The 236,895-nt window shown below is 45.2% G+C and overlaps 3 protein-coding genes and 1 non-coding gene across 9 annotated transcripts; 2 read left to right on the top strand and 2 right to left on the bottom strand.

The window, feature by feature from the left end:
* Window positions 1-54,942: 54,942 nt before the first annotated feature.
* On the bottom strand, window positions 54,943-143,588 carry pfkfb3 (6-phosphofructo-2-kinase/fructose-2,6-biphosphatase 3). Of its 6 annotated transcripts, XM_052034324.1 has the most exons (16): window positions 86,902-87,188; window positions 83,005-83,134; window positions 76,469-76,594; window positions 74,701-74,797; window positions 73,778-73,844; window positions 73,035-73,109; window positions 71,509-71,565; window positions 71,273-71,397; window positions 70,624-70,831; window positions 70,015-70,161; window positions 68,223-68,327; window positions 67,790-67,919; window positions 66,426-66,488; window positions 66,279-66,343; window positions 62,620-62,796; window positions 54,951-56,858 (listed from the first exon to the last, which is right to left on the bottom strand). In XM_052034324.1, exons 3-16 carry the CDS (start codon window positions 76,551-76,553, stop codon window positions 56,799-56,801), a joined length of 1,461 nt encoding a protein of 486 aa, XP_051890284.1. In that variant the 5' UTR covers window positions 76,554-76,594; window positions 83,005-83,134; window positions 86,902-87,188; the 3' UTR covers window positions 54,951-56,798. The 6 variants fall into 6 exon arrangements, with proteins under 6 accessions (XP_051890281.1, XP_051890284.1, XP_051890283.1 ...); XM_052034321.1 differs by lacking the exon at window positions 83,005-83,134 and having other exon boundaries at window positions 54,943-56,858; window positions 86,902-87,217; XM_052034323.1 differs by lacking the exons at window positions 83,005-83,134; window positions 86,902-87,188 and adding an exon at window positions 143,442-143,588.
* On the top strand, window positions 123,173-123,245 carry trnak-cuu (transfer RNA lysine (anticodon CUU)). The gene has a single exon. It is a non-coding gene; the product is annotated as a tRNA-Lys (tRNA).
* Window positions 143,589-151,372: 7,784 nt separating the features above from the next.
* On the bottom strand, window positions 151,373-188,104 carry rbm17 (RNA binding motif protein 17). Its single transcript, XM_052033776.1, has 12 exons — window positions 187,892-188,104; window positions 183,381-183,521; window positions 182,435-182,551; window positions 179,345-179,511; window positions 172,073-172,176; window positions 171,907-171,963; window positions 166,249-166,390; window positions 161,992-162,143; window positions 161,280-161,365; window positions 159,942-160,040; window positions 155,424-155,496; window positions 151,373-152,586 (listed from the first exon to the last, which is right to left on the bottom strand). Exons 2-12 carry the CDS (start codon window positions 183,501-183,503, stop codon window positions 152,483-152,485), a joined length of 1,224 nt encoding a protein of 407 aa, XP_051889736.1. The 5' UTR covers window positions 183,504-183,521; window positions 187,892-188,104; the 3' UTR covers window positions 151,373-152,482.
* A 1,530-nt stretch (window positions 188,105-189,634) lies between these two features.
* echdc3 (enoyl CoA hydratase domain containing 3) lies at window positions 189,635-202,689 on the top strand. The gene is made up of 5 exons (XM_052034129.1): window positions 189,635-189,795; window positions 191,750-191,871; window positions 196,300-196,397; window positions 197,945-198,145; window positions 201,969-202,689. The coding sequence occupies exons 1-5, from the start codon at window positions 189,635-189,637 to the stop codon at window positions 202,296-202,298; spliced, it is 912 nt and encodes a 303-aa protein (XP_051890089.1). The 3' UTR covers window positions 202,299-202,689.
* The last annotated feature ends 34,206 nt before the right edge of the window (window positions 202,690-236,895 follow it).

Genomic DNA, 236,895 nt, shown 5'->3' with positions numbered 1-236,895 from the left:
TTACAGCACAGTGGCGCAGCTGGGTAGAGCCTCTGCCTCACGGCTCCAGTGAGCCAGATTCAATCCTGACCTCCGGCGCTGTCTGTGCACGGTTTGCACGTTCTCGCTGTGACCATGCAGGTTTCTCCTTGTTGGTCCGGTTTCCTCCCACATCCCAAAGGCATGCTGGTTGGTAGGATAATTGTAAGTTGTCCCTGGTATATAATTGAATGGTAGGATCAGGAAGTAGTTGACGGGAATGTGGGGAGAATAAAATGGGATTAGTGTAGGATTGGTGTTAATTGGTGGTTGATGGTTGGTGTGGCCTCAGTGGCTAAAGATACTCCTCTGTTATGCGACTCTATAACTCGATGACTCTTGACTCTTTCAGTCAAGTGGGTATGTGGGCTTCTACAAAAAACTGGAATTATTAACGGTCACATTGTCGAAATTCACGTTAACCTTATTCAGTCTGTTAAGCGTGACTCCAGACCCAGACCAACTTTTTGACGACTAACAGCTCCCTGAAATGACCCAGCAACCTACCAGTTTTAGGAGTGATTAGGGATGGGATTCCAGGCTGCAGGAGTACGTGCTGAGGGGCGCACTGAAGCTCGGTGCAGCCAATGCAAAGGCTCCGTGGGGAAAGAACGCAGTCTGGGCTCCTTCCACTACCGCACACGGAGGGGCTGAGTCGGGTGGGGAAGCCCCTCAAACATTGAAAGGGTGCATCACCCCAGGGGGCCACATGAGTGGCAATGGTGCTATGGTTTTAACAAAAAACTGAATGTATTAACCATATGACACTAAGAATCTAAAAGGTTTTAGCACTGTCTTCATCCTTTTGTATATTTTATTATGAATAAAGGTTATTATTGAAAAAATAGGGATGGAGGTTAACGCTAGCAATAAATGAGTGAGGCTTTAATATTGAGTCTTGGTGATTAACTGTTGACTAAACGAAAGCTTACAGGGAGCTGCTGTCTTTGATGGTCATTGGGTTTGAAAGGGTCACGGTGAACCTCAGAATCTCAATCATCTTATCATTTTGAGCGTACACACGGCAGAACACTGTTTATCTTCCAAGTTGTGGTCTTAAGCATCAAGACTTTCTATAAATGCCAGTACAGCAACTACATTACAATCTTTTTGCTGTAGATTCACTTCTATTGTTGAAATTATTCTCCATTACATATTTATGTGACATTGCAGTGGAGTGTGATAGCATTTCAACAATTGGCAAGCAGTCCAAGGATATGAAACAGACACAACATTTAATAGACATAACAACCTAGGCCGTGAAGTCTGATAAGCGCTCATATCCAACACACAGCAAGTCATTCCTCCCTTTGTGAGTTTCTACCCGATAATTACAAATAGTTACCAACAGCGCTCTATAAAGACAATCAGATCTGTGTCAAAGATTAATGGAAATCAAAAACAACCTGCAAATCTGAAAGAAAAACAGAAAATAGAAACAGAAAATTCTGATGAAGAGTCTTCGACCTGAAACATTAACTATTTCTCTCCCCATAGGTGCTGCCTGACTTGCCAAGTGTTTCCAGTATTTTCTGTACAACTGCAACATAGCATCCCAACTTCTGCACTCAGTGCCCTGACTGACGAAGGCCAGTGTGCCAGACACCTTCTTCACCACCCCGTCTACCTGAGACGCCACTTTCAGGGAACTTGTACTCACTCCCCAGAGCCTTACCCTAATTTGTCTTCCCAAAGTACAACACCTTGCACATCTGAATTAAACTCTCATCTCCTCAAGATTCATAGAATGTGAGCACTTAGGAAAAACAAGAACTAGGAGCAGGAGCAAGCGAATTGCCCCCTGAAGCCTGCTCCACCATCCAAAGGATCAAGGCTAATCCATCCTTGGCCTCAACACCACTTCCCCACTCTCTCCCCATACCCTTGTATTTCAAATATCTGTCTGTCTCAGCCTTGAATAGATTCAATGACTCCACACAGCTTTCTTGGGTAGCCAGTTCCAAACAGAAGGCATTGGAAATTCTTCCTCAACTCCATCTTAGTTAGGAGACCCTTTATTCCAAAACTGTTGTACCAAGGGAAACATCCCCTCGGCAACCACTCTGTCAAGTCCGCAGAATCTTATACATTTCAATAAGATCACCTTCCACTTGTCTAATACTTCAATCGGTTCAACCTTCATGTATCAACTCCTTGAATCAAGGAATCAAGTTGGTGAACCTTCTCTGTACTGCCCCTGATGCAGCTGACCATTCCTTCAGTACAGAGACCAAACTGTACACACTATTCTAGATGCAATCTCACCAGCACCCTTTGCATCAGTATATCTCTACTTATTGGTTTATTAATATTGGTTTTCCTCGGGAGAGGGTGCAGAAGAGGTTCACCAGAATGCTGCCCGAGATACAATGAAAAGCTTTTGGTTCGCATACCATCCAGATAGATCATGCCATACGTAATTACATCGAGATAGTAAAATGAAAGCAGAATGCAGAATATAGTGTTGCAGTTACAGAGAAAGTGCAGTGCAGGTAGAGCTGCAACATCACCTCGCGGCTCTGGAACTCGATACCCTGACTAATGGAGGCCAACACACCACACGCCTTCTTAACGACCCTATCGACCCGTGTGGCAACCTTGAGGGATCTATGGATGTGGACCCCAAGATCCTTCTGTTCCTCCGCACTGCTAAGTGTGGTTGCATCTATGTGTTGAACCAAAGACAAGTCATCGTATGTTAACGACCAGGAATTTAACGCTAATGACCCTTTCCACCACCAATCTCCCTTAAATGATGCTCCTTAAAGTTTCTTCTCACAGATGGCAGTGAATCTCTGGAATTCTCTACCCCACAAGGTTGTGGAGACTGGATCACTGGAAATCCTGAGATCAGGCAAATGCGGGCAGTGGGGAACTGGCACATAGGTGGATATGATGCCTGGGGTCGATCAGCCATGATCATATTGAATGGTGGGACAGGCTTGAAGGGCTGAGTGGCCTCCTCCTGCTCCTATTTTCTAGTTTTTATGCTCTTGTGTTTACAGACAATATACTCTCTAGTATCCATTACTCCCCTTCCTCCTACAAAAATAATAAAATTATGTCCTCAACTAATCAGGATCTGACATCTGATGTGAAATTTGTTGTTTTGCAGCAGCAGTAAAGAACAAAGACATAAAATTTATAAATTGCAAAAATAAATAAATAGTACAAAGAAAGGAATAATGAGATAGTGTTCATGGGTTCATGGACCGTTCAGAAATCTGATGACGGAGGGGAAGAAGCTGTTCCTGAATCGTTGAGTGTGTGCCATCAGGCTCATGTACCTCCTCCCCGATGGTAGTAACGAGAAGAGGGCATGTCCCAGATGGCGAGGGTCCTTGACGATAGATACCACCGCTTCTTGAAGACGTCCTCGATGGTGGGGAGAATTGTGTCCATGATGGAGCTGGCTGAGTCTACGACCCACTGCAGCCTCTTGCGATCCCTGAAGTACTGGGTTAAAGCACCAAATAATGCAAATTTTCTCTCCCTCACCCTCTCCAATGCAATCATCTCCTTCCTGTAGTGTGATGACCAGAGCCACACACAGTACTCCAGCTGTGATCTAACTAACTTACAGATGGAGATACTCCAATCTGACTGACAAGGAACCCAAAAATGCCTCAGGCCAATGGGAGCCCACTGAAATATTCTGACAATTATCCTATTCACTACTGCATCAAAATGCCTCTTATTCATTCCTGTCACGCGTATTGCCTGCTGAACCAGTATTTAATCTGCAAAGTGATGGTGAGGCAGCAGTTGAGGCAATGTCTCAGGAAGGCGACATCCACCATCAGAGACCCCCACCATCTGGGCCATGCCTTCTTCTCGATGCTGCCATCAGACAGGAGGTACAGGAGCCTGAAGACCCACACCTCAAGGTTCAACAATAGCTTCTTCCCCACTGCCGTCAGGTTCTTGAGTCGACCTGAAAAACCCCAACACTGCCTTGGACTATATTCCTTCCTCCCTCTCTTTCTCAATCTTTCATTGTTTATTTTGTCATGTTATGTATAATTTATGTTAATTTAAGTTTATGTTGATTTATGTTTGCTGCATTTTGCAACAGCACTGTGCTGCTGCAAAAAAAAACTAATTTTCATGACACTTATACCTGGTTATGTATGCCTCTGACAATAAACTTGAACTTGAGCCATTATAATCCACGTGATGAAGTTGGCTGGGGTGATCCAGGATTCAGACTCTGAAGGAACAGTGCTATATTTCCAAGCCAGGATGATGTGCATCATGAAGGTGTATCTGCCAGGGGTGGCCTTCCCACGCACTTGCCCTGCTCGGTGATAGAGGTCACGGATTTGGGAGATGCCTCCAAGATGTGGCTGTGCAGAGGTTTGACAGTGTAGACTGCAGATGCAGCGTTACTGTGGTGAGGGGTGTGGATGTTTAGAGTGGCCAACAAGAGACTCAAACAGCCTGCATGGCCCGTACATTAAATTAGTCCAAGACGCAGGGTGAAGAAAGAATAGACTGACTCTGTTTTCCTCGTAGCTTTAGAAGAGGAAATGGGTTTGAGGTTACAGCTGTTACTTCAGGATGTCCCAAAATACTCTGCAGACAATGAACTGTGTCATGGAGTCATAGAGTTGTACAGCAGGGAAACAGTCCCTTCAGCCCAACTCATCCATGCCGACCGAGATGCCCACACCGATATCCATTGGCCATCTCACACAGAAGCATATTATTAGATGGGAAAACTCACCCTTCCTATGAAGCACATTATCAGATTAAACTCACCTCATTCTTATGAAGTGCCTCCCTCAAGGACAGGACTCTTGCTCCGAAATCTGCCTCAATCAATCTCCATTGAGTCGTTTGTCTTATACCTCACTCTTCCCCCAGCTCTGTTTTGAAAACTGTAACCCCTCCACTTTTAGAGTCATACAGCATACAGCAAGGAAACAGCATGGACATTTAAGAGACTCTTAGATAGACACATGAATGATAGAGAAATGGGTGGGGGGCTACGTGGAAGGGAAGGGTTAGATAGATCTTAGAGCAGGATAATATGTCGGCACAACATTGTGGGTCAAAGGGCCTGTACTGTGCTGTAATGTTCTACGTTCTATGAAACAGACCCTTTGGCCCAACTTTTCCATGCCCACCAACATGCCCACCTAAGTAAGTCCCTTTCCTATCCACGTACCTATCCAAATGCTTGTTAAATCTGGCAGAGCCTTGCCCTGCCACAGAAAGATCAGAGAACCACCTCTCCATACTCTTCCTCCAACACATCCCAGGAATTTCTGTCTCAGTATCTTCCTTAATCTCTCTCCAGGAGATCAGAAGAAAACTTACAAATGCCATGCTGCATCTTTACTGTAGCTTTGCCTGGAGTTTTGCACACGTATTGTTGTGGCCCACTGAGGAATTATTGCTTTAGTACCAGAGGTGGCAGCATTGAAACAACGATTAATGTCCACACACCAAGTACTTAGGTGTGTACTTGAAGAGCCAGGGCAGTGGCGTAGTGGATCCAGGGCTGGAAGGCGGGATGAGGTTGAGTACGTCCTTATCAACCAGCACAGAAACAAAAGCCCAAATGGCCTCCTACTGTGTCAGAAACTTCCCATCATTTTTCTATGACTGTACGGCATTTTAAAATTCACACTGGGAAGCTCATTATGTTAATATATTAAAAAACTTTCAGGAGTGAAATATTGGACACAAAACCTTCCAACAACTGACTGGGAGCCAGAGAGGAAACGTTTTACTGTCAAGGTCTTTAAATGCAGTTCAATAAACAGCCTACCTTATTAACTCTGAATGAGTATTTTATTTAAGTGGGTGCATGCTTTAATGCTACATCAGCTTAAGTGAAACAATTGAACCATTCAGCACAAGATGTAATCCAATTAATTCCAAACTGGTGGATTCGGCTGGCACCATTACAAGCCCAGTTGTAAAGTTGCGGAGCATTAAATTGAATGGGAATACGACAAATCTCCATCCACAATTCTGGTTGAATATGTCCATTAGTCGCACCTGACTGGCTTGAAAGTCCAACCAAAATTCATCCTTGCCCCCATTAAAGATAAGTTCATTTCAAAGTGAACTCCAGCTTTGGAAAATTAACTTGTGTCAGCTATCGGTCAGTGGTTAACCCTACCACTTCTGAACCAGAAGGTTGTGGGTTCAATTCCCACTCTAGAAAAGTAGGAATGCTGCATAGTCAATCCCACTGCTGTGCTGAAGTACTAAACAGAAATCCCCTCTGCCAGCTCACACAAAAGCACATTATTAGATGGGAAAATTCACCTCGTTTCTACAAAATGCTTCCCGAATAGTCAGGACTCTTGTTCCTTATCATCTGATCTATCTTAACCAATTTCCAGCTCGTCTTTTGCCTAAAACCTTATTCCTCCACCAGCTCTGCTTTGAAAACTGTAAACCCTTCGAATCATAGTCACAGAGCAATACAGCACAGAAAAAGGCCCTTCGGCCCAACCTGACCAAGATGCCCATCCAAGCTAGTCCCACATGCCTGCGTTTGGCCCATATCCCTCTAAACCTTTCCTATCCGTGTACCTGCCCAAGTGTCTTTTACTTGTTTTTTTGTACCTGTCTGAACCATTGCCTCTGGCAGCTCATTCCAGATACACACCACCCTCTGGGTGAAGAAGTTACCCCTCAGGTCCCTCTTCCTACTCACCTGAAACTGATGCCTTCTAGTTTTTGATTGCCTTTCCCTGGGAAAAAGACTGTGTGCATTCACCCTATCTATGCCCCTCATGATTTTATACACCTCCATAAGGTCACCTCTCATTCTCCTACACTCCAAGTAATAAAGTCCTAGCCTGCCCAACCTCTCCCTATAACTCAGGACCTCGAGTCCTGGCAACATCCTTGTAAATCTTCTCTGCATTCTTTCCAGTTTAACTACATCTTTCCAATAACAGCGTAACCAAAACTATACACGAGTATACTTCAACTTGTTCTGCAACTATTGGCAGCTGAAGCATAAAGGAGCTTGCTGCTTGTGGGCTTGTTGGTATCCTGAGGAATGAAATGCATGAAGCCCTTTCAGAGATTCCTTGCTGATGTTAAAATATATTATTGTTCCAAAACCCAAAATAGAGCCTGCTGACTCAACAAATTCAAACAGGATTCACTAAACATTCACTGCTTAAGTGGAGAGGGCTCCAGGCAGCTTCAATAGGAAGGGACCAATTGAGATAGCAAGGTCATTTGGTTGCCCTACCCTGCTCTGTTTTCTATCTCCAGTCTTTGACCCCACAGCTGTCTTGAAATGTACTGAAGACCCATCAGCTGGCTATCAGTAATGGAGTAGTGCCATAGTGAAAAGACCGAACAATTTTTGTACGGCCGTGATGCATGAACGTTTGCTGATGCTGATGTAACTCAGCACAATCTTGGACCTAAAAAGTATCTGTTCTTAGCTATCCAGTTGAAGTCAGAGAAAGTGGACGTGCAAGTAGATAGGATGGTAAAGAAGGCGTATGGCATGCTTGCCTTCATTGGTCGGGGCATTGAGTATAAGAGTTAGGAAGTCATGTTGCAGCTGGATAAAACATTGGTTTGGCCGCACTTGGAATGTTGTGTGCAGCTCTGGTCGCCCCATTACAGGAAGGATGTGGAGGCTTTGGAAAGGGTTCATCAGGATGCTGCCTGGATTAGAGAGTATGAACTATAAGGAGAAGTTGGACAAACTTGGGTTGTTTTCTCTGGAGCGACGGAGGCTGAGGGGAGACCTGATAGAAGCTTATAAAATTATAAGAGGCACAGATAGACAGCCGGTATCTTTTTTCCGAGGGAGAAATGTCAAGTATGAGAGGGCATGCATTTAAGGTGAGAGGGAGAATGTTTAAAGGAGATGTGTGGGGCAAGTTTTTTACACAGAGAGCGATGGGTGCCTGGAACGGGCTGTCAGGGGTGGTGGTGGAGGCAGATAGTGGCGTTTAAGAGGCTCTTAGATAGACACACAAACATGCAGGGAATGGAGAGATATGGATCGTGTGCAGGCAGAAGAGATTTAATTTAATTCAGCATCATGTTCAGCACAATCATTGTGGGCCAAAGGGCCTGTTCCTGTGTTGTACTCTTCTATGTTCTATTAGGACTACTTTGATCGGTGCAGTGACACACCTGGTAAAGCCACTGTCCCACAGCTCCAAAGACCTGTGTTCAATCCTCACCTCCCTGTGACCACATGGGTTCCATCTGGGTGGTCTGGTTTCCTCCTACATTCCAAAGGCATGCAGGTAGGTAGGTTAATCGGCCGCTGTAAATTGCTCCCAGTGTATTGGTGGGTGGTGGGATCCGGGGGGAGTTAACGGGAATGTGAGGAGAATAAAATGGGATTAGCGTAAGTGGGTGTTTTGGTTGCCATGACCTCAATGGGCCTATTTCAATGCTGCATGACTGTATGACTCTATAACTCCAGAACTACCAACAACAGCTTTTAGTCTCACATCCACCTCATCACCTCTGGCGTTCCTTCCCAAATCAGCCCTCGGTCTCCCTCCCACTTCTCATCCACACACAGCCCCTCAGTGTCAAGTCATTTTCCATGTACCCATGGGAGCTAGCTTTACTGCATCAAACCCCCTCAGCTACTCCACAGAACCTAAACTGTCAGCCAAATTCACAGGCTGGTCAAGCAAAAATTCCATACTTGGGTATATTTCTATATTTTCCAATATCAGGACAGCGGACTCATTGAGCTTTGGATCTCATCTGTACACCATCACTGAGACAGTCTATTTCCATCCCAGTATCAAGACACAACAGTTGATGCCTCAGCTTACTGCCGCTGAAATCCCCATCCATGTCTAGTTTCTCCTAGCCGCGAGGTGATGTTGCAGCTCTTTAAAACTCTGGTTAGACCACACTTGGAGTATTGTGTTCAGTTCTGGTCACCTCATTATAGGAAGGATGTGGAAGCTTTAGAGAGGGTGCAGAGGAGACTTACCAGGATGTTGCCTGGATTGGAGAACATGTCTTATGAGGATAGGTTGAGTGAGCTAGGGCTTTTCTCTTTGGAGAGAAGGAGGATGAGAGGGGACTTGATAGAGGTGTACAAGATGATAAGAAGCATAGATCGAGTGGACAGTCAGAGACTTTTTCCCAGGGCGACAATGGCTAACACGAGGGGACATAATTTTAAGGTGATTGGAGGAAGGTATAAGGGGGATGTCAGGGGTAAGTTTTTTACACAGAGAGTGGTGGGTGCATGGAACGCACTGCCGGCAGAGGTTGTGGGAGCAGATACATTAGGGACATTTAAGAGACCATTAGATAGCCACATGAATGATAGAGAAATGGGGGTCTATGTGGGAGGGAAGGGTTAGCTAGATCTTAGAGTAGGATAAAATGTCGGCACAACATTGTGGGCCGAAGGGCCTATATTGTGCTGTAATGTTCTATGTTCTATATGTTCTATGCTTGATCATTTCAATGGGCTTCTAGTTAATTTCCCTCAGTCTGCTCTCCATAGATTTGAGGGCATTCAAAATCACGCCATGGGCATTCAAATTGTGGTAGAGCTGTGGGTCCAATCCTGGCCTCCAGTGCTGTCTGTGTGGAGCTCGCACGTTCTCCATGAGACAATGTGGATTTCCTCCGGATGCTCTTGTTTCCTCCTGCATCCCACAGATGTGCTGGTAGGTTAATTAGCCCCTGTAGGTTGCCCTTAGAGTGTAGGTGAGTGGTAGAATGTGTGTGGGGGGGAGGGGAGGGGGACGTTAATGGGACTGTGAGAATTAAAAATGGGATTGGTGTAGGATTAGAGTAGGTGGGGAGGTTGATGGTTGGCACAGATTCAACGGACCGAATGGCCTGTTTCCCTGCTGTATGATTTCACATCCTCACTCACACCAGTTCCTGCTGACCCCTCACCCGGCTTTGTGACCTACAGTGCCTCCCCATAATTTTAAAATGTTCATATCACTCCTCTCTGTCTCTTCCAAGCCTCCAAGATCTCCTCCAATTCTCCTGCATCCCTGGATTTAATCACTCCGCCTCTGGCAGCCGTGCCTGTAGTTGCCAATGCCCCTATGCTCTGAAATTCCCTCCTTCATCTGTCTGCCACCTCCCTCTCCTCATAACCTGCCTCTTTGATCAAGCCTTTGGCCAACTGCCTTATTGTGACCTGGCCTTAATTTTGTTCTTCTCGATATGCTCCTGTGAAGTACTTGGGAACATTTTTGTTCTGGTTATTTTAGAAGTGCAGGTAATTGTTCTATTACAGTGTGTTGACGGAAAATGTGAGAACAGTTTTTTTTTCTTTCATTACATATATCGCATAACCTACAAGGCTTTAACACTGTGGTTTAAGAGAATTAATTTTATTAGAGCAAGATAAGGTGTGCATTGACTGGAGTCTCCCTGCAGGAACAATCCTTCCACTGCTCCGAATCAGTCAGCGAGCTACTTAGTAGCTATAAATGTCAAAAAGTCTCAGAATCACTGTCAGTTTGAATTGGAATGAAGAGTTGATCAGTGACAGTTACGCAAAGTACCAAAACAGTGAATAATGTGATTACGTTGTCATGAATTTGCTATCCCATAGCGTTAGTACTGGTTTCCTTCCCTGTCCAACGTAAGTTAGTTTTCATTGTATTTTCTGCACCAAATTAGAAATACAAATATCACTGAAATCCACAATATGATCATGTACAACACAGCTTTTTGTGGAACCTTGCACAGTACTGGCAGCACGGTAGTGTAGCAGTTAGCATAACGCTTTACAGCACCAGCGACTGGGGTTCAATCCCTGCCGCTGTCTGTAAGGAGTTTGTACCTTCTCCCCGTGTCTGTGTGAGTTTCCTCCGGGTGCTCCGGTTTCCTCCCACATTCCAAAGACGTACAGGTTAGGAGCTGTGGGCGTGCCATGTTGGTGCTGGAAGCGTGGCGACACTTGCGGGCTGCCCCCCAGAACACTCTACTCAAAAGATGCACTTCACTATGTTTCGATGTGCATGTGACTAATAAATAAATATCTAATATATAGTATCTAAATTAGCTGTGGCATTTCATATATTATAACAATCATTGCACATCAAATATATTCTTTTACATCAGGAAGTCTTGATAGCCACCATAAAGATATTCTTTAATTTTATTAAATCTTTTCTTCAAAGCTTATAAGTGTATTCTTGGTAGATTGGTGAGAGATTCTTTGTATTCATTCCCATCCCTAAATGCCCCTGGAATTTCACCTTCTGAAACCACTACAGTTCTCCTGGGGAAGGTGCTCCCACAATGAGTACAGAGTTCAAGGATTCAAACCCAGTGACATTGTGGGAATTGACAAAAATACCAAGAGTATCATAAGGAAATGTGTTATTACGTGGTGAATGTTTGGATGTCTAGTATGCATGCCCAAAATTAGCAGTGGAGGCAGAATCAACTGTGACATTCAAAAGAGAGATGGATAACCAAAGACCCCTCCAACCCCAGTCATTCTCTCCTCTCCCCCTTTCCATCAGGCAGAAGATACAAAAGCCTGACAGTACGTACCACCAGGCTCAAGGACAGCTTCTACCCCACTGCTATCAGACTCTTGAACGGGCCTCTTATACGATAAAGACGAATCTTGATCTCTCAATCTACCTCGTCGCAGCCCTTGAACTTAATTTGCCTACCTGCACTGCACTTTCTCTCTAACTGTAACACTATACTCCGTGTTCTGTTTGTTTTTCCTTTGTACTACCTCGATGTATGCAATGATCTGTCTGGATGGCATGCAGACAAAAGCTTTTCACTGTATGTGACAATAATAACCCAATTACCAATCTGTAAAGGAAGAAAAATGCAGAACTAAGGGGAGGGAAGGAAGTGCCCGTGATGTATTTGGCTGAGTCCACTACTCTCTGCAGCTTCTTACATTTCTGCGCATTCAAATTGCTGTACCAGACCATGATGCAACCAGTCAGGATGCAATCCTATCCAAACCCGTGTTATCCTCCCCACATTCCCATCAACCCCCTCCACCCAACCCAGATTCTACCATTCACCCACACACCAGTGGTGAATTAACCCTCCAGCCCCGTAAGTCTTTGCAATACGGGAGGAAGCTGACATCAAGCTCCACACAGACAGCAGCCGAGGTCAGGACTGAACCGGGTCACTGGAGCTGTGAAGCAGGGCCTCTACCATCTGTGCTACTGTTCTGCTCTATATTGCTATTTGTAGGAAATGGCTGTGTAAAAATTATTTCCTTCATCATAAATTTGTGACAGACTTCTGCAGGTGTACAGTGGAAAGCATTCTGACTGGTTGCATCACGGCCTGGTATGGAAACTCCAATGCACAGGATCGCAAGAGGCTACAGAGAGAGGTGGGACTCAGCCGGATCCATCACGGGTACAGCTCTCCCCACCATCGAGGACATCTACAAGAGGTGATGTCTCAGGAAGGTGAAATCCATCATCAGGGACCCCCACCATCCGGGCCATGCCCTCTTCTCGATGCTGCCATCAGGCAGGAGGTACAGGAGCCTGAAGACCCACACCTCAAGGTTCAACAACAGCTTCTTCCCCACTGCCGTCAGGTTCTTGAACCCACCTGAAAACCCCAACACTACCTTGGACTAGATTTCTTTTTCTCTCTCTCAAATTGAACTAATGTTGTTATATTTAGTTTGTTGTGTAAGTTATGTATAATTTATGTTAAATTAAGTTTATGTTACCTTACCTTTGTCATGTTCGTAATCTACTGTACTGCTGATGCAAAAGGCGAATTTTCATGGCATTTATACCTTGGGTATGTATATCTATAACAATAAACTTGAAATATTCTTATAATGGGTTTGGGTGTTGCTGGCAAAGTCAGTATTTATTGCTCATTCCTATTTGCCCCTTGAAAAGTTAATGGTTTGCTGCCTTCTTGAACCACAGCGTACTATGTGGTGAAATTGCTCCCACAGTGCTATTGTGGAGGGTGGATTTAGACCAAGCGGCAATGGAACGTTGATATATTTCCAAGATAAGATGGTGCATGACTTGGAGGGCAATTTACAGACGGTGGTGTTTCCCCGTGACTGCTGTCTTTGTCCTACTTGATGGTAGAGGTCATGGGTTTTTTGAAGTGTTTTCGGGACAGCCAAGGCAAACTGCAGTGCATTTTGGAGATGGTACATAGTGATAGCAGAGGGACTGAGTGTTCCAGGTGATGAGTGGGGTGTCGATGCTTTGCTTTGTCCTGAATGGTGTCCTGGAGGCTGAGGAGAGACCTGATAGAAGTGTATAAAATTATGAGAGGCATAGATAGAGTAGAGAGCCAGAGTGTTTTTCCCAGTGTAGAAATGTTAAATACTAGAAGGCATCGCTTTAAAGTGATGGGGAAAAGTTGAAAGACATTTGGACAGGTACATGGATAGGAAAAGTTCAGAGGGATATGAGCCAAATGCAGACAAATGGATCTAGCTCAGGTAGGCAACTTGGTCGGCATGGACCAGCTGGGCCACAGGGCCCATTTCTGTGACTCTCCTGGAGATCTAAAGCTGCATGTAGAACAGATTAGAAAGGCAAATTGCCTCACAAACCAGATTGGTAAATTGGTCTATTGATTTCACATGTACTGAGATATAGGGAAGAACGTCCATACAGATCATTTCATTACAACATTCCATTAAGGCAGTACAAGGTGAAACAATAACAGAATGCAGAATAAAGTGTTACAGTTACAGAGAAAGTGCTGTGCATGTAGACAATAAGATGCAAGGCCATGAAGAGGTAGATTGTGAGGTCAAGAGTCCATCTGATCATACTAGAGAATCATTCAATAGTCTTATAACAGTGGGATAGAAGCTGTCCTTGAGCCTGGCAGCATGTGCTTTCAGGCTTTTGTATCTTCTGCCTGATGGGAGGGGGGAGAAGAGAGAATGTCCTGGGTGGGTGGAGCCTTCGATTATGCTGGCTGCTTTACTGAGGCAGCGAGAAGTGTAGACAGAGCCCACGGAGGGGAGGCTGGTTTCCGTGATCAAGAATTCACCTTTATCGTACAAGAGGTCCATTCAATAGTCTTATAACACTGGGATAGAAGCTGTCTGTGAGCCTGGTGGCACGTGCTTTCAGGCTTTTGTATCTCCTGCTGGATCGGGGGGGGGGAGAGAAGAGAGAATGTCTGTAAGCAGATACATTTTTACAACACTTCTGTTGTTTCCATCACCATGACTTGCTTTTTTCCTTCCACTTTATTTAATTAATCTAACCCCCTACTGCATTGGTGGGAATTGAACTCATATTTCTGAAGCATGCATCCAGGCCGCTGAATGCAAAGCCCAATAACATAACTATCAAGCTCCAGTTCCCCTCAAACACCGGTTCAAGTGCCCTGCATCACACTGATTGCTCAATCATTTTATTTGTGGAAGCACTTGTGATCAGACATTTGATTTATTAGTGACTCAGCTTCTCACGTCACAGGTGAGTTATCAGTCCACATTACACAGGGTTGGTGTTTAATGACTGAAGCAATCATTTGCAACACACCTATCACAATTGCACTCTGTAAACAATTTTATGAATTACCTCTCAGCATGGCGTGTAGCTTATCAGTGTGACTTTATTCCCCACACAATCAATCCTCCTGTCACTAACGCTGGCCGTAATTCAGATCACTCCACTTCCCTCATTGCAACAACATTAGTGCGTCAGTATTCCACAGAGACCTGGGTTAGCTTCACCTCTGCCCCGTCACACTGATATACATGTTTCTCTGAGGTGTGTGTGCTACATGTGAAGCCCAGGCTGGGGTTGGGTAGAGTCTGTACGATCACCTGACACAGCATGAGATGAGATGATAAGTTATATTTAGATTGGTATTGGTATTGGTTTATTATTGTCACTTGTACTGAGGTACAGTGAAAAACTTGTCTTGCACACCGATCATACAGGTCAATTCATTACACGGTGCAGTTACATTGAGTTAGTACAGAGTCCATTAATGTAGTACAGGTAAAAACAGTAACAGTACGGAGTAAAGTGTCACAGCTACAGAGAAAGTGCAGTGTAATAAGGTGCAAGGTCACAACAAGGTAGATCGTGAGGTCATAGTCCATCTCATCGTATAAAGGAACCGTTCAATAGTCTTATCACTGTGGGGTAGAAACTGTCCTTAAATCTGGTGGTACGTGCCCTCAGGCTCCTGTATCTCCTACTCAATGGAAGAAGAGAGATCACCTCCAGATGATATAAGATAAGATTTCTTTATTAGGCAAATGTACATCGAAACACACAGTGAAATGCATCTTCTGCATAGAGTGTTCTGGGGGCAGCCCGCAAGTGCCGCCACACTTCCAGCGCCAACATAGCATGCCCACAACTTCCTAACCCGTGTGTACGCACGGCATTGAAGGAGAGGGCAAAGGCTGAGGGACAGTCACTGAGTTTACCCAGTGTGAAGATATACCATGTGGGCCAAAGTTTGCAATGGCTTGACTGATCTGCTTCCATTCCTGATAGCGGTGGGATTGTTTTAATTAGTTATGGAGTCATAGAGTTACAGAGTTATACAGCACAGAAACAGGCGCTTTGACCCAACTCATCCAAGATTTCTTCCAAGTCCCATTTGCCCATGTTTGGCCTATATCCTTCTAAACCATTCCTGTCCAACTGTCTTCTAAGCATTATTATTGTACCTGTCTCAACCACTTCCTCTGGCAGCTCGTTCCATGTACCCACCACCCTCTGTGTGAAAATGTTGTCTCTCAGGCCCCTTTTAAATTTTTCCCCTCTTCTCCTTAAACCTGTGCCCTCTAGTTTTAGACTCGCCTACCCTGGGAAAAAGACCGAGACCATTTTATGCCCCTCACAGAACATAGAACATAGAACAGTACAGCACAATACAGGCCCTTCGGCCGACAATGTTGTGCCAACCTTTAAACCTCACCTCAGACTATCTAACCCCTTCCTCCCACATATCCGTCTATTTTAAATTCCTCCACATGCCTATCTAGGAATCTCTTGAATTTGACCAATGTACCTGCCTCCACCACAGCCCCAGGCAGCGCATTCCCTGCCCCAACCACTCCCTGGGTAAAAAACCTTCCTCTGATATCTCCCTTGAACTTCCCACCCATTAATTTAAAGCCATGCCCTCTTGTACTGAGCATTGGTGCCCTGGGAAAGAGGCGCTGGCTGTCCACTCATCATTTTATAAACCTCTGGAAGGTCACCCCTCTGCCTCCTACGCTCCAGGGAAAACAGCTGCAGCATCTCCTTATAACTCAAACCCTCTGATCCCAGTAACATCCTCGAGAATCTTTTCTGCACCCTCTCTAGCTTGCTGAAATAAAAATCAATGAAGTGTTTTTATATTCACTGTCCTTACAGGGGGCTCTTTTGATCTCAACTGTGGCTTGATGTCAGCTGAGTGAGCAGAGTGTGAGTTCAAGTCTCACAAAACCTAGACCGACCGTCCCTGTTCAGGCACTCTTGCTTGTGCTGTGTTTTGGACGTGACTTTCGATCTCTCAGATGGATAGAAGATAAATCTGTGCACTTTTTAAACTCCCTGGTTCTCTCCAGTGTCCTGGCTAATATTTGACCCACAGTTTACAGCAGGCACAGTAGTGTAGCAGTTAGCATAACGCTTTACAGCGCCAGCGACCCAGGTTCAAATCCAGCCACTGTCTGTAAGGAGTTTGTACGTTCTCCCCGTGTCTGCGTGGGTTTCCTCCGGGCGCTCCAGTTTCCTCCCACATTCCAAAGACACACGGGTTAGGAAGTTGTGGGCATGCTATGTTGGCGCCGGAAGCGTGATGACACTTGCAGGCTGCCCCCAGAACACTCTACGCAAAAGATGCATTTCACTGTTTGTTTCAATGAACATGTGACTAATAAAGATATCTTATCTTATCACTAACATTCACCATAGAGAGCATCCTACCCGGGGGCATCACAGCTTGGTGTGGCAACTGCTCTGCCCAAGACCACAAAAAACTGCAGAGAGTTGTGGACACAGCTCAGTCCATCACAGAAACCAGCCTCCCCTCCACATTTCTACACTTCTCGCTGCCTCAGTAAAGCAGCCAGCATAATCAAGGACCCCACCCACCCCGGACATTCTCTCTTCTCCCCCCTCCCATCGGGCAGAAGATACAAAAGCTTGAGAACATGTACCACCAGGCTCAAGGTCAGCTTCTATCCCGCTGTCATCAGACTTTTGAACAAACCGCTTGTATGATAAAGACGAACTCTTGAACTCTTAAGTTCCCAATCTACCTCTTCATGGCCCCTGCACTTTATCTGTCTGTCTGCACTGCACTTTCTCTGTAACTGTAACACTACATTCTGCATTCTGTTTTCTTTTTACTACCTCAATGTATTATGTACGGAATGATCTGTCTGGATGGCACGCAAACAAAAGCTTTTCGCTGTATCTCAGGTCATGTGACAGTAATAAACCAATTACCAGACCGTTCATTGTGGGAGCTTGCTGTACCCAAATGATCTGTAACACTTCTTACAACAGTGACTGCCCTTCAGGCTGTGGAAACAAAGGCAGGCAGCAAGTACAAAGAAAGGTTAGTGAGTGACCAAAGCTGAATACAATATTCCAAAGTAGCCTCACCAACATCTTATACAACTGCAGCATAACATCCCAACTTCTGTACTCAATGCCCTGACTGAGGAAGGCCAACATGCCAAAAGCCTGCTTCACCACCCTGTCTACCTGCAACACCACTTTCAGGGAACCATGTACTTGTATTCTTCTGTTCTACAACGTTCCCCTGGGCCTTACCATTGACTGTGAATGTCCTACCCTGATTTGTCTTCCTAAAATGCAACACCTAGTATTTATCCAAATTAAACTCCATTTGCCACTCCTTGGCCCCCTCATCCAGCTGATCAAGATCCCTCCGTAAATCCTGAGAACCATCTTGACTGGCAACGACACCACCTATTTTAGTGTCACATATTTTATGCCTATTCATTCATGTGCCCATCCAAGCCCCTCTTAAAATCCCCCAATGAATTTGCCTCCACCACCCTATCAGGCAACGCATTCCAGGCATCCACCACTCTCTGAGTGAGAAAAGTACTCCTCACATCTGTTCTGAACCTACCCCCTCTCACCTTAAGTCCATGCCCCCTGGTATTGGATCACTCAATAATGGGAAAAAGATATTGCTTGTCCACCCTATCTATGCCAAATTTAGCACAGGTCAAATTTAAAGGTATACTACCTAAAATTATGAGAGGCGTAGATAGGTTAGATAGTAGGGCAAGGGGTGAGAGGGTTAGAGGGGTCCTGAGGAAGAATTTTTCTACCCAGAGGGTGGTTTGAATCTGAGGGAGGTGTTGGTAGAGGCAGGTACATTTAAGAAGTATCTAGAGGAGGACTTGAATCCCTGAGGCAGAGGAGGCTATGGACCAAGTGCTGGTAAATGGGATTAGTGTAGATGGGTCAGTATGAATGTGGTGGGCCGAAGGGCCTATTTCTGTGCTGTATGACTCAATGACTATGAATCTAAATGCCCACTGCATCAGTGACAAGATGGGTGAAGTGATAGCATGAATAGTTGTAAGTAGGAATGACTTAATTGTCTTTGCAGAAGTATAGCTGCAGGATCTATATAGTTCTAACAACAGATAAAAGGTCCTGGGATAACACTATTAATTCGGGAGGAATCGGTACACTAGTTACAAAGGATCTTGGTTCAGCAGATTGTGGTGTAGAATTAGAATCACTTTGGGTGGTGCCTCAAGAAGGTGGCATCCACCATTAAGGACGCTCACCACCGGCAACACACCCTCTTCTCATTACTAGCATCGGGGAGGAGGTACAGGAGCCTGAAGACCCACACTCAACAATTCAGGAACAGCTTCTTCCCCTCCGCCATCAGATTTCTGAACGGTCCATGAACCCATGAACACCACCTTGTTTTTATGTCTTGCACCAAAGACTCTTACAGATTTCTAAAGATGTATGTTGGAGGCTTCAATGCGCAAGATTGCAAGAGGTTGCAGAGGGTTGTAGACTCAGCCAGCTCCATCACGGGCACAGCCCTCCCCACCATCGAGGACATCTTCAAGAGGCGGTGCCTTAAGAAGGTAGCATCCATCACTGAGGACCCTCACCACCCAGGACATGCCCTCTTCTCGTTACTACCATCAGGGAGGAGATACAGGAGCCTGAAGACCCACACTCAACAATTCAGGAACAGCTTCTTCCCCTCCACCATCAGATTTCTGAACGGTCCATGAACCCATGAACACTACCTCGTTATTCCTTTTTAATTTATTTATTTTTGTAATTTACAGTAATTTTATGTCTTTGTACAGTACTGCTGCTGCAAAACAAGAAATTTCATGTCATATAAGTCAGTGATAATAAACTTGATTCTAATTCTGGTTTATGCATATCAAAGCCAAAAAGAAGTCTAAAGTTGTCCATTTTAGATATTTCCTCTTTGACAAGGTCTTCAGAAGAATCACATGGAGAAGTTCCCTTCTCTTTCATGTGAATCTGTAAAGACACAGCAAGGACGGTGGACTAGGGGGTAGAAGTTTCAGGATAAGGGATCTTCCGTTTAAGATAGAGACGAGGAGAGGTTCCTCCCTTCTGAGGGTGGTGAATGTCAGGGTTGAATAGTTGAATATTTTCAAAGGTTGAGGTAGAATTTTGGTCCAGAGGGGAGTCAAGGGTTGTGGGGATCAGGAAGAGGCCTGAGGCCAAGGTCAGATTAGCCATGATCCTATTGAATAATAAGCAGGATTGAGGGGCTGAATATCTGACATCTGCTGCACAGTCTGGGGAACTCAACTCCCTCCGAGGGGAGATAGTGTTGTCGGCTTGGACTGCCCCTTGTACACCCAGCCCAGTCTCCCTATCCACAAGAGAAGAGAGCAAGGGTGAGACAGATCTGGAATGCAGTAACATGCACATGCTTAGATTAAGTACAACCTCTCCTTAAGTGTCTCAGCAATAGGTTTGATGGTGCTTCAGTGAAGATGCTGTTATGTACAAACCAGCTGTGTTTTAGCTGATTAACAGTCATAGAGGTATGCAGTTGGGAAACAGGCCCTTCGGCCCACTGAGTTTGTACTGACCACCAACCGCCCAATCTTGTATTAATCCTATTTTTATTCCCCCCACATTCCCATCAACTCCCCCCAGATTCTACCCCTCACTCACACACTAGGGGCAATTTACAGAGGCCAATTAACCCACCAACCCGTTTGTCTTTGGGATGTGGGAGGAAACTGGAGCACCCGGGGGAGACCCACATGGTCACGGGGAGAACGTGCAAACTCCACACAGACAAGACCCGAGGTCAGGATTGAACCCCCGTCTCTGGCGATGTGAGGCAGCTGCGCCACCTAAATCCCTTAAGGTCCACAACATGGTTTACACGTTAATTATTAAATCAGCTTACTTCTCCCATATTCACTCCTGCCTTGAAAGAGCTGTGAATAACCATGCCTGATAGTTTGTGCCCTAAGGCTTCATCACATTGACACAGTCTGAACAAGGCTTTGCATTCCATTGCCAACTCTCCCCTGTGTATTAAAATTACATCCAAATAAAAGCATGGCGTAAAACCATTCTGCTTGTGAGTCTAACGTCCAATGACTATGACAGCTATCCAACTACTTGTGTGACTTTATTGCCAAGTTAACTGCAGGAACGAAAGGCAAGACTTGTTCTTTGGCCAGAGTGTTTTTTGTTTATGTAGCTGAGTTGCCATCTGCGGTTTCCTCAGGCAGCTTTGCTGTGTGCCTATGTGACTTTGCACAGATTCGTCTTCATCCTGTTGCTGCTTCACAGCTGTGTGTTACCAGCCAACCCTGAGAAGGGATCAGACCAGGACACATGAGCTAAGTAGGTGAATATTCACCCCAAGGAGTTTGGCAACCAGCTACATACTCTTGATCTGATGCATCAATGTTTCCAAGGCAGGGATATAGTTATCGATCGTAAACATGCACCACAACTTTGTTTAAGCAAAAGAAATACAAATGCAGGACTGAATTTATTTTGCATCTTTAATGTAGAAGATATCCAAAACTGTATTAGCAAACAAAATCTGAGGGAGGTGAGAAACTAGAAGGTGGCAAGTGAAGGCAAAAGAAGAGAGAGGCAGACAAGCCTCTCAGAAACCAGCCTCCCCTCCTTGGACTCTGTCTGTATCTCTCGCTGCCTTGGTGAAGCAGCCAACATAATCAAAGACCCCACCCACCTGGGTCATTCTCTCTTCTCTCCTCTCCCATCAGGCAGAAGATACAGGAGCCTGAGACCTCAAGGCTCAAGGACAGCTTCTATCCCACTGTGATAAGACCATTGAATGGTTCCCTTATACGATGAGATGGACTCTTGGGCTCACAATCTACCTTGTTTGATCTTGTTCCTTATTCTCTACCTGCACTGCACTTCCCTGTGGCTGTGACACTTTGTACTCTGTTATTGTTCTTACGATGAGATGGACTCTTGACCTCACGATCTACCTTGCTGTGACCTCACACCTTATTGCATTGCACTTTCTCTGTAGCTGTGACACTTTACTCTGTACTGTTATTGTTTTTACCTGTACTACATCAATGCACTCTGTACTAACTCAATGTAACTGCACTGTGTAATGAATTGACCTGTACGGACGGTATGCAAGACAAGTTTTTCACTGTACCTCGGTACAAGTGACAATAATAAACCAATTCCAATCCCAATACAAGATGGGGACTTTAGGGTTTTGGGAGCTGGCAGTGGAGGAGGATGAATCATGATGAATCCTCCATGATGAATCATCTCATTAGAAGCATTCATGAGATTATTATTTCCATAAGAATTACACCATTCTTTCTATCTGGTTCAATACCAAAAAAAACTGTTCAGGTCAGGCAGCATGTGTGGAGAGAGAAACAGAGTTAATGTTTCAGGCTGAAGGCCAGTTGCCATTTTCCAGCAGGCACGGTAGCGTAGCGGTTAGCCAGTGACCCGGGTTCAAAGCTGGGCGCCGTCTGTAAGGAGTTTGTACGTTCTCCCCGTGTCTGCGTGGGTTTCCTCCGGGTGCTCTGGTTTCCTCCCACATTCCAAAAGACGTACTGGTTAGGAAGTTGTGGGCATGCTATGCTGGCGCCGGAAGCGTGGCGACACTTGTGGGCTGCCCCCAGAACACTCTACGCAAAAGGTGTATTACACTGTGTGTTTCGATGTACATGTGACTAATAAAGAGATCTTAATCTTCTGCTTTTATTTTCCTTTATTTTCTTCCCTATGGGATCTGAAACCATTTGAGAGGCTTCCTGATCCTTCCGGGAAGGCTGTGCTGAAGTGGCTGAGATGGAAAGTGAACAGCCGATGGTCACCTGATGAAGCCCACTTTCATCCCGACAGACTCCAGGCAGGGATCAATCGGATGAAAGGCCAGGACCAAGAGCTCCCTACTGTCTGGCCTTTAACTGTCATGTTGAGGCAGATCGTTTGTTGCCCCAAGAACAGCGTCCACCTGCCCCGCATCATGTCTGCTCCATCCTTGCCCCTGGCACGGTCTGCTGCAGCAAAGCCCAGCTCCCAGCACCTCAGTCTTAGCACAGGCAGCCGGCTGCTCTCACACAACGGCTCTGGCAGCTGGTTAGGCCCCATTCCCAGGCTTGGAGTTACCATAAGACCACAAGGTATAGGAGCAGAATTAGGCCATTCAGCCCATCAAGTCTGCTCCACCATTCAATCATGGCTGATTTTTTTTCAACCCTATTCTCCAGTCTTCTCCCTGTAACTCTTAACCCCCTTACCAATCAAGAACCTTAAATACCCCAATGATTTGGCCTCCATAGCCCTCTATAGCAACACATTCCACAGATTCACCACCCAAGCTGAAGAAATTCCTCCTCATCTCAGTTTTAAAGGGATGTCCCTTTATTCTGAGGCTGTGCCCTCAAATTCTAGAGTCTCCTCCTGATGGAAACATCCTCTTCACATCCACACTATCCAGGCCTTTCAGTATCCGGCAGGTTTCAATGAGATTCCCCCCCCCTCATCCTTCTGAACTCCATCGAGTACAGGCCCAGAGACATCAAACGCTCCTCATATGTTAAGCCTTTCACTCCCAGGATCATTCTCGTGAACCTCCTCTGGACCCTCTCCAGAGTCAGCACGTCTTTCCTTAGATACAGTGCCCAAAATTGCTCACAATATTCCAAATGCAGTCTGACCAATGCCTTATAAAGCCTCAGCAGTACCTCCTTGCTTTTATGTTCTAGTCCTCTCGAGATGAATGCTTGGGAATCCTGCACTAGGGCTCCCAAATCCTTTAGTCCCTCTGACCTCTGAAATCTCTCCCCATTTAGAAAATAATCTATGCCTTTTATTCTTCCTGCCAAAGTACATAACCCCGCACTTTCCTGCGCTGTGTTCCATCTGCCTGACTGACTGTGAAAAGATTAAGACTTCAAAAAGTAAAAATATTGCTTAAAATATTAATCCACTCGTTTATTAAGGAGAGATGTGGTGGAAGTTATTTTCTAAAGTGAAGCTCAGTCACAACTAATTTCAAATTTTATCTTTAAAATGCCTTGTGATTAATCATACTGATGACCATTGGAAACCAAGGTTGGTGAAAGTTTTGTACAAGAGGTCAAGGTCATAGAGTAGACTCAACGATTCAGGAACAGCTTCTTCCCCTCCGCCATCAGATTTCTGAACGGTCCGTGAACCCATGAACATTCCCTCCTTATTCCTCTTTTGCACTATTTATTTATTTTTGTAAGTTACAGTAATTTTTATGTCTTTATGTCTTGCACTGTACTGCTGCCGCAAAACAACAAATGTTACGACATGTGTCAGTGATACATAGAACATAGAACAGTACAGCACAATACAGGCCCTTCAGCCCACCATGTTGTGCCAACCTTTAAACCTCGCCTAAGACTACCTAACCCCTTCCTCCCACATATCCCTCTACCTTAAATTCCTCCATATGCTTATCTAGTAATCTCTTGAATTTGATCAATGTACCTGCCTCCACCACCGCTCCAGGCAGCACATTCCACGCCCCAACCACTTTCTGGGTAAAAAACCTTCCTCTGATATCTCCCTTGAACTTCCCACCCATTACTTTAAAGCCATGTCCTCTTGTATTGAGCATTGGTGCCCTGGGAAAGAGGCGCTGGCTGTCCACTCTATCTATTCCCCTTAATATTTTGTACACCTCTATCATGCCTCCCCTCATCCTCCTTCTCTCCAAAGAGTAAAGCCCCAGCTCCCTTAGTCTCTCTTCATAAAGCATACTCTCTAACCAGGCAGCATCCTGGTAAATCTCCTCTGCACCCTCTCCAACGCTTCCACATCCTTCCTATGATGAGGCGACCAGAACTGGACACAGTACTCTAAGTGTGGTCTAAGCAGAGTTTTGTAGAGCTGCATCATTACCTCATGGCTCTTAAACTCGATCCTTCGACTTATGGAAGCCAACATCCCATAAGCTTTCTTAACTACCCTATCCACCTGTGAGGCAACCTTCAGGGATCTGTGGCTATGAAACCCCCGATCCCCCGCTCCTCCACACTGCCCAGAACCCTGCCATTAACTTTGTACTCTGCCTTGGGGTTTGTCCTTCCAAAGTGTACCACCTCGCACTTCTCCGGATTGAACTCCAATAATAAACCTGATTCTGATTCGGACTCTTTAACTGTTGACTTATTTCAAGTCTGTGCACAATGTGTTCCTAATTTTTCTCTTCAACCTACAACTTTCTTGCTCTTTGATCTACAGCCTCCTTCTTCAGCAACATACACACAGCCAATGTTGGCATCATCTGCAAACAGTGAATGTTAACAAGCAACAGACAATCTGCTGGAGGAACTCAGTGGGTCAGACAGCATCTGTAGGAGGAAAGGAATTGTCAACGTTTCGGGTCCAAACCCTGCATCAGGACTGAGGGTGGAGAGGGGAGGGGGCCGGTATAAAGAGAAGGGGAGCGGTGAGTCGGGCGATTGGCAGACTGAGGAGGGGTGTAAGATGGCAGGCAGGTAGTGCCAGGAAGGGGAGGTGAGGCAGTGGAGTTGGGAGACGCTGGCAGTTCAATGACAGATGGAGGCAGACAGAGAGGAAGAAAAGGAGAGGCAGATGGACCGAGGTGGGGAGAGGGGAGGGTGAGGGTTGGAGACGGCTGCTGGAGGGAGATAAGCAGGAACACAGAGGGCTCCCGGTGCTGGATAAGGAGGCGAGAACGGGAACCATTAGGGGAGAGGTGTATGGCAGATGGAACCAGGACCAGATGGGGAAGTCCATGGGTGAACTGTGGGTGGGTGGAACCAGGAGGGGGCAGGGGGTGAAGATGGTGATAAGGAGGGGGGAATGAGACTAGAGGTGAGGGGGTTGAGGGAAAGAGAACAGGGGTCCAGGGAAGACTGGAGGAGGATCGGAAGGAGACAGAGAGGGGGGAAGGCGGGAGAGGGGGAAAGAACCCACTGGATGGAAAATTGGAAAACTCAGTGTTCACGCCACTAGGTCGTAAACTACCCAGGCGGAATATGAGGTGTTGTTCCTCCAAACAAGCAAAACCGATTCTGTTCCGCACTCCCCCATCTTCTTACCTGCACGTGAATCACCCTGGAGAATGAATGAATTCAGAATCGACCCAACTATGTCGCATTGGGTGAATAGGGCCAACTCTTCAGTGCAATTCTGAGGGAGTATTTTGTGTTTTAAGGAGCTCACTTCAGTTAAATTGTTAAACTGAAACTTTCTCTGTTCATGGGGAAGTTATTGTCATGTTTGTTCTTCATCAAGAGACAAACTTCACGTGGGTTTAACATCTGAACATTTTATTAACCAACACCAGACTGGTTTGCTTTCCCTCTCTTTTTACAGCCACGTCCTGTTCCCCCATGTGACCCCCTTGCATTGTCTACTGGGAACTGTGGTTCTTTATTATAAATACATAATAACACAGTTATATATCCTAAAAGGAATTTGTTTTCCCAGCTTGCCAGCATCACCAGGAGCACTTTACTTGGTTGCTTATCTACTGTATTGTGTGCAAAGTCAATGTGCAATTTGGCTGTATATCTGTGAATATTTCAGTCAATTTAAAACTCTTTCAGGAGCTAATAAAATGCAACACAGCTTCAGCTCTGTACCAGGCAAAGCAAAAACAAGCGGGCATAGATTTAAAGTGAGAGGTAGGAGATTTAAAGGGGATCTGAGGGGTAAGTTTTCCAGACAGTGGCTGATATCTTGAACGTGCTGCCAGAGGATGTGGTGGAATCAAATACAATTGCTAGGTTTAAGGAGCATTTAGATGAAACTTAAATGGGCAAGGAGTAGAAGGATATGAACCTAATGCGAGCAAATGGGATTAGTTTAGTTGGACAAAAGGTTTGGTATGGATGTGGTGGGTTCAGGGGCCTGTTTCTGTGCTGTACAACTTTATGACTCTATGACTCATGGTCATATATCCTTCAGCCCAACTGGTCCCAAACCTGCATTTCACCCATAACCTTCTAAACCTTTCCTATCCATGTACCTGTCCAAGTGTCTTTTAAATGTTGTTAATGTATCTGCCTCAACCACGTCCTCTGGCAGCTCGTTCCATATACTGACCACCCTCTGAGTGAAAAAGTTGCCCCTCAGGTTCCTATTAAATCTTTCCCCTCTCACCTTAAACCTATGCCCTCCAGTTCTTAATCCTTTGTCAGAACTGATGAAGTTCTCCGGACCTCAGACATGAAACATTAGCTCTGTTTCTCTTCCCACAGATGTGGCCTGACCTGCTGAGTATTTCCAGCATTTTCTGTTTTATATTGTGATGGTTACCATGATTCCCTGAGGTTCCCATTGGGAATTACAAGGAAGATACCAGGAACTCAACCTGAGTCAGACAAGACATGTTTGTGAGTGTCAGGCCAAATTGGCTGGACATTCCTGCCAAATGTTAGGGCTTGGGATGAGTTGTAGGGTGGGTCAAGCTGTGCCCTTTGTCCTGCATCTACCCCAATGTACGTGCAGCAGAGAAGGTCCTTTTTCCACTCTCCTGAAATCCTCCGGGTTGGGTCTGGAAAATATTTCCAGTTCTTGGCCTCAGGCTAGTTTTAGATTCGATATAATGACATAGTGGTTAAGTTAGATGGCTACTAACCAAACCAAATGGAACATTTATCGAGAGACATGAGTTCAAATCCCACAACAGCAGATGGGGAACTTAATTTCAAGGAATTAAATAAATTTGGGACTGAAATAAAATAGCCTTAGTGATCACGAAATTCTTAGAATGGTTGGAAAAATGCAATGACTTTGCCAATGGTTGAAGAGTATTGTAGACTTAGCCAGCACCATCACAGACACAACCCTCCCCGTCATTGAGGACATCTTCAAGAAGCGGTGCCTCAGGAAGGTGGCATCTATCACTGAGGACCCTCACCATCTGGGACATGCCCTCTTCTCGTTACTACCATCGGGGAGGAGGTACAGGAGCCTGAAGACCCACACTCAATGATTCAGGAACAGCTTCTTCCCCTCCGCCATCAGATTTCTGAATGGTCCATGAACCCATGAACACTACCTCGTTATTCCTCTTTTGCACTATTTATTTATTTTTGTAAGTTATATTAATTTTTATGTATTTATGTCTTGCACTGTACTGCTGTGACAAAACAACAAACTTCACAACATATGTCAGTGATAATAAACCTGATTCTGAATGTCCTTCTGGACAGAAAACCTGATACCTTTACCCACTCTGGCCTAAGTATGACTCCAGACCCACCAAAGTGGTCAAAAAAATGGAAAATTCCTTTAACACTCAGCAGGTCAGGCAGCATCTGTGGAGAGAGAAAAATGGTTAACGTTTCAGGTCCAAGATCCTTCGTCGGAATTGCTGAAGTTCTGAGGAAGGATCTTGGACCTAAAAAGTTCAATCTGTTTCCCTCTCTGCAGATGCTGCGTGTTTCCAGGATGTTCTGCTTTCAGTTCAGATTTCCAGCAAGTGAATTTTTTTTGATTTTTCATCAGTATGGTTGACTTTCAACTGCTTCCTCAGTTTAGAGGCAATGAGAGATAGACAATGAATGCTGGCATTGCCTATTATGTCCACATCAATGACTGATGACTGAAAAAGTCCAGGTAAAGTGTCTCGACCTGAAACATCGACTGTCCATTTCCCTCCACAGATGCTGCCCGACCCGCTGAATTCCTCCAGCTTTTTGTGTGTTGCTCCAGATTCCAGCATCGGCAGCCTCTTGTGTCTCCTGCTTAATTCTTATTGGGCTTGACAGGGTAGATATGAGGGTGACGTTTCCCCGTGTGGAGAGGGCTAGAACTTGGGAGGGCAGGGGTGTGGTGGGGGATGGGGGCTCCAACGTTGTTTGCTCTAAACCAAGGATCAAAAGTCTCAAAACAAGGAGAGGCCAATTTGAGGCAGAAATGAGAAGAAATTCCTTCACTCTGAGGATGGTGAATCTAACAAATTCTCTACTCAAGAGGGCTGTAGAGACTCAGTCACTGAGAATATTCAAGAATTTCTTGATATTAAGGGCATCAGGGGATTATAAGGTTAGAACAGGAAAATGGAGCTGAGGTCAAGATTTTAATGTTCTGCCAACACTGTAGGCTACAGACCACATACAGGTAAATGGGGTTAATATAGACGGGTAGTCGGTGGTTGGCATAGATGTGGTGGGCCGAAGGGCCTGTTTCTGTGCTGTATGTCTTTACGACTCTGTGTCCATGTGGGAGCTGGTGTACATTGGCTGCCTGGTTTTAAATGAAATCACTCACAGGCAACTTATGCTCCTCAAAAAGCTGGAGTGGAAGAAAATCGTCCTCGGTGCTGATGGCCTGTGTAAGAAGCAGCAGATGAAGAATGGTAGAATAGGCATAAGGGGCCAAATGGTCTACAGCTGGTCCTGTTTGTTACGTTCCTCTAAACACCACCTCCGCTGTGATACATCAGCTGTAGAGTAGCTGGGGACACTCCTGCTTCGAAATGAAAAGTTTCTGGCTTCAAGTCCCACACCAGAGCATTGGAATTGGTTTATTATCGTCTCATGTAAGATAAGAAGATAAGATATCTTTATTAGTCACATGTACATCAAAACACACAGTGAAATGCATCTTTTGCATAGAGTGTTCTGGGGGCAGCCCGCAAGTGTCGCCACGCTTCCGGCACCAACAATAGCATGCCCACAACTTCCTGAGGTACAGTGAAAAACTTGCCTTGCATACTGTACATACAGATCAATTCATTACACAGTGCATTGAGGTAGTACAATTTAAAACAATAACAGAATGCAGAATAAAGTGTCACAGCTACAGAAAAAGTGCAGTGCAGGCAGACAATAAGGTGCAAGGTCATAACAAGGTAGATTGTGAGGTAAAGAGTCCATCTATATCGTACTAGGGAACCGTTCAATAGTCTTATAATAGCAGGATAGAAGCTGTCCTTGAGCCTGGTGGTACGTGCTTTCAGGTTTTTGTATCTTCTGCCTTATGGGAGAGGGGAGAAGAGAGAATGACCAGGACGGGTGTGGTTTTTGATTATGCTGGCTGCTTTACCAAGGCAGCGAGAAGTATAGACAGAGTCCATAGAGGGGAGGCGTGCTGTGCTGAGCTGTGTCCATAACTCTCTGAAGTTTCTTGCGGTCCTGGGCAGAGCAGTTGCCATACCAAGCCATGGTGCATCCAGATAGGATTCTTTCTATAGTGCATTGATAAGCGATGGTGAGTGTCAAAGGGGACATCACAAGATCACAAGACCTTGACATGCCAAGTAGAGGAGCTGGTGAGCTTTCTTGACCATGGTGTCTACGTGTTTGGACCAGGACAGGCTGTTGGTTATGTTCACTCCTAGGAACTTGAAGCTCTCAACCCTCTCGACCTCAGCACCGTTGATGTAGACAGGTGCATGTGCACCGCCCCCTTCCTGAAGTCAATGACCAGCTCTTTTGCTTTGCTGACATTGAGGGAAAGATTGCTGTCATGACACCATGTCACTGAGCTCTCCAAGTGCCTCTATTCAAGTGCTTCCTAACCTCTTACCTATCCAAGTGCTTCTTAAATGATACCATTGTACCTGCCTCACCCACTCCCTCTGGAGGCTCGTTCCATATACTCACCACCCTCTGCGTGAAAACGTTGCCTCTCAGGTCCCCTTTAAATCTTTCCCCTCTCACCCTAAATCTATGCCCCCTAGTTTTGGACTCCCCTACTCTGGGTAAAAGACTGTTACCGTCCACCTTATCTCTGCCTCTCATAATTTTAAACATCTCTATCGGGTCGCCCCTCATTCTCCTACGTTCCAAGGAATAAAGACCCAGCCTGGCCAACCTCTCCCTATAACTCAGGCCCTCGAGTCCTGGCAACATCCTTGTAAATCTTCTCTGTACTCTTTCCAGTTTAACCACATCTTTCCTATGACCAAAACTGTACACCTGCTGTTGTTGTTACACAAGCAAATATGACAGCCAAACAAGTAACTCAAATGTACCTAGCTTGGCAAGTAATTGGGAAAACATTGTACTTTTTAGGATACTTAACCTCTACTTGAACAGAAATCCAATAACTCTGTTTGAGATCTCAGATAACAACTCAAGCCAGATAACATTCCTTCACAAATAAAACCAGAAAATGCTAGAGTTGTTCTACCGGTCAGACAGCGTCTGTGGAGAAAGAAACAGAATTAATGCTTCAGGCCGATGACCTCTCTTCAGAACTGGTTCTCGTGGAAAGGTTTTTGACCTGAAACAATAAGTTTTTCTCTCTCCAAAATGCTGCCTGACTTGTTATCTCCAGTACCTTCCATTTTTATTTCGGACTTCCCAGCGTCTGCGGGTTTTTTTTTGCTTTTCGGACATTGCTCTGTGTTATCAGCTCAAGGCTCTGGGTAGAGTTCAATTGTAACATCCGACCCAGAGAAAACATGTCCACCAACCAAGTCAGGTTTACTTTGTGATGAATCACCAGAACTACCAATACCACATGGTTATCCCTGCACCCCACTAATTTGCAAATTAAATCCCAATCATGAAGTACTCCACTGAATCCCTTCTCTGCTTTCTGACCCTGGAACACTATCCTTGAAAATCAGTTTTGTTTCTTAGTTATTGAATTTTTTTTTCCTCAGTTCAGAACATGTTGAACATCAGCAGTCTTATCTTGGAGTTGTTTTCCACCCCTTTTAATCTCTCTAATCCAGAACACAAACTCTAAGACTGTATTATGAAGATAAATGAGTATGACGGCTGTGTGCAAAACAGCCACACACACCAGGGACTCTGGAGAAAGTTCCCCACAAAGATCCAATGTTCTCTGCAGTGGGAATTTCCACCTTCCTCCCTGCTTACTGTAAGTAATTACCTGTCACTCAGCAGCCCTATCTCAGCAGGATTCCCACAGACAGAAACCAGGAAGCAGGACGCATCACTTTTTAAAATGTAAACACAGGAGTAGATAAGCAAAAAAGCCGAAATGTCGTAAGAAAAAGTTTCAAAATAACCCTGGATATTTTGCGATATTCATGTAAGGAATTACAATCCACAATCAAACAAAAAGTGATAAGGCGTGAAGATTTGAGATTTTTTTAGATATTTCTTTATTAGTCACATGTACATCGAAACACAGTGAAATGCATCTTCAGCGTAGAGTGTTCTGGGGGCAGCCCGCAAGTGTCGCCGCGCTTCCGGCGCCAACACAGCACGCCCACAACTTCCTAACCTGTACGTCTTTGGAATGTGGGAGGAAACCAGAGCACCCGGAGGAAACCCACGCAGACACGGGGAGAACGTACAAACTCCTTACAGACAGCGGCGGAATTGAACCCGGGTCGCTGGCGCTGTAATAGCGTTACGCTAGCCGCTACGCCACCGTGCCGCCACAGCGAAACGAGGCCGGTAACCACCCCTTCTGTTTTCCTTCTCTTCCCCCCCCCCCCAACTTTGCTTTCTCTTTTCCTGTGGCCCCTTCACCCCTTCCCTTTCCCCCCCACTCTCATGACCTGCCCACTCCCTTCCCTTTATTCCATGGTCTACTATCAGACTCCTTCTTCTTCAGCCCTTTGCCTCTTCCACCGATCCCCTCCCAGCTTCTCACATTGTCCCCTTTTACACCACCACCCCCCTCCTCCACCTACCTGCCCCCCTCTCACCTGGACTCACCTATCACCTGCCATCCCGTGCTCCTCCCCCTCCCCCCTACCCTTTTATTCCGGCTTCTGCCCTCTTCCTTTCCAGTCCTGATGAAGGGTCTCGACCTGAAACGCTGACTGTTCATTTCCCTCCATAGATGCTGCCTGACCTGCTGAGTTCCTCCAGCATTTTGTGTGTGTTATAATTCACATCATTTCAACTGAATTTCCTTGACTGCAGTGAAGCTGCCTGCAGCCCTTTTCTCTCCTTTTTAGAATGTCCCTTAGGATTGAAGATGATTTGCTTCCAGTCCAGTTCTATGGAATCTGAGGTGGCCAATGAGACCGTTGTGGGACCCATAGACTCTGCTACCTATTGGGCAAAAGATGGCTGATGGGGTGGCTGGTGGGTCCCCTCCTTCTATGGGTTAGATTGGGCTTCCACGTGCTCCCAACACAAGGACTCGAGGTTCTCCGTGCCATCCCCGAACGCTGCTGCTCCACTTTGAGCGGTCATGGGCCAGGAATTCCCAGGAGCCAGTGGGAATGTCGCATTTCTTCTCAGGGGCTTTGAGCGCATCCTTGAACAGTTTTCTCCTGCCTGCCGGTAATCTCTTCACAGTAGAGTGTCTCTTTCGGGAGTCTGGTATCGGGCATGTTCGAGAAGTGGCCATCCTAGTGGGGATGACAATGTAGTTACAGAGTCAGTGCTGGGGATGTCAGCGGGAAGAGGACACTGACATTGGTTTCACACAAGAGACTGTAATTGCTGGAAATCTGAAGCAACGCACTTGGAGTATTGTGTTCAGTTCCGGTTGCCTCATTATAGGAAGGCTGTGGAAGCTTTAGAGAGGGTGCAGAGGAGATTTACCAGGATGTTGCCTGGATTGGAGAGCATGTCTTATGAGGATAGGCTGAGCGAGCTCGGGCTTTTCTCTTTGGAGAGGAGGAGGATGAGAGGTGACTTGATAGAGGTGCACAAGATGATAAGAAGCATAGATCGAGTGGACAGTCAGAGACTTTTTCCCAGGGCGACAATGGCTAACATGAGGGGACATAATTTTAAGGTGATTGGAGGAAGGTATAAGGGGGATGTCAGGGGTAAGTTTTTTTACACAGACAGTGGTGGGTGTGTGGAACACACTGCCGGCAGAGGTTGTGGGGGCAGATACATTAGGGACATTTAAGAGACTCTGAGATAGACACTTGAATGATAGAGAAATAGGGGGCTATGTGGGAGGGAAGGGTTAGATAGATCTTAGAGCAGGATAAAATGTCGGCACAACATTGTGGGCCGAAGGGCCTGTACTGTGCTGTAATGTTCTATGTTAACACACACAAAATGCTGGAGGAACTCAGCGGGTCGGGCAGCATCTGTGGAGGGAAATGGACGGTCGACATTTCGGGTTGAGACCCTTCATCAGGACTGGAAAGAAAGAGGGGAGATGGGGGGCAAGGGGTGAAGCAAGAGCTGGTAGGTGATAGGTGGATCCAGGTGAGGGGGGTGATAGGCAGGTGAGGGAGGGGGGAGACTGAGAATAGGTGGTGATAGGTGGAAGTGAAGGGCTGAAGAAGATGGGATCTGATAGGAGAGGACAGTGGACCACGGAATAAAGGGGAGGAGGTGGGAAGAAGAACCAGTGGGAGGAATGTGTGTGGGTGATGGGCAGATTGAGAGGGGAGGGGAGGGGAAAGGGACAGGGTGATGGGGCCGGTGGGATAAGGGTAAAAAGGGGACAGATGGGGAGTGGTTACCAGTATTAACTGACATTGGTTTACTTTTCTTGTCTATGGATCTGGAGCATCTGGTGACGACAACACTGGTGATGTCTCTCCAATGGCCCAAGATGCCTACTGTGATTAGTCCAAGTCTCAGGGGCAGAAAGGAGGACAGGGTCCACTATTGCCTGGTAAACCATGAGTTTTGCGTCAGGTTTAAAGATTTTAATTTCCAAATCCCCCTTTTCCTCAGAGAGACAGAGGTTGCGCTACCATGCCAAAGGCACAGGTGGATTTCATCTATGGGTTGCTCCCTAGATATGGAATGTGGTCCCCGTTCTCCAGTGTACTGCTACTGTCATAAGGTGGTGTTGTATAGTGGGGAAGGGTTGGTAAAGGACATTAGTCCTGCAGATCTGAGGTGCAAGATCCATGCCCTCATAGGCTTCAGTGAACAAACCAACAATGGCTAGGAGCTTGGCCTCTGAGGGCGTGTAATGTCAGGATCATGTGTAGCTCAACCACTGAGGTGGGAGTGACCATGATTCTGTGAAGCTGAACTTAATCAGCATCCCCAAAACTTCTACATTAAGTTACTGTCAGTTTTGTGGCCAGTAACGGTGAAGACCAGATAGTATTCACCTTTGATTCAGCATCAACAGATTACCTCGGCATTGCTGTGTTAGAGTTTGGGCCATGCATAGAGTGATTTCTGCTTTTCCTACATTATGACAGTAACTACACTACAGAAGCACTGCACTGGTTGTAAAGCACTTTTGTCATTCTCAGAGAGACACAAGAGACCGTAGGTGCTGGAAATCTGGAGTGACACACAAGATGCTGGAGGAACTCAGCGGGTCAGGCAGCATCTATGGAGGGAAATGAACAGTCGGCCTTACGGGTCGAGACGCTTCATCAGGACTCAGTTGTCATACTGAGTTTTGTCAATCTGTGTCTGTGAAACACACAAGATGCTGGAGGAACTCAGCAGGTCAGGCAGCATCTATGGAGGGAAATGAACAGTTGGCATTTCGTATTGTCGACAGTCGACAGGTATTGTTTTTACCTGTACTACCTCAATGCACTCTGTACTAACTCAATGTAACTGCACTGTGTAATGAATTGACCTGTACGATCGGTATGCAAGAGCAGTTTTTCACTGTACCTCGGTGCAAGTGAAAATAATAAACCAATACCAATACCAAAATAAATGTAAGTCTTTCGATGGAGACACAAGAGTTCAGCAACACTATGACCATTTTGATCACTTTGCACTAAAATGGACTCTTTTTGGTTCTTATTGTGTCCTTTCTTGTAAAAGTTGTGTATAAGTTATGTTTAATTTATATTTTTCTTGTAAATGCTGCTTACATGACACTATGCACCCATGATGCTGCTGCAAGTAGGTTTTTTATTGCACCTGGGCATACATGTCCTTGTGCATATGACAATAAACTCGACTTTGAAACTTTGAGTTTCAAGTTCAAGTTTCAAGTTTACTGTCATGGGCATACATACCCAGGGTACAAATGCCATGAAAATTAGCTTTTTGCAGCAGCAGCACAGAACATTACAAGCACGACAAATATAAGTTACATAAACTTAAATTAATATAAGTTATACACACAAGAGACTGCAGATGCTGGGGTCTGGAGCAAAATACAAACTGCTGGAGGAACTCAGTTGGACAGGCAGCATCTGTGGAGACAAAGGTGTAGTCAATGTTTTGGATCGAGACCCTGCATCTTTCTATGCCTTTTTGTTTGGTTTTGGTGACTCTATGTTACTATTGCATACTCACTACTGAGATAAGGATTAAACCTGGGCTGCCACTCCTCTGGGTGAAATATTACATCCCATCAACTTTCTTATATGTTGGGAGTATTTTTTAACTGTCTGCAACTTTACTTGTAGTAATGGTTTATCAAAGAGCATTCTTTGTGGGAAGGATCAAATGTTAAATACTTTGAAAGGGAGGTTTCAAGGGAATATAGATTATCAATTCATTTGCAGGACACGGGCATCTCTATGGGCAAGGCTGGATTTAGAACATAGAACAGTACAGCACAGAACAGGCCCTTCAGCCCACAATGTTGTGCCGACATAGCTATTCCCTCCTACCTACAGAATGCCCATATCCCTCTTATTCATGTGCCTATCCAAGCCCCCAATGAATTTGCCTCCACCACCCTATCAGGCAACATATTCCAGGCATCCACCACTCACTGAGTAAAATACTTACCCCTCACGTCTATTTTGAACCTACCCCCTCTCACCTTAAATGCATGCCCTCTGGTATTGGATCGCTCAATAATGGGAAAAAGATATTGCTTGTATTGACTTACTGCCCATCTCTAACTGCCCTGGAGAAGGTGAGGGTGAGCTGCCTTCAGGAAGCACTGCAGTCCTTCTGGTGAAGATGCTTCAGTGGTGTTGTTGGGGAAGGAGTTCCAGGGTTTAGATCCAGCAGTGATGAAGGAATTTCCATATCAGGATGGGGTGTGACTAGCAAGGGAAACAGAAGGTGATGGTGTTCATGTGAGGCCGCTGCTGTTGATCTTCTGAGTGGTAGAGGTAATGGGATTGGGGGTGACTGTCAAAGAAAACATGATATATATTTTTCTAGTAATTCCCAGAAGTCTCTCAATTTCTAGTTAGCACAGCTGGTAGAGCTGCTGCCTCATAGCTCAAGTGACCTAGATTCGATCCTGACCTCTGGTGCTGCTTGTGCAGAGTTTGCATGATCTCCTGGGGACCATGTAGCTTTCTCCTCGATGCTCTGTTTCCTCCCTCATCATGGTAGGTTAGTTGGTGACTGTAAATCAGGATGGCAGGGCGGCGGGAGAGTCAGGGAAAACAAACAGGCATGTGAAAGAGAATAGGTTACAGGGAAATAAGCAGGGGATGGGATTAAATGGATTGCTCTGAGAGCTAGCATTGGTATGATGGGCCGAATTGTCCCCTCTATCTCACAAGACATATGGATATTGCTAACACTGTTAGCTTGACCCATATCTACTGATTGTGGCAAAGCTTTCTGACTAGTTAATAACAACAGTACACACGCACTTCCCTTCACCTCAAGCTGAATTTCAGGTGTTTGGACTTACATCTATTCTTCACTTCATTGCATCAGGAAACATTGGGTGCAGTGATGGGAAAACAAGATAATAGTGATAATGAATTGTGAAATTAAATGTGAAATGACTTATTGTGAAGCACTTCATAATATTTAAGTTAAGGTTCAGGTAAAATTATAGCCTTCAGGTTTGTTCTGTTCTTGAAGAAGCCATTTGACTCTCTCAACTCTGTGTGCACCCCAAACATACTTCCAGTCACAGAGGCACTCAATGTACTACATGCTGTAAACCAACTCAGTCACCTCAGCACTGCCTCATATAAGCACTACCAGGAAGCATTAGCCATTACGTATATTGGCAACATTCCTAAAAGGCTTCAGTTAAACGTTTAACAAGTTACATATTAGAATTAATTGTTACCTCACTTATTGAAATGATTAAACTGGTCCCGATTTTGAATGTGAAGTATATTTAGCTACCAAATTTTATCCGACACTCTGTTCGATAGCAGGGTCCATGAGTGAAGTGAATTTGGGGAGGGGTCAGGGGTGGGAGGAAGGGAGAGAGGGTTTTAAACTGAAACTGAACCTACAGAAGTAATAGTTCAGTGAACGAGTGGGAGATATTTGGACCAGGCTTTCAAATGAGGTGAGGGAACAAGAGAATAGAAATATGGGCAGAAGTTGGCTATACAACCTCCTGTGACTACGTTACAACTCACTAAGATCAGAACTGATGTGATCTCAGTCTTATGTTCCTGCCTGTTCCTCACCTTTGATCAAACATCTGTCTATCTCTACCTTGAAGAAATTCATTGACTCATTGACACAGTCAGTATTTATCCGTTTAACTACTAAATATATTGACTTCTCAGAAAGAAGCATTTTGGCGTATGGTTTATGAGTCCTTCTTCCTCAGGAGGCTAAAGAAAATTGACATGTCCCCGTTGATCCTCACCAGTTTTTCTCGATGCACCATAGAAAGCATCCTTTCTGGATGCATCATGGCTTGGTATGGCAACTGCTCTGCCCGGGACCGCAAGAAACTGCAGGGAGTTGTGGACACAGCCCAGAACATCATGGAAACCAGCCTCCCCTCCATGGACTCTGTCTACACTTCTCACTGCCACGGTAAAGCAGCCAGCATAATCAAAGACCCCAGCTACTCCGAACATTCTCTCTTATCCCCCCTCCTATCGGGCAGAAGATACAAAAGCTCAAAAACACGTACCACCAGGCTCAAGGACAGCTTCTATCCCACTGTTATAAGACAATTGGTGATGCCTTAAGTGCGATGAGATGGACTCTTGACCTCAAAATCTGCCTCATTATGGCCTTGCACCTTATTGTCTGCCTGCACTGCACTTTCTCTGTAACTGTAACACTATATTCTGCAGTCTGTTATTGTTTTCCCTTGTACTACCTCAATGTACTGATGTGATGAAATGATCTGTATGGATGGCACGCAAAACAAAGTTTTTCACTGTACCTCAGTACATGTGACAATAATAAACCAATTTACCAATTTAAGATTGACAGAATGGTTGCAGGGAGGAACAAGTAACTGTGGGTCCTTGATTCCAAAGCTCTCCACTCCTGGGGACTTTGTGTTGGGTTCTACCACAGACTAATTGATAAGATGAATACCATGACTGATTAACAACTTCAATGTGACTGGGATTCAAATTTGTGCTCTGAAGTATGCACCAAGTGCACTGTTGACTTACAAATGATCTCTACTTCTGAAATTTGGTTCGACGTCAGTGGAACCATGTTACAAAGTCAAAGTCCAACCTCCATACTTGATTAGTTTTTTTGTATATATATCAAAATATATTTTATTGATAAAAATTTAAGTATTTAATGCAGAACACACAAGTCAAAGTCAAAGTCGAGTTTATTGCCATATATATAGAACATAGAACATTACAGCACAGTACAGGCCCTTCGGTCCACAATGTTGTGCCAACAGTTTATCCTGCTCCAAGATCTATCTAACCCTTCCCTCCCACATAGCCCTCCATTTCTCTATCATTCATTTGTCCATCTAAGAGTCTCTTAAGTGTCCCTAATGTATCTGCCTCCACAACCTCTGCAGGCAGTGCGTTCCACGCACCCACCACTCTCTGTGTAAAAAACTTACCCCTGACATCCCCCTTACATCTTCCTCCAATCACCTTAAAATTATGTCCCCTCGTGTTAGCCATTGTCGCCCTGGGAAAAAATCTCTGACTGTTCACTTGATCTATGCCTCTTATCATCACGTACACCTCTATCAAGTTGCCTCTGTCAACATGCACAAGTCCATGTGTGCACAGGTGCAATGAAAAACTTACTTGCAGCAGCATCACAGGCACAGAGCATCACATAAGCAGCATTCACAAGAAAAACATAAATTAAACATTAATTATACACAACTTTTACAAGAAAACACAATTAGAATAAAAAAAAACAAAGTTCATTTCAGAAGAAGGTGGTCAAAGTTGTCACAGTGTTGCTAAACAGTACTGATTAGGGTTTTGCCGGTTGGTTCAAGAACCAAATGGTTGAAGGGAAGTCGCTGTTCCTGAACCCGGTGGTGCAGTTTTACAGAATGTTATTTCTGTTACTCAACAATAGCACATTGTCCATTTAAAGCAAAAAAAGTTGATAGATTTCGAACGCAGTGTGCAATGAGAGTTGGGTCCTTCCATGTACAAACCTTGCAGTGGTTGTAGCTGTATAAAACTTTGGTGAGGCCACACTTGGGAGTGCCGTGTGCAGTTCAGGTTGCCCCATTCCATAACGATGTGGAAGCTTTAGAGAGGGGACAGAAGAGGTTCACGAGGATGCTGCCTGGATGAGAGGGCATGAGCTATCAGGAGAGGTTGGACAAACTTGGGTTGTTTCCTCTGGAGCGGCAGAGGCTGAGCGGAGATCTGTTAGAGGTTTATAATATTACGAGAGGCATAAATTGAGTAGATAGCCAGAATCTTTTTCCCAGGGTAGTAATGTCAAATACTAGGGGACATGGATCTGAGGGGCAAATTTTATACTCAGAGTGTGGTTGATATCTGGAATACGCTGCCAGAGGAGGTAGCGGAATCAGATGCAGTCACTACGTTTAAGAGTCACTTAGACACTTAAATAGGCAAGGTATAGAAGGATACGGACCTTATGTGGGTAAATGAGTGTCGAGGGGCAAGTAGGTCAGCATGCCCGTGGTGGGCCAAAGGGCCCATTTCTGTGCTGTATGACTCTATGACTGTAAGGGGAGGTGTGGTACCAGGCGAGCTAATCATGTGCTGTTGGCAGCATTTCTCACTTCTCAATGAAGCAGAGGTTGGTGAACAAGACCTGAGTCACATAGGCAGCAAGGTAAACCTGCCTTAAGTCACATAGGCATTGCAAATAAAGAAAAAAAATCCCTTAGCCTGCAAGTCATCAATTAGAGAGTTGATGTGGAGGGCAGGACTCGGGCTCAGTGTGAGTGGCACATTTACAATGTGGCGCCACAGTTCAAAGCAATTTTACGAATGCTGTGTATACAGCTGAGACCATCAATTAGAACCTCAGACACTGGTAGTTTAACAGAACCACTTGTAAGATCTGGCATTAAGCAAGACCGCAATTTTATTATGCTGGGTTACTACTAATTATAGTCATATTCCTCAGCACTAAAGAATGTGGCTGTTCATTGATTTTAAAGTCTTAGTCATTTTTGCTTTCAAATCTCCCCATGACCTTACTTCTCTCCTTGTCACCCACTTCTGATAGCTTTGACTTCCTCTAATTCTGGCCTCTTTCACATCCCCAAATCTTATCACCTTCATGGTCATGTCTTCAGGTATCAATATCCTAAATTCTGGAATTCCATCTTTAAACCTCATAACCTCTCGCCTCCTCATCACGGCTTGGTACGGCAACTGCTCTGCCTGGGATCGCAAGAAACTGCAGAGAGTTGTGGACACAGCCAGCTCATCACAGACACCAGCCTCCCCTCATTGGACTCTTGTCTTTACCTCTCGCTGCCTTGGCGAAGTAGCCAACATAATCAAAGACCCCACCCACCCCCGTCATTCTCTCTTCCCTCCTCTTCTATCAGGTAGAAGATACAGGAGCCTGAGGGCACGTACCACCAGGCTCAAGGACAGCTTCTACCCCACTGTGATAAGACTATTGAACAGTTCCCTTATACAATGAGATGGACTCTGACCTCACGATCTACCTTGTTGTGACCTTGCACCTTATTGCCCTGCACTTTCTCTGTAGCTGTGACACTTTACTCTGTACTGTCATTGCTTTTACCTGTACTACATCAATGCACTCTGTACTAACCCAATGTAACTGCACTGTGTGATGAATTGATCTGTACGATCGGTATGCAAGACAAGTTTTTCACTGCACCTCGGTACAAGTGACAATAATAAACCCCACCTCCCTCTGTTTACTCCAGGCTCCACCGTCGTCTCCTATCGGATTCCATTATCTTCAGCCCTTTGTCACCAGTTCTTGTTCCACCTCTTCCCTCCATTTTACACCGGATCTCTCCCACTTTCCAGTCCAGATGAAGGGTCTCGACCCGAAACGTCGACTGTCCATTTCCCTCCACAGATGCTGCCTGACCCGCTGAGTTCCTCCGGTATCTTGTGTGTAGCTCCAGATCCCAGCATCTGCAGTCTCTTGTGTCTCCATCTTGATTCAGAGTCAATTCTTTTTTTTAATGATGCTCTTATAAAGTTCCTGCTACATTAAAGGTGCTACATAAATGGAAGTTTGCATCGCAAAACAGGCAGCAGCAAATTAAGACCCAGGTTAAACCCATCCAATGTTATTTCAGTGAAACGGCTCCTTGATTTCTACAATGTCATTAAACTAGAGAGGGGGCAAAAATAGATTTACAAGGATGTTTCTGGGACTGGAGGGCTGGAACATTTTTCCCTGGAGTGTAGAGAGGTGACCTTATAGAGGTTTATAAAATTAGGAATGGCATAGGTAAGGTGAATGGTCACAGTTTTTTTCCCAGGGTAGGGGAGTCCAAAACTAGAGGGCATAGGTTTAAAGTGAGAGGGCAAAGATTTAAAAGAGGTATGAGGGATCAACTCTTTCACACAGAGGGTGGTGGGTGTATGGACTAAGTTGCCAGAGGAAGTGGAAGGGGCAATATTTAAAATACATTTGGACAGGTACATGGATAGGAAAGGTTTAGGGGGATATGGGCCAAACACAAGCAAATAGGACAAGATTAGATGGGAATCTCGGCCAGCATGGAACAGTTGATCTGAAGGGCCTGTTTCCGTTCTGTATGACTCTATGTCCTGAGTATATTTCAAAATGTTGGACAACTCAACAGAGAGCAATAGCCTGGATTTAGTGGTCAATAGTTAAGCAATGACTCTCGTAGAAAGCTGACCACAATTGACCCAAGCCACCTCTGTGGCACTGGTTGCTGAAGGGATTGGTTCAAAAGGACCACTGGCGTCCAGTAGCTGTGATATCCTCAAGCTGGCAGAGCAGCCAATCACATTGCAAAGTTGCCAAGGACAGCAGACGAGGAAGTAAAAAGCACAAATTGTAATAACCTTTGTTGTTCATTGCACAGTGCAAAATTAAATTATTTTAATGAGATAAACACTTTTTTTACAAATAAAACAATCTTCAAAACTTGTACCGAAACTTGAAATCTTTATTTGGGGGAGTCACAATCCATTTCCATAAATTAATGACTGTCAAGCATGTGTCTACAAATTAGGAATGTGCGCCATTAAAAACACATTTTGTGAAGCAAATCATGACATTTTCAGGGTGTTGTTAGCGCAAAGCTAATTCACAAGGTCACTGGATCTTGTCAGATTATCGAAGTCCCTGAATTACACCAGAGAAGACTGCAAGACAGTGCACCTGGTGTCAACGTAAGGAGTCACCAACAGTAACTTCTCAAGTTCTGTACTTAAGGGCACCTGTGTACACTCTAAAATGTTGCATTTTGTGATGTAGTGACAGCAAATATTGATCGATTTCACAGTAATTACAACCATGAAATTTGGACCATATTGAAAGTTCCAAACTCCTTCAACTTTTCACCTTTAAAAGTTTCAGCAAGATCTGATACTTTCCAATGCAAGAAGCAACCTATTGGAGGAACTCAACAGGTCGAGCAGTATCTGCGCAGGGAAAGGAATTGCTGACTGTTCACAAAGTTACTGCTTGACCCACTGAATTCCTTCAGTCGTTTTTTTTTGCTCCAAATTCCAGCATCTGCAATCACTTGCAGACCCATTCCAGTTATTGGTTGGAATACCCAAGACTGTAACCCAGCACTTAAATGTCACAGAAGTGTTCTAAAAATGCATTTTCATCCACATCACTAAGGACCCTCACCATCCGAGACATGCCCTCTTCTCGTTACTACCATCAGGGAGGAGGTACTGGAGCCTGAAGACCCACACTCAACAATTCAGGAACAGCTTCTTCCCCTCCGCCATCAGATTTCTGAACGGTCCATGAACCCATGAACACCACCTCGTTATTCCTTTTATTTGCACTATTTATTTATTTTTGCAATTTATAGTAATCTTATGTATTTGCACTGGACTGCTGCCGCAAACAACAAATCTTCCATCACTTAAATCTGATTCTGATTCAATCTATTGTAACTGATGAACTAGCTAAGTTCATGACAGCACGATATTGTTGTAATGCAAACCCCAGGTTCACTTTCTCAAACACGCCTCTCTAAATATGGTGTGTGGTGTCTACAAGTCAGAAGCCTAAATCAGGCGATCTCTTGCTGCATTGGGAAGATTCCGATACGCCTTACGTTAAACATGCCCTGCGTTCTATAACATCTATAAACCAAATTTGCAATGGTCCAACTGCTGTGCACTGAGTAACAAAGGCTGCGACTTTAACCTAAGTCCCACTGGTCATTAATTTTGTGGCAGTATCAGAGAGCGTCTGAATGTGTATCTGACGTAGCCTTGACCTGAAGGTTGCTTTAACAATGAGAAGGTCATTGGTTTTGAAGGAGGAAGCCACTTCCTTGATGCTGAATTGTAATTAGCCTCAGCATCTTGAGAGAGGTGGCTGCAAAATTCATAGAATGCACAACATTTCCTTATAAACTAAATCATTATCTTGATCTGCCTTGGTCCACACACTATCCCCCAGCTGAGAACTTTTTTTATACTTTAAAAATAAACTCTATTTATAACAAAACATAAGAAGAAACAGAACAAAACTTTTTACATTCATGGTTAATACGTTCAGTAGTGTTTTCTTATTGTTTTGAACCATAGCACCATTGCCACTCATCTGGCCCCCTGGGGCGATACACCCTTTCAATGTTTGAGGGGCTTTCCCACCTAACTCAGCCCCTCCATGTCCAGTAGCAGAAGGAGCCCAGACTGTGGTCCTTCCCCATAGAACCTTTGCATTGGCTGCACCGAGCTTCAGTGCGTCCCTCAGCACGTACTCCTGCAGCCAGGACTGTGCCAGTCAGCACCATTCCCTCACGGCCATCTCGCTGTGCTGGAAGGCCTACAAGTTTTGGGCAGACCAAAGCGCATCTTTCACAGAGTTGCTGACCTTCCAGCAGCACTTGATGTCTGTCTCGGTGTGTGACCCTGCGAACGTCCCGTAGATGAGAGAGTCCTCTGTTACACAGCTGCTCGGGATGAACCTTGCATCCTTCTCCACACCCTGTTAGCAAGATAACACAAAGAAGTCTGTTTGGAAACTTCCACACAGTCCCCTGACTGTGACAGACTCAGAATAAATAGCTTCATAGTTTATCTCTCCTCCTTTTCTCAATCCCTTCCTCCCACCGTCAAATGGCTGCATTAAATTTCGAGACTTACAAAAGCAGTGACACACACACACACACTCCATCTTTCTGTGGTCACATGGATTTGCATACCAATACCGTTTGGGAGTCAGAGGTTATATTCAACTCTGATAGTCATCAATATTGTTTTAAGGACATAAAGTCCCACATAAGGGCATATAGAATGGGAGCAGCAATTAACTCAGAATCAGGTTTATTATCACTGACTTAAATGATGTGAAATTTGTTGTTTTGCGGCAACAGTACAGTGCAAAGACATAAAATTACTACAAATTACAAAAATAAATAAATAGTGCAAAAAAACGGAATAATGAGGCAGTGTTCATGGGTTCATGGACTGTTCAGAAATCTGACGGTGGAGGGGAAGAAGCTGTTCCTGAATCATTGAGTGTGGGTCTTCAGGCTCCTGTACCTCCTCCCCGATGGTAGTAACGAGAAGAGGGCATGTCCTGGATGGTGAGGGTCCTTAGTGATGGATGCCGCCTTGTTGAGGCACCGCCTCTTGAAGATGTCCTCGATGGTGGGGAGGGTTGTGCCCCTGATGGAGCTGGCTGAGTCTACAACCCTCTGCAGCCTCTTGTGATCCTGTACACACCTCTACACCCGCTCCATGTGTGCACACTTCCCCATCTCTATAATTTTCTACAGCCTAAGACCTCTATGTCCTTCCTCAAATAATAAAGCAGTCTGTCCTTGCACAACAAGTTCTGGATAGTGTTCAAGCCAGGGGTAATAGCTGGTAACATTCGAAAGAAGGCCAACTAAAGATAGCATCCATCAAGAAGAGGCTGAGCAACCTCTCCACACCATTCAATGCCCCTAATATTGCACAGCTTTCCCTCCAAGGCAACAGTGATCCCTTCCAAGTCAAAGACCACTTACAACATATGCCTCAAAGCATTGGAAAGATAACACAAGAACTGCCTGTGCAAATCCAAATGAAAGGTCTCAACCCAAAACGTCAACCATCTATTTCCCTCCACAGATGCTGCCTGACCCACTGAATTCATCCAGCATCTTGTGTGTTGCATCCAAATCCATTGGTAGGACAAATGAACCAACATTAGAGGTTAACATCCCCACTACCAAAGCTGTAATTACCACCAAAGCTCTAATTACACTCAGCAATCTACTGCAGCAAGGAATCTACACCGAGTTCCTTCACAGGGAGAGTTTACCAGATGGACAGAGGAAGTAATTCAAGGCCGTTCTCAAAGCTTCCTTGAAAAAGGTGGATAGGGTAGTTAAGAAAGCTTATGGGGTGTTAGCTTTCATAAGTCGAGGGATCGAGTTTAAGAGCCATGAGGTAATGATGTAGCTCTATAAAGCTCTGGTTAGACCACACTTGGGAGGACTGTGTCCAGTTCTGGTCGCCTCATTATAGGAGGGATGTGGAAGTGTTGGAAAGGGCGCAGACGAGATTTACCAGGGTGCTGCCTGGATTGGAGAGCATGTCTTATGAGGAGAGGTTGAGTGAGCTCGGGCTTTTCTCTTTGGAGAGGGGGAGGATGAGAGGTGACTTGATAGAGGTGTACAAGATGAAAAGAGGCATAGAACAAGTGGACAGTCAGAGACTTTTTCCCAGGGTGAAAATGGCTCACACGAGGGGGCATAATTTTAAGGTGATTGGTATAAGGGTGATATCAGGGGTAAGTTTTTTACACAGAGAGTGGTGGGTGTGTGGAACGCACTGCCTGCAGAGGTTGTGGGGGCAGATACGTTAGGGACCTTTAAGAGACTCTTAGATAGTCACATGAACGATAGAGAAATGGGGGGCTATGTGGAAGGGAAGGGTTAGATAGATCTTAGAGCAGGATAAAATGTCGGCACAACATTGTGGGCTGAAGGGCCTGTACTGTGCTGTAATGTTCTATGTTCTCTGTTCTATGTAATCTCTAAGTGTGCCAACTCTTTCAAACATTTGCTGCTTAGGTGCTGATTTATTGAGGAAACTGTGTCCCTAAACATTATTGGTAACCTGCTTTGCTGGACTCTCATTACCATGGTGATGATGGATGCCACTTGCTCAGCAAGGGTTTCGTTCATTCAGATTTATTCAAGAGAAGCTGTGAGCATCCTGTTCAGTGGTGCTTGTCCCTTATTTCTGTGGCAACAGAATCAGATTCTGATCAGGTTGTTACCACTGACTTAGATGAGGTGAAATTTGTTGTTTGCAGTAGCAGTATAGTGCAAAGACTATAAATTACAAAACTTACTATAAACTGCAAAAATAAATAAGTAGTGCAAAACAAAAGGAATAACCAGGTTCGTGAACCGTCCAGAAATCTGGTGGCAGAGGGGAAGAAGCCTTTCCTGAATCGTTGAGTGTAGGTCTTCAGGCTCCTGTACCTCCTCCGCGATGGTAGGAATGAGAAGAGGGCATGTCCCGGCTGGCGAAGGTCCTCAGTGATGGATGCTGCCTTGTTGAGGCACTGCCTCTTGAAGATGTCCTCGATGGCGGGGAGGGTTGTGCCCGTGATGGAGCTGGCTGAGTCTACAACCCTCTGCAGCCTCTTGCGATCCTGTGCATTGGAGCCTCCATACCAGGCGGTGATGCAACCAGAATGCTCTCCACTGTACATCTATGGAAATTTGAAAACAGAAGGCTTTCCAAACATGATCTGGAGGTACATATATTCAAAGGAAGATCCTCCGCACTGTGGTATGGAAATTCTAAAGCACTGTTTCGAATTTTGCCTGGTAGTACCTTCATCCTAATGCATGACCTCCCCACGTTATATGTGTTAATCTGGGGGTCCCCTTCGTACACACTAATGAACAGCACCTTATATCCTGCCTGGGTAGTCTGCAACCTGGCAGCATGAACGTTGAATTCTCCAACTTCTGCTAACAGCTCTCCCTCTGTCCCTTTTCCCTTTTCTCTCTGCTTCTGATCCACCTGCCACCCCCCCCCCCCCGCCACCCTATCTCTTTCCCCTCCCCTACCTGCCCATCACCCACACACTCCTCCCACTGGTCCCCCTCCCCACCTCCCTCCCTCTATTCCATGCACCACTTCCTGTGACAGGATGGGTTGCGTTTACCACTCTCTGTAGGTTCCGTCAGTCCAGAGCAGAGCAGTCGCCATCCCAAGATGAAGGCACACCTTTTTCTCAGGAAAAGGGAATCCAAAACGAGATGGCATAGGTTTAAGGTGAGGGGGAGAGATTTTAAATTTAAATTTTTAAATTTAAGTTTTATTTACAGCGTGGCAACAGGCCCTTCCAGCCCAACGAGTTCGAGCCGCCCATTTTAAACCCAAATTAACCTACCTGTACGTCTTTGCAATGTGGGAGGAAATCGGAGCACCTGGAGGAAACCCATGCAGACACAGGGAGAACGTACGAACTCCTTACAGACAGCGACGGGAATTGAACCCCGATCGCTGGCGCTGTAATAGCGTCGCGCTGACCGCTACAGTACCGTGCTGCCCTAAAAAGGACTTGAGGGGCAATTTCTTCATGCAGAGGGTAATCAATATATGGAATGAACTGCCAGAGTAAGTGGTTGAGGCAGGTACAGTTACATCATTTAAAAGACACTTGGACAGTTACATGGATAGGAAAGGTTTAGAGGGATATGGGCCAAACGCGGGCAAATGGGACTAACTTAGATGGGCACTTTGTTGGCATTGTCAAGTTGGCCCAAAGGGCCTGTTTCCATGCTGTATGACTCTGTGGCTCTATGACCAGGCTGAGATGCAACCCTTCAGGATACTTTCCGTAGCGCATCTGTAGAAGTTTGAGAGAATCCTTGTGGACAAGACGAATTTTTTCAGATGGCAAGAAAGTACATACATGCTTTCTTGATCACTGCATCAGTATGGAGGGTCACATGCAGAAGCGCAGTTCATAAAACTATCACCTGTTGGTGTTTCCTCACCAAACCTGATCCGTTGTGCATCACAACTGCATGCCTACAATGCAGAATATTCTCAATAATCAGTTTTATTTTAAGATTATCACTTTGCTTCCTTGAAGACAGGATAGAGTTAATTAGGATTAAATTATCATCTGACAGAGTGCAATTTGCTATAACAGACAAGAATGAATCACACACACAACTACAGGTGTTAAAAAGCATCTTCTAGTCGATAGACAGTCACTTGGGAAAAGCAGAAGCATTCGGCTTTGAAGTTGATTTGCAGAAGATGTGAATGCAGGAAATATAAGTTATAAATTGAACGTTAAAAATGCTGCAGCGTTACAACACACTGCAATCTAAAGGGTGAATTAATTTGACCTTGAACAGTGAACAGAGTTAAACAAGTGAATTATTGATGGGAAGTCTCACGAACTTTATGAAGGTTTTGTTGTTTTAGATTTGCAGTTTAGGGAGCTTCTTAGCTGCAGCACACTCAGAGGGTGGTCGTAACCTTCATTCCAGACACTTCCGTCCAGCCTGTTCTCCAGTCAAGTACTCAAGAGTACTGCACTGCCAAACATGCCAGCTTTTGGATGAGAGGTTACACTAAGGCCCCAGCCTCTCTCTCCCTCTCTCTCAGAGGAAGGTGATGGGTCCCAAGGCACAAATTTCAAAGACGGAAGAGTAAAGCAGATGCAAGAGAGATTGCAGCTGCTGGAAATCTGAAGCAACGAACAAAACGCTGGAGGAACTCAGCGGGTCAGGCAGCATCTGTAGAGGGAAATGGACAGTCGACATTTCGGGTCGAGACCCTTCATCAGGACGGGATAGAGGGAAGAGAGCCGGTATAAAGAGGTGGAAGGAAGGGATGGAGCAAGAGCCGGCAGGTGATAGGTGGATCCAGACGAGGGGGTGATGGGCAGGTGAGGGGGAAGAGTGGGATAGAAACTGGGAGGTGATAGGTGGAAGTGACAAAGGGCTAAAGAAGATGGAATCTGATAGGAGAGGACAGTGGACCATAGAATAGAGGGAAGGACGTGGGGAGGAGAAAGGGACGGGGTGATGAGGGCCAGTGGCATAAGGGAAAAAATTGCAGGACAAAGGGAAGTGGTTACCGGAAGTCAGAGAAATTAATGTTCATGCCGTCAAGTTGGAGACTACCAAGGCAGAACATGAGGCGCCGTCCCTCTAATCTGTGTCTGGCCTCGACCTGGCAGTAGATGCGGTCGTGGATAGACATGTTGGTGTGAGCAAAGCACTCAGCTTCCCTCAAAGACCATCCGGTCATGACCAGAATGCTGTTAGTGGGATCTTGCTGCGCGCACGTTGGCTGTTGGTTCTCACTCGCTGCAACGGTGACTAAACCAGATGAACTTCACAGATTACGAAGGTCAGAGAGAGGCACTTCCGAAATGCAGCTCTCTCTCACTTTACTGCGGATTAATTCAGTGATGCCCCCCGATGTCTCGCCATCCTGAACCCCTCCGCCAGGGAGGGCAAACCTGCTCTTCGTCCCCAAATGTTGTGGAGTCTTGCTGTGCAGAAAATGTCTGCCAGGCATGAATGCCCAGCAACAAGGAATGACACACTTTAAAGTGGAGTCAAGTCTAAATACATGAGATAAAAACTAGACAAGATTTCTTTATTAGTCACATGTACATCGAATACATCTCTTGCGTAGAGTGTTCTGGGGGCAGCCCGCAAATGTCGCCACGCTTCCGGCACCGACATAGTATGCCCACAACTTCCTAACCTGTACGTCTCTGGAATGTGGGAGGAAATGCGGAACACCCGGAGGAAACCCACGCAGTCACGGGGAGACCGTACAAACTCCTTACAGACAGCGGCAGGAATTGAACCCGGGTCACTGGCGCTGTAATAGCGTTATGCTAACCGCTACACTACCGTGCCTGCCTCAAATTGAGTCCAAAGGGAGCTCTGCACTGTCAGAGACCCTGACAATTGACACATATCTGCCATCTCATATGCAAGCAAGGTTTCATATCATTAAGCCAAAGATAATCAGGCTCACCAAAACGAATTTAAACCTGTACCTGGAAGGCAATGACATTCAATTCTACAATACTCATTTAAACTGTCCTTAAATGAGTCATTAGCTCAACATACTTAACCTTGGTCAGGTCACCAGGTGACCTGCCTTATCAACGAGCTAGACAATTGGGGAAATTGAAATCACTCTTCCATAATCTACTGTTGCTAACACACAGGCCAAGAGGTAGGTGAATCAACTACAACACATTCACTTGAAGTTGTCCTTCCCATAGTTTGCCTTTCGGCTGTTCTTAACTCTTGAAAAGAAATCACTTGCATAATGAATAGAGTTGTTCAGGACACAACTTGCTAATGCTTTAAGGAATTTACCCTAGAGGAACAGGTACACAGTTCCCTGAAAGTGGTGAAACAGGTAGTGAGGAAGGCATTTGGCACTCAGGGCACTGAGTGCAGGATTTGGGACATCATGTTACAACTGTACAAGTCGTTGGTGAGACCACATTTGGAGTATTGGGTGCAGTTCTGGTCCACCCAGTTAATGGAAGGATGTCTAAGCTGGAAAGGGTGCAGAAGAGATTCACAAGGATGGTTCTGTGACTAGAGGGCTTGAATTATAAGGAGAGATTGGGACTTTTTTTTCCTGGAGTATAGGAGGTTGAGGTGTGACCTTATATAAGTATATAAAATATTGAAGGGCATTGATAAGTTGAATGTTCACAGTCCTTTTTCCAAGGTAGGGAAGTCTAAAACTTAAGAGAGCATCAATTTAAGTGAGAGGGGAAAGATTTAAAGTGGACTTTTTCCACACAGAGGGTGTGTGGTATATGGAATAAGGAAGCTGTAGAGGTGGCTACAATTACAACATTTAAAAGACATTTGGACAGGTACATGGATAGAAAAGGTTTAGAGGGATATGGGCCAAATGCAGACAAATAGGACTAGCTCAGACATATTGGTCAATATGGACGAGTTGGGCAAAAGGGCCTGTCTCCGTGCCGTATTATTTCTATTTATATGCAGCTGTCACCAATCTGTTCAATTGTAACAGAGGTGTCACATAGTGGAGGGGCATTGATTTAGGGTAAGGGGCAAAAGGTTTAGAGATCAGAAGTGTTCCACAAGAGAGTGGCTGGAATCTGGATTGCATTGCCCAAGAAGGTGGAGCTAAGGATTCTTACTATATTTAAGATGATCATTTGAATCACCAAGTATAGAAGGCTATGGACCAAGAGCTGATAAGTGGGATTAATACAGATGGATACTTGATGATCGGTGTGGACATAATGGGCTGAACGAGACACACGAGACTGCAGATGCTAGGACCTAGAGCAACACACACAAAGTGCCGGAGGAACTCAGCAATTAGGGCAGCATCTATGGAGGGAAATGCACGGTTGATCTTTCAGGTCAAGACTCTTCATCTGGCCTGAAGGGTAGAGGGAAGATAGCTGGTATAGAGACATGGAGGGGAAGAGGTGGAGGGGAAGGGGTGGAGTAAGAGCCGGCAGGTGATAGGTGGATCCAGGTGAGAGGCGGATGGAGGAGAGGAGAGTGGGAATGGTGTCAGCCGGGAGGTGAGAGGTGGAGGTGAGAAAGGGCTGAAGATGATGGAATGCGAGAGGAAGGTGGAGCCTGGAATCAAGGGATAGAGGGATAGAGGGAGGGAGGTGGGGAGGGGAACCAGTGGGACGATGGGCAGATGGAGAGGGGATAGGATGATGGGGGCCAGTTGGATCAGGAGGAGAGAGAAAAGGGACAGAGGTTACTGGTAGTTAGAGAATTCGATGTTCAGGTTAGAGACTACCCAGGCGGAATACGAGGTGCTGTTCCTCTAATCTGCATCTGGCCTCAACTCAGCAGCGGTGGAGGCCATGAACAGACATGTTGGTGTGGGAATGGGGAGTGGAAGGAAGGCCTGTTTCTGGGCTTCGTGACTCAATAATTCCAATGCCATCCCACCCAACAACCACAAATACACCGGGGTCTGTGGGTCAGCCCAAGGACGATGGGAGAATCATGCCTCATTCTCCTTCCCCAACCCCCTCCCACAGGCACCAGCACGTGAACTAATTCAACACAACCAAAACTAGACTCCTCCATGCCTAGTGATGGTGTAGTGGCCCCACTAAGAGTACCTTTAATTCAGTATCAGGCATTCCAAAACCATTTAAAGTTTGCACATTGGGAATTCAAAGTAAAAGCACTATTCATAAATCTGTTAGCCAATTAATAATAGGTAGATCAGCCTTGGTTAGCACAGACACAATGGGCCAAATGGCCTTCATTGCCACAGATTTCAAAAATTCTGTGACTAACTTCAATAAATTGTTTGAGAGAAGGAAAGTAGTGATGCTTATTTCAGCTTAGTTGTGAGCCTTGGTTAGAAGTCCACACCCTGTAATCTGTCATTTCTGGAGCAAACACCTGCTGTACAGGTTGAGAGTGCCTTCCTTCTCCAAGCCCCACAGAGAAAGCAAAATTCAGGAGACAATAGAAGGAAATAAAAGAAATTCCATTGTTAAAAGGTTAAAAACAGTAAGTTCATGGGTTCAAGTCCTGCTTCAGAGACTGGACCACGACTGTAAAAAGAGTCTCACACCCCAACCTGTTTATTTTCTTAACAGGGAGAAAATTCAGAAGTCAGAGGTACAAAGGGATTTGGCAGTCCTAGTTCAGGATTCCCTTAAACTTGCAGGTAGAGGTAGTAGTAAAGGTGGAAAATACAATGTTAGCATTTATTTCTGGAGGACTAGAACATAAAAGCGAGGATGTACTGCTGAGGCTTTATAAGGCATTGGTCAGATCGCATTTGGAATATTGCGAGCAATTTTGGGCCCTATATCTAAGGAAGGATGTGCTGGCCCTGGAAAGGGTCCAGAGGAGGTTCACAAGAATGATCCTGGGAATGAAAGGGTTAATGTACGAGCATATGATGTCTCTGGGCCTGTACTCTATGGAGTTCAGAAGGATGAGCAGGGAGTCTCATTGACACCTACTGGATACTGAAAGGCCTGGATAGAATGGGCATGGAGCGGATGTTTCCATCAGTAGGAGAGTCTAGGATCAGAGGGCACAGCCTTAGAATAAAGGAATGTCCCTTTAGAACTGAGATGAGAAGGAATTTCTTCAGCCAGAGGGTGGTGAATCTGTGGAATTCATTGCCACAGATGGGTGTGGAGGCCAAGTCATTGGGTGTATTTAAGGCAGAGATTGATTGGTTCTTGATTGGTAAGGGGGTTAAGGGTTACAGGGAGAAGGCAGGAGAATGGAGCTGGGGGGTGGGGGGGGGGGGTGAAGAGGAGGAAAGAAAAATCAGCCATGATTGAATGGTAGAGCAGACTCAGTGGGCCAAATGGCCTAATTCTGCTCCTATATCATGGTCTCCTGCCTGGAGGAATGCAGTTCCTGTATTCCAGCCAAAGTTCATCAGATCTATTCTTCAGATAGCAGAAGGAATAAATGACCAGGATTATGTGCTCAAGTTGAAGAATGAAATGTGAACTTACTGAAATGTTCAAAATTCTTACAGTGCTTCACACAGTAGATGCAGGGATTATGTTTAGCCCAGCTGAGATATCTGAAACCAGGGATCACTGTTTCAAAGTAAGGAGTCAGCTAATGCAGGACTGAAGAAATTTCTCCATCCAGAGTGTGGAAAATTGTTGGAATTCTCCAACCAAGAGATTCAATTGTAATTTTTTTTTTAATTTTATTTACAGCGTGGTAACTGGCCCTTCCGGCTCAATGAGTCTGCACTGCCTATTTTAAACCCAAATTGACCTACCCGTATGTCTTTTAGAATGTGGGAGGAAACCGAAGCACCCAGAGGAAACCCATGCAGGTACGGGAGAACGTACAAACTCCTTACAGACAGCGACGGGAATCAAACCCTGATCGCTGGAGCTGCAATAGTGTCACACTAACCACTACACTACCATGCTGCCCTAATCAAGACTGATTTTTGGATACAGGGGATCGATGAAAGTGGGGTTAGTGAAAGAAAGTGCGACAGAGGTAAAGGATGAGTGGGTGAGCAGAGAATGCCCATCTAACATTGCATTTGGGAGTTGGCACCTCTAACAATGCAGCATTTCCGTAACACTGCACTGAGTGTCAGCTTAGATCTGTGCTCAAGATTCAGTTGGAAGGCTGACGGTTCAAATCCTACTTCAGCAGGTAGTCCTTTTGCCTCCAGAGCCACAAACCCGTGGCCAGGAGGAACTGCAGGGCAGAACAAGTTGCTGTGGGCAGATCAAACAGTAAACAAACTGCTCTGTCCTTAAATGACACCTGGAGCAGAGTGCATTGCAATCAACATCACAAGTTGCATAGAAACTCCCTCTGTACCATACAAGAAAAACCATGAAACTGCTTTCATTAAACTTATTTTATTATTGGTCCAGCAACTGCAAAATTCTGCATATTCAGTAAAAGGTGTACCTTGTGTTTACTGATGCTACCAAGCTAACTTTCTCAGAAGGCAATCACATACATACACAGTAGATGCAACATGCCAAGCAGTTAGAGAAAAATGTTTCCTTGTGTTCTGAACAACCTTAAGTAAACTTGCCTGTTAGAACAGAATCAGTACTACAAAATACATGAAAATTAACACTATCAAATAACTACAAAATCATACCAACTTGCATGTTCATCCATCCATATCCACAAAGTCAGAAAATAATGACACCATTCAATTGAAATGAGAACTTTACTATAGAAGTGCTTTGGTGAATGGCAAACCCAGCATCCACTAAAGCTGCACTCCAACGAAGTAACATTGCTTAAAATTGTTTCAAACCTCCCCTTCTCCCCCCCAGTCCAAACTCCTCCTCCTCACACCCCCAACTCAAAACTAAAACACCCAGATAAATAAAATGTGTGCAACAATGCTCACCACTGAGGGGATAAAACATGATCATGTTGGTGATCTGCCAACAGAAAGAATTCCAATAGGCTTCTGCTCAAGTGCATTTTCAAGCCCCCCCCCCCAACCACCCACCCCCCATCTAACCACTTCAATACTGCTAAACTCCTGCTGTGCAAGATAAAAGCACTAGGCACTGTGGTTACACCATGCCCTCATCAGCTAATGGAACAATCAGAGTTAATGAAAGACGACTTCAGCACACATTGAACAAAGAGGGTGCAAACTAGGTCCTTTGGTAATTGTCAGAGTCCTCTGATGCTCTGCAGTAATTGCACTGTCAATTGGCAGACTGCACACATTCACAATAAGCACTCACATAACCCATCACTGGCAGTAAGTATTTGGTGATGACTTCCAGTTGGCAAACCTTGCATCTCATGCCAAAGTGGTAATGGGGACATGAACATCAAGCTTATACATTTCATTACCATCAGGTTTGTAAACCAACAGTGAGAGCAGGCAATAGATGCAAGGTTATACAGCTGGAGTTCAATTCAGATATGCTTGAAAAATCATTGCTAATCCCATCACTCAAGTTCCTTTTCAGTGGAAGCAATGCCTTCACTTTCATATTCTAGCATGTAAACTCTCCTGTTCCAAGGAAGCCAATGTCCATTTACTTGGAGATGTATCACACTCCAATCTCTGCCAGGACTGCGATGTACAAACAGGTACATTGACACATTCATGTTCAGTCACACACTCCCAATGGCTCCCAGGTTCTGTCTGGTCAGGACGCTGAACCATTTAGGAACAATTAACAACAGCCACATTTCACAAAAAAAAGGTAGTGAAATAACAAGCAAAATTGGTCACATGACAATCCTAGTTTTCCCCCATAAATATTTGTGCATAATTCATTTAACTAGCTGCATGCCAACTTCAAATCTCCAGCATTCTGAAGTTACTGCTTTCACAAACACCTCCATGATATTGTAGTGAACATTTCAGGAACAGAGGTGTTCTTGTGTTTAAAGACTGTACAATTTATGATTAACACAGGAAAATAGAGTCAGACCCTTATTGTAGCTATTTACATTATGTACACACAATATCCCTCCAACGAGATGTCCTAGCTATTTACAACCAGAAGAACAAGTTTTGTTCAGTAGAAGCACTTGCACATTATTACAGTAGCAAGACATTCATAGAGTTAGAGTGGTCAAAGTTCTCAGGTTAAATCCATAATCCATCTTCTCCAATGCATCCAAACAGTTGATATCCAGAACAAGGAATCCAGTGTTTCTCGACAAGAGGGGGATGGTTTCAGAGCAATATGTAACCTCCCAAAAGCAAGTGTTTCATTCTTGGACAGAGAGTGTCACCACAGCTTCTGAGGGTCTTGGCATCTCACTTACATTCTGTGGGTACAAGATGACATTGAGATTGAAATCAAAGCATTCTATTTGTATCCAAAAAAAAAACACATGGAAAGCTGCATGCATGCAAGCCAACTAGGCAGCTATTGAAATGAAGCTTGTTGGTTGTTGCATTGGTAATTCAGGAAGAGCAGTGATCCCAGTTAGCAATTGAGCACTCAACTCAGTCCCAACAGAGCAATAACATGGATACAGGCCCTTCAGCCCAACCAGTCCATGCTAAGGTGCCCACCCAGCTAGTCCTGTGTTTGGCCCATACCCCTCCAAGCCCTGCCCTTCCACATAACCTATCCAAGTGCTTCTTAAATGATACCACTGTACCTACCTCACCCAATTCCTCTGGCAGCTCATTCCACATACCACCTTCTCTGTGGAGAAAGGCGGTCACTCAGGTCCCTTTTAAAATCTTTCCCCTCACCCCAAATCTATGCCCCCTAGTTTTGGACTCCCACACCCTGAGGAAAAGACTAACCATCCACCTTGTCTACACCTCAATTTAACATATTTCTACAAGGTTGCCCCTCATTTTGCTACGTTCCAAGGAATAAAGACCTATCCTGGCCAACCTCTCCCTATAACTCAGGCCCTCGAGTCCTGGCAACATCCTCAAATCTTTTCTGCACTCTTTCCAGTTTAACCACATCTTTCCTATAACAGGGTGAGCAAAACCATACACAGTACTCCAAGTGCAGCCTCACCAACGACTTGTACAACTGCAACAATGTCCCAACTCCTATACTCAATACCCTGACTGGAGGCCAGAGTGCTAGATGCCTTTTCCGTCATCTTTGAGCTTTGCAATATTTACTCATTCACAGCATTAGGATGTCTCTGGCCAGCATGTACAACCCATTCCTAATGCTGCTGACCAAGGGAACCATTGAGAATCGACCAGTCATGTAGGTCATACAAGGTCAACAGATTCCATTCCTGAACCAAAATGAGTTTTCTGGACACCTGGGTGGTTTTGTGGTTATAATGCCACTGGTTTTTTAATTCTAGATTTACTTGCTTGAATTTAAAGTTACCCAGAAGCCATAACAGAACTTTGAACATACACATCTGGTTGCTTAACCACACTTGCATACCCTCCACAGAAATGGACTCTCATTTGCTTATTCTGAATACACAATACAGTAACACCCACTCTGCACTGCCTCCAAAATTCACAGCCACTGATATCAGCAGTTCTGCATTGTCACTAAACCAAACACACCATCAATTTGCATTTAGTTACTTTCTACCTCCGCAATTTCCTGCATGGGTAGTTCGCATTCCAGTGATGCATACAGACAAATCCTGAGAGTCAAAGGCAGGGTAATAGCCAGCAAGAGTTAGGTTACATTAACCTTCATACCAACTCACTATTTACACCTCTTCACTCACAGGACTGCTAAACAAAAATCAGTCTCGCTGCATCCACAATAAGCCAGATCTGAACCAGTGATATCCCAGCGATAATACAAGTTTTAAACATTTCTAAAATGGCATTAAAATGATTAATAACTAAGCAACTCAAGCACGAGGCTTGAAACAGTGACAATGTAGCACCATTACAAGCCATAATCCCCTTGCCTTTGAGGCATTAAAGTCTATGAATGACGGAAAATTTGCAACACAGGAGATGCCATTTAGTCCATTGTGTGTTGATCAAAGAGATCCCAGCCTCATCCCACCTCCCAGCACTGAATCCATGGCCCTAAAGATCACAGCTCCTCAACTATACATCAAGGTGGAACTTAAATGAAGAGGCAAGGAACTAGTTAAAACTCAAACAGTAGGTGTATCTATGGCCAATGATGGATTCAATCTGGAAACCATTTCCCCCAGAGCTGGCAGAGGGACAAGGAATGACAAGATGGATACATTTGTAAAAATGTAATAGCTGATAACCACAGCTATTGGCAGAGTGGGGTTTATGATTACAGGGTTACACACGAGTATTCCTTTGTAGTCAGGTACCAGACAGTTTCAATGTCTAGAGACTGGACCAATGGTTCATCAAGTTCAATGGCAAGTCTGCTGACAGTCAGTACTGCAAGGGGTTCAACCTCTGAAGTGGTTCAAACTTCTTGCATTTCCTCCTGAGTACATTCACACCCAAAGCCACCCAAGTAACACATCCCATGGTGTCACGAGCATAGCATAATCAGCGTGGCTTAGCTGGCTTAATAGAAGCACCTCTACTTAGCTCATTAGTCCCTACATCGCAAAAATGAAACATCTTCCAGTGAAAGATTTCATTTTTAAGTAACCCGGCCTTGAAGTGTGCGCTAGATCACTATAGCAACATGGTGTGTGGGCAGCACGGATTTAGCTTGTTACCTTTGAAGGATTAGCAAGGATAAAATTTTGACATAATGAAATATTGTTCGTCTGAGGGCAGAAGTGGTGAGGAAATGGTAGAAAGAGGGAGAGATCTTTTAAACACCAGAGATAAGTGTCAGCATACAATAAAACATACAGCTCTTAGTTCAGTTAGACCCTGCTTAAGAGTCCAAAAAAGATCCCAGATGTAAAGTTGGCCCTTCACATTCCGTGCCCAATGCATACATTAAAACATAGGGGCAAATCTGTAAAGATTGACCTGCATCCGACTCCTCACCTGGAAATGAACCACTGAATTCAGATTGAGTGATGAATCCTAACCAAATCAGAAATCCAAGCAACTAACTGGAGCAGTGTGAAGCTCTCCTACATACAAGGACAGTTCCAGGCACCATGCTAGATAACAAAGGGATCCAGGTAGACAAAAGACTAGAATGTCTGACATGTCCATTTGTTTTTCCTATTTGAGATCCACTGACCAACAGACTTGGTCTGCATCTGTCATCTATTGTCCATTAGAAAAACAGTTACAAAAGGCAGGGTGACTTGGGAATGAGTTTTAAGCTAGAACACAGGATTATTAGTTTTAATATCAAGTAGTTTCCAAAGGACTTCCATTTCTACTATTTTTCCCCAACTCAGGACTTCCCAAAGCTCCTTGCAGTCAATTAGATATTCTGCATGGAGTCAATCCAGTGCATGTTGCAAACTCCCACTACTGTGATGGTGACAATATGTTGATTGGTCAAGTGACTAGGGATATCACTTCAAAAATTAACATGGATAAAAAATTCCAAGGGCCTTTGTTTGCTGTCACAGCACCTCTAACAGTGCAGTATCCTTTGAGCCCCAACAGCTCCACGTGCTCAAGTCTCTACACTGGGATTTGAACCCAGAAACTTCCGATTTGATTGACAAACTTCCAGGCTAAAGCAGCAAGATTTATCCTCCTCTTCCCCCCTCCAGAAAGATCTTGGAAATGAGGCAGAATGAAGAGTTCAGTAAAAACAAAGCAATTATTTTAATTGAAGATGAGCAATGAATAGTTCTCCCAATCCACCAACCCAAAGGTTTTAAAAAAAGAATCTACCTCATTGATGGAAGAAAAACAGATGATTGGAAGAGCAAGTTGTGATACATTTCATACCCACATTAGAAAAAGACTAAAATAACTTAAATAGGAAAGGGCTGAGAGTTAATTTAATTGAATCTGGCTGAAAATCTAGAGTTCAACATCCATGCATTCTGTCCGCGATTAAACAATTCAATCACATTTTATATTCTATATGGAAATCTGAGCTGTTCCTGTTCTAAAGAGAATGACATTCTGAATAAGTTTGTACAAAACTTGATACATACGGTCCACATCTACATCTACCAAGTTTTATTTCAACCCTCGGCTTCCTTAATCAGTATCAGTAATGGTTTAAACAGAATAACCTTCAATGCAACTTCAAGAGTTTAAAGTTAGTTCAGACCCAGTTCAGAGCAGTTTCTTTTAATAATGCTTGTGAACTGCAGTACAGGTTAGAAAACAAGGACTGGAAAATTGTAAATTTGAGCCAATATCCTTTAATATAACCCTGTAATAAGTGTGCAAGAGATGCATTACAGGCAAAAAATTACTAAATGCTATGAAATGAATAAAGCAGCATGCTTTGAGTCTGCAGAAAAATGAATAGTAATAGGGAATATCATTCCAAAGGCAAGCTTGTGCATAAAATGAGATCCAAAGTATTTATAAACAGTAAGAGTCCCACACAGTAGCACCCACACTTAGTGAAAAACAAGAGAAATACTTACAGACAAGCCTTTCCTATTAAAGGCTGGAGATAAAGAAAAAGTGGAGGTGTGAAAGAGAAATAGGAGAACAGAACTTTTTAAAGAGCAAACAAAATAAGACAGCTCAGCCAAGACGTGGTGCGTCTCTGGATCTACAATGAAGTAGATGCTAAAACTTACTATTAGCATTGTAGCAAAGCAGACTAGCCTGAGGTGTCACTCAATAGTTTTGCTTTTTAAACAAAATGTTTTTAAAAAGTGAAACCAGCAATACTCCACCTTAACCTGAATCAAACTTTGGGGACTTATAAAGCAAGGTCAGCACTCAGACGACTGGTGATGCATACTTGGAAGTAAAACATCAGCCAACTCCCCCTTTCCCAAAAGGTGGATAGGATCAGATAAGATATCTTTATTAGTCACATGTACATCAAAACACAGTGAAATGCATCTTTTGCATAGTGTGTTCTGGGGGCAGAACAAAGTCTAAACATAACCCAAGGACATTCCCTGATCTACTGCCCTTGTCAACCTCTGGTTACTCCTACCATTACAACCAATTTGTGGCAAATGACCCCAACAGCTGCAGAGGGTTGTACACTCAGCCGGCTCTATCACAGACACAACCCTCCCCGCCATCGATGACATCAAGAGCTGGTGCCTCAAGGTCACATCATTAAGGACCCTCACTATCAGGACATTCCCCCTTCTCATTACTACCACTGGAGTGGAGGTACAGGAATCTGAAGACCCACACTCAGCGATTCAGGAACAGCTTCCCCTCCCACCATCAGGTTTCTGAACAATCCATGAACACTTCATTTTTTGTTTGCACTATTTTGGTAATTTATAGTAATTTGTCTTTACCCTATACTGCTGCCACAAAACAAATTTCACATCATATGTCACTGATAATAAACCTGATTCTGATATTCTCTTAGCCCAAGGAAAAACAACTGAGAATACAAATGGTAGCCCCACTCATTATTGCAACTGGTCCTCATTAAGCTGTTGTAGATGTAACCCACAAACATGATCACTGTTCACCTCTCAGAATTCCCCTCAACGACAACAGTCAATGATATCACAGGTTGCAAACAGTTTGAATCCTTCAAATGAAGGCCACTTCAGTACACACGAAATCTGAAGTTCCATAATTCAAATGCAACACTAGCGGTTTTTCCCCCAAAGTTGGTTAAATTAATACCAACATGCAGAGTTCCCTGCATTGAGGAATCACTATAACACATGGCACTATTTGTAGAAGTGCATACTTGGAATGACTTTTTTTTTAACAAATGGAAAAGCTGTTAGCATACATTCTAAATTACAACAGCAAATTAGTTAAAATTACTTTAAAACTGTGAACATCCAAAAGGAGAATATCACAAAATTATCTCCCTTATGAATGTCCCAGGCATAAACTATGAAGCAAGCATTCCCAGCCAGCACAACTAAGATTAACACCTACAATTGCCAAAGCAACAAGCGTAGCACTGTAGCCAGCTTCTATTGAAAGATTAGTATGATTGAGCATAGCACCGCTATATACAAAGGCACATTCAAAAATCTGCAAATTAGAGCTAGCAGTAGGATCAGCAGCAGCTGTAATGGTACAGAACATTCGACTAACTTGCCCAGGCAGGGGTGTGGACCCTTCGGAAGCCAGACAGACGGGCATGGCTGAGGAAGATGAGGCCACAGGGTCCTCTAGGCCTTCAATCCTCGGCTTTTTGTTGGGCTCTGGGCTGGCCAGAGGAGTAACACTATTGCGCCGCATGAGTGGGTTTGTTCCCTTCTTACCAACGTCCTGGTCAGAGTGAATGAAGAAATGCAAAAAAGCTGAATTACAAAAGGAGCATTTCACAAAAGTGTAACAAACCCACTACAACTCACGGCATTGTCAGTCCACAATTGTGGGGAAGGATTTTTTATATTATATATACACACGATATTACAATTTCAGAGTGAAGTCTACAACATTACCAGAAAACAATTCACCCATATTCACTTGCACCCATTTTGATGGGTTAAAATTGACAATTGAATCATTCAGCCCTACTCATTTAATCTAAATGATTAGCAATTAGCTTTGCTCTACAAACTGCATTCTGACTTGGATACAAATTCAACATATCCATGGAAAACAATTTTGGAAAAATGTGACATTCCAGTCTAAACACCACTTCAGTGGAAGCCTGAAGTCAGAGAGTGAACCACTGGAAAGCACTTTCCCCAAAAGCAAGAATGCAATTCAAACATCAGTTACATTATCAATGCTGTGGCTAGGCTTAAAGTATTCCAAAGATTTACTTCCCAAAGATTCTTTTCTGCTGAAACTATTTACCCCAGCGTAGGCTTCCCAGCTCAGCAGCACTACAGGAGCTTCCAAAGATGAGCCCAACAGCCAGTCTCCTGGGGGAATTGTCCAAATATGGCAAGCAGATCAGTGCTCCTCTCTTCAAGGTAACCATCAACTTAATCCAATTATGGAACTGCTGCCAGCAACAGTGCAGGTCCAAAGTCTCAACTGGAATCAATACCACTCAGCTACAACATAATGCCATCCCATCTATATTCTTAGTGCACATCAAGCTATTATACAACAGCTTGAAGGGTCTCAGCCTGAAACGTCGACTGTTTATTTCTCTCCATAGATGCTGCCTGACCTGCTGAGTTCCTCCAGCACTTGTGTATTGCTCCAGATACATCCAGCACCTGCAGAATCTCGTGTCTGTTATGTAACCTGCACTATTTAATAGAGGGAACTAGATGCCTGATCATTCCTGAACTTTAGTTACCAACAAGTCATCCAAACAATTGTGCCTCCAATATCAGACTTGTCCTGTTCTAGACTAGGGCTCCGTACAACACAAGTAGAATCAAATCAACGTGTAGAACACAGAACACTACAGGCCCTTTGGCCCACAATGTTGTGCTGACATTTTATCCTGCTCTAAGGTCTATCTAACCCTTCCCTCCCACATAACCACCATGCAGTACAAGTTCTAGGCAGGCAGATCATACATCGTTTCTGATACCAAAGTCAGGGAAAAAAAAACAAGCTGCTGGAGGAAGTCAGTAGGTCAGACAGCCTCTACAAGATAGGCGACATTTCAGGTCGAGAACCTGCAGAACTCAAATCCAGTCCTGATACAGGGTCTTGACCCAAAACATCAATTGTCCATTTCCCACCACAGATGCGGCCGGACCAGCCGAGTTCTTCCAGCAGCTCGTTTGCCAAGATGCCAACCTCTGCTGTACCATGTCTCCTTGCAACTGGATTGGGTCTGGGCAAAACCACACCAGCTGCCAGTAGTTTTTGGTCTCAAGGCACATCTGTGCTCAGACAGGGATACAGCGCAACAGATTCATTCCTAGGATCAGAGGTTGTGCTTTGAAGAGCCATGTTGGATTGGCCTAAACTCCGTGCAGGAGAACAGAGGGGGCAGCATGTACAAGATTGCCCATGGTCATACTGAATGGCAGAGCAGGGTTGGATGCACAGTACAGTTTATGTCTGATATTTTTGGTGACCTTCAGGGAAGCTGCCAGTAATCCAAACAGAGGCAGCAACACAAAAACTCTCCAGAAAAACCATAGCAAACTTCATTGGGGTGCCTTTGGGAACGAACTAGCCAGACTTGTTACTAGTTCAATCTTCATTTCAGCCAATTCCTTTCAAAAAAAAAGTGACTTAATGTCAAGGACTGATTACTATTTAATTCAACAAATGAACTGTTTGTATCCTTTTCACACACTGAAAATATGAACATTTATTCTGCTAATTAATGTTAGTCTGTTAGTAACCACACAACCTATATTTCTTTCCTGAATATCTTCTACAAAGTGTTTTAACACAGCTGTTTAATTTTTCAAATCAAAATTCGCAATAATTTTGATTCAATACAGAAAGTGGTTTCAATTTTTTCCTGACAGGCAAATGAGTGTAAAATGCCATCACTGTGACCCTCCGTATAATGTTTACAAGTGCTTTCCATTTACTTCATCTCCAGTGAAACACTGTTCCAGCCCCGCTACCTCAGAGCCCAAGCACTGCCAAGGAATCAGCATGGCAGTGCATCAGTAACCCAATTGGATTCCTCCTCAACTGGATCTACCTTTTGCTTGTCAGCTCTTGCCCCATCCCTTCTCCCCTCTCTCAGCCCAGATGAAGGGTCTTGACCTGAAATATCAACTGTCCATTTCCCTCCACAGATTTCCTTCCAGCAGTTTGTTTTTTGCTCCAGATTCCAGGACCTGCAGTCTCATCTCCCAAATGGATTCTGGTGATTAGCCCTGCAGTGCAGATCCTGATACTGAAATCTCAGATGAACCACATTCAGCCTATCCAAGGGGCAAACAAAAAACCCTGCCCAACCTCAACTGCCAGCACTAGTTCTGTTGCCCTGTAAGTCACAGCTCTCAAGTACTGTTTAGACGCAGGGAGGGTCTGCCTCCATCACCCTTTCAGGCAGCAAATTCCACACCCCATTACACTGGGGAAAATATTCATTCTTCTTCTAATCCTTCTGATTCCTCCACATCTATATTCCCTGGATTTTGACCTTCTGCTACAGGGAATAGGTCATTCCCATTTACTATGCCCAGGGCCCTCTCTGAGGTTGCCTGACTTGTTGAGTTTTTCCAGTTTCCAGCATCTGCAGGACTTTCTTTTGGAGGATCAAATATCAGTTCTGATAACTAAAACCCCAGCAAGGGTGCAGTGGGAGAGTCGGACTGAACTGTGGACAAGTGGCAGGTTCTCTATCCTTATTTGTTGCCTAGTACAAGACAAACCACCTACTAGAAACTGCCAGCCTTGAAACTCACCTAGCTGGAAGAACTTTGAACTGCAAAGCTTAGGGCCCTTCAACAGACCACCCACACAAGTGTCAGCCAGAGAGCTCAAGAGGAATAAGCACTAGGCTGCAAAGATGTCAATAAGCCATAGCAAGCATTTTCCCTTGATGGTATTCCTCCCATGACAAAAACTTCACCAAAAGTTATAATACTATTGAATTATATTTGCATTACCCAAGTTAGTCAAGCCAGCTGGATACAAAGCTGCTTTTCACAAAAGCTGCAGCAAAACTTGCTTTAAAATCCATTCTCATCTATTAGAAACATCAATCTGCTTAAAAGAAATGGATTTTACTGAAGTCAGTATAATCCAAATCATGTTCAGTTTACCCAACTCCCCTCAAAATCAATATCTATGTTACATGGACTGGTTTATAGAGAGAGTTGGTGCTAAGACAGTGTTATGCACCCAAAAAGTTGAATACTCACCTCTGGGCGATCCCTGTGTGTGTTTACTGCCTCCACATTCAAAAAGATAGACTCAACCTTGCAACCTAATTGGAGAAAACTAATCTCATTATTCAGTTCAAATTAAAATGCAACCCAACAGCATTGGACAGAGAGCACACAACTCACCGTAAGCAAACGGCGTCAACTTGAGTACAGTGTGAAGAGGACACTTGAGGTAAGGCAGCTCATCTGAAATGGAAACAATTAGTCAGTGAACAACATACTGGAAAGGCTTACACTTTCTAGGATGCCCCAGAAATCTACAGTCAAGAGGGGGCAGTTGTGCAGCTGAGAGCACCACCATCTCACAGCTCCAGCAACCTGGGTTCAACCCTGACCTCTGGTCTGGTAAAAATGGGTGCTTGATGGTCAACACGGAATTGATGGACCAAAGGACCTGCTAATTTGGCACATCCCTGTTGACCCTCACTAATTTCTAATCGATGCACCATAGAAAGCATCCTATCCGGATGCATCATGGCTTGGTATGGCAACTGCTCTGCCTGTGACCGCAGGAAACTGCAGAGAGTTGTGGACACAGCTCAGCACATCAGACACCAGCCTCCCCTCCACGGACTGTCTACACTTCCCGCTGCCTCAGTAAAGCGGCCAACATAATCAAAGACCCCACCTCAAACATTCTTCTCCCCTCTCCTACTGGGCAGAAGATACAAAGCCTGAAAGCACATACCACCAGGCTCAAGGACAGCTTCTATCCAACTGTTAAGACTATTCAACGGTCCCCATGGTAAAATGGACTCTTGACCTCACAATCTACCTCGTTAATCTTAAAATATTGTTATGGCCTTGCACCTTATTGTCTACCTGCACTCTGTAACTAACACTTTCTGCATTGTTATTGTTTTCCCTGGTACTACCTCAATGCACTGAGGTAATGAATTGATCTGTATGGATGGCATGTGAAAGTTTTCACTGTACCTCAGCACATGTGACAATAAGAAACCAATTTATCTCTATGATAAATTCACTGTTCTAACAAAGATAACGTGAGCTGATTAGTATGTAGCAAGCTCCCAGAAACAGCAACATAATAGTAACCAGAACTGCATATTCATTGATGGGCAAATCATCAGGATGCACAGGACACCTCCCTCGAAACCCCCATCCCCAACAATTCAAAACATGCCCAGGTTCTAGTGCATATCTGAAAGCAGTAGAAGCCCTGGTTTATTCACCCATGTGAATAACGCCACATCCAGAACCCCACACTTTCAATACAGCACTGGAGTGAGATTTGAGCTCAAGTCTCCAAAGCCAGACTTGAACCCACAACCTTAGGACTCAGAGGGAAGAATACTACTCAATGATCCATGACTTGCACTCCAGTACTTGCACTCAATGATCCATGACTTGCACAATACCACTGTCTGACATTCTTTTGCAATGAACTGGGGAGATATTGCATGACCAGTAGACCAGTATTCTGAATAAATAACAGGACCTCTTGACCCACTGCCCTATTCACCAACCTGCACTTTTATCCAGGAAGTAGGCGAGAAGGCAGCGCATGACAGCTTGATGACAGATGACTAAAACATCTCCCTGTCTCTCCAGTTCCATAATAACTGGTTCCAGGCGCTGTACCAAGTCCTGGTAAGACTGAAAACAGAAACAGTCACAGTTGGAACCAGAAGCGTGACCCAGTTAACATTTCCAAATTAACTTCCTCAAACAGACATCTGAATAAGTACCAAGCAGTATAGAGCACTTGGAAAATTTAATGCATTTATCATGCATCAGAGCCTCCAACAAACATCAGCTCTCAGAGTATTTAGAGAATTAGTTTGGAAAGCCATTTCATTCACTAGCAGGTCACCAAAGTATAGCACCCTCTTGCTTGCTCTCTTTCCAATACACTGCTTTAATCCACTCAAACTCCACAAAGCTGCCAGCTATACCCACCTCACCCGTCGGGTATCGGTAATAATATTTGTCCTGTTCACGGAGGGAGTATTCTTCAGGGTATCGCTCCTTTATTTCTTCGTAGGTCAGATCCTCACATACGCCCTGAAATCAATGAAACAATTTCAGTCACCACCTTTCTCCCAAAAGCCCAACTAGCCTTAACTGTGCGAAATCATGTCCATTTGACAGAGGAGTCACTCCCAGTGTATTAGAACAGGCAAGTCAAAATACATTGCTGATCACCCTTTCCCGAAGTCCCAAGGTGGTCTGATACTCCTTTGCAATGAGTTGCAGACAGAGCTTGTACCAGGAAATGGGATTTCACATATTTAATGCAGCATCAAGGGCACATTGGCTTTTACCAGAAGTTATTCAAGACTTGTGAATGTCAAAACAGCCTAGAACATTGGTTGCTTCCAAGGCTAGTGCCAAATGCAAGCTAAATATAATGCATAGTCTGATTTGTAAACAGATTTTCCAATACTAGGAGCAAGTTAACTTTGGCCATGAAAATTAGCAGCTTCAACAAAATCAGACAATTCAATCACAAGACTCTCCATTATTTGGCAATTCAACAAGTCCACTGGTGGGAGGCTACAAGGGATCTGTGGCATGAAGTTGGTTTGTATCCTTGCATTAGATGCCCATAAGCAATAACCACCTCCAGAGGGGGAGAGTCGAGTGGGCAGTGACATCCACTGCCAGAAGCCAGCTCAGAAATCAGACATTTACAGCATCAAGCACCACTGTACTTGGACCTCTACATGTGACAATAAGAAACCAATTTATGAAAAATGGACCACTTAGACTAATGCACAGATCTGTAGGTGTTCAGCCAGGAACACTCAAACATGAAAGGATCTGTCTCCACCACTCTCAGGCAGCAAGTTCCAGACTACCACAGTTTAAGAATATTATTCATCACCTCCTGTCCAATTAGCTGAAATCTTTGTTCCCTAGTTACAATTTTTCTTGGGGTGGGAAGGAAGGGAAATTTTGTCTAGGTCTTTCTTTTGACATACAACACACTTAAGTCTGCTCCAAAGAAAACAAGGCCAGCCTAGATAATTCCCCCACTCATAACTACAATCCCAAGATTGGGAATGATAGTGCAGGACACTTGAACACCAACTGGTAATTGCTTTATTATTGTCACATATACCAAGACAGTGAAAGTCTTGTTTACATGCCATCCAGGCAGATCATTCTAAGTACATAGAGGTAGTACAAAAGGAAAAAAAAATGCAAAATAGTGTTAATTACAAAGAAAGTGCAGTGCAGGTAGACAAATTGCAAGGGCCACACCAAAGTGGATTGAGAGATCAAGGATTCACCTTTATCATACAAGAGGTCCATCAATAGTCTCACAACAGCAGGATAGAAGCTGTTCTTGAGCCTGGTGGTACGTGCTTTCTGGCTTTTGTATCTTCTGCCCGACAGGAAGGGGGGAGAGAAGAGAATGTCCAGGGTGGGATTATATTGGCTGTTTTCCTGAGGCAGCAGGAAGTGTAGACAGAATCAATGGAGAGGAGGCTGTTTGCGTGATGGACTGGGCTGTTCACACCTCTGCAATTTCTTGTGGTCTTGGACAGAGCAGTTGCTGTACCAAGCTGCGACACAAATGGATAGGATGCTTTCTATGGTGCATCTAAAAATTGGCGAGGGTCAAGGGGGACATTGAATTTCCCAGAATTCCAAACAATGATCCAAACTGCAAGTGACCCCAAATGGGTAGGTGGGTCTGTACAAATTGGGAAGAGATCAAAGGTCAAGGTTAAATGCAACTTACAGCATCTATTTCATTCAGTGCCTTCCACTGCTCATAATGGCCTCCAAAAACCTCAGCCGTCTGAATGGTCCGTTTCAGCTGGCTGGTCCAGATCTTGAGATCTTTTAGGTTCTGCTCCTCCAAAAACGTTCTTAATGCTGTGGAAAACTGTGGTGGTGGTGGAGTGGAGAGAAAGGAGTCTCTGTCACAGGAAGTTTCATAAAGTCCTCATTTGTTTTCAAGATAAAAAAAAGCCATGCAACTCTAAAGATGGTTGTCAGGATAACCCAGCAATGAACTGGCCAAATACAGTTGCCAACATTCAAATTATGCCTTTTGAATATTATTCACTGAAATTACTTTTATCTCAAACTTTAACACCTTTAAAGTTGTAAAGGATTTGCATGTTAAGCACTTCATGTTCTAATCATTTCTGACAAGGGCAAAGCCAGAGTTAGCATGTAGAGACCTTAAGTTATTCACTACTGTAGATTTTCAGCTGGTTAGCAAGCTGTGCCAAGCACAGATAGTTGCTTTTGGTGTGTTAGGTGGTGTCAAATTTCCAACATGCTTCAATAACATTGACTTATGGATTTGAGTAACCGTTGAGGGTCAGGTTTAGCCACATACCTTCTTTCCTCTGTAAGATAGCCCAGAGTCACCACCAATCTTGCCTTTGAGGTTATATTCACTTTCCCCATGACGACACAAGTAGATTGTACGAGGATGGACATGAATGTTCATCAGATAATAGACTATCCTGCTCTGGATGTGATCCAGGACCCGGTTTACCAGGAATCGCCTGCCCACATTAATCACCTTGATGAACGAGAGATCCCTAACAATTTGACATGCAGAGGGAGGAAAAGTTAAGTTGGCAAAACAATTCTTCATTAAACTAGTTGTTACACTGACTGAGACTATATAAAAAACAGCATTTTATTAGGCACAGAATTCCCACTATTGAAAGGAGTGTTGTATTAGATTGGTTCTTTCCAACATATTCATTGAATATTGGCTCAGCATTTGAGCTATAGTCAGGGGGTGAACATGTTGTACAGCACCTCTGGATTGGCAGTAATTACCAAGTCACAGGCCAGGGGTACAACATAACCCTTGCAGAATTTCCAGCATGCATTAGCCATCTTCACCCAATAGCATTTCCTTCATCTTAGTGCATAGAACACCATTTAGGTAAAGGCCATCCCTACTATAAATAACTACAGTACTTGGGCACAACAGACATCACACTTAAGGACCAACTCAGCATTGGACTCACTTATCATAGTTGTCTGGGTCCAAAGGCTGATATGTTGCTTTGTAGCATTCGATTCTCTTCAGGAAGTCTTCCATTGCATCAGCCCTGTTACAGTCCAAGTAATCCGGACTAGACACTTTCACATCCTGTAAGGAACAAAACATTAATTCAAATGGCAGATATTAAAACCAGGTTTCCTCAAAAGGTACACCCAATACTTGTATAGTCACTTAACTGCAGTTTCTGATACCACTTACCATGATGTTTGCAGCCACTACACTGGGATCATCACAGACAGACTCAACAAAAAACACCTGCAATTAAAAAAGATAAAAATTTAATTTCTTCAACCTTTGTTAATTTAAGTTCATCAAGTCAATAGCAGTGTTGAAATAGCAACCCATCAACGATAATCAGAAAGCTACAAATTCAATCTTTTTGTATAATAGATCATTAAAACAGATGGACTATTGAAATGCCACAAAGCTTTGTTCTCCCCCCCACCCCATCTACAGACACTGGTTTGGAGGGGGTGTGGGAATAAAATACAACGTGTTTCTATAAAGGTGGTTGCCACACTGTTGTGGACAACACATTGAAAAATGTTACTGCCCATGTTACAATAAGCCCACAAGCAGACCATTCAGCCCTAGTCTGTGCTGGCTCCATACATATCCACACTAACTCCTTTCCAAATTCCACTCAGCACAACCTTTCAGCGTGTTCCTATCCCTTTCATGTACTCTTAGTTTCCTGAAGTAACTAAACTATTTGCCTCAACTCTTCCTGTTGTAGTAACCTCCACATTACAACTCCCCAGTAAAGAAATGTTTCTGCATTTCCCTGCAACTCCCAAGGCCCCACAATTTGATTCTCACACAGAAGAATTCTCTTCACATCTAATCCACCCAACCCTTTTGCAACATTTAACATTCCCTCATCCCACCTTAGTCTGCCACTTCACCTCAGACCCTGGGATGAAGCTCCATTTGCTTGGGCATTGTACATTTACATCATCCCCACATTTTGATCAAGGTACAATGCAAGAAAATTGTAGATCTCCCACAGACAAAAGCTGCTGCGGACATCAAGCATACCACAGGCAACTCTGGCTGCAAATCTACAACGGACCCATATTCATAGCCTGACACAGCACAGCATGGATAACAGGCAAGTGGAAACTCCAATGGTCAAAGGCAAGTTTTATTTTTTAAATAAACAGGAGGAAAACTCCATCCCACAGCTGGGAGTAGAATGGGAACACCACTCTTCATTGGCTGTTACAGTAGACCTCATGCTGTTGGCCGAGAGTTCCAGTCACATTCTATTCACTGCAGCACAAAGGTTCACACTCCAGTGCACCTCTATACTGTCAAACCAACCATTAAACCCATCTGCCCACTTAAATGGATGCCATAGGCTCTCTTAAATGCAGGGGAATTTTCTGCAGCACCCTAGCAAAAGTTTGCTCCACTCAATGAACACCAGATTGAGACATGACTACACTGCTCAAGGGATCTTGCTGTCTGCAAATTGGCTGCTATATTTCCTACCTTTACTTTCACACATCAAGATCATAAATATTGCTGCAGAAATACTAAACATTTTACATCTATATAAATAGACAAGGAGTTAAAATTCCTAGCACTCTTATTTCAAATCCAAGAGCACCAGCTTCTAAGGTTCAGAGATAACAAGGCATGGTCCTTGCCCAGTGTCAATTTCAAACTCCCAAGACAAATCAAGTAGCAGTAATTCCAAATCACCACTGGACCACACTGACCTTCCATCCATTTTCTTCGGCAAAGTTTAGGATCATCGCCCTCCTATCCCTAGTGGTGTTTGTAGCGTCAAAAACCTGGAAAAATTAAGACGGTCTGGTTAAAATTGTTCAATTACCAACATGCTCAACATTTTAATTTTTCCTCTATGGATTGCTGGTAAAGAGCATAAAGCCTCTCATGTCTCCAACAGAGCACAAAGCCTTGACTCGATCCAGTACAATGCTGGCATCCACTACCACATTTTGCTTGCTGCAGTATTTGGTAGACTTTCAGTTAAAGCACAAGATACGAAAAGATTACATTGGAATTAGATAGAAACAGTTAATACAGCCAATAAAATTACAGCTCAAACATCTACTAGGCAAGCTAGCCCCAACTTTTCTACTAAGATATCTTTATTAGACACATGTACACCAAAACAGTGAAATACATCTTTTTTGTAGTGTTCTGGGGCAGCCCACAAGTGTCACTAACAAAATGGTTAAATTCTAATCTCAAGAGGTATCGACCCCTGGCAAGTTTAAGCAGCACACATGGGCATCTTAAGTGTTACTCATTACATCTCGGTACAAACAGAGGCAAACAGTGATCAGGCTTGCCTTGATCTTCTCATCGATTCATTTGAAGGGAGGGTGTCCCATGCTGGTGAATGATCCTCTTGGGGGAAAAAGAGATCACACCACTATACATTTTACAAACAGAAGCATCCAGCCCAATCTGTCAAGTAAGGAGACGGACTTACTGCAATTTGACCACCTTCCTCGGCAAGATAGGACTTTGCATCCCTCAAGGCTGCTAAGGCACACTGTCTGCAGAACACAATGCGGACAAGTCAGATTGAATACAGAGCACACAGTGACTGCAGATTTCACAATGACTCACCAGGAACTATTCAGACAACAACTGCTGGATTGCACTTGGGTTTATTGTATTAGGAAACATACAATTACAATGTAGACCTTTCAAAAAAAAGTCAATTTCCTTCCTTGACATTACACCCCTGTGGACAGGAATGTCCACTGAGTGAGTTGATGCAAGGCAGCTCCAACCCTAATAAGGTCAAATTGCAACATTCAGAGGATCTGCCAAGAGTGAACAGGAATTGCCAAAAGATTTGAGAGCTTCCAACAAATATTGAAGTTTGAAGGGGTCGGAAGGAAAACAAAAATGCAGGAACTCAAATACAGAATGACAGGACAATAGTCAGTTAAGTGCAGTGTTTGTGAAATGTATTCAAGAGCAGTGCAATCAAACACTCAAGAGTAAAGATAATCTAGGACCCAAATTCTATTAATGCAACATATCACATTGCCAATTCTCTATTACACTTCATTAATCTCTCCACTTTGAGGATGGCATCTTATTTCCCCACTTCCAAACCACAAAATCAGTCACTGATAGAGTGCTATCCTTAACACTCAGACTGTAGGGTTACCCCAAGTTAATTTGTACAATTTGCTGAAACGGGTTTTGACAGTATGTAGGAGTGAACACAAAGTGAAAGTAAATTGCTTCTTTTAGTAAGCTACTTTGGCAAGGATACAATTTTTTTCTGAAAAAGCTTCCCAGCATCGTAATACAATTGGTATTCACAGATGGGCTGGCTTCATTAGTGTTCACACATTAACAGAATACTTGAAGATACAGGCCACCAAACCTACTTACTTCCGAATTTTCATAGCATCTTCATTGTCATGGCGAAAGAAGTCATATGATCGATACCATTTAACGGCCTCTCGACGGTACTCACCGACATTGAAGACTGTACAAAAGAAGTATTATTAGTGTAGCAAAAGTATGAGAATTTAACATCTGCTTTCAGTCTGCGGTCAGGTTGAATCACACTTCCTGTTTACTAGCACACTGGGCCATTTTATTTCCTGCCCAGCCACACTTGTCTAGGACAGTTCATTCCCCAGGTTACAGATATTTGGACAGGTACATGGATAGGAAAGGTTTAGAGGGGTATGGGCCAAGTGCAGGGACTACCTCAGCTGGATAGCTTGGTCAGTATGGACGAGTTGGGCTGAAGAGCCCGTTTCCCTGCTGTATAGCTCCATGACTCTAAAGGGCAGAGTGATACAGTTAGTAGAACTGCCACTTCATGACTCCCACGACAGAGGTTCCACCCCAACTTCCTTAAATGTCCGCATGGAGTTTGCACGTTCTCCCTGTGACCATGTGGGCTTCCCCTGGGTGCTTCAGTTTTCTCCCATGTGGGTTGGTAGGTTGATTGGCCGCTATAAATTGTCTTTGGTGTGTAGGCGAGGGGTAGGATGGGAACGTTGGGGACATTAAGTTTCAGAGAAAATTCATGAGGGGAATGCAATTGCTGAGCTAGCATACACTCAATGGGCCAAAATGATCTCTTTTATGGAAATAACATTGATTTAAGAAATACTATAACATTTAGAGAGCAAACCCAAATCCTTCCACACTAGAGCAGCAGACCTCTGGAGTTTGACAATAAAGAATCTTGCTGTAATGAAGAACTTGCCATCCAGCTGGTCAGAGGTTTGCCCAGCTTGCCCAACACGATGGGTTACAGTCCAATGCCATGGCAACATGTTAGAATGGATACTTCCCCCTAAAATCAGCAGTTCCTACTGAATGCACACCTTCTCAACGAGAACCTTATGGTAGAAGTAAACTCCACCAGCCCTTTACCGATGGCAACCTGTATAATATTCTTCATTCTACCATCATTTATTCCAACTCAAATCTGTTTTAAGCATTGCCCAACAAGAACCCTTAATCAAAAGCAAAATCCTGAATAGTGAATTTCCCATTAGCATGATGACAACCAAACCATATTAAACCACAAGCTCAGAAACCAAAATATAAAAAGATGACAGTGAGGGCAGTAAGTAGCCAAGGACAAATATTGGGTTCCTTTGTTGATAGGAATCAGATTATCACTGGCAATGACAGCATTTATTACGTGTCCCTAATTGCCCATGAACTGAGGAGGAAGTGTCAACCATATTGGCAAGTCTGGAGTCCGACCAGGTAACTTATTTTAATTCCAGGATTATTTAAAATTCCATTAGATCCTTTAACCAGTGATACCATATCCTAGGGGAAAATATCATGAGACAAATCTGCCTTTGAGAAGCATAATCCCTTTGAATTATGATTCAGCCAATGACCAACCTTGGTTAATAACAAGCCTGAAGGAATCACTGAAAGGGCTTATGGAGTGAAGGAAATTCAGCCAAGAATAAAATCATATTTGGCCTTTTCATGGTAGTTGGCTGTGCCCCAGTCTTGAAAAATATTCTTCCATTAGACGCAAGAGGCTCAGATTTGACCAGTTTAGCACCAAGTCTTCAGGATGGAACTAAAGTTTCTAGCTCAACCCATTGGTACCCATAGGTGGGTCTGAAAGCCCCAGCCTTACCTCAATGGTATTCTGCCTGGTGGGTATACTTGCCTTTAGTTGGGGCTCCAATCCAGTTGAGGTATCGAGTCAGCTTCTTAGCTATGTAGGTCTTGCCCCGAGCTGGTAGTCCCACCATCACAATCACAGTGGGAGAGTTGGTGAGATGTGGAATGCATGCTGCTCAAGAAAAAAGAAAACAATCCATTAAGTTTCACTGATCCAAAGCATTTGCAATACCAATTTCCTTCCCTGCAATATTACACCTGCATAATCACACACCTTGATCTTTCAATTCAATCTTAAGATCTGGGTTAGTTCAGGTTTGTTAAGACCTACAGCTGCAGGTAACTCTCCAAAGCAGCCACATGGAGTGGAAGAGGGGGCAGAAAATTCTTAATTCTACCATTTTGTTCCAAATCACGAGCTCAAATCCAGGGTACCTTGTTTACCCTCCATCCTGGTCAAGGAGGGTCCCACAGTGCCATCTGCAAACAAAGCACAAGTGGAACCACATGCATAACCATCTCAACTCTACCAGTGCATCACAATCAGTCTACACAACATCGCGCAACAACAATTTAAAGGCATAAACACCCAACTGGGTGCGATCAGTGGCAATCCGTACAAGGCAAAGGCTTCCAGTCGACAAAAATACTACACCAAAGTCTGCAGTACACACCCATCTAACACAAGGCAGACAATTCTCCCTCACCTAAGCAAGCTGATACATTTTAATCTGTTCCGACAAAAGGTGAAGCAGAGGCCAGGACTGAAGAGGCAGTTATAACTTAAAGAGAAAGTCTTTATTCCCATAAACGTCAGGTGGTTGGGAGGCAAGGAGGGAGGTGGACATGGAAGGAACACAACGTGGTACAAGTCCAGCAACAGTGGGTAAGGTTAAGAGCAAACATTTTTAATGTTACAGACAGAAGACATTAGCAGAAGTCAGTCAGGCAGCACATGTGGAAAGAGAAACTATAACAAATTGGGTTGAAGGAAAAGTTTGAATCTTCAACTTGAAATGTCAGCTTCACAGATTCTGCCTGACCTGCTGAGTGTTTCAGACATTGTTCTCTCATCAGTTGAAGATTCCAATCTTTACAATAGATTTCACCACTTGTTTTCCGTTCTCCATCAACTCTGCAGGAGATAGAAGTACATGCAAGATGCAGACAATAGAAGTCAGCTACCCAGATTCTGTTCTGCTGACATTAGTTGAATTTCAGAAGAGTTCCACAAGCACATGCATTATATCAGTCATACAACTGGAGGCAAATTTCTACCCAAGTGAGGAAGAGTCACCATAATGTTTTAAGATTACAATATTTACATTTCAAAATTTGCCAACCTCCAATCAACATTCCAGTGCTCAAGTGTTTCTGCAACCCCAGAGTAACTGGACTCTCAAAACATGTACTGCCACTCATTGGTTCACAATTGTACCTCTACATTCAGAGGTATCACTAAATGAGTCAGTGATACAAGAGTGGAACTCACTCAAACTGCAAGGAATATCCTTGCTTTGAATAGTTCCACCCACCATATCTATAGGAGACCCAGTTTACAGCAACAGGTCAGTCACAGTACCAAGAGGATCATCAGAAAACATGTGCAAACACCCCCCCCCCCCCCGACTCTTGTAGCCAAGGCAACACAAGGACAGACCCCACTTCCATTTGCATGACTTTACCCTAACGAGGATAACCATCTGAACAAGGCAGATAGTTTATTGCTTTCCTGTGCAAGGTCCCACAGGCAGTCCAGCATGTAATTCTCCACAAGCATCAGTAATCAGACACTATGCATAAAACTGAACCACGAGATCCTGGTGGGGGAGCCGACTTAAGAGATTGGTTAAACTGACACTGACAGCAATGGTAATAGAGATGTACAGAGGGAGAGATGCTCAATCCACAGGAGGAAGGAATTAAGGAATACAAACAGGAAGATTAAAGTTACATCCAGATAAAGATTTTTGACTGTAGGTCATGTTTTTGATGCAAACTACACCAATTTGTAGTAATTTAGGCAATTTACGACCCAATTTGGTTGGTTACAAAGGAACATTGCACAGATTTGACTCATTCCCTCCTCTCTCATTACCCCAACCCCTCTTCACCCCTCAGTTACCTGACCAGAGTGCAGCAGATCTCAAAACAAGTGACACATGGTAACATCTGTGAAGCAAACAGTGCAAAAGAATTGGGACACCTTTAAGAGGATCATCTAAATGGTGAAAAGTCAGAAACAGTGGAAAGACTTTGGGGAACATGTACGCAGATGGTTAAAATGTCAGAAACTATGCAGGAAAATTAAAGAGGCTGGCCTTTATGTCTTGAGGACTTGGAGGAAAAGTGATGCCACATTTACGTAATGCCTGGTTAGACTACACTGGGAACCACTCTGAAGATACATTGGCTTGAGGCACATTTACCAGAATGAGCCCAAAATTGCAAAGAATAAAACACAAGGAAAGCTTACATAAATTCTGCTTGTATTTCTTGGAAGTTAGAAGGTTCAGAGATTACTCAGTTGAAGTTTTCAAGAACAGATGAGGTAGATAGAGAGAAACACTTCTGGTTGGGGAGTCTGGATTAGGGAAAAGCCAAACATTTGAGTGAAGTTTGCAAACACTGACACAGGGTGGAAGGCATCTGGACCTCATCTAAAAACAATCCACAAATCGATTGTTAATTTTAAACACTTGAGATTGATGGATTGTTAACTAAAATGTACAAGGGGGAAAGACTGGTGGTTTGAGTTACATTAGTCACAATCCCTGCTGGATGGTAGAACTTGGGCCAAATTCATACGATTCCTGCCTCTACTGTAATGTTATTTGGCAACTACAAATTTTCTCGAGTTCATAAATTTGGCAGAACGGAAGCTAAATCCAGAGTTACAGTCAACAAGTCCACAAAAGCTTTACAAATACAGTCACGTGCTATCTTTCTTGGGCACCAACTAAAGAAAGTGACTTCTTGTTCTTTGCACTTCTGACGAAAGACCTCTGATTACAAAAGCTTGCGCAAAAAAAAGACATTCACTTACTTCAAAGCTGCTGATACAATGGCCCAACAAGTTTCACAAGTACAACTATATGCTCTCATTCTATTTGTGAACAATTAAGAACTTTGCATATTACAAGAGTGTGTATGAAGAACATTTAGGTAACCTGGGATTACACTGTTCAAGCAGAGGAAAACAGCAATCATTCAGAAGATACTACAATTAAAAGATTTAGACTGTAAATTGTGGTTTTACAACCTTTCATTGCAGGGGATGAAACATGCACAGATATTCCTCCCTATGAGAACTAATCTGTACCCTGCCCTTAATGATCAGCAGAGTTTGATTGGAAATACTTAGGACTGGCACTTTTCCATTCCCCCAACCCAAAGCAGCAAGGACAGTTACATCTCAATTGCAGTCTTAAAGATCAGATACACTCACATCTGATTTCACCTCCACTTCAGGTCACAGATTTCAGATCACACTTCCAAAAAGACGTACAGGTTAGGAAGCATGGCAACACTTGTGGGCTGCCCCCAGAACACTACACAAAAAGCTGCATTTCACTGTGTGTTTCAATGGACATGTGACTAATAAAGATCTTATATAATGTGCTCATCTTGGAGATGGTACAACCACAGACTTCAGGGATCAAAGTCAAAGGTGATGCAGTTGTCCAAGGAGACAAGGTCCTCAGGTGGGGATGGGCAGAGTAGAAGCTGAGAGACCATCTCCTCAGACTAGAGAGACTAGAACCAAGACAAAGGGAGCTAGATGCCAAGGACCATGATAAGAAACATTTTTAGGTTGCAAACTTTGGAATGTGCTACTCCCAGGGCTGCAAGGACACACCCAATGTGAAAATGATAATATTTGGCACCAGAACTAATGAAAACTAGTTGGCAAGGTGAACTGGAGACTGGGATCACCTCTGATCTTCTTCAAAGGCAGCACAGAAGCCACATTGCCTATTCCCACCCACATTTCTTCAGCCAACATATCACAGATCACACCTGGAGACTTCTGCTGTACATTAATCATTATGACTAGAATGCAACCAAGAAGTTTTGTTTAACAGAAGCACTGTCACAACAGCAGCCAGTTGGCAGCCATGTGACAGACAGTGATATATTAAAGGACTAAGAGTTCCATCAGGGCTTCATCACGAGCTAGAAACTAACAGAGGTCGCTTAAGCACCAATAAATTAATCTGAACTGGATTAGTGAGCAAACTCCAAGGTTCCTAGAACTAGTTTGTACTCACTGAAATAGCTAACAGCTGGTTAAAATCAAACCCTCAAACCTATCGGTCTCTGGAAAAAAAGTTCAAAGTAGCACCAATTCACAGTACATTTGTGACATTGTGTTTGTGGACAAGGCATGCTGACAACTTTCAAGCACATTGTGAAGTGGTTACAATTCTGCACAACTACAACTGGTCACTGACAAGTACACAGTAGGACGACATTCAGCCTCTCAAGCCTGCCCTGCCATTCAATATGATCACAGTTGATCTACTGCTGGCTTCAACTTCTCTTTAGTGCCTCCCTCTCCTTACCCTCAATTCCTTCATCTTTCAAAGATTTACATACCTCATCTAAATACCCTCAATGATCTAGTCTCCACAATTATCAAGACCTTTCCATTCACATTATCCTTGCTCTGATTCTCCATGTATGATTTGCATGCTTCAACTCCAAAAACTGACTTTACACCAGATGGCTCAACCACAGAAGTGACTGACTTCTTTTTGTGATAAAAGGACACAGATGATTTGCATTAATCCCGATGTCAGTTGTGACTCAGTGGGTCTCTCTCTGGCAAGTCAGAAGACTCTGGAGTCAAGTCCTACTTCAGAGACAAGCACAAACCCAAACTGACCTCCAGCGTAGAACTGTGGGAGTGCTGCACTGTATTGTCTCTGGAGAAGGTTCTTTAACACTACAGATAACATGGCACTCTTGAACGAGACTTGTTCCCAGTGCCCTGACCAATACTCATTCCTCAAACAACATTACAAAAATAAAAATCACATTAGCAGTAACATTTTGCTGTTTGTGGGTAATATTGGTTGTGACATCACACCAGTGATTACAATTCGAAAGTACTTAATTGGAAGTAAGTACTTTGGAGATGTATTGGAAGGGAAATGAAACCTGCTGTGTAGAAACAAGTTTCTTTTTCTTCTTGAATGATGTGCAAGTATAATTTAAAAATTCCAAACTTGTCACAACCAGAGGGTATGATGAAAAGTGATCATACTGCCGCTCGAGAAAGGACAGGACCAATTACCTGGACATGTTTAAACCTTACAACCGTGGCAGGAGAAGTTTAACCTCACCTTACATAAAGGTCAAGAAGAGAAATCTGGAACTGGTTAACAGTAACTACAAAACTACCAGATAGTTACACAATCCCAGCTACTACACAAATGTCCTTCACCGCCACCCTTATTGTGACCTGTCACCCTGGACCCACAGCAAATGAATCTCAACTGAAACAGTCCAACAAGATATTCAACTGGAAAGTTACATGTGGTCTTACTAGGGAGGCCCACATCTTACGAATTAAAGCTATTTGCCCTGCCCCAACAAACCAATTCTGGTCCAATTGTACACGACCCCTTAGAAACTGCGCAGAACAAGAGCAGACTGTGAGCACAAGAGTACACTTGCTACTACCGTCAGGCAGGAGGTACAGAAGCCTGAAGTCCCACACCACCAGGTTCAGGAGCAGCTACTTTCCTACAGCCATCAGGTTCTCGAACCAACCCTGCACAACCCTAACCCCACCTCAGCAACAGAACACTACAGACCACCTCTTGCACTGCCATGGACTTGTGTCTGATTGTGGTTTCTGCACTAATGCTTTGTTTTGCAGTCTCTATTCTTCACTGGTATAATTTATATACAACATATAAATACGTTCTGTTGTCTGAACCTACCTGCCTGTGATGCTGTTGAAAGTTTTTCATTGCACCTATACCTCACTGTATTTGTGCACATGACAATAAACTCAATACAACTTGGAGAAAGGGGGCCCCCACACAGTACTTGCAACGTAACAGTACGCTGACAAAGGCTGGGTTATATTCAAGGTATGCAGAGTACTGTAATCACTGCCACAGAGGCTAAATAATTTGAGAATTTCAGAAAGCAAAATCAAATCCTTAGTTTGTGGCACCTCAGCCAACAGCCAATCAATATCATTGCAACAATAATGCATCAGTTTAGCACAGTCTCAGCACGGGGCAGCTTTTCCATCAGGACTTCAGGCATGAACTACACAATAAGTGTAATGCAAATAAAAGAATAATCTGCTCCAGGTTACATTCAAGTAGTTTAAGCACACTCACCATCTCTCCATCTGGGGAACCACACTAGTGCAAGTGCCTTCTACTTGAGAAAGGTATAATTAAAGAGAAAAGCTGCCAAAACTTTTAAAACTTTACTCAATAACCCTTAACTGCATACACTAAGGGTCCTGTCCATTTGATGCAGGGCATGCATTATCCCTGATCAGAATAACATCATATCCTGTGTGGTATCCTGTTGAAACCATTCTTTAACCGTTACCTTCAGTTTATGAAACTGTTGGGTGTAACATCGCACAAAGGCAAGGCAGAGGCTGGCAATACAACAGGAACATTGAAGAGCTTCGTCCACTGGCTGAAACCCCACACGAGCGATCTTACGGAACGACAAACTGTGAATCAAAGCAGTGGCTGGTTGAAGGTTGGGGTATTGGTGAAGGCATGAACTAGGATACGGAGCAAGTTGTAACACAAAACAAAAATCTTCACCCCCTTTTGAGGGGAGATATCACCAATGTATACAAAAAGGAAATGTCCCCAAATATTAGCCTTAATTGCAAGCATTTGGCAACACCATTCATGCAAGAAAGAATCCAATAAAATGTTTTATTCAGTGAAATACAAACTGCACATTGAACTGGTATTTCCGCTGTAGAAAATGTGGGTAGATTAGAGGTCCTACTATATAATTATGTACACTGGAAAATTAAGTTCATGGAGGAATAAAAAAGCTTTCTGCAGCAATATGATGCAATATGGGTTAAGTGGTTTTAATTTCTATAATATGGGGTTTTCCCTGGTTTATAATAGTCACAAGATTGGAGAAGGGCTGTAAAGTGAGCTATGTTTTTGAGTTGGTTAAACGTACTGAAATATGTATGTTTATCTAATTCTAATTAAGCACCTTGTCCTTTAATGTTTAATTTGCATCACCAGCAAGGTTTAAAAATAGCCATGTCAATGGCCCAGTTACATACCAGGTGAGAGGTTTTTTTATAATATAAAAGCATTAATTACAGTTCTAAACCAATGCATTTAACTGCCACCAGTACAAATTTCCTCCAAGACAATCAAGATCACAAGTTTTTCCTTCTGTTCATGAAATGGGAAGTCACTGACATTTATTGCTGGTTCCCAATTACCCTATACTGTTTAATAAGCTATTTTGGAGGATATCCAAGGGTCAGCCATATAGGTGGGTTTGGAGTCACAAAGACTAGATGTGGTAGAAGAGAGATCTCCTTCCCTGAAGGACCTTAGAAAAAGCTGGAATAAAACAGGACCAAGTTAAACACCAATCACCATGGTGGGATTTGAACTTTCATCTCAGAATTAATAATCCAAGCCTCTGGATACAAGCCTGATAAAAATAAAAAAAAACAAGATGCTGGAAAACTGAAGAGCAGAAAATGCTGGAAATACTCAGGTCAGGCAGCATCTGTGGGGGAAAGAGGAGTTAATGTGTTTCAGGTCAAAGCCTTCACCAGAACTCTGCATTTTCTGTACAGCATTCAATGTGACAAGGCTTCCACTGTTAAATCTAATGAATCAGCCACAAGGCTACCACACCCACAAGTTGAAATTTTCCTTTATAAAAACACTCAATTTGCAATTCAAACCAACATTTCCATTTGAATATTTATTCCAGGAGATTACACAAAAAATAGTTTACTGGTTGTTAATTACTCCGGGATGTTGAGATAGGGAATAGGTGTTACTTAAATGCAAGGCTTCCTGTGCACTGGAATCTTTTCTCATTTTATACTGAGTAATCCTAAGGGTCAACACCAACTGAGAAACATAACCTGATCACTTGCACACTCCATCACCCTGCAGAGAGTGCCCGACACCACTTCCCACTCTAAATTGGGAAAGTTAACACAAGCAACTTATCAAAACTATGCACTAAAAGCAAATGGATATTGCCATCTGAAGGAAGTATGTCTAACAGTCAAGTCTGGGAAACTCTTGGCTAAAATTCATGCCTATAAAGTGTTCCACTAGAGCAAAGCATTAACTAGGTTAATATTGACTAGGTCCAATATTCATGCATTTTTAAAACTAAGAGTCATAGAGCACTACAGCACAGAAACAGGCCCTTCGGCCCACCTTAGTCCATGCTGACCTGATCTTCTACATATTCCTATCTACCTGTACCCAGACCATATCCCTCCAAACCCCTCCCATCCATGTACCTATCCAAACTTTTAAGTGTTACAATTGAACCCCCATCCACCACTTCCACTGGCAGCTCGTTCCACACTCTCACCACCCTGAGTGAAGAAGTTTCCCCCTCAGATTCCCCTTAAATATTTCACCTTTCACCCCAAACCCATGTTTTCAAAATCCTGCATCTCTGAACTTTTCTATAACCCTGATTTCTGCACTCCAATCCCAACCTCAATCATCCCCATTTTATATATAGATCATGCTGGGGCATGGTGACTCATTGCAGACTGCTCTCTGCACATCTACTCATTACTTCCATTATTTCCCCTTGTGCTACCTCAATGCACTGATGTGAAGTGATCTGTATGGATGGCACACAGGACAAAGTTTTTCCACTGTGACAATAATAAACCAATTTACCAAATATCGGTTATGCCTTCATTTCTGCATTCCCTCCTTTATTTCTCTGTTTATCAGCCCCAGTAATTCCTGGGTCATACCCCTAGGCTTTTCTCACTCCCAGCAACTCCCCCCCCCCCCCCCCACACAGATTCTGCCACTCACCTGGACACTTAGGAGCAATTTACAGCGGCCGATTAACCTACTATACCCATGGTCTTTGGGAAGTGGGAGGGAACCGATGGAGAGCGCGCAAACTCCACACAGACAGCGCCGGAGGTCAGGATTGAACCCGGGTCTCTGACGCTGTGAGACAGCGGCTCTGTATCGCAGTTGGTCAAAATCCTATTGAGCAGAAAGAGGGCCCGACTAGCATACTATTTGTTCTTGCAATAATCTTAACAAATCAAAAACTAGCACGATGTTAGAAAAAAAAGAGGATCCTCAAATGTATCCCAGGGCGATGAATGAAACACAATGGTTGAGAATTAATTCCACTTTCACTTCAGGTTTAGGTTGCATTTGGTTCCAGGTAACTATGGAAACTGGGGGAATCTGATGTAATGGCATCACGTCTACTTGTCACATCCAAAGGGGGAGCTCCGCACACTGTGCGGATTCAACGTCGATTAGAACTGAAACCAACACCGTACCTCGGTAACATGCAACTCCTGATGTTTACGGTAACCAATGTAACCAAGGGGGTGGGAGATGCATCTGAAAATGTTACATGTGAAAATGCAACATGTAATAATTTAATATAATGCAAGACCACTTCACCATAGGAAGTGCATTTGGCTCTTTAAGATAAATTTCCGATTACTAACGAAAGCAAAATACTATTTCATGCGTCATAAAAGGATTTAGTTAGATGCAAGGTTAGGGGGTGCCCAAGGAAAAAAGTCCCTCTACTAAAAAGATGCAAAGCTTCAAACGCAGACACGAGAGGAGGGCGATTTACACTGGCCAGCTTCAGAGAAAAGTAGTGAGCGCAACTTTAAACTCGTTTCAGACATCATTTCCAGCAAACCGTATCCTTACATAACCCGGCTTCTGAAGGGATTCCGCAGTCACGTGTATTTAAAAAATCCCATTGCCAATTCATAATTATAGTGGGGGCGGGGAAAGAAAGAGAAAGCTTGGAATAATTAAAATCTCCAACGACAGATCAGACCAGCGTTTGATACCAATGAAGTGAGAGTCATAGAGCCAGAGGAGGGAAAAGAATCAACCCGGATAACAAGAGGAAGAGCCTCCAGCACTGAGCGACTCCCGCCCGCATGCCATTAACACAGCAATGACATTCCGAGACACGTTGAGCGGGATCAAAACCCCAACAACCTGCCCCAGCCTACAATAGCTGTTGTGAGTCCCTCTGCCGCATGACCCCGAACACAATTAACAGAAATTAATTGACGCTAGACTAAATTTCAACCTGTTGGAGACTTTTTTTTAAAAAAAAGAGGTTGCAAAATCCCTTCCAGTACTTTAAGCACATAGAGCAAAATGTCACTAAATACAAGCTACAATATTATAAAAGGACTCTGCCTACTCCCAGGGCAGACTCAGCCTACTCCCAGGGCAGACTCACATTGGGATGGTACAGCGGGCCGTTCGTCTTTGTAAGGCATCCATATTTTCTGCATCGGGTTCCTCGTTAACTCTCTGGGCATTTTACCGTCGGCTGCTGCTGTTCAGTCAAGGACAAGAGGTGAGGGTCTTTCTGTCGGGAGGGGATGTAAAGGTGTCTCTGGAGGGGGGGGGGGGGAGAGAGTGAGGGTCGCGACGGCTGTCAGATGTGGCACTGATCTGGTCTGCCTTCCAAAGGGATCCGCAATGCCGCAGCCGGCCGGGCTCCGCTCAGTCTCAGCAGCGACCTCCCGCTCCGCTCTCCACCTCCTGACAGTGACTCAGCGCCGGCTCGCCGCCCCTTTTAAACCCTCCCCGCCCCGCCGACGTCACACCCAGCGCGTCATCGCCCCCAGCCCGCCAATGGCGGCCCGTCATGCAAATCAACGCCGCGGATCAGCGCGCTGATTGGGCCGGGACTTTGATACATGAGGTCGTGTGGCGAGTCCCAGTTGTTGCAGGGATGACTGGGTCTGGAGGGAAAACCTGTCTGAGCGATACCTTGGCTTCAGCTGGAGATAAAAAGCGGGATAAAGGAGAATTATATACAAATATATATATATATACACACACACAAGAGGGAGAAAAAAAGAGAGCGAAAAGCAAATAAATATGCATTGCAAACAAAATACATTGCAAAATGATATTCTTCAAAATGATTTTTAATCTACGCACTAACAGTGCAATTAAAGTTATTTTAAAGTGTCTTGTTAATTACTGCAACTTCTTGCAAGTCTGCATTCAAGGTTCAGCCGAGGAACGCAGCTTTATTTTATTGGCCATATTAAAAATTCCTTCAAGCAATAAAGGATTGCAGCTGAAAATAGCTACCGCACTTGATTGCTGAGGTTGTCTAGATTTCCTGTTTGTTCTCAAAACAAAATCTTATTTCGATTGTACGGAAGTTTAAACCTTGCTCTTTTGAGCGTTGTCTATACATTTAATTGGTAACACGGACAATGGGGAAAGCTTTTTTGCCCGTTTGGTTTTTCCAAGCGCTACAATTTATGCAAAGCTGTTTCGTTTCACATTTTAAAACGCCTTAATATTTTAATTAATCTTGATTAATTAATTTAATTAATTTAAGTAAATTTAAAACGAATGTAATTCTCCTAGACCACAGTCATATTCCCATATAGTTATCCAGGTTTGATACATGGTCTAACATTTTACTAATAATCTTTTACAAAAATATACAGATTTTTCAAAATGTGGATTTATTTGCGGTTAAAACCCATTGCTTCTTTGTCTTCTGCGATGAAGCACTAATTCAATCGTCTAGACGATTGTATAGAAAAAAAAACCGCCGAAATAGAGTTAGGGTGAGGAGGGGGGAGAGAAACCCCTGATCACGTCTCTCACGTACAGGGCATCACACAAAGCCCTTGCAAGAAGCCTCTCTCACTCCCAGCTCCCCCCGCCTCTCTGGTTCGGTGACTCATTCAGAATACTAGCATCCTTTCAAAGAAAGGATATTTCCTCTAACGGGAATGCCCGCTCAGTACTCGCCACTGCCCGCACCATTTGTTTTAAATCAAGTTAACATGCGTCGGTATGGTAAAAAGCGCCGTGCTGTCAAAAGCTGGACTTCAAGCAGAATAAAACTTGCGCCCTTCACTAAATCCGCTTGAAAGTGCCAAAGGGTAAAACATTACAATTGTAAACCGCTTTCCGCTCATTAGGTATCTACTTTTAGCTGCTCCAAAGTCTACTGCACTAATCTTCCTAAGGCTCTAGATAGCATCCCGAACAAATCGGCATTATGTGTGGTTAAGATGCTACCTGACCCGGTAAATATTTGTAGCATTTTCCCACAATACTGAATCCCTTTTCTGCGATGCATTATCAGTTCACGTTGCAAGCAATGGGATGGGGGGGGGGGGGGGTAAATTAATCCATCGTGCCCGCTGGCTGCAATCGCATCGTTATTATTGGCTAATTGCAAATCCTTTGTCATTTCGACACAGCCTTACTCAGCAGCAACAGGTTTGTATTATCACACCCCGTTATCTACAACAGAAAGAGCAAGTACCAGCTCAGTAAACAACTGAGGTGAAAGAAAGGTAGAAGATACAGAAGCCTGAGGGCACGTACCACCGGGCTCAAGAACAGTTTCTACCCCACTGTGATAAGGCTATTGAACGGTTCCCTTATACAAATGAGATGGACTCTGACCTCACGATCTACCTCGTTGTGACCTTGCACCTTATTGCACTGCACTCTCTCTGCAGCTGTGACACTTTACTCTGTACTTTTATTGTTTTTACCTGTACTGCATCAATGCACTTTGTACTAACTCGATGTAACTGCACCGTGTAATGAATTGACCTGTACGATCGGTATGCAAGACAAGTTTTTCACTGTACCTCGGTACAAGTGACAATAATAAACCAATACCAATACGGTGCTTCAAGAACAGTCTGGTATATGCGTTTAATGACTGCATTTTATCTAATCTCTCCGTCAATACACAAAAAGTAACTATTGAAGCATTTAATTTTTAAGCCTGGTGATATTCTTCTTCGCCCTCCTCACCGAGAGCGTGAAATTCGGGGCACTGAATAAAACTGGCTCATTTTGAACCACCAAAAGGAAGACTTCAAATGACTGAAGAACCTTAGGGAGAAATCACTTCTTTGCGCCAATAATGAAGACCCAAGTGTTACCAAACATCTGGCTGCTGACTCCAACCGTTACTTTCATTTCTGTGCTCTCTTTTTACTGAGAGAAGTTGTCCGCTGACCTTTCCCCATTCACCTGCACAGCATTGTTGATGAGGCTCCCACAGGTGTTCACCGCGGCTCCGGAGTCCGCCCCTGACTCAACGTTATTGTTCCTTCCCGAAGGCCAGTCCGCTCAATTTTCGGGGGGTCGGGGGAGATTAAGGCTGGGGGGTAGATTTAAGGTTGGGGGAGAATAGGGTTTGGGGGTGAGATTAAGGCTGGTGGAGGGAGATTAAGGCTGGTGGGGAATAGGGCTCGGGGGGGGGAATTAAGGCTCGGGGGAGGGGGGAATTAAGGCTCGGGGTTTCCCATGCACATTGCCCGAATGAAAGGCTTGCGTTGCTGTAGCATCTCCCAAGGCTCCAGAAACACTGCAACAGGAATTCAGCCCACCGGGTCCAAAGCATTTCTGCTCCTCTGCTTCCCTCATCTCCTCCTTGTGGGTCAGTGAGCGTCACATTCTCGCTGCTCTTTTGGGAAACAGTTTTTTTTTTCTGAATTCCCCTTGATTTCATACTACGCAATAATTATTATATAATGATATAGTTTTATATAACAATAAGAATCACGTATCACTTACGAGGATGCTGCCAGGATTTGAGGGCCTGAGTTATAGGGAGAGGTTGGGCAGGATAGGACTGTAATCCTTGGAGTGTAGGAGACTGAGCGGTGACCTTATAGAGGTGTATAAGATCATAAGGGGCATAGATAGGGTGGATGTGCACTGCCCTTTTCCCAGGGAAAGGAAACCAAAAACTCAGGGGCATAGGTTTAAGATTAGAGGTGAAAGATTTAAAAGGGACCTGAGGGGTAACTTCTTCACGCAGAGGGTGGTGGGTGTAGGAAACGAGCTGCCAGGTGAAGTGGTTGAGGCAGGTACAATTACAATGTCTAAAACACATTTGGACAGGTACATGGATAGGAAAGGCCAGAGAGAGTCATAGAGCAATACAGCATGGATACAGGCCCTTTGGCCCAACAAATCCACGCTGACCACAGTGTCCACCCAACTAGTCCCAATTTCCTGCGTTTGGCCCATATCCCTCTAAACCCCGCCCCTCCATGTACCTATCCCAGTGCTTCTTAAATGATACTGTTGTACCTTCCTCACCCACTTTCCTCTGGCAGCTCGTTCCATACACTCACCACACTCTGCATTGCAAAATTTGCCTCTTTTTTTGGAAAAGGTTTAGTGGGATATGGGCCAAACACAGTGAAATGGGTCTATCTTAAATGGGCATCATGGTTGGCATGGACGAGTTGGGCCGAAGGGCCTGCTTTGTACTCTATCTCACATTGACGGCCTCTTCCCCACAGTGAAAACATGCTCCCTGTACTACACTCCATCGAAACTTCATCATTATAAAGAATCACAATCACCCACTCCTCAGCCTTCTTTCCTTGAGAGAGACCCCAGTGTCTTGTGATATCTGGAACAGTACTATACGCACATTAACGATCCACATTTGTAAGAATGAATGGGCAGCTACAGGACTGATAGAATAGCAGTTTAAGAGTCTACAGGCTACACCATCCAGTACAATCAGGAAGGTGCTTATACACACACCTGGGAACCTCTGCCAAAAGGATGGTCTGCTGCTGATATTTAGGGTTAACAGCAGCCAGGTTGTTACATCACTGAGCTAATAATCCAGAAGCCTCGTCTAATGACCCAAAGGCAAATGGGAATGTAAATTTAATTAATTAAAAGTTAGCAGTGACCATGAAACCAATGAAACCACTGGATTATCATAAGATCCCATCTGATTCACCTTGTCTTTCAGAGATGTAAATTGACTGCTCCTACCCCGTCTGACCCGCATGTGACTACAATAATAGTTGACTGTTAAACACCATTTAAAATGACCTCTCAATTCAAGGGCATTTAGGAACGGGAAATAAATACAGATAGATCCCATGAATAAATAATCAACAAAATCTCTTCTGGTATTGTTGTTTAATCAATGGTACCTAGTTTCTTATTCCTGTTTTAGTTCTAATTTATCCATTCACGAGATGTGGACATCACTGGCAAAAATCAGTGTTTGTTATCCATTCTTAATGTTGGTGGAATCAGATACCATTGTGGTGTTTAAGAGGCTGTTAGACAGACACTTGAATCTGCAGGGAGTGGAGGGATACGGATCATGTGCAGGCAGAAGAGATATAGTTTAACTCAGCATCGTGTTCAGTGCAGATATTGTGGGCTGAAGGGCCTGTTCCTGTTCTATGTTCTATATCCTTAATTTCCCCTAAACTCATAAGCCAGAAGATTTATGGGTCTGGAGCGACACATAGAGCACACTGGGTAAGGGTGGCAGATTTCTTCATTGAGGAATATTAATGAACCAGATGGGCTTTTTTACAACCATTCATTTCGTGGTTACGTTACTGAGATCAGCATTTAAAAAAAACATTTTTTTTAATTATTAGAATTTTAACTTCCCAACAGTCACAGAGAGATTTCAACTCATATCTTCAGATCAATGGCTCAGAGCTCTGACTGCTGCTCCGGTCACTTGACCATGACACCACCGTACCCTCACTCGATTGTACTGAACTTGAACCTCACCGCACAGGACATTAGACTTGGAAATTATTGATTTACAGCATTCCTGATTTCTCAAAGACCTGAGGCACATATCATTGACCTCTGCTCCAGCAGCAGAGAATTTCTAAACACGCCTTCGTACAAATGCAAGGCATTTAGTTAGACCTACATTAACAAAATCAATTACTGTACTATAACTATATCTGTGGTAATCTCAACATCTTTGATATTAAATATTGAATTGCAGGACACTTATTTACTTTGAACAATGACAAATTTATGATTCTCTAATCCATTTCATATAAACGGCTTTACTTCCAGAGAATTTGTAGAAACAGTTTTAACTCATAGAGAACAAGAACACTATTTTCAGTTCCAATAATGTAGCCACAAAACAATTTTATGGATTCAAATGACACTTATTTTAATAAGTTTATGAGCTTTAATTATTTTGGCAGCCTATTTCTAAATAATTTCTTTTCAAAGCATTCTTCAAGAATTTTTTGAGCCATCCGTACAGCTTACTAAAAAAATACTTCCACTTGATTGTTAATTATTCCCAATAGTTTCCTCTCCTGCAAGAGTCAACTTTTGCTGGGCTATTGCTATAGATTAATGTTAGAAGGTGAGGTCATTAAGAGATAAGTAGATAGTAAATATTTACTTTTCCTTCTATGGTCTGGGCTATTCATACATTTGGAGAAACTCTTTGACTGATCCCTGAGCAATTCTGGTATCTACTGCGAGTTAAATATGGAAACTTGGATTGAAATTCAGTGCCGTCAACACAACTCATTCAAAGCAAGGAAGCAGTTAATGCAGCAACTCACAGCAAGCCTGAAGCCACCTGATTCAAAATATACCGTCGTTTCCTCTTTCAGAAATCTACGTTCAAGACTCCGGAAACTTTTAATCAATCAACAGGTAGGACAATATGTTGGAGTGGGTATGAGGATATTAGGAATTTTATATTCATCATGCAATATTAACAAAGTAATTGTGTGTGTGTGTGCTTGTGTGTGTGTGTGCGCGCATGCACGTGCATGTGCATGCATGCACAAGAGCACGTTCTGCTTTCTGAAAGGGAGTATTGAGTCAGGCACTAAAGTGGATCGTTGTCATCTGGGTTTCATTAACGGCACTCTACTTGACTCGGACCAGTAGAACAAGTATTAAAACTGAGGGAGAACAGTAGCAAAGGTTTGTTATGACTGGTTAGTTTACAGGTCTAGCCTGAACCACTGATCCAGGAACACATCTGAATCCCAGTGGGGAAATTGGTATTGGTATTGGTTTATTATTGTCACTTGTACCGAGGTACAGTGAAGAACTTGTCTTGCATACCGATCGTACAGGTCAATTCATTACACAGTGCATTGAGGTAGTTCAGGGTAAAAACAATAACAGAATATAGAGTAAACTACATAGAATTTAAATTTTAAAGTGTAGAATTTAAAATTAAATTAAAGAAACAACTAAAACCGGTCTCAGCAACGATAACCGTGGAACTACTGTTAAATTCATGAATGTTTTTCACAGAATGAGCTTACCCAGTCTGGCCACTGGTGATTCCTGACCCAGCAACGTATCAATTCTCAGCAGTATGAGGGGTAATTAGGGATCAGCAATAAATGCTTGCATGGCCAGTGATGTATATATCCCGTGAATTAATACATTTTTAAAAACAAGATTATTTGCTGCTGCTCTGTTACGTTGGTCAACAATCTGACTGGTGTACATTGTGAATTAGGGGTTCAAAGATTTATTGCAAACCAAGAAATGAAAGAGAGAGCAGAGGGAGAATTGAGATTGAGGTGGCCATTGTGATGTGGAATGTTGTGCTGAGAATGTGCTTCAATTATCATAGAGCCATAGAGAGTCATAGAGTCATACAGCACAGAAACAGGCCCTTCGGCCCAACAGGTCTATGCCAACCAAGATGCCCACTTAGGCTAGTCCCATTTTTAAGAGCAATTCAGCACAGACAAAGGCCCTTCGGCCCAACCAGTCCATGCCGACCACAGTGCCCACCCAGCTAGTCCCAATTTCCTGCGTTTGGCCCATATCCCTCAAAGCCCCGCCCCTCCATGTACCTATCCAAGTGCTTCTTAAATGATACTGTTGTACCTGCCTCACCCACTTCCTCTGGCAGCTCGTTCCATATACTCACCACCCTCTGCGTGAAAAAGTTGCCTCTCAGGTCCCTTTTAAATCTTTCCCCTCTCACCCTAAATCTATGCCCTCTAGTTTTGGACTCCGCTACCCTGGGGAAAAATTTGCCCACGTTTGGCCCTTATCCCTCTCAACCTTTCCCATCCATGGACCTGTCCTACTTCCCAGCCACATCCCAGCTGTGGATTGTCCCATCTTGCTTTCCAGATCTATTCTTCTCTTCTTGTCTTATGGCATCGTTGGTAAAGCCAATACTTAGAACAGTACAGCACAGAACAGGCCCTTCGGCCCACAATGTTGTGCCGACATAGTTATTCCTTCCTACCTACAGATTGCCCATATCCCTCCATTTTCCTCTCATTCATGTGCCCATCCAAGCCCCTCTTAAAAGCCCCCAATGAATTTGCCTCCACCACCCTGACAGGCAACGCATTCCAGGCATCCACCACTCTCTCAGTAAAAAAACATACCCCTTACATCCGTTCTGAACCTACCCCCTCTCACGTTAAATGCATGCTCTTATTATCCATCCCCAACTGCCTTGTAAACTGACATCTTCTATATCCCTTTGGTACTCCCACACTGCTATTCAGTAGAATTTAGACCAAGCAATGATGAAGGATGGGCTGATGACCTTAACAATTGACCAGCCTCATAATACCTGTGGCTACAAAAGCAGATCCGAGGTTGAGTATCCTGTGGTGAGTGACTCACCTCCTGACACCCCAGAGCCTTTCCACCGTCTGGAACTCAATGGAATATCCTCCATTCACAGTTCCAACACTCAAGAAACTTGACACCACCAGGATTAAGCAGCCCATTTGATTGCTACACCACCCACCACACTGAATATTCACTCCCTCCTCCACCGGCACACTTCGTACCATCTACCAAATGCACTGCAGCAACTCACTTTGGTTTCTTTGACGACGCCTCCTATCCCTGCAGCTTCGACGGCAGGTGCAGGTGAACATATCCTAACTGCGGTTCTCCTCCAAGTCATCTTGTCTTGGAAGTATATCGGTGTCCATCGTTGCTACCCCTGGCCACTGCCTCGATTTGTAAGGAAGTCTACAGCCAAGGTCACTGGGCTCTACACTTCTATACAGAGGGCTGGAGCCAAGTGACCCCAGTGGAATGTTAAACGAGCCACTGGAGGAAGTCAGCGGGTCAGGCAGCATCTGTGGAGGGAAATGGACAGCTGATGGTTCAGGTCGAGACCCTTCATCTGGACTGAAAGACAGAGGGGAGATAGCCGGTATGAAGTGAGGGGAAGGGGTGGAGCAAGAGCTGGCAGGTGATGGGTGGATCCAGGTGAGGAGGGGCGATCGGCAGGTGGAGGCAGGAGGGGGTGGGAAGGGCGGAAATAGTGACAAGAGGCTGGGAGGTGTTGGTGGAGGCAGCACAGGGCTGCAGACAGTGGAATCCGATGAGAAAGGTACGTGAGATGGGGGGGGGGGGGATGGTGGGTAGATGGGAACAAGTGGGGGAAGGGGACCCAGTGGGAGGGGGGGGATGGGCAGACAGAGTGGGTGGGGGAAGGGGAAAGAAACTGGCTGACAGGGGGCTGGTGGTGTTTGGAAAGAAGGGTGAGCGCGAGAGGTAGGTCGGAAGAAGAGGGGAAAGGGACAGAGGGGGAAAGCGTTAGCAGAAACTGGAGAATTCAATGTTCACGCCGTCGGGTTGTAGACTCCCCAGGCGGAATATGAGGGGCTGTTCCTCCAGCTTGGCCTCGACCCTGGCAGTGGAGGTTGCTGAGGACAGGCAGGTCAGAGTGCCCCATCATTTCTTACACCTCTGTCAAACCTCCTCAACCTCTGCTGTTACAAAGAAAACAGACGCAGCTTTTCCAATTGTTCCTTGCAACCAAAAGTTTCCAATCCTGATAACATCTTGTAAAGCTCCTCAGAACCCCTCCAATGCAATCACAACTTTACTATAATGAAACTGTTATCTATTATCGGACAGAATTAATACAGATAGTGTTGCCTTAATATTTCATGCTTTCTAATTTTCCACAACATTCCAAGACCACTGGGTAGCAGAAGTAAATATGCAACAGTTTTATTTTATCAAAACAACTACTGTTGATCACAATGGCACAGCTGGTAGAGCTGCTGCCTCACAGCTCCAGTGATCCAGGTTCGATCCTGACCTCAGGTGCTGCCTGTGTGGAGTTTGCAGGCTCTCCCTGTGAGTGCGTTGAGTGCTCCAGTTTCCTCCCACATCCCAAAGACGTGCTGGTCGTATAACTGGCTGCTGTAAATTGCCCCTTGGTGTGGATGGGGGCAAAAGGGATCAAAGGGGAGTTGATGGGCAGGTGAGAGACGATGTTACAGAGGGGAATGGGACTGAGGGGAATGTTCTGCTGGGAGCTGCGATGCACCCAAGGGCCCAGATGGTCTCCTTCTGTATTGTAGTAAATAAGTAATCATCACTGCCTTCGGTAAACATCATATGATAGCACATAACTCCAACTGAGAAAACAAATCACACACACACACACACACACACACACACACACACACACACACACACACACACACACACACACACACACACACACACACACACACACATCACAAGGCTAAGCTGAAATATAATATGGATTCCATCCAGAATTGCATTCAGTTCTGGTTGCCCCATTACAGGAAGGATGTGGAGGCTTTGGGGAGGATGCAGAAGAGATTCACCAGGATGCTGCCTGGATTATAGAAGACAGATGCTATAAGGAAAAGTTGGACATACTTGGGTTGTTTTCTCTGGTGGGGAGACCTGATGGAAGGTTATAAGATTACGAGAGGCATACGTAGAATAGACAGTTGGTATCTTTTTCCCAGGGTCGAAATGTCTAATACTAGAGGGCATGCATTTAAGGTGAGGGGGGTAAGTTCAAAGGAGATGTACAGGGCAAGTTCTTTTACACAGAGAGTGGTAGGTGCCTGGAATGCGCTGCCAGGGGTGGTGGTGGAGGCAGATACGATAGAGGCATTTAAGAGGATCTTAGATGGGCACATGGATGTGCAGTGAATGGAGGGAGATGGACACTGTGTAGGCAGAAGGGATTAGTTTAGTTTGGCATTTAATTACTGGTTTAATTAGTTCAGCACAACACTGTGGGCTGAAGGGCCTGTTCCTGTGCTGTACTGGTCTATGTTCTATGTGATCCATATATGGAATGAGCTGCCAGAGGAAGTGGTTGAGGCAGGTACATTAACAACATTTAAAAGGCACTTGGACAGGTCCATGGACAGGAAGGGCTTAGAGGGATATTGGCCAAATGCAGGCAAATCACAATCAGATTTATTATCACGGACATATGACGTGAAATTTGTTGTTTTTCAGCAGCAGTACAGTGCAAAGACATAACAATCTATAAAGTACAAGAAATAAATAAATAGTGCAAAAAAAAGGAATAACGAGGTAGTGTCCATGGGTTCATGGACCGTTCAGAAATCTGATAGTGGAGGGGAAGAAGCTGTTCCTGTATCATTGAGTGTGGGTCTCCAGGCTCCTGTACCTCTTCTCCAATGGTAGTAACATGAAGAGGGCATGCCCCGGGTGGTGAAGGTCCTCAGTGATGGATGCCGCCTTCTTGAGGCACCGCCTCTTGAAGATGTCCTCGATAGTGGGGAGGGTTGTGCCCGTGATGGAGCTGGCTGAGTCTACAGCACTCTGCAGCCTCTTGTGATCCTGTGCATTGGAGCCTCCATACCAGGAAGTGATGCAACCAGTCAGAATGCTCTCCACCGTACATCTATACGTAAGAGTCTTTAGTGACATACCAAATCTCCTCAAACTCCGAATGATGTAGAGCCACTGGCGTGCCTTCTTTGTGATTGCATTAATATGTTGGGCCCAGGATGGATCCTCTGAGATGTTGACACCCAGGGACTTGCTCACCCTTTCCACCGCTGACCCCTCAATGAGGACTGTTCCTCAATGGAACCAGCTTAGATGGACATCTTGGTCAGCATGGACTGCTTAGGCCTAAGGTTGTGCTGTATGACTCTGTGACTCGAAGCAGACATTACAGGAGGCTAGTTTGAAAGATCCATTGACAGACCTCAGAAATTGGCACTGCTGGGACCAAAAGGTGTTAATTGGTCTGTGTCTGGGCACATTCATAACAGCAAAAGGCTGGGCTTTCTGGTGTTGGGAAATTTGTATGAAAAGAATAAGGAAACTATCCAGACAAGTTCAGCCATTCATCCCGCAAGATCCCAACAGTTCCATTCCAGTCGACTGAAAAGTAAGACCTCTGTCTCTGTAGTGACTGTCACGTTGACCCAAGGTGCTGCAGCCATTTAAGTTCAATGAGGTAATTTGGGAAAAACTGGCAACCAAGGTATGCACAGTAAACACCCACAAACAGCAAAGTGCGAACAGCCAGCTGACCCTTCACAATGACGAGCGGGGAACAAATACCAGTCTGGAAAATGATCACCCTCCTCTTCATCAGAAGTGACGCCACAGCATCCACTTTACCTGAGAGAGCAGATGGTCTATCCTTTATCCGCACTTCTGAACCCAGGCTGCTATTGCTCAGGTATCTGGAGTGGGACTCAAACTAACAACCTTCTGACTCACAGACAAGAACGTGACCCATGGAGTACTGGGTGAACAACACTTCAGTCATCGAGACCTATTAATATCAGGAGCTTCTGATAGAGGCAAATTAAATGCAAAGTTAATTGTGGCTCATTGGAGTGAGTCACAGAGGATTGCATTATGACGGAGCCCATCCAATCTGTACTGGCTACATACAAGCTAATCCCACTCTCCACTAACTTACAAACTATAAACGGCCTTGATGCTGCTTAATGCTAAATAAGCACTTTCCCCTATTATCCGTCCTGATGCAGGGTTTTGACCCAAAATGTTGACAATTCCTTTCCTCCCACAGATGCTGCTCGACCTGCTGAGTTCCTCCAGCAGATTGTTTGTTGCTCCAGATTCCAACATCTGCGGTACTTCCCCTAGGGTTAATTGTTTCAGTCACAGAAACAACAACCCAAGTCCAATTAGTTTGGAAGGGGGTAGTACAGATGGAGGCTATTCGCTTTGGACCTGCTCTTTCTGATGGTATTGGTATAGTATTGTCACTTGTACCGAGGTACAGTGAAAAACTTGTCTTGCATACCGATCGTACAGGTCAATTCATTACACAGTGCAGTTACATTGAGTTAGTACAGAGTGCATTGAGGTAGTACAGGTAAAAACAATAACAGTACAGAGTAAAGTGTCACAGCTGCAGAGAGATTGCAGTGCAATAAGGTGCAAGGTCACAACAAGGTAGATCGTGAGGTCAGAGTCCATCTCATCATATAATGGAGTGATTCAATCAGCTTAACCTGAAACCCCTCAAAATAATTTCTTACAACTTATTTAATGTTAAATGTAAAATCCCCAGTTTCAAAGGGAGTTTCTTTCCACTTATTCAGTTTTTGGGATTTGGACAGTGCCTGCAAGGCCTGAATTTGTTGTCCACTTGTAACTGGTCCCAGTAACAAGCCCCCAGTGCTCTCCTCCAAGGCACCCTGCGTATGAGCACCGTACTGTACGTGAGGCGATGCAGATATGTCCGCAAGTGAAGGAGCTGATTTCGGCACCATCTCCGGGGGCAACTGTACAACAACGTCTCCACCACTGTGTAAGTTCATACTCCGAACTTCTTCAGTTAATAAATAAGGACAAAAGGAATAGCACAGGTGTAGGTCATTTGGCACCTCACACCTGCTCTCCCATTTAATAATCTATCGGTTCCCTTATACGAATGAGGTGGACTCTGACCTCACGATCTACCTTGTTGTGACCTTGCACCTTATTGCACTGCACTTTCTCTGTAGATGTGACACTTTACTCTGTACTGTTATTGTTTTTACCCGTACTACCTCAATGCACTCTGTACTAACTCAATGTAACTGCACTGTGTAATGAATTGACCTGTACGATTGGTATGCAAGACAAGTTTTTCACTGTACCTCGGTACGTGACAATAATAAACCAATACCAATAATACGGCTGATCACTTACCTCTGCGACACTCTTCTGCACATATTCCCTTACCACATAGAAAGAGGTCATACGGCCCATCTAGTCTATTCTGGTTTACAGAGATATCCCCTTCCCCCACTAACTCTGAAAATCAAAACAAAACTGCAGGTGCTGGAAATAGAACAGAGAACACAGAACAGCACAGGAAAAGGCCCACAATGTCTGTGCCAAACATCATGCTGAACTAAACTAATTTTCTTCTGCCTGCACATATCCCTCCATTCCCTGCATATTCATGAGTCTATCCCACAGCCTCTTAAACGCCACTATCGTATCTGCTTCCACCACCACCCCTGGCAGCCCATTCCAGTCATCCACTGCTCTACTCTCTCTACACTCAGGACTGTGTGGCTGGGCACAGCTCAACGGCCATCTATGAATTCGCTGATGACACCACTGTTGTTGGAAGAATCTCAAATGGTGATGAGGAGGCGTACAGGAGTGAGATAGATCAGCTGGTTGAGTGGTGTCGCAACAACAGCCGAGCACTCAGCATCAGTAAGACCAAGGAATTGATTGTGGACTTCAGGAAGGGGAAGTCGGGGGAACACACACCAGTCCTCATTGAGGGGTCAGTGGTGGAAAGGGTGAGCAGCTTCAGTTTCCTGGGCATCAACATCTCAGAGGATCTATCCTGGGCCCAACACATTGATGCAATCATGAAGAAGGCACGCCAGTGGCTCTACTTCATTAGGAGTTTGAGGAGATTCGGTAAGTCACCAAAGACTCTTGCAAATTTCTACAGATGTACGGTGGAGAGCATTCTGACTGGTTGCATCACCACCTGGCATGGAGGCTCCAATGTGCAGGATTGAAAGAGGCTGCAGAGGGTTGTAGTCTCAGCCAACTCCATCACGGGCACAACCCCCCCTCACACACCTCCCACGCCCCCACCCCCCAGCCACTATTGAGGACATCCTCAAGAGGCGGTGCCTCAAGGTGGCATCCATCACCATCCGGGACATGCCCTCTTCTCGTTACTACCATCGGGGAGGAGGTACAGGAGCCTGAAGACCCACACTCAATGATTCAGGATCAGCTTCTTCCCCTCCGCCATCAGATTTCTGAACAGTCCATGAACCCATGAACACCACCTCATTATTGCTCCATTGCACTATTTATTTTTGTAACATAGTAATTTTTATGTCTTTATGTCTTGCACTGTACTGCTGCCACAAAACAACAAATTTCACGACATACGTCAGTGATAATAAACCTGATCCTGATTCAGCACTTTCTGTGTAAAAAAACTTGCCCCACATATCTCCTTTAAACTTTCCCCCTCTGTACTCTAGTACTTAACATTTCTACCCTAGGAAAAAGATTCTGACTACCTATTCTATCTATGCCTCTCATAATCTTATAAACTTCTACCAGGTCTCCCCTCAGCCTCCGACACTCCAGAGAAAACAACCCAAGTTTGTCCAACCTTTCCTTATAGCACATACCGTCCAATCCAGGCAGCATCCTGGTGAACCTCTTCTGCACCCTCTCCGAAGCCTCCACATCCTTCCTGTAATGGGACAGCCAGAACCGCACACAATACTCCAAGTGTGGCCTAACCACAGTTTTATACAGCTGCAACATGACTTCCTGACTCTTATACTGAATACCCTTAAAATAAAATCAGAAAATGCTGGGAATACTCAGCAGGTCAGGCAGCATCTGTGAAACAAGAAGCAGAGACAACGGTTCAAGCTGAAGACACTTTGTCAGTACTGGGAAGGAGACAAAAGAAGCTCATTAAGCTGTGGGGAAGTCATGATGTCTCTGAGGGGGTGAAATCAGTGTGACCATGGAGATTAGCTGTAAACAAGGCTGTCTGGTCAATGAGTGAGTGGGAGCAGTTAGTGAGTGAGAACATAGACAAAAGAATGTAGAAGTTGTGAAATGCAGAGCTGAAGGACGTGCCTGGGCAGATCAGGATGGGAATGTCCTTCATTCCCAGTGAAAAAAAAGGGAAAAAGGCAAAAAACATAAAGAGACTGAGCTAATATACAGGCGGGAACATCATTACCTGATGTTGCAGAATTCAATATTCAGTCCAGAAGGCTGCAATGTGCCCAGATGTGTTCCTCCAACTTGCATTGGAGTGCAGGAGGACACGCACTGATAGGTCTATTCCTCCTGTCAGATCAGCTGCTCCCACCCTCTCCCAGCAGAAACCTTGTGTCATTCTCTCCCCATCCCCTTTCTGCACAGTGGCACAGCGGGTAGAGCCGCTGCCTCACGGCTCCAGAGACCTAGGTTCGATCCCGACCTCCGATGCTGTCTGTGTGGAGTTTGCACGTTCTCCCTGTGGGCTTCCCCCCCGGGTGCTCCAGTTTCCTCCCACATCCCAACGACGTGCAGGTTGGGGGGTTAATTGGCCGTTGTAAGTTGCCCATAGTGTGTGGGTGAGGGGTACAGTCTGGGGCAGTTGATGGGACTGTGGAAAGAAACTAGTGAAGGAATGGGATTGCTCTGTGAGCTAGCACAGACTCGACTGGCCAAATGACTCCGTCTAAGTTACAAGAAAAACCTTCCCTTTCACATTTCTGTCCGCAATTTTAAAATTGTTTTATCTCCAACTTTTCCCAATTCCGATAAAAGGACATCAACCCAAATCGTTAACTCTGCTTCTCTCTCCACAGATTCTGCCTGACCCGCTGAGTGCTTCCTGCATTCTGTTCGCAAAATGCAAGAGGAAATTTGGAGGAGAAAAATCGAGAGTTAAACGAGACACAAATAATTATTGCACTGTTGCGGTCTCTGCAGATTGTAGGGTGTGGTCACCTGTCTAAACCTACCATGAAGACAGATCACCTACACAAGACTCCTTTCTCTCGGTGTGTAGGAGTTAGTTACTCAGCGATGCAATAACGGGGCACGCTCATGATTCAAGCTGTTTGGTTCAGATCCACGAGTGAAGCAACAGAGAGCAATGCTGCCTCCTTGAAGTCACGGTTGTAAGGACATAAGGAATAAGAGCAGTTGGAGGCCACTGACTGTTGTTCCCTGCTACACCATTTAGGAGGACTGTGGGTGCCCTTCTCTCTCTGCTCTTCCTTCCGCCCCAGTCCCATGTCCCCCGATCCCATTAGTGTCTGATAGACTCTCAATCCCATGCTGGAAAGGTCTCCTCTGCCCTCTGGGACGCAACCCCAACCATGTAAAACACACAAGGAAGAAATACCTCACTAGCCCAGACCCGAAGGTTGGGATCCTTCTCCATTTCACCTCCCCACACCCACCCACGTCACCTCTCACCTCCACCCCATTACCTCTCACCTTTCACCACCCCCTCCCCCCCCCCCCCCCAGTGGTCAGCTCCTGCTTCTGTTTCTGAAGCTCTTATATTCATAGAGGCTGGGGTTACCAAAGTGTGTTACGTTAAACCAGTACAAGACGTCGGCAGGTCACACGTGGACCACTGGGTGGTGAAACCTTGGAATTATCTCCCTCAGAAGGCTGTGTTCATTTAATGCTGAGAATGTGAGATATCCGGATACTGGTCCTCCCCGACTTAAGGACACCCTATACATACAGTGCTTGGGAGACCGGAGGGACGGATGGGGACAGATTTACCGGCTGCTGCAGGACTGCAGGTATCTTCTGCCGGGTGGGAACGGGACATTTCCATGTACCTTCTCTCCCCACCACTCCCCCTGAGCCACAACAATCGGGGGCTGGGTGGACCTGAGCAGAGCCAGGAGTGCTGAGCAGACCCACTCGCTCATTCACCGAGTCCGCAAGGCCGGCTGGCGGCGGCTCTCTCCGCGCCGGCTCGCTCTCCTGTCGCCACGGTTCCTGTGACCCTCTCCCGCACTGTTTCTGTTCACTTCCGACTTACAGACAGTTGGGATTACAAACAGTTCTCAGGAACAGAATCCTGTGGTAACCTGGGGACTGCCTGTATTAAGGGAATCAAGAACCTTGGAGGTGATGCCAATAAATGGAAGTGAGACAGAAGAGCGTGGCGGTTAGCGTCACGCTATTACAGCGCCAACGACCTGGGTTCACTTCCGGCCGTTGTCTGTAAGGAGTTTGTACGTTCTCCCTGTGACTGCGTGGGTTTCCTCCGGGTGCTCCGGTTTCCTCCCACATTCCAAAGACGTACGGGTTAGGAAGTTGTGGGCGTGCTACATTGGCGCCAGAAGTGTGGCGACACTTGCGGGCTGCCCCCAGACCACCCTATGCAAAAGATGCATTTCACTGTGTGTTTCGATGTACATGTGGCTAATAAAGGTATCTTATCTTATCTCTTATTGAATGGTAGGCAGACTCCAAGGTCTGAATGACCAGTTCCTGATTCTTAATTCTAACTTTCTTATCAACACCTGTTGCACAATGGACTACAAGTGCAAGCCTTCACCTATCCTCTTACAATAAAATAGTTGATGAATGTCAAGTGATTGCATCTTCACAAAGCTGGCACTGTCTTGCATGATTTCAACCAGCGAGGGCTGATTTTCCACCACCTACCATTTGGGAATGCTTATTCCCCGAGCACAGAGGGAAAGCAGAGAGAGAGACGGGGCAGGAGCTCCCAACACCTGCCCTGTTCCGCCTGGGAATCTCTGTGGGATCTCCCGAGAAAGGGCACGTGGAGTGTTTACGGCATCTAATTAACGGTGAAAGCACTCATGAACTGTCGACTCGCCTCCTATTTCACTTCCCACAGCAGACAGCCTCTTTTGGCACAGCACACTTGGTGGATCGACCTTCACGCTAGAAATCCACAGGAACACTGGAGTGGGAGAGACCACTCAGTCCATCGGATCCATGCCGGCTCCCAGTAGATCAATCCCATCAGTCCCATTCCCCTGAACCTCTACAACTTATTCTCGTTCTCAAATCCCTTCTAATCTTCGTACGCACTAGGGGGGCAATTTACAGCCGCCAATTAACCCACCAACCCCGCACGTCATTGAGAAGTGGGAGGGAACCGGAGCGCCTGGGGGAAACCCACACGGTCACAGGGAGAACGTGCAAACTCCGCGCACAGACAGTGCCCGAGGTCGGGATCGAACCGGTGTCACTGGAGTGGTGAGGCAGTAGCACTACCTGCTGCACCACTGCATCAGGCTTCACTTCCTACAGGCTTGGCTCTAATATCTAGACTCTTCCACACTCGCCAACTGGTAGAAGTAATTCCACACCCCCATTCCCCTCACCAGTTCTCCCACACATCCTGAAAAACTCTGGTGAAATCTGGTGATTATGTTGGCTGCTTTTCCGAGGGAGCGAGAAGTGTAGACAGAGTCCACAGAGGGGAGGCTGGTTTCCGTGATGCGCTGGGCTGCGTCCACAACTCTCTGCAGTTTCTTGCAGTCACGGGCAGAGCAGTTGCCGTACCAAGCCATGATGCATCCGGATAGGGTGCTTTCTATGGTGCATCGATAAAAATTGGTGAGGGTCAACGGGGACATGCCAAATTTCCTTTGTATTCTGGAGTAGTAGAGGCACTGGTGAGCTTTCTTGGCTGTGGCATCTACATGGTTGGACCAGGACAGGCTACTGGTGATGTTTACACCTTGGAACTTGAAGCTCTCGACCATCTCCACCTCAGCGCCATTGATACATAACAGGGACATGTGCTCCACCCCCCTTCCTGAAGTCAATGACCAGCACTTTTGTTTTGCTGACATTGAGGGAGAGGTTATTGTCCTGATACCGAGGGAGAGGTTATTGTCCTGACACCATGTCACTAGGAAGGGGGGGGGGGTGTGGATCACATGTCTCTGTTATGTATCAATGGGTGCTGAGGTAAAGATGGTTGAGAGCTTCAAGTTCCAAGGTGTAAATATCACCAGTAGCCTGTCCTGGTCCAACCATGTGGACGCCATGGCCAAGAAAGTTCACCAGCACCTCTACTTCTTCAGAATGCAAAGGAAATTTAGCATGTCCCCGTTGACCCTCGCCAATTTTTATAGATGCACCGTAGAAAGCATCCTATCTCCTTTCTTCCAGGAAATACAGGTTCCCACATGACATTTTAATAAACAGCAGAGATCTCACCTACCCTCACTACCTCACAATCTCTATTATCAAGGACCCCATCATCTGGACCATGCCATCTTCTCACAGCTACCATCGGGCAGGAGGTACAGAAGCCTGAAGTCCCACACCACCAAGTTCAAGAACAGCTACTTCCCTTCAACCATTCGGTTCTTGAACCAGTCCTGACGAAGGGTCTCGACCCGAAACATCGACCGTTCATTTCCCTCCATAGATGCTGCCCGACCTGCTGAGTTCCTCCAGCATTTTGTGTGTGTTGCTCCAGATTCCGGCATCTGCAGAATCTCTTGTGTCTCCAGTCCTTGAACCAACCTGCACAACCCTAATCTCTACCTCAATATAACAACACTATGACCACATTGCAGCACAATGGACTTTTTTTTGTTCTAATTGTGTTCTAAATTGTGTTTAATTTATGTTTTTCTTGTGATTGCTGCTTATCTGATGCTCTGTGCCTGTGATGCTGCTGCAAGTAAGTTTTCCATTGCACCTGTGCACACATGGACTTGTGCATCTGACAATAAACTCGCCTTTGACTTTACATTCAAAGAATAATGCCTGGAGTTTGGTGCATCAATTTGCCACAGTGTCAACTGGGTTTCAGTGATCGGGCACAGGGATGTGCATTCCTCAAACAACATGAGAGAACATTCACACGCTCGAAATGACATGCACTCCACAGATCGGAGGTTGTGAGTCAGCAGTGTGGAATTCCCACGGCCACTCCCTTGTTCACACAAAGGAGACAGAGATGGGAAGGGAAGCGGGAGAGAGAGCGAGAGAGAGAGAGCGAGAGAGAGAGAGAAGCAATGTCTGAGAGGGAGATGTTCCATCACAATACAGAGCCTTGCAGGGGTTGGGTGGGAAATCCACACCAGATCCACATAACTCATGAAGCCTGCTATCAAGTACTGGCCCAGATCCTCTGGGATCTGTGGGACCCCCCCCCCCCCCAGGATTGTGTTCCTGCCCCACCTACACCGTCGACCTTTGCTACACAGGCACTTGACCTTCCAAGCCCTGTCACGGAAGTTCCCTTCTGGTGACAGCACATCGGCCTGACAGACTAACCCTCTCCACAGGTGCGGCCTGACCTGTTGGGTGTTTGTCAGGCACTACCATGGGGTCACAGCCGTGAAATGCCCCCCGGCAAGTCCAAAGGCAATTCACAAAGGGCATCAGGTGGTAGCCTCACCAGCCGTGCCTATGTCCCAGGGACAAGTAAAACCATCCCTCAAACCTGTGGGACTGGGAGAGAGGAACACGGTGGCACATTAGCACAGCTGGTAGAGCCGATGCCTCACAGCACCAGAGACACGGGTTCGATCCTGACCTCCGGCGCTGTCCATGTGGAGTTTGCACGTTCTCCCTGTGACCCCGTGGGTTTACTCTGGGTGAACCAGTTTCCTCTCACATCCCAAAGACATGCGGGTCGGTAAGTAGGTCAGCAGGAACGTAAGAAGCTGCAGGGAGTAGTGGACTCAGCCCAATGCATCATGAGCACATCCCTCCCCACCATCGGTAGTATCCACAAGAAGGCAACATCCATCATCAAAGATCCCCACCATCCGGGCCATGCCATCTTCTCACAGCTACCGTCGGGCAGGAGGTACAGAAGCCTGAAGTCCCACACCACCAGGTTCAGGAACAGCTACTTCCCTTCAACCATTCGGTTCTTGAACCAACCGGCACAACCCTAATCACTAAAGTTTAGCAACACTATGATCACTTTGCACTAAAATGGACTGTTTTTTGTTCTAATTGTGTTCTTCCTCGTGAAAATTGTGCATAATTTATGTTTAATTTATGTTTTCCTTGTGAATGCTACCTATATCCTGGATATAGAACATATAACATAGAACATTACAGCACAGTACAGGCCCTTCGGCCCACAATGTTGTGCTGACATTTTATCCTGCTCTAAGATCTATCTAACCCTTCCCTCCCACATCGCCCCCTATTTTTCTATCATTCATGTGGCTATCTAAGAGTTTCTTAAATGTCCCTAATGTATCTGCCCCCACAACCTCTGCCGGCAGTGCGTTCCTCGCACCCACCACTCTCTGCGTAAAAAACCTACCCCTGACATCCCGCTTATACCTTCCTCCAGTCACCTTAAAATTATGGAACACAGAACATAGAAAACCTACAGCACAATTCAGGCCCTTCAATCCACAAAGCTGTGCCGAACATGTCCCTACCTTAGAGACCCAGAGCCCTCTATTTTTCTCAGCTCCATGTACCTATCCGAAAGTCTCTTAAAAGACCCTATCGTATCCGCCTCCACCACCGTTGCCGGCAGCCCATTCCACACACTCACCACTCTCTGAGTAAAAAACTTACCCCTGACATCTCCTCTGTACCCACTCCCCAGCACCTTAAACTTATGTCCTCTCGTGGCCACCATTTCAGCCCTAGGAAAAAGCCTCTATCTACCCGATCAATGCCTCTCATCATCTTATACACCTCTATCAGGTCCCCCCTCATCCTCCGTCGCTCCAAGGAGAGAAGGCCGAGTTCCCTCAACCTGCTTTCATAAGGCATGCTCCGCAATCCAGGCAGCATCCTTGTAAATCTCCTCTGCACCCTTTCTATGGCTTCCACATCTTTCCTGTAGTGAGGTGACCAGAACTGAGCACAATACTCCAAGTGGGGTCTGACCAGGGTCCTATATAGCTGCAACAATACCTCTCAGCTCCTAAATTCAATTCCCCGATTGATGAAGGACAATACACCATATGCCTTCTTAACCACAGAGTCAACCTGCACAGCCGCTTTGAGCGTCCTATGGACTCTGACCCCAAGATCCCTCTGATCCTCCACACTGCCAAGAGTCCTACCATTAATACTATATTCTGCCATCATATTTGACCATCATATCCACAACACATGATACACACGCAAGGTCTGCAGAATCATAGATGACCGTTCTCATCCCTCCCACAACCTATTTGTCCCACTGCCGTCTGGAAAGCGGTACCGGAGCATCCGGGCTGGAACTACTAGACTGTACAACAGTTCTTTCCCCCAGGCTGTCAGGCTCCTGAATACCCTGGAGACAGTTTCAGACAAATGCCGCGTCAAAAGCCCTGGTTTGCACAACGGTGTATAAGAACTTTGGCTGCTGCTGAACATGTTTATACATTTAGTGCAACACACTGAGTTCTGTATTTTCTTCGTCCAACTCAGTTTTGCACTAACCCTGCACTAAATTTGTATTCTGTATACACCGTTTTTTGCACTATTTGTACTTCCACAATTTTTTTGTCTGTGTTTGTTGTATGTCCTCTGTTCTATGTATGTCCTCTGCTGTGTGAGTCTGGGGGAAGCGACATTTCGTTCTTCCGTGTGTTTTGTAGCATATGGGTGAATGGCAATAAAGTAACTTGAACTTGAACGATACCATGTGCCTGTGATGCTGCTGCATGTTTTTCATTGCACCTGTGCACACAATAAGCTCAACTTTGACTTCAATTGGCCACTGTGAATTGCCCCTGGTGTGTAGGTGAGGGGTAGAATCTGGGGGGAGTTGATGGGAAGGTGGGGAGAATGAAAAAAACAGGATAAGTGTAGAATTAATGTAGATGGATGGGTGATGGTTGGCACAGAGTCGATGGGCTGAAGGGCCTCTTTCTGTGCTGTATCTCTCCATGACTCTCTAGTAATGGGGAGAGACCATTGAGGCTGGGGTTGTTTTCTTTAAAGGAGACAATGAGAGCCCCAGACAGGGTGTTGAGAGTACTCACTCTGACTGTCCTGGAACACTCCCCCTCCCAGATTATCACACCCCACGCCTGCACAGGCAAACGGAAACAACATTCCAGGCGCGATGTTTGAGCACTGACCCCTGTGGATGTCGCAGTCTCTGGAAAGACTGGAAGAGATCCAGGGTTTCAGGAGCTGGGTTCCTCGTTCCTTCTCCCACTCCCAGGATCACCCCTCACCACCATATTCCCACCCAGCCGAGTTACCACCTCCCAAATCCGGGTGTACAGAGGAACCCCTCCACCGCTGCATCAAGTCAAATCCAATTGGCCGGTGCCTACCATGGGAAGGATTTGTTGCCAAACAACAAGGGGTTGTTGCAGGAAAACTTTGCAACGTGTCTTGGCTCCCATCAGTGAATGGGCACCTGTTCTGGCTCCATTTCACCGCGGTTCAAGACCAAACAAGTCTGAGCAGTTTTGTTACAACACCCTTCACCGTGACAGCACTGCCCATACACAGTGAGAACATTGTTATACCTGCTAAAGATCGCAACACAAACCCCACAAAGACGTGAAAATAGCAGGAGGAGGCCATTCGGCCCCTCAGACCTGCCCCGCCATTCAATATGACCACGGCTGATCCATGCTGGCCTCATCTCCTCTTCTGTGCCAGTTCACCATCGCCCTCAATTCCCCGAGCTTTCAAATACTTATCTACCTCCTCTTTAAATCCCCCCAGTGTCCTGGCCTCCACAACCCTCTGGGGTGGAGAACTCCAGAGATTCATCACCCTCTGTGAGAAGTTCCTATGCATCGGTCTACACTTCTCATTATCTCGGTAAAGCAGCCGACATAATCAAAGACCCCACCCACCCCAGACATTCTCTCTTCTCCCCCCTCCCATTGGGCAGAAGATACAAAAGCCTGAAAGCACGTACCACCAGACTCGAGGAGAGCTTTTATCCCGCTGTTATAAGACTCTTGAACGGACCTCTCATATGACAAAGATGAACTCCCGATCTCTCAATCTACGTCATCATGGCCCTTGCACCTTATGGTCTGCCTGCACTGCACTTTCTCTGTAACTGTAACACTATATTTCCCACTACGTTGCCAGGGCCAATACCAGAGGACATCCATTTAAGGTGAGCGGAGGAAAATTTAGGGGAGATGACAGAGGTAGGTTTTTTTTACACACAGAGTGGTGGGTGCCTGGAATGCACTGCCGGGGGTGGTGGTAGTGGTGGAGGCTGGTACAATAAGGAGATTAAAAGACTCTTAGGCACATGGATGTAAGAATAATGGAGGGATACGGGCTGTGTAGGAAGGAAGGGTTATATTGATCATGGAGTAGATTTATATAGGTCGCACAACATCGTGGGCTGAAGGGCCCAAAAAGTGCTGTACATAGAACATAGAAATTACAGGACAGGACTGTTCTATGTTCTATATTCTGCATTCTGTTATTCATGTACTCAATGTACTGATGTATGGAAGGATCTGTCTGGATGGCATGCAGACAAAAGCTCTTCTGACCAATGGGAGAGGGGGAGGACCCCTCCCACCCCGGACATTCTCTCTTCCCCCCCCCTCCCATCCATCAGGCAGAAGATACAAAAGCCTGAAAGCACGTACCACCAGGCTCAAGGACAGCTTCTATCCCGCTGTTATCAGACTCTTGAACTGACCTCTCATATGCAAAAAGGTGAACTCTTAATCTCCCAATCTACCTCATCGTGGTCCCTGCACTTTCTCTGTAACTGTAACACTATATTCTGCATTCTGTTTTCCTTTGTACTACCTCGATGCACTTATATATGGAATGATCTGTCTGGTTGGCACAGAAACAAAAGTTTTTCGCTGTATCTCAGTACATGTGACAATAATAAACCAATTCCAATTCCAAATTTTCCAACAGCTTCTGCTCTGCAATCCATAACCCTGTGAAACATCAAACCTTAGATACCCAGCAGTAAAATACCCTGGAACGGAGAGCTGTAGTTATAAGGAGAGGTTCGATTGGATGGGTTTGTTCTCACTGGAATGTAGCGGCATAGATAGGACAGGCCATCAGAATCTTCTTCCCAAAAGAACTAGAGGGCACAGGTCTAAGGTGAGAGGGAGAAATTTAAGGAAGTTTTTCCACACAGAAGGTGTGAAACTGCCAGAGGAACAGGTAGAGGCAGATACAGTTAGAACATTTAAAAGGCATTTGGACAAGAGGAGCAACACACAAAAAGCTGGAGGAATTCACATGCAGGGTCTCGACACGGAACATTGACTGTCCATTTCTCTCCACAGATGCTACCTGACCCGCTGAGTCCCTCCAGCCTCCTGTGTGTTGCTCCAGGTTCCGGCTCCTGCAGTCTCGTCTCCAAATTCCAAGGCAGACCTTTGGAGTTATATGGAAGTGAGACAACGCCGCCCTCTGATGGAGATAAACCTAACTACACCATAAAACAATGGCATCAAGACCTGGGACCCTGATGTTGCCTCAAGTATCAAAGACTTCTGCTTTATGGAATGCAGTCAAACTACCTTGCAAAGTATTTATCTTTCAGAACAGCACGACCATACTGTACATCACGTTGTAAGGACACATCTGTGCAGTAACATACCTGGTGAATTATAAGATGATTAAATGTTACAGGTCTTCTCACTAATTTAGATTTTGACTATTCTAATATAAATCTTAGTCTATTTTCCAGGTAGAGGGTTTATACTCTATGGCAAGAAAGGGCTTGCAAGTGCCTGAGATTAGAGATATGGTTGAGACTGAGTATAGAGGTTAAGTAACGATAAAGAGTCCCATTCTACCTATATTAAAGTTCAGTGGGTAAAAATGTTTGAAGTGCAATGAATCTTAAATACACCACACTTTTTTTTGGGGGGGGGGGGTTCTCTTTGTTTAGTTGCATTCTAGGTCTTTGCCCAATGTTGCTGGTTTGTGGAAGAATGTAGATTCAGTATAACAAGCTTAAGTCTGAACAGAGACAAGCAAAGTTTGAAAGCTAGTGGAATGTTGGAGCATCGTTTGAACTCAGATTAACAATTGCATCACATTCTGTCAGTCCTGAGGCCAATACAACACCTCAGATGCCTTGGACCACAGTGACTTGCTGGTATACACCTCCTCCCCAAGGAACATCCACCGTTCTCAACCTATCTCCTACCCAACCAGACCTCAGGTTCCGGCTAAGTCCAACCAGGCCTCACAGGGAGGGGCACACACTCCTCTCAATCGCTATCCCAAAGTCAAGTCTGTGCACAAGTCCATGTGTGCACAGGTGCAATGAAAAACTTACTTGCAGCAGCATCACAGGCACAGAGCATCAGAGACACGACATTCACAAGAGAAACATGAATTAAACATAAATTATACAAAATTATAGAAGAAAGAATGTAATTTAGAGCAGAAAAAAAGTCAATTGCAGTGCAAAGTGGTCACAGTGTTGCTATACTGAGGTGGTGATTAGGGTTGTTGCTGGTTGGTTCAAGAACTGAATGGTTGAAGGGACGTAGCCGTTCTTGAACCTTCAGGCTTCTGTACCTCCTGCCCGATGGTAGCTGCAAGAAGATGGCATGGCCCGGATGCTGGGAATCTTTGATGATTCCCAGTATGACGTTAAATGAAGTCTTGCTTCCCGCTTGAAACCACAGTTTGTTGGTTTCACAAACCATGTTTGCTTAAAATGCTGATGTATTCGTTACTACAGGAAATGCATTTAACACAGATTCTGTGTTAAGATAGGGTCACAGATTCATACAGCGAGGAGACAGGGTTTTCAGTCCATTGTCTTTGCCAACCATCCACCACCCAGCTACACCATTCCTACGCTCTCCCCACATTCCCATCAGCTCCCCCCAGATTCTACCCCTCACCCACACTAGGGACATTGTAAACAGCCAATTCACCTACCAACCCGCACATCTTTGGGATGTGGGAGCACCTGGAGGAAACCCACACAGTCAGAGGGAGAACGTACAAACTCCACACAGACAGCGCCAGAGGTCGGGATTGAACCTGGGTCACTGAAGCTGTGAGACTGGCTCTTACCTGCTGCCCTAATATTGAACACCACAGCCCAGCTCCACATCACCACACGGTCTAAGAAAATGTCTGTGCAGTGACAGTCTGTGAAATCTAAAATCATTACCTGTCATACCTTTGTTTAATAATCTTCCCATGAAGTTCTGAGGCAAATTATTACTGTAAGTGGACTTTACAGGGGCAGGCACAGTAGTGTAGCGGTTAGCGTAACGGTGTTACAGCGCCAGCGACCTGGGTTCAATTCCGGCCACTGTCTGTAAGGAGTTTGTACGTTCTCCCCGTGTCTGCGTGGGTTTCCTCCGGGTGCTCCGGTTTCCTCCCACATTCCAAAGACGTACGGGCTAGGTAGTTGTGGGCGTGCTGTGTTGGCGCCGGAAGCGTGGCGACATTCGGGGGCTGCCCCCCAGAACACTTTATGCTAAAGATCACATCAGATCAGATCAGGTATCTTTATTAGACACATGTACATCGAAAAACACAGTGAAATACACCTTTTGCACAGAGTGTTCTGGGGGCAGCCCGCATGTGTCGCCACGCTTCTGGCGCCAACATAGCATGGCCACAACTTCCTAACTTGATGTCACCATCAATGCTGCCCTCACCCGCATCTCCTCCACCTCCTGCATGTCTGCCCTCACCCCCTCCCCCACCATCATAACAGGAACGGGGTTCACCTTGTCCTCACCTACCACCCCACGAGCCTCCGTATCCAACACCTCATTCTCCACAACTTCCGCCACCTCCAACGGGATCCCACCACCAAGCACATCTTCCCCTCTCCCCCCTCCACTTTCTGAAGGGACCGCTGTCTCTGCAACTCCCTTGTCCACTCATCCCTCCCCACCGATAACCCCCCAGCACTTATGCCTGAAACCGCACCAAGTGCTCCACCTGTCCCTACACCTCCTCCCTCACACTATTCAAGGTCCCAGACAATCCTTCCAGGTGAGGCAGCGCTTCACCTGTGAATCCGAGGGGGGTCACTTATTGCATCCGGTGCTCCCGGTGCGGCCTCCTGTACATCGGTGAGACCCGACGCAGATTGGGTGACCTCTTCGTCGAGCACCTTCGCTCCGTCCGCCGCAACAGCCAGGACCTCCCGGTGGCCGCCCACTTCAATTCCACATCCCACTCCCACACTGACGTGTCTGTCCACGGCCTCCTCTACTGCCACGTCGAGGCCAGGCGCAGGTTGGAGGAACAACACCTCATATTCCGCCTTGGGAGTCTCCAACCTGATGGCCTCAACATCGATTTCTCGAACTTCCAGTAACCCCCCCCCCTTCTTTTTCTCTCCCCCCCCCCCATTCCTTATTCCTGTGGCTCCCTTCCCCTGCCTTGATGACCTGCCCATCTCCTCTCCTCCCCTCCCCCATCCGTTATTCCATGGTCCACTGCCCTCTCCTATCGGATTCCTTCTTCTTCAGCCTTTTGCCTCTTCTACCGATCGCCTCTCAGCTTCTTACATCTTCTCCCCCTCCCCCACCCACCTACCTTCCCCCTCTCACCTGGACTCACCCCTCCCCTGCCTGCGTGTGCTCCTCCCCCTCTCCCAACCTTCTTATTCTGGCTTCTGCCCTCTTCCCTTCCAGTCCTGATGAAGGGTCTCGGCCCGAAACGTCGACTGTTTATTTCCCTCCACGGATGCTGCCTGACCTGCTGAGTTCCTCCAGCACTTTTTGAACATTGCTCCAGATGCATTTCACTGTGTGTTTCGATGTACATGTGACTAATAAAGAAATCTTATCTTATTTTACAAATGCCTGTGGTCATCACTGTGTCTGGATGTAATCAACACATTTCTGAGGTTTTGATTTGCTAATCTCCTCACTGCAACAACCTGTTGGATTCACCTCCCTGGAGGGCAAAGGTCCTTCACCATTCTCTGGAAGTGGAGTCATAGAACAGGTAATTAATTTCATAGCTCATTTAATTTATTGCCTAACCACAAAATTGAACCATTGCCTACCAACAGGTTGTCTTTTGAACAACCCTACAAATGATCCGAACCTCCTTGCTAAATCTAAGTCATTTCTTTCTCCATTTTGCTTCTGTATGTAACCTGGGATGAGTTAAAGGAGTAAATGTAAATATTATATGTTGTTTTCGTCCAGCTTCAGGGACCCCCACCATCCAGGACTGTGCCCCCCTTCTCGATGCTGCCATCAGGCAGGAGGTACAGGAGCCTGAAGACCCACACCTCAAGGTTCAACAGCAGCTTCTTCCCCACTGCCGTCAGATTCTTGAACCCACCTGAAAAACCCCAACACTACCTTGGACTATATTTCATTTTCTCTCTCTCAAATTGCACTAGTGTTATGTTTATTTTGTCATGTCAGTTATGTATAATTTATGTTAATTTAGGTTTATGTATAATTTATGTATAATGTTAATTTATGTATAATTTATGTTAATTTAGGTTTATGTATAATTTGTGTATAATGTTAATTTATGTATAATTTATGTTAATTTAGGTTTATGTGTAATTTATGTAAAATGTTAATTTATGTAAAATTTATGTTAATTTAAGTGTATGTTATCATGTTTGTCGTGTACTGTACTGCTGCTGCATGTAGCTAATTTTCATGGTATTTATACCGTGTGCCTATGACAACAAACGTGAACTTGCCTTAGAACTTAGATCAAGAATATTTTAATTTTTAATTAGAAATGAAAAAGATGAGTTTGTGCTCAGTTTATAAATGTCTCTTATTTCAGAGTTCGACTGAAATCTCAACTTCTACTGAGTCAGTGTGGGTGGAAGTCAGAAACAGGAAGGGAGCGATCACTCTATTGGGAGTATTCTACAGACCTCCAAATAGTCATCGGGACACTGAGGAGCAGATAAGTAGGCAGATTTTGGAAAGGTGCAAAAATAACAGGGTTGTTGTCATGGGCCACTTCAACTTCCCTAATATTGATTGGCACCTCCTTAGTGCAAAAGGTTTAGAATGGCGCGGAATCTGTTGGGTGTGTACAGGAAGGATTTCTGATGTGGACAGGCTGACTGGAGGAGAGGTCATGTTGGATCTGGTATTAGGCGATGAACCTGGTCAGGTGACAGACCTCTTGGTGGGCGAGCATTTCGGGGATGGTGACCACAACTCCCTGACCTTTAGCATAGCCATGGACAAAGATAGGAGCAGACATTATGGGAAAGTATTTTATTGGGGGAGGGCAATTATGATGGTATTAGGCAGGAACTTGGGACTGTAAATTGGGAACAGATGTTCTGTGGTAAATGCACCGCAGAAATGTGGAGGTTGTTTAGGGACCCCACTTGCATGGGGTTCTGGTTAGGTTTGTCCCGCTGAGACAAGGAAAGGATGGTAGGGTGAATGATCCATGGTTAACAAGAGAGGTACAAGGTTTAGTTAAGAGGAAGAAGGAAGCATATTTAAGCACAAATCAGATAGGGCTCTTGAGGGTTAAAAGGTAGCCAAGAAAGAGCTTAAGAAAGGACTTAGGAGAGCTAGAAGGGGACACGAGAAAGTCTTGGCAAGCAGGGTTAAGGAAAACCCTAAGGCGTTCTATACGTATGTGAGGAACAGGAGGATAACTAGGGTGAGGGTAGGACCGCTCAGCGATAAGGGGGGAAAAAATGTGTCTGGAGGCAAAGGAGGTAGGGGAAGTCCTAAATGAATATTTTGCTTCAGTGTCCACCAGGGAGAGAGACGGACTCATTATAGGAAGGATGTGGAGGCGTTGGAGAGGGTGCAGAGGAGATTTACCAGGATGCTGCCTGGATTAGAGCGTATTGAATATGAGGAGAGGCTTAAGGTGCTAGGGCTTTATTCACTGGAAAGGAGGAGGATGAGAGGAGACATGATAGAGGTATATAAAATATTGAGAGGAATAGATAGAGTAGACAGTCAGCGCCTCCTTCCCAGGGCACCAATGCTCAAGACAAGAGGGCATGGCTTTAAGGTTATGGGTGGGAGGTTCAGGGGAGATGTCAGGGGGAGGTTTTTCACCCAGAGAGTGGTTGGTGCATGGAATGCACTGCCCTGGGGTGGTAGTGGTGGAGGCAGATACATTGGACAGGTTCAAGAGCTTGTTAGATAGGCATATGGAGGAGTGTGAGATGGGGGGATATGCAGGAGGAAGGGGTTAGGTAGTGTGAGGGTGGTTTGATGGACGGCACAACATGGTGGGCCGAAAGGCCTGTCTTGTGCTGTATGGTTCTATGGTTCTATGGAATGTGAGGTTAGCGTAGAACAGGCAAATGTGTTGGAGAATGTCGAGGTTAAGAAAGAAGCAGTGTTGGAGCTGCTAAAAAGCATTAGGATAGATAAGTCCCTGGGGTCAGATAGGATACACCCCAGGTTACTTTGGGAAGTGAGGGAAGAGATTGCTGGGGTGCTAACGATGATCTTTGAGTCCCCCCAGCCACAAATGTGGTACCGGAGGACTGGAGGATGGCAAATGTTGTGCCATTGTTCAAGAAAGGTGATGGGATAATCCTGGGAATTATAGACCAGTGAGTCTTACATCAGTGGTGGGCAAATTATTGGAGAGGATTCTTAGGGACAGGATTTATGAGCATTTGGAGAAGCACAGTCTTATTAGGGATAGTCAGCAGGGCTTCGTGAAGGGCAGGTCATGCCTCATGAGCTTAATTGAGGTTTTCGAGGAGGTGACAAAACAAATAGATGAAGGTAGTGCAGTGGATGTGGTGTATATGGATTTCAGCAAGGCGTCTGATAAGGTTCCCCATGGTAGGCTCATCCAGAAAATCATTGAGGTGTGGGATCCATGGAAAATTAGCTGTGTGGATTCGAAATTGGCTTGGCCACAGAAGGCAGAGGGTGGTTGAAGAAGGGGAGTATTTGACCTGGAGGACGATGACCAGTGGTGTTCCACAAGGGTCTATTCTGGGACCCCTGCTCTTTGTGATTTTTATAAATGACTTGGATGAGGAAGTGGAAGGGTGGGTTAGTGTTTGCAGATGGCACAGAGGTTGGTGGTGTAGTAGATAGTGAAGAAAGTTGTTGTAGGTTGCAACGGGATTTAGACATGACGCAGAGCTGGGCAGAGAAGTGGCAGATGGAGTTCAATCCAGAGAAGTGTGAAGTGATACACTTTGGAAGATTGAACCTGAATGCAGATTACATGGTTAATGGCACGATTCTTAGCAGTGTGGAGGAACAGAGAGATCGTGGGGTCCAAGTACATAGATCCCTCAAAGTTGCCCCACAAGTGGATAGGGCGCTTAAGGCATATGGTGTGTTGGCCTTCATTAGCTGGGGGATTGAGTTCAAGAGCTAAGAGGTGATGTTGCAGCTCTGTAAACTCTGGTCAGACCACGCTTGGAATATTGTATTCAGTTCTGGTCACCACATTATAGGAAGGATGTGGAAGCTTTGGGGAGGGTGCCGAGGTGGTTTACCAGGATGCTGCCTGGGTTGGAGAACATGTCCTATGAGGAGAGGTTGAGCGAATTTGGAGCGACAGAGGATGAGAGGGGACTTGGTAGAGGTATATAAGATTATGAGAGGCATAGACAGAGAGGACAGCCAGCATCTTTTCCCCAGGGTGGCAGTGGCCAATACTAGAGGTCACCCATTTAAAGTGCGTGGAGGAACATTCAGGGGACATGTCGGAGGTAGGTTTTTTTATACAGAGACTGGTGGGTGCCTGGAACGCACTGCCGGGGGTGGGGGTAGGGGCCGATACGATAGGGTTATTTAAGAGACTATTAGATAAGCACATGGACAAAAGAAAAATAGACAGTTATGGGAGGGGAAGTTGAGAGGGATATAGATTGAATGGGGATAAGGTTTATAAAGGTGGGCACAACATCGAGGTCCAAAGGGATGGACTGTGCTGTACTGTTCTATGTTCTAAGTCCTAAGTCTCTTCTGCCTGCACGCGATCCGTATCCCTCCACTCCCTGCATCCATGTGTCTGTCTAAATGCCCCTTAAACCCCTCTATCGTATCTGCTTCCACCACCACCCCTGGCGGCCCGTTCCAGGCACCCACCACTCTCGGTGTAAAAAAAAACTTGCCCCACACATCTCCCTTAAACTTTCCCCCCTCTCACTACATCCTCTAGTGTTTGATATTTCTACCCTGTGAGGAAAACTCTGACTGTCTCCCATGTCTATGACTCCCATAATCTTATATCTGGTTCCACCCTTCACCGCCCAGCCCCTCTCTCACCCCTCCCTCTCACTTCTTTATACCAGCTATCATCCCTCTACACTCTCGTCCTGATGCAGGGTCCCAACCTGAAACGTCGACCATCCATTTCCCTCCACAGATGCTGCTCGACCCGCTGAGTTTTCCAGCAGTTTGTTTATTGCTCCAGATTCCAGGGTCTGTCGTCTCTTTGTTTCATCTCCGATTTCATCAACAGCAGCTCTAGCAACCTCATGCTCAGAAATACAAGGGCAGCAGGTTCGGAGAATGCCGCTGTCCACAAGTTCTGGTCAGACCACACTTGGAGTATTGTGATCAGTTGTGGTCGCCTCATTATAGGAAGGATGTGGAAGCTTTAGAGAGGGTGCAGAGGAGATTTACCAGGATGCTGCCTGGATTGGAGAGCATGTCTTATGAGGATAGGTTGAGTGAGCTCGGGCTTTTCTCTTTGGAGAGATGGAGGATGAGAGCTGACTTGATAGAGGTGTACAAGATGATAAGAGGCATAAATGGAGTGGACAGTCAGAGACATTTTCCCAGGGCGATAATGGCTAACACGAGGGAGCATAATTTTAAGGTGACTGGAGGAAGGTATAAGGGGGATGTCAGGGGTAAGTTTTTTTACACAGAGAGTGGTGGGTGCGTGGAACGCACTGCCGGCAGAGGTTCAGAGGTTGTGGGGGCAGATACATTAGGGACATTTAAGTGACTCTTAAATGATATGAATGATAGAGAAATGGGGGGCTATGTGGGAGGGAAGGGTTAGATAGATCTTAGAGCAGGATAAAATGTCGGCACAACATCGTGGGCCGAAGGGCCTGTACTGTGCTGTAATGTTCTTTGTTCTCTATTCTAAAATGTAGGTTAATCTCTTCCCATCTACCTGAAGGCACATGTGATGAACAACTCTGACACAGAGACTGGCAGCATTCATCATACCACAGATTCTGAATGGCATTAAATATAGTCCCATGAGGAAGATTAGAGCGGTGATTCGGATAATCTCTGTGAGCAGAGGTATTGCAGAATGCACTGCAGTAATGCCACATTGGCTGAGTGTCACTGACCAGATTTGCCAATGTCAATCCTCAGTTAATTGTGCTACAGTCAGCAGGAAGTGATATCACAGCATGTCCTGCCACTAAATGCAGACTTGGTAAAGGATCTAAAGTTTTATATTCTGTGACTTATAGAGTCTTAGAGCACTACAGCACAGAAACAGGCCCTTCGGCCCATCCAGTCCATGCCAACCTGATCTTCTGCCCAGTCCATCTTCCTGCACCCATACCATATCCCTCCAAACCCCTCCATCCACGTACCTATACCAAACTTCTCTTAAACGTTACAATTGAACCCGCATCCGCCACTTCCACTGGCGGCTCGTTCCACACTCGCACCACCCTCTGAGTGAAGGTTTCCCCTCAGATTCCCCTTAAATATTTCACCTTTCACCCTAAACCTATGTCCTCTAGTTCTAGTCTCACCCAACCTGAGGGGAAAAAGCCTGCATGCATTCACCCTATCTATACCCCTCATAATTTTGTATGCCTCTATAAGATCTCCCCTCATTCTCCTGCGCTCCAGGGAATAAAGTCCTAACCTATTCAACCTTTCCCTAGAACTCAGGTCCTCAAGTCCCAGCGACATCCTTGTAAATTTTCTCTGCACTCTTTCAAGCTTATTCATATTTTTTCCTGTCAGTAGGCGAGCAGAACTGCACACAGTACTCTGAATTTGGCCTCACCAACAACTTGTATGGTATTGGTATTGTTTTGTTATTGTCACTTGTACCGAGGTACAGTGAAAAACTTGCCCGGCACACCAATCGTACAGATCAATTCATTACACAGTGCAATGAGGTAGTACAGAGTGCAGTGAGGTAGTACAGGGTAAAAACAGTAACAGAATACAGAGTAAAGTGTATGTTTCACTAATCTATTTTTACCACCAATATACAAAATATTTTTCCACTGTCTTTAGCAAACGGACTCCATGTTACAAACTGTCCTTGGATATAATGCACAGGGTGAAAGGGTCAGCTCTTCAAACCCAGTGGCAGATGATGCCAATTGTGACCTAATTAAATAAAATCAGACCCTGCTTCCTATCAACACATTACATTCTCCTTCCCCACCATCGGGAGTATCTACAGGAGCTACCGCCTCAAGAAGGATCCATCATCAAAGATCCCCACCATCCGGGCCATGCCATCTTCTCACAGCTACCATCGGGCAGGAGGTACAGAAGCCTGAAGTCCCACACCACCAGGTTCAAGAACAGCTACTTCCCTTCAGCCATTCGGTTCGTGGCACAACCCTAATCACTACCTCAGTACAGCAACACTGTGATTACTCCTTTGTTTTTGTTCTAATTGTATTCCTTCTTGTAAAAAAATGGGTATAATTTATGTTTAATTCATGTTTTTCTTGTGAATGCTGCTTATCTGATGCTATGTGCCTGTGATGCTGCTGCAAGTAAGTTTTTCATTGCACCTGTGCACACGTGTACTGTGCATGTGACAATAAACTCAATAAACTCGACTTTGGCTTTGACTTTGACTCTGACTCTGAATACTTATCCTTCTCATTACCTTCAGGACAGAATTCTGTCCCAGCCACACCATTAAGAGCACAAGACACCTCAGCAGGAATAGGCCATTCGACCATCACACTTGCTCTTCCCTATTCAATAAGACCACGTTAATCTTTTACCTTTCCTGCACCAACTCCGTATCCCTTGATATCTTAAGGTCTATCATTCTAATTCTTGAATGTACTCAGTGACTGAAGCTCTTGGATGAAGAATCCTAATGTCCTCTGGGCAAGAACAGCCCAGCGAGCTCAGTTAGTAAAGCATGAGACTCTTAATCTCAGGGTCGTGGGTTCGAGCCCCATGTTGGACGCCACATTCTTTTGACAGACGATATGGTAGTGTAGCGGTTAGTGTAACGCTATTGCAACGCCAGAGACCCGGGTTCAATTCCCACCGCTGTCTGTAAGGAGTCTGTACGTTCTCCCCGTGTGTCTGTGTGGGTTTCCTCCGGGTGCTCCGGTTTCCTCCCACATTCCAAAGACGTACAAGTTAGGAAGTTGTGGGCATGCTGTGTTGGCACCAGAAGCGTGGCGACACTTGTGGGCTGCCCCCAGAACACTCCACGCAAAAGATGCATTTCACTGTGTGTTTTGATGTACATGTGACTAATAAATAAATATCTAAAATAAATATCAAAGAAAATCTAAAACGTCCTCTCATCCCTGTCCTGAAAAGCCAACCTCTTATTCTGAGACATTGATGCCTGGTTCTAGACATCCCAGCCTGCAGAAACATCATCCCTGCACCTAGCCTCTCAAGCCCTGTAAGAACTCGGTACATCATAGATCATAGGACAGTACAACACAGGAACAGGCCCTTCGGCCCACCATGTCTGTGCTGACCATGATGCAGGTCATTGAATATATTCAAGGTCAAGAATCACAAACGTTTAAGTTAGAAGGGAGTCAAGGGGTAACAGGAGGGGTACAGGGAGAGTGTTGTTGAGGCCAAGATTGGATCCGCCAGGATCTAACTGCAGGGTGGAGCAGACTCGGGGGTCTGATTGGCTGCTCCTGCTCTCTAACAGGTTGTCTGTGGGATCCTGCTGCGCACAAATTGCTTGCTGTGTTCCCTACCCTACAACAATGCAAAAGTACTTCAAAAGTACAATGCTGCAGATGCTGGAAATCTGAAATAAAAATCTGCAGGTCTATTTTTTACACGGAGGGCGGTGGGTGCCTGGAGCGGGCCGCCAGGGGTGGTGGTGGAGGCAGATACGATAGAGGGGTTTAAGAGGCTCTTCAGAAAGGCACATGAATGTGCAGAGAATGGAGGGATATGGACCATCTGCAGGTCGAGGGGATTAGTTTAATTGGGCGTCATTAGCTATAATTGGTTCAGCACAACATCGTGGACCAAAGGGCCTGTTCTTGAGCTGTCGTGTTCTATGAGAAACAAAACACAGGACAAAGCCTCTACAGACGCTACCTGACTGACAGAGTATAGCAAATCTGCGTTAACCTGGCACTCCGGGGACTCAAGTTATGTCAGACAAGCAGATTTTCCAGACTGTTGGATGTTATTTCTGCTTCAAGGCACTTCCTTTTTAAGATGTTACATAGCAGAATAATAAATGTTCCTCTGTAAGTTTCAAGGGAGCGTGGGAACAACGGATCCAGAGAGTTCAAAGGGAGTGCATTAAGCATTCGGACTTCTGAATTCAGAATCAGAATCAGGTTTATCACTGACATATGTCGTGAAATGTGTTGTTTTGCGGCAGCAGTACAGTGCAAGACATAAAAATTACTATATGTTTCCAAAAAGTAAATGAATAAAATAGTGCAAAAGAGGAATAATGAGGTTCACGGACTGTTCAGAAATCTGATGGCGGAGGGGAAGAAGCTGTTCCTGAATCATTGAGTGTGGGTCTTCAGGCTCCTGTACCTCCTCCCCGATGATAGTAACGTGAAGAGGGCATGGACCGGATGGTGAGGGTCCTCAGTGATGGATGCCGCCTTCTTGAGGCACCACCTCTTGAAGATCTCCTCGATGGTGGGGAGGGTTGTGCCCGTGATGGAGCTGGCTGAGCCTACAACCCTCTGCAGCCTCTTTTGATCTTGCACATTGGAGCCTCCGTGCCAGGCGGTGATACAACCAGTCAGAATGCTCTCCACCGTACATCTATAGAAATTTGCAAGACCCTTCGGTGACAGACCGAATCTCCTCAAATTCCTAATGAAGTAGAGCCGCTGGCATGCCTTCTTTTTGACTGCATCAATGTGTTGGGCCCAGGATAGATCAGATCAGAACAACAGTGGATTATCTGAGTTTTACTACTTAAGCCCATGGACCAAGAGGTGCAAAATACAATTATCCTAATAGTCCACTATTGGCCAGCACAGATACAAAGGGCTAAATGGCCTCCTTCCATGCCATAGATTTCTGTGATTAAATGAAAGCGTTTTGGAATGAAAGGGGCATGAAAAGTGCTTCATCAGTGCAGGTCATTCTTTCTTCACCAAGCATTCTAGGAAGAGAGCTTCAGGCACAATGTGACAGCGCCCAAGCTGGTTAAATTGGCCATGAGTTCTCACACCACAGGGAACCTTGTATTAGTCACAGTAATCCTTATCCAGAGAGCTGCCAAGCCAAGGTAATACATGTTAGCCTACACTGAGAACTCCTAATAGGCTTATCTCACACATTAACCCTGGTGTCCTTTGTGTAGCTTCCTTATCATCCTTATTACCTCAAGGTGATCAAATAGCTTTGCTTTCCTCTCTCTCATTGCAGTGATCTATCTCCATTGAAGACACTTCGGGACATCACAACGGCATGGCTGCTACCTCACACCTCCAGAGACCCAGGTTCAATCCTGACCTCGGGTGCTGTCCCTGTGGAGTTTGCACGTTCTCCCTGCGACCGCGTGGGTTTCCCCCGGGTGCTATGGCTTCCTCCCCACGTCCCATAGGTACGCGGGTCAGTAGGTTGCTGTAAATTGCCCCTCGTGTGTAGCTGAGTGGTAGAATCTGCAAGGAGTTGATGGTGAACCTGGGCAGAATAAAAATGGGGATTGGGATAGGGTTAGTGTAAATGGGTGGCTGTTGGTCTCGATGGATTCGATGGGCTGAAGGGCCTGTTTCTGTGCCCTATATTAAAAAAATGGCACTAAATAAGTATGGGAACATGGATCAATAGCAGGTAAATGGAGCAGATCTGCTTAAGATGCATTCTTCTCGTTATTACCATTGGGGAGGAGGTTCGGGAGCCTGAAGACCCACACTCAATGATTCAGGAACAGCTTCTTCCCCTCCACCATCAGATTTCTGAACGGGCCACGAACCCATGAACACTCCCTCAATTTACTTGCACTATTCATTTATTTTAGTAACTTATAGTAATTTTTATATCTTGCACTGTACTGCTGCCACAAAACAACACATTTCACAACGTATGTCAGTGATAATAAACCTGATTCTGACTCTAATTGAATGCCGGAACAGATTAACAGGGCTGAATAGCCTCTTGTTCCTTTTTTTGGGGGGCCTCTGAAGAGCATGTGTTGATGTAATGTGAGCTGTACACCAAGGTTGTACCATGGGAGAACAACAGGACGGGAATTCATCAGACAATCAGTCCCCAACAATGACACAGAGGTATCTGGGGTCCGTTTTGGGCCAGTGGTGGACAAGAGAGAGACTTGCAAAACAATCAGCAGAGCTATCTGCGGAAATCAGTGAAATACACCACAGGATATCCCAAAATAATACAAACCGACCAGTTAGGAACATGCAGACACAAGAGAGACTGCAAATGCTGTAAATCTGGAGCAACACACACAAGATGCTGGAGGAACTCAGCGGGTCAGGCAGCACAGTCGACATTTCGGGCCGAGACCCTTTGAAATGCTGGGAACCCGACTGGAAGCCTGTCCTTAATATGGGATCTTGCTGTGCACAAATTGGCTGGGGTGTTTTCTACATCAGAACTTCAGGAGTGTTAGTTGCAAAGCACTTGTGAAGGTTACTATATAAATGCACTGCAAGCCTTCGATAATGACTATTCTTTTGGCTGCTTGTCTTTTCACACAGGTGAAGTTCTGGAGATCTAACCCATTAATTTTTCAGCCAGGTTCTTCTTAAATAAGGCAAGGGTATCTCCCTGCACTACCCTCCCAGGCACTGATTTGCAGACCGTCACCAACCTTTGGGGGAAAAATGGTTCTTCAACTCACTTCTTTTGCCAATCACCTTAAGTTCTGACAAAGGTCTTCAAACTGAAATGTTCATTGCGTTTCTCTCCCTCAGCACGGGCTGCCTGACCTGCCGAATGGTTCCGGCATTTGCTGGTTTTATTTCCTATTTCCAACAAGTTTTGATTTTCAATTATGTTAAATCAAGGTTCTTTCACCTCTGATGTTTTGGCCCAGGGAATTAGGTCCTTCAGATTAGCTTATTGTCATATACACCAGGGTGCAATGAAATTCCTTGCTCACGTGAAGCTCACAGAGTGAACAGTGAACACATAAAAATAAATACAAATACAGTGATGAGCAATAACAACAGAATGGTGCAAGGCACAGCAGAATAGTGCAAAGATAGTAGTGAATCTAGGTCCTCAACTGCACCTCTCTCTGTCTGGAAGGAAACAAACCCAGTCTAGTCAGGTCTCTCCTCGAAACCAAACGTCAAAACCGAGAAACAAACGGCTACTTCAGCAGAAACCTCTTCACCCAGGGAGAACTTGGAGTGTGGAACTCACTCTCACAATGAGTGTAGAAGGAGCAGCATATTTAAGGGGAAACTGGATGTCATAGCGTTATACAGGCCCTTCGGCCCCACTTGTCCATGCCCACCAAGTTGCTTAACTGAGCTCCATTTGCCTGTGTTTGGACCATATCCCTCTAAACCTTGCCTATCCGTGTCCCTGTCCAGTGACTTTTAAACATTGTAATTGTACTGACCTCCACAGCTTCCTCTGGCAGCTCATTCCACATACTCACCACCCCCTGTGTGAAAAAGTTGCCCCTTGGGTCCCTTTTAAATCTTTCCCCTCTCACTTTAAATCCATGCCCCCTAGTCTTAGACTCCCCTATCCTGGGGAAAAGACTGAACATTCACCTTATCCGTGTCCCTCATGATTTAATAAACCTCCGTAAGGTCACCTCTCAGCCTCCTTCGCTCCAGGGAAAAAAATTTCCAGCCTATCCGGCCTCAGCCGTCCAGTCTCAGCAAATCTGTTCTGTACCCCGTCCAATTTGATGACATCCTGCCTGTAGCAGGGCGACCAGAACTGCACGCAGTACTTCATATGTGGCCTTACCTACGTCTTGTACAGCTGTAACATGACGTCCCACTCAATTTTCTGACCGATAAAGGCAAGCGCGCCAAATGCTTTCTTGACCACCCCGTCTACCTGCGTCACCACGTTCATGGAACTATGTAGCTGAGCCCCTAGATCTCTCTGTCCTAAAGCACTCCCATGAAATATTGGAGTGAAGGGGCTTGAAGGGGAGGAGGGGGAAGAGGCTCATACACACTAGCACTGGCTGGTTGGGCCGAATGGCCTGCTCAAAGCTGTGTCATTCTAAAGCACAAAGGCAGCATCAAGAACTGCTGCTATAGAGGTCAGGGAACCTGGGATAACACCCCGTCGCATGGCCAAAGAATGCAGTGGCTGGCTTTGAACTCAGGGGACGAGACCTCACAAGGACCCCAGAGGACGTTCAAAGGTTAAGCTTCCTGGGAAAATCCTCAGCTGCAGCAGCAGAACGAGCCTCCATGGTACGCACCAGTGACTCTTCTTATAAATAGCCCGCTGGGTGCTTTGATTATTCGGAAAGATTAAGCACGAGAGGAAGCTCAAAGATGGTGGAGTGAAGTACTGTGTCCTTGGGTGGGAAGGTCAAATGGCATTTATAATAAACACTAAAGAAGGGCCTTCTTCCTGGGCAATTTTCTCTCATCATTAGGCCACGGCACAGCTCTACAGACCTAACCTTTCTCATAATTCATTATTTGAGATCTGGGCGTTGCATGGCAAATACTTATTGCCCATCCCTAATTGTCCTCATGGTGAGCCACCTATTAAACAGCTGTACTCCTTGGTAGTGTAGCGGTTAGCGTAACGCTATCACAGCACCAACGACCCGGGTTCAATCCCGGCTGCTGTCTGTAAGGAGTTTGTACGTTCTCCCCGTGTCTGCGTGGGTTTCCTCCGGGTGCTCCGGTTTCCTCCCACATTCCAACGACGTACAGGCTAGGAAGTTGTGGGCATGCTATGTTGGTGCCAGAAGCGTGGCGACACTTGCGGGCTGCCACCAGAACACTCTATGCAGAAGATGCATCTCACTGTGTGTCTCGATGTACGTGTGACACTGCAAGAGACCACTCAGTCCATCCAGTCCAATGCCAACTCGATCAAAACAATCCAATCCATCCCACTCCCCCTCTCCTTACTTCCCTGAACTCTTGCAACTTATTCTCTTTTCTCTCATGCTCAACAACTCCCCTTTAATTCTTTTGCTACAGACCTACACTTGATAAGTTACAGTGGACCGTCAACCTTCGAGCATCTCATCAACTCTCCGCTAGATTCTACCCGTCACCCACACACTTGGGGCAATTTACAGCGGCTAATTAACCTCCCAATCCACACAGTTTTGGGCTGTGGGAGGAAACCGGAGCACTCGGAGGAAACCCACGCAGTCACAGGGCTACCATCGGGCAGGAGGTACAGAAGCCTGAAGTCCCGCACCACCAGGTTCGAGAACAGTCACTTCCCTTCAACCATTCAGCTCTTGAACCAACCGGCACAACCCTAATCACTGCAGTTTCACAACACTATGACCACTTTGATCACTTTGCACTAAAATGGAATTTGTGTTTTTTTTGTTCGAATTGTGTTCTTTCTTGTAAAAATTGTGTATGATTTATGTCTAATTTATGTTTTTCTTGCAAATGCTACTTATGTGATGCTCTGTGCCTGTGATGTTGCTGCAAGTAAGTTTTTCATTGCACCTGTGCACACATGGACTTGTGCATCTGACAATAAACTCGACTTTGACTTGCAAACAGGACTGCAGCTGGGTCACTGGAGCTGTGAGGCAGTAGGTGCTAACTGACAAGGGTGCTCTCACAGTAGGGAGCGACTTCCAGAATTTAGACACAAGGACAATGAAAGAATGGCAATCTAAAGGCAGGATGGTGCGTGACTTGGAGGGGAACCTTGGAGGTGGTGATGTCCCCCTGCACCTGCTTCCCTTCTCCTTCTTGGAGGTACAGGTCGCAGGTTTGGAGAGTGCTGTTGGAGCAGTTACCTGTTGCTGTTCTACTTTAGTACAGTCAGCACCTAAGCGCTCAGCACCTAACCAATGTGTCCAGTATTGGCATTGGTTTATTATTGTCACTTGTACCGAGATACAGTGAAAAACTTGTCTTGCATACTGTTCATATAGATCAATTCATTACACAGTGCACTGAGGTAGTACAGGGTAAAAACAATAACAGAATACAGAGTAAAGTGCACAGCTACAGGGAAGTACATTGCAGGTAGGCAATAAGGTGCAAAGTCATAACAAGGTAGATTGTGAGGTCAGAGTCCATCTCACCGTATATGGGAACCGTTCAATAGTCTTATCACAGTGGGATAGAAGCTGTCCTTGAGCCTGGTGGTACGTGCCCTCAGGCTCCTACCTGATGGGAGAGGGGAGAAAAGAGAATGACCCGGGTGGGTGGGGTCTTTGATTATGCTGGCTGCTTCACCAAGGCAGCGAGAGGTATAGACAGGATCCACGGAGGTGAGGCTGGTTTCTGTGATGTGCTGGGCTGTGTCCACAACTCTCTGCAGTTTCTTGTGGTCCCGGGCAGAGCAGTTGCCGTACCAAGCTGTGATGCATCCAGATAGGATGCTTTCTATGGTGCATCGATAAAAGTTGGTGAGTGTCAAAGGGGACGTGCCAAATGCCGGTATAGCACACAAGGAAATTAATCTCCCCCAAGCTTTTAAAACTGGCAGTAGTTTTGTGCTGAGTGGAAGTTACCTGGGAAAAAAGTCCAACTTGAACCAATCTAATAGATTAAAAGTTAAAGCAGCTATGTTCTGGGACAGTGGTAAACTGTCCCAGAACATAGTGGACAGTGGACAGTGGGCCAGTCATCCTTGGTAAAATCTGGGTTAGTGTAAAAACGTTCATCAACATCCATCTGGGAGATCAAATGTAAAAGGAAAGTTTACAGTTAATGGCAGGACCCATTACACAGCATTGATGTACAGAGGGATCATGGGGTCCAAACTCATAGCTTCCTGAAAGTGGCCACGTAAGTCGACAGGGTGGTAAAGAAGGCTTACTGCACGCTTGCCTTCATCACTCGCAGGACTGAGAAGGGTCGGGAAGTCATGTTGCAGCTGTATAAAACTTTGGTGAGGCCACACTTGGAGTATCGTGTGCTGTTCTGGTCGCCCCATTACAGGAAGGATGTGGAGGCTTTGGAGAGGGTGCAGAAGAGGTTCACCAGGCTGCTGCCTGGATTAGAGGGCATGTGCTATAAGGAGAGGTTGAACAAACTTGGGTTGTTTTCTCTGGAATGGTGGAGGCTGAAGGGAGACCTGATAGAAGTTTATAAAAGTTTATAGATAAGGTAGACAGTCAAACTCTTTCTCCCAGGGTAGAAATGTCAAATACTAGATGACATGCATTTTAAGTGAGGAGGGGAAAGTTTAAAAGAGATATGCAAGGCAATTTTTATTTACACACAGAGAGAGGTGGGTGCCTGGAACGGGCTGCCAGGGGAGGTGGTGGAAGCAGATACGATAGTGGTGTTTAAGAGACTGTTAGATAGACACATGGATATGCAGGGAGTGGAGGGATACGGATCATGTGCAGGCAGAAGAGATTTGGTTTAATTCTGCATCATGCTCAGTGCAGACATTGTGGGCCGAAGGGCCTTTTCCTGTGCTCTACTGTTCTATACGTGGCAGGCACGGTAGTGTAGCGGTTAGCGTAACACTTTACAGTGCCAGCGACCCGGGTTCAATTCCGGCCACTGTCTGTAAGGAGTTTGTACGTTCTCCCCGTGTCTGCATGGGTTTCCTCTGGGTGCTCCGGTTTCCTCCCACATTCCAAAGACGTACAGGTTAGGAAGTTGTGGGCGTGCTATGTTGGTGCTGGAAGCATGGCGACACTTGCGGGCTGCCCCCAGAACACTCTACGCAAAAGATGCATTTCACTGTGTGTTTCAATGTACATGTGACTAATAAAGAAATCTTATCTTATCTTATCTATGTTCTATGTTCTAGGTTGTATCTACAAGGCAAAGTCAGGAGTGTGCCAGAACAGTGCAGTTCCAATAGCACTCCAGAAATCAGCTCCAACCAGGACAAGGCAGCTTGACTGCTATACCATCAAGTCACAGAGTCCCAGTGGTCGAGGGACTGAATCTTTAGGACAGCGGATGGGGTACCCATCAACTTTACTCCCTGGTAACTTTCACTCAGCTACCGCCCAGCTTTAAAGGCTCGAGGGAGGTTAATCTCCTTGTGTGTTACTCTTGGCACGTTGATTAGTTCCTAAGCCTGGAGGTAATGTCTGTACTAAAGTAGAACAGCAGCCTGCCGGAACATGCTAACCAGTTCATTAAAAATAATGCATGGAATAAAATCCGATCTAATTACCTCTGAGGCACCTGGTGACTTCTAACTTTGCAGATGACACAAAATTAGGAGGTGGTGTTGACCGTGATGAAGGTTATCGTACATCACAGGGAGATCTTGATCAGTTAAGGGAGTGGCAAATGAATTTCAATACAGATAAGTGTGAGGTAATGCATTTTGGAAAGGCAAACCAGCGTAGGACTTATAGTATGAATGCTAAGTCACTAGGGAGTGTAATGGAGCAGAGGGACCCAGGAGTACAAGTGCATAGCTGGTTGAAAGCAGCATCACAGGTAGATTCTGTAGATGCTGGAATCTGCAGCAACACACACAAGATGCTGGAGGAACTCAGCAAGTTAGGCAGCATCCGTGGAGGGAAATAAGTAGTCGATGTTTCGGGTCAAGATCTGAAACGTTGCAGTCCTGACAAAGGGTCTCGATCCGAAACATCGACTGTTTATTTCCCTCCAGAGATACTGCCTGACCTGCTGAGTTCCTCCAGCCTTTTGTGTGTGTTGCCCACAGGTAGACAGGGTTGTGAAAAAGGTGTTTAGCACACTGGCCTTCAATAGTCAGGGCACTCAGTAGAGGAATGGGGACATTATGTTGCAGTTATATAAGTCATTGCTGAGGCCGCACTTGGAGTACTGCGTACAGTTTGGGTTACCCTGTTATAGAAAAGACGTGGTTAAACTAGAAAGGGTGCAGAAAAGATTTACAAGGATGTTGCCAGGACTAGACGGCCTGAGTTATAGGGAGAGGTTGGCCAGGCTCGATCTTTATTCCTTAGTACATAGGAGGGGGCGACCCTTATATAAGTGTTTAAAGTTATGAAAGGCAGAGATAAGGTGAACGGTAACAGTCTTTTCCCCAGGGTCGGGGAGTCCAAAACTAGGGGGCATAGGTTTAGCGTGGATAGTAGTTAAAAGGGACCTGAGGGGCAACTTTTCCATGCAGAGGGTGGTGAGTGTATGGAACGAGCTGCCAGAGGGAGTGGGTGAGGCAGGTACAACAGCATCATTTAGGAAGCACTTGGATAGGTACACGGAGGGGTGGGGCTTGGAGGGATATGGGCCGAACACAGGAAATTGGGACTAGATGGGAGGGCACCATGGTTGGGCCAAAGGGCCTGTATCCGTGCTGTATTGCTCTGTGAATCTATGAACTTCTTCTTGTCTCTGGTGTCTTTTTTTGCACTAGGGTCTGGTTTTTGCACAGTCTTTTCACTCTCTCTTCACTGTCTTGTATAATTTATGTCTAATTTATATCCTTTGTACCTACGTGCCTGTGATGCTGCTGCAGACAAGTTTTTCATTGTATCTGTACCTCACCGTAAATGTGCACATGACAATAAACTTGACTTCAGCCTGGTCTAGACTCATGGTATTGATCAATATGTGTGATACAACGACATCCAGATCGCAACGTCCCTGTTACAATGAAATGCCTGTGCTGAATCAGCTGGTGGGATTATTGGCCTCTGAGATTCTGGACCAGGGTGTCAGAAGAATTGCAAGTATCACACTTCTAACTGTTATGCAGTAATTGCTGTCAAAGGTGCTTGGTCGATGGGCATGGGGTTCTGGTCTGGACTTTGTTACAGTGACGTTCACTGTCAAGATTCACATTTCAACTCGTGGAACTGAATACAGATCAACCCACTTGCAACAAAGTGGAAAAGAGGAGGAACCTGCAGAAATACAATCTGCTGGAGGAAGTCAGCGGGTCGAGCAGCATCTGTGGGAGGGAAGGAATTGTCAACGTTTCGGGTTGAAACCCTACATCAGGACCTGCATCATTCCTCTACCCCCACAGATGCTGCTCAACCTGCTGAGTTCCTCCAACAGACTGTTTGTTGCTCCAGATTTCAGCATCTGCGGTCTCTCGTGTCTCCATCTGCAAAAATGTGTGTGGTGCAGCACCCATTAAGATCGGACAAACAATCTGCTGGAGGAACTCAGCAGGTCGAGCAGCATCCGCGGGGGGAAAGGAATTGTTGCGTTTCAGGTTGAGACCCTGCACCAGGACTGAGGGTGGAGAGGGGAGATGGGTGGTATAAAGAGAAGGGGGAGGGGTGAGACAGGAGTCCGAGGTGATTGATTGACTGAGGAGGGGCGTAAGGTGACAGGCAGGTTGTGAAAGGTAGGGGAGGGGAGCAGGGTTAGAGTTGGGAGACAGTGGGAGGTGAATGATAGATGGAGGCAGATAGGGAGAAAAGAACTGAGAGGCAGATGGAGCGAGGTGGAGGGAGGGGAGGGTGAGGGTTGGAGACGGCTGCTGGAGGGAGATAAGCAGGAACACAAAGGCTACCAGTGCTGGACGCGGAGGTGAGAATAGGAACCATTAGGGGAGAGGTGTATGGCAGATGGAACCTCTGTACCCATTAACATTTGTTCGTCCTGAAACAACTCCTTCATTCTTACTGTCAATTCTCCACTCTTCATTGTGGCTGCAGGAAGGAATTCTGCCTTCTGCATAAAACTCTGATAATCCGGAACCCTTGGGCCTTCGGTGGTACCGGTCTGGTGGATTTTCCAGACTATTGGATGTTACTCTTATTAATAGCCAAACACACTTTTATTTCATGGTACATCTGCCATTGTTAGCCAATTTGAACATGGCAAGATAAAGGACAATTGATCACCCAACAGAGAGGTTTAAATAATTTTCTAAATCTTTATAAGAAAACTTGGAAAAGTAAAGCGTGTCCCACCAAAACTTATGTAGGTCTATCCTGAAACAAGACCATGGAATTGTCCGGTGTTAAATACGAGTTCCCCATTAAAGATATTCCTTATCCATTTATAGAGTGTAGGTGTTGCTGGCAAATCCAACATTTAATTCATAGAGAGATACGCATGGAAACTAGCCCTTCAGTAGGCCGAAGGCCTATTTCTATGCCTTATCTCTTTATGACTCTCTATTAAGGAGTTTCGTGGATCAACCGGTGTACGGTAGGTCTTGAGTCATTGAACGTAGAACAGTACAACACAGGGACAGGCCTTTCAGCCCACAATGTTCTGCCAAACTACTTAAACTAGTAATTAAAAGCCTACTAAACTGCTCCCTTCTGCCACATAGGCCATATCCCTCCATTCTCTGCACATTCATGTGCCTATCTAAGAGCCTCAAACACCTCTATCGTATCTGCCTCCACCACCACCTCTGGCAGCACATTCCACACACCCACCACTTTCTGTGTAAAAAAAAAACTTGCCCCGCACATCCCTTTTGAACTTACTCCATCTTATCTTAAATGTATGCCCTCTAGTATTAGGCAGTTCAAACCTGGGAGAAAGATACCGGCTGTCTACTCTATCTATGCCCCTCATAATCTTATAACCTTCTATCAGGTCTCCCCTCAGCCTCCGACGCTCCAGAGAAAACAACCCAAGTTTGTCCAACCTCTCCTTTTGGCACATACCCACTAGGGCAGGCACGGTAGTGTAGTGGTTAGCGTAACGTTATTACAGCGCCAGCGACCCAGGTGCAATTCCGGCCGCTGTCTGTAAGGAGTTTGTACGTTCTCCCCGTGTCTGCGTGGGTTTCCTCCGGGTGCTCCGGTTTCCTCCCACATTCCAAAGACGTACGGGTTAGGAAGTTGTGGGCGTGCTATGTTGGCGCCGGAAGCGCGGCAACACTTGCGGGCTGCCCCCAGAACACTCTACACAAAAAGATGTATTTCACTGTGTGTTTCGATGTGCATGTGATAAATAAAGATACCTTAAACCTATTCTGCACATTCAAACTCTCATGAGAGTGAGAATCACATTCAGACTGAAGAGATCAGAAAAGCACACTTCGTTTGCCAAGAGAAAGCGATTTTCCAACAACTTAGTAGTTTCACCATTACTTATGGCAAACTTTTATTCTAATTGAGTTATCCAGATTTAAATCCCCAATCTGCTATGATATGTTTGATCCCTTATCACTGAATCATCAGCCCAGGCATCTGGATCCCTCACCCACCAATATAACCATTACACCAGCATACCCCAGGCCTTGCCATGCTTATTTCTTGCAGGTGGAAGACATCTGATATGCAAAGTCACTTTCTTATGACCAAGAACCATTTTATGCCCAATTCTGTCATAGAAAGCATGCTACCTGGATGTATCACGGCTTGGTATTGCAACTGCTCTGACCAGGACTACAAGAAACTGAAGAGAGTTGTGGACACAGCCCAGCGCATCACAGAAACCAGCCTCCCCTCCATGGACTCTTGTCTATACCTCTCACTGCCTTGGTGAAGCAGCCAGCATAATCAAATGACCCACCCGGGTCATTCTCTCTTCTCTCCTCTCCCATCAGGCAGAAGATACAGGAACCTGAGGGCACATACCATTGGGCTCAAGGACAGCTTCTATCCCTCTGTGATGAGACTATTGAACGGTTCCTTTATACGATGAAATGGACTCTTGACCTCACAATCTACCTTGATGTGACCTTGCGCCTTATTGTCTACCTGAAATGCACTTCCCTGTAGCTGTGACACTTTACTCTGTATTCTGTTACTGCTTTTACCTGTACTACCTCAATGCACTGTGTACTAACTGCACTGTGTAATGAATTGATCTGTACGAATCGTATGCAAGACAAGTTTTTCACTGTACCTCAGTACAAGTGACAATAATAAACCAATACCAATACTCCAAGTGCCACTTTATGGTGAGAGGTTACACAAACCAGGAGCAAAAAAAAACTGCAGATACTGAACACCTGAAATAACAACAGTTGGAAATGTTCCACAGATTAGGGCAGCATCTGCGAAGAGGACAAGAGACTTAACAGTTCAGATCATCGACGTGTATTGCCTAGGTTGTTTTCCCTAGAATTTAGAATACTAAAGGGTGGTTTACCTGGACTTACCAAGGAGGATTGATGGAAGAAAATAGTTTTGCTGTCCAGGGAGGCTGGGACCAGAGGAGGGAATCTAAAGATTCAAGCCAGGATTTCAGGAGTTAAGTTCAGAGACACTCCTACACACAGAGGGGAGAGTATTTCAGAACTCTCCTCTGCAGAATGCAATTGGTGCCAGGTTGGTTACTAATATTAAATACAGAGTTGACATGCAAATTAAAGACAGTAAGAGAAACATATGGAGTTAAGTCACAAGGCAATAAATGACAGAAGAGGTGTGAGGAACTGAAAGGCCTTCAACTGTTTCAACATTCCTGTGATCCTCTGCCTGAAACCTTTGGAAATCCGTGCCCTAATTTAAATTCATTTAAGTAGTGTTTTGTGACCTCAGTTCAATCCCATTGGTTCCAAGACTGGGAAAATCCATCACCCTAGGATCAGCAACATTGGAGTCATATTCCTCAATCAGCCAAAGAATTCAAGGATCCCAGTGACTGAACAGCAAGAGACGGCAAAGAAATAGAGGGATAGGTTTAAAGGTTTAGAGGGTCAAATGCTGGCAAGTGGGACTAGCTCAGGTAGACAATTTGGTCAGCATGGACAAGATGGGCTGAAGGGCCTGTTTCCATGCTGTATGACTGCTCCACTAATAACTGCTGTCTTATACAAGTCCTCGGCAGGTTACGAACACCCGAACATACAAGCGAGCGTCTGGGAGACCAGGGGACAGGGCTGCAGGTATCTTCTGCTGGCTAGGAACGGGACATTTCCCCACCTCTCTCCCCGCCTTCCCCCTCCCCGAGCCACAACAACCGGGGGGGCTGGGTGGAGCTGAGCAGAGCCAGGAGTGCTGAGTAGACCCACTCGCTCACACACCGGGTGCGTGAGGCCGGCTGGCGGCCATTCTTCCTGTGTCCGCTCGATCTCCCGTCGCCGCTGTTCCTGTGAGCCTCTCCTGCACACAGTTGTTGTTCATTTCCAACTGGCGAACAGTTCAGGTTACGAACGGTTCTCAGGAGAGCAGAATCGGATTTATTATCGCCGACGTATGATGTGAAATCTTTTTCAATCTTTTTATTAGTTTTCAAATTAATACAGATTAATATATCAATATTTATACATGTAATACAAATAGATCAGGAGAATAATCATGACATGGATAATCATAAAGAACAATAAAGTATAAAAAAAACTGTAGATCCAACGATCTGTTAGTGAATGAATACAATATAAAAGAAAAAGATTTATTATAAAATATAAAAGAAAAAAAACCCAAAACAATAAGAAAAATTATAAACAATATATCAAACCAAACTAAGCTAAAGAAAAAAAAATTCAAAACAAAAACAGAAAAAAAAACTGGACTGAAATTTCTCAGTAGAAACAGAGCAATATTATGTCGTCAACTCTGTTCCTCTAAGTTGAAAGGTTATTACAAGGGGATCTATATCATGTGAAAATATTGAATAAATGGACTCCAAACTTCCTCAAATTTAAGCGAAGGATCAACAGTACCACTCCTAATTTTTTCCAAGTTTACACATGATCTAGTTTGAGGGAACCATTGAAAAGTAGTCAGGTGTATTAGATCCTTCCATTTAAGCAAAATGGATACATATGACATGAAATCTATTGTTCTGCAGCAGCAGCAAAGTGCAGACAAAAATTACTGTAAATTACAAAACCAAATAGTGCAAAAGAAAGGAATAACTGATCCTTTTGTTTTCTCTACAACCACAGTCAGAGAGTGTCTGCCCTAGTCCCATTTTATGGAGATAACGAGCAAGGAAGCAGCAGTCATAAGGAGGAGGTTGTCAAATTGACAAGTTTAGATCACCTCATAAATCACAACTGAACTTCAGATGGTTTATAAATATCATCTGTATGTCAGGATGACATCACAGCAATAAAATCATGCTCTGCCCTCTCACTGCACTCAGTTGTCTATTTTCAAACCACCAATGGCTTTCGGAACAGACACTGAAGCCAAGAATTCAGTGAAGGATTAATCACCACCAGCTCATCATTACAAGTTAGCTCAGACAATACAACTAATTAGTGGGAGATGCCACACTCAGAAATAGCCTGAAACCAGGCTCAAGACAACTTCTATCCCGCTGTTATAAGCCTATTGAACGGTCCCCTAGTACGATAAAATGGACTCTTGACCTCACAATCTACCCCATTATGGCCTTGCATCTTATTATCTGCCTGCACTGCACTTCCTCTGTAACTGTAACACTTTACTCTGCATTCTGTTATTGTTTTCCCTTGTACTACCTCAATGGAATGTTGTAATGAATCGATCTGTATGGATGGCATGTAAAACAAAGTTTTTCACTGTACCTCGGTACATGTGACAATAATAAACCAATTTACAGTTCAGTATTGGAATTGGTTTATTATTACCATATAAGACCATAAGAGGTATAGAAGCAGAATTAGGCTATCTGGCTCATCAACTCTGCTCCATCATTCAATAATGCTGAATTTTTTTTCAACCCCATTCTCCCATCTTCTTCCCGTAACCCTTAATCCCCTCACCAATCAAGAACCTGTTAATCTCTGCCTTAAATACACCCAATGACTTGGCCTCCACAGCTCTCTGTGGCAACAAATTCCACAGATTCACCGCCCTCTGGTTGAAGAAATTCCTCCTCATCTCAGTTTTAAAGGGAAGTCCCTTTATTCTGAGGCTGTGCCCTCGGATCCTGGACTCTCCCACTGATGGAAACATCCTCTCCACGTCCACTCTATCCAGGCCTTTCAGTATCCAGTAGGTTTCAATGGGAATACCCCCCTCATCCTTCTGAATGGGCCCAGAAACATCAAATGCTCCTCCTATGTTAACCCTTTCATTCCTGGGATCATTCTTGTGAACCTCCTCTGGACCCTCTCCAGGGCTGGCACATCCTTCCTTAGATACAGGGCCCAAAATTGCTTGCAATATTCCAAATGCGGTCTGACCAACGCCTTATAAAGCCTCAGCAGTACATCCTTACTTTTATGTTCTAGTCCTCTCAAAATGAATGCTAACATTGCATTTGCCTTCTTTACTACCAACTCATGTATTGAGATAGAGCTTTCGTTTTGCGTGTCATCCAGACAGATCATGCTATAGAGGTAGTAAAAAGAAATGATTGGTTAAGGGCGCAAATAAAGCCCCTGTCCCACTGGTTGGCACAGACCACGGGACCACCCACATTCAGTGACACTGATTGGTTGCACAGGGTTGTAGTGCATAAGAAACAGAAACAGGAAAAGGCTATTCAGCCCCTCGTGGTTTACCTCAGTGCCAACTTCATATCCCTCAATGCCTTTAATGTCCAAAAGTTGCCATCTTGAGCGCAGTCAGCGACTGAACCCTCACAGTCCTCTTGGGGCATATTGGACCTCACCCAAGTATCAGACCTGTGTCTGTAGGCGAAACACAAACCCCTTCATACCAACCCTCCACCCATCCCAGCCCTGACACACTCTCCAAAACAGCTGCACAATCATCTCCCAAAGGGTCACTCCTACAAGCTGCCAAGAAGAACAAGGCCGGTGGTATCAGAGAGACAGCGAGGTGGTGTCAGAGAAGAAGCCATCCAAAGACTTGGATCAATTCCCAAGCGGCCTTCAAGTTCAGCAGGGGGAGCATCCGGGCAAAGTCACTTGGGGATAGAACTTCAGGGGACCAGAGGGCAAAGGTAAAGAGGGCCGAGATCCCAGTGCGGAATGGAGGCGAGGTGAAGGGTCTTGGCCTGAAACATCGACTGTCCATTTCCCTCCATAGATGCTGCCTGACCTGCTGAGTTCTCTGTTTTTATTTCAGGTTTCTAGCATCTGCAGGTTTTTTTTTGCTTTCCATTAAAAACAAGTTACCTAGTCACTCTCACACTGAAGTCAGCAGGAGCTTGTAGTGAACTCTAAAAGATGAACCCTAAAAAATGAACTCTTGATCTCCCAATCCACCTTGTCATGGCCCTTGCACTTTAGTTGTCTCCCTGCACTGTGCTTCCTCTGTAGCTATGACACTATATTCTGCATTCTGTTTTCTTTTTACTAACTCGATGCACTTATGACCTGTCTGGATGACATGCAAACGAATGCTTTTCACTGTATCTTGCTGCATGTGACAACAATAAACCAATACCGAATAGATTGGCAGCTGCATTTGTTCCATAGCCACAGTGACTGGCTGTAAAACTGGCTCTTCAATAGGGCACTCTTCACTAGTAACAAGCAAATTGCATTTAACTTGACAAAACACTAATAGCATGTCATGTGAGCACGATGGATGCCTCAAGTTATCCTGCACAGCCATAGAAATCACCTGCTGGAGATCTGCTCTCGCCTTGACCTAAATATCTGTTGGCTTGTGTAAGGTTTTGGGGGTAAATGAAAATCACACTCCATGAGAGACAGAAAATAGACAGTGGATCAGCACCAACACACCAGAGAAAACAGGAAGGAGACGTTCTTTCACGTGAGCAAGGCCACTATTTATTAACCGTCCCTGGATGAACGAGCACTGCCTCCTTCACTGACACAGGGCCAACCACAGGCCTGGACTCACCCATTGAGTACTGGGTAGGGACAGGAGATTTCCCCCCCTCCCTGCCCCCTGAGAGCTGTTGGGGGGGGGGGGGCTGGGGGGCAAGGGGTGGGATGAACTGCTGCTGAACAGGAGCCACATATCAGCATTGTCAGACTACGGAGACAAGGCTTCACAAATACTGAAGTGTGCCTCAGCCTGTCCTGCATTACACCCAGAAACCATACGTCCACTGGCTTTTGCCAATTACAGTTATCAACAAATAAATCAGTATCGTTCTTCCACAATGTTGTCAGTTTTAAGAGTCTCAAAGCTGTACAACATAAAAACAGGCCCTTTGGCCCACCACGTCTCTGCTGAATCCTCGTACCTACCTACACTAATCCCACTTGCCTGCATTAATTCCATCTCCCTCTGAGCCCTGCCCATTCATAGAACTAGGAGCAGGAGGAGGCCATCTGGCCCGTCGAGCCTGCTCTGCCATTCAATAAGATCACAGCTGATCTGGCCGTGGACTCAGATCCACCGACCTGCCTTTTCCCCACAACCCTTAAGTCCCCTACCATGCAAAAATCTAACTGCGTCTTAAATATATTTAATGAGGCAGCCTCCACTGCTTCCCTGGGCAGAGAATTCCACAGATTCACTACTCTCTGGGGAAAAGCAGTTCCTCCTCATCTCCGTCCTAAATCTATTCCCCCGAATCTTGAGGCTATGTCCCCTAGTTCTAGTCTCACCTACCAGTGGAAACAACCTTCCTGCCTCTATCTTATTAGAGGAGATGTCAGGGGTAAGTTTTTTTACTCAGAGAGCGGTGTGTGGAACGGGCTGCCGGCAACGGTGGTGGAGGCGGATACGATAGGGTCTTTCAAGAGACTGTTAGATAGGAGCTGAGTAAAATAGAGGGCTATGGGTAAGCCTAGTAATTTCTAGGGTAGGGACATGTTCGGCACAGCTTTGTGGGCTGAAAGGCTTGAATTGTGCTGTAGGTTTTCTATGTTTCTATCTCTTTCATAATGTTATGTTTCTATAAGATCCCCTCTCATTCTTCTGAATTCCAGTGAGAATAGCCTCAGGCGACTCAATCTCTCCTCATGGGCTAACCCCCTCATCTCTGGAATCAACTACATGCCCAGACGCCAGTTAAATGTTGTCACTGGCCCTGACTTCACTGGCAGCTCATTATGAAGTAAGGCCTCCTCCTCTCCCACTGAATCATTAACCCACCGCTCATTTTCAGCCCTCTCATACATTTCTCAATCTCCCACATCCTTTCATTTTCAACCGCAGGCGCTGCCGAGCTCTAATTGTTTCCGGGTTTAACACGAGTACGACCTTGTCAGGGTCTCTCGGCTCTCTCCTGAGTGCTTGCATGGGTTAAATCAACAGATTAAGCAATCTCTGTGAGTGAGGGGATTCCAGCGAGGAACGCGACAACCTGTTTCGTGGACAATGTTTCGGAGCAACTTTCTCCCGCATCAACCTCGCCCAGAAATGCATCATCCACAATCTTACCATTTCCCAGAGGCATCTTAATCCTAGTTCTCGTCCAATAACAATGGAAGGATTTCTTGTTAAAGAGACTTCCCCGTTTCTAACTCAAGCTAAGAACGGCGCCGATCGATACAGTGAGCACCTCCGATCAGTTTCCGTGGCGTATGTTGGACATGTGTAAACATTTCTCGCTCTGCAATCTCGGAAGTGCGTGCTTGAGAGGTATTAACCCCTACCGTCCCGTCGCACTTCAAAGGGGACAAGGGCAGGAGAGACGTTCAGACAGGCAACACTTTTAGTCAAGGAGGAGCTCAGCAGTGAAGGCAGGGAGATGGTCTACGTTAGCCCTGCTGCTGTTTCGTGTTGAGACCCTTCATTTGCACTGATGAAGGGTCTCAGCCTGAAAAGTCGACTGTTTTATTTCCCTCCGTGGATGCATTTATTTCCAGCATTTGCTGATTTTATCTTCCTCTGTGTGTTGTGTCTCTCCCCTCACCACCTCCCCCCCCCCCCCCAACAGATCCCCTCACACCCTTGTCTGACCCAGGAACAGCCTCAGCACCTTCAGTCCACATAACTAAAGCCCCTCATCCCCAATCATCTTGGTAAATCTCTTCTGCACCATAGAAACATCCCATCCGGATGCTTCACCTTCCTCCAGCACCTTCTGTGTGTTTCTCCAGATTCCAGCATCTGCAGAATTTTTTGTGTCTCTCTCCACAGATGCTGCCTGACCTGCTGGGTTCCTCCAGTGGCTTAATTTTTTTTGCTGGCTTTCAAGAGGGTAAATTGGTTTATTATTGTCACATGTACCGAGGTACAGTGAAAATAGAATTTTGTTTTGCATGCCATCCGTACAGGTCATTTCATTACATTAGTAAATCAAGGTAGTACAAGGAAAAAGCAATGACAGAATGCTTACAGTGTTACAGTTCCAGAGAAAGTGCAGTGCAGGCAGACAAATAAGGTGCAGGGCCATGACAAGGTAGATTGTGAGATCAAGAGTCCATCTTACTGTACTAGGGAACCATTCAATAGTCTTATAACAGCGGGATAGAAGCTGTCCTTGAGCCTGGTGGGACGTGCTTTCAGGCTTTTGCATCTTCTGCCTGATGGGAGGGGGGAGAAGAGAGAATGTCTGGGGTGGGTGGGGTCTTTGATTATGCTGGCTGCTTTACCAAGGTAGCAAGAAGTGTAGACAGAGTCCATGGAGGGGAGGCTGGTTTCCATGATGCACTGGGCTGTGTCCACAACTCTCTGCAGTTTCTTGCAGTCTCGGGCAGTTGCTGTACCAAGCCGTGAAGCATCCGGATGGGATGTTTCTATGGTGCAGAAGAGATTTACCAAAATGATTGGGGATGAGGGGCTTTAGTTATGTGGACTGAAGGTGCTGAGGCTGTTCCTGGGTCAGACAAGGGTGTGAGGGGATCTGTTGGGGGGGGAGGTGGTGAGGGGAGAGACACAACACACAGAGGGAGATAAAATCAGCAAATGCTGGAAATAAAATTTTTAAAAACTGTAGATCATGGAAACTTGAAATAAAAACTGAAAATGCTGGGAAAACTCCGCAGGTCTGGCAGCATCTGTGGAGATTACACTTACAACATTTAAAAGACACTTGTACAGGTACGTGGATCAGAAAGGTTTAGAGGGATATGGGCTAAACGCTGGCAAATGGGACCAGCTCAGGTAGGCTTGAGCAAGTTGGGCCGAAGGGCCTGTTTCCATGTTGTATAACTCTATCATTCTGTGACTCTAAAAGCAAAAACCATAGAACAATACATCACAATACAGGCCCTTCGGCCCACCATGTCGTGCCAACCTTCAAACCACACCTAAGACTATCTAACCCCTTCCTCCCACATATCCCTCTATCTTAAATTCCTCCATATGCTTATCTAACAATCTCTCGAACTTGACCAACATATCAGCCTCCACCACCACCCCAGGCAGCGCATTCCATGCACCAACCACTCTCTGGGTGAAAAACCTCTCTCTGCCGTCTCCCTTGAACTTCCCACCCATTACCTTAAAGCCATGCCTTCTTGTATGGAGCATTGGTGCCCCGGAAAAGAGGCGCTGGCTGTCCACTCTATCTATTCCTCTTAATATCTTGTATACCTCTATCATGTCTCCTCTCATCCTCCTTCTCTCTAATGAGTAAAGCCCTAGCTCCTTTAATCTCTCCTCATAATCCATACCCTCTAATCCAGGCAGCATCCTGGCAAATCTCCTCTGCACCCTCTCCAACGCCTCCACATCCTTCCTATAATGAGGCAACCAGAACTGGACCCAGTACTCTAAGTGTGGTTTAACCAGAGTTTTGTAAAGCTGCATCATTACTTTGCGGCTCTTAAACTCGATCCCACGATTTATGAAAGCTAACATCCCATAAACTTTCTTAACTACCCTATCCACCTGTGTGGCAACTTTCAGTGATCTGTGGATATTTATCCCCAGATCCCTCTGCTCCTCTACACTGCCCAGAATCCTGCCATTTACCTTGTACTCCACCTTGGAGTTTGTCCTTCCAAAGTGTACCACCTCACACTTCTCCGGATTGAACTCCATCTGCCACTTGTCAGCCCAGCTCTGCATCCTATCAATATCCCTCTGCAAACTTCGACAGCCCTCCATACTATGCACAATAACACCAATCTTTGTGTCATCTGCAAACTTGCTAACCCACCCTTCCACCCCCTCATCTAAGTCATTAATAAATATAACAAAAAGTAGAGGTCCCAGAACCGATCCCTGTGCAACACCGCTAGTCACAGCCCTCCAATCTGAATGCACTCCCTCCACCACAACACTCTGCTTTCTACAGGCAAGCCAATTCTGACTCCACACAGCCAAGCTTCCCTGGATCCCTTGGCCTCTGACTTTCTGAAGAAGCCTACCATGTGGAACCTTGTCAAACGCCTTACTAAAATCCACATAGACCACATCTACTACACTACCCTCATCAATCTTCCTGGTTAACATTCCAGGTTAATTTTGTTCATCTCTTTATAAATCCTGCCCGATCTCCTGAGTATTTCCAAAATGTTCTGGTTTTAGTTCAAATTTACAGCATCTGCAGTTCTTTTTAAAACTTAGGTGAAGAGAAACTGTTCCCTGAGGGGCAGTGAAGGTGATTTTCAAAAGAACCAAAAGTGAATGTGGAAAAAAACATTTCTACTCAATGAGCGGTTTGGGTCCAGAATGGGTTCACTGGCAGGGTAGAAGTGAAGGCAAATTCAATTATAGCTCTCAAAAGGGTCATGGAGTTGTACAGCACAGAAATAGGCCCTTTGGCCCACCACATCCATGCTGACCTCTATGCTAATTCCATTCACCCTTGTATCCTTCTGTCCCTCACCTAGTTAAGTGTCTGTGTAAATGTCTCTTAAGTGTAGCGATTGTATCTGATTTCACCATCTCCCCTGGCAGCGCGTTCCAAATACCAACCACTCTCTGCATAAAAAAACTTACCCCTCGGATTCCCTTTAAAATTCCTCAAGTTCAAGTTTAGGGTCACAGAGTCCCACAGCACAGAAACAGGCCCTTCAGCCCAACCGGTCCGTGCCGACCAAGATTCCCATCCAAGCCAGTCCCATCTGCCCACATCCCTCTTAAATCCCTCCCATCCATGGACCTGTTAATGTACCTGCCTCAACCACAACCCCCCCCCCCCCGCCCCCAGCAGCCCACCCCACACACGGACCACACTCCGGGCAAAAAAGTTGCCCTTAAGTCTTTCCCCTCTCACTTCAAACCCGCGCTCACAGACATACATACCCAGGGTATAAATGCCATGAAAATTAGCTTTTTTGCAGCAGCAGCACAGAACATTACAAACATGACAAACATAACTTTAAAATAACATACATTTTACATGCACAACAAAATAAACATAACATTAAATGCAAGTCCTCCATCTCACCTTAAACTTATGCCCCATTTTTGAAGCCCCTACCATGGGAAAAAGATTCTCTACCGATCAATGCCTCTCGTAAACTTATATACCTCTATCAGGTCACCCCTCAGCCTCCTTCGTTCTGGGGTAAACAAGCCCAGCCTATGCAATCTCTCCCCATAACTAAAGGTGAATCTCCTCTGCACCCTCTCAAGGGCGGCCATAGCCTTCCTATAGTGTGGTGGCCAGAAATGCACACAACACTCCATGTGAAAGGAAAGAATTTGTTATGGGAGGAGGGCAGGGAACTGGGACCAGCTGGATCGCTATTACACTGAGCTAGTACGGCTCAATGGGCCAATTGGCCTCCTTCCCTGCTGTAACCAATATCACTCGAACATACTCCTCATTACTGTGTGATGGTACATGGACCAGGAGTTGAACAGTGATAGATGGGAAAAACTGAGACCACTAATTAGAAGAAAATTGAAGACAGTTGTATCACAGATTATCTTTAGTCAATGTAAAATTTAATGGAATTGGAATTGTTAGCAGAATTTCTTAACATCTGAAGATCATACACTTAGTTCTGGCAGCACAAATAGGATATTTATTTATTAGTCACATGTACATCGAAACACAGTGAAATGCATCTTTTTGCGTTACTGAGGATGCACTGGGAGCAGCATAGAGAGAATGATTGACTGAGGGGTGGGGTTACAATGACCTGAAATTTGCTTTGATATCAAACCAGGGGCTAAACATGACAAATGAAAAACACTATGGTGCTGGAGGAACTCAGCAGACCAGGCAGCATCCGTGGAGAAAAGCAGGCGGTTAACATTTCAGGTCAGGACCCTTCCTCATACTTACCCAGGAGAGATCAAGCATAAAATAACTAAACGATTAATTCGCGCCTTCCCTGCATTCTGTTAATGAAAAATGACATAACACTAATGTGAAAGGCGTATGTTAGTTTTGCTGCCAACTCACCCACTCTACCCCAAGGGTTACAAGCCTGGAACGTATTTTGATCACAAAGTCGTTACACCCAGGAGACTAAGGCACAGTCTCTAAACTTACAAGTAGTAAGGATATCATAACCAGATTGGAATCCAACAAGGAATTCTTGCAAATTATAAACCGAGCAAAACAAAACAGGAAAACCCTGAGGTATCACTTGGTAGACAAGCCCAATAAATGCCATTCCTCTCAGTCAAATGAGATGAGTAAGTCCCTTCTGTTGTTATGTTAACACCTAACATGTTACAGGGTAGGTAATCTCACTACCCCGTTAACCATATTCCTTGTCACTGATGTTCATTTACATTGGCTGAAGGTAATCTATAATTACTGGCACACATGTCAATAGGCTTCACTCACTTTTCTTACAATTGTTCCCCTTCCTCAAAGCATAGAACTCTACTTTTAATGGAAAAAAATTGAAACATGTATTATTGATCTCAAATGTGATACAAAAATGACAAGTGTTGTCGTTGAAACATCAGACAAAGACGGAGACTACATTCCATTGGTGTGACGGACCCTCAGTCAGTACCACCTTTCTGGGTTTTTATATTTTTTTGCCTGAGGTTTAATAATCCCTGTTTACCCATATCTTATCCAGATCTCATCCCATGTTAATATGCACAGACATTCCAGGAGGGTTCATTTATAAGGCATCAGTTGCTTGAATCTTGCCAAATGTTTCCCCTGATACAGAATCTTATTGTAGGGCCCTAAGCAAATTACTCACCAGGAATTATCCAAAGCTCAGCAAGTAACTGACATGATCTCAATTGGCTGAACAGCTTCCTTATGTGCCCTATAAGTGTCTGACTCTATATCAATGATGCCATCACAAAGACAGCACACCTGTAGCTCTACTTTGTTAGGAATTTGAGGAGGTTTGGTCTGTCACCAAAGACCCTTGCAAATTTCTATAGATGTATGGTGGAGAGTATTCTGACTGGTTGTATCACCAGCCTGGTATGGAGGCTCCAATGCACAGGGTTGCAAGAGGCTTCAGAGGGTTGTAGACTCAGCCAGCTCCATCCCGGGCACAGCCCTCCCCACCATCGAGGACATCTTCAGGAGGTGGTGCCTCAAGAAGGTGGCATCCATCACTAAGGACCCTCACCATCCAAGACACGTCCTCTTCTCGTTACAACCATTGGGGAGGAGGTACAGGAGCCTGAAGACCCACACTCAACTATTTAGAAACAGCTTCTTCCCCTCCGCCATCAGATTTCTGAATGGTCCATGAACGATGCCTTGTTATTCCTTTATTTTGCACTATTTATTTTGTAATTTATAGCAATTTTTGTGTCTTTGCACTGTACTGCTGCCACAAAACAACAAATTTCACTTTAGTGAAAGTAAATCTGATTGTAAAAAAAAACCTTTCCAATAAAAGTTTTACTTACTGTTAAGAGAATGTTCAAAACAAATGCCTTTGCATCCTATAAAATATGGCAGATGCTGGAAATCTGAAATAATAACAGAAAATGCTGGATATTCTCAGCAGGTCAGGTAGCATCTGTGGATAGGGGAAAAAGAGTTAATAAAGGTTAACAACCTTTTATCAGAACTGGGAAAAATGAGACCAAAACATGGCTTGGGTGCCTCCATAAATATATGTAAATCAAATTGAAAAACAGGATTTTACATGCAATATTCCAGATTATTGCATTGCAGACATGGTTGTCCATTGCATACATTGATATGGGCTACACACAGATAAATGGGACTAGCTCAAGTAGGCAACTTGATTGGCATGGACGAGTTGGGCCAAAGGGCCTGTTTCCATGTTGTATAACTCTATGGCTCATGTGCAATGGGGATTATTTGCAATGCTCGTGAACTAATGCCGTTGGAACTGAAATGTGCTCTGGAATAGGGAGAAATGGTGAAATGAGGGCTGAAACGGTGGCCACAAGAGGGCATAGGTTTAAGGTGCTGGGGAGTAGATATAGAGGAGATGTCAGGGGTAAGTTTTTTTTAAAGAGTGGTGAGTGTGTGGAACGGGCTGCCGGAAACGATAGGGTCTTTCAAGAGACTGTTAGATAGGTACAAGGAGCTGAGAAAAATAGAGGGCTATGGGTAAGCCTAGTAATTTCTAGGGTAGGGACATGTTTGGCACAGCTTTGTGGGCCGAAGGGCCTGAATTGTGCTGTAGTTTTTCTATGTTTCTATGAATTTATGAAAGGTAATTGAATTATTAACTGTGTTACTCTTCACAGATGTTGCCTGACCTGCTGATCACTTTCAGCATTTTATGTCACATATCCAAGATCCACTGTACTTTTCTGGGAGATGCACATGAAGACACTGATTCACGATAGTGTCACCCACCACATACTGCAGCTGAGTAAAATATAAAATTAAGGGTGAGGAAATGTCAGGCAGAAACAGATCGGTCACTGACAGGTTGGGTGCTTCTATTTAATGTTAAAATTACACTAAATATAATAAGATTTCTTTATTAGTACATCGAAACACACAGTGAAATACATCTTTTGCGTAGAGTGTGCTGGGGCAGCCCACAAGTGTCGCCACGCTTCCGGCACCAACATAGCATGCCCACAACTTCCTAACCTGTACGTCTTTGGAATGTGGGAGGAAACCGGAGCACCCGGAGGAAACCCACGCAGACACGGAGAGAACGTACAAACTCCTTACAGACAGCAGCTGGAATTGAACCTCTGTCGCTGGCGCTGTAATAGCATCACGCTAACCGCTACACTACTGTGCCTGCATATATGCTGGCTACACTATTAATTGCTGTTCAATCGCAATGCCACCACTTAGAAGTGATTAAATGCCCAAGTAAATTACAACTGCAGTTAACAATGTTTTGATCAAGCAAGGAATCATTTGAGCATGCCGTAATCGGAAGAGGAATTGATCTGTACTGCTGTGACATGCGTTGCTGCTGCCAGTCGTACACAGTGCTGACTGCAAGTCTGCTGCCCGTCCTCTGGGTTCAAGTGCCACAGGTGCTTTGTGTTGCTGTGCGTCTTTAGCGAGGACAAAAGGAAAATAGACTGCAGTGTTAAAGAATATGCTCTCTTTATTAAGAGTTTTTTCATTTTTTATAACCAATGAGCTAATATAAAATTGTCCTTTGTGAACTCAAATGAACCAGATCGTTGTCATAAAATTCTCAATGGCTCTTGTGGCTATTGTTGAGTGCTGCTTCAATTCAATACAAAACAAATGACCTCTTTTCAGGATGTCACAAGTCACAAAGCATATGCATGGTACAAAGATGTGTTCACTAGCTTTGAGGCAATGCAACAATCTATTGCAATAAAAGAATTTGCAGTAACTACTGTATAAGGCTGCCAAAATTCAACCAGTGATAGTAAAAACACAACTTAATTTACAAAAATTATTACAGTCATTTAAGGTTTTCTGCCACTACTTAACTGTTTTTAAAAGATGAAAATACAACCAAATACATACCAGCTGCATATAAATTTGAAACAGAATTGGAAATGAGAAATTTGCCAGTTCCCAATGACTTCAATCAGTCACCCACATTTTAGAAACAGTAGTGTATTCAAAGAATAATCACTATAATTCACAATCAAATAATTTTACTGAAAACTGGGTAAATGTAATTTTTATTTAAGCAGCTTCTGACACAGATGTTAAAGACAGATAAGGGGCACTGAATAAATCACAATAACACCACTGCTGTGCCCCCATCACTTGGACAAGGTTCCTAATAGTTCAAATAGGGGAACGAAAGCCACTTCAAGATAGAACTCACCTCCTGACCAGATTAGCTTTGGGAGTGAATTCGTCAGTGAATTTTACAAGAAGTCCAGCATAGTTTTCATTGCTCAAAATAAATTATGAAGGAAAATAGCACTGGCATCGTAACGTTTACCCAACAAAAAGGAACAAACTTAATGGAACGTTCTCACAGACCATTAAATGAGCACAATTTATGGGTAAAGCACATCACAGAGGCAGTCCCCAGAAGGAACAGCATCGCACGTTGGGAAACTGATGAAAGCAGAAGTATAACAATGGCTACAACTAAGGATGGCTGTTGTTATTTTAGAATTAGTAATAATTCTCCTTCTACTCCTTTACAGCTAGGTGACAGTTCACACCGTGCGCAGAAAGTCAATGGGTGCAATCAGTTGCGCTTTTAGAAGAGGTCACCAAGGTCCAGCTGCCGGAATTTGTCCAGATTGTAGAAACAAGCCTTCACCACTCTGCCACCGAAATATCTTGTATTCAGGTCAACCACAGCTGGAATAAGAGCAGAAAGGTTTGTGAATTTCTGGACATGGACCCTTCCGATATTTTAAAATAAAAATAAACCTGTTTTACAGCAAAGCCGTTAGCAACGGAAGAAAGCGCTTCACACAGAGTAAATTGGTATTGGTTTATTATTGTCACTTGTACCGAGGTACAATGAAAAACTTGTCTTACATACCGATCGTACAGTTCAATTCATTACACAGTGCATTGAGGTAGCACAGGGTAAAAACAGCAACAGAATACAGAGTAAAGTGTCACAGCTACAGGGAAGTGCATTGCAGGTAGACAATAAGGTGCAAGGTCATAACAAGGTAGATTGTGAGGTCAAGAGTCCACCTCATCGTTCAATAGTCTTATCACAGTGGGATAGGAAATGTAGTCACCAGTTAATTATACACGTAATTTTAGTTACAAGTTTCCAAAATACAACTGATTATTGCAGTTGACACTAAAATAAGGTGGTGTAGTGGACAATGAAGGTGGCTATCAAAAGTTATAGGGAGATGTTGATCAGCTGAGCAAGTGGGCCAAGGAATGGCAAATGGAGTTTAATTCGGATAAGTGCAAGGTAAAATCAAAACAGGTAGGAGTGAACGGCAGGGCCCTAGGGAGTGCTGTAGAACAGAGGGACCTTGGTGTACAAGTACATGGTTCTCTGAAAGTCGAGTCACAGGTAGACAGGGTGAAGAAGACCTTTGGCTTGCTGGTCTTCCTCAGTCAGGGCATTGAGTATAAAAGTTGGGAGGTCATAGTACAGTTGTACAGGACACTGGTGAGGCTGCACTTGGAGTGTTGTGTTCAGTTTTGGTTGCCCTGCCATAGGAAAGATGTGATTAAATTGAAAAGAGTTACAGGACTTGAGGGGCAGAGTTACATGGAAAGGAAGTGGTTGAGGCAGGTACAACTTTTAAAAGACAGTTGGATGGGAAAGATTTAGAAGGTTTGGGCCAAATGCAGGCAAATGGGACTGGCTTGGATGGGGCATCTTGGTCAGCATGGACCAGTTGGGCCAAAGGGCTGTACAAGTCTATGAACTCTATTGGTAGATCCTTGCAACATATAAAGAGCTCAGCTCAAACAAAAATGTAAGTTTTTAGTTTTTGGAAATTGACTCATTTTTAAAAATACTAAACAATATTCTGCAGTTGATGGCAGATGTCAAAGGTACAAGATAAATATTTGTTATACAAACAATATTTACACACAAGGATTAAGGACTTTGGTGAGTCATACTGTGTAGGACAAATCCAGACCACTTAAAAGAAAAAAACAAGTTCATATTTTACTTAAACCCATTCTCATATAAATTGATGAAAAAACACATCTTATTTAGCAAATTGCTCTGCTGTGGAAGAGGAGTGAACATGATACAACCTGATCTCTAACCTGATGTGGCCACCAGCATTAGATGCGGTGCTGGCACATGTCAAAGCGAAGACCTCTCTACTATTTTAAAAGCAAATTCTGAGAAGCACCCATAATCTTAATTTATTATATTCAACACAGTCAAAACCCATCTTATGTTAATATTTAGAGCAGTCCCTTGTATCTGCAGTTTCTTGTGTGTTCATGTTAGTATTTCACCATCTATCTTGTATCTCCTAAACATTTTATCCTCTCCACACAGTACCAACCCTTGATTGAATTAATGATTTGCCAGAACTGGAGAGATCTTCATAACTCTCCAGTACTTCACCCAATTAAGGATAGAATAGAACATAGAATAGCACAGGAACCACAATGTTGTGCTAACTAATTAAATGATGATGAAAATAGGAATTGGCCAAAAGACACCTTGAACCTCTAGGAGACTTTGACGACTATATTGGGGGAAGGGGATGATCTTGTCTCAAAATTAGAAGTTGGCCGTTTACTACTGAGATGATTGAGATTTAAATGTACTCAATAACTTGGCATCCACAGCCTGAAAGGTAGACGATTCCAAAGACTTACAACCCTTTATGTAAAGAAGTTCCTTGTCATATAAAATAAGATGTAGGAGCAGAAATAGGCCATTTCACCCATTGAGTCTGCTCTGCCATTCAATCACGGCTGATTTTATTTCAACCTCATTCTCCCACCTTCTTCCTGTAACCCTTAACCCCCTCACCAATCAAGAACCTATCAATCTCTGCCTTAAATACACCCAATGACTTGGCCTCCGCAGCCCTCTGTGGCAATGAATTCCACAGATTCACCACCTTTTGGTCGAAGAAATTCCTCCTCATCCCAGTTCTAAAGGGACGTCCCTTTATTCTGAGGCTGTGCCCTCGGATCCTCGACTCTCCTACTAATGGAAACATCCTCTTCACATCTACTGTATCCCAATCTTTCAATATTCTGCAGATTTCAATGAGATCCCCCCTCATCCTTCTGAATTCCATCACGTACAGGCCCAGGGACATCAAACACTCCTCAGTCAGGCCATCAAATGGCCTATCCCATACCCTGAAACAATGCACCCAGCCTTAGGCTCTATCCCGTCAAACTCTCTCAGAATCTTGTACCTTCAACGAGCCGCTGTTTGTGCTCACAGTTCACATCGGTAGACTACTCAACTAAATGGGCATCATGATGAATTTAAAGTCCTGCTCTTGTGCTATTCCCACAATTCTACACTTCACTAAGGGCAGTAGATAGAGGTCAATAGTTATTTTCTTCTGTTACCCATTGTACATTTTAGCTGCTTCCTGGCCAAAGCCTCCTCCCCACAGATCAGTGATCTGATCTGAGGCGTCCTTGTTCTATATGACTCATCTACTAACTGGGAAATCTCAGGAGGATATGGTTATATTCTCATTTAGAAACATTTAGTATGCAGTTACCTTTGATTGCAGACTCAACCCGTTCAAACTCCACAAATATTCGGACTGCCTCATCGTCAGGTGCTCCTGGAATCTGCAAAAGTACACAAAGTTACCACATGAAATACCAAGCCTTCTGATTGCCTTTGAGAGGACAAAACATAGGTCAGGCAGGAGTGAAAGGACAGGACAGAGATCGTAGGCACCAGATCTTGGGATACGATGAATCTGGTGTGCACCTCTGGCAGCCATTAAAACCACAGCCAACAATTCTCACAGAAAAACTGGGGAGATCTCCGTACTCTAACACGTCTTCATTGATTGAGGTTATGGCACAGGAGTGCTAGGGAGTTTTGTGCAACAGCATGAAGTTTAGTCCTGTGAGATGTGAATTTAAAAACTGCATCTGGATTTCTTTTTTTAAAAAGTAAGAAATAGGAGCAGGACGAGACTATCTGCCCTTCGAGCCAGCTCCTCCATTGATCTTTTATCTCAGCACCATTATCCTGCTCTCTCTCTCTCTCTCTCTATATATCCCATAACATCCCAAAATCGATTAACAACCATTTTGAATGAACTCAATGACCAAGCCCCACACTCCTCCAGAGACTCATCATTCTCTGCATGAAGAGATTTCTCCTTATCTCGGTCTTAAATGGCCAACCTCTTATTCTGATCCCTGGTCATAGACTCCTCAGGCAAGGGAAACATCACAGAACAGTACAGCACAGGAACAGGTCCTTCAGCCCACGGTGTCTGTGCTGACCACGATGCCAATTTAAACTGCACTTGGTCCATATCCCTCTGTTCCCTGCCTGTTCATGTGTCTGTCCAAATGCCTCTTAAGTGTTGCTATTAAACCTCCCTCAGCAGCACCTTCCAGGCACCTACCATTTTGTGTAAAAAAAACTTGCCTCAGATCTCCTTTAAACTTTCCCCCTCTCACTTTAAAACTCTACCCTCCCTGCATCCAGTTTGTCAAGGCCCATAAGAATTTTGTAAGTTTCAATGAAATCTCCTCTCATTCTTCTAAGGTCGAAAGAATACAGGCCCCACTCGGCTCTATTTTGCTGGGCAGCTGCTTTAATTTGTGTCAGCTTTTAGGGTGGGGAGGTTTCATCTGTAAAATCCCAGAATAGCAAGATACTTAACATGAAGGAGCAATGGAGAGGTTCCAAGCAGCCATTGTCACTGCGGACATTATACTCTAAGCTTCAAACGGCAGCAAAGCCACAGTGACCTGGATGTGCTCAAGTAATTCGAAGTCAACTCTAGTTCAGTTAGGACGCCCGTTTCACATCTGACCTAACCTGCCTCCTCTCCACGGACTCCGTCTACACTTCTTACTGCCTTGGGAAAGCAGCCAACATAATTATAGATCCCTCCCACCCGGATATTTCCTCTTCTCTCTCTACCATTGGACAGAAGATACAAAAGTCTGGAAATTCGTATCACCAGGCTCAAGGACAGCTTCTATCCCACAGTGCGATAGAAGCTGTCCTTGAGCCTGGTGATCTTGAACTCTTGAATGGAGCTCTTGTATGATGAAGATAAACTCTTGACATCCCAATCTACCTCATCATGGCCCTTGCACCTTATTGTCCAGCTGCACTGCCCTCTCTCTGTAACTATAACACTTTATTCTGCATTCTGTTATTGTTTCTTTTTTTGTACTACCTCGATGTACTTATGTATGGAATGATCTGTCTGGATGGCACGTAATACAAAGGCTTGTCACTGTATCTCGGTACACGTGACAAAAATAGACCAACTATCAATCACTGCCTCCAGGAACCGTGACCATCACATCAACCTTTGGTGTTAGACTTGCTGCAAAAGGTACACTGAGGTACTAGAGCGGGCAGCCCTCCTCTTTGGGAACTGGTTACAAAGGACGCAACTTTCTGATGCCTCTTTACTAACAGACACACAACAGGATGATCAGACCTCAACCGGCGGCTCATCCTGACCAATACAGTGGTGAGGGCTTCACAATTAATGTCTGACACTTGCCTCAGCGCTGTCCAGTCACTTGTTAAAAGTAAAGGTGATGCTGGAGAGGATGACCTTACTCTCTGCTACAACATTCTCTGCTTGTACACTCTCTCAGTGACCTAGCCAGCAGTTCTACTTCCTCACCATTCCAATCCTGACCTCCAGTGCACGTCTGTGTATCTGTGTCTGTGTGCGCGCGCATCTGTGTGGAGTTTGCGTGTTCCTCGTTTCAGTGTAGGTTTCCTCCCACATCCCGAAGATGAGCTGGTAGATTAACTGGCCACTGAAAATTACCCGTGGAGCAGGGTAGGAAGGAATTGGTGGGGAATCGATGGCCATGTACATGAGACGGGACTGATGAACGAACCAGCACAGAACTGATGTGTTCGAGTCTGTGCTGGAAACTATGACGACTTCAGTCATGGTTTTAGTGGCACCTCACACAAGAAATGTCATTGCTCATGGCTGTGAAACCACACTTCAGCATCAGTGACTGATTTCAGGGAGAGGAGAAAATCAGAATCAGCCAGAATCCAGGAAGAGACAAAACATCTGATGTGAATCTGCAAAAGCTGCAGAACCACCACAACGCCAGCTAATGTCTGTACAACGTGCACAAGTTAAGGGAGTGTGTCAACGTCAGCTGATGTTCAGCCAAACGGCACTCTTCTGGGAGAGGTTCCATCTCAGCTCCAACAGACATCAGCAGTCGGTGTGCCAGGTACCACAGCTGCAGCTTGACATCAGTAAACAGATCTGTTCCTGGAAGCTGAGCTTTCTCTAGGTTGAACTGATTATGTCACAGATATGCTAGGTCAAGCTACTTCATGAAAACAGCAACAGCAAATTACCGCAAGCAGCACCTTGTATTTCAAGTGTTTTATACTGAAAAGGAAACATTGAAATTACTGCCTTTCTGACATTAAGCCCAGAAAATCTTTTCTAATTTTGAGAGCTCGTCTATTTCTCAACAGAACAAAATGTTTTGCTCACAAGAAGTTATTTTCTAATTTGCATTAAGCATTGTAAAAGGGATAAAATATTCTACCTCCCTAAACACAATGCATTAAGCAAAAAGCACAACAAAGACATTTTACATGATCATACCTCAACAGCAACAATGACCTATCAAGTTTATCTCTGGGTGTTAGTTCAGGTAAATGAATGAGTGTGAAAGAACACTGATATTTGGGAGAGTTCGAGAAACAAAAGCACATCATTCAAGCTACAAACCAAGCTCTACTGCTTGACTGACACATTAAAGATATGCATCAGAAAGTACTCAGCCTATTCAATAATAGACAGAATATGTTTAATTTCTCAAGAAGCAACAGCACCAACACTCTGCCCAAAGACAGCAGTAACCAGTGTCACTACCGTCATACATTATGGCTAACCAATGACCTGTATACCTCCCAGCCCTCAGGGGCAGCACAGGGCAGAGCTCGTCAAACCACTGCCTCACAGTGCCATAGGCCCAGGTTCAATCCTGACCTCTGGGTTCTGTCTGTGTGGAGTTTGCACATCCTTCTGACCACGAGTTTCCTCCTGGTGCTCTGGTATCCTCCGACATTTAAAGACGTGTGGGTTGGTAGGTTAACTGGCCACTGTAAATTGCCCCTAATTGAGGAGATTGAGGGGGTGACCTGATAGAAGTATGCAAGATCATGCAGGGCATAGACAGGGTGAAAGCACAGTTTTCTTTCCCCCCCAGGAAGGGGTGCTAAAAACAAGAGGGCACAGGTTTAAGATCAGAGGTGAGAGATTTAAAAGTATCTCCAGTATCTGCAGTCTCTTGTGTCTCCTGATGTGAATACCCTGACAGTCTTTAGACACCAAAGGTCTTTGATCTGCTTGCAGATTCAATTCAAAACAGTTCAAGTAATTAGAAAAAACATTTTTTAAAGCCCAACATGTTAATTCAAAGCATTCAGCAAAATGAAGGAAAATATATACAGTTGATCCCCATGTTACAGTGGTTCAGGTAACCGAAATTCACTCATACAGAATTCACAAATCACTACCAAAAAATCTGATACACAGAATAAAAATTCGCCCTCTCAGAATTTATGCGTCAATTTTTATTTTATTTTCACTCATATTTCGTGACGCAAAAGCAGATGTGATTTTGCGTTACGGAATTCACAAAATGAACGATTTTATGGGAACACAACATCCCAAGCCTACCCTGTAATGTGGGGTCACCTGTAAACCATTCACCTGCACCTTTTTCTGGTCAGGCCAACCAACCATCCTGTTCAAATGGACAGGGCCATCCCTGGTGTGGGATGCACAGTGCACGCAGTCCCTCACCTCAATACATCAGGGCTCCACCTCAGATGCGGTGGCAAGTCCAGCATCAGAGCAAGAGGACGCATCAGCTGGCATCCGAGCTCCAGATTGTCTCTGACTTCTGCGCTTCCGTACACAAGCGTGAAAGCCAGAGGCAAGCCCACCAGTGAAGAGAAGATTCTCCAGCGAACTGTCAGTCGCAGCTGAGCACAATCCAGTCCAATAATTTAAAGCAAACTTCAGAGTTCCTACCTCGAATATGACACACTTGGTCACTTTGCCGTACTTTTCACACTCTTCTTTTGTTTCACCTTCCAGATCATCATCGACTTCACCAGCCCCCACCATATTCTTATAGAAAAGGAACCAAATACAGGCCAATGAATGTAAAGAGCCAGTTTCACATCAATGACTCTGTCTAAGGTTGTGATGCATCATTCATTTTACCAAGATATTTTGTGATATCTAAATACAGCTTCAATATGTTGCAACAAATTTAATCTTAGATGATATGCAACCTTTTTCTGAATGGTTTTGTCACAGAAAAAAATCTCAGGAATACTGTATTCTACTTCAAAATGCAACTTCAAAAATGTAAATGAAAAATCAAAAAGGCAGAATCTGGGAATCTGAGATTAGAACAGAAAATGCTAGAAGCACTCAGCAGGTCAGGCAGCATCTGTGGAGTTCTGATGAATCTACAACCTGAAATATTCACTCTTTCTCTTTCTGCAATCGTTACCTGCGACTAAATGTTTCCAGCAGCTTCTGCTTTTAGTTCAAAAAGGTAAATGCACTCTTGGATACCACGAGCCACTGATCTCCTACCCGAACCTCTCACACAAATGTTGCAAATGTGAGTTTCAGCTACCAGCAAGCTTTACTTGAATCTAACAAAGAAGGCTATTCAGACCATGCTGGTTGGAGCAGGTTTGAAATATTCACAAGGTCAGGCAGCATCTGTGCTGCAAGAAACAGAGTTAACACACTGATTTCTTTCACTAGAACTGAGAAAACTTAGAAACATAACATGATTTAAGTTGTAATCACCCCTCTCCATTTCCTGCAACAAAACACGTTTATAGGTTTTCACAATCTTAAAGCCTTGACCGTTTCTATATCCACAGATGCTGCTGACCTGCTGAGTGGCCCAAGCATCTTGTTTTTAATTCTGGTTCCCAGAATCTGCAGTTTTTTGTTTGCGGAATAAACTGAAGTTGTGGATAAACATTTACAATATGTGACATACAAACTTTTCCACTGTATTTTGTTTGTGGATTTTGTGGTTAGTAAAATGTAGGTGCTCTGTGCAATGGATGGATGAACTGTCTACTAATCCAAAAGGCTAAATATAATTACTTGAGATGAAGTGGTAGAATTTATCAACAATATGACATGCATAATTTTTTTTTTACACACACATTGAAAATACAATAGGAATTTCATATGAATTATGCATGGGATAATTAACTCAAACACAGTAAAATGTCTGGAGTTTGGTGCCTGATAGTGTTTGGACATTCTATTGGGCAATTTCCCAATTCAAATTTCATCTAAAAACACAAACAGGTTAATGTTTTTATTCCTTACCCGCAGTAGAACCACTTTTGTGGGATTTTTCAGGATTTCTGTCAGTGGGTTTGCTTCAGATTTCTTAGCAGCTGCAGGCATTTCCACTGTTAAAGCAACGAGATTACATAAATTCAAGCATTTATCACATAGCATCAGTCTCCATTACCTATAAAACAGTGCTGCTGGTATTTTTAAACCCAAACTAGCTCTCACCGAGTAGCCCTTCTATTCTCCCATGAAGTTCCAGCAACATCCTACACAATCATGTATCAATCCCAAACTAATCCCACTGCCTCTCAATGTCATGACAGAATCTGACCCCTGGGAACATCTTATTGACCTGCACTTCATAAGTGCCCTTCTCTTAGTGAAGTTTGAACAATGTAATCAATACCTCCTTTAGTGAAGCCCTGCATTCTATTGACTTGTACATCAGATTTATGCATTGTTGTGGAATTTTGGGGAATATTTAATAGAGATATATATATATTCCTTTATACCCTTTTAGCATTACAATGGGAGGATGTTGCTGGAACTTGATCATTTGGATGCCAAAGAGAGAGCACAGACCCCTGGTATTTAGTAAGTAGTCATGTTCTTAACAGGAGGTTGTTTCAATTGAACAAAGTACATTGAATCACAAATGAATTTCATGCAACTCATTATTCAGTTTTTATAAATTGCAAATACGGCAGCATCTATGAACTTTTAGCCTCTCGAACAGGGGTACCTTTCTCTGCACTGTCACCAACAATGATCTTTCCTCCTCGTTTGCTTGTCTTCTCCACTGACAGTGCTGTACTCAACCCTTGCTCATGCTTCCCCAAGCCTTGCCCTTCACGGAAACCATACTTCTGCATTATTTTGTGTGCCACTGTACCCCTGTCAGAAAAAAAGCAGAAGCATGCTATAAATTAAAAAAAATCTGTGATCAAGGGATGCTGTAGCTTTTTGTTTGGTTTTCTACCCCATCATCTGAAGATTCTTTACAGTTGCTGAGAATCCATTGCAGAGAAGGTTTTATTTCTGTAAAAATTACTGCTAATGCACGTTTGTGGGCAGATGCCAGTTGGAACTGGATTTAGAATGTTCCAACGCTACTGCCAGAGTCTAGTTCTCATGAGGCTGGGAATCAAACACGAATTCCCAAATGGCTCCATGAATTCAATCTCAAAATATTTAGTTTATTTACCAAATCAGTTCAAGCATTGTACTGGCTCCTGAAAGATTCTGAAAACAACAGCACCAAGTAGGTGGAAGTACACTGGTCAGTGTGGACATGATGGGCCGAAGAGCCCGTTTCTGTACGATTCTAAAGTGAGCATATTTTATATCGCACTTTATGGCTTCTTAATGACATACTTTGTAATCTTCCAGATGACATTAGAGACTAAAAGATAATTTTGCTTTGAATCAAGTTGACAATGCACGCCTTCAATAACCATTGCAGGCACCAAGGTCATCTGTGGTGTCCAAACAACATCCAGCTGACCAATGTTTGATGAATACTGAAATACGCCATCAGGTGCAGCAACTGTTCTGGCCTGTGGATGTGAGAAATAGCATTTGTGTTTTCAAAATGGCATCACAAGGTGAGTCTTTGCAGCAGTTCTACATGAGTGCAATCTGTGCAAGACAGCACACTCTGTGCATAATGATTCAATGTCCAATTGCATCATAATCTCACCCCCTGTGGGTGAACTAATCTACAGGGGCAGTGGTACCCCTGGGAGAAAGAACATGTAAATGCAGGTCAGTCGTACCACATAGCATCAGATCGCAGGTGTGCAAGCAGAATACTGGAAATTAAACAGTACATTAATAATTAGGTATAAAGATTCTGCAATGTTGAAACTGAAATGCATGCATAGACATTGTATTGTGCTCAACACCCTAACCTAGGTTGCAATTGCTTTGGTTTTAAATATTTTTTTTCCAGACCAATGCTGCCCCCATGGTTGGGAGTAGCAATTGCTTGGTGGAGGTACCAGCAGTTCCAAAAGCTTCCAATCTTTTCCGGCGCGGAAGGCAGCGATTCCCAAGATGTAGCTGTGGAAGATGGCAACAACTCACAGTTTGTGAGTGAGCCCTGATGGAGCTCATTAACTGACTATCCAGGGCTAAGCCCTGATACCTACACCATTGACTTTCCAAAAGGATTCTACAAGTAATAAGTAGGAAGGAAAATGCTACTGTAGGATGAGCTACCAGAGCCACCTCTCTGGCAAGTATGTAGCCTAGATCTAGGTGGAGTGAGTGCACTTGTCGGGAAGGTCAACTGTGACTCAATTGGTAGCAGCCACGTCTGAGTGAGAAAACTGCGGTTCAAGACCCACTTGTGGTACGGACACAAAACTTGGGCTGATCCCATTGCAATGCTGACTGAGTGAGCACTGGAACTCAAGCCATTTGGATGAGGTGGTACACAGAGGCTATCTGCTCTCAAAAGATCCCATGGTCTTATTTGGAACAGAAGGGGAGTTACACCCAATGTGCTATCCCTCAATATTTATCCCTCAATATTTATCCCTCAATGATCACCTGGTCACTTGTGGGAACTTGCTGTGAAGAACTGGCTTTCGTGCTTCCTACATGATAACTATGTCTACACTTCACAAGCTCTTGGCATGAAGTCAAGAAAGTTTCAGTAGAAATACAATTCCTATTATTATAGTGCATATGACACAAACTAGAGAAGTCCCACACCACCAGGTCCAAGAACAGCTACTTCCCCTCAACTATTCAGTTCTTGAACCAACCTGCACAACCCTAATCACTATAGTTTAGCAACACTACGACCACTTCAACCACTTTGCACTAAAATAGACTTTGTTTTTTGTTCTAATTGTGTTTCCTTGTAAAAATTGTGTATAATTTATGATTAACTTATGTTTTTCTTGTGAATGCTGCTTATATGATGGCGGCACGGTAGTGCAACGGTTAGCGTAACACTACTACAGCGCCAGCGACCCGGGTTCAATTCCCACCGCTGTCTATAAGGAGTTTGTACGTTCTCCCCGTGTCTGCATGGGTTTCCCTCCGGGCGCTCCGGTTTCCTCCCACATTCCAAAGACGTACGGGTTAGGAAGTTGTGGGCATGCTATGTTGGCGCCGGAAGTGTGGCGCCACTTGCAGGCTGCCCCCACAACACTCTACGCAAAAGATGCATTTCACTGTGTGTTTCAATGTACATGTGACTAATAAAGGAATCTTATCTATGTACCTCTGATGCTGCTGCAAGTAAGTTTTTCATTGCACCTGTGCACACATGGACTTGTGTATATGACAATAAACTCAACTTTAACTGTGTGGCACACACGTAAAAATTTGTTCAATTCTTTGAAGAATTTAAGATTTCCCTTTCCAGCTGTGTAAACAGCTGTAATGTACCAGCATATATAAAGAAATCCCTTCTCAAGGCGGCTTGGTGATAATGAGCTTTAAGTTTTAGGACCATTTACTCTTTCCCAGTGAGTGAAAGCATATCCGCTCTCTGAATGTTAGAGACCTCTGTATTAAAGGAACTTAGGCAATCTGAAACCAATAGCCAGTAGAAAACTGTTACGCTGTCTCTGATTGACGGAGGCAGTCTCGGGGACCACAACAATGGGTGAAATGGGAAACGTTGCATGGATACACCTGGATTTTGTTTTAACTTGTAATTTAAATACAATTGTTGCATCTTCTCTACACTGTATGCTGAGCCTGGTTTAGAAGTGATGACCAGTGACATTGTCATACCATTTCTTTACCTAACATGGACACCTCCTTCTTCAGGGTCAAAATGTCACCAAAATAATGGAGATCCCCATTTATACCACAGCATAACTTCCTAATTTTCTTCAAGATAAAGCTGTTTATTAGAAGAGCAACATCAGAAAATGCTTTCCCAATAGGGAAGTTTGTAAATGCTTTGGCACCTTCATTGTTAACAGCCATACCAGTAAGTGCTCAATGTCACACTTAGATTATACTCCCAAGGGACAAGAAGCTTCATTGTAAGGTGTCATTTAAGGACATTATTGCTGTGGATTAACCAGTAAACATCAGAATTAATTCCGTACCAAGAAATTACATAAATTAGAAGGAACTTCAAGGTGTTCGTGTTGCCTTAGAATGAGAGATTTCTGGTGACCTACATTATAATTTCAAGATTGCGGCAATTGATCTAGTATGTTTTCACTCTGATACAAGCACTAGAAATATTCAGCAAGTGTGACAGCAGCTACAGAAAGAGAAACAGTTAACATTTCAAATCTATGGCCACGTCTCATTATCTGCAGCCAACTCAAATAACAGCACTCAATCACAGTCCACAGAAACTACCTGACATGCTAGGTATTTCCAACAATTCTGCTTCCATTTCAGATGTTTGACATCTGCAGTATTTTGCTTTTATGTTTTCACTGTGTAAACCAGGGGTCACAAATTTAAAAACTCAAGTAATGGGAAACAAGAAGTAAGTGACCTCTTTGCGCAAGGCAACCAGCATGAGGAATAGAAAAGGAATTTACATGCACTGCATAAATGGACTCAAAAGACAAGTAGATCCAATTTGGTAAAAACATGAAGGACATGATGAGCAGGCAGAAATGAAAATGACCTCTGTTCCAAAAAAAAAATTCCCAAGCTTCTACAGTCAGCAGAGCAGTTTACAGCTCAAAGGGATAATCCCCAATTAGAAAAAAAAACACTTAGCTGGCCACCTCATCTCTGTAGGTGCTGAGGTTTTTACTGTACTGTGTACGTTACAGGATTTTTACTGATTGCAGGCATTGATCTGTTTCAAATTCAGTGAGGCATAGCACAAGTTGCACAAAAAATGCTTGTTCATGGTAATGAACAGAGTTTAGGAATATGCAAGCTCTGACCAAAAAACATGAAGCAACATTCTTCAACAATAAAATCAATTTGTTATGAATGTCACCAAAGAAAAAAATGCTGACCACACATCATTTTGGCAAAGATATGATTTTAGTTTGCTTACCCCATGTTTGCGATGAAGGAGTTGGTTGGTCCGGGTGGGGACCGTGGTCTCTCCGGTTCGTCATAGACCGGCGGAGGAATGGCAGCTTTGGCAGGGGCGTTTCGGGACCTTGAGTCCTCCTCGTACTGGAAAGTTGGAATGACTTGCGTAAAGTAAAAGAAAATGCAAATTAGCGTCAAAGACTACAGATCAACATTTTCTTTTCCCTGAAAATTTTCCTGAGAGTTTTTTAAAAAATGGTACAAATTGTCTTTCATAATAAGTTATACAGGTTGTAACTCTGGTCTGGCATTCTGTGGTCCAGCAACTCCTGCAGTCTGGCATGTTTTGAATGTGTAGTACAGATCTGTACTAATTAAGTCTGTCCAACTGAGTCCCAATTAAGTCCCAAAATAAACTAAGATCTGTACTAATCTGTAGCTCGTTAACTCAGTGATTTCAGCTGACAGTGTTTCAGACTTACTGAAACTTCAAGTTACAACAGTTCTCGAGAACCCTCCAACTTCCCACAACTGTCCCACCACACTTAAAAACAGTTCTCCTCATCTCCACTTAAGATATCTTAATTATTCAGATGTACATTGAAACACACAGTGAAATGCGTTTTTTTGCATTATGAATATGCTGGGGACAGCCCACAAGTGTCGCCACTCTTCCAGCACCAACATAACATGCCCACAACTCCTAACCCGTACGTCCTTTTTTTTGGAATGTAGGAGGAAACCGGAGCACCCGGAGGAAACCCATACAGACACGGGGAGAACGTACAAACTCCTTACAGACAGCGGCCGGGATTGAACCCAGGCTGCTGATACTGTAATAGCGTTACGCTAACCGCCATACTACCGAGCCACCCTAAAAACTTAATCCTCCACCGGTGATGTCAAGCCTTTGCCCTGATTTTTGACTCCTCTGCTAAAGAAACGAAATAAGTCCTTTCTATTTACTCTAAGAAGCACTTAAGTTTGATCAGCATCCATTCCTGCTGCATTATCCTCCTGTGTCATCCAGCAAATGAAAAGCAAGTGCATTTACATTCGAATTCCTCAACAAATTAGAATTGGGAGGAGGAAAAACAAACTCTTTGGAAGCCAAAGCTTCCCAAGACAGAGAGAAATAACAGAGAAGCAGGTTATCAGCATGAGGAGGTGTGGGGGGGTGCGGGAAATGAAACCAGAATGACCCAGAGTTTGAGGTCAGTAGTTAAGTAAAGTAATCAGAATCAGCTTCATTAAAACTGATTTCTACGAGGTGAAATATGTTGTTTGCAGCAGCAGTACAATGCAAAGACAAAGTTACTATAAATGACAAAATAACCTGTCTCTTGAGATCTTGATACTTCTGTCTTCTCTAGGCAACTTCTAATCAACTCAAGTAGTTGCCTTGCTATAGGCCATTCAGCCTCTCAAACCTGTTCTGATTTATTAGCTCATAACTTTTTTACCCAGAGGGTGGTGAGTATTTGGAAATGAGCTGCCAGAGGGAGTGGTTGAAGCAGTTATGATAACATTTAAAAGGTACTTGGGCAGGTACATGGATAGGAAAGGTTCAGAGCGACGTGGGCCAAACACGGGCAAATGGGACTAGCATAGATGGGCATCTTGATCAGCATGGACCAGTTGGGCCGAAGGGCCTGTTTCCATGCTGTATGACTCTATGACTGATCTGCATCTAAACTCAATTCTCTCCCTATAGGTTTCATACCCCTTAATACCCTCGGTTTCACTCCATCAGCCATCGAGTAGTGTATGAGGTGGGATATAAAACTCAGTGCAAACAATATATTACAAAGCAATCAAGGACAATTTACTCAGACAACAGAGTCTATTTAAGAAGTGGGAGGTTACACAAATAAATACTGCAGAACAAAAGGAATAACGAAGCAGTGTTCATGTCACACATTTAACAAAGCCACCTTCAAATGATCCAGTAATCCATGATCTGCCTCACATGGAAACCTTTGGCATCCACTAGTTATGTCTACCTCAGGTTAAACCTCATCACTGTGAAAATTCTTACAGACAGCAGACCAGAATGGGATTTAAAAACTAAACCTTTCTATATATTTAACACAGAGCAAAGAAGGTTGGCATATAGAGTTAGGTAGAGGCTGAAATATCAAGCTATAAAGTATAAACAAAAATAGATAAATCATTTTCAGAACTTTGGAATTATTATTCTGAGATAATAAACAATACGAGTTTGTCAGGGTTCGAGATGTTCAGCACTAACTGTGGCAATGAGTGAAGGAGGAGGGGTATCACTGACAGTCACAGTACGGGTCTCCATTCTTCACTACACACGGTGCAGATTCCCAAAACTGCTGCCAGCTTCATGTAGCGATGGTCAATGATTTCACCGTCATTATAACCCACAAAATTTGTACCATTAGCACCTAGAGGTAAACTAGGAATTGTGTTGTGAAATTTCATAAAAACTGAAAGTGCAAAGCTGTTGTGCTTAAGATCTTAAGAACGTGTGAATGGATCTGCCTCAAAACCAAAGTTGATAATATGCATTAGAGCAGTCAAAAGTGCATACCACAGTCACAGCACAGACAAAGGTTTTAAAGGATATCATGAACGGCAAGGCTGAAATCTAGAAGTTTAAGCCAATACCAGAGCCTCAGAACAGTGATATGTGCTTGCAATTCTTCCCATGGCCATAAACATCAGACAGTAGGAATGGAAACCACCAAACAGATTGGAATAATTGGGGGAATTAACAAAAAAAAAATCAAACCATTGGCCTTTTAGCTCTATGGAAAAAGTGCATAAAAAATTTCTTTATTAGTCACATGTACATCAAAACACACAGTGAAATGCATCTTTTGTGTAGAGTGTTCTGGGGGCAGCCCGCAAGTGTCGCCACGCTTCCGGTGCCAACATAGCATGCCCACAACTTCCTAACCCGTACGTCTTTGGAATATGGGAGGAAGCCAGAGCACCCGGAGGAAACCCACGCAGACACAAGGAGAACGTACAAACACCTTACAGGCAGCAGCCGGAATTGAACCCGGGTCGCTGGCGCTGTAATAGCATCACGCTAACCGCTACGCTACCGTGCCTGGCCACAACTCACCCACGACAATGTCTACCGGCTGATTTCAGCAAAGCATTGTCTCAGTGTTCAGTCCGTCCCCTGGTTAGGGAACGAGGCATAAACGAAAATTATCTGACACAATTAAAACCTCCTCTCAACTTTGGGGATGCATTAATCTGTTGGTGAAGCTTTGAGAAGTATCCTATTCATATTCACAGTTCACTGAAAGTTGCCTCACAGGTGGATAGAGCAGTTAAGGAGGCCTATGGGATGTTAGCTTTCATAAATCGTGGGATTGAGTTTAAGAGCCATGAAGTGATGATGCAGCTTTACAAAACTCTAGTTAGACCACACTTAGAGTACTGTGTTCAGTTCTGGTTGCCGCATTATAGGAAGGATGTGGAGGCATTGGAGAGGGTGCAGAGGAGATTTACCAGGATGCTGCTTGGATTAGAGCGTATGGAATATGAGGAGAGGCTTAAGGTGTTAGGGCTTTATTCACTGGAAAGGAGGAGGATGAGAGGAGACATGATAGAGGTATATAAAATACTGAGAGGAATAGATAGAGTAGACAGCTAGTGCCTCCTTCCCAGGGCACCAATGCTCAAGACAAGAGGGCATGGCTTTAAGGTTATGGGTGGGAGGTTCAGGGGAGATGTCAGGGGGAGGTTTTTCACCCAGAGAGTGGTTGGTGCATGGAATGCACTGCCCTGGGGTGGTGGTGGTGGAGGCAGATAGATTGGACAGGTTCAAAAGTTTGTTGGATAGGCATATGGAGGAATGTGAGATAGAGGGATATGCGGGAGGAAAGGGTTAGATAGTGTGAGGGTGGTTTGATGGATGGCACAACATGGTGGGCCAAAGGGCCTGTTTTGTGTTGTATGGTTCTATGGTTCCTCAAATATCAGAATAATCTCAGTTCGATTTAATTTGGCATTCTAATGCTTTGAAATCAATATACAATAGAAAGTGTATTAAACATAATTACGTGTATTCACGGTGTAACGGCAGTAAACTTGAAGGGTGTGGATTTATTTTGCACTACTGTGAATTCAGTCCTTTACTGCCATCTAGTGGCACCCCTAGTGAAAATGAGCAAGTGTAGATACTAGAGGAGAACAAGTTATGATGCACTTCAGAATCATGGACAATGCCTGTTTCAGCAAGGTACCCAAATCTGCCTGAACCGGCCAAAGTGGAGCCCAACACAAGTCAGCACATTAGGCAAGAAAAAAAAATTTATAAATTAAGAATTGGCTCTCTCTCGATCAGGCCAGAATTTGTTGTAAAGCATCGGTGTGCCCCTGCAACCTTCAGTGCAAAACTCTTACCCACTGAGTTACAGAAATCATGTGCTGATAACGCCATCTCAAGGGACACAGAGAATCTGTGAACTACACGAATGAGGGATCATGTTATCCAAAAGTACTGGTAAATAAACAGGATTGAAGAGTAAAGTGAATTAAATGGGATGAATCAGTACGGCAACATTATGACCACGTTGCACTACAATGGAATTTTGTTTTTTTTGTTTTAATTGTGTTGTTTCTTGTATAATTTTGTACAACTTATATTTATGTTTTTCTTGTGAATGTTGTTCATCAAAGCTGTGTGCCTGTGATGCTGCTGCAAGTAAGTTTTTCATTACACCTGTGCACACATGTACTTGTGCATGTGACAATGAACTGGACAGACCTTGGGAAAGTGAAATTGGATTAAGAGGAAATATTATGTAGAAAACATAAAAGTGAGAATTTTAAAAGCAACTCAGTGTGAAAAGGAGTCCACACTTTAGTTAACTTCTGCAATGACATTGATTGGCTATCATTAATAATTCATTATAAAAGGTATTTAAGAGCTATAAGCAGTGGATTTAGGTAATATCTACTGTGCAAATGCAGCAATTTCATGACATACAGCTTCATGAGGCACTCAGCAAAAAGACATTTTTCACAAAGCCAACAGCACGTTGGCACAATGCAGACAGTGAGTTTTGCACATTCCGATCTAAGCACACATCTGTCCCTCTCCTCAAGTCACTACAACATTAGTGAAAACATAACAGCATCATTACTCTCACTGTTACACCGACAACTAAATCTGGCCTATTTATTTTATATATTTACAAAAAAATTTGACAACATCAATTTCGGAGAATTGAAATGTTCTTTCATCTCACCGGTTTTGTGTGAAACAATAAAGCCAAAAGTCACCTGCTGAGTTTCTGAATTCCAGAGTCTGTAGCTAGCAGTGGGGAACTACCATCCCGTAAGTTGCTCACTTCTCCTTAATGGTCAGGAGTCCAACTGGATTTCCAACAATTATCCCAGACATCGATGTGCAGTGTTAACAATAAATTTGCAACATGTTGTTTAGGGCCACATCCTTACAAAATGTTTAATGTCAAAGATATTTTATCCAAAATAAATTTAATTTACAAGTGTCATTCTACTTTATTTGTTGCTGCACTCTCTGTAGGTGCAACACCATATTCTGCATTATTTTTCTTTTTAACTACCTCGATGTACTTGTGTGGAATGAGCTGAGTGGATGGCAAGCAAGCAAAAGCCTTTCACTGTATCGCGGTACATGTGAGAATAGTAAACCAATACGTACGTTCTTTATCCTTTTCGACAAGTGATGAAGGTGGGGCGATCGCTGCTCCTCCCATACCTGAAATACAGGATAAAATTACCAGAAGGCCTTTCCCTGAACACAACAACTTGGCAAGTGCAAAATGAAAAGAAATTTAAAGCCAGCAGTTGCCTCGATGAGCACCCACTTCTTTTCCGCCTTTCCTTCTCCCTCTCTTCGTCATCCTCATCCGACTCTGGGTCTGGTCTTCTTGCGAAGCCACTAGGCTGTTCATGCCGCTCCTTCCTTCGCCTGGATGTTTCAACACAGAAATTGTACACTGAAAGGTCTTTTTTAAAACAAAGCAACACTGTTTTGCTCATTTTAAGGTGCCAAACTGTAAAATTACATTGAATCAACGGCAAAGGAAGCCACTGGGGCTCTGTGGTCAATCATCCCATTTTAACGCCACACATCTCATTCATTTACCTTTCCCAATCTGCCCCCACATCTCACTACTCCTTTCTCCCACACGTACATATCAATTCTCCCCGCAAATATTTGCTTCAGCCAGTCCGCATAGCAGTGAGCTCCATCTTCACAGCTGCGCTGGTAAGGAAATTTCTTCTAAATTCGTGACTTGATATCTTGCTGGCAGTCATTCTGAATCAACTTACAAATGGGAAAGATGTCTTCATAACTGCTATATGGAGTGTCATATTTTAAATCTGTTTTTAATATTTTAAGACTGTACAAGTCTAACACTTCACTCTCATGCAGAGAAGAAGCTCCAGTCTATTCAATCTTACCCAATAGCTAAACTTTTCAATATGGTAACATCCTTGTAAACATTTTCTTCCAGTGCTTGAATATTAAATACTCTACAAAACATTTTTTGTTTCATTGTGCTAGTCTCTTAATTTTCCTTTCAACTATTTCTTTATTAGTATTTTTTTCATAGAGTTATAATCATACAGTGATACAGCACAGAAACAGGCCCACTAACCGCCGCCACAATCTCAATAACTTCCCCTAGACTCTACCACTCACCTACACACTAGGGACAGTTTTACAGTAGCCATTTAACCTATCAACCTGCACACCTTTGGGATGTCAGAGGAAACCAGAACACCCAGAGACGGCACCAGAGGTCAGGATTTAACTTGGGTCTCTGGCACGATGAGGAAGTGGCTCCACTACCTGCGCCACCCTATAAAGTCAAACTAAAATGCTTAAAAACAATGTATTAAGAACATAGAACACTACAGCACAGTACAGGCCCTTTGGGTCACAATGTTGTGCCGATGTTTTATCCTGCTCCAAGATCTATCTAACCCTTCCCTCCCACATAGCCCCCTATTTTTCTATCATTCACGTGTCTACCTAAGAGTCTCTTAAATGTCCCTAATGTATCTGCCCCCGCAACCTCTGCCGGCAGTACGTTCCACGCACCCACCTAATAAGTTAATAATTAATGTGAAGAAAATGGCCCTAAAAGGTGAATGAGAAGTTTGGGGAACACTGGAGGTGGGCAATAGGTCTGTCAATATGCCAGGGAAGAAAAGCCAGGTTAAGGTCTCATGTGTTATGTTTTGCCAGCATTTGCATCTGTCAAAAAATCTACAACATTATCCTGCTGAAATAGCTCTGTGGATTTCCACCATTCTGTTTTTATGGCTGTACTCAGCCAGGTAAAACACTACTGTGCACATTTTACCCTCTAGAAAAGATAAGGCTGAGATAACTAAAATTTATGAGGGGGTTCGATATGATGCAATGTTTCCATGCTTGGAGGTGTCTACAACATGGGGGTCTACCCCACTGTGATAAGACTATTGAACGGTTCCTTTATACAATAAGATGGACTATGACTTCACGATCTACCTTGTTGTGACCTCGCACCTTATTGCACTGCACTTTCTCTGTAGCTGTGACACTTTACTCTGTACTGTTATTGTTTTTACCTGTACTACATCAATGCACTCTGTACTAACCCAATGTAACTGCGCTGTGTAATGAATTGACCTGTGCGATAGGTATGCAAGACAAGTTTTTCACTGTACCTTGGTACAAGTGACAATAATAAACCAATACCAAACAATACTTTTGTGTAACAGTTCTAGTAGGGAAGAGTTATTTCATTTGATCATACCACTGGTAGTGAAAAGATTCTGAATCATCATTGGTTCTAAATGGTGGAAGTCCGTTCCCAAACATCTACTTAAGCAAAGAATTATAGAGCTTTAAGGCAGTAGCTCAGTGCCACCTCCTCAGGGGGGATAACTGCTGGCTTTGTGGTGACACCAACGTCCCATTCTGCACAGGCAAGTAAGTCAAATTAGGAGTTCAAAAGAAATTTCTTTACCCAGAAAGTGGTGGAATATGGAACTTGCAACCACATGGGGTCATTAAAGCAAATATGAAGAAGTGCACTTAGGGTAAAGGTACAAAACGTGCATAAAAGGAAAAGAAATACAAGTAAGTTAGACAATGAAAGATGGAGAAGCTCCTGTGGAACACTTCTGACGGAGCCGGATGCCTTGTACACATCTGTGCTGCAAGGTCCACGTACTGCCAAAACTATAATTGGACTGTTTAAACAACTGGGAAGATATTTGAACGATAACCAATGCCACCACACAATGCTCACCATAGCATGGATACACCTTGCACAGCAATGCTCTCAGGAATATACCATCATCATCAGTGCCTGGGGTCAAAGGCTGTCACTGCGTCAGAGAGTTGTACGGCACAGAAACAGGCCCTTCGGCCCACCATCCATGCTGACCTTTTTGCCCATCTCTGTGAATCCCATTTGCTCACATTAGGACTGCAGCCTTCTATGCCTTGCCTATTTGAATATCTCTCTAAATGGCTCTTATGAGCAATAATTCAACCATCTCCTCTGGCAGCACATTCCAGATATCGACCACTCTGGGCAATAACCTTCCCCCTCAGATCCTCTCTAAAACTTCTTCCTCTCACCTTAAACCTATGCCCTTTTGTTTTTGATACACTTACTATGGGCAAAACGATTTTGACTGTCTACCCTATCTATGCTTCTCATAATCTTGAATACTTCTATTGGTCATTCCTCAGCCTCTTTTGCTCCAGGGAAAGCAAAGTCAGCCTGTCCAATCTCTCCCCAAACTGAAGTCCTCTAATGCAGGCAACATCCTGGCAAATCTCCTCTGCACCCTCTCCACATTCTTCCTGTAGTGTGGCGACCAAAACCACGCACAACACTCCAAGGGCAATCTAACTGGTGTTTTGCAAAGTTGCAACATACTGTCCCAACTCTTTTTTAATCTTTGCCTCGACCTAGGAAGGCAAGCATGCCAAATGCCTTCTTCACCACCCTATACACCTGGCTCCTACTGACTGGAATTGTACGACATAACCATCAGATCTAATCAAACATGAAAATAAAATCTGTAAAGATACCTGCTGTCTGCTCCATTGCACTGTCACAGAACAAAACTCATTCTAGTTTTATAAAGTCAGCACCAAAGGTTAAAGAAATCCCAAGTGCTGCGACTTCTCTCTCACGCATTATTCCAAACTCATGTCTCTGCAAAGAATTTCCCCAAATCCTTTGGGCATGACTCCATGGCCTTTAGGGAACTCTCTCCAACACTTTCACCTATCCAAAGAACCTGAAACTGAACAGTTGCTGGGGTTGTCATGCAGGGACTGACACACAGCAAGTTCTACGGTAAAGAAGAGAGAAGTACAAGCAGACTATATGTATCAAAGCAGGACCACAGGAGAATTAGGACTGCTTTTCTGTTGTGGTCAAAAGAAATTCTCAACATAGAAATCTTGAAGGTAACAAGATTTTGTTAAAAGTCCTAACCTAGGATGAGGGTTGTGACTTAGAATGAGAAGCGGGACTCCCGGTGCAAGAAGTGGGAACCACATAAAGAGGTGAGTGTCGGGACCCAGTTCCTTTCGAGACAGCGAGGGCCGTGACTTGGAGTGAGAAGCAGGACTCTCAGTCTCTAGTGCCTAGCTAAAGTAGTGACAATGGATCCAGGGTCAGTGGTGTGTTCTTCCTGCCAGATGTGGAAGATCTGGGAGATCTCCAGTCTCCCTGATAGCTACATGAGGTGCATCCAGTTGCAGCTCCTTACAGACCGTGTTAGGGAACTGGAGCTGCAGCTGGATGACCTTCGGCTCATTCGGGAGAATGAGAAGGTGATAGATAAAAGCTACAGGGAGGTAGCCACACCTAAGTTGCAGGAGGCAGGTAGCTGGGATTTGTGGATCATTGGGATCTCCTCTGGGGAAGGTATGACTGATGCAAAAGGGACGGGTTACACCTGAACTTGAGGGGGACCAATATCCTTGCGGGCAGGTTTGCTGGAGCTGTTGTGGAGTTTGGCAGGGGGATGGGAACCCAAGTGATGGGTCAGAGGATGGAGCAGTTGGTGTACAGGTTGATGCAGCGTGTTGAGAGACTGTGAGGAGGGATAGGCATTTGATTAGACAAAATTGCAGTCAGTTGGATGGGTTGAAGTGTGTCTATTTTAACGCGAGAAGTATCAGGAACAAGTGTGATGAACTTAGAGCAGGAGTCAGTACATGGAACTACGATGTTGTGGCCATTACAGAGACTTGCCTGTTACAAAGGCAGGAATGGCTGCTGGATATTCCGGGGTTTAGATGTTTCAAAAGGGACAGGGAGGGAGGTAAAAGAGGTGGGGGAGTGGCTTTGCTGATCAGGGACAGTATCACAGCTGCAGAAAGGGAAGACGTCAGTGTGGGTGGAGGTCAGAAACAGGAAGGGAGCAATCACTCTATTGGGAGTATTCTACAGACCCCCCAGTAGCAACAGAGACACCGAGGAACAGATCAGGAGGCATATTTTGGAAAGGTGCAAAAATAACAGGGTTGTTGTCATGGGTGATTTCAACTTCCCTAATATTGGTTGGCACCTCCTTAGTGCAAAAGGTTTGGAAGGGGCGGAATTTGTTAGGTGTGTCCAGGAAGGATTCCTGACACAATATGTAGACAGGCTGATTAGAGGAGAGGCCATTCTGGATCGGGTACTAGGCAATGAACCTGGTCAGGTGTCAGATCTCTCAGTGGGTGGGCATTTAGGAGACAGTGACCACAACTCCCTGACATCTACCCTTGCCTTGGAGAGGGATAGGAGCAGACAGTATGGGAAAGCATTTAATTGGGGGAAGGGGAATTATGATGCTATTGGGCAGGAACTTGGGAGTGTAAATTGGGAGCAGATGTACGCAGGGAAATGCACAATGGAAATGTGGAGGTTGTTTAGAGATCCCTTGCAGGGGGTTCTGGATAGGTTTGTCCCATTGAGGCAGGAAAAGGATGGTAGGGTGAAAGAACCATGGTTAACAAGTGATGTGGAATATCTAGTGAAGAGGAAGAAAGAAGCCTACTTAAGGTTCAGGAAGCAAGGATCAGACAGGGCTCTAGAGAATTACAAGGTAGCCAGGAAGGAACTTAGGAGAGCTAGAAGGGGGCATGAGAAGGCCTTGGCAAGTACAATTAAGGAAAACCCCAAGGCATTCTACTTGTATGTGAAGAACAAGAGGGTGACTAGAGTGAAGGTAGGACTGATTAGGGATAGAGGAGGAAACATGTGCCTGGAGTCGGAGGAGGTAGGGGAGGTCCTTAATGAATACTTTGCTTCAGTATTCACCCGTAAGCAAGAACTTGACCTTTATGAGGACAACATAAAACAGGCTGATAAGTTAGAACATGTCGATGTTAAGGAGGAGGATGTGCTGGAACATCTGAAAAACATCAGGATAGATAAGTCCCCGGGGCCAGATGGGATATATCCCAGGATACTACAGGAAGCGAGGGAAGAGATTTCTGAGCCTTTGGCAATGATCTTTGCCTCCTCACTAGCCACAGGAGTAGTATCAGGTGATTGGAGGGTGGCAAATGTTATTCTTTTGTTCAAGAAAGGGAGTAGGGATAACCCTGGGAATTATAGACCAGTGAGTCTTACTTCAGTGGTGGGCAAATTAGTGGAAAAGATTCTTAGGGACAGGATTTATGAGCACTTGGAGAAGCATAGTCTGATTAGGGACAGTCAGCATGGCTTTGTGAGGGGCAGACTCACGAGCATGATTGAATTCTTTGAGGATGTGACAAAACACATTGATGAGGGTAGAGCAGTGGATGTGGTGTATATGGACTTTAGTAAGGCGTTTGATAAGATTCCCCATGATAGGCTCATTCAGAAGGTCAGGAGGCATGGGATCTAGGGAAATTTGGCCGTGTGGATTCGGAATTGGCTCGCCCACAGAAGGCAGAGGGTGGTGGTAGATGGAGCATATCCTGCCTGGAGGTTGGTGACCAGTGGTGTTCCGCAGGGATCTGTTCTGGGACCCCTGCTGTTTGTGATTTTTATAAATGACTTGGATGAGGATGTGGAAGGGTGGATTAGTAAGTTTGCAGATGACACAAAGATTGGTGGTGTTGTGGATAGTGTAGAAGGTTGTCCAGGGTTACAACGGGACAGTGATAGGATGCAAAGCTGGGTTGAAAAGTGGAAGATGAAGTTCAACCCAGAAAAGCGTAAAGTGATTCACTTTGGAAGGTCGAATTTAAATCACAACACAGGGTTAATGGCAGGATTATAAGCAGTGTGGAGGAACAGCGGGATCTTAGGGTCCAAGTCCATAGATCCCTCAAAGTTGCTATGCAAAGTTGATAGGGTTGTTAAGAAGGCATATGGTGTGCTGGCCTTCATTAGTCAGGGGATTGAGTTCAAGAGCCATGAGGTAATGTTGCAGCTCTATAGAACTCTGGTTAGACCACACTTAGAATATTGTGTTCCGTTCTGGTTGCCTCTCTACAGGAAGGATGTGGAAACTTTAGAAAAGGTGCAGAGGAGATTTACCAGGATGCTGCCTGAATTGGAGAGCATGTCTTATGAGGATAGGTTGAGTGAGCTCAGGCTTTTCTCTTTGGAGAGAAGGAGGATGAGAGGTGACGATAGAGGTGTACAAGATGATAAGAGGCATAGATCGAGTGGACAGTCAGAGACTTTTTCTCAGGGTGAAAATGGCCAACACGAATGGGCATCATTTTAAGGTGACTGGAGGAAAGTATGGGGGGTGGGGGGGGGGGGGGGTGGAATGGAGGGAGGGATACAAGAGGTAAATTTTCTTTTTACACAGAGAGTGGTGGGTGAGTGGAACACGCTGACAGGGGTGCTGGTAGAGGCAGATACATTAGGGACATTTAAGAGACTCTTAGATAGGCACATGGATGACAGAGAAATAGGGGGTTACGTGGGAGGGAAGGGTGGGATAGATCTTAGAGTAGGATAAAACGTCGACACAACATCGTGGGCCAAAGGGCCTGTACTACGCTGTAATGTTCTATGTTCTACACCTGATGATCGGAGAGCTGGTGTAACAGATGCATCGATGGCGAGCCACAGCAATGTTTGCTTTTGGAAGAAGATGAACGTAGTTTTCAAATTACTTACTTCTCTCTTTCTTCGATTTCTTTCTGTCGCTCCAGCTCGCGCTGTCGCTGCCTGTCCTCGCGTTGACGTTTTACAACTTTCTCGTAGTCATTTGGGTACATGGGGTCATACTCGTCAGCCAGCGGAATCAATACCTCTCCTGTCGAGAATCCACTCGGTACTGGGTCCTTGGAAGGAATAACAACACTCTATATCCTAATTCAAAACAACTTCCGCAGGACCTGAATAAAGCCCTTGTGGGCAGGCCAGCCCTCTGAATAAAACAACTGTTGTTCTCATAACTTCTACCCCACTGTGATAAGACTATTGAACGGTTCCCTTATACAATGAGATGGACTCTGACCTCACGATCTACCTTGTTGTGACCTTGCACCTTATTGCACTGCACTTTCTCTGTAGCTGTGACACTTTACTCTGTACTATTATTGTTTTTACCTGTACTACATCAATACACTCTGTACTAACTCAATGTAACTCCACTGTGTAATGAACTGACCTGTACAAATGGTATGCAAGACTTTTTCACTGTACCTCGGTACAAGTGACAATAATAAACCAATGCCAATACCATAACCTTTGGCAATGGAGGAGAGAAAATTGGGTAAAGGGGGTAATGGCATTTGAGTATTTTAATTCGCCTCTGAATCAAAATGAAATCACATCATGTGAATATTATCTCACATTCAATTTTTTAATATGGCAATGAAACCACAATATAATTACTGTAACCAGTTTTTGAGAACACGTACTTTACAAAGCTAAAATATTGTAAAAATAACATTTGATACATTTACTTAACAACTCAGTAACATATGATCATGATGGGTCTTTTACTTCACTGCCACTATCCTGTACTGACCCCATATCCCTTGATTCCTTTAAATCCAAAAGCCTGATATTCTCGGTCTTAAGCATACTGATGGAGCCTCCACAGCCTCCTGGATAAAGGATTCCAAAGATCACCAGCCTCTGCATGAAGAAATCTCTTTAAATCTCTGTCCTGATTTAGCCAACCCCTTATTTGTGACCACGATCCTTGGTTCTAGATCCTCCATTCAGGGGAAACATCACCCCCGTATTTGCCTTGTCCAGCCTCTAAGAATTCCATACATTCTAAATGGGATCACCCCTCGAAGCGGTCAGCGTAACGCTATTACAGTGCCGACAACCTGGGTTCGATTCCGGCTGCTCTCTGTAAGGAGTTTGTACATTCTCCTCGTGTCTGCGTGGGTTTTCTCCCACATTCCAAAGACGCACCGGTTAGGAAGTTGTGGGCATGCTATGTTGGCGCCAGAAGCGTGGCGACACTTGTGGGCTGCCCCCAGAACACTGTATGCAAAAATGCATTTCACTGTGTTTCGATGTACATGACTAATAAAGATATCTAATCTTATCATTCTTCTAACGTTTAAAGAGCTAGGATGAGCTCCCCGTTCCTTCACCGTCATTGGGTCACAATCCTGGAATTCCCTCCCTGACAGCATTGTGGGCATACCCACACCTGCAGCGGTTCAAGGTGGCAGCTCACCACCACCGTCCCAAGCAGGCCTATGGATGGGCAATTAAACGTTGGCTAAGTCTGCAAAGCCCACAACCCTTGAATGAATGAAAAAAATTCTCCTCGTAGGACAATACCCCCCACCCGCCCCCCACCCTGGATAATTTCAGGAATCAACATGTGGACCTCTGCTGCACTCCCTCCTTCCCTGGATCGGGAGACCTGTACACAATAGTGCAGGTACAGACTCACCAGGGATCTAAATCGTATCAGTAGGACTCAAATCCTTCTGCAATAAAGATCAACTTTCCATTTGCCTGCTGAATTGTTTACTGCCGCTACATATTAAATTTCTGTGCTTTGTGTACAAAGCCAGCCAGGTTCCTCTGAGCACCATCCATAAAACACTCCGCTAAACAACCTCGCGTTTCCACATTATGGCTATCAGCCGTGCCTTTGCCCATTCACTACATTCCCCTGAAGCCCCCCCTCCTTTTAACTCACAATGCCACCCAGCTTTGTATCATTAACATTCTTGGATATATTATATCAGGTCATCATAGGAAGGATGTGGAAGCATTGGAAAGGGTGCAGAGGAGGTTTACCAGGATGCTGCCTGGTTTGGAGAGTATGGATTATGAGGAGAGACTGGGCTCTTTGGAGAGAAGGAGGATGAGAGGAGACATGATAGAGGTGTACAAAATATTAAGAGGAATAGATAGAGTGGACAGCCAGCGCCTCTTTCCCAGGGCACCAATGCTCAATATAAGAGGACATGGCTTTAAAGTAATGGGTGGGAAGTTCAAGGGAGATATCAGAGGAAGGTTTTTTACCCAGAGAGTGGTTGGGGCATGGAATGCGCTGCCTGGGGTGGTGGTGGAGGCAGGTACATTGGTCAAATTCAAGAGATTACTAGATAGGCATATGGACAAATTTAAAATAGAGGGATATGTGGGAGGAAGGGGCTAGATAGCCTTAGGCGAGGTTTAAAGGTCGGCACAACATTATAGGCCGAAGGGCCTGTATTGTGCTGTACTGTTCTATGTTCGAGGTCCCCTCATCCAAATCATTATCGTGAAGATATTTGTAATCACTCTGAGGATGATAATGAATCACACCAGCAAAATTAACAATATCTGGCTTCCTGCACGCCACCAGGACACTGACTTCTAGCATTTAATTTTTTTTATATAACATCTACTTATGCACTGTGGACACAATCTACCTTACAGTTTACAGGTAAATTTTGACAAAGGCTTTTGGACCTGAAATATTTACTGTTTTGCTTTCCACAGATGCTGCCTGACCAATGGAACGTTTCCAGCATTTTCTCTTTGCGTTAGATTTCTAGCATCTGCGTCTTTTTTTTAATTTTCACTGGTAAACCAACGATTAAATCTGAACAATCAGACAGCCAGTGACAAGTGGCAATGAAACCCTTCTGGTTGTGGTAACTCTGGGGCTGATATCCCAAGGATTATCAAACCTATAGAACTGTAGCTCATTTCTGCATTCCCCCCCCCACCCCATCCCCCACCTTGTCTCAGATTGAAGAGAGATATTTTGAATTGATTAAAATTTATAATTTATACCTTTAATCCAGATGCTATATGAGGTGGGGTGTCAACAATCTGTCGGTCTTCCCCGGAGGTGCCTCGCTTTAGGTCTATCACAGGAGCTAAAACCGTACTCTGCTTGGAACGTTGAGTCTAAATGCACAGACAGAAAGCGTCCATAAGTCATGGTGCTACCAAAATGAAGCCACCTCATTACAAAGGCAGTAAATAAGATGCAAAGCAATTTTAAAAATCCTCCTCTTACTGTACACCAACAATATCTTAACAGAATCAGATTATCACTGACTTATATGACGTGAAATGTTATTTTGCGGCAGCAGTACAGTGCAAAGACATAAAATTACTATAAACTACAAAAATAAATAAATACTACAATAAAGGAATAACGAGCTAGTGTTCATGGACCGTTCAGAAATCTGACGGCAGAGGGGAAGAAGCTGTTCCTAAATCGCTGAGCATGGGTGCACCATCAGAGAAAAGAGATCCGTGATAAACTTGAAGATGCTACTTCGACTGCAGAGAGGTAACTGCTGACATCCTTGGCAAAAAAAAACAGAAGCTGGAAGTGGCTGAGAAACAAAAACAATACATTCAGTTCTTCCCAATCTTACCCAGGATGTTGCATCAAACCTTGAGCCATCAGGACATACAACATTAACTTTTGGCTTCTCATTCAACATCCTCAATCTCAACTCCACTTTCCAACCCAAATAAAGCAAACATTAGCTGGGAAAAGAAAAATCCCCCCAAAAACTTGACGAGTTTTTATGGGTAATGTCAAAGGTGAAGCTGGAAGTGGTTCTTTACTCAGGCAGGACAAAAGTACAGAGACTGAGGGAAATACCTCTGAGTGTTACTCAGTGCCAGGACAATCAGTACAAAAATACAAATGACAATTCAAGTCTCATTTGGAAGTTTGATAGTAGGATCAACTGAGTTGAAGTTAACGTAAAGGTGTTACCTTTGCTTGTGTCAGTGTTGCTTTCTTCACCTGAAGCTGCGATTGAAGAAGTTTGAAGTTTTTCGACCAGCCCTCTGTTTTAGAGTCGCTGGTCTCCACACCCAGGTCATCGTAGAGTGACATTGCGCTTTCTCCTTAGAGCTGAGATGAACAGAAAGCTAAATCAATTTAATTCAATAGTTAAGGAAATAATGCTGAAACTTCCTCAATGTAGCATCCTTCCCCAAGAAGCTCCAGCGGACTGGAGATGACACGGTGGCTGCTGCTGAGGACAGAGCCCTAATCCTGACCTCGGGTGTGTGGAGTTTGCACGTTCTCCCTGCGCCCGTGTGGATTTCTACCGAGTGCTTTTGTTTCCTCTCACATCCCAAAGACACACTGGTTGGTAGATTAATTGAGGGGAAAAAGAATATCAAAAGGGGAGTTGATGGGCAAGTGAGAAAGAACAGAGCCACAGAAAAATGAGAGGGAAAAGTCACGTTGGTGGGATTCTTCTACTGGCGTTTCAAATAAAAAGCATTCAAGAAGAACAGAACCAGGGGAAAGATGAAGGAATGAGAACGTGAACTGCACATCAGTGGGGTTCAGTTGAAAATTAAAAAAGCAGAAGTGATATGTAGTGCAACACTCAAAGGATTGAAGGCCACAAGAGAAATAAGGAGTGAAAGGAATTTTTTTTTTAAAAAGTCTTATTTTCATTACTATAAAAAAATTTTACTATTTATAAAATATTAATATAAAAATAATATAAAAAATTATTAAACTTGCTTCTCACACAGCACAGTAAGCAGAGCTGCTGCCTCACAGCTCCAGTGACCCAGGTTTGATCCCGACCTCTGGTGCTGTCTGTGTGGAGTCTGCACGTTCTCCCTGTGACCATGTGCGCTCCCCCAAATGGTTGTTTTCCTCCTACATTCCACTGGCTGGTAGGTTAATTGGCCACTGTAAATTACACCGAGTGGGGAGTTGACTGGGCGTGTGAAAGAGAATAGGTCATGGGGAATAGGATTTATGGGATAGGTGAGACAGTTGGCATAAACTCAATGGGCCAAATGGTTTCCTTCTATGCCCTAAGGAAATAGGGGTCACAATACTGAGGGCTGAAGACCCAGTCCAAAAGCTGTAGCATATCAAATCAAGCTATACTTTATTGCCATTCCCCCATATGCTGTAAAAACACATGGAGGAACAAAATGTCGTTTCCCCCAGACTCTCACAGCAGAGGACATACATAGAACAGAGGACATACAATAAACACAGACAAAAAAAATTGTGCAAGTACAAATAGTGCAAAAAACAGGATATACAGAATACAAAATTAGTGCAGGGTTAGTGCAAAACCGAGTTGGACGAAGAAAATACAGAACTCAGTGTGTTGCACTAAATGTATAAACATGTTCAGCAGCAGCCAAAGTTCTTATACACTGTTGTGCAAACCAGGGCTTTTGACGTGGCATTTGTCTGAAACTGCTTCTAGGGTATTCAGGAGCCTGACAGCCTGGGGGAAAGAACTGTTGTACAGTCTAGTAGTTCTGGCCCGGATGCTCCGGTACCGCTTGCCAGACGGCAGTGGGACAAATAGGTCATGGTCCAGGTTGAGAATTGTGAAGTGTCACTAAACTTTAAATGAAAATATGAACAGTTCTCTTTTCACTACAAATGAAATAACTCCATGACTTTAAGACTGGTTTGATATAACAACGACAATGCTAAGTAGCCGTTTTAATCTGACCCAGTCTCCCTCGTATCTAGAGGCAGTCTGGTTGTAGATTTTGAGATTAAAATTTATATAAACATTTACTCAGCGGAAGCACACAACTGGATTAATGATTTGTTCAAAGCAGCAAAAATAACTTTGTCTACAAACCAAGAAACTGAGTTTAAAGCCAAAGGAAACAGAGCAACACTACAGCAATAACACCAAGTGCACCAAATCAGCTCGAAACAACACAGCATGAAGAGAACAACTCTGAATACTGAGTTACAACAACCAAAATAAGAAAGCCCCCAGGAACGTGAAGACTGACAAGGCTGCTGGCTTTGACAACACCTGCACTGAACGGATGAGGAAATTTGTACCAGTAATAAAGTCTAGCTTTGCCAAACCATTTAACTCCTGCGTGATGATAACTATTTAAGATCGGGAGACACCTTTTTGCCGCCACACTTTTGAAACTGGGTAAGAACGTATGAGGCCCAAAGAATTTGACTAAGTGTCTCGTGAATTAGTTTATGGATAAAATGGGCACGTCACAGACTGGCCAGGTGGTCAGTACTGAAGATGCATTCGATAAACTGTGAAATCACTGGTCACACCTTCACTGACCTCCTAGCAGTGCACAACACTGTCAATTATCTAAATGGAGACACAAGAGGCTGCAGATGCTGGAATCTGGAGCAACACACAACCTGCTGGAGGAACTCAGAGGGTTGAGCAGCATCTGCAAGGGGAAATGAATTGTTGACACTTCAGGTCAAAACCTGCATCAGGACTGAGTCAATGGACTGAATGCCCTATCTCAGTCCTGAGGCAAGGTTTCCACCCGAAACGTCGACAATTCCTTCCCCCCCACAGATGCTGCTCAACCTGCTGAGTTCCTCCAGCAGATAGTTTGTTGCTGTCAATTATCCAACTTTGCTTTAGAAAGTCTACAATAGGATGAAGGGACCACCAGTTTGCACAATCCAAACACTGACCATAAGCTCACACTTCTACATTAAAACATGGAGGGAAGTGCAGCTTCTGCAGAAGTGAATCCACTTGTGGTCTAACATGGCAACCCTCCTTTTTAACATCTACACAAACAAGCCATCCACACACACGCAGCTACAACAGTGCTAATAATGGGCCAATTGCAATGAGCCCACTCTCCAGCCTGACTGCAAACTTTGCTGCCAGTCAACTGTGACCAAATCCAGCCAAGGCACGAGTCAGTCAAGGCAAGGTGCAGACACACAGATAAACTTCAAATGGACCAGCTTATATGTGACTCACTACACCAACCCAGTTTACATCAGAGTGATCCCACACATACTACACTCTCTTTCAAGAGCACATGAGGAGAACACAAAGTCAGTGCTCAAAACAGTAACATTCACAACTCAAAATGGGGCGTTCAGTGGGGGGGGGGGGATGTATAGTAAGTGGTTGAAGATGGTAAGCGTGAATAGGAGTTGTGGGGTAAGTGGGATGATGGGGATTACGATGAGGGGGAGGGGTTGTGGGTGTGATGGGGAGGTGATGGGCAAAGGGGGGGATGAGGGGAGGGGGGATGAGGGGAGGGGGGATGAGGGGAGGGGGGATGAGGGGAGGGGGGATGAGGGGAGGGGGGGGAGGGGGGATGAGGGGAGGGGGGGGAGAGGGGAGGGGGGGGAGAGGGGAGGGGGGGGAGAGGGGAGGGGGGGGAGAGGGGAGGGGGGGGAGAGGGGAGGGGGGGAGAGGGGAGGGGGGGAGAGGGGAGGGGGGGAGAGGGGAGGGGGGGAGAGGGGGAGGGGGGGAGAGGGGGAGGGGGGGAGGGGAGGGGGGGAGGGGAGAGGGGGGAGGGGGGGAGGGAGGGGGAGGGGGGAGGGAGAGGGAGAGGGGGGGGGAGGGGGAGGGGGGAGGGGGGGAGGGAGGAGGGGGGGAGGGAGGGGGGGAGGGAGGGGGGAGGGGGGGAGGGAGGGGGGGAGGGGGGGGAGGGAGAGGGGGGAGGGAGGGGGAGAGGGAGGGGGAGGGGGGGAGGGGGAGGGGGAGGGGGGAGGGGGAGGGGAGGGAGGGGGAGGGGTGGGGAGGGGGGAGGGGGAGGGGGAGGGGAGGGAGGGGGGAGGGGGAGGGGGGAGGGGGGAGGAGGGACGGGGGAGGGGGAGGGGGAGGGGGAGGGAGGGGGAGGGGGGAGGGGGAGGGGGGGGGAGGGGGGGGAGGGGGGAGGGAGGAGGGGGGAGGGAGGGGGAGGGGGAGGGAGGGAGGGGGGAGGGGGAGGGGGGAGGGGGGAGGGAGGGGGAGGGGGAGGGGGGAGGGAGGGGGAGGGGGGAGGGAGGGGGGGGAGGGGGGAGGGGGGAGGAGGGACGGGGGAGGGGGAGGGGGGAGGGGGAGGGAGGGGGAGGGGGGAGGGGGAGGGGGGGGGGAGGGGGGGGAGGGAGGAGGGGGGAGGGAGGGGGAGGGGGAGGGAGGGAGGGGGGAGGGGGAGGGGGGAGGGGGGAGGGAGGGGGAGGGGGAGGGGGGAGGGAGGGGGAGGGGGGAGGGAGGGGGGAGGGGGAGGGGGGAGGGAGGGGGGGAGGGGGAGGGGGGAGGGAGGGGGGGAGGGGGAGGGGGGAGGGGGAGGGGGGACCCTCGACAAAAGCCACCAGTGACCCCCCTCCCTTCCCATCAAGCTCCGCGCCTCAAACCAACGGCGGCCCCGCGCTCCCCCCCGCCCGGTCCCGGGGTGGGCGGGAGTAGGCGGCGGGAACAGGCGGCGGGAGTAGGCGGCGGGAACAGGCGGCGGGAGTAGGCGGCGGTCCGCGGCCCCTCCGGTCCCCCCGCGGCTCCTCACCCGCGCCTCTCCAGCCGCCGCTCGGCTTCCGGCTCCTCAGGTCCGTTCCCATCAACGGTCCGGCCAGAAACCAGCTCCCCCGCCCGCCAGGCCCACTCGCTCTGCACCGCCTGACGTCAGAGGTAAGGTGAAGCCCCGCCCCCCGGGACCCAGAGCCCCTCCCACCACTGAGCTTGGCCACACCTCGTTGCCTGGATGACCTCAGATCTACCCAGTATTTCCAGCATTCCCCATTTTTGTTAACTTTTTAATTGGTTCTCCTCCATGTTAACCCCACGTCTACTTGTCAGGATGTGTCTCTGGTGATTTAGCTGTGGTAGGCATCACCGCCTGCCTCCATCCAAGGTTCCAGTTGAGGTCACCAGCAGTATTGATTTCCTTTCTGGATCCCAGGGAATCCACAGAATCCATTTGTTCTTCCAGTAACACCTACATGGTGTTGCAAGCCGTCCATACAGACCACTCCAAACAAGAAAAACAAAGGACTACAGATGCTGGAATCTAGATGGAAAAAGCAAGATGCTGGAGGAACTCAGCACATCAGGCAGCATCAATGGAAAAATGTCGACGGTCAACATTTCAGGTCAGGACCCTGTGAAGAAGGGTCCTGACCTGAAACATTGACCTCCTGCTTTTCTCCACGGATGCTGCCTGGCCTGCTGAGTTCCTCCAGCATCTTGTTTTTTTCATGAGTTCATCATCAGAATGCATGCTCAGGTACGCAGTTAGGGGGATACAGGCCAAATGCAGGCAAATGGGACTAGCTTAGATGGGCGTCTTGGTCGGCATAGACCAGTTGTGCTGAAGGGCCAAAAATCTGTGCTGCATCACTCTAACACCTTCTGCTGATGTAATGTAGCAAACACCAGGAGCCTGAAGACCCACACTCAATGATTCAGGAACAGCTTCTTCCCCTCTGCCATCGGATTTCTGAACGGTCCATGAACCCATGAACACTAGTTTTGCACTATTTATTTATTTTTGTAATTTATTGTAATTTTTATGTCTTTGCACTGTTCTGTTGCCACAAAACAACAAATTTCATGTCATATGTCGGTGATAATAAACCTGATCCTGATTTTCACCATTTCTGAATCTTCAGCACAAATATTGGAGGGAATAATATTTTAAATTTAAATATCCCAAATAAACAAATAACTTTAGCGTTATCGATAACTAATGATCTTGGGACTGGAAATGAGAGGGGCAGAGTGAGAGGAATGGGGGTATGTGGGAGATGGATGGAATGAAGGGGTGGGTGAGGAGGGTGGGTGAGGAGGACTGGGGGGAATGAGATAGGGGTGGGGGGATTTAATGAAGGAATGAGATGGGGTGGGGGATGAGATGGGGAATGGGATGTGGGGGGATGAGATGGGGGTGTGGGGAATGGGGTGGGGGTGGGGGGAATGGGATGGGGATGGGGTGGGGGGAATGGGGATGGGGTGGGGGGAATGGGATGGGGATGGGGTGGGGGGAATGGGGTGGGGGTGGAGGGAATGGGATGGGGATGGGGTGGGGGGAATGGGATGGGGTGGGGGGAATGGGATGGGGGTGGGGGAGGGAGTTGGGTGGGGGGTGGTGGGTTGAGGTGGGGGAGGGAGTTGGGTGGGGGGTGGTGGGTTGAGGTGGGGGTGGGGGCGGTAGGAGGTGCAGTTTGCCCGGGCCGTCCTTGCAGGCGGAACCTTCGTCCGGGGCCGGGTGGAGCGGGGGTCGCGGTGCCGCACGGAGCGAGGAGCCGCTGCCATGGCGGGTGTTGGGGCGGCGGGACGGTGGGTGCGGAGGGCGGGGGTCCTGGCCAGGCCGAGGCCCGGGGCCGGGCTCTGCGGGGGCCCTCCACAGGCCCGGCAGGCTGGGGGCGCGGTCCAGGACCCGCTCACCGTCCGCACCCAGCAGGCTGGCATCAGGTGAGGGGGGAGGCTGAGGGGACCCGGGGGGGGGGGGAGGCTGAGGGGACCCGGGGGGGGGGGGGGGTGAGGCTGAGGGGTCCCTGGGGGGGGGGTGAGGCTGAAGGGACCCTGGGGGGGGGAGGTGAGGCTGAGGGGACCCTGGGGGGGGGGTGAGGCTGAGGGGACCCTGGGGGGGGGGGGTGAGGCTGAGGGGACCCGGGGGGGAGGGGTGAGGCTGAGGGGACCCGGGGGGGGGGAGGTGAGGCTGAGGGGACCCGGGGGGGGGGGTGAGGGTGAGGGGTCCCGGGGGGGGGGGTGAGGCTGAGGGGTCCCGGGGGGGGGGGGGTGAGGCTGAGGGGACCCGGGGGGGGTGATGAGTCACAGGGGATGTGGGGTCTTGGGGGGTGGTGTGAGGGGTCCTGGGAGGGTGGGGGTGATGGGTCCCGCGGGGGGGGGGAGGGTGGGGATGATGGGTCCCGGGGATGATGGGTCACAGGGGATGTGGGGTCTTGTGGGGGGTTGTGAGGGGTCTTGGGGGGGGTGAGGGGTCCCGGGGGGGGGGTGATGGGTCCCGGGGGGGGGGTGATGGGTCCCGGGGTGAGAGGTCTGGTGGTCCGTGGGAGTTTGGGGTCCGGTGGTAGTGGTGGTCCCCGGGGGTGGGAGGTGCACCCTGGTCCCCGGGGGTGGGAGGTGCAGTGGTCTCCAACTCTCCCCTTCGTTGGAGACCACTGCACAGCACTCGTGCGCGAATCCAGGGTCGATGTTACCGGCAGATTATTCAGCTGTGGTGCACATGATAGCTCACGTCAGTGCAGTTTCAGACCTGTACCTTCTGCATTGATCAGGGATTTTTAGTGTCCCATGTAATGCTGTGTGTGTGGAGCGCTATTCTGAGCTTCATCAGCTGTTCACTGTCAGCAGATTGCCTGAACATTGCAGAATGCCAATATGCTACTCTAGGAAAGCAAAAGGATGAAAAGCAGTGAGTTGTTTCAGAAGCAGGTGAATTGCCCTGCCATATGAAGGCAGAATACAAGGTTAATGGCAGGATTCTTAGCAGTGTGGAGGAACAGAGGGATCTTGGGGTCCACATCCATAGATCCCTCAAGGTTGCCACACAGTTCGATAGGGTTGTTAAGAAGGCATATGGAGTGTTGGCCTTCATTAGTCGGGGTATTGAGTTCAAGAACCGTGAGGTAATGTTGCAGCTCTTTAGATCTCTGGTCAGACCACACTTGGAGTATTGTGTTCAGTTTTGGTCGCCTCATTATAGAAAGGATGTGGAAGCTTTAGAGAGGGTGCAGAGGAGATTTACCAGGATGCTGCCTGGATTGGAGAGCATGTCTTATGAGGATAGGTTGAGTGAACTGAGGCTTTTCTCAATGGAGAGAAGGAGGATGAGAGGTGACTTGATAGAGGTGTACAAGATGATAAGAGGCATCGATTGAGTGGACGGTCAGAGACTTTTTCCCAGGGTAACAATGGCTAACACAAGGGGGCATAATTTTAAGGTGATTGGAGGAAGGTATAAGGGGGATGTCAGGGATAAGTTTTTTACACAGAGAGTGGTGGGTGTGTGGAACACACTGCCGGCAGAGGTTGTGGGGGCAGATACATTAGGGACATTTAAGAGACTCTTAGATAGACACATGAATGATAGAGAAATGGAGGACTACGTGGGAGGGAAGGGTTAGATAGATCTTAGAGCAGGATAAAATGTCAGCACAACATTGTGGGCTGAAGGGCCTGTACTGCACTTCTATGTTCTATATATAACCACCAGTTAGTGTGGATAGAAGTTCAGTTCCACATCTGCATTGTGGGTACATCGAATTCCCTCAGAATTCCCTCAGTATTGTGCTGTATTCTATGTTCTAAGACGGAACAGTTAGGAGAGCAAAGAGTATCCTTTTATAAATGCATTCCTGTGCATTCTCCTTTTCCTTTGCTGTAAGAAAGGTTGCCTTTTTAGGAATATTGTGCTGAATAACCCAAAGAAACGGAATGCCCTCTCACTGCCGATGCTGAAATCCTTGCGCATGGACCTTCTTCATGAAGTGAAAAGCATTGATCTTCGAGTTATAATTATTTCAGGTAATCTATTGCACTCCCTCTATTGCAAGTATTTTACTTCCTTGAATAGGTGTGTGCATAATGTTCCAGATGGAAGTTTCACCAGAAGTGCAGTAAAATGTTTTTACTTTTGTACTCAAATATTCTTGCAATAAAGTACAATGTACCATTTGCCTTTCTGATCCTACATGTTACCTTTCAATGAGTTGTGTATGAAAGTACCTGGATCCCTCTGAACAATGCTTTTCGATCTCTCATCTTAAAAATAAGATGCTCTGTTTTTCTTGTTCTTTGTACCAAAATGGGTGACTTCGCTTTTTCCCACTTTTTGCCTGCATATGTTCCCTGGATGCCTCTTTGCGTCCATCTCACAACCCACCCTGTCACCTTGGTTTTCAAGAGCACCTTGGAGAAGAGAGAGTTGGAGAGGGATGGAATTGTAGCACCCAGGTCCTTGACTTCGAAAGCACAGACACCGGTGGTGAATTGATTGTTGATGGTGATCAAGGGGACAAAATAGAAGAAGCATAAATATCTTGGGAGGTCTTGTGATAGAGAGGCTGTGGAATGATCTGAAAACAAGGGAGATAATTTTGAAATAGTGGTGTTGATTAACTGAAAGCCAATGGAGGAGTCTTTCTTCACATACATGGAAACCTGGACAGAGCATTGGCAGGTGGAGTTTAATCTTGACAACTGTGAGGGGATGTATTTTGGGAAGTCAAATAGAGATAAGATATTTTCAGTAAATAGCAGGGCACTAAGGAATGTTGATGAACAGAGAGAACTAAGATAAGATAAGATATCTTTATTAGTCACGTACATCGAAACACACAGTGAAATGCATCTTTTAGGTAGAGTGTTCTGGGGGCAGCCCGCAAGTGTTGCCATGCTTCCAGCGCCAACATAGCACACCCACAACTTCCTAACCTGTACAGCTTTGGAATGTAGGAGGAAACCGGAGCACCCGGAGGAAACCCACGCAGACACGGGGAGAACGTACAAACTCCTTACAGACAGCGGCGGGAATTGAACCTGGGTTGCCGGCGCTTTAAAGCGTTACGCTAACCGCTACACTACCATGCTTGCTGCTAGAGCAACTAAAGGTCCATATCCATAGTATCTTGAAAGTGGCAATAAGCTGGTGTGGAAGACATATGGCATACTTGCCTTCATAGGTTGGAGCATAGAATACAAGAGTTGAACATTGTATTGCAACTTTACAAAACAGTGGTTAGGCAGCAGTTCTGGTCACCATGCTATTGGAAGGATATATTGGTATTGGTTTATTATTGTCACTTGTACCGAGGTACAGTGAAAAACTTGTCTTGTATACCGTTCGTATAGATCAATTCATTACGTAGTGCATTGAGGTAGTAGAGGGTAAAAACAATAACAGAATACAGAGTAAAGTGTAGAATTTAATTTTAAAAGTGTAGAACGATTATAGTAAAAGTAATGAGTAGATCTGCAGAGAGTAGCTTGCAACGAGTCGCTGGAGAGAGTGCAGAGGAGATTCACCAGGATGTTGCCCGGATTGGAGGACTTTAGCTTTGGGGAGATTGGATAGGCTGGGCTTATTTTCTTTGGAGTGAAGGAGGCGGAGGGGTGACCTGATAGAGGAATATGAAGTTATGAGTGGCATAGAATGGATAGATAGAACCTTTATCCCATGGTAGGGATATCAAAAACAAGAGGGCATAGGCTGAAGGAGTTTTAAAGGGGATCTGAGGGGTATGTTATTTTATGCAGAGAGTGGTTGATATCTGGAACCCACTGCCGGTGGTGGAATCAGATTCAATCACTGCATTTAAGAGGCATTTAGACAGACACTTAACTAGACACAGTCCTAATGCAGCCAAATAGAAGGGCAGCATGGACATGGTGGGCCGAAGGGCCTGTTTCTGTGCTGTACACCTCTGACCATGTGACACAGGAAGAATAACTGGGATGGTCATCCAGAGGAGGTGGTAAAAATCCTCCAGATGACATGTTCGTGGCGTTTGGTTGCATAATTACTGAACTGTCCCTCCAGAGACAAGGTAGAATCCCCCTGCGTTTGCTGGGGAAATTATATTCAAGTATTTAAATAAAATTTGGAATGAAAACAATACTATCTGCATTTGTAACATTGAATCTCCCTGGTTGCCATAATAACTCACCTGGTTCACTAACGTTCTTGCGGGGCTGGGTGGAATCTGCCGTCCTTACCCCGACTGGCCTGTATATGTCCAGACCACCGATGTATTGATTCTTAAATTTCAGCCACAGTGGCCTGGGAGGGATTTGGGGATGAGCAGCGAAGGCTGGCAACAAGCCATGAGTGAAAGCAGAGTGCCGGAGGGGAGAGAGCAAGTTTGTATTGTAGGGTGGGCTCTGCTCTCACTCAACTGGTGGTGGTAGATGGAGCGTATTCTGCCTGGAGGTCGGTGACCAGTGGTGTTCTGCAGGGATCTGTTCTGGGACCCCTGCTCTTTGTGATTTTTATAAATGACTTGGATGAGGATGTGGAAGGGTGGGTTAGTAAGTTTGCAGATGATACAAAGGTTGGTGGTGTTGTGGATAGTGTAGAAGGTTGCTGTAGATTACAACAGGATACTGATAGAATGCAGAGCTGGGCTGAGAAGTGGCAGATGGAGTTCAACCCGGATAACTGTGAAGTGATACACTCTGGGAGATCAAATTCGAAGGCAGAATACAAGGTTAATGGCAGGACTCTTAGCAGTGTGGAGGAACAGAGGGATCTTGGGGTCCACGTCCATAGATCCCTCAAGGTTGCTGCGCAGGTCAATAGGGTTGGTAAGAAGGCGTATGGAGTGTTGGCTTTCATCATTCGGGGTGCTGAGTTCAAGATGTTGCAGCTCTATAGAAGTCTGGTCAGACCACACTTGGAAGATTGTTTTCGGTTCTGGTCACCTCATTATAGGAAGGATGTGGAAGCTTTAGAGAGGGTGCAGAGGAGATTTACCAGGGTGCTGCCTGGATTGGAGAGCATGTCTTATGAGGATAGGTTGAGCGAGCTAGGGCTTTTCTCTTTGGAGAGAAGGAGGATGAGAGGTGACTTGATAGAGGTGTACAAGATGATAAGAGGCATAGATCGAGTGGACAGTCAGAGACTTTTTCCCAGGTCGACAATGGCTAACATGAGGGGGCATAATTTTAAGGTGATTGGAGGAAGGTATAAGGGAGATTTCAGGGGTAAGTTTTTTACACAGAGAGTGGTGGGTGCGTGGAACGCACTGCCGGCAGAGGTTGTGGGGGCAGATACATTAGGGACACTTAAGAGACTCTTAAATAGACACATGAATGATAGAGAAATGGAGGGCGATGTGGGAGGGAAGGGTTAGATAGATCTTAGAGCAAGATAAAGTGTTGGCACAACATCGTGGGCTGAAAGGCCTGTACTGTGCTGTAATGTTCTATGCTCTAACTGTACAGATTTGTGTGAGGCTGAAAATAGATTCCCTCTGTTCCCACTCTCACCTCCTTTACTTATCAGAGTCCAGCACCCGTATCACTTTGTTCCTGCTTATCTCCCTCCAGCAGCCATCTCCAACCTTTACCCTCCCCTCCCCTCCCTCCACCTTGCTCCATGTGCCTCTCAATATTCTTTTTTTCTCTTTGTCTGCCTCCACCTCTCATTCACCTGTCTCCCAACTGTACCCCCCCCCTTCCCTTCCCCTACCTGCCTATTATCCTACATCTCTCCTCAGTCCACCAGCCACCTCAGACTCCTTTCTCACCACTCCCTTTCTCTTCATACCGGCCATCTCCCCTCTCCGCTCTCAGTCCCAATGCAGGGTTTTGACCCGAAACGTCAACAATTCCTTTCCTCCCATTGAGCAGGATAAAATGTTGGCACAACATGGTGGGCCGAAGGGCCTGTACTTTGCTGCAATGTTCTGTGATGCTGCTTGACCCGCTGAGTTCCTCCTGCAGATTGTTTGTTGCTTCTTCTGTTCTTCCCTCTAATCTCCCCCCTCTTTCAGACGGAGATCTGTGCGAGATCACAGACTGCAGAAAGAAAGGAAGCATAAATACCTACTCAGCAACTCAATTTTTCACCTAAGCCGTTTTTAGATCTATTACTATTTATTCTATATACAGTGTTGGAATTGTATTTGTAAGTGAGTCTGATACTGTGATTCATGTGTACACGGTGTAGCGGTTATCGTAACACTATTACAGCGCCAGCAACCCGGGTTCAATTCCGGCCGCTGTCTGTAAGGAGTGTGTGCGTTCTCCCCGTGTCTGCATGGGTTTCCTCCGGGTGCTCCGGTTTCCTCCCACATTCCAAAGACGTACGGGTTAGGAGGTTGTGGGCATGCTATGTTGGCGCCAGAAGCGCGGCGACACTTGCGGGCTGCCCCCAGAACACTCTACGCAAAAGATGCATTTCACTGTGCATTTCGATGTACATGTGACTAATAAAGAAATCTTATCTTACAGCTGAGGGACCTGTATTTTCATCCGGACATGATCTTAAGGAGCTGACTACGACACAAGGAGAGGATTATCATGCCCAAGTTTTTTCAGTCTGCAGTGAAGTAAGCTCACCAATTTAAATCCAGACTGTAATGCATTGACTAACAGCAATTTGTATAGTGTCTCCAACAAAGTAAAATGCCCCAAGGTATTTATAGGAGCATTAGCAAACATTGGATCGCAGGTGACTTAAAGAGTTTGTGGTGCAAATGCAAAAGCTTTGTGCAAATGCAAAAGCTTTTTACAGATGCAAAAGCTTTTTACAGATGCAAAAGCTTGGTAATGGAGTTGGCTTCAAGAAGCATCCTTTTCCTTTGTTTCATTTCTCTCCCTTGACAAGTGGGTTTAAACACTCATTGGCCCTTGACTCATTTAATGGTCTCCTTAAGTGTCATATTTCCTTATGACATTTAAGGAGACTATTCACCTATCAAGGCTATGCTGGCTCTCAGAGCATTCCCATCAATCGCCACTCCCTCCACTTGTTTCCCTGTAACACCGGACATCAGGGTTGAACCTGGTTCGTTGGAGCTGTGAGACAACAGCTCTACTTGTTGCATTACTGGGACCTTCAGGTGGCCTGTTCCTTCTCCAACACTGCATTAAGGTGCTCCATGTAACAAGGTCTTAAAGCAGGAAAGGTAGGGAGGGAAGAGTAGTAGAAAGGATGAGAGGTTTAGAGAGAGATTGCCAGAGCTTGGGCACATCAGATGAATTCCATGGTGGAGCGATTAAGTTCAAGGATGCTCAAAACATGAACGGGCATTCAAATTCTGAAGGATTAGAGACCAAAAGAGTGAAGGGATAGTGGTTTATTAACGAGATCTCAACTTATTAAATTCCTGTATGGGAAAAAACACCACAAAGAATGTGTCTCAACCTTCCTGTATAATTTATGTTCTGTGTGTTGTCTGAATCTACCTGCCTGTGATGTCGCTGCAAGCAAGTTTTTCATCGGACCAGTACCTCACCGTACTTGTTCACATGACAATAAACTCGACTTGACCTGATACCACGGTTGGATCTGCACTCAACTTATCAGGTTCTCATCGCAGAATTGTCTGGTGGGATTCACTGAGTGCCTGGGAGGAGAGCTGAAGGACAACCACTGCCCGTGAAGCATTCATCACGGGTTCATGTGTTTCGATGTACATGTGACCAATAAAGGCGTCTTGTCTTATCTGCCCGGGGTAACCTGGGCAGACACGGTAGTGTAGCGGTTAGTGTAACGCTTTACAGCACCAGCGACCCGGGTTCAAATCCGGCTGCTGTCTGTAAGGAGTTTGTACATTCTCCCCGTGTCTGCATGGGTTTCCTCCGAGTGGTCTGGTTTCCTCCCACCTTCCAAGAGACGTACAGGTTAGGAAGTTGTGGGCGTGCTATGTTGGCGCCGGAAGCGTGGCGACACTCGCGGGCTGCCCCCAGAACACTACGCAAAAAGATGCATTTCACTGTGTGTTTCGATGTACATGTGACTAATAAAGATATCTTTTAAAAAAAAAACGAGCATGCAAGAAGGGTGAAAGTTTCTGGAAGGGGTCTCAGATCAGGAAAGTTCACAAATTAAATCTGTGGCGAGCTCTGCTGATCACCTTTCCTCTGACTGTAGGTGATGATGCTGCTTCAGGATCTCCCAGTGCCAGTCATTGCCAAAGTCAACGGGCTGGCCACGGCTGCCGGCTGCCAGCTCGTGGCGAGTTGTGACATTGCCGTGGCGTCGGACAGGTCAGAGTTTGCCATGCCAGGTGTCAAGGTCGGTCTGTTCTGCTCCACCCCAGCCGTGGCCGTCGGGCGGTCGGTCTCTCGGAAGGTAAGTCGCTGCCATGTTTCGGCTGCATACTGTTCCTGTAAAGGATTAACTGGGATGGTTGGCGCTGCAGGGGGTTTGTAGTGCTTTATGAGGCCAGCTCTGTGCCTCCCGTGGTATGTTTCCCCACAGTTGTTGAGCTACACAGCACGGAAACAGGCCCTTGGTTCAATTGTCCGTGCCAACGTGAGCTGGTCCCATATGCCTACATTTGGTCCATATCCCTGCAAACCTTTCCTATCCATGTACCTGTCTTTTAAACATGTGCTATTTTTTACCTGTTGTGTGGATTTGCAACTCCAACCCCTCTGACTCAACCTCTCGTTTAATTTCCACCCTGTGAGTGTTGGGGTTTGGCACTCACTGCCTTAAAAGGGTGGGAGAAGTGGGAACATCCCGTCACACTTGGATGTGTCTTTGAAGAGCCATGACCTGCAGGGTACAGACCCAGTGCTGGCAGGTGGGATTAGGCTGGGTGGTTTTCATCGTTAACGGGCTCTGATAGGCTGGGCTAAATTAATTCCTTTTGTGTAACAGATTTTCAATGATTCTACAGTTCTACTTTCCCTTTCTTTATTCATTCATGAAAGGCAAACTTTGCAGTCATGGGCAGAATTTCTTGGCAAGCCACCATCTTAAACCACTGCAGTCCCTCTGGTGAAGGTGTTCCCACAGTGCTGTTGGGAAGGGAGTTCCAGGATCCAGAACCAGCTACAATGAAGGACTGATATATTTCCAAGCCAGGATAGCATGTGACTTGGAAGGGAACCTGCAGTTGGGCGTCTTCCTATGTGTCTGCTATACTTATCCCTCAAGTTGGCAGAGGTGATAGGTTTGGGAGGTACACTTGGGGTAGCCGGGGTGAATAAATGCAGTGCACACTGCAGCTACTTTGTACAGGCCATCCCCAGGTTAAGACTGACTTACGGACATCCCTACAAACGAACAAGCTCCCAAAGTATTAAATTCAGAAGTCCAATATACATGCATGCGTTCATTCCTATTCACGGCAGAACTAGTTTCCTCCCTCTCTTCCCCCCTCCCTCTCCCCCTCCTCCCTCTCCCCCCCTCTCCCCCTCGTCCCTCTCCACCCCCTCCCTCTCCCCCTCCTCCCTATCCCCCTCCTCCCTCTCCCCCTCCTCCCTCTCCCCCTCCTCCCTCTCCCCCCCCTCTCCCCCTCCCCCTCCTCCCTCTCCCCCCTCCTCCCTCTCCCCCCTCCTCCGTCTCCCCCCCCTCCGTCTCCCCCCCCCTCCGTCTCCCCCCCCTCCGTCTCCCCCCCCCTCCGTCTCCCCCCCTCCGTCTCCCCCCTCCTCCGTCTCCCCCCTCCTCCCTCTCCCCCCTCCTCCCTCTCCCCCCTCCTCCCTCTCCCCCCTCCTCCCTCCCCACCTCTCCCCCCTCCCTCTCTCTCTCCACATTTAATTATTGTTCCTTCTTATCGGTCTTATCTGTTTTTGATGCCATTCATTCCAATATTGTAGAAGGTACCGTATTGAGTGAATTTTTTGTGTATTTTCCAACATGGTCAAAATCAATTTGTGGGCACCTGTAAAACGGAACCCGTTTGTTACCCGGGGTCAGCCTGTACCAGTGACAGAGGGAGTGACTGATTAGGGTGGCGGATCGGGTGCCAATCAAGCAGACTGCTTTGTTCTGGACGCTGTCAAGCTTCTCAAGTGCTGCCAGAGTTGCACTTGTTCAGCCAATAGGAAAGTATTCTATCACACTCCTGACTTGTGCATTGTCAGTGTGGAAAGGCTGTGGGATATCAGGAAGTGACTCGCTGGTCTGCTCTTGTAACAGCAATATTTATAGGTTTGGTCCAGTTGAGTTTCTGGTCAGTGGTGTTGCTGGGTTACAGGTAAGAGCAGTAAATGTCAAGGATAGGTGGTTAGAGATGGCCATTGCCTGGCTGCTGTGTGTTGCTAGTCTTCCCAAAGTAGCTGCCTCTTGTGTCCACATGTTAACCTTGCAGCATTATCGACTTATTTTCATAGAAACATAGAAAACCTACAGCACAATACAGGCCCTTCGGCCCACAAAGCTGTGCCGAACATGTCCCTACCTTAGAAATTACTAGGCTTACCCATACATAGCCCTCTATTTTTCTAAGCTCCATGTACCTATCCAACAGTCTCTTAAAAGACCCTATCGTATCCGCCTCCACCACCGTTGCCAGCAGCCCATTCCACGCACTCACCACTCTCTGTGTAAAAAACTTACCCCTGACATCTCCTCTTTACCTACTCCCCAGCACCTTAAACCTGTGTCCTCTTGTGGCCACCATTTCAGCCCTGGGAAAATTGAAACTGAAAATTGAATCACCGTTGAAAATGTTTGTTCACAGGCAGATCCCAGGTTCTGTCCCGGGTTTGTGCTGTGTTGAGCTGATCTCGGTTGAAGTGAAACCTCGGTAGCCTCAGACCAAGGATAGGAAGAAACAATTTGCCCTGGGTCCCCATCCCTAACTGCAAGTCATGTACATATGCGTCTCGGTTTCCAGGGAAGTCTCCCTGATCTCCCACCGTAACTTCAGCAAGAGATCATAGAATTGCAGCAGAGAAATGGGCCATTCAGCCCATCAGTTCCACACTGGTTTATCCTCCATATGAACCTCCTGTAACCCTACAACATCTCACATGGTCAGCGTAACCTAATTTTCCAGATTCCTTGCATCTGCAGTCCCTTGTGTCTCCAACCTAATTTTATTTAGAGTCACACAGCACGGAAACAGGCCCTTCGGTCCAACTGGTCCGTGCCGACCAAGATTCCCATCTAAACTATATTTACTCCCATATGTTTGTTTAGTTTTTCCAGAAGATATGCTATGCTATTTGCCATGATATCATGTGTTGTGGTAGTAAGTTCAATGTCCAGAGACAGCTTCTGCCAAAGCTAGGGCAAGGCTACCGTGAAACTTCCCCCATGGAAATCCTTATTTCCACAAAAGAAAGCTAGTAAATTTTATAAAAATATACTTGTGGAAGAGGAAACCGGTCTGGTCACATTCCTCAGAGCGGGTGCACAAATAAGCTTGTTTGGTATTTGGGTGCGTGCGGTGATCTGTTAACTATTTAACCCTAAGATTGATAAGGAGCTAACGTGAAATCTAAATATAGAACTCTGTAAATTTCAAAACATGAGATTTGTAAGTTGGTCCTGACCCTCGTGTGAGAACACAATAAGGGAGCCCTCGACAGTTAAATACCTTGCTGGCACTAACCGTCCAGGAGGACCATGTTTCTTTGTGAATTACCAAAGGCTGTGGAACAATGAATTAACTTATCTCATCAGGGCACCTCACAGTATTGAAGGACAAGGGCATGAGGTTCATGGGAAGACCACCATCTCCAAGTTCCCTTCTTGGTTGCTCACAGTCCTGAAATTAAACGTGGTTCCATCATCCTCACTGGGTCTAAATCCTGGAACTCCTCATCCAACAGCACTGTGAAAATACACTCACCAGAAGGACTGCAGTTGTTCAAGAAGGCAGCTCACCATGGGCAGTGGTTGTCGTTCAACTCTCCTCCCAAGCACTCAGTGAATCCCAATGGACAATTCTGCAGTGAGGGTATGCAGCCAAGTCCTGTCCTAATTGCTGGACTCTTACTGGTTCAGCTTCTCTCCAGATGCCCAGTGTAAGAGCAATTAAGGCTAGGCAATAAACGTTGGACTTGCCAGCATCTTAATTCAAAATAAATGCTCCAGTAAGGTTCAAAACCATCAGGAGATAAAGAGAAGAAGATTAGAGATGAAAAGTATCTTTTTATAAAATTGACTAGCTTTCTTTTGTGGAAGTAAGGATTTGATTCCGTTCTTTTTGCCACAGGTTGCCTTAGAAATGCTGTTTACAGGAGACCCTATTTCTGCCCATGATGCATTGCAACATGGGCTTGTTAGCAGAGTGGTGCCTGAGGACAAGTTGGATGAAGAGACAATGAAAATTGCCCGCAGAATCTGTGAAACCAGCAGATCTGTTGTTGAACTGGGAAAAACTACATTCTACAAGCAAATGGTCCAGGATTGGAAGAAGGCCTATCAGATTGCTTCACAAGTCATGGTGGACAACTTAGCACTGAAGGACGGACAGGAAGGAATCGAAGCCTTCCGGCAGAAGAGGAAACCAGTCTGGTCACATTCCACAGAGCGGGTGCACTAATAAACTTGTTTGGTATTTGGGTGCGGGCGGTGATCTGTTAACTATTTAACCCTAAGATTGATAAAGAGCTGACGTGAAATCTAAATATAGAACTCTGTAAATTTCCAAACATGAGATTGGTAAATTGGTTTATTATTGTCACACGTACCAAGGTACAGTGAAAAACTTTGTTTTGCATGCCATCATTTAACGTGATTGAATTCACTTTAGAGATTGCATTGTAAATAGGAAATAAATATAATTTTGCTGTAAAAAAAACACAACTGGACATTATAAAATCAAAAATCATGAGGAGGCTAGTCAGCCGATCATGCTGTAGCTATCCCATTTGGTCCTAACTATCCTGCTCTTAATCCCAAAGTTTGTAGAACTTTCTGATTCAAGCATTTCTCCAAATCCCTTTTGGGAATTCCTACTGAGTCCCCTTACTCTGGCAGGAGCACTCCAGATACAACTCACTGCACAGAAACAATTCCCTCCTTATCTTCACCCTCAGAGTGGCAAAAGACAACTATCCTTATCTCAGACCTCTGGTTTCTGACCATTCTACTAGTGCCAACTATTGGGCTTTTTATTAATTGCCATGCTAAGGAGCTGACATACTTGATGGCTTAGCAAATAAACCAATCCAACATGTTCTGTAGCTCTGTTGTACAGGCCTGGTTGATTTTCCACAGTGGGCTTTGGTGAGGCATTTCATTTTGATCTCCTTATTTAAGGAGGAGTATGCTTTGGAGACAGTGCAGGGAAAAGTCATTGGATTGATTCCTGAGATGAAGGAGCTGCAGAAAGTTTGGGTAGATTTTGTCTTTAGTTTCTAGGGTTTAGAGGAATATGAGGTCATAGAGTCGTAGAGAATCATAGAGTCATCTACCACAGAAACAGGTCCTTCAGTCCACCATGTCCACGATGATCTTTGTGCCCATCTACACTCACCCCATTTGCCTACACTAGGACTGCGTCCTTCTATGCCCTGCCTGTTCAAAGGTCCGTCTTAAATGTAGCGATTGTATCTGATTCCACCATCTCCTCTGGCAGCATGTTCCAGACATCACTCACTCTCCAGTGCAGTAACATCTGTCCTATAGTGTGACAACTGGAAGTGCACATAATAAGTGTGGGCTAACCAGTAGTTTGTAAAGTAACCTCCCAACTTCCCCATCAATGAAGGCAGCATGCTATATCCCTTCTTTAACACCCTATGTTGCCATGTTCCAGGAACTGTGGACTTGAACCCCAAGTTAGCTCTGTTCATTAACATTCCTTAGCACCCTACCATTTCCTGTGTATGCCCCACTCCTACCTGACTTCCCAAAGTGTATCACCTGGCATTTGTCAAGATTAAATTCCATCTACCAATGCTCTACACAACTTTCCAACTGAGATATACCCTGCTGAAGCCTTAGACAACCTTCCTAACTATCCCACAACCACCAATTTTTGCATCGATCGCAAACCTACTAATCATTCTTCTACATTGACATGAGTCCTCCTTTAACCCTTTCTCCAGTTCTCCAGACTGCATTGGTGCTGCTTCCTGCACTCATACAGAACTCAAAAATTACATTACTTTTGCTGCCAGTTTTCAACCTGCTCCCCTTCACGTGGTCCATCTGACTCTCTGGATCTCTCGTCCCCATCTAAGGGGATAGGTCAGCCACAAACATCCATTACAAGCTATAGGCTCCCACAGCTATCTTGACTGCACTTCCTCCTCCCCTGCCTCTTGTAAGGTATTTCTGTGGTACATTGCTGGTCACAGACTTCCACTCAGAAAAGCATCTTTCCACCATTACTTTCTGCCTCCTGTCACCAATCCATGTCTTGCAACATATAAGGTTGTAAGATGGCTTGGCAATGTAGATGTCTAGGGGAGATTTCCCCTGGTAGGGATACCTAGAACCAGTTAGCAAAGTTTCAGAATAAGGAGTTGATCATTTAAGGTGGATGTGAGGAAAAATATCTTCTTTCACAACTCTTTGAATCTTTGGAATTCTTTTGCCCAGAGATCCATTAAATATACTCTTCTATTCCACCTCATCCTGGAGATGGCAGCAGACTTCAGCCTATTCTGAGTTAAACCTCACCACTAATACACTCATTCGCCTGGCTGCACTTCTGTCCTTGTGTTGAAGAGCTTCATCAACAGTGTTCATTTCAGTCCTGCTTGGGGTGTCCTCCTTTAACCCTTTCTCCAGTTCTCCAGACTGCATTGGTGCTGCTTCCTGCACTCATACAGAACTCAAAAATTACATTACTTTTGCTGCCAGTTTTCAACCTGCTCCCCTTCACGTGGTCCATCTGACTCCCTGGATCTCTCGTCCCCATCTAAGGGGATAGGTCAGCCACAAACATCCATTACAAGCTACAGGCTCCCACAGCTATCTTGACTGCACTTCCTCCTCCCCTGCCTCTTGTAAGGATTCTATCGCATTCTCCCAGTTCCTCTGTCTCTGTCGTATTTGCTCTGATGATGATATTTTCTACACAGACGCCTCCCTTCTTCCTGAACCATGGCTTTCCCTCCACCGTGGTTAACAGAGCCCTCGTTGCTTCTCATATATTTTCCACACCTCTGTTCTCAACCCCTCCTCCTGGACAAAGCAACGATGGAGTTCCCCTGGTCCTCACCTTTCACCCCACCAGCGTCTGCACTCAACAGATCATTCTTCACATTTTCAGCCAGCTCCAACAAGATTCCACCATCAGGCATGTATTCTCCGGCATTTCAAAGGTACTGTTCCCTTCAATCTTTGGTCCATTCTTCAGTCCTTACCAACCGCTCCCCGACATGGCATTTTCCCATGCAACTGCGGAAGGTGCAACACCGATCCTTTCTCCTCTTCCCTACCCGCCATTCAAGGATCTGAAAAGTCTTTCCAGGTGAGTGATTCACTTCTTCCAATCTTGTGTACCGTATCTGGTGTTTGCACTGCGATCTCCTCTGCACCGAAGAAACCAAACACGGATTGGGTGACTGCCTTGTGGAGCACCTGACCCTGAGCTTCCTGTTCTTTATTCTCTATTCCACGTCCGTTCTGACCTATCTGTGGCCTCTTGTGCTGTTACAATGAGGCTCAGCATAAGCTTGAAGAACACATCTCCCATTCTGACATATTGCAGCCCTCTGACTAAATACTGAATTCTCCAACTTTAGGTAACTCAATTTCTCTGTAAGTCGTCCTTCTATGATATTAGCTCAGTTTTCTCTCTCCATTTGTACAACCTGGCCTGCTGGGTGTGTCAATAGATGTACAGTGGAGAGCGTTCTGACAGGTTACATCACAGCCTGGTATGGAGGCTCCAATGCACAGGATCACAAGAGGCTGCAGAGGGTTGTAGACTCAGCCAGCTCCATCATGGGCACAACCCTCCCCACCATCAAGGACATCTTCAAGAAGGCGGCATCTATCATTAAGGACACTCACCGTCCGGGACCTGCCCTCTTCTCGTCACTACCAGCGGCGAGGAGATACAGGAGACTGAAGACCCACACTCAATGATTCAGGAACAGCTTCTTCCCCTCCGCCATCAGATTTCTGAATGGTCCATGAACCAGTGAACAATACTTCATTGTTCCTTTTTTTTTGCACTATTTATTTGTTTTGTAATTTTATAGTTTTTTTATGTCTTTGCACTATATTGCTCCCGGAAAACAACAAATTTCACTTCAATATAAAACAGAGACAATAAACCGGATTCTGTTTCTGATTCCCACAGCCCCACCATTTGCAGTACATTACACTACCATGTCTGTATTATCACCCTCTAACCATCCCACTTGTCCTGAGGTCCCATACAACTTGTTCCCATGGCAGATCTGGTCTCACCGTACCACAGATAATCCCTTCAACACATCCATCTCTCCCCAACCTTTCTGCAACTTAATATTAATGTACATTCTCTCTTAGTTCCGACAAAGGACTTGAAATATTAACTTGTTTTTGCCTGACCTACTAAGTATTATTTTTCAGCATTTTTTGTTTTTATTTCAGCATCTGCAAATTTTTAAAATATTTTCATTTAGAGTTAAACCAAGCTTAAGTTTCAAAGTTCATGAGGTACCAATTCTGAAAAGCTCTGATCTATTTTCTTCCATTTGTTAAAAACATGTTTTTTTTGATAGTTTTATCCGCTAAATGTTTTGCAGAGGTGGTCATCAACATGAGAAGCTATGCCTTTACAGTAATGCCCTCCTTCTGAGTTGCAAGACCCAATAAGCAAATACGGGCATTAAATAAATGCCCACCATCTACGTCTTGTGAATGACTTGAATAGTTCAGCAACAGTTGAGAGTCCAGGGTATGAGCTGTAGCCGTGACAATCTCGGGAGATGTGAAAGGCCTGTCTCTTTTACCCTCTCCCATTCATTTGGTTAAGACCTTGACCTTTGTTCACAGTGCTCAGCTGGAGGCTGGAACTTCGACGCCGTGGAGAAGATCAACACAATGAATCATTGTACAGCACAGAAACAGGCCCTTCAGCCCACCTCATCCATGCCGACCTTTTTACCACCTACACTAATCCCATTTGCCCACATTAGGACCATATCCTTCTAAACCTTGCCTATTTAAGTATCTATATTGAGTATAAGAGTTGGGATGTTATGGTGAGGTTGTATAAGACATTGGTGAGGCCAAATTTGGAGTATTGTGTGCAGTTCTGGTCACCTAACTAGGAATGATATCAGTAAGATTGAAAGAGCACAGAGAAGATTTACTAGAATGTTGCTGGGTCTTCAGCAGTTGAATGCAAGTAGGGTCTTTCCACCTAGATTAGGAGAGATAAGTACGAGAGGACATGGCTTTAGGGTGAAAAGGGAAAGGTTTAGGGAGAACTTCACTCAGAGGGTGGTGGGAGTGTGGAACGAGCTGCCATCTGACGTGGTAAATGTGGGCTCACTCTTAAGTTTTAAGAATAAATTGGGTAGATACATGGATGGGAGATAAGATCTTTATTAGTCACATATACATCGAAACACAGTGAAATACATCTTTTGCGTAGTGATTTTTTGGGGGGCAGCCCGCAAGTGTCGCCACGCTTCCGGCGCCAACATAGCATGCCCACAACTTCCTAACCCGTACGTCTTTGGAATGTGGGAGGAAACCGGAGCACCCGGAGGAAACCCACGCAGACACAGGGAGAACGTACAAACTCCTTACAGACAGCGGCCAGATTTGAACCCGGGTCACTGGCGCTGTAAAGCATTATGCTAACCACTATGCTACCGTGCCTGGAGGGTTATGGACTGAGTGCAGGTCAATGGGACTAGCGAAATAAAGTTTTGGCACAGACTAGAAGGGCCGAATGGCCTGTTTTCTGTGCTGTACTATTCTATGGCTCTATGGTTCTATCTGTCTAAATGCCTCTTAAATTTACTAATTGTATTTGATTCCGCCACCTCCTCTGGCAGCGAATTCCAGATATCAACCACTCTCTGTGTAAAAAAAACTTACCCCCTCAGATCCCCTTTAAATCTCCCGCCTTTCATCTTAAAACTATGCCGCCTTGTTTTTGATATCCATACCATGGGAAAATGATTTTGACTCTCATAATCTTGTATTCTTCTATCAGGTCACCTCTCAGCCTCCTTTGCTCCAGGGAAATCAAACCAAGCTTATCCAATATCTCCCCATAACTAAAGTCCTCCATCCCAGGCGACATCCTGGTGAATCTCCTCTGCACCCTCCCCAGTGCAATCATATCCTTCCTATAATGTGGCTACCAGAATCAGCCTCACTGCAGCAACTACTTAACCTCACTATCTTTGGCCTCTTGCATTGTTCCCATGTAACCTTAAAGCAGCATTGGTATTGCTTTATTATTGTCATTTGTACTGAGGTACAGTGAAAAACTTGTCTTGCATACCGATTGTGCAGGTCAATTCATTACACAGTGCAGATACATTGAGTTAGTACAGAGTGCATTGAGGTACAATAACAGTACAAAGTGTCACAGCTACAGGGAAGTGCATTGCAGGTAGACAATAAGGTGCAAGGTCATCCTCTGACTCAATACGTTACAGCTCTCAGGGCTCAATAGTGAATTCAATAAAAAAACAGGAAATGCTGGGAAAATTCAGCAGGTCAGGTCACATCTGCGGAGGGAGAAACAGAGCTAATATTTACAGGTCAATGATCTTTCATCAGAACTGATGACATAAGGTACAGAAGGAAGTGAAGGGCGGAACAGATTTAATGACAATAGGGCTGATGATGCAAGGTGTAAGCGGGCGGTAATGCAGCAAGAAACACAGTCTAGAGGAAATGCAGACATCAGGATCAGTATTAGAGACAGACCTGGATTAGCAAATGCCAAACCAGCTAGGGTTACTCTTCTTCTCAAACCACACCTTTTAGAATAGTGGATGGGAATGGTCTCCATTGGAAGAGTGGACAATGGTAGATCGTTAGAATGTCTTCTGCAGAGAGGTTTGAGAATCCCTTTGTTGTTGGGAGCATGCTCATATTTAGTTCTAATCTCATCACTCTACATAAAAGGAACAGGATTATTTCGCACTCCTCCCCACCGCCCCAACACCTCAATGGAGCGTAGGAGAATGAGGGGCGATCTTATAGAGGTGTATAAAATCGTGAGGGGCACAGATAGGATGAGTGCACACAGTCTGTTTCCCAGGGCTGGGGAATCAAGAACTGGAGGGCACAGGTTTCAGGTGAGGGGGAGAGATTTAATAGGAACCTGAGGGGCAACTTTTTCACCCAGAGGGTGGTCAGTATATGGAACGAGCTGCCAGAGGAAGTGGTTGAGGCAGGTACATTAACAACATTTAAAAGACACTTGGACAAGTACACGGATAGGAAAGGTTTGGAAAGATATGTGCCAAACACGGGCAAATAGGACTAGCTTAGGTGGGAATCTTGGTCAACATGGACAGGTTGGGCCGAAGGGCCTGTTTCCCTGCGATTTGACGCCATGATCTCTCCCACTACCAAACCCCCCATGACGGTATGGAGGTTTACATTGGTGACTTCAATCCACCACTGCAGAACAGGAGGTAATATTTAAATACTGTGAACGTGAAGTTTTAAAAAAATTGTATTTCAGCAACAGGAAGAATGAAACGACCCAACTAAACGACCCAAACTAATGTCTTCCCTTATTCCTGTGGTTCCCTTCCCCCGCCTTGATGACCTGCCCATCTCCTCTCCTCCTGCCCTCTCCTACTGGATTGCTTCTTCTTCAGCCCTTTGCCTCTTCTACCGATCACCTCAGCTTATTACATCTCCCCCCTCCCCCACCCACCTACCTTCCCCCTCTCACCTGGACTCACCTCTCCCCTGCCTGCGTGTGCTCCTCCCCCTCCCCGCACCTTCTTATTCTGGCTTCTGCCCTCTTCCTTTCCAGTCCTGATGAAGGATCTCGGCCTGAAACGTCGACTATTTATTTCCCTCCATGGATGCTGCCCGACCCGCTGAGTTCCTCCAGCATTTTCTGTGTATTGGGGTGTAGCCAATTAGCGCATCAATGACTTCATGCCCTACATCATACCAGAGATTATGTTTCATAAAAGTATTTTCTTGGCTGTAAAATGTTTTATGGACAGAGATGTGAAAGACGCTATAGAAAGACAGGTCTTTTAGTATTGATGGCAGCTGATTGTCATAGAGTTATATGGCACAGAAAATGGCCCTTCAGCCCACCACATCCATGCCAGCCACACTAATCCCATTTGCCCGCATCAGAAAAATATCCTTCTGTGCCCTGCCTATTTAACTGTCTGTCTAAATGTCTCTTAATCGTAGTGACTGTATCTGATTCCATCACCTCCTCTGGCAGCACGTTCCAGATATCACCCACTCTCTGTGTGAAAAAATTTCCCCTGAGATCCCCTTTAAATCTCCTACCTCTCACCTTAAACTTATGCCCTCTTGTCTTTGATACCCCTACCATGGGAAAAAGGTTTTGACTATCTACCCTATCTCTGCCTCTCATAAACCTCTATCAGCTCTCCCCTCAGCCTCCTTCGCTCCAGGGAAGACAAGCCCAGTCTATTCAATCTCTCCCCACAACTAAAATCCTCCAATCCCAGCAACTTCCTGGTGAACCTCCTCGGCACCCTCTCCAGCGCAATAGTGTGGTGACCGGAACTGCACACAACACTCCAAGTACGGTCTAATCAGTATTTTGTAAAGTTGGAACATAACATCCCAACTTTTTTTTGCCCCAATCCATGAAGGCAAGCACATTATATGCCTTCTTCACCACCCTATACACACATGTTGCCACTTTCAGGGAACTAATGACTTGGACCCCTAGGTCTCCCTGTTCATCAACATTCCTCAGTGCTTTACCATTTACTGTATATGTCCTACCGCTATTTAACTTCCCAAAATACATCACCTCACATTTGTCACAATTAAATTCTGTCTGCCAATGCTCTGCCCAACTTTCCAACTGATCTATATCCTGTTGTAGACTTAACCTTCCTCACTATCCACAACGTCACCAATTTCATGTCAGCTGCAAACCTATTAATTATTCCTCCTACATTCACACCTAAGTCGTTAATATATATCTGGAAACAGGTCGAGCAGGTTTGTTACTGTTTATATAAACAAATTTCACGTATGCATCCTGGGAGTTGAATGCAGTACAAAATCCACTCTAAAGTCAAAATAAAATACAGATATCAGAGAAACAAGCCCCATAGGATACTATTTGCCCTCTTGTATTCAAATTGCTATATAAGCAGAAAATACTGGAAACACTCAGCAGGTCAGGCAGTATCTGTAGAGAGAGAAATATGAATTGATGAAAGGTCTCAGACCTGAAACGATAACTCTGTTTCTCTTCTCCCTGACCTGCTGAGTTTTTCCAGCATTTTCTGTTTTTATTTCAGATTTCTAGCACCTGGAATTTTACTTTTGGTTTTTGTATTCAAATTACTCATTGGCTGAGACTTCTGAAGCAGGTATTGCAGAGATTATGATAGGCCGATTGTGGGATGTTCAAAGTCAAAGTTGAATTTATTGTCATATGCACAAATACATGTATGCACAGGCACATAGTATCACAGACACATAGATGAGATAAGGTTTCTTTATTAGTCACATGTAACTCGAAACACACAGTGAAATGCATCTTTTGCATAGAGTGTTCTGGGGGCAGCCCACAAGTGTTGCCACGCTTCTGGCGCCAACATAGCATGCCCACAACTTCCTAACCCGTACGTCTTTGGAATGTGGGAGGAAACCGGAGCACCCAGAGGAAACTCACGCAGACACGGGGAGAACACACAAACTCCTTACGGACGGCGGCTGGAATTGAACCCGGGTCGTTGGCACTGTAATAGCGTTACACTAACCGCTACACCTCTGTGCCTGCCCATATAAGCACCATATAAGCAGCATTCACAAGAAAAACATAAATTAAGCACAATTTTTACAAGAAAGAACACAATTAGAACAAAAAAAAATCCATTTTAGTGCAAAGTGACCAGTGGTCATCGTGTTGCGTAGTGATTAGGGTTGTGCCGGTTGGTTCAAGAACCAAATGGTTGAAGGGAAGTAGCTGTTCCTGAACCTGGTGGTGTGGGACTTCAGGCTTCTGTACCTCCTGCCCGATGGTAGCTGTGAGAAGGTGGCATGGCCCGGATGGTGGGGATCTTTAATGATAGATGTTTATTCTAAGTGAGGACAGTAATGACTCTTCTAGTTTATTCATTGTAAATGTTTGTGAAATCCTGAAAGAGACCACACAATTATAGAACAGAAAGCCAATCAGCCTATTGAGTGTACAGGCTCCTGGTGTGACGACCCCATCAGTTACCTGCTCTTTTCTAATAGGCTTGCAAACAACCCTCTCTCAAGTGCCTTTTGAAACCCCTTATTAACTCTGTTTCCACCACCCTTACAAGCAGTAAGTATCCAGACCATCAATTAATGAAAATTTTAAAAAGCTGCAGATGGTGCAAATCTGAAGTAAGGACAGAAAATACTGGAAACGCTCGGCTGGTCAGGCAGCATCTGTGGAGAGATCACCACTACAGTTTAGCAACACTATGATCACTTTGATCACTTTGCACTAAAATGGTCTTTGTTATTTTTTGTTCTAATTGTGTTTTTTAATAAAAATTATGTATAATTTATGTTTTTCTTGTGAATATTGTGAATGTTTTGTCTCTGATGCTCTGTGCCTGTGATGCTGCAAGTAAGTTTTTCATTGTACCTGTGCACACATGTACTTATGCATGTAACAATAAACTCAACTTTGACTTTCAGAGAGAAGTGATGAGCTGAGGCAGGGTCCTGGACTTGAAGTGTTAATCCTGTTCCTCTTTCCACAGATGCTGCCTTACCTGCTGAGTGTCAACAGCACTTTCTGTTTTCAATTCCAGGCTATCACCGCTCTCGCAGTAAGGGATTTGTTTCCCACAACCTCCTGTATCTTTCGCCCAATATCTCCAATTCACGCATCCCGTCCTCCGTCCTTGAACCAGCCAGTAATGGGAACAGCTTCCATCTCTTTACCCTCCCTGTCCAAACTAATCGTGATTTCGTCCACCTATTTCAAAAGTCCTTCCAACTTCCCAGTCTCTGTCACTATTTCAACTCTTCTATCGTCCATCTGCCTATCACCTCCTCACTCTTCCCTCCTTATCTATCACCTGCCAGCTCTTGTTCCACCCATTTCCCTCCACCTCTTTATACCGGCTATCTCCCCTCTATCCTTCAGTCCAGATGAAGGGTCTCGACCCAAAAATGTTGACTGTCCATTTCCCCCCACAGCTGTTGCCTGACCACTGAGTTCCTCCAGCAGTTTTCTTGCTCTGGATTCCAGCATCTACAGTCTCTTGTGTCTCCTTCCCATCTTCCTTGGTCTAAAAACAACTCCAGCTTCTGTGGATGAAATCTCTCATCTGTGGAACCTTTCTAGTAAATGCTTCCTGCACCTCCCAGTTCACTAGAAATGCAAATATTTCCTTTATCTAAGATCTCAGCTTGAGTTCTCATGTTTGCATTGCAATTGGCTTGGATACTCCTGAGTTGTATCCTTTCAACTGCACCATTGTCAAGTCAAGTCATTTATTCTCATATGCACGTACGGTGAGGTACAGGTACAATGAAAAATTTAGAAGGTCAGGCAGCATCTACGGAGAGAAATAAACAGTCGACATTTCTGGTCGAGACCCTTCATCAGGACTGGAAAGGAAGGGGTCAGAAGCTTTCTTATTCTGGCTTCTGCCCTCTTCCTTTCCAGTCGTGATGAAGGGTCTCGACCCGAAACATTGACTGTTTCTTTCCCTCCATGGATGCTGCCCGACCTGCTGAGTTCCTCCAGCATTTTGTGTGTGTTGTTCCAGATTCCAGCATCTGCAGAATCTCTTGTGTCTACAGTGAAAGATTTGCCTGCAGCAGCATCACAGGCACAGAGGTTCAGACAACACACAGAACATAAGTTATACATACATTATACCAGACAGTGAAGAAAATAAGGCTGGGCAAAAAAAGACGTTAGTGCAACAACAAAACACATCGGAAAGAGCTGAGTCCTGTGGATTTTTCTTGTGTTCCCTGCTCTGTTGTTTTCTTTGTCCCATTTTGTTCCAAGCACCTTTAGAAGTAATCAAATGGAGACGCAAGAAACTGCAGATGCTGGAAATCTGGAGCAACACACAAAGTGCTGGAGGAACTCAGCGGGTCAGGCAGCACCTGTGGAGGGAAATGGCAGTCAAGTTCCCTCCACAGATGCTGCCTGACTCGCTGGGTTCCTCCAGCTCTTTTGTGCGTTGCTTTAGAAGTAATCATCTCTTTTACACATGACTGGCTTCTTACCGAGCCAGTGATTGGCTGGGTTGCCTGCCTGTTCATGATTTGCTTATCGTGTGGCCTAATCTCTGACCTGACGCTCCTCAGCCATTCAGGAAGTTGTTCTCTCATGGATCAATGGATAAATGCATGGCCAATTTCTGCACTGATCCTTCAAGGGAAAAGGAGGATCTCGGTTTGGATTTCAAGCTTCTGATTTCTCAAATCCCAGATGGTGGATAAACTGGAATTAGATATGCTTTCTGTACCCCATGGAGGAAGATCGGGCAGGAGGTACAGAAGCCTGAGGTCCCACACCACCAGGTTCAAGAACAGCTACTTCCTTTCAAGCATTCAGTTCTTGAACCAACCGGCACAACCGGAATCACTGCAGTTCAGCAACACTGGGACCACTTTGATCACTTTACACTAATATGGACATTTTTTTGTTCTAATTGTGTTCTTTCTTGTAAAATTGTGTATAATTTATGTTTATTGATGTTTTTCTTGTGAATGCTGCTTATCTGATGCTATGTGCCTGTGATGCTGACTTTGACTTTGACTTTGTCTTTGTCTTCAGAGTGCCAATATTCCCGGCCAGATGCAGGGTCTCGACCCAAAACATCAACAATTTCTTTCTACCCCACCGATGCTGCCCGACCCGCTGAAAGTCAAAGTCGAGTTTACTGTCAGATGCACAAGTCCATGTGTGCACAGGTGCAATGAAAAACTTACTTGCAGCAGCATCACAGGCACAGAGCATCAGATAAGCAGCATTCACAAGAAGAACCTAAATTAAACAAATTAGACACAATTTTTACAAGAAAGAACACAATGAGAACAAAAACAAACATGAAGTCCATTTTAGTGCAAAGTGATTGAAGTGGTCATAGTGTTGCTATACTGAGGTAGGATTAGTGTTGTGCAGGTTGGTTCAAGAACCAAATGGTTGCAGGGAAGTAGATGTTCCTGAACCTGGTGGTGTGGGACTTCAGGCTTCTGTACCTCCTGCTCAATGGTAGCTGCGAGAAGACGGCATGGCCCTGATGGTGGGGATCTTTGATGATAGATGTTGCCTCCTTGAGGCATTCACCATTCTCTGAGTTCCTCCAGCAGATTGCTTGTTGCTCCAGGTTCCAGCATCTGCAGTCTCGTGTATATTCAGACTGAGACAGCATGACTTAACCTCAAACCTTTCATCACATTGGCCATCGTGGGGGCTTGCTGCGCACAACAGTTGTATTTGCTATTGTACAGTGCTGCTTGCACTTCATAATGACGTTATTTGTCATTTAGCATATCGTAACGTCCTGAAAAATATGTGATCAATATATATAAAGACATACTTTTAATTTTTCGTTTTGCTAATTGTAGCAATATCAGCAACCCATCATTGAATAAATTCACCCTTACGTCACACACACTCAAAATTCCAATACACTTCCGTTCCCTTCTGTAAGGAGAACAGCCTCAGACAGAGAATGACAAAATCAAACAATATTTCAGGTGAGACTGAGTCAGGTGCTTTGTGATTCTACAGATCAGGCCATCCCCAGCTAATGAATGGGTTCCGTTCTTACGGAAGTCAATTTTGTCCGTGAGTCAGAACATACACAAAAATCACACGATACAGTAACCAGACTTCCACAGTATTGTATTGAATGACATCAAAAACACATAAGACTGATAAGAAAGAACAAGTACTAAAAGCGAAGAGAGAGAGGAAACTAGTTCTGCTGTTCATATGAACGAACCTCTGTACGTACGTCAGACTTTTGAATTTAATAATGTTATGGGGGCTCGATCATGTGAAGGGGTGTCATACATTCAGGCATTCATAACCTAGGGGCAGCCTGTATTCCATTACAGTGCCAGTATTGCACAGTCAAAGTGCAATGCTCAATGTCCGTTCTGAAAGATCATTGGCCTGAAACATGAACTCATTTTCTCTCTCCACACATGCTGCCCGACCTGATGGGTGTTTGAGTTCCAAACTTTATTTAAACAGCAGGGTAACAGGCACTTACAGCCCAATGAGCCTGCGCCACCCAATTACACACATGTTAACCTGCTAACCCGTACGTCTTTGGAATGTGGGAGGAAACCGGAGCACCCGGAGGAAACCCACGCAGAGACGGGGAGAACATACAAGCTTCTTACAGAGAGCGGCGGGAATTGAACCCCGATCGCTGGCGCTGTAATAGCGTAGTGGTTAGCGTACCATGCCACCCTTGAACGAGTTGAAGAACAAGTTTCCAGGGACACAGTCAGATGTGCGGCCAGACCCAGGGCAAGCAGGGGGTGAGGGGTACGTGGTTAGGTGTGTGGCCAGAGCCAGAGTTCAGAGACCTCGTTAGGGAATCTTTAGGTGTGCAGCACACTAATACAAACAATGTTCAATACATTTACACTCAATACATATGTATGCTACTGTCATACCTAGTGACACTTGGTGTTTACTAACGCAAATTCTATGCAGAGCTTGATGCAGCCACACACGAAGGTAGCCATCAGGATGAGACTTATGTTGGGTACGCATTATCTCCCCTTTTTCTGAAGACTTCTTCACCTCATCCTGAATCAGAATCAGAATCAGGTTTATTATCACTGACATATGTCGTGAAACTTGCTGTTTTGCAGCAGCAGTGCAGTGCAAGACATAAAAATTACTATAAGTTACAAAAATAAATAAATAGTGCAAAAGAGGAATGGGGAGGGTTGTGTCCATGATGGAGCTGGTTGAGTCTACAACCCTCTGCAGCCTCTTGAAATCCTGTGTATTGGAGCCTCCATACCAGGCTGTGATGCAACCAGTTAGAATGTTCTCCACTGTATATCTGTAGGAAGTTGCAAGAGTCTTGGTGACATACCAGATCTCCTCAAACTGCTAAAGAAGTAAAGCTGCTGGCGTGCCTCCTTCGTGATTGCATCAACGTGTTGGGCTCTCTGAAATGTTGATGCCCAGGAACTTGAAGCTTCTCACCCTTTCCACCGCTGACCCCTCAATGAGGACTGGTGTGTGTTCTCCCGACTTCCCCTTCCTGAGGAAACCCACACAGACACGGGGAGAACGTACAAATTCCTTACAGGCAGTGGCTGGAATCGAACCCGGGTCACTGGCGCTGTAATAGTGTTACGCTAACCGCTACACTACCATGCCTGTGTTCTATGTTCTAACTATTTGAGGGGTTGCTATACAGGACCCAGCCCCTCAGTGTATAGTGAGGGGAGGACCTTACACTGCAGTCTTTCCCCACAAAGCCTTCACATTGGCTGCACCGAGCTTCAGTGCGTCCCTCAGCACATACTCCTGCAGCCTGCCATTTGGTAGCATTCTCTTTAGGGGCATCTCGTTGCACCATGAGACCAACAAGTTTCAAACAGACCAAAGAACATCTTTCACCAAGATCATGATTGGGCCAGTTCCCAAGTATAACAAGGAAGGTGGATGTCCCTTGATCTTTCCTTGTCTAGAATTTCCTTTGTACATCGGGTCATATTCAATGACCTTAAATTTACTATGGGATTTATTTTTCTTGCCAATTTGCCTTTCTTCTGCAAGTGTCATCTCCTGGAAGTATGGTGCCATAGGCACTCGGAGTTCTGTACCCTAGTATTCACCATCCGTATATAGTCCTGGACAATAAGCATCTCTGTATTATTCATTCATAAAAGCCACCATCATAGAGTCATAGGGCAGTTTGTTTTGTACTAACATCTTGTTTTGCACAGTCTTTTTTCCTTTACTGTCTTCTACAATTTGTGTATAACTTATGCTCTGTGTGTTGTCTGTACCTGTGATGTTGCTGTAAGCAAGTTCTTCTCTGCATCTGTGCCTCACCGTACTTGTGCACAAGGCAATACATTTGACTTGATTTAAACTTCTGTTCAGCACCTCTGCCCACCCAGGATGTCCTGCAGGCTCTTCTCTCTCTTCCTTGAAGATCAACCAAACAATTATATCCAGTAAATAGCCATCCCTGACTGGGCTGAACTTGATTTCACCATAAACAACATTTGCTTTAACTTTTACATGGAAGATGTCACCATGGGAACCTGCATGTGAACAGTACCTAGTGTTTTCATAAAATATGTTGGACACTCTTTGTTCCCCCTTCTTCTTCCCAGGACAGAGTGCAAGTTTACCAGACTAATACAGGAACTAAAAGAATTAATTTATGAGAGAGAATTATTGATATTGGTGTTGGTTTATTGTTGTCACTGGTACCGAGGTACAGTGAAAAACTTGTCTTGCATACCGATCGTACAGGTCAATTCATTACACGGTGCAGATACATTGAGTTAGTACAGAGTGCATTGATGTAGTACAGGTAAGAACAATAACAGTGCAGAGTAAAGTGTCACAGCTACAGAGAAAGTGCAGTGCAGTAAGGTGCAAGGTCACAACAAGGTAGATCGTGAGGTCATAGTTCATCTCATCATATGAGGGAACTGTTCAATAGTCTTATCACAGTGGGGAAGGAGCTGTCCTTAAGTCTGGTGGTACGTGCCCTCAGGCTCCTGTATCTTCTACCTGATGGAAGAGGACAGAAGAGAGAACGACCCAGGTGGGTGGGGTCTTCGATTATTCTGGCTGCTTCACCAAGGCAGCGAGAGGTAAAGACAGAGTCCAAGGAGAGGAGACTGGTGTCCATGATGCTCTGGGCTGTGTCCACAACTCTCTGCAGTTTCTTGCGGTCCTGGGCAGAGCAGTTGCCATGCCAGACTTGTATTCCCTGAGTAGGTTTGAACTAATAGAGCTGTTGCGGATGATTAGGGATTTCACGTGGTAGAGAGAAGCTGGTGGAAGGGTCAGGATTATACCGCTAAAAATGAGAGCCAGGTTATCCGGGGAAGTCATGAGCTCTTCCCACACCCATGAAACTCTCTCCTCCCAAAAGCTGAGACTAGTTTTATTTACTTAGAGGAAGGCCAGCATTGATCGTCTGAACATAACCTGCCCCCCCTGAATCGAGCAGTAGGCTGGACTGTGTAAGGTTCATTGACATTCATGGGTCTGGAGTCACATAGAGGCCAGAGAAATCGTCATCCTTCAAGGACGTTTTAGTGAATCAGATGACTCCTGTGGAACTTTGCATTTATCAGCAGTTTGCTGAAAGATAATTGTAGATTTATTTATATATTTGAATTTAGATTCCTCAACCTCCTTGGTGGAATTCAAACCCATATCTCCTGCTGAATAATCCCCAAATTCAGTAATTTATCCACTATGCCGAGGTGTCAATTGATAAATTCTAAACAGCAATTAATGGTTAGTCAAAGGTTATGTCTTGGTTACAGAACCAAGGCAAGTGGATGTAATTAGGATACAGATCTGCCGTGACTGAAACGTTCAAATAGTCTACTCTTGTTTCATGGTTCAGATTGTGCACAACTCAAATCCATGGCACAATAGAACAGCCCAGGCACCCCACACCAATGTAAGCACCAAACCGCACAAGGAGGTACAAAAGCTTGGTCCTAGAGAGAGCAGGACTTTTGTTTTGTTCTAATTGTGTTCTTTCTTGCAAAGGTTGTGTATAATTTATGTTTAATTTACGTCTTTCTTGTGAACGCTGCTTATCTGATGCTCTGTGCCTGTGATGCTGCTGCAAGTAAGTTTTCCATTGCACCTGTGCACACATGGACTTGTGCATCTGACAATAAACACAACTTTGACTCTAACTTTGTTTCCATCCTGAGGTGAAGAACTTCCTTCACCTTAATGCTCACTTCCATCCTTCTCCGGCCTCCAGCCTTCCATTCCTGGTCAATCCCATCTCTATCCCCGGGATGGACTAGTATCCATCACCTCCGCTAATTCCCACAGTTATCTTACTTATCCCTACCCACCTGTACTGCACAGCTACTGGGTTCGCATAGTTTCACTACACAGGCAAGTCCAACAGTGCAATGTTCATGCATTGGTCACACCAACAAGCAATCTCCCTGTTGTAAAATATTAGAGAATAGTATCGATAACAACTTCAATCAACCCTTATCAATATCCACTTTCTAAAGTAGTTATATCCCTTCTCTGATTGCCCTGTTGAGCCACATTCTTGAACTGCTGTATGAGGTAGCAGTGCCCCACAGTGCTCCTGGGTAAGGTCCCGGTGGTGATGAAAGAGCGATGTGTGTATATAAGAACAGAAGTAAGTAGGAGCGCCAGGCCCCTCAAGCCTTCGCCTCTATTCAATGTGATCATGGCTGTTTTATGCTGGCCTCATCTCCTCTTCCGTGCCGTTTCTCCATGCCCCTCTTATTCCTCGAGCTTTCAAATTCTTGCCCACCTCCTACTTAAGTACTTCTAATGATCCAGCTTCCGTACTGTGCCGCAGCAGAGAATTCCAGAGATTCACCGCCCCCTGCAAGAAGAAATTCCTACGTGCCTCCGTTTTAAATGAACGGCCTCTTATCTTTGTAGTTATGTCCCCTTGCTTGAGACTCTCCCACTGGTGAAAACATCTACCCTGTCAAGCCCCTTGAGGATCTGATACGTTTGAATAAAGTCACCCTCATTCTTCTGAACTCCAAGGAACAGAGGCCCAAGCTATCTCGTCTCTCTTGGTAGGACAACCCTCTCATGCCTCGGGAACTCAGATGTTTTGAGGGTGCCATTGGCACCACAAGGCAGACAGCATGGGCCCAAGCTCATGATGAGGGGAAGATCTCATTGAAATCTACCAGATAGTGAAAGGCCTGGATAGAGTGGACGTGGAGAGGATGTTTCCATCAGTGGGAGAGTCTAGGATCCGAGGGCACAGCCTCAGGATAAAGGGATGTCCCTTTAAAACTGAGACGAGGTGGAATTTCTTTAGACAGAGGGTGGTGAATCTGTGGAATTCGTTGCCACAGAAGGCGGTGGAGGCCAAGTCATAGGGTGTATTTAAGGCAGAGATTGATAGGGTCTTGATTGGTGAGGGGGTTAAGGGTTATAGAGAGAAGGTGGGAGAATAGGGTTGAAAAAAACATCAGCCATGATCAAATGGCAGAGCAGGCTTGATGGGCCAAATGGCCTAATTCTGCTCCTATGTCTTATAGTCTGATGGTCTAAGATAGAGAGCTTAAAGAACAAGGCAAGGAGAAAGGGAATGTTGTTTCCATGGAGTGAGCTTTGTAATCAAGAATGAACTAATCTGGCATCTCAGTGACTCTCCCTGCAAAATAACGTTGAGCCTTTTGGGAGCACACAGAAGCCCTGCATAAACAGCGGAAGGAGTGAACCTCCACCCAAAATTAGATAAGATCTCTTTATTAGTCACATGTACATCGAAACACACAGTGAGACGCATCTTTTTGCGTAGATTGTGCTGGGGGGCAGCCCGCAAGTGTCGCCACGCTTCCGGCGCCAACGTAGCACGCCCACAACTTCCTAACCCGTACGTCTTTGGAATGTGGGAGGAAACCGGAGCACCCGGAGGAAACCCACGCAGTCACGGGGAGAACGTACAACCTCATCACAGACAGCGGCCGGAATTGAACCCGGGTCGCTGGCGCTGTAATAGCGTTACGCTAACCGCTACACTACCGCACCTGCTCCACCCAACGGCTCCATCAGGCTCTTCCTATGCCACCTGTGGAAGCGTCTGTGTTCCTATATTGGCCTTATCGGTCTGAATACAGTACTTCTCTGGATGTACTGTTGAAAGCCTCCTGACTGGTTGCATCACAGTCTGGTACGGCAATTCGAATGCACAGGAACATAAGAAGCTGTAGAGAGTAATGGACCCTGCCCAATACATCACGGGCACATCCCTCCCCACCATCGGTAGTATCTACAGGAGGCGCTGCCTCAAGAAGGCAACATCCATCATCAAAGATCCCCACCACCCGGGCCATGCCATCTTCTCACAGCTCCCATCGGGCAGGAGGTACAGAAGCCTGAAGTCCCACACCACCAGGTTCAGGAACAGCTACTTCCCTTCAACCATTCGGTTCTTGAACCAACCGGCAAAATCCTAATCACTACCTCAGTATAGCAACATAGTAGTACAGTGGACTCTTTTTTTGTTCTAGTTGTGTTCTTTCCTGTAAAAATTTTGTACAATTTATGTTTAATTTATATTTTTCTTGTGAATGCTGCTTATCTGATGCTCTGTGCCTGTGACGCTGCTGCAGTAAGTTTTTCATTGCACTGTGCACACATGGACATGCACAGGACAATAAACTCGACCTTGACTTTGACTTTGAGGTTGGCTTATGCTGCATGCAATCTTGAAATCTTCATCATCGGAAGAGTGTGAATGCAACAGAACACTGCAGTCATCAGCAGTTTTTCTCCTCCTGACCTTACATTGAAGTGAAGTCTTTTGATGAAGCAGATGAACATGATGGGTCTAGGAACTCCTGTGGAATGTTTCACCATTCAGATGATTGACCACCAAAGCCAAAACCACCTTCCTTTGATCTGGGAAAGATTCCAGCCAGAGAGGAGGTTCCCCCTTGTTCTAATTTTACCAGGCTCTTTGATCCCACAGTCAGTCAAACGCTGCCTTAATGTCAAGGGCAGTCATTCTCACTTTGCCTCCTGAATTCAGTACTTGTGTCATGCAAGTAGATTGGGTGGTAAAGAAGGCGTATGGCACGCTTGCCTTCATTGGTCGGGGCATTGAGTATAACAGTAAGGAAGTCATGTTGCAGCTGTATAAAACTTCGGTTAGGCCGCACTTGGAGTATTGTGTGCATTTCTGGTCACTCCATTACAGGAAGGATGTGGAGGCTTTGGAGAGGGTGCAGAAGAGGTTCACCAGGATGCTGCCTGGATTAGAGGGTATGAGCTATAAGGAGAGGTTGGACAAACTTGGGTTGTTTTCTCTGGAGCGGTGGAGGCTGAGGGAAGGCCTGAAAGAAGTTTATAAAATTATGAGAGGTATAGATAGGGTAGACAGTCAGAATCTTTTCTCCAGGATAGTCAAATACCAGAGGACATGCATTTAAGGTGAGAGGGCAAAAGTTTAAAGGAGATGTGTGGGGCAAGTTTTTTTACACAGAGAGTGGTGGGTGCCTGGAACGGGCTGCCAGGGGAGGTGGTGGAAGCAGAGCCAGTAGTGGTGTTTAAGAGGCTGTTAGAAAGACACATGAATATGCAGGGTATGGAGGGATGTGGATCATGTGCAGGCAGAAGAGATTTAGTTTAATTTGGCATCATGTTCGGCACAGACATTGTGGGCCGAAGGGCCTGTTCCAGTGTTGTGCTGTCCTGTGTTCTATGTGTCCACGTTTGGACCAAGCCTTAAAGGTGTCTACATCCACAGGAAGTATTGGTAAATATTTTATTGGACTGATTATTTTGTGGAGCTCATTGTATCCATGGTAACATCAACGAAAGGCAAGTATATCCTGGAAACACACCAATCTGATAAAACAATTGTTCAAAGTGGTAAATACCTCATTTAGCACAATGGCCGGGAGCAATTAGGCCTCCGCCCTGTCAGTCCTGGTTATACGACTCATGTGATTTGGTGATGCCGGTCAAGAATCCAATCACACCACTTCGTAAGGAATAATGCCATGCATGCACTTGTCAACAAATCTCTACCACAGAAATAAACGAGCATTCAGGAACCTGGGTTGTAACAATTAAGGTGAGTCTGAGATGTGATTCCATTTATTTTCTACGCTCAACTGTGCAGTTCTAAAATGCTAAAATCAACACCCAGTCTAATTTACTGCCCTTTCTCTTACCCTGCCTTTCCTCCATCGACCACCTCTTTTACTGTGCCCTCTTTTCCCACTCATCACTGCACATTCACCCAGTGTCTGTAACTCCCACCCATTGCTCCCTCTGCATACTCTCAGGGGCAGTGTCCTCAGCGCCGCATCTCCTCCTGACCAACTGCTACACGAAACTGCACGTGAAGTAAAGCAAAAAAAGTCCTGGAAGTTCTCGGCAGGTAGAGTCAGCAGCAGGAATTAACGGTCAGCACCTCAGCATAACTCTGATAATTCATTCCCCTTTTATTCAGCTATCTCAGTGATTCAGCATCCGGGTCACCGCTACTGATCCCATGTTCCTCTTCACTCTATCACTCACCAGAGCCTCAGTTCCCACACGCCCTTGAAACAACCTGGATCAGTGTATACTTTCTTAGGTGTCTGAGAAGACCCGGCTTGTCCACAAGGATTTTCTCAAACTTCTTCAGATGCACTGTAGAAAGTATCCTGATGGGTTGTATCTCAACCTGTTACGGCAACTGCTCTGCTCTGGACCGACGGAACCTGAAGAGAGTGGTAAACACTGCCCAGTCCGTCACAGCGGCATGGTAGTGTAGCGGTTAGTGTAACACTATTACAGTGCCAGTGACCTGGGTTCAATTCCAGCCGCTGTCTGTAAGGAGTTTTTACGTTCTCCCCATATCTGTGTGGGTTTCCTCCAGGTGGTCCGGTTTCCAAAGACGTACAGATTAGGAAGTTGTGGGCATGCTATGTTGGCGCCAGAAGCGTGGCGACACTTGCGGGCTGCCCCCAGAACACTCTACGCAAAGAGATGCATTTCACTGTGTGTTTTGATGTACATGTGACCAATAATGAAATCTTGACTTATCTTACAGGCTCCTCACTTCCTTCCATCCAGTCCATCATCACGGTGCATTGCATCGGGAAGGCTGACAGTATTGTCGGGGATGTCTGTCACCCTGGGCCATTCCCTTTTCTCTCTCCTATCTTCTGGGAGAAGATACAGGAGTTTGAAAGCCCAGACGACCAGACTCAAGAACAGCTTCTTCCCCACCGCTGTCAGACTTCTGACCCAATCACTTCTCTCACATCCCCTTCCCGGTGGTGCTGCCACGGTCTGGAACCTTTAACTCTCCTTCTTCCATTATTGTCACTTCAGCATTTCTTTCTGCGCTACCTCAGAATGCACCTCAATCTTTGCACCATCCTGCTGTTTTGCGCTCGTTGCTGAATTTATTGTTGTATTTATCATTACCATGTACACTGTCCACTCCGTGAGCTTCATGCGAGAGATGAATTTCAACGCACCCTGGTGTATGTGACAATAAACTAATTTGATCTGATGTGTTATATTTCCGACACTCCCTTGAAACTTACCAGTACCTTGTTTCTCATGCTCACTTTAACCGCAAAATTTTATTCTGCATAGAACATAGAACATAGAACAGTACAGCACTGGACAGGCCATTCAGCCCACAATGTTGTGCCGATCTTGAAGCTAATTTACAGTAAATATCCTCTTCCTGTGTATCATCCATTCCCTTCATATTCATGTGTCTATCAAAAAGCCTCTTAAACTCCACCAGACTGCCTGCTTTCACTACTACCCCTGGTATCCCACTCCAGGCACCCACCACTCTCTGCGTTAAATACTTGCCCCTCACGTCACCTTTTAACTTCCTCCCTCTAACCTTAAAAGCATGTCCTCTGGTGTTCTACCCTGGGGGAAAGGATCCTGTCTGTCCGACTGTCTATTTGACTGTGTAAAATCAAATAAAAAATAGTGAATTAAATGGGTGTTGGAGTATTAATAGAATAAAGTCGGATAGTCCGGAAAATCCACTTGTTTGGCATCATCAAAGTCCCAAATTCACCAGATTAAGGGAGTTTTGTTGTACTGGGAAATATTGGCAATACCACGGCATTTCGCTGTAAACAAGTGAAGGCCTTTGCACAAACCTGAGATCCCTCACCTTGTTGGCTGCTCTTTGATGGGGTTTTATCAGCTTCGCTCTGGTACTGGACTGACCTTTTATTGTTATTCACTTTTCTGCGCTTACTTTAAAGACCAAAGGAAAAGAACAGCCATTAATTAGCAGATACGATCATTCATGCTGTTGCTTGGAACAGAACACGACAGCACAGGAACAGGACCTTCGGCCCACGATGTCTGTGCCGGACACGATGCCAAATTAAACTAAATCCCTTCTGCCTGCACATGATCCGTATCCCTCCACTCCCTGCGTATTCGTGTGTCTAACAGCCTCTTAAATGTCTCTATTGTATCTGCTTCCACCACCACCCCTGGCAGCCTGTTCCAGGCACCCACCACTCTCTGTGTAAAAACTTACTCCACACATCTCCTTGAAACTTCTCCCCTCTTACCTTAAAAACAGCTCCTCTAGTATTTGACATTTCTACCCTGGGAAAAGGTTCTGCCTACCTATGCCTCTCATAGGTAGATAAATTAAATCAAAGGACAATTACAAATTTACTAAGGAGACACAAGAGACTTTGGATGCCGGAATCTGGAGCAATAAACAATGTGCTGAAGGAACTCAGTGGGTCGAACAGCGTCTGTGAATTGTCGACGTTTCGGGTCAAAACCCTGCATCAGGACTTTCAGTCGGCAATTTCTCTCCCCCCCACAGATGCTGCTCGACCCGCTGAGTTCCTCCAGCAGATTGTTTGTTGCGATGAATTTACTAAGGTGATTTTACCAAGGCATTTGGTTAAAGGTTTTGATTAAAATCTGTTTTATAAAGAGTAATAGAGAGTCATCGAGTGTATAGTACAGGAACAGGCCATTCGGCCCATAATGTGCATGCTATCCATCGTACCCATCTATACTAATGCCATTTTCCAGCACTTGGCCCATAGCCTTCAATGCCTTGGCGATTTTAAGTGCTTGTTTGGATACTTCTTAAAAGTTGTGAGAGTCTCTGCTTTCACCACCCCCTCAGGCATTTGGAAGAGGCTGTTAAAGACATTCATCAAGCTGCCACAGTCATCTTCCTTGGATTTATTGCAGGAGTCAGAGGACTTGCATAAGACGTTCATCGCCCAAGTAACAATAACTGCACTTTTAAGTAGTGCGTTCCAGATTCCAACCACCTGGAAGAAAATAATTCTTCCTCGAATCCCCCTTAAACCTCCCACCTGTAACTTTAAACCTTTGCCTCTTGGTTTTAGACACCTTTGCGACGGGGAAACTTTTCTTACTATCTTCCCCAGTCAGGTCTCCCCTCAGCTTCCTCCACTCCATGGAAAACAAATCTATCCAATCACAAGATCGCAAGACAAGGGAGCAGAAGTAGGCCATTTGGCCCATCGAGTCTGCTCCAAGGAAAAGGGGAAAAAGAAAAAGAAATGAGAAATGGGGGGGGGGGGGGGGAGGGAAAAAAAAACTATTCTAATCCCAATTTCCGGCCTTTAATCCCTTCTCGTAACAGCATGAACCACTTTGTCACAAAGAGAGCAATGGAACTCTGGGACCACCTTCCCGATTAGGTCTTCGGGGCTGGGGGAGGGGTGGAGACTTTCAGACTTTACAAAACCGTGATAAACAGGTTTCTGTTTGTTGAAGCAATGGAGCAGGAGTCACAGTGTTACACCAGTCGAGCATGATCTCATTGAATGGCGGAACAGGTTTAGGGGACTATGTGACTTCCTCCCACAGGGGGTGGTGTCCTTCTCTGGAAGTGTCCAACAAGTCGATTATTTAACCTGGGCTCAGGCTGGATGACATTTGTTTCCATTTTCCAGAGCAATGAATCCAAAACCAGTTCCGTTTCTGAGGTGGCCGACAACACTCTTACATTGTTGTTTCATGTCCAAATCTCACCAGGAATGTAGTCCTTCCAGCTGTAGCAGGCTTAAGCAAGTGCAACCCAGTTTACGGCACATGTCCAAAAGTCAAGACTGAATGCATTGTGTGACAGAATGTCTTGATCTTATCCACTCTGCTTTGGGTGATTGAGAGTCTCAGTCAGACTGATTCAGGAAATGCCATTAAAGGGTAGATAAAATAATCCTGGATTCCACAACGTACAAATCACAACCCAAATGTGGTGTCTAACAGCCGTCGCTGTGTCTGATGTGGCTCTTGCTTTTCAGTCAAAAGTTCAGGGGCTCCAGTGACTTCAGCTGCATGGTACTGAGGGGGTTACTGCACTGCCCAAGTTGTCACCTTTTAGATGAGATGTTAGAACTGATACCCCAAACGCCCTCTCTGAAAGATTTGGAGGGGATGGAGGGAGGTATTTGAAAGAATCTGTGTGGACGATATGCAAGACAGGTTTATTCACTGTACCTCGGTACATGTGACAATAATAAACCAATAAAAATATGCCCCAATAATCGTGCTTAAATTAACAGTTATTACATTAGTGTTTGTGGAAGCTGCTGTCAAGTCAAGTTGAGATCTTTATTAGTCACATGTACATCAAAAACACAGTGAAATGCATCTTTTGCGTAGAGTGTTCTGGGGCAGCCCGCAAGTGTCGCCATGCTTCCGGCACCAACATAGCACGCCCACAACTTCCTAACCCGTACGTCTTTGGAATGTGGGAGGAAACCGGAGCACCCGGAAGAAACCCGCACAGACACGGGGAGGACGTACAAGCTCCTTACGGACAGCGGCCGGAATTGAACCCAGGTCACTGGCGCTGTAATAGCGTCACAAGAAAAAATACAATTAAAACAAAAAAAAAACAAAGTTCATTGTAAAGTGGTCATAGTGTTGCTATACTGAGGTAGTGATTAGGGTTGGTTCAAGAACTGAATGGTTGAAGGGAAGTAGCTACTCCTGAAGATGGTGGTGTGGGACTTCAGGCTTCTGCACCTCCTGCCCGATGGCAGCTGCAAGAAGATGGTATGTACACAAATTCCTACAGTCAAACAGTGGCAAGACAACAGTACATGATTTGCATTTGGGATATGAAAGATGCTATATGAATGCAATTCTTTCTGTTTAACCTGCCAACAGCAACAACATATTTATACGGTGCCCAGAATAGTCTAGCTGAGCTCAAGAATCTGAGCCCAAGCCATATCAGGTGGTGAAGAAGGCATACAGCATGCTTACCTTCATAGGTTGGGGCAAGGAATATAAAAGTTGGGACGTCATATTGCAACTTTACAAAATGTTGGTTAGACTGCACTTGGAGTACTGTGTGCAGTTCTGGTCAAAGCACCGTAAGAAGGATGTGGTTGTGCTGGAGAGAATGCAGAGGAGGTTCACCACAATGTTGCCTGGGATTGGAGGACTTTAGTTCTGGGGAGAGATTGGACAGGCTGGGCTTGTTTTCCCTGGAGCGAAGGAGGCTGAGGGGTGACCCGGTGGAAGTGTGTAAGATTATGAGAGGCAAAGATAATGTTGATAGCCAAAATCTTTTTTCCCGTGACAAGGGTATCAAAAACAAGAGGGCGGCAGTGTAAGGTGAGAGGAAGGAGTTTTAAAGGTAACAGAGGGGTTTGTTTTTCAACACAGAGAGTGGCCGATATCTGGAACTTGCTGCCACAGGAGGTACCATGTACAATTCCATGATTCTATGGCTGGGTAATCAGATGCGTGACTAAATGTTTGGTCAAAGGGGAAGCTTTTAAGGAGTGCTTTAAAGGACGAAAGAAAGATGGAATGGCTTAGGGAAGGAACTGTTGCCAATGATGGAACAATTACATCCTTTGACGATCAAGAGACCATAACGAGAGGACCAAAGAGATCTTGGAGGAGATTGTAGGGCTAGAGACAGTGCAGAGGTAAGGAAGGCTGAGGGTAGAGATAGACCTAAAAGGAAGTGTATAACTCACCTAAACACAAATCCTGAATTTAAAACTAACACCAAATCCTCATGGTAACATTTGAGCAATGGTTATGCTCAGTGAAGTCTGAACTGTGATGTAACGGGACACTTGCTGTGAATTTGTTTATTGTATCTGCATCTTTAATTCCATGAAGGTGGCATCCATCACTAAGGACCCTCACACTCTGGGACATGCCCTCTTCTCGTTACTACCATTGGGGAGGAGCCTGAAGACCCACACTCAACGATTCAGGAACAGCTTCTTCCCCTCCGCCATCAGATTTCTGAATGGTCCATGAACCCATGAATGCTGCCTTATTCTTCCTCTTTTGCACTATTTATTTATTTTTGTAACTTACAGCAATTTTTTATGTCTTTTTGTCTTGCACTGTACTGCTGCCATAGCTGGGATATAGAATACAAGACCAAGGAGATTAAGGTGCAGTTCCATCACGGACACAACCCTCCCCACCATCGAGGACATCCTCAAGAGGTGGTGCCTCAAGAAGGCGGCATCCATCACTAAGGACCCTCACCATCCGGGACATGCCCTCTTCATGTTACTACCATCGGGGAGGAGGTACAGGAGCCTGAAGACCCACACTCAATGATTCAGGAACAGTTTCTTCCCCTCCGCCATCAGATTTCTGAACAGTCCATGAACTTATTAAAACTATCTCGTTAATCCTTCTTTTTGCACTATTTATTTAATTTGTAATTTTTAGGTTTTTAAATCTTGCACTGTACTGCCGCCACAAAACAACAAAGTTCATGTCATATGTCAGTGATAATAAATCTGATTTTGATTCTGAAATACTTCAAATTTCAAATAAAAATGGAAAATACCAGAAATCAGGGAGACCGCCAAGTAGGATGATTGAAGAGGACACCACATCTGCCAATGAGTGGGAGGTGAGACAGAATGAATGATTAGAGTCATGGAGAGTCATAGAGCAATACAGCACGGATACAGGACCTCCAGCCCAACCAGTCCATGCTGACCACGGTGCCCACCCAGCTAGTCCCAATTTCCTGTGTTCGGCCCATATCACTCAAAGCCCCGCCCTTCCATGTACCTATCCAAGTGCTTCTTAAATGATACCATTGTCCCTGCCTCACCCACTTCCTCTGGCAGCTCGTTCCATATACTCACCAACCTCTGGGCGGAAACGTTGCCCCTCAGGTCCCTTTTAAACCTTTCCCCTCTCACCCTAAACCTATGCCCCCTAGTTTTGGACTCCCCTACCCTGGGGAAAAGACTGTCACCATCCACGTTATCTGTGCCTCTCATAATTTCTCAGCAAAAGCTCCCTTGGAAACAATTTCAAAGTCAAACAACAAAAAACAGAGTCTGTTTACAAATGAAACAGAAATAAAGCAATTTCTTCCAAAGAAAGAATAACAAACCCAGAAAAATGCAGTGAGTGGAGGATAATTAAATATGAGTATTGCATTCAGTTCTGGTCGCCCCATTACAGAAAGGATGTGGAGGCTTTGGAGAGGGTGCAGAAGAGGTTCACCAGGATGCTGCCTGGATTAGAGGGCATGTGCTATAAGGAGAGGTTGGACAAACTTGGGTTGTTTTCTCTGGAGTGGTGAAGGCTGAGGGGAGATCTGACAGAAATTTGTAAGATTATGAGAGGCATAGATAGAGTAGACAGCTGGTATCTTTTTCCCAGGGTCGAAATGTCTAATACCAGAGGGAATGCATTTAAGGTGAGAGGGGGTAAATTCAAAGGAGATGTGCGGGGCAGGTTTTTGACACAGGGAGTGGTGGGTGCCTGGAATGTGCTGCCAGGGGTGGGGGTGGAGGCAGATACGATAGAGGCGTTTAAGAGGCTCTCAGATAGGCACATAGATGTGCGGAGAGTGGAGGGATGTGGACACAAGGCAGAAGGGATTTGTTTAGTTAGGTATTTAATTACTGGTTTAATTAGTTCGGCACAACATTGTGGGCCAAAGGGCCTGTTCCTGTGCTGTACTGGTCTATGTTGTATGTTCTCATACAAAAGTCTCAGTTACAGTAATGTGCCCACTAGGCTTGATTGACAGAGGAATTAGCCAATCATTTCTGCTCTGCATGGCCATGATGTTTTCACTCTACGCTGCCTGAAGAGGAAGGGCTATTTACATGGAATATTACAGCACAGTACAGGCCCTTCGGCCCACGATGTTGTGTCAACATTTTATCCTGCTCTAAGATCTATCTAACCCTTCCCTCCCACATAGCCCCCCATTTCTCTATCATTCATGTGTCTATCTAGGAGTCTCTTAAATGTCCCTAATGTATCTGCCCCCACAACCTCTTCCAGCAGTGTGTTCCACGCACCCACCACTCTCTGTGTAAAAAAACTTACCCCTGACATCCCCCTTACACCTTCCTCTAGTCACCTTAAAATTATGCCCCCTCGTGTTAGCCATTGTCGCCCTGGGAAAAAGTCTCTGACTGTCCACTCGATTTATGCCTCTTATCATCTTGTACACCTCTATCAAGTCACCTCTCATCCTCCTTCTCTCCAAAGAGAAAAGCCCAAGCTCACTCAACCTATCCTCATAAGAAACACTCTCCAATCCAGGCAGCACCCTGGTAAATCTCCTCTGCACCCTCTCTAAAGCTTCCACATCCTTCCTATAATGAGGCGACCAGAACTGAACAGAATACTCCTGTGGTCTAACCAGAGTTTTATAGAGTTGCAACATTACCTCATGGCTCTAGAACTCAATACCCCGACTAATGAAGGCCAACACTCCATATGCCTTCTTAACAACCCTATCGACCTGCGCAGCAACCTTTCTATGGACGTGGACCCCAAGATCCCTCTGTTCCTCCACACTACTAAGAGTCCTGCCATTAACCTTGTATCCTGCCTTCAATTTCAAACTTCGAAAGCGTATCACTTCCCACCTTTCCAGGTTGAACTCCATCTGCCACTTCTCAGCCCAGCTCTGCATCCTATCAACGTTGCTACTGTAACCTATAGCAACCTTCTACACTATCCACAACACCACCAACCTTCGTGTCATCTGCAAACTTACTAACCCACCCTTCCACATCCTCATCCAAGTCATTTATAAAAATCACAAAGAGCAGGGGTCCCAGAACAGATCCCTGCAGGACACCACTGGACACCGACCTTCATTTAGGATGCTTCTGGTCCACACTCTGCTTTAGAAGAGATAAGATAAGACAAGATTTTTTTATTAGTCACATGTACATCGAAACACACAGTGAAATGCATTTTTTGCATAGAGTGTTCTGGGGCAACCCACAAGTGTCGCCACACTTCTGGTACCAACATAGCACGCCCACAACTTCCTAACCCGTACGTCTTTGGAATGTGGGAGGAAACCGGTGCACCCGGAGGAAACCCACGCAGACACGGGGAGAACATATACACTCCTTACAGACAGTGGCCAGAATTGAACCCGGGTCGCTGGCGCTGTAAAGCGTCACGCTAACCGCTACACTACCGTGCCTGCCCTACACAACATAAAGAGGAATAAAAATGTAATATCAACAACTGGCATTTAACTGGTGCCATGAACAGCCTCGGGCAGTTCAACGGTGTGTGACGAAGGTGGAGATAAACTACACTGTGCTGAGTGAGGTTTGGTCCACAAGGAGGACCTTAAAGTAGCAGAAAGGCTGAGTGGTTGAGAAAGAAAATTCCAGAGCTTAGAGTTTAGGCAGCTGTAGTATGGACCCCAATGGATGTACAAAGGGATGCTGATTTCTTCAAGGATAGTAAGGTTGGAAATGTTAGATAGAAGGGCAGGCATGGAGGCGGTGGGGGTGGGGGTGGGGATGGGGGTGGAGGGAAGAGATGAATGGGTAACAACAGAGAATGGTTGTTAACATCCTTCAGCTGTCTACATTTTAAATGTGCAAACACCTTAAACTAGAGGCAGTCAATAAAGATCAACAATGGTCCTATCCATTCAATTGCAGGGGAATTTTTAACATTGTTGATGTCTTAATTATTGCCAAGTAATCTCTCCGACACCAGAAAGTTTACCTTTGTAAGTCTCTTCCCCTCAGGATGAAAGAACCTGTTTACTTTCCAGCTGCCCTAACTTTTGCCATCTGTTCTGGAAATGACGTCAGAATTTCCAACAGCTCACACAGGCACAGGCTGTGTGATTGCGACAGGGGGTCAGGGGCTGTGTTTTCTGTGGCAAGTGACTCATCTTTTGATTCCCTGGAGCCTTTCCACCAAGACAGGACACAGGACAGGAGTGTGATCGGACTCTCTCCACTTGCCTGGCTAAGTGCAACCACAGCGCTCAGGAAGCTCGACACCATAGCTTCTTCCCCACTGCTGTCAGGTTCTTGAACCCACCTGAGGAACCCTAATTCTACCTCGGACTGTATTTCCCTCAACTTGCACTAATGTCATTATGTTATTTTTTTGTTTATCGTGTTGTGTAAGTTATGTATAACTTATGATAATTTAAATTTAGGTTAATTTATGTTTGTCATGTTTGCAATGTACTGTGCTGCTGCTGCAAACAGCTAATTTTCATGGCATTTATACCCTGGTTATGCATGCCCATGACAGTAAACCTGAACTTGGACTTCATCCATCCAGAGTAGGGCGGCCCACTTGATTGGCACCATGAATGTTGACTCCTTCTGCCACAGGTACGCAGAGTGCGCCATTGACAAGATACACGGTTTCTCGCCTCGGCTACTCTAACGTCATCTCCCAGTCCCACGATCTCTCCCACCAAGAAGCACAAGAACAGTGGGTTCAGGGGAAAACAACCACCTGCAGCAACACACTATCTGCGGGAGGAACTCAGTGGGTCGAGCAGCATCTGTGGGAGGGAAGGAATTGTCGACGTTTCGGGTCGAAACCGATTTTTTCCCCCTTTTCCCTCTCTCTCTGTCTGCCCCCATCGTTGACCCGCCACTGTCTCCTAACTCCACCCCCCCTCCCCTCCCCTACCTGACACAACCTGCCCGTCATCTTATACCCCTCCTCAGTCCATCAATTGCCTCAGACTCCTGTCTCACCCCTCCCCCTCTCCTCCTTATACCAGACACCTCCCCTCTCCACTCTCAGTCCTAATGCAAGGTATCAACCCAAAACATCGACTTTCCTTCCCCCCCCACAGGCGCTGCTCGACCCGCTGAGTTCCTCTAGCAGGTTGTCTGTTGCTCCAGATTCCAGTCTCTGGTGTCTCCCCCATCTTCACGTTCCTTGCCTAGACTCACCACACCCTCAACTGGAAATATATCACCGCTTCTTCATTGTCCCTGCGTCAAGCTCTGGGCACTCTCCTACCCAACCGCACTGTCAGAGCACCTTCCTCATGCAGACGGCAGTGATTAGTAACGGCAGCTCTCCAGCACCATCACAAGAGGTGAAGTGAGAGCAACTGCCCTTGTCATCAAGGCAGCATTTGATCGAGTGTGGCATCAAGGAGCCCTGGCTAAACCGGCGTCGATGGGAATCAGGGGGAAGCCCTCTGCAGGATGGAATCATACCCAGCACAAAGGAAGATGGTCGTGGTGGTTGGAGGTCGATCATCTCAGCCACAGGACATTGCTGCTGGAGCTCCTCAGGGTTGTGTCCTGGACACAACCATCTTTAGCTGCACCATCAATGACCTTCCTTCAGTTGTAAGGTCAGAAGTAGGGAGGTTCGCTGATGGTTGCACAATGTTCAGCACCAATGTGTGACTCAGATGATGAAACAGCCAAATGCAGCAAGACCTGGAGAGTATCCAGACCTGGGCTGATAGGTGGCAAGTAACATTCACGTCACACAAGTCCCAGGCAATGATGATATCCGACAAGAGGAATCACCCCCTGACATTCAGTGGCATCACCATCACTGAATCCCCCACCATCAATATTCTGAGGGTTACCACTGACCAGAATCTGAACTGGAGCAGCCAGTGTGGCTACAAGAGCAGGTCAGAGGCTGGGAATCCTGTGATAGGTAACTCCTCCTAACCTGCCTGGATTGGAGAGCATGTCTTATGAGGATAGGTTGAGTGAGCTCGGGCTTTTCTCTTTGGAGAGGAGGGTGAGAGGTGACTTGATAGAGGTGTACAAGATGATAAGAGGCATCGATCGAGTGGACAGTCAGAGACTTTTTCCCAGGGCAACAATGGCTAACATGAGGGGACATAATTTTAAGGTGATTGGAGGAAGATATGAGGGGCAAGTTAGAGGTAAGTTTTTTACACAGAGAGTGGTGGGTGCGTGGAACGCACTGTGGGCAGAGGTTTTGGGGGCAGGTGTATTAGGGACATTTTAGGGACTCTTAGATAGACACATGAATGATAGAAAAATAGGGGGCTACGTGGGAGGGAAGGGTTAGATAGATCTTAGAGCAGGATAAAATGTTGGCACAACATTGTGGGCCAAAGGGTCTGTACTGTGCTGTAGTGTTCTATGTTCTATGTTCTAACTCCCCAAAGCCTGTCCACCATCTACAAGACTCAAGTCAGGAGTGTGATGGAACACTTTCCACTCACCTGGACGACTGCAGCTTCAACAACACTCAGGAAACTAGACAGCAGTTAGCGTAACGCTATTACAGCACCAGCGACCCCGGTTCAATTCCCGCCGCTGTCTGTAAGGAGCTTGTACGTTCTCCCCGTGTGTCTGTGTGGGTCTGCTCCGGGTGCTCCGGTTTCCTCCCACATTCCAAAGACGTACGGGTTAGGAAGTTGTGGGTGTGCTGTGTTGGCGCCGGAAGCGTGGCGACGCTTGGGGGCTGCCCCCAGAACACTCCACACAAAAGATGCATTTCACTGTGTGTTTCGATGTACATGTGACTAATAAAGAAATCTCATCTTAGCATACAGGACAGAGCAGCCCGCTTGATAGGCACCCCATCCACATCCATCCTTTCTCTCCACCATTGAAACAAAGTAGCAGCAGTTTGGCCAGAACATGAGGACTATCTCTCCTGGTCATCTTTGAACTGGTCCCGTATGATATTTACATCTACCTGAGATAGCAGACCAGTTCTTAGCAGCTTATCTGGAGTCATAGAGTCAGAGAGTGATAGAGCACAGAAACAGGCCCTTCGGCCCAACTGACCCACGTGACCAAGATGCCCATCTAAGCTAGTCCCACTTGCCCGTGTTTGGCCCAGATGTTCGGCACAGGTTTTCAGTACCCGGCCAGGTACACCCTCGGGGCCTGACGCCTTGCGAGGGTTCAACCATTTGAAGGACGTTCAGTCATCGGCCTCCGAGACAGAGATCACAGGGTCATCGGATGCTGTGGGGATTCGCACAGGTGTAGTGTTATTCTCCCTTTCAAAGCGTGCATCAAGGCGTTGACTTCAACTTTGACCTTAAGGAGACTTTTGAAAATGGAGAGAG

Source organism: Pristis pectinata, chromosome 19 (assembly GCF_009764475.1).
Source record: "Pristis pectinata isolate sPriPec2 chromosome 19, sPriPec2.1.pri, whole genome shotgun sequence".
Classification (NCBI taxonomy): Eukaryota; Metazoa; Chordata; class Chondrichthyes; order Rhinopristiformes; family Pristidae; genus Pristis; species Pristis pectinata.
Note: the sequence above shows the minus strand (reverse complement) of the source record. Positions and strands in the feature narration are given on the sequence as shown.

Coding starts and splice junctions, on each gene's coding strand:
- pfkfb3 (XM_052034321.1), bottom strand. CDS start 86,983: ATGCCCAGAGAGTTAACGAGGAACCCGATGCAGAAAATATGGATGCCT. Junction 70,162..70,623: donor TATCTTACAGAGGAAAGAAG/GTATGTGGCTAA, acceptor CCACCACCACAG/TTTTCCACAGCATTAAGAAC. Junction 66,489..67,789: donor CTTCCTGGATAAAAGTGCAG/GTTGGTGAATAG, acceptor TTTCCATTTCAG/ATGAGCTGCCTTACCTCAAG.
- rbm17 (XM_052033776.1), bottom strand. CDS start 183,503: ATGTCACTCTACGATGACCTGGGTGTGGAGACCAGCGACTCTAAAACA. Junction 171,964..172,072: donor GAAGGAAAGGCGGAAAAGAA/GTGGGTGCTCAT, acceptor CCTGTATTTCAG/GTATGGGAGGAGCAGCGATC. Junction 155,497..159,941: donor CCAAGTGTGTCATATTCGAG/GTAGGAACTCTG, acceptor GTACTTTTGCAG/ATTCCAGGAGCACCTGACGA.
- echdc3 (XM_052034129.1), top strand. CDS start 189,635: ATGGCGGGTGTTGGGGCGGCGGGACGGTGGGTGCGGAGGGCGGGGGTC. Junction 189,796..191,749: donor ACCCAGCAGGCTGGCATCAG/GTGAGGGGGGAG, acceptor TTGCCTTTTTAG/GAATATTGTGCTGAATAACC. Junction 196,398..197,944: donor TTTTTTCAGTCTGCAGTGAA/GTAAGCTCACCA, acceptor CTCTGACTGTAG/GTGATGATGCTGCTTCAGGA.